The sequence below is a fragment of the Sphaerodactylus townsendi genome, linkage group LG07, assembly GCF_021028975.2.
Source record: "Sphaerodactylus townsendi isolate TG3544 linkage group LG07, MPM_Stown_v2.3, whole genome shotgun sequence".
Taxonomy (NCBI): domain Eukaryota; kingdom Metazoa; phylum Chordata; class Lepidosauria; order Squamata; family Sphaerodactylidae; genus Sphaerodactylus; species Sphaerodactylus townsendi.
This window is the reverse complement of record NC_059431.1, coordinates 2,077,501-2,294,405: the sequence shown is the minus strand read 5'-3', so window position 1 is coordinate 2,294,405 and position 216,905 is coordinate 2,077,501. Positions and strand designations below refer to the sequence as shown.

The 216,905-nt window shown below is 50.5% G+C and overlaps 1 long non-coding RNA gene across 1 annotated transcript; it reads right to left on the bottom strand.

Annotated features, from left to right (window-relative positions):
• Window positions 1-7,572: 7,572 nt before the first annotated feature.
• Window positions 7,573-133,843, bottom strand: LOC125436033. Its single transcript, XR_007244978.1, has 3 exons — window positions 133,716-133,843; window positions 32,010-32,119; window positions 7,573-7,658 (listed from the first exon to the last, which is right to left on the bottom strand). It is a non-coding gene; the product is annotated as an uncharacterized LOC125436033 (long non-coding RNA).
• Window positions 133,844-216,905: the final 83,062 nt, after the last annotated feature.

Below are 216,905 nucleotides of genomic sequence, written 5' to 3'. Positions count from 1 at the left end.
GGGGGGGGGGCGGGGGCGCTGCAGAAGAGGAGAGAGTGAATGGGAGCTTTGAAGAGCCCAGGGGGAGAAAACAGCCCGTAAAAATCACTGGGGAGGAAAAATGACTTGGGCTAAGTGAAACTTCTTTTTTGTTTTTATCATTCCGTTCTTAATTTCCTTTTTCATTTAACATCTTTAACATTTAAATCTTATTTAAATAAAAGGGTTTTTTTGGCTTTGCCTCTTTAAAATCCACGCGGTTAAAGTGGCCCCTATTAAAACTCTCGCCTCCGCCAAGTAAATCCTCCCCCAGTAAAAGAGTATTAAAGATGGAGGAAATTAGCCGGAGAACTGGGATTGATCCCGGCCTCCCATAAACGGGAGTATCTTGGCCCATTAATCAAGCTTGGCCTTCGCAGAAGAGGGCAACGGCCTCCAGGCAAGAGACTCCACCACTAAAAGCCTGTTAAATATTTATTGTGGCTGAACACTCAAGTTTCCTCCCAGCCTGCAGAGGACGGCTGCCTCCTCACACGCGCCCCCCCCCCCCCTGCACAGAGGGGTAGACACACCACACGCTCAGGCAGCGGACAGCGTGCCCACACTGCGGACATAAGAACAAGCCAGCTGGATCCGACCAGAGTCCATCTAGTCCAGCTCTCTGCTACTCGCAGTGGCCCACCAGGTGCCTTTGGGAGCTCACCTGCAGGAGGTGAAAGCAAGGGCCTTCTGCTGCTGCTGCTGCTGCTCTTGAGCACCTGGTCTGCTAAGAACATAAGAACTAGCCTGCTGGATCAGAGTCCATCTAGTCCAGCTCTCTGCTACTCGCAGTGGCCCACCAGGTGCCTTTGGGAGCTCACCTGCAGGAGGTGAAAGCAATGGCCTTCTGCGGCTGTTGCTCCTGATCACCTGGTCTGTTAAGGCATTTGCAATCTCAGATCAAGGGCAGTTCCCTGCTCACCTCTGAGCTCCGGGCTCGCTTGGCTTTTGGCAAGGGGCCTCCCGGGGGGGAGGGGGGGGAACGGATGCTCCTTGAAGTAGCTAATCTTGGCCCAAAATCACAGCCCTCTTTAAGGGGGCTCTCTGTTGCCTCTGAAAACATCTGACAGTGTCGTGTGGTGTTGGGACTGATCTTTTTTTTTTCTGAAGCAAGCCTTTATTGGCATAGACAGCAGTACAACAATAATAAAAACAGATTAAAAAGCATATACAATACAGGATATACATGTTAGGACGAAGGAAATCTACTGGCGTTTAGTAATTTCCAGGAGAAAGTCTGCCACTATCATATAGAGAGAAGGATCAGGGTTGTCCAACAAGTCGTGTAATCTAAATAAATCGGGGAGATGGGGTAAATGTAAAGGAGTGAGATTCACATACTTGGATCTGATTTCCTTGAATCTGAGACAGTGAAGTGATTGGTGGGGCAGAGATTCAACTGAGCCATCGTTACACGGGCACAATCTTTTAGCCTTTTCTTGCTTATTAAATCTGCCATGTAACAAGGCAGAAGGCATAACATTAAACCTGGTGAGCATTATGGCTCTCCTTTGAGCAGGGTTTATTAAGCAATACAGGTAGTGTGCCAAGTGGCCGTTGGGACTGATCTGAGTTTTTGTGTCTGTCTGCTTGCACACAGAGCAGGAGGATCTCCCGCCTTCCACACAAATCTCATCTTTGAACCAAGGGATGAGAGCAATTCCTAGTTGAATTTGGAGCTCAGTCACGACTGCTTTTGGAGGAAGGCTTCCTCCCTCCCCATCCACAATTGTGTATGCATTATACGCTCTCATTTGTGTGTCGTCAATCTGGCCTCGTGCTAAGGGTTGTGATTTCATCTCCGATCCCTTCTTTGGAGGTTTTTAAACAGAGGCTGGATGAGCATAGGTCAGGAGTGCTTTGATGGTGTGTTCCTGCATGGCAGGGGATTGGATTTGATGGTTCTTGTGGTCTCTTCCAACTCTATGATTCTATGTGTTGAAGGACACTACCCAAGAAGGGAAAGAGGAATAGTGGAAGTGAACTTCTCAGGTGGTGCTGCCAGGAATGTTTTGGCTTCTTGGACCATGGTCTGCTGTTTCATGAAGATGGACTCCTGGCAAGGGATGGGTCGCACCTCATGGCTGTGGGCAGGAACATTTTTGCTAGGCGGCTCACAAACCAGACCAAGAGGGCTTTGAACTGAGTTACGTGGGGGACGGAGACAATATTCAAGAGGAATGGGACTTCTTCAAGTGCTAGAGATAATAGCCCAAAGGTTGCACTGAGAACTGAGCGAATAGTTCAAGAACCCAACAGCGGAAGGGGAAAAATATCTTAAATAAACATCGGGGGGAGGGGGGGCATCAACCGTGGCCTTAGAGGTCTCTACACTTAACACGGCAAAGCAAATATGATATACAAGGCATCACTGAAACCTGGTGGTTATCAGAATGGTGGTTATCAGAATGGTGGATATCAGAATGTAATAGTTGAGGAGTATAACCTATTTCAGAGAAACAGACCAACTAGGAAAGGAGGATGAGGAGCACTATATGTCAGCAATGATTTCACCTGTGAGCAGGTCCTGGGCCTAGTGCTAGGCCACGGAGGAAGGGATGCAAGGTGCAGGAAAAGAGATTCCACCTAAACATTAAGAGGAACTTCCTGACCGTCAGGGCTGTTCAATGGTGGAATTCCCTGCCTCGGAGAGTAGTGGAGTGACCTTCTTTGGAGGTTTATAAGCTGAGACTGGATGGCCATTTGTCGGGAGTGCTTTGATTGTGTGTTCCTGCTTGGCAGGGAGTTGGACTGGATGGCCCTTCGTTGGGGTCTCTTCCAACTCTACGATTCCATGATTCTAAGGGCACTAGAAGGGCAACTGTGTTGGTGGGCTCTCTTTGACCCGAGTCATCGCCTGTCTACTGCCTGGTTCTGCAACTAGGTGTCACCGTTGCCACTTGCGGGCCTGACTCTGTGTTTTGTACCACTGACCAAAGGAAGACCTGAGTTCCAGTCCTCTGCTTAGCATTTAAAAACAAAACTCCTTGATGACTCCCTTCTAAGCAAAGTAGATCAACCACACAATGATAGGACGGATTTCCATTCTGCAAAGCGTGTGGCTAAGTCGCTGAGCTGATTAAAAGGGTATTATTAAAAGACGATTGAACCCTTGTAGCTGGTTGTGGCTGGTTCGATTTTGATTTTCAGATTTCCGGCAGCGAAGAACCGAGTAAACCCTCCACGCTTTCCCTCTGTTGCTTCTCCTTTGTGGCGCACGGGAGGGAAACAAACCGCCAAATCCCGTGCTTTATTTCTAATTTCAGTGCCCCATCTTTAATGTGCCTGTATCCTCTCCTGGCATTTTGGTTTAATGAGAATTGTAAGCTCTTCATTATATGGTCTGCGTACTTCAGAGGCAGCCACGGCCCTTTCCCCCGTGATGCTACCTGTGATGCAGATAACTAGCGGAAGAAGACGAAGAAGAAGGGAAGCAAGAGAAATAAAGGCAGTCAAGCACCGGAGGAGGGGGAGGGATGCAGAGACGGTACCGCAGGTGGGGGGTGGAGTCGGGACAAGGTTGGTGTGGGGGATGAGCAACGGGAAGAACAGCAGGCGTCCCCACTGAGACTTGATCAAATGCCCCACTGAATGCCGTAACAAGAAGTGACTCCCTCTGATCTTCAAGAGCTGCCACGGCAGGGGAGAAGAGCCACGGCCTGTCACTCTCCGCCCCACCACCAGCTGGCAAATGCACTACTTGGAGACACACAGACAGACAACAGAGACTTTCACTGCGCTGAATTTAGACACCGAGGAGCGGGTGTTTTCAACCTGCAGAAGAAGAACCGTCTTCGCCAAGCGCCCCAAGGTCACCTTTCCCCGAGAAAGCTCCTGTCGACGTTCTAGTTCTTTTCTCCATCTCACCAACACGGGGCTGTGGACCAGAGCTCGCTTGCAAAGAGATGGTGGACGGAAAGTGACATCAAGGACCAGGCAACTTCTGGCCCGCCTGCAGGGGTTTCAAGGCACGTTCAGAAGTGTTTTGTCATTACCTTCCTCTGCATAGGAGCCCTGAAGAGCCAGTGTGGTGTCATGGTTAAGAGCAGGTGGATTCTAATCTGGAGAACCAGGTTTGATTCCCCACTCCTCCACCTGAGGAGTGGACTTTAATGTGAAGAACCAGGTCTGTTTCTCAGCTCCTCCACGCAAAGCCTTCTGGGTGTGTTCCTGCCTGGCAGGGGGTTGGACTTGATGGCCCTTGGGGGTCTCTTCCAACTCTATGGTTCTATGATGGGACTGGGCCCACCCAGGTCAGAGCAAAGTAATTACATTTCTGTGCATCCATAAAGGACCATTAAGTTGCAGACAACCTATGAAGAAGAAGAAGGAGGAGGAGGAGGAGGAGGAGGAGGAGGAGGAGTTTGGATTTATATCCCCCCTTTCTCTCCTGCAGGAGACTCAAAGGGGCTGACAATCTCCTTGCCCTTCCCCCCTCACAACAAACACCCTGTGAGGTGGGTGGGGCTGAGAGAGCTCCGAGAAGCTGTGACTAGCCCCAGGTCACCCAGCTGGCGTGTGTGGGAGTGCACAGGCTAATCTGAATTCCCCAGATAAGCCTCCACAGCTCAGGCGGCAGAGCTGGGAATCAAACCCGGTTCCTCCAGATTAGATACACGAGCTCTTAACCTCCTACACCACTGCTGCTGTGGGGTTTTCAAGGCAAGAGACCTTCAGAGGTGGTTGGCCATGGTCCATCCTGGACTTCCTTGGTGGTCTTCCATTCCAGGACTAGCCAGAGGGGAGGCTGCTCAGCTTCTGGCAAGTTCAAGCCAGCCTAGACCTCCCAGGTCAGGATGTCTGTCAAGGCAGATGGCCCCAACAGCCAACGATCCCAGTTGTGTTCCACAGTGGCCAGAGAGCAGGGCAGAGGCCAAGATGGCAGCTCCAAGTTATGACAGCACTACTGGGAGGCCTTCCTCTCCCTGCAAGGGTCTCCCTCACAGCACTGCTAGTTAACATCTATTGACAGCACTTGAGATTCAACCCGATCTGGGTCCCTCCTCCCTCCTCCATTGATTTCCGTCATTTAATGAACCCTGAAGTTCCCATAATGCACTCCTGCTCACGCACACAGCCATCTGACTTGGCTTCTGTCGGCACCTTTCTCATCCCAACTCCTGCTACTTCTTCCTCCTCCACACTAACCATCTTTGCAGTCGCTGCCTTTGCTCGACGCCGTCAACAATGGCAGGCCCATCAGTACCGATTAACCCGGATGCCCAGAGCAGCACAGCTGCCAACCCACCGCCGTCCCTCACAAAAGGAACAGCCGGCACAATTAGAGGCTGCAAGATATTCTGCCCGGCTTTCATCGTCCTTCCAAGCGGCACGCCTCTCAAGCGTGGCATCCATGACAGAAAGCCATCCCCAGCTCTTCTGCACCCTTGTCTCCTCGGGAGCAAGCAGCACTTGGATGACCGGGCTTAATTCACCCAAGAGCCCAGGTCCCCAAAGGAGGGTCCAGCAGGCTAAATGTTAACAACCAGGCTAAGTTTATTTGTGGGCCAGTTCACATTAAAGGGTTTCAGTACTGCAGTGGCGTAGCACCAATGGGACAGGGGGCGCAACCAGAGGTGGGATCCAGCAGGTCCTCACAGGTTCCCAAGAGTAGGTTACTAATTGTTTGTGTGTGCCGAGAGGGGGTTACTCATTGGTGATTTTGCCCCGTGATTTTTGCCTTAGTTACGCCCCTCCTCTCAGCAGTAGCGCGCAGAACTGGAAGCAGTCTAGCAGGAGGTGCACCGGCGTGCGTGGCAGCCTGCGCCTGCGTGCATTCGTTTCCCGCCCAAGGACCGGCGCAGCGGCTGCATCCTTGCCACAGCCCCACCCAGGAATGCCCCGCCCCCGGAATGCCCGGCCACGCCCCCATCATGCCCCACCCAGCCCCCATTGGCGCTACGCCACAGTTTGAATCCCACGACCATGGGAACTGTTACTAAAAATTTTGGATCCCACCACTGGGCGCGACACCCCGGATGCACACCTGTGTGGAGGCGTGGATGGGGTGGGGGCGTGGCAGAGCGTGGGCCGCACATGTGCCCAGGGGACAGTTTCCCCTCGCTCCGCCCCTGCAGCAGTGGAAAAGAATAGGGGTGTTTATTATCTGCTTATTTAAAATATTTTTATTCCACCTTTCCAACCAATCACGGTCCACATGGCAGCAAATATTGTTTTGAAAAAAATAAACATTAAAACAGTTAAAATTATCAAATGATGGGATTAAAAACAAATAAACAACCAACTCTAGAAGGAAGGACAGCAACCACTGTTGGGGTTATGCCAGACAACACAAATAAGGTCTTCAACTGCGGTTGAACGACACCAGTAGAAGAGGCAGATGGAACACCACTGCAGAGGGAGTCCCAAAGTTTTGGGGCCACGACTGAGAAGGCTCTTCCTTGGGTCACTGCCTGCCTGGCCCGAGATTGCGGAGGCAACAGAAGATGACCCAAGAGTACATGTAAATTTACATGGGAGAGGGCAGGCCTTAGGGCAGTGGTGGGGAGCATTCTGAGACTCCAGAGGTTATGGATCATACTTTATCAGTTTCTGCCAGCATGGCTAATCATGCTGGCAGGGGCTGGATGGGAATTGTAGTTCATAACATCTGGAGTGCTGGTTCTCACCACTGCCTTCTGGGTATGCTGGTCGCAAATCATACGGGGATTGACGTGTCAATATCAACACCTTGAATTGAGCCCGGAAACAAAATTGAAACCCAGTGCAAATGGAGTAAATGATTGCAACCACCTCTCCATGCAAAAGGCCTGAAATGCTTATAAATCATTCCAAAGAGCCAGGCTGTCCCAGCCCAGAAGCTCCTGAGGGGGATCAAAGAATCATAGAGCTGGAAAAGATCCCAAGGGCCATCCAGTCCAACCCCCTGCCATGCAGGAACACACAATCAAAGTACTCCTGACAGATGGGCATCCAGCCTCTGTTTAAAAACCTCCAAAGAAGGAGACTCCACCACACTCCAAGGCAGCACATCCCACCGTCAAATAGTCCTGTCAGTCAGGAAGTTCTTCCTAGTGTTTAGGTGGAACCTCTTTTCCTTCACCTTGATCCCATTACTCCTGGTCCCAGTCTCTGCAGCAGCAGAAAACAAGTTTGCTCCCTCACCAACATGACATCCCTTCAAACACTGAAACGTGGCTATCAAGTCACCTCATAAACTTCTCTTCACCAAACTAAACATCCCCCTGTGCCTCCCTGAGTCTCTCCCTCATAGGCATGGGATTCCAGACCTTTGACCATTTTGGCTGCCCCTCCCTCTGACCTGTTCCAGCTTGTCAATATCCTTCTTGGAATTGTGGTGCCCAGAACTGTACACAATATTCCTAACCAATGCAGAATAGAGAGATACAATTACAACCCCAAATCTAGCCATCATGGCTATTGACACAGCACACACACACATTGGCTTCTTGGCCACACATCACACTGCTGACTCATGTTCAGTTTGTGGTCTAGTAAGACTCCCAGGTCCCTTTCGCATGTAGTCAAGCCAGGTGTCACCCATCCTACATCTGTGCGTTTCATTTTTCCTACCTTAGTGTAGCATCTTACATTAATCTCTGCTGAACTTTCCCCTCAGATACAGGATACAGGAGCAGCATCAATTTCAGGTCAAAGGGCTGAGAAATGAAACCAACAATGCCAAGAAAATATCTGTGTTATGCTCTGGGACTGTTTGCTTTAAGGACCAACCACACTGTGTTAGAACTCCAGCATGTCAGATAGCTCGTCAACTTGGCTATTTTTGTGCATTGAAGCTGTTTTCAATCTCTATTTTTGTGCATTATTTTTGTGCATGAAAGCTGTTTTCAATCTCTTTCCTTGCATTTCTACCACGAAGCCCTCTTCTGCTTTATGGCGTGTGATATCCGGAGAGTCGCTAAAACCGAAGCTCAGGCGCCTTCCTGCACCCGGGCAGGAGCAGCCTCGACAAAACCGGATATTTCCTCCGCGATCTAGATCGCGGGCCGAAATAAATAAAACCCGATGCGTGCTGCTATGTTTGATGGAGGTTGTGCCCATCGGAGGTTTGGAGATGGCCATTAATGGAAAGCTCCGTCTAATTGCTTTTGTGTAATTGGCGGCTGCTAGGCGGAACTGGGTAATAAATTAAATCCAATTACATTTTCTCCCTGTATTTATTTTATTAAGTAGAATTCGTCAAGTGAATGAAAGGCCCGCTTCAAAGTAATGACTCGAGACCAAAGCACGGGCAGGTTTTATCTTCCCGCCTCACAAAGCCGGCACAGGGTGCTGCGGCAGAGGCAAACGGCCTATAGGAACATGAGGTCACCATGTCTCGGCGCGACGCCCTTTGGTCACGTGGGGGGTGCCGCCCCATGTGACCAAATGGCGTGTGCCCTAGCCACATACCACCAAGCCTAGGGGCTGACCAGACGTCCCACTTTTGGCGGGACAGTCCCGCCTTCAAACAATTTGTCCCCAAGGGTTCTTTCAATGTCCCACTCTTTTGAAGGCTGCCGCGACTGCCTTCTGGGCTTGAAGGCAGGGTGCAGTTCTCATCACAGACAAGTTACAAGATTGCCTTCTGGGGTGCTGCTGTTTCCCGCCCTGTCACAGGGCGGGAAACGGCAGCACCCCAGAAGGCAGTGCGCTCCTGCGGCTGCGCATGTGTGCGCGCACAGCTGCCCGCCTACCAGCCCATCCGGGGTCACAAAGGTGACCATCTGGTCACCTTAACCAAGTCCTGTGCCCCCGCATCTCCAGGTGCCATTTCTCCCCTGTGCTGTTGCGTCCTATCAGACAAGCGAGTTTGCCTGAGCCCAGCGAAGGACCTTGAGATGTCCTGGGAAGAGGCTGGAGAACAGTGGCAAAGTATCCGCTGCCCCAGGTTCAAGCCCCACCATCTCCAGCTAAAAGGCAATCAGGGATATGAAAGACCTCCACCTGGGAAATCACTTCTGTAGGGGAGCGTGTGGGGCTGACTTCCACGGCATTCTGAACACGGCAAACCCTCATGCTCTCTGGAGTCTCAAAGTGAACTTAGAACCACAGAGCCATAGAGTTGGAAGAGACCACAACCCAGTCCAACCCCCAGCCATGCAGGAACACACAATCAAAGCATCCTTGACAGGTGGCCATCCAGTCTTTGCTGAAAAACCTCCAAAGAAGGAGACTCCACAACTCTCAGGGGCAGTGAATTCCACAGTCGGGCTGCCCTGACGGTCAGGAAGTTCTTCCTGATGTTTAGGTGGAATCTCTTTTCCTGCACCTTGAGCCCATCACTCCTGGTCCTAGTCTCTGCAGCAGCAGAAAACAAGCTTGCTCCCTCACCAACATGACATCCCTTCAAATATCGAAACATGGCTATCATGTCATCTCTTCACCTTCTCTTCACCAAACTAAACATCCCTAGCTCCCTAAGTCTCTCCTCGTAGGGCATGGACTCCAGACCTTTGACCATTTGGGTTGCCCTCCTGTGGATCTGTTCCAGCTTGTCAATATCCTTCTTGAATTGTGGTGCCCAGAACCGTGCACAATATTTCAGGTGAGGTCTAATCAATGCAGAATAGGTACAATTGCATCCTTCAATCTAGACACTATACTCCTATTGATACAGCCAAGAATTGCATTGGCTTTCTTGGCTGCCGCATCACACTGCTGACTCATGTTCCGTCTAAACATGGCTATCTAAACATGGCTATTGAGTCACCCCTTGACCTTCTCCTCTCCAAACTAAGCATTCCCAGCTCCAAGAAGAAGAAGAAGAAGAAGAAGAAGGAGGAGGAGGAGGAGGAGGAGGAGGAGGAGGAGGAGGAGGAGGAGGAGAAGGAGGAGAAGTAGAAGAAGAAGAAGAAGAAGAAGAAGAAGAAGAAGAAGAAGAAGAAGAAGAAGAAGAAGAAGAAGAAGAAAATCAAGAGAGTCAAAACTGTCCAGGATGCTTGGAGGTTATTTAAAAACACAGTAATAAAAGCTCAGCTGGAATGTGTTCCACAGGTTAGAAAAGGCAGCACCCAGTCCAAAAGAAAGCCACCATGGTTAACAAGAGAGGTTGAGGAAATTTGGATTTATATCCCCCTTTCTCTCCTGCAGGAGACCTCAAAGGGGCTTACAATCTCCTTGCCTTCCCCCCTCACAACAAACACCCTGTGAGGTGGGTGGGGCTGAGAGGGCTCCGAGAAGCTGTGACTAGCCCAAGGTCACCCAGCTGGCGTGTGTGGGAGTGCACAGGCTAATCTGAATTCCCCAGATCAGCCTCCACAGCTCAGGCGGCAGAGCTGGGAATCAAACCCAGTTCCTCCAGATTAGATACACGAGCTCTTAACCTCCTACGCCACCGCTGCTCCTCATAGGGCATGGACTCCAGACCTTTCACCATTTTGGTCGCCCTCCTCTGGTTATGCTCCCCTGGGCCTGTTTTGATGAGATGGCGAACACCGCAGCTCAATAATAACAATGAAAATAATAAAGCTGGCAGGACACCCTGTACCAGTGTCTCTCGCCAGCAGGTGAAGGCGCGTCTGCTTCGTCCGGCGTGCTGCCAATAAAGGTAATTTCTTGGTTACTAAAGAGCTGTTGGACTTGGATTTAGCTGCACTCTGGAACAGCAGAATCAGCGAACTGAGCAGAGAGGAGGCAAACCTCGCCTGGATCCTGAACGGTGCCAAGACCCAGGAGTCGATGCCAGCTCTGTGCGGCCATGGCACAATCGCAGCCCCCATCTCCGCCAGCTCAGCATATTCCGCATGCAAATGCAGAGCCGCCCAGGATGTCCGACAGGGTCCAATCTGATTTCAAAATGAAGGAGGATCACGCACACCCGATGCCTGCAGGGGGCTTGGGGGCTATTTCAAGCCATAACAATTGGAGCTCAGCTCAAACGCTGCGTGCCCCTGATTAGCATAGGTATGATGCCAACAGGCAGAGTGGAGGAAGCCATAAAAGGCAAGGCGGCAAACTCCCCAAAAGTACCACTCTTACCCAAAAGAGGAGAACAAGAAGGAGGAACACCAACACAGAAAAGCTGACAGTGAGGCAGCCAAACCACGGGGAGTGGGGTGGGGGATGGGAATTAAGGCCACTGAGAGCAAAGACAAGTCAAGCAAACGGTCAGGATGAAGCAACGGAGCAACGGAAGCCAAGCCCAGAGAGCAGACACCCCGAGGGTCCCCGTATGTCCCTGCACGGCCTCTTCGCTCAACGGAGGCTAATCTGTTAGTGGTCCCTGGCCCCTCAATGATGCGGCTGGCCTCCACGCGGGCCAGGGCCTTTACAGCCCTGGCCCCGGCCTGGTGGAACACCTCCTCCTGCGTGAAGTTCGAGGTTCCCCAAGTGGACCTTGGTGAGTTCCCGTGAGGGCCTGTAAAACGGAAAGAAACACTGGCCAATTCGAGGGGACCACAGCCGCTGAAACGGTGCCCCAGCCAGTTTACCATCTAGGCTACCATCTACTGTGGCTCGCCTCCCTCCCTCTCCCCCAATTTCCCCTGGGAGAATTTTAATGAAAAATGGGATTGGTCAGACGCCTTCCTATTATTATATTATTAGTATAGTGTTACCGCTGTTTTAAAGATTTTAATAACTTATTTATTGTATTTTAAGTTGTTGTACACCGCCCAGAGCCCCTAGGGGATGGGGCGGTATAAAAATGTAAACAATAAATAAATAAATAAATAAATAAATGCAAAGCGCCAGCGTGGGGTGGTGGTCAAGAGCAGGCGGATTCTAATCTGGAGAACCAGGTTTGATTCCCCACTCCTCCACCTGAGTGGCAGAGGATTATCTGGTGAACCAAATGTATTTCCACACTCCTACATTCCTGCTGGGTGACCTCGGGCTAGTTACAGTTCTCTCTGGACTCTCTCAGCCCCACCGGCCTCACAAGGTGTCTGTTATGGGAAGAGGAAGGGAAAGGAGCTTGTAAGCCACCTTGAGTCTCCTTGCAGGAGAGACAGGTGGGGTATAAATCCAAACTCTTCTTCTCAAACAACTGCAGCAATAAGATGTGTTCAGTGTCACTAACCTCGGTCTCCTTGACAGGAGCTTTTAAAAATCAATTAAATAACTGGATCCAAGAAATTAGCAAGCCTAATAGCTGTTCAAGGCAAATTGGTGGAAGCTTTTATTAAAAGCTAAGATAATGAGAACATAGAAGAGGAAGAGTTTGGATTTATATCCCCCCTTTCTCTCCTGCAGGAGACTCAAAGGGGCTGACAATCTCCTTTCCCTCCCCCCCTCACAACAAACACCCTGTGAGGTGGGTGGGGCTGAGAGAGCTCTGAGAAGCTGTGACCAGCCCAAGGTCACTCAGCTGGCGTGTGTGGGAGTGTACAGGCTAATCTGAATTCCCCAGAGAAGCCTCCACAGATCAGGCGGCAGAGCTGGGAATCAAACCCGGTTCCTCCAGATTAGATACACGAGCTCTTAACCTCCTACGCCACTGCTGCTCCATACACAGAAGAAGTTTGCTAGTAGAACTTCCAGCGTACCTGGACCTCCCGGGATTACAACTGATCAGTTCACCTGGAGAAAAGGGTGGGTCTGGAGGGTGGACTCCATAGCCCTGTACCCCATCAAGGTTCTTTCCCTTCCCAAACTCCACCCTCTATTTTCTACCCTCAAATGTCCAGCAAATTTCCCAACACGGACTTCGCTAATGAAGCAAAACCACAACTTCTGCTCTTGGAATTCTTGGGGAGGGCCAGTCAGCATCTTGTTCAAGTCAACATTAGATACCTCCGGCTCCAGCTGAAATAATAGCATATTTATATTGGAGATCATATTATGTCCTTCTGAAATTAATTCATTCTTTAGATTCTTCCAGTTTAGGGAAAAGCAGAAACGAAGGACAGCTGCCAGATCCGGGCTGGGAAACACCAGAAGGTTTGGGGGCGGGGCCTGGAGAGGGTGGGGCTTGAAGAGGGGAGGAGCCCCGGTAGGCTACAAAGCCATAAAGTTCGCCCTCCAAATCATCCGTTTTCTCCCAGAGAACCGGCCTCTGTAGTATGGAGTTGAGGTGTAATTCCAAGAGACCCCTGAGTCCCACCTGAAGGCAGGCATCCCTAGTTTTAGATTTTAGAGCGGTCTATATCTAGATAGCAGGGATTATACTTCATCAGCCCCCTGCCAGCATGCTGGCAGGGGCTGATGGGAATTGTAGTCCATAACATCTGGAGTGCCAAAGGTTCGCCACCACTGCCTTAGATCGTGCCACTAACTTGCTATTTATCACCAAGATGCAAAAACGGCCAACGTACCTCCCTCCGCTTGGATGGGGAAAATGTAGATTAACATGAGTCACTGCTGTGTTAAATGTGATCATGATGCGAGTTTATAAGAGCTTACTCAGACTGCAGTAATTCCGGCTACGAGACTGCAACGGCCCTGACTGACCTCTGAGATGTGTGCCGTCTGACTCAGAGAAATATCCCTTTTATACTCAAACACTTTCCTATCAAATGTTAAGAACTTCTTCAAATATCAAAAAAAAGCTATTGGTCTAAGTAATCATTTAGTGATCCATTGGGCAACTTTGGTGGAACTCTCAAAGAAGGGGACTAGACCACAACCCTTGGAATGGGAGCAGAGACATCAGTGAGGGCTTGATTTTTTCTCAGCTCAGGTGCTCAATAAATGGCTTGTTCTCAGTGCCCACTGGCAGAGGTGGGTGGTCCAATAAGGCCTCCTGGAAAAGCCCTGGAGGGCCAATGGTCTCAGGGTGCCCCACAACAAGGGCCACCACAGAATCATAGAGTTGGAAGAGACCCCAAGGGCCACCAAGTCCAACCCCCTGCAATGCAGGAACACACAGTCAAAGCACTCCTGACAGATAAGAACATAAGAACAAGCCAGCTGGATCAGACCAGAGTCCATCTAGTCCAGCTCTCTGCTACTTGCAGTGGCCCACCAGATGGGCATCCAGCCTCTCTTTCAAAACCTCCAAAGAAGGAGACTCCACCGCACTACGACTGTCGAACAGCCCTGACTGTCAGGAACTTTTTCCCCTGATGTTTAGGTGGAATCTCTTTTCCTTCACCTTGAACCCATGACTCCTGGTTCTACTCTCTGGAGCAGCAGAAAACAAGCTTGCTCCCTCACTGACGCGACATCCCTTCAAATATCTAAACATGGCTATCATGTCACCTCTTGACCTTCTCTTCACCAAACTAAACATCCCCAGCTCCCTAAGTCTCTCCTCATAGGGCATGGACTCCAGACCGTTGACCATTTTTGTTGCCCTCCTCTGGACCCGTTCCAGCTTGTCAATATCCTTCTTGAATTGCAGTGCCCAGAACTGTAGACAATATTCCAGGTGAGGTCTAACCAATGCAGAATAGCATAAGCATAAGCATTTATTGTCATTGTGCACGCACAACGAAATTTACAGCAGCATTCCTCGATGCACATAACTTCAGACTCATACCCCATCCTCACTTTCCCCTTCCTCCACCCATCCCTACACAGCCCCAAACACATCAACACGAAGCCGCGGAGTTCAGCATAGCCACAGCTCTAGAGTAGAAGCTGTCTCTAAGCCTCTTGGTCCTAGTTTTGATAGACCTGTATTGTCTGCCGGATGGTAACAGTTCAAAAAGAGAGTGTGCTGGATGAGACGGGTCTCTCAGAATATTTTGGGCTTTCTTTAGGCTTCGGGCATTATAGAGCTCTTCCAAGGAGGGGAGAGGGCAGCAGATAATAGAGAGGTACAATCACATCCCTTGATCTTGACACTGTACTCCTACTGATACAGCCCAGAATCGAATTGGCTTTATTGGTTGCCGCATCAGGCCACAGAAATGTGAGACTTATACCCCGCAAGGCAGGAAGCAGACGCCACAGCCACCAACAGGCTAAATTCACAGTCAGGTCATGCACCATTTAAACCAATCAACTACATTAAAGGCAACACACTACTTTTCTGCAGACGTCCACATTTAGAAGAACAGTTTGGATTTATACCCCACTTTTCTCAATCTTTAAGGAGTCTCCAAGCGGCTTACATTGGCCTTCCCTTCCTCTCCTCGTAACAGAACCTTGTGAGGCCGGAGAGGCCGAGAGAGTTCAGAGAGAACTGTGACTAGCCCAAGATCACCCAGAAAGCTTCATGTTTAGGAGCGGGGAGTCAAACCCAGTTCTCAGATTGGAGTCCACTTCCCTTCACCGCTATGCCATGGCGACTCGCCATGTTGGTGCATACAGAGAACTTACTCAGGGGTCTGCAACCTGCGGCTCTCCAGATGTTCATGGACTGCAATTCCCATCAGCCCCTGCCAGCATGGCCAATTGGTGATTTCAACTTCGCTATAAGAACATCTGTCCTCCGTGGGTACCCAAAGGGGGGAGGGAGGGGTTGAAGCCATCTGCAAGTTTTAGTATTTTATGTAGTATTATATGTTTTAAATTGTTTGTATTACTGATGGACACCGCCCTGAGCCTTTGGGGGAGGGCGGTATATAAATATGATAAATAAATAAATAAATTTTAAAAATGAACATCTGGAGAGCTGCAGGTTGCAGACCCCTGTACTAGGTCTAACGGTCAGTTTTATGGCAGTTTCATCAGAACATTCAAAGTATTTGCAATCCAATTTGGAACACCTGATTGGAGCAAACGGAAATCCCTTTGGCGGACAGGCAAACTGTCCACCGAAGACGAGAGGAATGTGCCACGCAGCTTCTCATGGCCAAGTAGACATAAGACCACCAAAGAACGCCCGGTGGGCCTTGGGTCTGACCCAGCAGGGCTCTACTTACGTCCTTATTAATTCTTGTTTAAACTCTTGTTTAAACTCTTCCAGTTTAGGGAAAAGCAAAAACGAAGGACGGCTGCCAGATCTGGGCTGGGAAACCCCAGAAGGTTTGGGGGCGGGGCCTGGAGAGGGTGGGGCTTGAAGAGGGGAGGAGCCTCGGTAGGCTACAAAGCCATAAAGTTCGCCCTCCAAATCATCCATTTTCTGGAAGAATTTTCTGGCACGATGCCCACCTGCAGGGTGGGACCCACAGGGCTCTTGGAATGACACCTTAACTTCAGACTACAGAGGCCGATTCTCTGAGAGTCTGGAGTTAAGGTGTAATTCCAAGAGCCCTCTGGGTCCCACCTGCAGGTGGCCATCCCTAGCCTTAAATCGTGCCACCAACTTGCTATTTATCACCAAGAGGCAAAAACGGCCAACGTACCTCCCTCCGCTTGGATGGGGAAAATGTAGATTAACATGAGTCACTGCTGTGTTAAATGTGATCATGATGCGAGTTTATAAGAGCTTACTCAGAACCCAAGCTGCAGTAATTCCGGCTACGAGACTGCAATGGCCCTGACTGACCACCATAAGACCACCAAAGAACACCCGGTGGGCCTTGGGTCTGACCCAGCAAGGTCTACTTACGTTCTTATGAACGGTGTTAGTGCTTCAGGATTCCGCTTGCCCCTATACGTTTGCACAGTGGAGCATTTACCCCTCCCAGTTCACACTAACCTGAAAGCAAACTTTTAGCAATTCTTTATTGTAATATGCAGAGCCAGACACAATGCATTCCATTTATCCTATTAATTATTTCAACCATTATTTCAACATTCAATTATTTCAACGGCTGGCGTGGCAATGCAACACGCCAGCAGAAAAATGGATGCACGTTTGGTGGAAATGCCCTAAAAATACTGGCATTGGGGAATTCGCTGAAATTGATCAGGTTAGTTGGTAAACTGCCATCAGACCCTAATTCTGCATTGTAGTTATTTTTTTAAAAAAATGCATTTCCAGTCTACATTATCCAATTATTTTTTGATTTGTTGACTGTAGCAGAGACAGTTGCTGAGAACTGGCACCGTTCCAAAGCTCCAACCATTTAAAGGATGGAGTAGCCAGGTATGACAGGCTGGGAAATTAAGTGCGATCATTAAGCAGAGAGTTGGTAGACAACAAAGGGAAGCTGTCAGAGTCAGAAACCATTTTGTTTATGTTGTTAAGGTAAATGTGGATTAGACATTAATGTCTTATTAGGTTAAGCAGGATCAAATGTAATTTGGTTTGCTTTAAAAAATGTCTACTTAGGACACCTTTTGATGTTTTGATAATGGCTCTTTATAATCATTTCAGCTTTGATGTTACTCAATTTTCACCTGTCTGAAGGTTTCTCAGAACATGTTATGTAGAGACTTTTAATATTAAGCTAGCATGTAAGAGGCTCTGGTACAGCCCCTCACCAAAGAGGCCGGATCAAACTTTCCCGGCAGGGGATAAAAGCCCCTCTCACAAATTAGCAACCCATTAGAAGGCAGTCTGTAGAGGGGAAAACTGACAGACTTACTGGAGAGACAGTGTGGTAGAGTGGTTAGAGTGTCAGATCAGGATCTGGGAAACACTCTGCCATTGAAGCTTTCTGGGTGACCTGGCACCAATCACATACTGTCCACCTGGCCTAACTTCACAGGGTCGTTGTGAGGATAAAGTGGAAGAAGGAAGAATGTTGTCACTCTGGATTCCCACTGGGGAGAATCTTGGGCTCATCCCGCACATGCAGAATAATGCACTTTCAAACTGCTTTCAGTGCTCTTTGAAGCTGTGCAGAATGGCAAAATCCACTTGCAAACAGTTGTGAAAATGGTTTGAAAATGCATTATTTTGCATGTGCGGAAGGGGCCATAGACTCATAGAGTTGGAAGAGACCCCCAAGGGCCATCCAGTCCAACCCCCTGCCATGCAGGGTCACACAATCAGAGCACTCCTGACAGATGGCCATCCAGCCTCTGTTTTTTAGTTAACACAACAACCTTTATTAGGCTTTTAAAATAGGCTCTAGAGAGCGTGACCAGACATTTATAAAGTACAAATCAAGAGTACATTCAAAGCGCAGACAGGAAGACTGTATCTAGCAGTATACATTACTTAGAAAGTTCTGTCACTTGTAAAAGAAATTTTGCTACTTTTTCCAAGAGCACGACATCTGTGTTGTTTAACAGAAGCCACACAACAGAATTGTCAGAGTCTCCTTCAGATTTGTCTAAGACCCGCCCAGGAGAGAAATTCCTAATGCCCACATATCTCGGACAGTCGAGTATAATGTGAGCAAGAGTCTCCACTTGGTTTTTACAGTGTGGACAAACCCGATCCTGGAGAGAGATGGATAATTGCTGCATAGGTTTTAATGGGTTTAAGAACATAAGAACATAAGAACTAGCCTGCTGGATCAGACCAGAGTCCATCTAGTCCAGCTCTCTGCTACTCGCAGTGGCCCACCAGGTGCCTTTGGGAGCTCACATGCAGGAGGTGAAAGCAAGGGCCTTCTGCGGCTGCTGCTCCCGAGCACCTGGACTGTTAAGGCATTTGCAATCTCAGATCAAAGAGGATCAAGATGGGTAGCCATAAATTGTTTAAGTTTTATGTTGTTTTGATTTGCTGTCCGGTAGAACAGGCATACAGTGAGCCGCCTCGAGCCCAGCCGAGGGGGATGAGGAATTGCATGGCCTAAGGGCATCGAAATAAGCAATGCAGTAGTATAAGTAGGTAGGTAGGTAGGTAGGTAGGTAGGTAGGTAGGTAGGTAGGCAGGTAGGTAGGTAGGTAGGTAGGTAGGTAGGTAGGTAGGTAGGTAGGTAGGTAGGTAGGTAGGTAGGTAGGTAGGTAGGTAGGTAGGTAGGTAGGTAGGTAGGTAGGTAGGTAGGTAGGTAGGTAGATAGATAGATAGATAGATAGATAGATAGATAGATAGATAGATAGATAGATAGATAGATAGATAGATAGATAGATAGATAGATAGATAGATAGATAGATAACGATCCTTTGTAATGGCCAATGGGAAAGTATTGGATCTGGCCCTTGTGATAATCCATCTCTGTTAGGGTGTTAGGGTTCAGTTAATAGTTCAAGATATTTGGCTATGTGCCTCTGTTCTGGTATTATTCCGACAGAGAGGGGTGAGCATGATTTATTTGCTTGCCCCAACAAGGCATGGTATTCCTGTTCTAAAAGTCGGCTTTTTAAGGTTTGGAAAATCTCTCTGTGTGACAGCCTCTGTTTAAAAACCTCCAAAGAAAGAGACTCCACCACACTCCGAGGCAGCGGATTCCACTGTCGAACAGCCCTGACGGTCAGGAGGTTTTTCCTAATGTTCAGGTGCCAAGTAAGGGAGGGCTGTTCTCTTGCCTTCGCTTTTGGGAGCTCTTTAGTGGCCCTTGACTTGCCTCTGATGATCTCTAGGGGAAGGATGACACTGTATAAAAATGTTAACCCCAGGATAAAATCAAGCTATTGAGAATCGGTATACTGAAGAAGATACCTTCGAAAACGCATTCACACGCGAGTTCGATTCTATACAGGATTCTCAGTTTCAATGTACCATCCATGTATGGACTCGAGGCACAGGATATACTAGCTGTGTTGCGAAGTTCCATTCGGGAATCATGTAAAATGGAAACATAAAATTTCCCTTGGAATTGAACATCGTGCAGTCTCATATGGACTTTTGAATATTTATTTGACAACATACGTGATGAGAATCTGTGAAGTTCCATTCGGGAACCACATTAAAAAAATGGAAATGGTAAACATTTCTTGGAACTCATCAAGTTGAAGTCTCGTATGGACTTTTGAATACACACTTTACAGATGAAATGATGAAAATTGTACATTGATTTGTTATATCAACACTGGCACTTTATGTGAATGTATTGCACTTTATTACTTTCATCAATAGGATGTTAGAATAGGGTTAGTATTAGTATAGTTGTGTTGATGTTTGTACGAGAAATAATTTGAAAAAATAACTTTGTATAAATGCTGTTGGAATTATTTATTACAATTGTTATAGAAGAAGAAGAGTTTGGATTTATATCCCCCCTTTCTCTCCTGCAGGAGACTCAAAGGGGCTTACAATCTCCTTGCCCTTCCCCCCTCACAACAAACACCCTGTGAGGTAGGTGGGGCTGAGAGAGCTCCGAAGAACTGTGACTAGCCCAAGGTGACCCAGCTGGCGTGTGTGGGAGTGCACAGGCGAATCTGAATCCCCCAGATAAGCCTCCACAGCTCAGGCGGCAGAGCTGGGGATCAAACCCGGTTCCTCCAGATTAGATACACGAGCTCTTAACCTCCTATGCCACTGCGTGTGCCAATTTGGTCTGTTCATTCCTGTCATTGCCTCTGATAGAAACAGGATGCTGGAACAGGTGACCCCCACCTCAGTCTGACCAAGGATGCCTCTCTGGGAAGGGAATTCCACTACTGGAAAAAACCTCTGGCAGGGATGTGCTGTGCCCCAGACAGCCCCCGCCTCCCAGAAAGCACTTCCTCGGTGCAGGATCAATAGACAGCAAAGGTTACGAGGAAAAGGGTGGAACAGGAGTCAGACTGCGGGGGGGCTCCCGCTGCTCTTCCTGAGCAAGCCCCCACCACGCGGCCCCCTCCCGTCCCTAGCTTAACTCTTCTCCGCTGTGATGCCGAAGCGCCGTTGTCTGCTGTCAACTTGCAAACCTTTGCTTGCCTGGTAATTTGCGGCAATGAACCGTCGCGGCGGGGGAAATATACAGCATCCCGGCAGCCTGTAAATCTCTGATCCATAAATTCGCCCCGTCTGCGCAGGCCTTGATCCCCCCCCCCCGCCGCCCTCTCTCTCTCCCCCACCTCTTTCCCCAACATCTGACTCTGTCTCTTCTTTTCATGTAATTGCCAACAATTTAGCAAAGTGAGTGAAGGAGTCAGCGAGACGCTTGTGGGATCTCTTTGCAGAACCTGTGGCGCTGAATGTGTCAGGCACTGAATGGGTTCAGAACGCAACCCATGCTCATGGCCTGTCCGCAGGTCATACACGGGCCAACCGCTTTATTGGTTTAAATCAGGAAGCCAGGAGGGGCTACAGAAGAAGAGGAAGAGTAGTTTGGATTTACATCCCCCCTTTCTCTCCTGCAGGAGACTCAAAGGGGCTGACAAACTCCTTGCCTTTCCCCCCTCACAACAAACACCCTGTGAGGTGGGTGGAGCTGAGAGAGCTCCGGAAAGCTGTGACTAGCCCAAGGTCACCCAGCTGGCGTGTGTGGGAGTACCCAGGCTAATCTGAATTTCCCAGAGAAGCCTCCACATCTCAGGCGGCAGAGCTGGGAATCAAACCCGGTTCCTCCAGATTAGATACACGAGCTCTTAACCTCCTACGCCACTGCTGCTCACTGGGGAGCGATCAAAGTGTCCCCAAAACACCGGCTAACCCTGAAAAAAAATGTTTACTGCACTTCATTTATGCTGCCTCTCAAAAATGAATTCCCATGAAAAGATAAAATGACACGACAGTAAAACTGATATACAAACACAGTAAAACCGATATAGACCGTGAGCAACTTCCTCCCAAACACACAGACTTATCTTAGAAGGGAAGAAGAAGAAGAAGAAGAAGAAGAAGAAGAAGAAGAAGAAGAAGAAGAAGAAGAAGAAGAAGAAGAAGAAGAAGAAGAAGAAGAGTTTGGATTTATATCCCCCCTTTCTCTCCTGCAGGAGACTCAAAGGGGCTTACCTCCTTTTGCTCCTTCCCCTCACAACTCCCTGTGAGGTAGGTGGAGCAGAGCTCGGGAAAGCTGTGATTAGCCTTAAGGTCACCCAGCTGGCGTGTGGAACGCACAGGCTAATCTGAATTCCCCAGATAAGCCTCCACAACTCAAGCGGCAGAGCTGGGAATCAAACCCAGTTCCTCCAGATCAGAGTGCACCTGCTTTTAGCCACTACGCCACTGCTGCTCCTGGCACAGACTCCATGCCGATTTCTGGGGAAATGTTCCCGACTCTGCGCTGTGCTCTGACGCTGGAGCTCGGCCTGCCCCTTGGAGCCAGAGAGAACTCCGTCTAACAAGCCAGCCTTTCCCCCCAACAAAACCTGCCGCCACGTCTTAACGTCATTTGCCAGGCACGACTGAGCGCCGTCGGTCCTGAAAGATGTGACTTATCAGGGAAAGCTGTCTGCTTGCATTAGGAGATACAACACAGCCGGTAAAGATTCTATTGAGCCTCTCGCACGGCTCTTGGAGGAGGCCGGCGAAACCCTAGATCCCCTCTCGATAACAGCAAGAAAGACTTTACAGGCCACAGGAAGGGACAGCAGCTCATCAGATATGAGACTAGGAGCCTAGGCCAGCCACAGACTCTCTTTCAAAACCTCCAAAGAAGGAGACTCCACCACTCTTGGAGGCAGTGAATTCCACTCTCAAACAGCCCTGATGGTCAGGAAGTTCTTCCTGGTGTTTAGGTGGAGTCTCTTTTCCTGCACCTTGAATCCATTACACCTGGTCCCAGTCTCTGGAGCAGCAGAAGACAAGCTTGTTCCCTCACCAGCGTGACACCCCTTCCAATATCGAAACATGGCTATCATGTCACCTCTTCACCAAACAAAACATCCCCAGCTCCCTAAGAATCTCCCCATAGGGCATGGATCCCAGACCTTTGCCCTATGTAAGCATAACAGACCAGGTGATCGGGAGCAACAGCCGCAGAAGGCCATTGCGTTCACATCCTACATGTGAGCTCCCAAAGGCACCTGGTGGGCCACTGCGAGTAGCAGAGAGCTGGACTAGATGGACTTTGGTCTGATCCAGCTGGCTTGTTCTTATGTTCTTATGTTCTTATAAGAATAAGCATTTTATTGTCATTGTGCACGCACAACGAAATTTACAGCAGCATTCCTCGATGCACACAATTCCAGACTCATGCCCCATCCTCACTTTCCGCTTCCTCCACCCATCCCTACACAGCCCCAAATACATCAACACGAAGCCACGGAATTCAGCATAGCCACAGCTCTAGAGTAGAAGCTGTCTCTAAACCTCTTGGTCCTAGTTTTGATAGACCTGCATCGTCTGCCGGATGGTCACAGTTCAAAAAGAGAGTGTGCTGGATGAGACGGGTCTCTCAGAATATTTTGGGCTTTTTTTAGGCTTCGGGAATTATAGAGTTCTTCCAAGGAGGGGAGAGGGCAGCCGATCATCCTCTGTGCAGGAGTGATCACCCTTTGGAGCGCCTTCCTATCTGCCACGGTGCAACTGGAGAACCATACACAGATGCAGTAGGTGAAGACACTCTCTATAGCACAGCGGTAAAAGGACACCAAGGATGCGGATCCAAGGCAAGACATTCCCAGTGTGACTTCAGCGTGGATCATTGCAGGCACCTTCAAGCCAAGGCCGTGCTCAAGATAAGGGTCTCAAGAAGGCTCATGAAGTTCCTCAGAGCCCTCATTCTGTCCCCCTCACTGAAGAAGAAGAAGAAGAAGAAGAAGAAGAAGAAGAAGAAGAAGAAGAAGAAGAAGAAGAAGAAGAAGAAGAAGAGGAGGAGGAGGAGGAGGAGGAGGAGGAGGAGGAGGTGGAGGAGGTGGAGGAGGAGGAGGAGGAGGAGGAGGAGTAGTTTGGATTTATATCCCCCCCTTTTTCTTCTGCAGGAGACTCAAAGGGGCTTACAATCTTCTTGCCCTTCCCCCCTCTCAACAAACACCCTGTGAGGTGGGTGGGACTGAGAGAGCTCCGAGAAGCTGTGACTAGCCCAAGGTCACCCAGCTGGCGTGTGTGGGAGTGTACAGGCTAGTCTGAATTCCCTAGATGAACCTCCACAGCTCAGGCGGCAGAGCTGGGAACCAAACCCGGTTCCTCCAGATTAGATACACGAGCTCTTAACCTCCTACGCCACTGCTGCCCCACTGATTTACAACCCTGAGGCACATCCAGTGAGAATGGACTTTGGAGACGAAGGAGGAAAACCATCCAGCCATGGGCTTTCCCTCCACCTCCCCTCCCTCTTCTGGCTTTCCGACCTATTTTCCTTGGCTGGTTTGAGGGGGCGGGGGCCCTTATCGGCCGCTGGGAACACAGTTGTGGCGTGCCGGGTGCTGCAGAGGCTGCGGGATTTTTTTGTTAATGGGCCCGATCATATGCTTTATTAAGCAAGATGTAAATCATTCCGGGGCCCCCCCAGGACTCTCCGGAATGCACCAGCCATTAAACAAGCAATTAGCCGGCGTTTACAAATCTGTAAAAAGACTGTGCTGCTTGGGGCAGAGAGCGGGGTGGAGGGGAATTATTTCTGCCTCCAGCTGGGCCCTTCCTACTGGGTTGTTAATTAGGCACCAAGAAGCCCAAACCCAGGGCGGGCATCTGGGCCTGCCCACTGATCTTTGGGTTGGCTTCAAACTTAATGCTGCATTGTGCTAGTAGGGGGAGAAAAATGCACAAAATGGCAACAGCCGGGATCCAGCAACTCCGCACGTGTTTTACAGACCGCCTTGTGCTCTGGCTGCTATGTCGGAGCGCTCACACCTGGGACACGGGACACTGGGATCACGCGCTGCAGGCACAAGTTGGCGATTTGTTGGGCAGCTGTGGCAGTGAGCGGCGGCGACTGATTGCTGGCCTGCCAAGAGGGGTAGAAGCCCCAGGTTTTCAGTCACCTAGGATGGGTCCCACAAGCAGCCAAGCGGCTGGAACTCTTTGGAGGGCAGCTTCTCGAGCAACGGGCCAAGACCAGAGGTGGGATCCAGCAGGTTCTCACAGGCTCCTGAGAGTAGGTTACTAATTATTTGTGTGTGCCGCGAGGGGGTTACTAATGGGTGATTTTGCCATGTGAGTTTTGCCTTCGTTATGCCCCTCCTCTCAGCAGTAGCGCGCAGGACTTGAAGCAGTCTAGCCGGAGGTGCACCGACGTGTGTGGCAGCCTGCGCCTGCGTGCATTCGTTTCCCGCCCAAGGACCGGCGTCATTGCCACAGGCCCGCCCAGGAATGCCCCGCCCCCGGAATGCCCGGCCACGCCCCCGTCGTGCCCAGCCCAGCCCCATTGGTGCTACGCCACAGTTTGAATCCCACCACCATGGGAACCTGTTACTAAAATTTTTGGATCCCACCACTGGCCAAGACCCGACAGCAAGGAGTGGTTCTTCCACATGTGGTCACTGGGTGGTGGGGGAGAAACAGACCGAGCTGGCAGGCCTGACGGGGACTCTGGATTTACTTCTGCACTTCCTAGCTGCGTAGCATAGAGAAAAGATGAGTAAGAGGAGATATGGCAGAGGTCCCATTACGACAACTGAGATACACACTCCTGATACTTTCAGACTCTCATTCCGACTGAACGATCGCATGCCCGATATAGCTGAGCAATGGGCAGCATCGCTGAGTGGTGCCGTAAAATCACCTCACGAAAAGCTCTGACAGGCTGCTGCTACTAATATTATTATCCCTGTATCTGTTTTATATTTTATACTCCAGATGGCTTTTATTTTTAAAATGCTGTGTTAAATTCAAAAGGCAACGCGTAGATCTTAGGTATTTATTTTATGCCAGTCAAGGAGATGAAAATGAGGTCTCAGACAGGGAACTGTGGAGTCAGTCAAGAAAGGATACGCCAAAGACGGATCCCTGCGGCTTCTAGGAAGGGACACTGCCTGGGTCAAGCTTGGATAGTTGGCGGTCCTCATTGAAAGCCAGAAATGGCACAGGAGATCTCTGAGTGAGGGATCCTGCTGTGATCCACTGGATCTCAGTGTTTGGGACTCTTTAGTTTGGAGAGGAAAAGTCTGAGGGGGGATAGGATTGAAGTCTATAAAAGTATGCATGGGGAAGAAAATGTTGACAGAGAGGAATTTTTCTCTCTTTCTCACAATACTAGAACCAGGGGGCATCCATTGAAAATGCTGGGGGTGGGGGGGAGAATTAGGACTCATAAAAGGAAACACTTCTTCACACAACGTGTGATTGGTGTTTGGAATATGCTGCCACAGGAGGTGGTGATGGCCACTCACCTGGAAAGCTTTAAAAGGGGCTTGGACAGATTTATGGAGGAGAAGTCAATCTATGGCTACCAATCTTGATCCTCCTTGATCTCAGGTTGCAAATGCCTTAACAGTCCAGGTGCTCGGGAGCAGCAGCAGCAGAAGGCCATTGCTTTCACATCCTGCATATGAGCTCCCAAAGGCACCTGGTGGGCCACTGCGAGTAGCAGAGAGCTGGACTAGATGGACTCTGGTCTGATCCAGAAGGCAAGTTCTTATGTTCTTATGATCATCCTATCATCGTCAGATCCTGCCTGGCCAGTTCTGACGTCTGTTGCCACCCCGGACACTTCCATCTGAACACACAGAAGGCCCCGTATCACACGACACTGCTTCCGACTGTAAAGTTTCTGCTTCCGTTGCCCAGCAAGAGCCAACCCATCCAAGCCCCGGCTGTGCTGATGCCTGCAGCTGCTTTGGAGATGACTGGCACCACAGGGGTTAACGCAGAGGCACACTGCTGGAGCCCTTCCAGCACGGCAGGGGGGCCCAGAGGATGAGGCTGCTTCCGGAGGGAGCTGTGGGTAACCAGGGCGACTCACCACTCCAATGCTCCACAAGGACCACAGACTTAAAAATAGCAGCGGCTCAACTCGGCCACGGCGATGGGGAATTGCTGCTCCACATTACTGAACAAAAGGTAGGTCGCCTGCCTTCCGTTGCCTTGCGCCACGCGGCAAGATCCGTCACTGGCCCCTCACTTGTCGCCTGTAGCTGGGAGCACGCCTGCCCAGTTGCCCCTCATTTGTTCGGGAGGGGGGGCACGTTGGTAGGGCTTGACAGGCACTCTGAGACTCTCCGACGTACCCAGAGCTGTGAATAAGACAGTCGCTGGTCCTCTTAGCTCAATGAGGTGGATTCAACTGGCAAAAGTTGTCCAGGTTCTCACTGTGACATGCCTTCGTAGATGCCAGCCACAGATGCAAGCAAAACGTTAGATTGATAGAATCATAGAGTTGGAAGAGACCCCAAGAGCCCTCAAGTCCAACCCCCTGCAAGGCAGGAACACACAATCAATGCACTCTTGACAGATGGCCATCCAGCCCCTCTTTAAAAACCTCAAAAGAAGGAGACTCCATCACACTCCGAGGGAGTGCATTCCACTGTCGAACAGCCCTGACTGTCAGGAAGTTTTTCCTGATGTTTTGGTGGAATCTCTTTTCCTTCACCTTGAACCCATGACTCCTGGTCCTAGTCTCTGGAGCAGCAGAAAACAAGCTTGCTCCCTCACCAACATGACATCCCTTCCAATATCTAAACATGGCTATCGTGTCCCCTCTTCACCTTCTCTTCACCAAACTAAACATCCCCAGCTCCCTAAAAGTCTCTCCTCATAGGGCATGGACTCCAGACCTTTGACCATTTTGGTTGCCCTCCTCTGGACCCGTTTCAGCTTGTCGATATCCTTCTTGAATTGCAGTGCCCAGAACTGGACACAATATTCCGGGTGAGGTCTAACCAATGCAGAATAGAGAGGTACTATTACATCCCTCGATCTTGACACCACACTCCTAGGAGCAAAAACTACCAGACCACAGGCACGCAGCCTGTAAAACCCACAACAGCCGGCCTTCTGGCCTCTAAGAACATAAGAACATAAGAACAAGCCAGCTGGATCAGACCAGAGTCCATCTAGTCCAGCTCTCTGCTACTCGCAGTGGCCCACCAGGTGCCTTTGGGAGCTCACCTGCAGGAGGTGAAAGCAATGGCCTTCTGCGGCTGTTGCTCCCGAGCACCTGGTCTGTTAAGGCATTTGCAATCTCAGGTCAAGGAGGATCAAGATGGGTAGCCATAAATCGACTTCTCCTCCATCAATCTGTCCAAGCCCCTTTTGAAGCTATCCAGGCTAGTGGCCATCACCACCTCCTGTGGCAGCATATTCCAAACACCAATCACACGTTGCGTGAAGAAGTGTTTCCTTTTATCAGTCCTAATTCTTTCCCCCAGCATTTTCAATGGATGCCCCCTGGTTCTAGTATCGTGAGAAAGAGAGAACAATTTCTCTCTGTCGACATTTTCTACCTCATGCATAATTGTATAGACTTCAATCCTATCCCCCCTCAGCTGCCTCCTCTCCAAACTAAAGAGTCCCAAACGCTGCAGCCTCTCCTCATAGGGAAGGTGCTCCAGTCCCTCAATCATCCTCGTTGCCCTTCTCTGCACTTTTTCTATCTCTTCAATATCCTTTTTGATATGCCCGTGGTGGCGAACCTTTGGCACTCCAGATGTTATGGACTACAATTCCCATCAGCCCCGGCCAGCATGGTCAATTGGCCATGCTGGCAGGGGCTGATGGGAATTGTAGTCCATAACATCTGGAGTGCCAAAGGTTCGCCATATCCTCTCTTCGACATCCTCTGCCAGCTGGCCCCATCTGTTCCTAGGCTAGGGCAAGAGAGCAGAAATTTGGGCTTCAGGTCATAGAGAACCCAGGGTTGGAAGCCCGTTGCCAAGTCGAAAGAACAAACAAGGATTGCTAACTGCTAGCAGGTGGGCACAGAGACCCTCCCCCAAATCCACCCCTCCCCCCCCCCCCGGCTCTCTCCTGCCTCTCTTGTTCTGGGCCACTAATCCAATTGAGCCGAGCCTGGCTCGTAACAAAGCCGTGAGACGTTTGTCAGATCTCCGACTAGACCCGTGGCTAATTTTACAACGTTAATTTATCTTAGCATATTATATCGCTTTAATTTCGTCCCTCTGGATCCCATTACCGCTGCCGTACCTTGTAGCCAACGTGTAACGGTAATTGCTATTATTAGCCATGTACCGAGTGCTGGAGCCGCTCCACAAATCAAGGGAGGAAGAAAGATGGGCGGCCACAGGCCAGAGAGGGAAGCTGGACGCTGCTGGAGGCAAGGAAAAGGGTGCCGGATGTGGGGGGCGCCGGAAGACAGAGAACCCAAAGAGGTGGAGGGGGAGCCACGTGTGCCCTACCACGTGTGCCCTACCAAGAGCAGCAGTGGCGTAGGAGGTTAAGAGCTCGTGTATCTAATCTGGAGGAACCGGGTTTGATTCCCTGCTCTGCCGCCTGAGCTGTGGAGGTTCATCTAGGGAATTCAGACTAGCCTGTACACTCCCACACACGCCAGCTGGGTGACCTTGGGCTAGTCACAGCTTCTCGGAGCTCTCTCAGCCCCGCCTACCTCACAGGGTGTTTGTTGTGAGGGGGGAAGGGCAAGGAGATTGTCAGCCCCTTTGAGTCTCCTGCAGGAGAGAAAGGGGGGATAGAAATCCAAACTCCTCCTCAAACTCCTCCTCCTCCTCCTCCTCCTCCTCCTTCTTCTTCTTGGATCCTCCCCCCCCCCCCTTGCAAGATACTCAGCACAGAGTCCTCCGTTCTCCTCCCCCACTTTATTTTCCCAACAACAATCTGGTGAGGTAGGTCAGGCTATGGGGGACCTGCCCAAGAACCCCCCAGGTAGCTTTGGGTCCAATTAGGGATCGAAACCCAGGTCTAACAGATTCTAGTCTGACACTTTAGATGAGTAGAAGAGTTTGGATTTATACTCTGCTTTTCCCAACCATAAGAAGTCTCAAAGCAGTTTACAAGCTCCTTTCCCTTCCTCTCCCCACACCTTGTGAGGCAGGTGGGGCTGAGAGAATTCTGAGAGAACTGTGACTGGCCCAAGGTCACCCAGCAGGCTTCATGTGGAGGAGCAAGGAAAAAAACCCAGTCCACCAGATAAAAGTACACTTAACTATTCAGTACAACATGCTTTAATCACCTCAATGCATCTGGTGACTCATCTCAGAGGACCAGAGATGGATGGCGGGCAGATCCATGCCCTCTTGAAACCTCTCCAGTGGGGAACCTGAGGCTGGAGTAGATGACTTCTGATTTAATCCCTCCATGTAGCTCTTATGACTCTGCTCAACCAGACCTGACCTCTCCTTGCATATCAGCTAGCTCAGGGGTCTGCCACCTGTGGCTCTCCAGATGTTCATGGACTACAATTCCCATCAGCCCCTGCCAGGATGGCCAATTGGCCATGGGGTTTGTAGTCCATGAACATCTGGAGAGCCACAGGTGGCAGACCCCTGAGCTAGAGGGTAGCTATCACTCGGTGGCAGTGTCAAGGGGTAACTATCACTTGGTGGCAACCAGTGCAAGTTCTGCACCTACTGAATGATCACATGAAGGCCAAGCCATGTGCCCTACAGTGACTGAACCCCAAGCCTCTGCTGCATTATTTGCTGTAGACTGGGGGCCTCCCACACGCCCCCCCACACAGCAGAGAGCTCGCCAGCCAAAAGCCAGAGCAACAAGAAGGTGACAGCAGCCCACCCGTCTCTTAGGCAAACAGTCCTTGCATCCCAGTGGGATACTTTTACAGAGGGGGAAAGAGAGAGCCAGCGCCCAGCTCTATAAAAAACAAACAGATGCGCCCCCGTCTTCCAATTCAATCCCCAGACTTCTGATTCAATCCCCGGAGCAGCCGAGTCCAGCACAAATGTCAACTCTGCCGACAAACAGGCATCTCTGGCCCTGCTCCAGCAAACAGGTCTTTTGAAAAACACTAAAGACTGCAGCAGGTTGCTTTCAAACAGAGAGTAGAATCCCCTCGTGCAGACTTCCAAGTCAGGAAAACGTGGGGAGGGGGGGAGAGGATGACCCATTCCGCGCGGCCTCTGCCCCCAGCCACAAAAACAGTCTGTCGCGATTTTAATAGTAGCCTAATATTGAAGTTAGAAGAGCAAACAGCTTTATTCTCTGGCAATTTTCTCTTCTGTTCCTCTCCTACTATTTCAAAACGGCAGAGAGTCTAATGCTTTGAATCAGGCACGGTTTTTTCATCAGGTCTTGCAAGGGATTTGTGGAAACGCTTTCCAAACGGCACCTTTGCGCGGAAAACAAAATGGCTCAAATAAAAGTCGCACACGCAGGCCACGCTGTTTTTTAAAAAGTGCTTTCCAGATGAAGGCATTAAAGAACAGCCACCGTCATGAACCGGAATGTCAAAAAAAACAATGAAATTCCATCACAGTTCATCTGAGATAATATTTTCCTGTTCGGTTGTTGTGGGTTTTCAGGGCTGTGTGGCCATGGTCTGGTAGATCTTGTTCCTAACGTTTCGCCTGCATCTGTGGCTGCCACAGATGCAGGCGAAACGTTAGGAACAAAATCCACCAGACCACGGCCACACAGCCCAGAAAGCCCACAACAACCAGTTGAATCCGGCCATGAAACCCTTCGACAATACACTGTCCCATTTGTTAGCAAATGAGCTTCAAGACTGCCATGCATTTCTGCCAATTTTAAAATGTCAAGAGTCAGGCGCTGGAACACAAATCAGACAGTCCTCAGATAAAATTCAAGTGAACTTTTGCCTGGTTCCAAGTCCCCTTTGGAGTTCGGTCACTATCAACCATTTTCACACGACCTTCCAAAGCACGGTCATTTGAACAGCCTCCAAGTCTCTCCAGTACTGCCATGACATCATCATTGGTCATGATGACTCAGATGACATCACTATAACATCACGATGGGAGAGGCAATGAAAGATCAGAGAGCTCACCCATTAGAAGATCAGAGAGCTCACCCATTAGAAGCCACCAAGCCTTTTCGAGCCTGCAGGAACCTTTGGAATGCTGTCAAAATGGCTGCCACCACTAACCTTTAATAACACAACAAACAACTTTGTGCTGTGGAAGCAGCAACATATTCAAAAATCTGCACTGCAGATCAAATATCCAGTGGCCAATCAGAAGTCTCACTGGGCAGAACTTCATTTAGCACCACCCACTTTCTAAAAACAGAAGACTCGAGAAAAGACACCAGCGGGCACCAGCACAATGCTCTATAAGAAGGGGCCACTAGATAAAATTCGACTGAACATTTGGATGATTCCCAGTCCCCTCTGGAGTTCTGCCACTGTCATCAATATTCACATGTCCTTCCAAAGCACTATCGTGAGGACTGAGGACGACGCCTCACTCAAAGGCTGAGCTACTGAGAGCTTCGCGGTATGCAAATCGGGCTGGCTATCGCAGCAATATAATCTCACAAAGTCGAAGCAATTATTTTGTATACAGCCGCTGACAAGAGAGATTTCAGAATGCATTTTGAGTCAGTAAGAGCTTTGTCTCTTCTTCCCAACAGTCCTGCCCTTCGAAATGCAAACAAGCGCATGTTCAAGTTTTTGCATCCAGAAACCGATGCACCCGCTGCAGGGCGCGAGCCGCTCCCATCCATCAAGAAAGCCTTTCACGATAAATCACACGTCTCCTACCTCTCTGCTGTTCCAGGTGTCAAGAGGCTGCCCCGGTGTCTCATCAAACTCTTCTCAGCCGCTCCAGAGTTGGCCTGTCCTGGGGACTTTCCTTCCAAATCCAGGGCTTTCTACCGAGAGAGAGAGAGAGAGAAGGAATTTGTCAAGTGCCAATATTTCTATAGACGCGTTCCCGCATTTCCTTATGAACACCTTCGATGGACTTACAAGGACTACATATGATTGCATTATCATTGGCTGATTATGCACAAGGTGTTTGCTGTGTGGTAGAGGCAAATGTCCACCGCGGCAAGATTTCTGGTGCAAATATATTCCTCCAGCCCTGCTTTCACTTTCCACTCCCTCCGCAGCAAGCAAACCCACTTAGAGCCTGATTCTAATTTTGCTTTGCTGCCAGAGGAGGCAGATTTTCCAGTGGGCACAGCTTAGTCCAGGGGTCTGCAACCTGCGGCTCTCCAGATGTTCATGGACTACAATTCCCATCAGTGCCTGCCAGCATGGCCAATTGGGATGGGGTTTGTAGTCCATGAACATCCTGAAGCTAACATGGAAGTTGACCTCTGAACAATGATCTCCACCCTGCCCGCCCTCTAGCTGCTTAGCACGCTCCCCCCTCGCCCTTCTCCGTCGCCAACTCCTTCCCACTTCTTGTCCTGCCATATCGTTTCTATTGCCCACGGCCTCCCCATTTTTGCATATCTTTAGACCTTTAAAACAAATTAAATAACCATACCGATCGATTGATAAATCGACGCTAATACTAAAAAAATGTAAAAATAATCAGTCCAATCAGTCCAATCTGTGGCTAGTCAATCAGTCCAATCACCGAGTTTGTCCCTGCGTTTGATCAACAAGCAGGGATGTCTCCGGCCTCGAAGTTTTATACACAAGCGACCAGTGACTCCAGACCACACCAGGAAAACCCCCTCGGTCTTGACGTTTGGGTTTACAGCACATTGGGAGACAGATGGTCGTGAACTTGGGGAGCTTAGCAAGCGGTAGTTCATGTTATCCTTGAGTGGTTTTGCCGTTTGCACGTCGCCAGTGCTGCGCCCCTCTCTTCCCACCATAAAAGACAACCAGTGTTCTGGCAACACGTACAGATGCCGTATTCGAGACTTCAATAGTTCATTTTTTTATGTTGATCTACTTTATTTTATTTATTTATTTTTGAGTTTTTTATACCGCCCTACCCCCGAAGGGCTCTGGGCGGTGAACAACAGATTAAAACAGATACAATTAAAATCATTTAAAGAGAACAATCAGCATATAAAACAATCAGCATATAAAAACAGCGTCCGTGACAAATCCTTATTAAAACCCTCTCAAAAGGGAGGGGAGGAGGTCCCATAGGTGGTAAGGATCTACTGATTGACATATTACTCTATTGATAAGATTAAAGATGAAATTAAAGATTATATTGGCATGCACAATAGAGAACCCACAAAACATCGCCCCCTGGACAAAAGCAAAATGCCAGGCGATGGGTAATGCCTGCCCCACTGCAAACAAATAATGCCGGACATTCCCTGAAACAAAGGCTCCCCGGCCAATTCTTTTTGAAGCTGCAGGGATCTAGCCACATGTAAAGGCCCCTGTTGAGGTGGGGTTTTGCCCAATTTTTTCATTTTGGTTTTTGGCCAGTAATACTTTTTAAAATGCTCCATAAGGTTTTCCTCACGCTTTCTCAATTTTGCCCAAGGCTGCATATAGTGCAAACCTATTTAAAACAATCCCAAACAATTAAAAGATGGATAAACGACGCGAAAGGATTTGCTCCCAAAGTATGTACTTGTAGTCTCAGTCACATAAAAGAGACCACAATTTGTCGAGAAGACAAAGCAACCGTCATCCCTTAGCAAAAGCTCAAGAATACAGCTGCTTCTGTAGGACCCGGAGACATTTTTGAACAGGTGGCACTGCGGGTTGTCTTCAGAAATGAAAACTCCTGGAAAACAAACGAAGCCAGCTGTGTCAGAAAGAGTATTCGGGCCAAATCCCAAAGAGCAAGTGTAACCTCAGCTGTGGGTTCTGTGGGGCAGCACTTGGAATGAGTTGCAACAACAATTTTTAAACAACAAAATGGTTTACTTTTCTTTACAATTAACACTTTTAAAACATCAACATTTAACGTTACAATTCAAGGTCCTGTTCAGGTTGCATTTCAAGTCCTTCTATTTACAGTCTACTGATATTGCCAAGTCCAAATTCTTCTTTGCAAGTTGGCTGGCTCCTGAAGACTCCAAGGGCTTGATGAACAGGTTGCAACATGATGAAGGTTTCCAGGAGAACTCTCACCCATTACAACCACAAAAAAAGAAACCCTGAAACAATAAACTCCAACATTTACAACATAGCAAAAACAACAACTACCTTCCCAGTAGTTCCCTACAATATTGCAATTACCTTAACAAGGTGTTAAGGGCTTATAGAAATCAAGGTCCGAGTCTGGTAGCCTTGTTCTTCTGCAAAAGAGCTCTTTCAGCCTCTCTGCTGCTCCGAGTCTCCACCCCTTACTGGGTCAACCCATTCTGGGCCAACCCATTCTGGGCATGGGGGTTACACAAGCACCAAGGACCTTAACACGGCACACGTTTTTTTTCTGCGCAGAGCATTTCTGAGCCCCCTTCTGCGCTTCCCATCCTTACAACAGGAAAGGACAGCAACATCACGGCCCCTCCAACAAGGCACAGATTCAGGCCTGCATTTCCCACATCCATAAGAACATAAGAACAAGCCTGCTGGATCAGACCAGAGTCCATCTAGTCCAGCTCTCTGCTACTCGCAGTGGCCCACCAGGTGCCTTTGGGAGCTCACAGGCAGGAGGTGAAAGCAATGGCCTTCTGTGGCTGTTGCTCCCGAGCACCTGGTCTGTTAAGGCATTTGCAATCTCAGATCAAGGAGGATCAAGATGGGTAGCCATAGATCGACTTCTCCTCCATAAATCTGTCCAAGCCCCTTTTAAAGCTATCCAGGTGAGTGGCCATCACCACCTCCTGTGGCAGCATATTCCAAACACCAATCGCATGTTGCGTGAAGAAGTGTTTCATTTTATTAGTCCTAATTCTTCCCCCCAAGCATTTTCAATGGATGCCCCCTGGTTCTAGTATTGTGAGAAAGAGAGAAAAATTTCTCTCTGTCCACATTTTCTACCCCATGCATAATTTTACAGACTTCAATCCTATCCCCCCTCAGACGTCTCCTCTCCAAACTAAAGAGTCCCAAACGCTGCAGCCTCTCCTCATAAGGAAGGTGCTCCAATCCTTCAAGCATCCTCGTTGCCCATCCAAGCCAAGCTGCAGAGACTCCACCAATTCTTATGCACTTTTACAGCCTGTGCCCCCCCCCCCCACACACCTGTAAGGTAGGCGACTACTATTCTGGGACAGCCAAGCAGATCTGCCAAAGGCTATGTCGGGAGGTGGAAATGTTTGGTGCTTGGCCCGTCCGCTCGCCCTGGCAGCAGAATCAGCAGCTGTGCAGAAGTCCGCTCACTGCTTGCCGGCCGCTGGTGTGTGTCCGACAGGCCCGGAAGAGAACTTTTCCCAGAAACTCTTGGGAGTCTGTGGGAGTCCTTGCATTGACTTCCACCAGGTTTTTGGATGTGATCTTTGGAAGGACCATTAAACAAGAGTAAATAAGGGAAACTCCCGCGCGAGGTTGATTGAGAAAGTCATTTGCCGAGCCCTAGGAAATAATTGCAAAGTTTTCCTGGAGCTTGAAGGAGGGAACGCCGGGCCGTTTGTCACACCGGCAGCGCGTGCCGGGCCGCAATTCATCATGTTTGTCAGGTGTCAGCCACTGAAAAATTTAATTGTGCCTTCCCCCTCCCACTGGGCTCCCCATCAGTCACAACGCACTCCCCACCATGACGGCCAAGACCACCAAAGCAATGATTGACAAATGGGACAAAACCCGCCCCTCCCATCCCTCCCCCCAGGCCTGTTTTCTCACTGCCCCCCCCCCAAAGCCCACAGCTGGTACCCTGCCCCACTAAATCAATTTTTCAATAGCAGATTGTGGGAAAATACATGCGAGGGGCAGGGATATGAGAAATTCCCAGCCCAACTGAACTGGGGAAATTGCAAAGCTCCCCGGCCCGTGAACCCTGACTTCGCAACAGTCAAAGAAGGTTTGCACGCAGTCACACATTACTGGCCCACATGAGAGGGAGTGTACCAGAACATGCACACCAAGCTTGGAAGCATAGAGGGGTTTGCTCCGTTAAGATTGCGCGGCAACCTTTCCCACCGCCCCAATTCGACAGGATCCAAAAATGGCTAACCACAGAAGCTGCAGTCCCTTGGAGAAATCTGAGCTCCAGAAATATCCTCGCACCAGAGGGGGTGTCGGGGGGAAATGGTGACCCGACCCGGCCACCCCCACATGCCTCCACATATGGAGGTGGGGCTCGGGGGCAGCTCCGGCGGGGCTTGGAAGCGGCTCCTGCTTCCAAGCCGCCAGGTCGGCACGGGGGACTGAGGGGTGATTTTGCACAAATACACACCCCGCCATTGCGCCCGGGGTCATTCCACCCCCTGTCCCCGTTGTAGATACGCCACTGCCTCGCACTTAGACATGACAGAACACAGATGGGCCCTTTTTCCTACTACCTTTTCCCACTACCAGGAGCAGCAGTGGCGTAGGAGGTTAAGAGCTCGTGTATCTAATCTGGAGGAACCGGGTTTGATTCCCAGCTCTGCCGCCTGAGCTGTGGAGGCTGATCTGGGCGATTCAGATTGGCCTGTGCACTCCCACACACGCCAGCTGGGTGACCTTGGGCTAGTCACAGCTTCTCGGAGCTCTCTCAGCCCCACCTACCTCACAGGGTGTTTGTTGTGAGGGGGGGAAGGGCAAGGAAACTGTAAGCCCCTTTGAGTCTCCTGCAGGAGAGAAAGGGGGGGATATAAATCCAAACTCCTCCTCCTCCTCCTCTTCTTCTTCATAATACTGAGCATTTATGGAGCGCTTTGACATGCTTTATGCACTTGATCATGCTGTGATCACTACATCGCCTCAGCAAGGTAGGCCATTCCTTACTCCAAGTAGAACAGGAACTTACCTGACGGCACGGGAAAATTCAAGCCCCAGGAGATATTTTTAGCTTGGCCGCTAGACCCCTCCCAATAAGAAAATGGACTGGTCTTGGCAGCAGGGATGGATGAAATGCAGAGGCATACTGGGGGGGAAATGACCCTGCTCCCCCCCCGCCCCACTTATCTTGGGAGCTATCATTAAACATTGAGCATATCAATTGCTGCCAAAATTGTTTACGTGTAAACAAAAATATCTTGAAAATGTGTGTCTGCAATGTGCGCAGATATCTGATGCTTACATAACATTTTTCATTCTGCATATTTTGAGTGACATCTTATCTTTCATTTCATTCATTCCAGAAGTTTTAAAAAAATGTTTCCTAACTTTTCCAACTTCTCCACTGGGAAAACTGATAAAATGATCAGAACACTCAATACTATACATTTCAGGGAGAAAGCCCTTGCCTTACAAGGCATTTGACTCATTCTGAAAGATAAAATATTTCACAAAACATTTCACAAAAGGCTTTTTTCCACAAAATTTCCCAATTTTCCCACCAAAATGAACTAAGAACATTTCTAGGAATAAAGCATTTCTCCCGGGACTTTCCATCTCTAACACAAGCAGGAAATCCCCTGTCTTGCTCTTGTAAGAGCACTTCTTGAGAACAGGATGAACCCAGATTCAGAGAATAAGCAGCCTGATACTGTCACTGATCATGGAGTGAAGGATGCCACAGTTTGCCAGAGTCAGGCTCATTCCACACATGCAGAATAAGGCACTTTCAAACTGCTTTCAGTGCTCTTTGAACCTGTGCGGAAGAGCAAAACCCACTTGCAAACAGTTCTGAAAGTGGTTTGAAAATGCATTATTTTGCGTGTGCGGAAGGGGCCTCAGAAACTGGCCAGAGGTCTCTCAAACATCGGATTTTTCATTCGACACATAAACTCAGTGAAGTTCTGAAACGGCCTGAAATCTGAAAAGATGTCAAAGACGATATATGCATGATCCATGCTGAAGTCGCACAGGGAATGCGACCGTGCCTTGGATCCTACATGGGGCAAAGGTCTGGAATCCATGCCCTACGGGGAGAGACTTTTAGGGAGCTGGGGATGTTTGGTTTGGTGAAGAGAAGGTTAAGAGGTGACATGATAGCCATGTGTAGATATTTGAAGGGATGTCACGTTGGTGAGGGAGCAAGCTTGTTTTCTGCTGCTCCAGAGACTAGGACCAGGAGTCTTGGGTTCAAGGTGAAGGAAAAGAGATTCCACCTAAACATTAGGAAGAACTTCCTGACCATCAGGGCTGTTCGACTGTAGAATGCACTGCCTCCGAGAGTGGTGGAGTCTCCTTCTTTGGAGATTTTTAAAGAGAGGCTGGATGGCCACCTGTCAGGAGTGTTTTGATTGTGCGTTCCTCCACTGCAGGGGGTTGGACTGGATGGCCCTTTGGGGTCTCTCCCAACTCTATGATTCTATGATACTCAAGAGGTCCTCCCCCCATGGATCATTCAAGGACATCTGCTGCAGAAGAGCCTCTCTGGCACAAGGGCACAGAAGACCCCAGTTTGCAAGTCCTAGCCCTCCCCCAAAGCACAGCTCGACAACTTCTGATCGGGCCGTTCCTGTTCAGAAAAAAGCAGTTACTAGCTGTGGATAATCAAGGGGTTTATTTTAGCAGTATATTTTAAGGAGGGGTGGGTGCGTGTGCGTTTATAGATAGGTTTTATCTTGCCGTTTTTTCCTGTCTCTTGATTGCTTTATAATTAATATTTTTATGTTGCAATATCCTTGTGTTTATAAAGGTCGTTACACACTCGGAGCCGCCGTAGATAGGCTGGGAGATAAATCTGGAGAAATAAAAAAGTAAAATGGAACTGTTGAAGCCAGGAGGAGACTCAGGGAGTTGTGCTCCAAAACCTACACACAGACACACACACATAAGAACATAAGAACAAGCCAGCTGGATCAGACCAGAGTCCATCTAGTCCAGCTCTCTGCTACTCGCAGTGGCCCACCAGGTGCCTTTGGGAGCTCACAGGCAGGAGGTGAAAGCAATGGCCTTCTGCTGCTGCTGCTGCTCCCGAGCACCTGGTCTGCTAAGGCATTTGCCATCTCAGATCAAAGAGGATCAAGATTGGTAGCCATAAATCAACTTCTCCTCCATCAATTTGTCCAAGCCCCTTTTAAAGCTATCCAGATTAGTGGCCATCACCACCTCCTGTGGCAGCATATTCCAAACACCAATCACACATTGCGTGAAGAAGTGTTTCCTTTTATTAGTCCTAATTCTTCCCCCCAGCATTTTCAATGAATCCCCCCTGGTTCTAGTATTGTGAGAAAGAGAGAAAAATTTCTCTTTGTCAACATTTTCTACCCCAGGCATAATGTTATATACTTCAGTCATATCCCCCCTCAGACGTCTCCTCTCCAAACTAAAGAGTCCCAAACGCTGCAGCCTCTCCTCATAAGGAAGGTGCTCCAGTCCCTCAATCATCCTCGTTGCCCTTCTCTGCACTTTTTCTATCTCTTCAATATCCTTTTTGAGATGTGGCGACCAGAACTGAACACACACACACCACATTCCCACCATACCTGAAGTTTCGCCCTGTCCACCCTTCCACCTTCATCTCCTTGTTAGACATAGCAAAGGCCAACGTGCAAAGGAACTGAGAAGACCCAGCAGCAGCGGGCAGGCAAGTGGTCAGGTGTAAGATCAGAGACGCTTCGGTCCTTCTGCATCACCTCTTGCCTGTCCTTAGACTGATAATATCAGGTCTATTTCCTCCTTCTCAGGGGTCGCGTGCTCTCTCCTCCCCTAGTTCTGTCGGCTTTCCTATCTGAAAGGCAGTTCCCTAATAAACAAGTACCTTTATCCTTCAATCAGTGTGGCTGGACTTCTCAGTGCACCTGGCAATCCTACGGACGCCCCTCCCGCCAGAAATGAGATTCTGGTAGGAACAGAAGCAAAGAAGACGGGAAAGAAGAAAACAGGACTCCTGTCGGCCCCCAACACGGGGTGCTCCGTGGCTGTCAATGAAACGGGAGGCTGGGGAGCTGTGCTTTGTCGATGCACCGTGGGTATGAAGGCCCTTGGGACGTGGCGCACTTGAAATGCCCCCAATTTGTTCCAAGCACGGCCGGCTCAGCTAATCGAGAAAACCAGCCTGTTATTTTTAAGCCAGCAGTGAGTTAGACACACACCGAAGAAAGCCGGTCTCTTTACGCCAAGAGAGGAAAGGCTGCCGTCAACCGATGTTGAACCCAGACCAGCTGGCCGTGCCGGGCAGCCGGGAAGTCGACCCAAATTCCATTTTTGAAGTTGGGTCACGGCTACCTTTTGGAGGGAAGAGAGCAGGCACCGCCAGATCAGTTCGATCTTTAGAGGGGCTGGATCCAGTGGCTCTCCGTTGCATGCCTTTTATTGTTGAAGCAGCAGGTTTACTCAGAGTAGACCACCTTGCAGGACGCAATGTAGACAAGAACCAACAGATGCACAGTCACCGGTGCAGTTCTATTTATTGCTATCTACTCACAAAGTGCTTCGCCAGACCACAGGTGTTTTCAGGTACACATGACACTGCTGTCTGTGCTAACTATATACAAAAGTGGTACCTAAACACATGTTCTGACATTTATTCCTCCCTTCCAGCCGTACCATCTGAGACTTTTAAGGAAACAACAACTGAATGGAAAACTCCTGGTGTCCTTTCTCCGCTGTGCTACAGAGAGTGTCTTAACCTACTGCATCTGTGTATGGTTCTCCAGTTGCACAGTGGCAGATAGGAAGGCGCTCCAAAGGGTGATCACTACTGCACAGAGGATTATCGGCTGCCCTCTCCCCTCCTTGGAAGAACTCTACAATTCCCAAAGCCTAAAAAAAGCCCAAAATATTCTGAGAGACCCGTCTCATCCAGCACACCCTCTTTTTGAACTGTTACCATTCGGCAGACAATACAGGTCTATCAAAACGAGGACAAAGAGGCTTAGAGACAGCTTCTACTCTAGAGCTGTGGCTATGTTGAACTCCATGGCTTCGTGTTGATGTGTTTGGGGCTGTGTAGGGATGGGTGGAGGAAGGGGAAAGTGAGGATGGGGTATGAGTCTGGAATTGTGCGCATCGAGGAACGCTGCTGTACATTTCATTGTGCGTGCACAATGACAATAAATAAATGCTTATGCTTAGTTTTCATCATTCAGCGTAGAAGATGCGGGGGCGGGGGGAACTCAGCATCAAATCACAACGGAACACCTTTTCCCCAGAGCAGCTGTGGACGACCCCTCTTGCCCCCCTGCTCTCTGCAGCCATGATCCTGCCTCGGGGGTTTGCTGCCAAGAGAGGCCAGAGCTGAGTCGGAGATAAGTAGGGCTGAGATATCAGCAAGGGCGAGAAGCCTCCTTGGCCACCAGAAAGGAGCGATGGCAGACGGCCAAACTGTTCCCAGAAAGGGCCTGAGTCACACACTGTTGCAGGCGCTGGAGGAGGCTGGGGGTGGGGAGGACACCATTCGGAGTCACCTCCCTGGGCGGCTTCTCTGAAGTGCTCCTTCTAGCCACTGACCCCCAAGTGGTGCAGGAGGACGCCAGCAAAACAGTGGCCGGGACCCCTTCCTGGGTGTGCTCACAGCCACGCTTGTGCGGACTAGCATTGTTAGGTCCCCTCTGGCAGCGAATGGCTGGGCGGTTAGAACATAAGAACAAACCAGCTGGATCAGACCAGAGTCCATCTAGTCCAGCTCTCTGCTACTCACAGTGGCCCACCAGGTGCCTTTGGGAGCTCACAGGCAGGAGGTGAAAGCAATGGCCTTCTGCTGCTGCTGCTGCTCCCGAGCACCTGGTCTGCTCAGGCATTTGCAATCTCAGATCAAGGAGGATCAAGATGGGTAGCCACAGATCGACTTCTCCTCCATCAATCTGTCCAAGCCCCTTTGAAAGCTATCCAGGCTAGTGGCCATCACCACCTCCTGTGGCAGCATATTCCAAACACCAATCCCACGTTGCGTGAATAAGTGTTTCCTTCTATTAGTCCTAATTCTTCCCCCCAGCATTTTCAATGAATCCCCCCTGGTTCTAGTATTGTGAGCAAGAGAGAAAAATGTCTCTCTGTCAACATTTTCTACCCCATGCATAATTTTGTAGACTTCAATCCTATCCGCTCTCAGACGCCTCCTCTCCAAACTAAAGAGTCCCAAACGCTGCAGCCTCTCCTCATAAGGAAGGCGCTCCAGTCCCTCAATCATCCTTGTTGCCCTTCTCTGCACTTTTTCTATCTCTTCAATATCCTTTTTGAGATGTGGCGACCACAACTGGACACAGGACTCCAAGTGCGGTCGCACCACTGCTTTATATAAGGGCATGACAATCCTTGCAGTTTTATTATCAACTCCTTTCCTAATCATCCCCAGCATAGAGTTAGGAGGGTAAGACTGCCAGTTCCAGGTAGAGAAACACCTTGAGATGGGGGGGGGAGCCTGGGGAGGACGTGGCCCTCAGTGGGGGGGGGGTCCCATGCCACAGGGCCCTCCCCCCGAGGCCTCCATTATCTCCCGGGGAACTGAACTCTGTAGAGTGAAGATGAGCTGCATCCTTGTCTCACTTAGAGGCTGACGTCCCTATGGAGGAGCACACCTGGCCACACCTGTGGAGCTCAAGTGCGCCGAATCATCCCCAGCCGCTGCTCCCCCCCAATACCTCATCTGCAAAAGACCTCCAGTTCACAGCAACTCCTCCTGCCATATATTCAGGGTTGTCATCTGGCCGAGAAACAATCGCGCTGTCCCTTTAGCGGTGACTTAATGGGATATTATTTACCAGCTGAGGTGATTTACCTCCCTGCCCTGAAATGTTCTGGCTGCCTCTTTCTACGCATCAGGCCTCTGTTGAAAGGCCAAGGCATTTCCTGCCAGGCAACCAATATATCTTCCCTGAACATATATCCTGTGTTCTCTGGCTCTTTGAGGTCTTACGGGGCACTTGGCTCAGCCAACCCGTTTAAGAGCATCAGAGGAGGCTTGCGGGATCCAAACAGTGGTCCATCCAGGCCAGAATCCTGCCTCACCCACTGGCCAACACATGCACAGGTGTCAAACTCGTGGCCCTCCAGATGTTATGGACTACAGTTCCCATCGTCCCCATCAGCCATGCACAGGTGTCAAACTCGTGGCCCTCCAGATGTTATGGACTACAGTTCCCATCATCCCCATCAGCCATGCACAGGTGTCAAACTCGTGGCCCTCCAGATGTTATGGACTACAGTTCCCATCGTCCCCATCAGCCATGCACAAGTGTAAAGCTCGTGGCCCTCCAGATGTTATGGACTACAGTTCCCATCGTCCCCATCAGCCATGCACAGGTGTCAAACTCGTGGCCCTCCAGATGTTATGGACTACAGTTCCCATCGTCCCCATCAGCCATGCACAGGTGTCAAACTCGTGGCCCTCCAGATGTTATGGACTACAGTTCCCATCGTCCCCATCAGCCATGCATAGGTGTCAAACTTGTGGCCCTCCAGATGTTATGGACTACAGTTCCCATCATCCCCTGCCAGCATCATGCTGGCATGGGATGATGGGAATTGTAGTCCATAACATCTGGAGGGCCACGAGTTTGACACCTATGCATGGCTGACCGACAGGGGGGAGAGGGTCAAAACCTTCCCCTGGCTCTAGGATTCATAGATCTGTCCCCATCTGAATCCAAAGGTTGCTTTGGGTCAAAATAGCTCCTAGCCCTTGGTGGATCTCTCGTCCATGAGCCTGTCCAACCCCTTCTAAAGGCAGGGCCACGCCTCCCCCCCCCCCCGCCTACTTCAACCTCTCCCCTCAGTTCAGGTGGGTTGTGGATTACAGACTGGTAAAACAGTGAGGGCTTGCCCATCAATTATTTACCTGAAACACTTCTACTCCACCTTTCACCAAACACCTAAGACTACAACAACAACGAGCTCCCATCACCACCACCAAAATGAAATACATAGTTTAGTCCAGTGGTGGCGAACCTTTGGCACTCCAGATGTTAGGGACTACAATTCCCATCCGATGGGAATTGTAGCCCCTAACAGCTGGAGTGCCAAAGGTTTCCCACCACGGGTTTAGTCTTTCTTAGTTTATATTACAGCTACTCATGCCTGTTGTTTATTACACTAGGTTTATTGTTGTTCTTAATGTTATGTTTTATGATTCTATGCTTATTGTTATTTATAATGTCATATTTATGATGTTATGTTTATGTTTATGTCATATTTATGATGTTATGTTATGTTTTATTTATTTATTTTATTTAGTTATTATTGGGTTTTGTATACCGCCCCTACCTCCGAAGGGCTCTGGGCGGTGAACAACATAAATCACATATATACAATAACCCTTAAATACATTAAAACAATTTAAAACGCAGCGATCAGTAACAATGTCCGCAATAACCCTTTTGATGTTATGATGTTATGCTGATGATGATATAATGTTACAATGCTGTGTTTTCTGACCCTTCTTTAGTGATATTACGTTTTTGATGTTTGTAGTATGATGTTTTGATTGCTGATATTGTTATTATCCTGTTGTGCACCACCTGGAGTCTTTCGGGGAGGACGGTATATACATTAAACATACCATACCATCATGGCGGAGATAAAATGCACGCTCATAAAATCCTGACTAGGCCCACTGCTTCAGCCTCCACAAAAAACTCTTGAATACTTTCAAAATGTGGGGAGAACGGGTGCCCTCCTCACCATCATCCTGGCAGCTGCTCCGAGGAACAGGGGATGGCCTGGCTGTCAGCGAACGAACCACCCTACGGCCAGGTGCGGTGAGGGAGAGGGTCACCTGAAGAGTGCAGCAGGCACCTGTCAGTTACGCTGCCCCCCCTCTCCTCCCACCCTTGGACGTTGACTGGCAAGCGAGCGGTCCTCAGGGGGTCTGGAACTGACCAGGCCAGACACATGGAGCTTCACCACACTGGCCTCCAGAGTGTCATCAAATGCGCACAGAGATTCTGATAATGTTATCAAAAGTGACAGCCGTATGGTACAGGGAGTCTTCCAAGTGTGCCAGCAGGTGTCCACTCATCCTAGTTTCAATCCTGGCAGTCAAAACACGCACGCACACCGGGATCCGAAAGCAGCTAAAAGATGAAGGCCCCGATTCTCACGTTCTCACGTCTTGGCAAGAGAGCAAGAGAAGGGCAACGAGGATGATTGAGGGACTGGAACACCTTCCTTATGAGGAGAGGCTGCAGCGTTTGGGGCTCTTTAGTTTGGAGAGGAGACGTCTGAGGGGGGATAGGATTGAAGCCTATAAAATTATGCATGGGGTAGAAAATGTTGACAGAGAGAAATTTTCCTCTCTTTCTCACAATACTAGAACCTTGGACAGATTTATGGAGGAGAAGTCGATCTATGGCTCCCAATCTTGATCCTCTTTGATCTGAGGTTGCAAATGCCTTAGCAGACCAGGTGCTCGGGAGCAGCAGCAGCAGCAGAAGGCCATTGCTTTCACCTCCTGCAGGTGAGCTCCCAAAGGCACCTGGTGGGCCACTGCGAGTAGCAGAGAGCTGGACTAGATGGACTCTGGTCTGATCCAGCAGGCTAGTTCTTATGTTCTGATGTTCTTAGAAGGAGGCTGAAACAGGCCTCTTTGCCTCTGCTCTGCTTCTCTTCCCGTAGCTCGCCACGGGCCTTCTGCTGAAGCAGCGGATTTACTCAAGAGTAGACCACTTTGTAGGACACAACGTAGACAAGAACTGATAGACACACAGTCACCAGTGCAGTTCTATTTTATTGCTATCTACTGACAAAGTGCTTCGCTAGACCACAGGTGTTTTCAGGCACAAATCACACTGCTGTCTGTGCCAGCTATATACAAAAGTGGTACCAATCAGGTGCCCTCACCTGATCAGGTTTGCACACGGTACAAGCTGTGCACTCGGCACTAATCTGCACACGGCACCTGTCAGAAGGAGGGTCCAGCTGTCATTTAGATTTTGCTCATCTAAACACATGTTCTGACACCCCTTCCAAAATCAGGATGTGCATTATTTACAAGGACAGACATCACATTTAGCTGTTCACACAGTAGATCATATTTTCCTTTCAAAGGTCTGACACCTTCCTCATCCAACGGCTTCCCATGACTTTCGCAAGGTGAAGAAGAAGAAGAAGAAGAAGAAGAAGAAGAAGAAGAGGAGGAGGAGGAGGAGGAGGAGGAGGAAGAGGAGGAGGAAGAGGAGGAGGAGGAGTTTGGATTTATATCCCCCCTTTCTCTCCTGCAAGAGACTCAAAGGGGCTGACAATCTCCTTGCCCTTCCCCCCTCACAACAAACACCCCGTGAGGTAGGTAGGGCTGAGAGAGCTCCGAGAAGCTGTGACTAGCCCAAGGTCACCCAGCTGGCGTGTGTGGGAGTGCACAGGCTAATCTGAATCCCCCAGATCAGCCTCCACAGCTCAGGCGGCAGAGCGGGGAATCAAACCTGGTTCCTCCAGATTTAGATACATGAGCTCTTAACCTCCTACGCCACTGCTGCTCCGAGTCACCTCCCAACTCTTACCAGCCATAGCAGATGTCTTACCTGAGCAGGTGAGACAGGCTGATAGAAAAGGACCGATCCTAGTTGGGTAGCCAAGCCGGCACTTGGCCCTGTGTCCCCTTCTGGGCAGGGCAGGGCAAAAGTTTGCTAACTACAAATCTCCCTTTAGAAGAGGTTTTATGGATCCTGGAGAGGGGAGCGATTCCCGTTCAGGCAGGATTTGAGGATGGGACTAAGAGCTGCCCTCTGTCAGCTAAAACCAGGTCGACTGTATTTCTAAAGCCTGAAAAATGCATCTCCCTTTAAGCAAGCCGGTGCATTCACTGGGATTTATCTTTGTAGAGCAGTGGTGGCGAACCTATGGCACGGGTGCGAGAGGTGGCACTCAGAGCCTTCTCTGTGGGCACGTGCAAACAGAGTTTGTCATGTGGGGGGGGATCGCTCCCCGCACACACACATCTAGGCTGGCCTGGACCGCTGGGCTTGATTATTAGCATTAAACCTAAGACCTAGTTTTGGGGAAGCAGTGTAGGTAAGCGCTGTTAAGCGCTGTTAAACCCCACTGATTTTCATGCGAACTAAAGCGTGATCCTTTACCTGGGAGTAAACTCAGTTGTTGGCAATGGGGCTTGCTTCTGAGTAAACCCTCCTAGGGTCGGGATTCACCCGTTGGAAGAGTTGCACGGTTGCTTCAAAGCAAAGCCACCAACTACCACCAAGCTTACTCCTGAGTAATGCATGCCTCGGAGCCAACTGTTTTTTCTAAGTTAAAACCTCAGTATTCAGGTTAAATTGCTGTATTGGCACTTTGTGATAAATAAGTGGGTTTGGGGTTGCAGTTTGGGCACTCGAAAAGGTTCGCCATCACTGTTGTAGAGCAAAGAGACAGAATGGCCAGAAAGTCTGGGAACACGGCGCACTTTGAGCTGGAACCCACTGAAAATATACCTCTTTGTTAGGGTGTTGTGGGTTTTCCGGGCTGTATGGCCGTGTTCCCGTAGCATTTTCTCCTGATCTCCTCCAGCCACAGATGCAGGCGAAATGTCAGGAGAAAATGCTACTGGAACACGGCCATACAGCCCGGAAAACCCACAATGCCTAGTGATTCTGGCCGTGACAGCCTTCGACAATACCTCTTTGTTCCTTCTTTCTGCTCCCAGGAGGAACTGGGGGTGGGGAGTTTGCTGCACAGGGGAGGTGGTACTTACTGCCGGGGGGGGGGGGGGGGGGGGGCGAGGAGGAGGACACAGACATGTCTCTGATGTTCTTATCAGGCTGAGATTCCTCCTGGATAAGCACGTGTGCCGATTTCCCTTCTCTGCCCTTTCTGTAAAACTCCGATCCTGGAGCTCTTTGGAGGAAAGTTTACAACTGTTCACCTCTCAGGCATCCCAGTATATAGACCTGCACGAATCACAAATTCTCTGCGGGGGGGGGGGGGCTGCAAACATCAGGCCTTGCCTTTCTGAACTCCCAATTCATCACTGCCAACTCCACAGGCTGGCTCAGCGGGAAGGGAGCAGCAGTGGCGTAGGAGGTTAAGAGCTCGTGTATCTAATCTGGAGGAACCGGGTTTGATTCCCAGCTCTGCCGCCTGAGCTGTGGAGGCTCATCTGGGGAATTCAGATTAGCCTGTGCACTCCCACACATGCCAGCTGGGTGACCTTGGGCTAGTCACAGTTCTTCGGAGCTCTCTCAGCCCCACCCACCTCACAGGGTGTTTGTTGTGAGGGGGGAAGGGCAAGGAGATTGTAAGCCCCTTTGAGTCTCCTACAGGAGAAAAAGGGGGGATATAAATCCAAACTCTTATTATTATTATTATTCTGGCGCCCCGGCCATTGTCTTCAGGGTGATGGGCTTTGGGGTGCTTGGGGAGGGACCGTGGGAGACAGACAGATGAGGGTCTGGCGGGGAGAAAGGGAGCACAGACTCTTTGCAGACGTAGAAAGGAGGGAGGGGGTGCTGGGGGGGGGCAGAGAAGAGCTTCTGCTGTCCAACAAGACAGTCGCAAACGAGGCTTCAGCTCAGAGAGCAAAGTGGCAGAGGGAGCTAAATTGCCTTCTGAAATCTGGTATCAGTATTCACATGACGGAGGCTCCTTCCAGCAATTTCGGCATATTAATAATAAATGCTACATAATTACAGCGGTGCGCCTCGCCTCGCCTCCTCCTCCTCCGCCGCCTTCCTCTCTTTCCACGTCTGCTCAAAGTAGTGCCCCCAGGAACCACCCCCCCCCTTTTGTCACAACAGCCCAATCCGTGGCGGGGATCCCACACCAAGCCCCGCCCCCTGGACTCCTGGTAGCCCTTTCCTTCCACCTGACAGGTACATCCCAGCTCAGGTTCTTGACCATGTGGAGGACCTTCTCCGAAACAGGCTGGGAGCTGCCCCCAGATTTCAGCACCTGATGCCGTGCAAAAAGAACTACTATTCCCACAATGCCTTTAGGGCTCTCTCGAGGATAACTGCTCAGCGCAATGATTCCCACCTCCCCCATCTCGCGCTACGGCGTGCCATGAAATACTTGTGAGCCCTGCTAACTACAGATGCCACACAGCTGGCACCACGTACCAGGTGCTGCCAACCTTTCTGAGCATGTATTTTCTGAGCAGACGGGTGCCTTTGGAATTCTGACACAGTGGGCGGGCACAGCCACAAAATGGTGGCTGCAGGAGGAGGAGCCAGCCGCAAAATGGATGCTGCAGGAGGAGGAGCCAACCATGTGCTGCCGCAACTTACTTTCAGTCTCACAGTGTAGATCTTCATGCTGTGGCGGCAGCTACCACCACTAAGCAACGTGTTTTAAAATCCACACTGCCACCAAATCTCCAGCGGCCAATCAGAAGCTTTGCTGGACAAAAGCACCGTCGTCATAAAAATATATACTTGGTGGACACCATGAAATATGCCGAGGGGTACCATGGTAGAGAAGAGAAGAAGAAGAGTTTTGGATTTATATCCCCCCTTTCTCTCCTGTAGGAGACTCAAAGGGGCTTACAGTCTCCTTGCCCTTCGCCCCTCACAACAAACACCCTGTGAGGTAGGTGGGGCTGAGAGAGCTCTGAAGAACTGTGACTAGCCCAAGGTCACCCAGCTGGCGTGTGTGGGAGTGCCCAGGCTAACCTGAATTCCCCAGATAAGCCTCCACAACTCAAGCGGCAGAGCTGGGAATCAAACCTGGTTCCTCCAGATCAGAGTGCACCTGCTCTTAGCCACTGCTCTTAGCCACTACGCCACTGCCTTGCTAGGGAGTCCTCCACTGGACCTTTATAACCGTATCCATCCTGTGACGACCAGAATTATTCTCCTTGTGGTGTTCAGGCGACGAACAAAGCAATTTGTACTCAGATCCAATTCGCACTCGCATCTGAGTCTCCCTCCCTCGGTGGCTCTGCGCACCAGCGCAATCACGGCTCTCAATTTCGGAAGCAGCCTGCCGGTTCTCTCCCCGGCTGGTTTCCACACCTTCTGCCAATCCGAACATGTCCTTTGGACGCACTCCTCAGCATCTCTAACATCTGGAGCCGGAAGCCCGTTTCGAAAAAGATGCCCACGAACATCATATGAAAGTTTAGCACGTTGTAATTTGGAAATTTTCTGTACGGATCCTCAGCAAAAACTCTAGAATATTTTTGCTCAAAATGTCGCTTCAAAGGTGCAAATTGGCTCTTTTCTGCTTCCGGCAAACAGCGAGGCAGCCTCTGACGTTAGCCGGCTTCATAACTGCAAACAGCCCAGAAGCGAGGAGAAGCACGGCGGCGCTTTCTGCTGGATCAGCTGTAGTTGTTGGAAGGGGGGAGGACACACGCGAGAACGCACTAAATTTAAGAACAGGCGACGCTCGACAGCCATCAGTGATAAAAGCAAAATTAAAAAGCCGCACGTCGACACACCAGAGAGTGACAAACAGATTTGTGAACTACTTCTGTAAAATGTGATGATGATTCTGGGCTGAATTTGCATTTTCTAATCATGAAAGGCGCAGAGTCCAAACCCAGAGCACAAGAAGAAGAAGAAGAAGAAGAAGAAGAAGAAGAAGAAGAAGAAGAAGAAGAAGAAGAAGAAGAAGAAGAGGAGGAGGAGGAGGAGGAGGAGGAGGAGGAGGAGGAGGAGGAGTAGTAGTTTGGATTTCTATCCCCCTTTTCTCTCCTGCAGGAGACTCAAAGGGGCTTACAAGCTCCTTGCCCTTCCCCCCTCACAACTAACACCCTGTAAAGTGGGTGGGGCTAAGAGAGCTCCGCAAAGCTGTGACTAGCCCAAGGTCACCCAGCTGGCGTGTGTGGGAGTGCTCTGGCTAATCTGAATTCCCCAGATAAGCCTCCACAACTCAAGCGGCAGAGCTGGGAATCAAACCTGGTTCCTCCAGATCAGAGTGCACCTGCTCTTAGCCACTGCTCTTAGCCACTACGCCACTGAAGCCAAAAGTTCTACTCTCCAGGCTTAAAAGAACTCAGAAGTTCTGGGGAGAATCAACAGGGAAGGAGTGGTTGGGGAGTCTGACGCCCTCATGGAAAGCCCTTTGGGGGGTACAGGAATAGGAAAAGAGAAGGTCGCGTTCCCTGCCCTCTAATTGATTTCACTTTTATTTATTTTACTTTATTTATATCCCACCTTTCTTTCCAAAGGGGGCCCAAAGCGGCCGATAACATTATCCTCTCCTCTGCTTTGTCCTAACAACAATTCTGCAAGGCAGGCTCGACGGTGAACAGGTGACTGGCCCCAGGTCACCCAGCAAGTGGGGATTCGAACCGGTCTTTCCCAGATCCCAGAGAGACATTCTAACCGCCACACCTCGACGGCATGGCCCCTGGTGGATTTCCAGAACCTAAAAGGCCAAGAGTCTGAGAATCGAGCTTTGGCTTCACCATGAAGCAGAAAGGGGAAAGGGCCATTACTTTGGGGAAATTGCTAAACGCCCCAAGTGCATAAAAGCTACCTGGTTGTTTTGTGTGCAAAGAAAGACAGGCTCGGGTGATTTCCTCATTGCAGCTGCTACGTCAGAACATCAGCAACGGGGCTTCTTTGCAGTTTCCCTCCCAGTAGCAGCCAACCTCTTCCCTTGTACCTCTGGGAATTTGCCATGTTTTTATTTTAACATTGACAGTTGTTCATCAGTATACTACAACAGTCAGTGAATCAAATTCTCTGAATTTCCAGCTTTTCTTTTTTTATTAAAAAAAACCCTCCAGCCCTTTTTATTGTGGAGACATAAGGGGAAAGGTGGGCCTCTGCAACAAAACAAGGCTAAACACTTATTTTGTTTTCTACTGAAAGCTGGGAATTCAAAGAACACGATGAGCAGATTGTTCCATAACAATACTCCAATGTGACACTATTCAGTGGATGGTTTAAAAAGAGCCCCCACCCCCACCCCCAATGGCAGGGTGGAAGAGTTGCGATGAGAACTGAGGCAGGGAAAATGGCTGCCATGTGGGCAGGACTGGGGAAAACGAATCTATGCAGCATCCTGACACGAGTTGACAGCGTAGGCGCAACTGAGCATATACAGAGTGCGGCAATAACCACTGGAGCCAGGGAGTTCACGCAAAAAAAGGATGTATTGGCATTGATACAATATATACAGTTTAAACGGACAGAGCCTTCGGCTTAGGTCCTGTCCCCAGCAAGGAACACGCTTAACTGAGTTAGCCTACTTATATACATTATGATACATTCATTAGCCTATGGCTAGTACAGTCAAAGGTCACATGACGCTTATACAGGTAGCTGATGCAATCATGCTTAGTCATTCCCTTTGGCTGACTGCTAACAGGTGAATGCTGTTAGTCCTTCAGCAGTCCATTAAGGCAATCAAGGGTTTTGCCATGCAGCTGTTATACTTTCAGCTCCTGACACATCCATCCAGGCTATGCTGCCATCTTTCCAAAATCTTTCCCGTCCCACCAGTGCAGGGGTCTGCAACCTGCGGCTCTTCAGATGTTCATAGAAGAAGAAGAAGAAGAAGAAAGAAGAAGAAGAAGAAGAAGAAGAAGAAGAAGAAGAAGAAGAAGAAGAAGAAGAAGAAGAAGAAGAAGAAGAAGAAAAAGAAGAAAAAGAAGAAAAAGAGGAGGAGTAGTTTGGATTTATATCCCCCCTTTCTCTCCTGCAGGAGACTTAAAGGGGCTGACAATCCCCTTGCCCTTCCCCCCTCACAACAAACACCCTGTGAGGTAGGTGGGGCTGAGAGAGCTCCGAGAAGCTGTGACTAGCCCAAGGTCACCCCAGATAAGCCTCCACAGCTCAGGTGGCAGAGCTGGGAATCAAACCCGGTTCCTCCAGATTAGATACACGAGCTCTTAACCTCCTACGCCACTGCTGCTCCAATTGGCCATGTTGGCAGGGGCTGATGGGAATTGTAGTCCATGAACATCTGGAGAGACGCAGGTTGCAGACCCCCGCACTAGTGCTTTCTCCACAAAGCCCTTTGCTGGCCTGCAAACACGCTGCGCATGACCTTTCCAGAAGGAACCACCCGTCTCCCCTCCGACTAGCCCCTGGGACAGCCCAGAAGGGAAGCGCCTTGCCCTGGAGAGCTCCTCCCAAAGATGTTGAAGCCTTGAGCGCGCCCCCCCCCGCCCCGCCCCCATTGAACCCACAGGCAAAGCGGGTCCTCGGGGTTGGGTGGCAACAATATTATATAATAGCCTCCATTTACAGAGCCGCACGCTCTCCATTCACACGCTTCAGCCTGGCTCTCTCTTCCCCGCGCCCAGCTGCCCTTTCAGAAGCCTTCAATGCCATCGAGCCGCGCACCAAAGAGAGTCTTGTTTGAAGACGAGAGACACGCCAGCGCTTTGGCAGCTCCCCGTGAAAATTAACTTGACTCATGCCCCTTATTATGGGCTTTGCGGCCTGAAAGCCTCCCTTGAATGGGAACAAGCAAGCAATTTAGACACAAAGTCGAGAGCGCGATGAGAGAAGCGGGGAGGGGGGAGGGGAATCCAAAATGCGTATCAGAACACCGAGCTGCACAACGCGGTTTTAAAAGAATGTACATCTTTCACCTTTATTTTGCCCTTCTTCTAAATCAGACCATTGGTTAATCAAGGTCAACACTGTCTACTCAACAGGCAGCTGCTCTCCAGGGCACATGTGTCAAACTCCTGGCCCTCCAGATGTTATTTTATTTATTTATATTTTAGACTTTTATACCGCCCTATCCCTGAAGGGCTCCGGGCGGTGTACAACATATAATAAATACAATCATAAAACCATCATAATTTAATTAAAATCTATAAAAGCAGCGAAAGACTAACTGTGATACTGATAATTATAGATGTAGGTAGTGCCCAGCTACCCTTTATTAAATCCTTTCCCAGAGGGAGGATCGGCGAGTCCCATCAGATGGTATCAGGCTCAGATGTAAGAGCCAAGAAGGGGGGGGGGGCACCATCAGCGGCCGGTCCCTCCAAAGGCCCGGCGGAACAGCTCCGTCTTACAGGCCCTGCGGAATTCACCGAGATCCCGCAGGGCCCGGACAGCTGGTGGGAGAGCGTTCCACCAGGCCGGGGCCAGAGCCGTAAAGGCCCTGGCCCGTGTGGAGGCCAGCTGCATCATCGAGGGGCCAGGGACTGCCAGTAAGTTGGCCTCCACTGAACAAAGAGGCCATGTAGGGACATATGGGGTGATGTGGCATCGCTGGCAGGGGATGATGGGAACTGTAGTCCATAACATCTGGAGGGCCACGAGTTTGACACCTATGCTCCAGGGTCTCAGGTGGAAGTCAATCGCCTCTCCTCCCGCCTGGACCTTCTAACTGGAGATGCCACGGATTCTGTCCCTGAGCTGCACCCCCTCCCCTGTGGCCGGCAAGAGATTTCTGCACGAGGCAGCAAGAGAGCTTCCAACAGGTGGGGGACCCGGAACAGCCATGCCAGGTTCCAAGTGGCTCCCCAAAGCTGCCGGACCCCCGGGACACCCCACCTGCCGACCCTTATCTTGCTACGCGCTCTTCCAGGGGGGTTGCTGGCGGGGCCCAGGGCCGGTGCTCTGACCGCGCAGAGGGGCAGCAGGAGACGTCCGGCTCGATCTCAGAATCCTCCGCAACCCACGGGGTCTTTTTCACGCTCTGCATCATTTCCCTGTGGAATTCACCGCCATGCACTTAACGCAGCTTCCCGAAGGAAATCGGGCCTGCCGAGGGACGCCAGATCAACCACAGATCAACGCAATGACTAAATGGAACTGCCACATTCAAATGCAGTCTGCCTGAAGACAGGGAGGGCCTCTGCCTCGTCAGCCCGTCAGTATGGTTCCCAAGAGAGTTTGGCTGGCCAGAGCTCTTTCTGACCAAGGACAGGATGCTGGAGGCTTATTTCTGCAGGGGGGGGGGCCCTGGGGGCAGAGGGAAGGATTCCTGAGGGTTTCTCTCAAGGCAGGACTGAAGGCCTGAGAGTTCGGGGGGGGGGGGCATTGCACGCCTGAAAGGAGCCTTCCCCAGGAGAGGGGCAGCGTGACATCCCTGCCAGATTCGTTGACCAAGCCAGCAGGGGCTGATGGGAACTATAGTCCATGAACATCTGAAGCGCCAGAGCTGGACACCTCTGACCCAGAGGCAGGAAGAAAATGAGATTCAGCTTGACCTGTGTTGTGACACAGAGTGGTGGGACTACGGCTCCCTCTCTCCTTCACACACACACACACACACAAATGCACAAAGAGAGAGAGAGAAGAGAGAGAGAAAGAGAGGAGAGAGAGAGGAGAGAGAAGAGAGAAAGAGAGGAGAGAGAAAGAGAGAGAGAGAAGAGAGAGAAGAGAAAGAGAGGAGAGAGAGAGGGGGGAAAGAGAAAGAGAAGAGAGAGAGAAAAGAGAGGAGAGAGAAAGAGAGGAGAGAGAGAGAAAGAGAGAGAGAGAGAAAGAAAGAGAGAAGGAGAGAAGAGAGAAAGAGAGAAGAGGGAGAGAGAGAAAAAGAAAGAGAGAGAAAGAGAGAAGAGGAGAGGAGAGAAGGGAGAGAAAGAGAGGAGAGAGAGAGAGGAAAGAGAAAGAGAGGAGAGAGAGAGGAGAGAGAAGAGAGAAAGAGAGGAGAGAGAGAAGAGAGAGAGGAGAGAGAAAGAGAAGAGAGAGAGAGAAAGAGAGGAGAGAGAGAGAAGAGAGAGAGAAAGAAAGAAAGAGAGAAGGAGAGAAGGGAGAAAGAGCGAAGAGGGAGAGAGAGAAAAAGAAAGAGAGAGAGAAAGAGAGAAGAGAAGAGAAGAGAGAAAAGATAGAGAAAGAGAGGAGAGAGGAAAGAGAAAAGTGAGAGAGAGAGAGAGAGAGAGAGAGAGAGAGAGAGAGAGAGAGAGAGAGAGAGAGAGAGAGAGAGAGAGAGAGAGGCCAGACGCCCCCAGCAGCTCCCCACGCCAGGCACAAGGAAAGAGCGGCCAACACTGGACGGAGGTCTATTGAGTTGTCTGGGAATTATTGATCAGTCTACCACACGGCAGTTGAAGGATGCTTTCTGCTTTACTCAGAGCTCCCAAACTTGCCCCTCAGGGCACGATGGGAACTCAAACCAGCCAGCGTGGAGGAGCAGAGACCCACAGCTGCTGCTGCTGCTTCCACCCAGAGGCTCTCCTCCTCTACTTCGGCTCCACAGCAGCAGCTCTGTTCGGACGTCAGGGCCCGAACAGGCTTTGACTGCCCCTCCCCTGCCCCCTTAGTTCTTTCCCAGAGCTGTTTCACTTGAACCCTTTTGAGAAAGGGGAGGGCTGTGGCTCAGTGGCAGAGCATTTGTTCACATCACAGTCTCTTCAGGTAAAAGGCCCAGGTAGAAGGTGATAGATCAAAAACCCTGGAGAGCCGCTGTCAGCCCAAGTAGTCAATATTGGCCTTGACGGACCGAGGGGCTGAGAAGGCAGCTTCATGCGCAGTCCAAGTGGGTGAGCTGGTGGAGCAAGCCCACCTGAGGACCTCAACCTTCCCCCATGACCTCTTAGCCACAAGAAAAGTCTTTGGTTTTTTGGAAGAGTGGGTCTCTTTTTATTTAAAAACAGTGGCAGGAGAAGCAGTGGCGTCGGAGGTTAAGAGCTCCTGTGACTAATCTGGAGGAACCGGGTTTGATTCCCAGCTCTGCCGCCTGAGCTGTGGAGGCTTATCTGGGGCATTCAGGTTAGCCTGTGCACTCCCACACACGCCAGCTGGGTGACCTTGGGCTAGTCACAGCTTCTTGGAGCTCTCTCAGCCCCACCTACCTCACAGGGTGTTTGTTGTAAGGGGGGGAAGGGCAAGGAGATTGTCAGCCCCTTTGAGCCTCCTGCAGGAGAGAAAGGGGGGATATAAATCCAAACTCTTCTTCTTCATTATTATTATTATTATCATCATCATCATCATCATCGTTGTCAACAACAACAACAACAACAACAACAACAACAACAACAACAACAACAACAACAACAACAACAACAACAACAACAACAACAACAACACTTTGGGACTTTCGAATCCAAACGGACAAAGTGTTGAAACACAATACACCAGACATCACCGTGATTGAGGACAAGAAAGTGACCATGATCGACATAGCAGTCCTCGGTGACAGCAGGGTCATTGAAAAAGAACGCGAGAAGGTCACTAGATACCGCGATTTGAAAATCGAGCTTCAGCGTCTATGGCACAAGCCAGCTGAGGTCGTCCCAGTGGTAATCGGCACGCTGGGCGCCATCCCAAAAACACTAGGGCGGCACTTGAAACATCTTCGAATTGACAAAATTAACATCTGCCAAATTCAGAAGGCAACTCTGCTGGGATCCGCACAAATACTATGCCAATACATTACAACTTCCTAGGCCTCTGGGTGAGGCTCAAATTGTAATGAAGGCCAACAACCAGCTAAAGATCTGGCAGCTGTGAAATCTACAACAACAACAACAACAACAACAACAACAACGTAAAATAAAACACTCTGCCCCTCCCTGCTGGAGAAAATTAAAAAAACACTAAAAAGATATTGGTTCTGGTGGGTTTTCCAGGCTGTGTGGCCATGGCCTGGTAGATCTTGTTCCTAATGTTTCACCTGCATCTGTGGCTGGCATCTTCTCTGAAGCGTTAAGAACAAGATCTACCAGACCACGGCCACACAGCTCGGAAAACTCACAACAACCAGTTGAATCTGGCCGTGAAAGCCTTCGACAATACACTAAAAAGAGAGTCAAATTTTTAGTGTCAGAGCCTGACACAATTTGGGGCAGGGGGCGAGAGCAGGAAAACGGCTGGAGGGGAACTTTCTGCCACCAAAAAAAGGAGCAGGTAGGTGATGCTAGAGGACCGGGCCCAAAAGCAGACAGGTTAGATAATCCCAGGCAATTAAAATATGCATGTGAAAATATTTGGCAATTTCAGCAGCGGTGATCCATCAACACATTCCCTGCATGCTGGGATGATTTGTAATTTGGGCATCAGGAATTGCCCAAGGGGGCGTGGCTCAGTGGCACAGCATCCCAAGGGGGCGTGGCTCAGTGGCACAGCATCCCAAGGGGGCGTGGCTTAGTGGCACAGAATCCACCTAGCATGCAGAAGGCCCCAAATTCAATCCCCAGGGTCTCCAGTTAAAAGGGGCCTGATAGTCCACAACTTCAAAAAACTCCACTCTGAGTCCCTGGAAAGTTACTGCCTGTCACAATAGACAATACTTACCTTACTGGACTCGTGGTTTGACTCAACAGAAGGCAGCATTAGGCATTGAGCTGGAGTGATGGAGTTACTTGCAAGCAAGTAGGACTGTATGCCCTCCACAGAGTGTGCAGTTTAATGTTCAGGCCTGAATGTCCTTATTTCAGTAGGAAATGCACACACACACGGTGAGCACACACACCAAGCCCCTCTCCTTCCTATCCTGTATAATTCCCTCCACCCCCTCCTTTGTTGTGATCTGTGTTGCCTTCACTCCAGCTTCTACTTTTTAGACCAAATGCCTGAACGCTTGGAAAAAAGCTCAGTTTCCTTGAAAGGCTTCAGTTCTTTTGAGTAAAAGGACTCCCAACCTGATAAAACCGCTTAGAAATAATGCCCAGATATTGTGGGTTACCCTACATTTGAAAACCGCAGGGGAGATGTCTAGGTCAGAACAACAAATCCCACTCCAAATCCTGCAAAACTTGGAAAAAGCTCCGTTTCCTTGAAAGGCTTTGGTTCTTTTGAGTAAAAGGACTCCCAACCTGATAAATCCACTTGGAAATAATGCCCAGATATTGTGGGATACCCTAAATTTGAAAACCGCAGAGGAGATGTCTAGGTCAGAACAACAAATCCCACTCCATCTTAAATCATGCTGAAAAGCCAAACCAAAAACAGCTTGGCTTTGACTATCCAGTGTGAAATATGAACCGGATCTATGCCGTTGCTAATCACATACCCCGTTTTCAAGCAGAGGAGGCCACGAGCAGGACATCCAGATGCATTTCCATCTTTTGGGTTTCGCAAAGATGGCATCCGAGAGTTAGCATCTCCTTATTTGCAAGCTTCAGGGTCACACGGAGATCCGCAAATCCCCTTTCTCCTCCCTTCAAAGCTGGCGCTGCCGGCTGTGAGCCAAGAAGAGCGTCCACGGCTGCACAGATGAGCCCCCCCCCCACAAGTCCTTCCTCTGCCCCCTTGTCTTTCAAGCCGGGGGTCCCCATTTGATTGAAGCCACCAGAAAGGCAGAGTTGAAAGACCCCCGCTTGGCCCTTGACTCCTTGGTGGGAGTTTTTCCACATCACAAAACCACCCGACAATTCAGCTTGACTGACAGCCTTTCATCAGGAGAGGCCGGGGGGGGGGGGTCAGGACAGGGGTTTTTGAGCAGAGCTGGGTGGGGGGAGAGTGTCAATCAAGACTGAATGGATTTGGGCAGAGCAGCGGCGGAGAAGGCAAAGCGAGGAGGCTGGGAATCTCTGACAGGACAGGGAATTTGCAGGATCGAGTCAGCAAAGCGCTTTGTAACAGGTCGGCTTCTGGCCCCCCCCGGGGGACGGAAAGGAAATCTGGAGGACTTTGAAATGTTTACCGGAGCTTCCGAGAATGCTTTTAAAGTTTTAGCTGAAGGGGCGGCTGGGACTTGAAACAGGAGCCCCGGCAACATCTCTTAACAGAACCAGCCGCACATGGGAACCGCCAAAGGTCCACTTCCTTGGTGCCATCTGGTGAGGGGAGTCACACCGCTTCTTCAGTGGAACTTCTTTGTTTTGGAGAAATGCTCCTTTAAAAACTGCCTTCCAGCATGTAAAGCCTGACATAGTTCAAAGAAGGATACACTCTGCCAAACCGAATTACTCCTGACGACTTTTCTACACAGGCTTGTGCTGCACAAAATGCTTCACAAAGTTACTTGGATAAATGGTCTATATCACTGCCTATAGCTGCCTATATCACTGCCTATAGGGGGGAAGAGCAAGGAGATTGTGAGAAGGATCCGACTATATAATTTTGGCACCACCAAATGTTTCATGTTAATACTTCATACTGTGCTTCAGTTCTGCCTTTTAGGTTTCTGGTTGGTTCCAGACTTTTGCAATATACCAGCGTCGTGCAGAAGCGGAATTTGGATTTATACCGCCCACCCACCCACCCCCAAAGCAGTGGCGTAGGAGGTTAAGAGCTCGTGTATCTAATCTGGAGGAACCGGGTTTGATTCCCAGCTCTGCCGCCTGAGCTGTGGAGGCTTCTCTGGGGAATTCAGATTAGCCTGGGCACTCCCACACACGCCAGCTGGGTGACCTTGGGCCAGTCACAGCTTCTCGGAGCTCTCTCAGCCCCACCCACCTCACAGGGTGTTTGTTGTGAGGGGGGAAGAGCAAGGAGATTGTCAGCCCCCTTGAGTCTCCTGCAGGAGAGAAAGGGGGGATATAAATCCAGACTCCTCCTCCCCTCTTCTTCCTCTTCCTCTTCCTCCTCCTCGTCCTGTAAGGAGGCTCAAAGGGGCTTACAAACTTTCCTCTCCCCACAACAGACACCTTGTGAGGCAGGTGGGACTGAGAGAGTTCGGAGAGAACTATGACTGGCCCAAGGTCACCCAACAGGCTTCATGCGTAGGAGCAGCGAGACAAATCCAGATCACTAGATAAGAGTCTGCCGCTCAAGTGGCGGAGTGGGGAATCAAACCCGGTTCTCCAGATTAGAATCCACCTGCTCTTAATCACTATGCCACATTGGCCTAGTGGTTAAACAGTGGTGGACTCTAATCTGGAGAACAGGGTTTGATTCCCCACTCCTCTTCCACATACTGTAGCCTGCTGGGTGACCTTGGGCTAGACACAGTTTTCTCAGAAGTCTCTCAGGTCCACCAACCTCACAAGGGGTCTGTTGTGGGGAGGGTAAGGGAAGGAGTTTGTAAGAAACCTTGAGACTCCTTACAGTTGAGAAAAGCGGCGTATAAATCCAAACTCTTCTTCCAATGCATCACTGATTGAACGTCCCATTCTGTGGACCGTATTGACTTACTCTGCATAATCCGCTTCGGTCCCAGTGGGAACGGAGGACTATAAACAGTGGTGGGATTCAGCCGGTTCGCACCACTTCGGCAGGACCAGTTGTTAAAATGATGCTTGAGCAGCAGTGGCGTAGGAGGTTAAGAGCTCGTGTATCTAATCTGGAGGAACCAGGTTTGATTCCCAGCTCTGCCGCCTGAGCTGTGGAGGCTTATCTGGGGAATTCAGAGTAGCCTGTACACTCCCACACACGCCAGCTGGGTGACCTTGGGCTAGTCACAGCTTCTCGGAGCTTCTTCTTCTTCTTCTTGTATACAACCAGTGGTGAACTTATTTGAATCCCACCACTGTCTATAAATATGGAAAATGCCGGCTCTGAGCATTTATGTACCCCATCCTCTCCTCCCTCTCCAGATAACCACAGAATTCACATCAGGTGAGAGGGTGGAATGAATGTTTAGGCTAGGACTGTATTGAATAGTGCGCCATTATAAACATTTGGTTTTAATGCTAAAATTATTTTACATTGATGCTGTGTTTTAACATTATTGTAAGCCCCCTGTGCCCGGTTCTGGCTGGGAATGGGTGGGATATAAATATCATAAATAAAATTAATTAAAATTAAAAATGCTAATTTTCCCTATCAGCTAATTTTCCCATCTTAGTCTACTAAAACACTGAACTGAAATTGTTCATCTGTGTCAGTTTGGGAAGAGGAATTCTACAACATCTATACCTTTTTACATTACATTAATTTGCTGGTGGAGCAAAGCTGGCGAAGGAACTCAGCAAACGCCCCTCCAACAGAGCTGGCTCCACCAAGTAGGCCCCGAAGGAAATGAGCTGCGCATGATGCCTCAGCCACCCCCACGCCCCTCACCACCAACTCAAAAAGTGCCAGGGAGGCATTTCCTCTACAATACACACACAGCACAAGCCTTCTGGGCTCTCAGAGAGCCACTGGGGAACCTAAAAGAGCAGAGCGGGCATTTCTGCTGCAACTCCACGTGGCATCTATCCACAAGTGGCCAGCCAGAGAAACTGGCAGAAGGAATGTGCCCTACAAACTCTGGGCAGGGTGGGGGGGAGATATTCTGGCACAGGCACCCATGCTAACTACGCCACCCCTTTTTCCTTGAGCTGGTCTTGTCTCCACCAAGCACATTCTGGGAAGGAAAATGTTTGTCCTCCCCAAGCGAACAGGCAAAAGCTTTTTAAAACTTCTTGATGTTGTTTTTTACATGGAAACTAAAGAAGAACCAGAAAGAACAAAAAATGCTTCTTAACAGGTAAATTCTGGGCTTGAAACCCATCCTGCGGGGTGTGTGTGTGTGTGTGTGCATTTCACGGATTGTCCCTCTGAGCCCTTGGGGGTGGAAAAGCAGCCCTCCTGCTCAGCATTTGGATGGAAGACCTCCAAGGAACACCAGGGTCATGACGCGGGGGCAGGCGACGGCAAAGCGCACCTGAACACCTCTTGCTTTGGAAAACCCAACCAAGTTGCCGTAAGGCGGTTATCACTTGAAGGCAAACAAACTTCTCTGGTTTTAGAACAGAATCAAGACAGCAGCAGTGGAGTAGGAGGTTAAGAGCTCATGTATCTAATCTGGAGGAACCGGGTTTGATTCCCTGCTCTGCCACCTGAGCTGTGGAGGCTTATCTGGGGAATTCAGATTAGCCTGTACACTCCCACACACGCCAGCTGGGTGACCTTGGGCTAGTCACAGCTTCTCGGAGCTCTCTCAGCCCCGCCCCCCTCACAGGGTGTTTGTTGTGAGGGGGGAAGGGCAAGGAGATCGTCAGCCCCTTTGAGTCTCCTGCAGGAGAGAAAGGGGGGATATAAATCCAAACTCTTCTTCTCTTCTTCTTCTTCTTTAGTCGGTCCGTAATTTCCCTGATGGAGCAAACTTACCAGGATCCCTACAGGTCACCTACCTGCCTATCACCTGCCTACCTCTGCCAAGAACTTCAGAGGAAGGAAAATGCCCCACGTACCTGGCAAACGCCACCTTGCTGTTCAAAACCAGAGAACTGTTGCTCCTAAGGAATGAAAACCAAGACCAGAAGTTCCCGGCTTCTCCTTCATTTGCCCTTAGCAGCCAGCCCCCACATTGCTCCCATTTTACAGTAAGTATGGAGGTGGTATCTGAGCAACAGGAGACTTTCCTTACAGAGTTCCTCCCTTCCCATTTAGTGCATTTCAGATCTTCAAGATGTGCTTTCTCTTCCCTCCCTCCGGAGGAGACAGAGATTATAAGCAACACTGGATAGCTGTAAATTGATAACTTTTGGATTAGGCAATAGGTCAATATTAGTATAATCATTTTGAATGTACTTTTGATTTGTACTTCAGAAATGTCTGTAATGCTCTGGAGCCTATTTTAATACCCTGTTTCCCCGAATATAAGACATCCCCGGAAAATAAGACGTAGTAGAGGTTTTGCTGAAATGCGAAATATAAGGCATCCCCCGAAAGTAAGACGTAGCAAAGTTTTTGTTTGGAAGCATGCCCGACGAACAGAACACAGAAAAATAAGACCTCCCCTGAAAATAAGACATAGCGCATCTTTGGGAGCAAAAATTAATATAAGACACTGTCTTATTTTCGGGGAAACACGGTATGCCTAATAAAGGTTGTTGTATTGTATTAGTATAATTTTCTTTTTCCTCTTTAATTATTTTTTGTAGGAAATTAAGAGATAGATAAGAATTTAATAAACGAAGGGGGAAGTCCTTTAAACAAACTGGGAAAGATTGAAATATTACAGGAAGAAAGTCGATTGTTAACAAAGCTCAACTTTCCTTTCTTCGTGGAACGTGCTGCTATTTGCAATCATTTTCATATTGTGTTTTGTTTATCCTTCCTTTTGTTATAATTTTCCATAAAAATTGGTCTAACCAAGGCCCAGCGAGGGCTTTCGGGCTTTCCTGCCTCCCCAAGAAAAGGACGCTCCCCTCCCCCGCTCGGCCCCCACCCCTCAAAGGCTGCCCCAGATTCAAAAGGGAAGAAAAGGACCAGCAGCCTCTTCCCCAACCTCTCAAGAGAGCAATTCATCCCGGCTTCTGCGCCTTTTGTGCCCCTGGAATGCTTAGCTGTCAGGCCGGCTGGGAAGCCCTGCAGGCAGATCAAAGGCCTCATTTGCATAGCCCCCTACCCCCCCCCCCCGCTTCCTCCCCCCTCCCTGCTCGGAGCCTTCTTTGTCCTCCATCCTGCAAAGAGAGATTTGCAATTCCACCTGCTGCCCTTTGGGAGGGGGGAGGGGGGAGAAAAGTCTCTGACCATTTGCAAAGTTCATGCGAGGTGTCTCCTTCCGTCCTTTCTTGCGTGGCGCTGTGAGGAGAGGAGACCTTCCGCGGATCAAGGCCGGCGGGGTGAGCAGAACAAGTGAACGACACACACAAGGAAGAACAGAAGCCCGCAGAGGTAGCCAGTTGTGCACAAACCACTTTGCCCCCCCCCTCTCCCGTCACGTTATATCTCCAGCTGGAGCCAATTCCGACTCTTCCGAGCAGTAAAGAAGACTGAAGGTGTTCCGCGCAACCGAGGAGCAAAAGTCAAGGTGCTGGTAGTCCCTCTGCTTCCCCCCTCCCTCCAGGTGCCTCAGGACACCATTCGTCTTTCGCTCCTCACTGTACTCTTACAACAACCCTGTACTGTAGGTCAGATGCAAAGTGAGTGTCATGGTTCAGTGGGGATTTGAACAACCTGGCTCCGGTGAAGAGACTGTGTGCAACTTCTCCTGGAAGCACTAAATGTGCTTCCAGGACGAGTTGCTTCCAGGAGCAGCAGTGGCGTGGGAGGTTAAGAGCTCGTATATCTAATCTGGAGAAACTGGGTTTGATTCCCAGCTCTGCCGCCTGAGCTGTGGAGGCTTATCTGGGGAACTAGATTAGCCTGTACACTCCCACACACGCCAGCGGGGTGACCTTGGGCTAGTCACAGCTTCTCGGAGCTCTCTCAGCCCCACCCACCTCACATGGTGTTTGTTGTGAGGGGGGAAGGGCAAGGAGATCGTCAGCCCCTTTGAGTCTCCTGCAGGAGAGAAAGGGCGGATATAAATCCAAACTCTTCTTCCTCTTCTTCTTCTAAATCCTGCACACAACAGCCCAGTATAGAAGCAATGGGCTGCCCGTTCAGCACCTCTGCCCCACTGTCCCAGTATTCTGCAGAATGTGCACTCCATCGCATGGGCTGGCATACAGAAGTATCTCTTGTATATACCCAGCGGGTACAAAGAGCGGAACAGGATTGTGCACATGATAGAATAAACACATCATCAATCCAGTGTCTGAAGCAAGACTGGAGACAAAAATCAAAATCCCTGTTCAGCCATGAAATACCTGCCTATTCTGCATTGGTTAGGCCTCACCTGGAATATTATGCACAGTTCTGGGCACCACAATTCATGAATGAAATTGACAAGCTGGAACGGAGTCAGAGGGCGACCAAAATGGTCAAAGGTCTGGAATCCCTGCCCTACCAGGAGAGAAGTAGGGAGCTGGGGGTGTTTAGTCGGGAGAAGCGAAGGTTAAGGGGGGACAATGATAGCCATGTTTAGATATTTGAAGGGATGCCATGTCGAAGAGGGAGCAAGCTTGTTTTCTGCTGCTCCAGAAACTAGGACCAGGAGTCATGGGTTCAAGGTGCAGGAAAAGAGATTCTACACAGTGGCGTGGGAGGTTAAGAGCTCATGTATCTAATCTGGAGGAACCGGGTTTGATTCCCAGCTCTGCCGCCTGAGCTGTGGAGGCTTATCTGGGGAATTCAGATTAGCCTGTGCACTCCCACACACGCCAGCTGGGTGACCTTGGGCTAGTCACAGCTTCTCGGAGCTCTCTCAGCCCCACCTACCTCACAGGGTGTTTGTTGTGAGGGGGGAAGGGCAAGGAGATTGTAAGCCCCTTTGAGTCTCCTGCAGGAGAGAAAGGGGGATATAAATCCAAACTCTTCTTCTTCTTCTTCTTCTTCTTCTAAACATCAGGAAGAACTTCCTGACTGTCAGGGCTGTGGAGTCTCCTTCTTTGGAGGTTTTTAAAGAGAGGCTGGATGTCCATCTGTCGGGAGTGCTTTGATTGTGTGTTCCTGCATTGCAGGGGGTTGGACTTGATGACCTTTGGGGTCTCTTCCAACTCTATGATTCTATGATATGCACTGAGGGTTGCCTTGAGTCAATTGCTGTCAGCCTAGCCAACCTCACAGGGTTGTTGTGAGGCACAAACGGAGATCCATATACACCACCCTGAACTCCTGAGAAGAATAGGGTTTTTATGATGTAATAGTTAAGAAAGAGCACCTGTCAAATAAGATTCCAGGAGATTGTCCAAGTGATATTTAGGTTCACTCAAATCCTTCAGTCGCACAACACTATACACACTCTTAAGACCACTTGAGGGCTGAGGGTAGGAGGCACACCCTTCAGAAAACTCACACAGCACACAGCGTATTTCGTGGCACAGTCGACACACACTCCAAAACCATCCAAGCACGATACAACCCACACTACAATTGCCAAACAAAGAGAGAGAGAGAGAGAGAGAGAGAGAGAGAGAGAGAGAGAGAGGAGAAAAGGTAAGGCAGCCATCAATAAAATAAAACAAAAATAAAAACCCTGTCTGGAGAAACTGACCTTTGCAAAAGAGTTATCAGTGGGAAGGAAAGGAGGTGATCAATAAAATCCAAATCCCACCCCGGATTCAAATCTTGAGCGACTCCTTCGGCTTCCTCGGCCGGGTCTCCCCAGCACTTATGACTCCCTCCAACTGAAGGACCCCTCAAGTCCAGCCCCCGCCCCCTGGCCCCAAGTCCAAGCCAAGATGGGTTTAAAAAAGGGATCCACAGATCCATCTATGGTTGCTAGCCATGGTGACCAAAGGGAACCTCCAAATCAGGGGCAGCCAGTCTCTGCATCCCAGTTCCAGGAGAAGAGTTTGGATTTATATCTGCCCTGTCTCTCCTGGAGGAGACTCAAAGGGGCTGACAATCTCCTTGCCCTTCCCTTCTCACAACAAACACCCTGTGAGGTGGGTGGGGCTGAGAGAGCTCCGAGAAGCTGTGACTAGCCCAAGGTCACCCAGCTGGCGTGTGTGGGAGTGCCCAGGCCAATCTGAATTCCCCAGATAAGCCTCCACAGCTCAGGCGGCAGAGCTGGGAATCAAACCCGGTTCCTCCAGATTAGATACACGAGCTCTTAACCTCCTACGCCACTGCTGGAGACACTGGAGGACGGTCTCAGCCCTCATGCCCTGTGGTTGGCCCTTCAGAGGAACGGGTTGCTCCCCACCCCTCCTGTGAGACAGACGGGCCCTCGCGATCTGATCCAGCAGGGCTCTTCTGCTGCTCTTCGTAGGGGGAGGCCTCAGCCTCTCCGCCCTGCTGCTGAATCTCCAGAGGGACTGGTCAGTCTCCGTGGGGGACAGGATGCTGGACAAGATGGACCTCTGGCCGGATCCAGCAGGCCTCTCCTGATGTCCTCTTTGGGTGAGACAAGGCCAGCCAGCTACATCACATGGAGGAGTTTGCTATTGGCTAAGGCCGTGGTGGCGAACCTTTGGCACTCCAGGTGTTATGGACTACAATTCCCATCAGCCAATTGGCCATGCTGGCAGAGGCTGATGGGAATTGTAGTCCATAACATCTGGAGTGCCAAAGGCTCGCCACCACTGGGCTAAGGTTTCCTTTTTTAAAAAAATGAGAATTTTTATTTATTTTGCATATCTAAATAGCACATACGTAGAAAGATAAAGAAAAAAAAATCCAAATCTAATCCCTGCCCCCCCCCCCAATAACAATAATACTAAATGGAAAAAACCCCACAAACACCTACACATATATATGGTGACTTCCAGCTACCCCACTAAGGATCCAAACATAAATCTAACGTAGTGTATTGGATTAAGACAACTTTATAAGAAGGACATAAGAACGAGCCTGCTGGGTCAGACCAGAGTCCATCTAGTCCAGCTCTCTGCTACTCGCAGTGGCCCACCAGGTGCCTTTGGGAGCTCACGTGCAGGAGGTGAAAGCAATGGCCTTCTGCGGCTGCTGCTGCTGCTCCCGAGCACCTGGTCTGCTAAGGCATTTGCAAGCTCAGATCAAGGAGGATCAAGATTGGTAGCCAGAGATTGACTAAAAGTGATCGACTAAAAGTGAAAAAAGATGTAGAAGTCCAATATAAGCATGGAGTTAAGAGGCAAGGTTTCCTTTGGAGGCTGATCTCATTCTCTGCCCCACGCAGCAAAACATGACTGGGTGCAAAGTTACCCACCAGGAGGGGCTTGGCATCAGCAGCCCCCCCCCCCCCGCCCCCCGCAACTCTTCTGAACAACCTGCTCCAGAGAGGGACCCTGCTGACTCTCCAAGGGGAAGAGTTCCGAGGAGCTGCTAAATCACGAGGCTAGAAGCTGGGAAGGGAATTAGCATCGAAACTGGGACATCCATTCTGCCAGAGAGGGGCGAGACGGAAGGGGTACGGCAGGCAGGCAGGCCTCGGAGGGCTTCCCGGTCTGCTCCAAGCGGAGGGAAAGGCCTATCTTCGCTTGCTTGTCCTCTCTCTGGAGTCCACCCAAGTAGGCCAGGTAGACCACGGAACATCCCACCTCCCTGATACTGGCTGGCCATTAGTTGAATGTGCTGCCAATCAATGGTCCCAACGCCTGCAGCCCCCCTGCTCACTGTACAGAAATGGCCGGACCTATTGTTGTGCACTGACGATGTGCCCCCACCCACTGCCCATGTGCCTGGCACGGCATCACGCACCCCAAATGGCAGCGCCTTTCCAAAGAATCTAAGGAACAAGACAGAGTAGCATAGTGGTTAGGGTCAGACTAGAATCCGGGAGAACCAGGTTCAAAATCTCCATTCTGCTATGGAAGTTTGCTGGGCGACTCTGAGCCAGCGATACACTTCCAGACAAGCCTACCTCGCAGGATAAAATGGAGCAGAGGTCTTTACTCGGGCGAACAGTGAGATACGTTAATGACTCAATTATAAACATCATTAAATTATTAAGACTTTTCAAAACTATTAAAAAAAATTTAAAACAGAGTTACTGAAGTACAGATCGGCACTGTGAGATCAAATGTCTACTAATATTGTGCCAGTTTCTCAGTTAAATGAACCTGGAAGAAGGTATTTGCTGCCACTCGACAGCGTCCCTTTTAAGAACATAAGAAAGAAGAAGAAGAAGAGCTTTGGATTAGTATCCCCCCTTTCTCTCCTGCAGGAGACTCAAAGGGGCTGACAATCTCCTTGCCCTTCCCCCCTCACAACAAACACCCTGTGAGGTGGGTGGGGCTGAGAGAGCTCCGAGAAGCTGTGACTAGCCCAAGGTCACCCAGCTGGCGTGTGTGGGAGTGTACAGGCTAATCTGAATTCCCCAGATAAGCCTCCACAGCTCAGGCGGCAGAGCTGGGAATCAAACCCAGTTCCTCCAGATTAGATACACGAGCTCTTAACCTCCTACCCCACTGCTGCTCCTGCTGGATCAGACCAGAGTCCATCTAGTCCAGCTCTCTGCTACTCACAGTGGCCCAGCAGGCCCACCTTTTAAGATGAAGCAACCAGCCGGGGTTGGACCAGATGGCCTCTACGGCCCCTTCCAATTCTACGACTCTACGACACTGTTCCAAAACTCGACACACCGTGAAGATATCAAGAACCCGGCCGTTCCCACTCTTGGCCGGACTCGGAGGCAGCCGTCGCAGTCACAGCCTTCCTAGAGAGCCTCTGACCGATAACAAATGCGCCGAATTAGGCCTGCTGTCAGTCGATGGAACAATTTGTAGCTTTGTGACAGCGGGCTAATCAATTGTGTTTAAACTTGCACAAGAAACAGCGGTATTAGGGACCGTTTAGAGATCCTGAAGGCAGATGAAATGCCCAGCTAATGAAACCCACTGCTCACCCTTAACGGAGGCGGCTGTTTCGATGGGGCAGGGAAGAGACAAATATTAATGACTGCAGAACCGAAATGCTTTAAAATTTACCAGCACACGGAGCAGAGTTGGTTCCCGTCAGTCCACTTAAGTGTGTTACTTCCCTAGTAAAAGCCAGACTCTGGACTGACCCCCAACACCGCCCCCCCACCCCCCAATGCTTTGCTATCCAGACCTCCTGCAATGGATCCAACAGGCTCGGATGGTAAGTAGCTTCCTTCAGCATCCAAAAGCTAGCTAGAACAGGAGAGGCACGGTGGTATGATGGTTAGAGCATGCCTAAGATCTGGGAAACCCATGTTCAAAAGCCCATTGTGCAATGAAGGGTGATCTGGGGTCATATACACAGAGCCAGCCGACCACAGGATTATTGGGGTGCTGTGTGGTTTCCGGGCTGTATGGCCGTGTTCTAGCAGCATTCTCTCCTGACGTTTCGCCTGCATCTGTGGCTGGCATCTTCAGAGGATCCTCTGAAGATGCCAGCCACAGATGCAGATGATCCTCTGAAGATGCCAGCCACAGATCCAGATGATCCTCTGAAGATGCCAGCCACAGATCCAGATGATCCTCTGAAGATGCCAGCCACAGATGCAGGCGAAACGTCAGGAGAGAATGCTGCTAGAACACGGCCCTACAGCCCGGAAACCACACAGCACCCCAGTGATTCCGGCCGTGAAAGCCTTCGACAATACACAGGATTATTGTTATGGGTCTTATAAAAGGGGATGGGAAAGAGCTCTTTGGATGAGAGAGGAAACTTTGCCCTCTCATAAGTTCTCTCTCCTCCCCCTCCCCAATTAGACAAAAACTGGCCCGATCTGGTCTCACAGTGATCATTTAGGTAGCTTCTGGCGGAAACACAGCAGGCCCCAAAGGCCAAAAAAATGCCCCCTTAAATCCCCAACATTGTGATGGCAAAGGGAATTCTTTTGGGGGAGGGAGGAGATGGTTTCAGCAGCACAACATACGTTTTTCTCCCTCTTCCAAACTCTTAGAATTGTGGGCAGAGGTGGGATCCAGCAGGTTCTCACAGGTTCCCGAGAGTAGGTGACTGATTATCTGTGTGTGCCGAGAGGGGGTTAAAAATGGGTGATTTTGGCCTTAGTTACGCCCCTCCTCTCAGCAGCAGCGCGCAGAACTTGAAGCAGTCTGGCAGGAGGTGCACCAGCAGGTGTGGCAGCCTGCGCCTGCGTGCATTCGTTTCCCGCCCAAGGACCGGCGCAGCGGCTGCGTCCTTGCCACAGCCCTGCCCAGGAATGCCCTGCCCCCGGAATGCCCGGCCACGCCCCCATCATGCCCCGCCCAGCCCCATTGGCGCTACGCCACAGTTTGAATCCCACCACCATGGGAACCTGTTACTAAAATTTTTGGATCCCACCACTGATTGTGGGTACCCAATTAAGCCAGGGGCAGCGGATCCAGGGCCGGCAAAAGGAGATACTTCTTTACACAATGGATGGAAATGTGGAATTTGGTGCCAAAGGAGGTAGCAATGGCCGCAGGTATTGCGGGCTTTAAAAAAAGGATTAGGCAGATTTTTGGAGGATAGGCGGTCTATCAGTGACCACTAGCTATGGTGACAAAAGGGAACCTCCACTATCAGAGGCAGTCAACCTCTCAATCCTAGGGCTGGGTGGCAATATCCAAGGCCCCTGTGTTCTGTTGCTGAACCTCCAGAGGAACTGGTCGGCCATATTGTGAGACATGAAGTAGACGGACCACTGGTGTGATCCAGCAGGGCTCCTCTGGCACCATTATGGAAGCCCCCTCCTCAGTGCCCTGTTCACGGACCGTCCAGAGCAGGGGTCTTCAAACTATGGCCCTCCAGATGTTCATGGACTACAATTCCCATCAGCCTCTGCCAGCATGGCCAAGTGGTAGGTCTCATGGGAATTGTAGTCTATGAACATCTGGAGGGCCATAGTTTGAAGATCCCCGGTCCAGAGGAACTGGCCGGCCACTGGCAGGTGAGATGGGATGCTGGACTGGATGGACCACTGGTCTGATCCAGCAGCGCTCTTCTGAGGTTCTTTTAAATGCCTCGTCCTCTGCACCCTGTTGTTGGACCTCCAGAAGGGCTGGTTGGCCACTGTGTGAGAGAAGATGCAGGCCTAGATGGATCCTCCTGCAGGGCTCCTCTGATGTTCTTCACCCAGCTCCACCCACAGCCTAAAGGGTCCAGAGCACAGGAAAACCCCTCTCCATCTCTTCCACAGAAGAGCCGACTCAGCTGGCCTTTGCAGAAAGATGCCCCACGGAACAAACGCACTCTGAGCAGTCGGAGCAGCAGTGGCGTGGAAGGTTAAGAGCTCATGTATCTAATCTGGAGGAACCGGGTTTGATTCCCAGCTCTGCCGCCTGAGCTGTGGAGGCTTATCTGGGGAATTCAGACTAGCTTGTGCACTCTCACACACGCCAGATGGGTGACCTTGGGCTAGTCACAGCTTCTCGGAGCTCTCTCAGCCCCACCCACCTCACAGGGTGTTTGTTGTGAGGGGGGAAGGGCAAGGAGATTGTCAGCCCCTTTGAGTCTCCTGCAGGAGAGAAAGGGGGGATATAAATCCAAACTCTTCTTCTTCTCTTCTTCTCCCACGGAGAGAGAAAGAGGGTGACTTCCAAAGGCGTACCGGAGGAAAATGGTGCCCAGGACAGCACCTGCTCAGGGCACCTCCCCCGCACCCCCTAGCTTGGGGGGGACGGTAGCAGGAGTTTGCCGTGGGCTCACCAGGCACCCCCCAGTTGATATAATGGGTGACACCTGGAGTCAATTGACCCCCATGTCCCTTGGCAGATACGCCACTGGTGTCTTCTGCCAGCTGCCTGAATCCTCAATGGCCTTTGCAAGCTCTAGTCGGCTCTGGGCCGGTTTCCCCTCCGCCGGCTCTCCTGGCTGCCCACAAAACCCATTTGCTGAGCCTGTCTCCTCCGCTCTCCGTCAAGCCCCCCTGATTCTCCTTCGGCGGAATAAGCAAATTTACTGTAACGCCCGCCTTTGTTTGAGAACTGCTCCGAGGACGGTCTTTCGGCCGCCATCCCATTTCCCCGCACGGCGGGAGTCAAGCGCCTCTCGTTTTCTGCCCTGAGCCACTCCAATCTTCAGAAATGCATGAAAACTACCGAGGGGGGTCAATTTCTCCAGCAAAGATGTTGCCGAAGGACAATTCTTATTTACTCTCCACTTCGCAGCGAGTTTAGCAATTTCCAAAGCCGGGCGGTGCGGGCTCTTGGAAAATGCCACGGCGAAAGACCAGAACACGTTCCTGGCAAAGCTCAGCATCATGACAACGTCAAATTAACTCGGCTCCCAGAGCCTCCCCCCCCCGCCTCCCCCCCCCCCATCGAGGCTGCCATTTTCACGCCAAAGGATCACCCCCCGCGGCCGCTTCCAGTCCCGCCACGAACTTGGCATTCAGCGGGCCCACAAGTACAACTATTGCGTTACGCTTCCTCCTTACGGCTCCAGCGGATCAAATACTTGGCTCTGCGCAAAAGGCTGAAGAATTAGACAGGGGGGGGGGGGGGCTCTGCCTCCGGGGCTGGAACTCTTTAGAAGGCCTCTGTGGCACATGTTCAGCAAAGGCTCCTGTTACCATTTCACCCCTTGTTTCACCCCCCTCCCCCCCATTTTGCTTTTTAGGAGCAGCAGTGGCGTAGGAGGTTAAGAGCTCGTGTATCTAATCTGGAGGAACCGGGTTTGATTCCCAGCTCTGCCGCTTGAGCTGTGGAGGCTTCTCTGGGGAATTCAGATTAGAGACTATGCACTCCCACACACGCCAGCTGGGTGACCTTGGGCTAGTCACAGCTTCCCGGAGCTCTCGCAGCCCCACCTACCTCACAGGGTGTTTGTTGTGAGGGGGAAAGGGCAAGGAGATAGTCAGCCCCTTTGAGTCTCCTGCAGGAGAGAAAGGGGGGATATAAATCCAAACTCTTCTTCTTCTTCTTACCATTTAAATCGCATGGATTTCGCAACTGAAGGACATTGGCGGGGTCAGGCGAGTTTTGATCCACTCCAGGGTTTCTGTGTGGCAGGTACTTGGGACGTCGATGTGCCAGAGAGATGAAGGCAAGACGCCCCAGTTGGAACAGGCTAAAAAAACCCACTGCATTTCTTCCATTCCTGCCATTCTACCCAGGAGAGAAGCCTTCTTCTCAAGCCAGTATCATCTCCTCAGGCCGGCAGCCATGCTCCGGGGTCTTCCAAAGCACCTATGACCTGATTCTTGCTAGAAAGGGTGAGGATTGAATCTGGTACCTTCCGTGTGTCAAGCATAGAAACACAGAATCATAGAGCTGGAAGAAAGCCCAAGGGCCATCAAGTCCAACCCCCTGCAATGCAGAAGACACAATCAAAGAACTCCAGCCTCTGTTTAAAAACCTCCAAAGAAGGAGACTCCACCACACTCCAAGGTAGTGCATTCCACTATTGAACAGCCCTGACTGTCGGAAAGTTCTTCCTGATGTTTACAGCAGTGGCGTAGGAGGTTAAGAGCTCATGTATCTAATCTGGAGGAACCGGGTTTGATTCCCAGCTCTGCCGCTTGACCTGTGGAGACTTATCTGGGGAATTCAGATTAGCCTGTACACTCCCACACACGCCAGCTGGGTGACCTTGGGCTAGTCACAGCTTCTCGGAGCTCTCTCAGCCCCACCCACCTCACAGGGTGTTTGTTGTGAGGGGGGAAGGGCAAGGATGTTGTAAGCCCCTTTGAGTCTCCTACAGGAGAGAAAGGGGGGATATAAATACAAACTCTTCTTCTTCTTTAGGTGGAATCTCTTTTCCTGCACCTTGAACCCATGACTCCTGGTCCTAGTCTTTGGAGCAGCAGAAAACAAGCTGGCTCCCTCACCAACAAGGCATCCCTTCAAATATTTCAACAAGGCTATCATGTACCTCTTAACCTTTGTTTCTCCAGACTAAACATCCCCAGCTGCCTAAAAATCTCTCCTCATAGGGCATAGGATTCTAGACCTTTTTCCATTTTGGTTGCCTTCCTCTGAACCCGTTCCAGCTTGTCAATATCCTTCCTGAATTGTGGTGCCCAGAACCACACCTTTACAGCTCTGGCCCCTGCCTGGTGGAACGCTCTACCTCCAGCTACGCGGGCCCTGCGGGATCTTAATGAATTTCGCAGGGCCTGCAAGACGGAGCTGTTTCACCGGGCCTTTGGGGAGCCCGGCTGCTGATGCCCCCCCACTCTTTCTAAAATCTGTGGACCCTGCCGTTCCCCCTCCCTCTTCTTTCCTCCCCCCCTCTTTTCTTAGGGGACTACGAGTAAGACGCCATCGGTAATTTTGATAGATGCTGCATTTTAATGGGGGTCGATTTTAACATATAGAGCCATATTTAATAACAATTTAAAAATTTGATTTTATTTGTGCTCTATCTATTTGTTTGTTCGCCGCCCTGAGCCCTTCGGGGGAGGGCGGTTTATAAATATTAAATAATAATAATAATAATAATAATAATAATAATAATAATAATAATAATAATAATAATAATAATAATAATAATAATCCCCCCAAAGGGCACTACCTTGGTGTGGTGGTGGGGCTTGTGTGCTCCAATGAGTCAGAGGGCTGTGCTGGAGGGCCACCCAAACCAGAGAGGCCTCTGATGAGGAGCCAGACTAAATGTGTCCAAAACCCAAAACCATGGTGAAGACAAGAAAAAGAAACTTTATACCGGATCGGTCGTCGCCCGGGTCAACAAGGACCGTGTCTAGTGCTGGAGTACCTGGGCACTTGGCGGAAAATGGGCTACAGGACTCAGGATCTTCAGCTGAGCAACCAGGGCTGAAGACTGCAGGGCTACTGGAAGTACCGAACAAACGTCGAAAATATTCGTGTGCAGAGAATATGCCAAATGCCATAGAAATAAAGAGCTTACCAGTGAATGAAAGCTACAAATACTTGGGGATACTGCAAGCAGAGAACATCAAGCATGCAGAAGTCAAAGGCGCAATTAGGAAGGAATATCTTAGAAGGGTCAGAAAAATTTTGAAATCAAAGTTAAATGGAGGAAATACAATAAAGGCAATTAATACTTGGGCGGTGCCTGTAGTACGCTACACTGCTGGCATAATTAACTGGACACAAGCCGAATTGGACATCCTGGACAGAAAAACAAGGAAAATTATGACCATCAATCGAGCACTGCATCCAAGAAGTGATGTAGACAGACTCTACCTGGCAAGGTCAGAAGGAGGAAGAGGACTGCTCCAGGTCAAGCAATCAGTAGAGGAAGAGAAAAGAGGCCTGAAAGAATACATCCAAGAAAGTCAAGAGCCAGCATTGAAAGAAGTCCACAAGGCTGAGATGCTGAAAGCCAAAGAATCAAAAGAAGAGTATAGAGCCCAACAGTTTAAAACACGAAAGGAGCAGTGGCTAAACAAGCCACTCCATGGGCAGTACTTTAAGAACATTGAAGGGAAGGTTGACAGCAAGCAAACATGGGAGTGGCTCAGAAGGGGAACTCTAAAGAAAGAAACTGAAGGCCTGATTTTGCTGCCCAGGAGCAAGCATTACGGACAAATGCAATAAAGACACGAATCGAAAAGTCCTACAATGACCCAAAGTGCCGTCTCTGCAAAGAGTGTGATGAAACCGTGGAGCACATCATCTGCTGCTGTAAGAAAATAGCCCAAACTGACTATCTCGAACGTCACAATAGGCTAGCAGCAATGGTGCACTGGAACCTTTGCAAAAGTACGGCCTGCCCTGTAGCAAGACTTAGTACGAGGACAAGCCAGAGAAGTCCACAGAAAATGAAGAAGCAAAAATACTCTGGGACTTTAGAATACAGACAGACAGACACCTGGCACACAACACCCCAGACATAACAGTGATAGAGAAGAAACATGTTTGGATCATCGATGTTGCTGTGCCAGTTGACAGCAGGGTAGAGGACAAAGAGCTGGAAAAGATCACAAAATACAAGGACCTACAAATTGAAGTTGAACGATTGTGGCAAAAAAGAACAACAGTAATCCCACTAGTAGTCGGTGCTCTAGGAGGAATCCCAAGAAATCTTGAAAAACATCTGGAAAGCCTAAACTTGGACAGAACATCAGTCCACATGCTGCAGAAAGCAGCACTTCTAGGAACTGCACATATTCTACGCAAATACCTCTAATATCCTAGGTCCTTGGGAAGGACTCGATATTCAGAGATGAATTCCAGACACTTGTGCTGTGTTGTTATGTGTAATAATAATAATAATAATAATAATAATAATAATAATAATAATAATAATAATAATAATAATAACAACAACAACTGCCCACAATATTCCAGGTGAGGTCTGACCAATGCAGAATAGAGAGGTACAATCACATCCCTCGATCTAGACACTATACTCTTATTGATACAGCCCAGAATAGCATTGGCTTTCTTGGCCGCCACATCACACTGCTGACTCATGCTCAGTTTGTGGTCTACTAAGACTCCCAGGTCCAGATGCTCCATCACTGACCCAGAGCCCCTCTCCTCCCATGCCCTTGTGGCACAAACACTCTACCCAACACCCCCCGACTGCCAAACATGGCCTCCCAGGGCATCTGGGGCTTCCCGTTTTCTCACCATTTAGCATTTGTTCCCCTGTTTCCTGGCCCAACTCCCCGGAAGCCCCCAGTCCGATATCTGAAACGGCCAACTTATTGAGATGAGCTTGCTGCAGAGCACTTATCTAGCAAAAGACCCTTATTAGTCGGACAACCGGCAGTTCTAAGCTGCTGGATGCAATTTCAGGGCTGCTGTTTAGACCTTGTAAAAAGGAGCTCTCATTTTTCATTGCCTCCTTTTCTCCGGCATCCTCTTTACTGTCAAATGTTATCGGAACGGCACGGTTAAGTACAGCCCAGTTGACGGGCGCTGCTGCCGCCGCCTCGGCTCCTGTCTCTGTCACTCCTGGAGAGACCATGGAGGTTGGGGAGAAGAGTTTGGATTTATATCCTGCTTTTATCAATTGTTAGGAGACTCAAAGGGGCTTACAAATGCTTTTCCTTTTCTCTCCCCACAACAGCAGCAGCAGCAGCAGCAGCAGCAGCAAAAGAAGAAGAAGAAGAAGAAGAAGAAGAAGAAGAAGAAGAAGAAGAAGAAGAAGAAGAAGACTTTGTATTTCTCTTTCACCATTGTCTCCTGTAAGGAGTCTCAAGGTGGCTTACAAATTCCCTTTTCCCTTCCTTTCCCCACAACAGACACCTTGTGAGGTATGTGGGGCTGAGAGAGTTTGCAGAGAACCGTCACTGGCCCAGCAGGCTTCATGTGTAGGAGTGGGGAAACAAATCCAGTTCACCAGATTAGAGTCTACCCACTCTTCACCACCACACCACACTGATAGAGAATTTTTTCTATATTCAGCTCACCGGATGGAGCCCAAGGGGAAATTTAGGATGTGTCCACACAAGAGGCCTTTGAAAAAAATACTTTAAAGCACGACCTGATGTGTCAGAAACCAGGTCCGGACTGACAGGGACCTTTAAATGCCTCTGATTCCCACTACTTGAAAGTGAGTGAGCTGTGAAATTTGTAGAAGAGCAGAGCTGTAATTACCAAGTACTTGGGATTGATCTAGCAAGCTCAGTCCCTGGACAGCTCCAGTCCGTTCACATTTGTATCGCTCAGGAACTGGCAACGAAGAATGAATCAGCATGAAGGTGGAAGTCCCAGTTAAGAAGCAAGAACAAGAGATGGAAGGTTAAACATGCTAGAAGCCCTCTGTCCAAAATGGAGTTTCCTCCCAGATGCAAAATGGCTCCAAAAACAGCCTCCACTGATTGTCGAAGGCTGTCACGGCCGGAATCACTTGGGTGCTGTGTGGTTTCCGGGCTGTATGGCCGTGTTCTAGCAGCAGTCTCTCCTGACGTTTCGCCTGCATCTGCATCTGAAGATCCTCTGAAGATGCCAGCCACAGATGCAGGCGAAATGTCAGGAGAGAATGCTGCTAGAACACGGCCATGCAGCCTGGAAACCACACAGAACCACAGCCCGGAAACCACACAGAACCTCCACACATTTTCTACCGATGCTCGTTCAAAACCAAAGATGGTGAGGCCAAGCGTACATGGGTGTCAACACCACAGCAGAAGGGAGAGACAGAAAATAATGAAGTCATTGACCCACGCCAGTTCAACTCTGGGTGATTCCCCATTGGCAGAGTTGACTCAGTTTAGTACCAGGTTCGACCCAGCAACTCCCCCCTGCCACTGAGTTCGTCCTTGTTCTGTCCCAGTTTTGTCCCCCTCAGAACTGGAATTTCTGATTCCAGTTATGAAGTACAGCTTCTTCCCTGAAACTAGGTTGGACTCAGTTGTAGAAACTCAGTGGGGAATCGTCAGTGAGGCGACTCTCCTGTTTAGCCATACAAATACTGGTTTGTGAGCATGTGCAGAACTGGGGGGGGTTGCAAAGGGGGGAAATGCGCCTTTTTTTAACAGCCATTTTCGAAGCTACATTGCTACAACGAAACTCCCGTCCAGCCAAAGACCCACGGTTTGTGTATTTCCGGTTTCGGCGGAAATTCTACGTAGCTACGACGTATGAAAACGTTAAAAAAAAAGGACGCACGCTCACATTTCCCGTCGTAAAATGGGAGCCAATGGGAAACGAGGAGCAAAACCGGTACCAAAGATATGGAGCCACCTGGCATCCTGTCCCGACAGGACAACGGAAACAATCCCATTTCCCATGAGACCAAAAGTGTCAGGAGTGAGCCTAGTTATCTACTCGGCATGTGAAGCCATAAAGCAAAGATCAAGGAAAGAATGTCCCAGGACAGCAATGGTAACATATAGCAGGCTGGCTACATATATCTTGTAGCAGCTACATTGACCTAGGAATGTATCCCAATCAACTAGATACAATCCCATGACAACATTCTACAAATGAACCCGTATCAACTCACAAAAAGCAAACGCCATGTAACAGCTTTCGGCCCAGAACCCCTTGGCTGTCTTACATATGCAGAACTGGAGGTGTCAGACAAGAAACAGACTGAGACCGGGGGGGGGGATTGGGAAGGAAGAGGAGCATATGTCTCTGCAGTCCTGAGAAAGACCCACTCAAACGATAACTGCTCTTCCACAATATGGCTCAGCAGTAGTTTCCACATTCCTAACACGTCTGCCGTTTCCGGTCCGTGTCCTGTCTGGCGCCTGCCATCTGGCCCTAGAAACACGCCCGCGTTTCATCTGCCTGCTCGTGCCATAGCGATATCCCTGGGAGACGGTCCTTCCAGAGAGGTCCATCGGCACAAGCCAAAGCTCGGCAGCCAGCTTCCTTCCAGAAGACATCTTACGTGAGTCAAAATGCAGGATGAGATGTCTCCAAGGCATGGAACAGGTACTGAGCAGCAGTGGCGCAGTGGCTAAGAGCAGTGGCCAAGAGCAGGTGCACTCTGATCTGGAGGAACCGGGTTTGATCCCCAGCTCTGCCGCCTGAGCTGTGGAGGTTTATCTGGGGAATTCAGACTAGCCTGTGCACTCCCACACACGCCAGCTGGGTGACCTTGGGCTACTCACAGCTTCTCGGAGCTCTCTCAGCCCCACCCATCTCACAGGGTGCTTGTTGTGAGGGGGGAGGGGCAAGGAGATTGTAAGCCCCTTTGAGTCTCCTACAGGAGAGAAAGGGGGGATATAAATCCAAACTCTTCTTCTTCTTCTACTGGTCAGCTTTCCACCATGCCCCACAACGCTGGCCAGCAGAGCACAGAGGGGCACAATGAGCAAAAGTTGCGCAGTTTGTTTGAGGACATGTTTGAGGGTAAGATGGAGCATCAGGGGCCGTGTGCCTGTTGGATATCTCAATCCTCCCATATTGTGGGGTGTGTACCCCCCACCCATATTTCTCAAGCACCAGTTTCATAGCCCACAACGGACCACTGCGTGGCAAAGGCCCCCTTCCACCACCTAGCCAACCCCATCTGCAGCAGAGGGATGGATCAGAAACTAATCATGGTACAAATGAGGACGCCCAAAACAGCAAGACCACTGAACTCCGTCCCCAAAGATCACGCGTGGGGTTCTCAGCCTGAACGTTGGGGATCCTCTGCAAACAGTTTCCAATGCAGGAGCTATTGTCACAGGATGGTCGTGACCTTTCAAACTAGTGGTGGGATCCAAAAATTTTAGTAACAGGTTCCCATGGTGGTGGGATTCAAACTGTGGCGTAGCGCCAGTGGGGCTGGGCGGGGCACAACGGGGGCGTGGCCGGGCATTCCGGGGGCGGGGCATTCCTGGGCGGGGCTGTGGCAAGGACGCAGCCGCTGCGCCGGTCCTTGGGCGGGAAACGAATGCACGCAGGCGCAGGCTGCCATGCACGCCAGTGCACCTCCTGCTAGACTGCTTCAAGTTCTGCGCGCTACTGCTGAGAGGAGGGGCGTAACTAAGGCAAAAGTCACGTGGCAAAATCACCAATTGGTAACCTACTCTCGGGAACCTGTGAGAACCTGATGGATCGCACCTCTGTTTCAAACCCTTCACAACTTGGGACCTGTATATCTGAAGAACATCTCCTTCCACGTGGCCCTGTGCACCCGTGAGGGTCAACACACATCCATCTGTTGACTACCTCACCGCTCAGGGTAGCCCAGGGGTGTCCAACTCTGGCACTTCAGTTATTCATGGACTACAATTCCCATCACCCCCTGCTGGGAATTATAGTCCATGAGCATCTGAAGCGCCAGAGTTGGAACTGTCCCCCTGGAGACTGTTGGCTTTCTACAGAGCCAGAACCTTTCCCACCATAACTCTGGCTTTGTGGAAGGGGCTCTCTGAAGAGGTGAGGGGTCCCCCCCCCGAGACCTTCCAAAGGCCCTGCAAGGCGTGGCTGTTTGTCATGGGCCCCTTCCGCACACGCAAAATAATGCGTTTTCAAACCACTTTCACAACTGTTTGCAAGTGGATTTTGCCATTCCGCACAACTTCAAAGAGCATCGAAAGCAGTTTGAAACTGCATTATTCTGCATGTGCGGAACGAGCCCTGGTTTTGGGTGGGGTTTGAACTGGCAGGTATCTTTTAATGGAGGAAAGGAGGAGAAAGTTCGGGTTTGCTATGTTATTTTTGCTGTTGAACTTAAAGCACTTTTAACTATTTTTATGAGCCACCTTGAACCATCAGGAAGGGCAGAATATAAATGTTTTAACAAATAAAAAAAATACAATTCAGAAAATTTATCAGCTGCCTCCCCAGAGACTGGCTTAAAAAAACTCACAGAGTAGAAACCATCCAACAACCAAGAAATCAAGAGAAGAACAATGTAAAAATTATCAATAATAAACAAGCCATAAAATCAAGCCAGGGTAACATAAACAATACTCAGGAAGGTAAAATAATATGCATCAAATAATCCTCAGGCGAAAAGCAGTCCGTTAAGAAAAGCTTTAAAAAAGATGGACCCAGTCCCCCACCCTGGGTAAAAAAGAAGAAGAAGAAGAAGAAGAAGAAGAAGAAGAAGAAGAAGAAGAAGGAGGAGGAGGAGGAGGAGGAGGAGGAGGAGGAGAAGGAGGAGGAGGAGGAGGAGGAGTTTGGATTTATATCCCCCCTTTCTCTCCTGCAGGAGACTCAAAGGGGTTGACAATCTCCTTTCCCTCCCACCCCGCAACAAACACCCTGTGAGGTGGGTGGGGATGAGAGAGCTCCGAGAAGCTGTGACTAGCCCAAGGTCACCCAGCTGGCGTGTGTGGGAGTGCCCAGGCTAATCTGAATTCCCCAGAGAAGCCTCCACAGCTCAGGCGGCAGAGCTGGGGATCAAACCCGGTTCTCCAGTTTAGAGTGCACCTGCTCTTAACCACTACAACATGCTGGCTCTCTAGTCTGTGTGTACAGAAAGGTTTTGGCCCAACACCAAAAAGAAAACAACAAACGTGCCTGCCGGGCCCACTTCAATAAGAAGGGCATTCTGAAAGGGAGGTGCCACTGCGGAAAAGGCCTCGCCTCTGTCTGCCTCCTCCTCGCCTCTGAAGGCACAGAAGTCTTGAGAGAAAGATCCCAGCTGAACAGATGGACAACACTGAAGGAAACTGTCCTTCACGCCCGCTGGCCCAAAGCATTCTAGGATCCTAAAATTAAGATCTAGTGCAGTGATGGTGAACCTTTTCGAGACCGAGTGCCCAAACTGCAACCCAAAACCCACGTATTTATCACAAAGTGCTAACACAGCAATTTACCCTGAATACTGAGGTTTCAGTTTAGAAAAAATGGGTGGCTCCGAGGCATGTGTTACTCGGAGCAGCAGTGGCGTAGTGGCGTAGTGGCTAAAAGCAGGTGCATTCTAATCTGGAGGAACCACCTACCTCACAGGGTGTTTGTTGTGAGGGGGGAAGGGCAAGGAGATTGTCAGCCCCTTTGAGTCTCCTTGCAGGAGAGAAAGGGGGGATATCAATCCAAAACTCTTCTTCTTCTTCTTCTTCTTCTTCGGGAGTAAGCTTGGTGGTAGTTGGTGGCTTTGCTTTGAAGCAACAGCGCAACTCTTCCAACTGGTGAATCACGACCCTTGGAGGGTTAACTCAGAAGCAAGCCCCATCGCCAGCAACCGAGCTTACTCCCAGGTAAATGATTGCGCTTTCGTTCTTCACAAGAAAATCAGTGGGGCTTAACAGCGCTTAACAGGGTTACCTACACTGCTTCCCCAAAACTAGGTCTTAAGTTTAATGCTAATAATCGAGCCCAGCAGCCCAGGCCAGCCTAGATGTGTGTGTATGGGGGGGACTCTGTTTGCGCGTGCCCACCCGTGCCATAGGTTCGCCACCACTGATCTAGTGCTTGGAATTGTACCAGGAAACAGCTGGGCAGCCAATAGAGATCTTTCAGCATGGGATCCAGCCCTGGACAACCAAGTGCCCCATTTGGGACTAACAGAAGCTTCTGGAAAATTTTCCAAGGCAGCCCCACACAGCATGCAAGACAGAAATCCAACCACCCCGTCCAGAAGATCTCGCATTCCCGCTTATTTAGCAGCAGGGCCCCTCCAATGAGAACAGCCTCGCGTACGGCAGATCAACCTGCACATGCCGTTGGAAGCAAAGAGTCTGCTCACCTAGTAATTTTCTCCCCGGCTTTCGACGGGACTTCATCACAACAAATTTCACCCGGGTAATTACAAAAAGATCACTGCGGCACTCGCGGCTGGCTCAAACAGATGGCACCGCTGGGGAAGGAAATAATCAAAAGGAGCTGTTCATTAACCCAAGAGGGTGACTCCTGTGCTCAGCAGCAGGGCGGCCAAATTGCCCGGCCGCCGCCAAGGTGCCAGGCTGCATACCAAGCGGGAAGGCAGGGAGGCGAGCTCCCCCCCCCCCCGTGCCCTCTACCTGCCCTTCACCTTGCCCGGCGCTGCCAGCCCTCAGCGAGACACAACAAGGCGGGAGGGAAGCAAACAAACGCATCCCCCTCTACAGGCCTGTTTGGCATAGCGCACAGCAGATGGTGCGCGGTGTGCAAACAGAAAGAGGCAGATATGGGTGTGCTCGAGAGTGTCTTACACACATACACAGAGAGAACTTTAATTCATCAGGATAAAACCAAACAGCCTCCGCATCGGCCCCCCGACTTCACTGCACTGTTGACGGCTTTGTGGGTTTTTCGGACTGGGGGATTTTGCTCTTCCTGTTTTGCCTGCATCTGTAGCCGGCGTCTTCAAAGGCGTGTCGCGGCGAGACGCGCTTCTCTCCGTGGCACGCCCCACTCAATATATATGTAAAACCGGGGGCGGACAGTGCTCCTTTCTGCCGTTCTAACTGCAAACACCACAGGACAGTTGTGATCGACATAAAGCAATCTGGGGTTGATTTCCTAGGACAGTGAACACAAATCCGCTGTCATTAATCGCATGTAATACACCCCGTGCTACACGGAAATTCTTCCCACAATTCACAAAGTTATGGGGTGAGGGAGCATGACAGAAGCAAAGGCAGGTATGCCTTGAACAAGTCTGAATGGGGGACTAGGGGTGCCCCCCCCCACCCCCACAGTCCCTTAACCACACTCACTTGAAGCATCACAAGACTATGCAGGCAGAACAAATGCACATGGAGAGAGATTTCATCTCTTACCTCCACCCTACTCTGGTCATATAAAGGCACCCAGCCTATCTGTTGGACATATACAATCAAAGGGCTAACCTACACAAAACTTTTTTAAAAAACTTCAGGTCTGGATTCCCAAGTCCGAGCAGCAGTGGCATAGGAGGTTAAGAGCTCAGGTATCTAATCTGGAGGAACCGGGTTTGATTCCCAGCTCTGCCGCCTGAGCTGTGGAGGCTTCTCTGGGGGATTCAGATTAGCCTGTACACTCCCACACACGCCAGCTGGGTGACCTTGGGCTAGTCACAGCTTCTCGGAGCTCTCTCAGCCCCACCTACCTCACAGGGTGTTTGTTGTGAGGGGGGAAGGGCAAGGAGATTGTAGGCCCCTTTGAGTCTCCTGCAGGAGAGAAAGGGGGGGGGATATAAATCCAAACTCCTCCTCCTCCTCCTCCTCTTCTTCCCCCCACCCCATTTTCTTCAGCCCAAACAACCCCCCCCCCCCCTCCAGTGAGGAAGTCATGTCACTCTTTCCGCAACTGGACACGAACAGAATACTACACATGCAGTCCCCAAGAAGGCAAATAACTTTCCCACCACAGGCCATTTTGATTGATTGATTGATTGATTGATTGATTGATTGATTGATTGATTGATTGATTGATTGATTGATTGATTGATTGCACTTGTACACCGCCCTTCCCCTGACGGGCTCAGGGCATCTTCCAACATCAAAACATATCCAATCGTGTAATAAAATTACCGGTAATATCACTATAAATAGTAAGATTTAATGAAACCGTACGGTAAATCAAATGAATATCCACAGATGGCATCTGAAACAATTCAACGATCAGTAATTAAAATTTCCTAACAGCAATAACGCCCCTTCTCCAGAGGTGAAAAAGATGGTATCAACAGAAAATCCACATGCAAGATGGAATAAAAAAGGACCGTGGCAAACATCAAGAGTACAGGAAGCCACCTAAAGGAAAGGTCAGGTATAAATATTTTAATACATAAATGAAAATAGGTACTTTTGATCTATTTACTCCACTTACACTCCCCTTTTGTCCTCACAACGTCACTGCAAGGTAGGTCAAGCGGAGAGTGCATGACTGGACCTGAGTCATCCAGTAAGTTTCTGTGGCAGGTGGGAGATTTGAGCCTGGAAGGGGTCTGCAACCTGTGGCTCTTCAGATGTTCATGGACTACAAATCCCATCAGCCCCTGCCAGCATGGCCAATTGGCTGATGGGATTTGTAGCCCATGAACATCTGGAGAGCCACGGGTTGCAGACCCCTGTACCTAGCGTGATGCTCTTCACCACTTTGGCCAGAGGTGAGCAGAATTCCCAACAGTGGTTCAGCTCAAACCAGTGGGGCCAGATACTGCAGGGGAAGGAGCAGCAGTGGCGTAGGAGGTTAAGAGCTCGTGTATCTAATCTGGAGGAACCGGGTTTGATTCCCCGCTCTGCCACCTGAGCTGTGGAGGCTTATCTGGGGCATTCAGATTAGCCTGTGCACTCCCACACACGCCAGCTGGGTGACCTTGGGCTAGTCACAGCTTCTCGGAGCTCTCTCAGCCCCACCCACCTCACAGGGTGCTTGTTGTGAGGGGGGAAGGGCAAGGAGATTGTCAGCCCCTTTGAGTCTCCTGCAGGAGAGAAAGGGGGAGATGTAAATCCAAACTCTTCTTCTTCTTCTTTTCCAAGGCAACCCCACTCCAAGGGGGCCTGGCTAGGATCCCCCTCCTGCCACAAAGCGGGGGGGACCCGTGGCTCCCCGACTGGCACGTAGCTAGCAGGACACGCGGAAATGTCACAAGCCAACAAAACCGCCATGCTGTGCAGCTTCTGCAAGTTTTAACAAAACAGTTCCAAGAAATCAGAGGTGAGGTAGGGACTCTGCATGCTTTTGAGGGGGGGGGGGGGATTTCTGCATTTGCAAAAATGCTGGGGGGGGAGGAGCAACCAGACTTGAGCCAAGAACAGCCTAGCAGGAAACTGCCTCTCCAGCTCAACGAGGGGGCCTAAGAAGTCCCCCCTCCCTCACAACCGCTGCCAACTCTCTCCTCCTCTCCTACTAGTGATTTATTTATGCCACGTCCATCTCGGCAAGACCCAGGTCCATTAGAGAAATTAAAATGAACAATTGACAGCAATCGGCATGCATCAGCCTTTTTCTGCCGCCTCTTCCGTCTCTCTCCTCCCCGAACCACTCAGGAGATAAATGCCCTTTGGCAGGCGTCCCGTCCAGAGTCGGAAGATCACAGGAGACAAACCAGCCGGTCTGGCCGGGTGGCTTAAAAGCCACTGGATTCCTGGCTGAGCTACTTGCATCCATGGTGGGGCGAGAGAAACCGGGGCGTGAGAGCCCCGCCTCAAAAACAGGGAGCTCAAATTAAGATGCTCGGACTGGTGTAAAAATTCTGCATAGACGGAATAGTGCCTAAAGAGACTTCTGTCAGAGCATAGAAACCAAACAGCATCTTCTCCCCTAAGAACACTGTCCGATGCCAAGGGGGTACAGTAACCCATCTAGCTTCAGGCTTTTTATAGAGCGAGAGAAGAGTTTGGATTTACATCTACAGCTTACAAACTCCTTTTCCCTTCCTCTGTGCACAACAGACATCTTGTGAGGTTGAAAGAGTCCTGAGAGAACAGTGACTAGCCCAAAGTCACCCAGCATAAGAACATAAGAAGGAGCCAGCTGGATCAGACCAGAGTCCATCTAGTCCAGCTCTCTGCTACTCGCAGTGGCCCACCAGGTGCCTTTGGGAGCTCACGTGCAGGAGGTGAAAGCAATGGCCTTCTGCTGCTGCTGCTGCTGCCGAGGACCTGGTCTGCTAAGGCATTTGCAATCTCAGATCAAAGAGGATCAAGATTGAGAGCCACAGATCAACTTCTCCTCCATCAATCTGTCCAAGCCCCTTTTAAAGCTATCCGGTGAGTGGCCATCACCACCACCTCCTGTGGCAGCATATTCCAAACACCAATCACACGTTGTGTGAGTAAGTGTTTCCTTTGATTAGTCCTAATTCTTCCCCCCAGCATTTTCAATGGATGCCCCCTGGTTCTAGTATTGTGAGAAAGAGAGAAAAATTTCTCTCTGTCAACATTTTCTACCCCATGCATAATTTTGTAGACTTCAATCATATCCCCCCTCAGCCGCCTCCTCTCCAAACTAAAGAGTCACAAACGCTGCAGCCTCTCCTCATAAGGAAGGTGCTCCAGTCTCTCAATCATCCTCGTTGCCCTTCTCTGCACTTTTTCCATCTCCTCAATATCCTTTTTGAGATGCGGCGACCAGAACTGAACACAGGACTCCAAGTGCGGTCGCACCACGGCTTTATATAAGGGCATGACAATCTTTGCAGTTTTATTATCAACTCCTTTCCTAATTATCCCCAGCATAGAGTTTGCCTTTTTCACAGCTGCCATGCATTGAGCAGGAATGCAGGAGTGCGGAAACACATCCGGTTCACCAGATAAGAGTCTGCCACTCGTGTGAAGGAGTGGGGAATCAAACCCGGTTCTTCAGATTAGAGTCTGCTTCTCTTAACCACTACACCACGCTGGCGTAAGATCTTCCACTGAGCCTGGAACTGAAACAACTCAAGAAGTGCAGCCCAGGATAGAGGGGGTGCCAGGGAGCACAGTCCTCTCACAGGTTGGGCAGCCGTTTGGGGACAGGCCACAGGGTCCAAGATCCTTTGAACCAGATATCTAAGGTCCTGGCGTTCTGACACTCAGCTTCTGCTCTAAGGTACAGCTGCTGTTTATATGTGATTATAACTTCTCTAGCTTTGTACAGAGTCAGACCACCAGATCATTCAAGACCAGTGTTGTAAGGAGAATCCTGAAAGATCAGACCAGTAGTCCATCTAGTCCAGCATCCTGTCGCACACAGTCATCAACCAGTTCCTCTGGAGGCCCGAACCAGGGCACAGAAACCAAGGAGAAGAGCTGTGCTGGATCAGACTGGTGAGGATCCATCTATTCCAACATCCTTTCTCATCCAATGGCCAACCGGTTCCTCTGGAGATCCAGCAACAGAGCACAGAGGCCAAGACCTTCGGAAGAACATCAGAAGAACCTTGCTGGATCAGACCAGTGGCCATTCTAGTCCAGCATCCTGTCTCACCTATCAGCCATTCCTCTGGAGGGCCAACAAACAAAGCATAAAGGCTGAGATCTTCATAAGAACATCAGAAGAACCCTGTCGGGTAACACCAGTGGTCCATATACTCCTGTGTCCTGTGTCACACAGTGACCAACAATTCCTCTGAAGAGCCAGGAAACAAGACATAGAGGCTGAAGTCTTCATAAGAACATCAGAAGAGTCCTCCTGGTTCAGACCAATGCCCTATCTAGTCCAGCATCTTGTCTCACACAGGAGCCAGCCAATTCCTCCGGAGGTCCAACAACAGGGCACAGTGATCAAGGCTGTCCCCCTGATGTTGGCTACATGATGGGTTCCAGAGGCTTGTTGCCTGTTACTCACCATGGTTAGTAGCTATTGATGGACCTTTCCTTCACAACGCTGTCTAATCCACTCCTAAAGTCATTTATGCTCATCTATGACTGTGTCTATGTAGTCCACTAAAGAATCCACATTTTAATTACTCATTGCCTGAAGAAGTATTTCCTTTTGCCTGTCCTGAACCTATGACACCTCAACGCCTTTGGGTGCCCCCTAGTACTTGTTGGATTTGACAGCCTTGCGTGCAGCAGCATGGGAGATCTCAATGAACATTGTGAGAGTTGGAAACAGCTGCTCTCTGACTCTGGCTGAGGAAAGTTGTTGTTAAGTGTTCTGTTAACCAAAGCCATGTAAAAAGCCTCTGACTGAAATTTAAATATTGTAAATGATACATGTTATGGTAACCAAACTGTAACCAAACGATGAACTATAAATGTATCAGTATATACGTGATACTATGTTTGTACATATATAGTCTAGTTCTCTCTTTCGTTTTCTGCAGTAAAAAGGCTGGTTTTTACCTAGATAACTGCTCTCATATTATAAAGTGGTGCACAAGCTACTTCTGCTCATTACTCTGCAAGCAGAATTATATATAAATATACCTGTTGACCTTCAGTACTACCCTGTTTCCCCGAATATAAGACATCTCCTGAAAGTAAGACGTAGTAGAGGCTTTGCTGAAGTGCAAAATATAAGGCATCCCCCAAAAGTAAGACGTAGAAAAGTTTTTGTTTGGAAGCATGCCTGATGAACAGAACACAGAAAAATAAGACATCCCCTGAAAATAAGACATAGCGCATCTTTGGGAACAAAAATTAATATTGATTGATTGATTGATTGATTGATTGATTGATTGATTGATTGATTGATCTTTTATACCGCCCCATCCCTAAGGGGCTCTGGGCGGTGTACAACATAAAATATAAATATAAATAAATTATTAAAAATAATTATTAAATAATTATTAAAATAATTATTAAAAATAAATTATTAAAAAATAAATATAAGACACTGTCTTATTTTCGGGGAAACATGGTATTGTATTGTGAAAAGGAAAAGGAGCTCTCTCTCTCTCTCCACTTTCTCCACCCACTGCATAACTTTACAAATCTGTATCATGTACTTAGCTTGCCACCCAAGATTCTTTCAGCTAGAGAATGATCCTGCAGTCTGCTCTGTCCAGAGCATGTCTTATAGATCTGGCCAGAGCATGTTCTCAGAGACCTGTTCCACCAACAGGGACACAGTCCTGGGGCTGCAGAAGCTCAGAGGACCTTCTTGTCACAGGAGAAGGTCTTCTTCCATTAGAGAAAAGGGCTAGCAAAATGGACCCCTGGAATCCGACCCACGATCCCCGGCTGCTAAGCTCGAGCTCTCTGAACTTGTGTGCTGTGCACATTTTTCCAAGCCTATTTGCAGCACCTTAACACGGCAGGTCCTTCAGACTTTCCATCCGACACTCTCCTACACCGGAGTTATCTTTACGTAAGCAATAGCCAGATTGCAGCCGTATCGTTTCCTTGGTCCATTTGATGAATCCGACGGCCGAGGCTTGTGAGAACTACTCTGCGGGAAGACAACCGCCTTTCCACATCGTGGCAAGTTCTGTCTCCTGCTTATGTGGCGAAGTCAGGCCTGTCAGTCAGGCAGATTACCGGAGCAATTCACTTATCCTGGGAAAGTTTATTTATTGAATAAGTCATGGGGCTTATCCTGGACCAAGGGATGTGACAGACCTGCTTAAAGTGTTGAAATCTCAGCACTTCCAGCTATGTAGGAAAACAAACAAACGCTGCTTTCCCATAATAGTATTTGAAAGCATGCCTTTCCCCTTTCTAGAATCCTGCTGAAATGCTCCCTCGCAGGCAGTGAGAGCATGCCTCTTCCCCCCCCCCCCTCAAGCAAGCTGCCCAATTCAGAAAACCTCAAACATAGATTCACATCTTGGTTAAAAACAGCTTTTCCCCCTCTAATTAAAAAGTTCCCCTTTAGATGAAAGACTTCCCACCTATTTGCCTGTACTACTTGTCAAAATCGAATTAAACAGATTTCGCTGGAAGGGGAGCATCAATTTTAATGATGGGTTGGGAAGAGGTGGAGAAAGAGTCGGCTCCACTGGGTGGGGGGAGAAGCAAAACTGCCATCTGTCTTTGGGGAAGGTTGAAGAAGAAGAGTTTGGATTTATATCCCCCCCTTTCTCTCCTGCAGGAGACTCAAAGGGGCTGACAATCTCCTTGCCCTTCCCCCCTCACAACAAATGCCCTGTGAGGTGGGTGGGGCTGAGAAAACTCCGAAGAACTGTGTCTAGCCCAAGGTCACCCAGCTGCCATGTGGGAGTGTACAGGCTAATCTGAATTCCCCAGATCAGCCTCCACAACTCAAGCGGCAGAGCTGGGAATCAAACCCGGTTCCTCCAGATTAGATACACGAGCTCTTAACCTCCTACGCCACTCTGGACATAGGTTGGTCTTCTCTGAGCCCTCCAGACATTTTAGGGCAGGGGTCTACAACCTGCGGTTCTCCAGATGTTCATGGACTACAAATCCCATCAGCCAATTGGCCATGCTGGCAGGGGCTGATGGGAATTGCAGTCCATAAACATCTGGAGAGCCACAGGTTGCAGACCCCTGTTTTAGGGGGATGTGATGACTGCAGGACCCTCCCCACCATCCTGACCCAGTGGTGGGATCCAAAAATTTTAGTAACAGGTTCCCATGGTGGTGGGATTCAAACTGTGGTGTAGCGCCAATGGGGCTGGGCGGGGCACAACGGGGCTTGGCCGGGCATTCCTGGGTGGGGCTGTGGCAAGGACGCAGCCGCTGCGCCGGTCCTTGGGCGGGAAACGAATGCACGCAGGCGCAGGCTGCCACGCACGCCAGTGCACCTCCTGCTAGACTGCTTCCAGTTCTGTGCGCTACTGCTGAGAGGAGGGGCGTAACGAAGGCAAAAATCACGTGGCAAAATCACAAATTAGTCACCCCCTCTCGGCACACACAAATAATTAGTAACCTGCTCTCGGGAACCTGAGAGAACCTGCTGGTTCCCCCCTCTGTCCTCACCCCTTCTGCTTTGCAACCACTTTGCCCAAGATGTTACCAGGGGTCTGCAACCTGAAGCTCTCCAGATGTTCATGGACTACAATTCCCATCAGTCCCTGCCACCATGGGAATCAAACCCGGTTCCTCCAGATTAGATACACGAGCTCTTAACCTCCTACACCACTGCTGCTCCTCTTGAACCCATTACTCCTGGTCCTGCAGTCTGGAGCAGCAGAAAACAAGCTTGCTCCCTCTTCAACGTGACAGCTCTTCAAATATTGAAACATGGGTAACACATCACCCCTTAACCTTCTCCTCTCCAGACTAAACATTCCCAGCTCCCTAAGTTTCTCGCATTGGCATGGTTTCCAGACCTTTTACCATTTTGGTTGTCCTCTTCAGGGCTGTTTAACAGTGGAATGCACTACCTTGGAAAGTGGTGGAGTCTCCTTTGGAGGTTTCTAAAGAGAGGCTGGATGGTTATCTGTTGAGGGTTCATTAGTTGTGTCTTCCTGCATGGCAGGTGGTTGGACCGGATGGCCCTTGCGGTCTCCTCCAACTCCCCTCCACGGAAAGAGCACGGAGAGGTCTGATTGGACCCGCATAGCTACAAAACACCATTTTGATTCCGGCTCGCAAGGGCAGCTTAAAGAGGAAACATTATCTCTCTCTCTCTCTCTCTGCAGCTTAAAGAGTCTCTCTAAAGACCGAGACGTTGTAAACGTCTCAGATGTATCAAGATATGCATGTAAGAGGCAGAACAGGCCTTAATAATGCATAATTGAGAGTTCAAATGTGCGGCTGTTTAATTTTTTTCCCCTTAACAGCCGGCGCAGAAATGCTCAAGGTGAAAAGGCTGCTGGGGACACCACAAAGGGCAAGATTAAGCCCGAGAAGAGGCGGATTAACTTGAAGAGGCCAGACTTCTAAGACCTGCGGGAGCAGACGCATTCCTTTTTCCAAAGGCTTGGCTGCACATGAAATGTTTATGTGCAACGATCTACGGCATTCGATAATGGCAACTCCTCTGTACGCTGTAGATATTTGCAGCGCGTTTTCGGAGTCGACAGCTTAAACGTGACAAACTGCATCGGCAACATGTATGCTTTATACCAGGGTCCCCCCCAGCCTTTTTGAGTCTGGGCCAGAGGCGTACCGGGGGGGGGGGGGAAATGGTGCATGGGGCTACACTTGCTCCGGGCACCCCCTCCACCCCCCACTGCCTCACTTACCTTAGCCAGCGGCAGTGGAACCAGGCAGCCTGGCAGGGCCAGGCCGAAGGGCACCTGGTGGGCTGGAGCAGCCGGACCAGGAACCTGTTGTGGGCCCACTGGGCACCTCCATGTGATCCAATGGGGGTGCCCTGGGTCAATAAACCCCCCATAAGAACATAAGAACTAGCCTGCTGGATCAGATCAGAGTCCATCTAGTCCAGCTCTCTGCTACTCGCAGTGGCCCACCAGGTGCCTTTGGGACCTCACCTGCAGGATGTGAAAGCAACGGCCTTCTGCTGCGGCTCCTGAGCACCTGGACTGTTAAGGCATTTGCAATCTGAGATCAAAGCTGATCAAGATGGGTAGCCATAGATCGACTTCTCCTCCATCAATCTGTCCAAGCCCCTTTGAAAGCTATCCAGGTGAGTGGCCATCCCCACCTCCTGCGGCAGCATCTTCCAAACACCAATCACACGTTGCGTGAAGAAGTGTTTCCTTTGATGAGTCCTAATTCTTCCCCCCAGCATTTTCAATGGATGCCCCCTGGTTCTAGTATTGTGAGGAAGAGAGCTACACCTGTCCTTGCGGCAAATATGCCACTGGTCTGGGCGCACGTCTGGAATTCTGACACCAGGCACAACACCACAGTCCAAATTCCGGAGGCAGGATTAGGGGCTCATATTCTCCTACCACCTGGCCCTTCACAATGCAAAGATCACAATGCAAAGTCCCATTCTCCTCTAGCACCCAAATAAGAACATAAGAAGGAGCCTGCTGGATCAGACCAGAGTCCATCTAGTCCAGCACTCTGCTACTCGCAGTGGCCTACCAGGTGCCTTTGGGAGCTCACGTGCAGGACGTGAAAGCAATGGCCTTCTGCTGCTGCTGCTGCTCACGAGCACCTGGTCTGCTAAGGCATTTGCAATCTCAGATCAAGGAGGATCAAGATGGGTAGCCATAGATCGACTTCTCCTCCATCAATCTGTCCAAGCCCTTTTTTAAAGCTATCCAGGTTAGTGGCCATCCCCACCTCCTGTGGCAGCATATTCCAAACACCAATCACACGTTGCGTGAAGAAGTGTTTCCTTTGATGAGTCCGAATTCTTCCCCCCAGCATTTTCAATGGATGCCCCCTGGTTCTGGTATGGTGAGGAAGAGAGCTACACCTGTCCTTGTGGCAAATACGCCACTGGTCTGGGCGCACGTCTGGAATTGGGTGGGTGCAGCTACAAAATGGCCGTGGCAAGAAGTGGACCCAACCACAACCTGTCAGAATAAGATTACACTAACTCTAACGGTAACTTTTTGAATGAGCGTACAGTCACCCTTCCACACCGCGGGGGTTAGGAGCACGATGCCTCCCAAAATCTGGAGATCCACGTAAAAAATTTTGGTCCTCCCTTCATACCAAAGTCTTTATTTTTTTCCTTTCATTTCAACTTAAAAAAAGAAATTGTGTATGTTTATGTTCTTAAAAGATAAAATATGTTGACCTCATACAATACTATACATACCCTGTTTCCCCGAATATAAGACATCCCCTGTAAATAAGACGTAGTGGAGGTTTTGCTGAAGTGCGAAATAGAAGGCATCCCCTGAAAGCAAAACGTAGCAAAGTTTTTGTTTGGAAGCATGCCCGACGAACAGAACACAGAAAAATAAGGACATCCCCTGAAAATAAGACATAGCGCATCTTGGGGAGCAAAAATTAATATAAGACACTGTCTTATTTTCAGGGAAACACGGTATATTTTTGAGTTTCTAAACTTTTCCTGTGTCTGCTGGCTTTGTGTGCCGCCTGCGGCTTTCGCAAATTCACATTTAATTTCTTATGCCACCCACAACATAGCAGAAAAGCAACAGGAAAAGTCGTGGTATGGAAAAAGAAGAAGAGGAGGAGGAGGAGGATTTTGGATTTATACCCCACCTTTCCCTTCTGTAAGGAGACTCAAGGCGGCTTACAAGCTTCCTCTCTTCACAACAGGCATCTGGTTCACCAGACAAGCCTCCACAACTCAGGAGGAGTGGGGAAATCAAACCCAGTTCTCCAGATTAGAATCCACCTGCTCTTAACCACTACACCACGCTGGAGATAACTGTATAGTTCAAAAATAGTTTCCTTGTTCTGTCCCCCCCGCCCCCATTCGAACAAAAAATAAATAAAAATAAAAATATTCTTACCCTAAGGAATCATTTTTCGGCACAGCCTTCACCAAAACCATCATTCTGTACACTATTAAACATGGTAGTTCAGTGGTGGCGAACCTATGGCACGGGTGCCAGAGGTGGCACTCAGAGCCCTCTCTGTGGGTATGCGCAAACAGAGTGCCCCCCCCCCCCACATCTAGTCTGGCCTGGGCCGCTGGGCTCAATTATTAGCATTAAACCTAAGACCTAGTTTTGGGGAAGCAGTGTAGGTAACCCTGTTAAGCGCTGTTAAACCCCACTGATTTCCTTGCCAAGAACTAAAGCACGATCCTTTACCTGGGAGTAAGTGCGGTTGCTGGTAATGAGGCTTGCTTCTGAGTAAACCTTCCTAGGGTCGTGATTCACCCATTGGAAGAGTTGCATGGTTGCTTCAAAGCAAAGCCACCGACTACCATCAAGCGTACTCCCGAGTAACACATGCCTCAGAGCCAACCGTTTTTTCGAAACTAAAATCTCAGTATTCAGGTTAAATTGCCATGTTGACACTTTGCGATAAATAAGTGAGTTTTGGGTTGCAATTTGGGCACTCGGTCTCGAAAAGGTTTGCCATCACTGTGGTAGTTCAATGAAAGAGCATTTCTATTCCCTTGAACAACTACTGGCAAAACTTGCCTTTTGCAAAAAGAGATTCCTCTCTGTTGAAAAAATGGACAACCGAGTAGCCGTTGGAGGGCAGGTCTACCTGCAATTAAGCCGCATTAGGTGGACCTCTCCTACGCAGAGGGCAGGTCTACTCATTACTTCTAACTGCAGACAGATCAACCATCTGGAGATAAGGTCTACCTGTGATTGAAAAAGGGTAGACCTGGAGAGGCCAAGTCTACCCAATGTTGTTAAAGGCAGGTAGCCCTGCCCCCTCAGCCGTGTTTAATAGTGTACAGAATGATGATCTTGACGAAGGCTGCACTTAAAGATTATTCCTTAATACTCACAGACATTTGGGACTATTTTCACCTGTGGAAACACACTAGTTTTACTTCTACAGCACCATGACTGACCACACTTAGATCTTTTGGTGGAAAAGGGTATAGAGCAGTTGTAGCAGTTTAAGATTGTTTCTGTCTACTTACTTTTGGTTCGCTGCAAAACTTGTGTTTTATACTGTCCCCACCACCACCCCAATCTCTTTGGCTGCAAAAAACCCCACTAAGATGTATGTGCTAAGGTAGCAGCACATAGCCCAGCAGGTCACAGATCTTCCTGACTTGAGCACTGAGTGCATCTCTGATTTTGTTTGTATAAAATGTTGAGTTCCTTACATTCACCAGAAAGTACAATCTGATAAGAAGTTAACAATTGCCTTGCTTTTGCCTTGCCAGCAACAGGGAATAGGGGAGTCCCTACAGACATACATTTTTTTCCCCAACAAGTCTAAGAATACATCACAGGTTGGGATGCTGATTCTTAACAGGGAGATGATCAACGAATCCAGGGCAGAGAGATTCAAAACTTTCAGAAATGCAAACTGCATTTTAGCCGCCCTTGCTTCGAGAAAACTCCCGTGCAATTTCGCAGAAGATTTAAAACATACATGTTCAGGAGGGAACGGTCTTCTATTCAGCGGTTCCTTGTACATATTACTCTTCCGTACTTTGCTGTCTAATTCCATTTTCTGCATCAATTCTAATTTTTGTAATCCTAGTCCAATTACACTATTTCCTGAATCCGTTCTGAGCGCCAGCGGAAAAGGCAAGCTATCAATGGCGTATGCAAATCAGCAAGCAAATAAACTGAAGGGGGCCTCCCGGGGCATTCCCGTATGCAAGTTGAGTAGACGCGTGCAAGGATGCAGAGGGATTATGTAGTTGTTATGCTATTTATATTCCATTTTCTCACCGGGTCTCAAAAATGGATTACACAGAGCGAGTCAATACAATCAACAGGACAGGGCAGGACACCCAACAAATTGATGCAATGGGATTTGGGTTGTGTAACCACCCAGAATTCTTAAAAACAGAACTGAAGGGGAGGGAAACAGACACTGTGGTTTGTGTCTTGGGAGGGACGTAGCAGGAGTGTACCAGCCGGAAATGACACCCGGGGCACCACTGAAATTGTGCCCCCCACAAAGTGGCAAGCAGTGGGGAGGGAGGGAAGCAGCAAGTGGAGGGGGGGGGGAAGGCAAGCAGGAGACAAGGTGGGGGAGGGCCAGAGTGCAGCGCCCAATCCCCAGGTGCATTGGTGTCCTTGCCAGTGTGGTCAAGAGCAGGTGCACTCTAATCTGGAGAACCGGGTTTGATTCCCCGCTCTGCCACTTGAGTGGTGGAGGCTTATCTGGTGAACTAGATAAGCCTGTGCCCTCCAACACACCCAGCTGAGTGACCTTGGGCTAGTGACTCCAGCGGTTCTCAACCTGGGGGTCGGGACCCCTTTGGGGGTTGAACGACCCTTTCCCAGGGGTCGCCTAAGACTCTCTGCATCAGTGTTCTCCATCTGTAAAATGGATAAATGTTAGGGTTGGGGGTCACCACAACAAGAGGAACTGTATTAAAGGGTCGTGGCATTAGGAAGGTTGAGAACCACTGGGCTAGTCACAGTTCTTCGGAGCTCTCTCAGCCCCACCCACCTCACAGGGTGTTTGTTGGTGGGGGGGAGGAGATTGTCAGCCCCTTTGAATCTCCTTACAGGAGAGAAAGGGGGGGATATAAACCCAACTCTTCTTTTTCTTCTTGGTGTGGGGGACTCTGGAGCCAGATGGGATTTATTTTGTGTTTTTGTGGGGAGTTAGGCCAGGTGCTGGCCAGGGGGGAGGGGGGCAATGTGCCCCCCCACATGACCCAGCTAAATGGTGCCTGGCTCAAATGCTCCCTTTCCCCCAATATATACGCCACTGCACATTCTTTGGAAGCACTCATTCGAAAGGTTGTCCATCAGATGAGATTCTTCCCCCACCCCAGCTCAGCTCTGCAGCCGCTGGCAGGGTCATCAATTTTTCAAGCCCACTTCCAACCCTGGGGAAACGGAAAGGTCAGGCTCGGAAGGAAGGCCGGGCGGTGGCGGCTGCACCAGAAACAAAACGTTCCCTTTCCTTCTGGGAGAGATGAAGCCGCAGGACTTGAGAGCCCGTGCCTCGAGCAAGAAGGGTCGCTCGGGGGGTCCAGCGCTTGATGCCAAGTCTGGCCTCCTGGCTGTGTTTCCAGCTAATCTTTGTTATTAAACAGGTCGCCCCTGCCACGTTTTGGTGATGATGATGATGATGATGATGATGATGATGATGATGATAAGAAGAAGAAGAACAAGAACAAGAAGAACAAGAACAAGAAGAAGAACAAGAAGAACAAGAACAAAAACAAGAAGAAGCAGAAGAAGAAGCAGCAGCAGCAGCAGCAGCAGCAGCAGCAGAAGAAGAAGAAGAAGAAGAAGAAGAAGAAGAAGAGGGGGAGTAGTAGTAGTTTGGATTGATATCCCCCCTTTCTCTCCTGCAGGAGACTCAAAGGGGCTGACAATCTCCTTGCCCTTCCCCCCTCACAACAAACACCCTGGGAGGGGGGTGGGGCTGAGAGAGCTCCGAGAAGCTGTGACTAGCCCAAGGTCACCCAGCTGGCGTGTGTGGGAGTGTACAGATAAGCCTTCACAGCTCAGGCGGCAGAGCGGAGAATTCAAACCCAGTTCCTCCAGATTAGATACACAAGCTCTTAACCTCCTACGCCACTGCTGCTCCTTAAAGAAAGGAACCTGAAAGAGCAGCAGCTGGAGAGGAGCTTCAAGGGGTTTGGGGCAGGGGGGCAGCAGCAGCAAGCCAGGGCCCAGCCTCATGCAAGGGCTTTGCAAAGACGCGCATGTTCAGTTCTTCGCCGGACACTCCGATCATTTCCGGCGCTGGACTCCCAAGGGCTGCAAAGCCCGTGAAGCAGCCTTGCGCTGAATCAAGCCCACCGGTGGCTGGAAGTCCATCTTGTCCACCTAAGACTGGCGGCAGCTCTCTCTCTCCAGGATTTCGGGCAGAATTGTTTCACATCACCAACTCCTTTTCACTGATGATGCTGCTGGGGGTCGAACCGGCGACCTTCTGCACATGCTCCACCACTGAGCCACGGCCTGTCTTCAGAAGCACAGCCTCAACCCCCCAAGCCACTGGGCACGCGCCCTTCCAAAAGAGCCAGGATTCACGCGCCTAGCAGCGGAGCCCCTATACCCGGGGGAGGCTATTTTTATAACCCGCTTTAAGCAATTCGGTGTTGGGGAGGGAGGGGGGGCCCCAGATCTGTGGCGTCTGATTAAAGGGCCGCTATTTCCTCAACCGCCTGGCCCGGTGCCTGCAATTAAAGAGCCCCCGGATTCCTTGCAAATTCCCCAGAGATCAAAAGCCCCTGAGCAGCCACGGCCTGAGCGCATTTTCAGGCAGCAACCACCGCCCGGCCACCCTTCATTGCAAGCAAAAAGGTGAGACTTTTCACACGTTGCCTCGCTACTTGAGCCCTTCTAAGCAGACCGGGCCAAATCTGCTGGCGTAACCAGCGCAGCAGGTGGGCTGGGGCAAGAGACACCCGGCCCAAACGTCGCTCTCATTAAAGCGCTGGCGGCTGGCGGCAAATTGCTCCCCCTCCGACCGCCTGCCCCAGCCGCGGGTTGGAGAGAAAGAGGCTGAGCTCCACTAAGAGCTGCCAGAGACAGACAATTAGGGTCCCAACGTCAGGGACAAACGGGGACTCACACGGAGTTCTCCCAGCCAGGATGGCGCAAACAGGGCTATTAAAGGGATGGAAACGTTTTTCAATGAGGCAAAGCCACATTCCTCACACTTCTGCAGTTGGGGGTGGGGGGGAAGGGGGGGAGAAACACTTCCTTCCAGGGGAATTAATGGGCAAAAAATTCAAGCTGACCCTTACCCCGGGCCATTAACGGAGGGGCAGACAGCGGGGAAACAAGACAATAGCAGCAACCTCAGTCAGTTTCCTCTGTGACCTGGAGTGCAGCTGCCCTGGGGCGCAAACCCCTGGGGGATGTTTGTGTCCCCTTACCCTGCTTCTCCGAATATAAGACATCCCCAGAAAATAAGACATAGTAGAGGTTTTGCTGAAGTGCGAAATATAAGGCACCCCCCGAAAGTAAAGACGTAGCAAAGTTTTTGTTTGGAAGCATGCCCGACTAACAGAACACAGAAAAATAAGGCATCCCCTGGAAATAAGACATAGCGCATCTTTGGGAGCAAAAATTAATATAAGACACTGTCTTATTTTCAGGGAAACACGGTAAAACAGAGGATCTCTTCTGCAGTGCCCATGCGCCCCAATGCGACCGGCACCAAGTAACATTCCATGCAGAGCTGCCAACCTGCAGGCGGCATCCGGAGATCTCCCAGAATTATAACTGGTCTCCTGATGACTCATTCCGCACACGCAGAATAATGCACTTTCAAACTGCTTTCAGTGCTCTTTGAAGCCATGCGGAATAGCAAAATCCACTTGCCAACAGTTGTGAAAGTGGTTTGAAAGTGCATTATTTTGCGTGTGCGGAAAGGGCCAAAGATCACTTCCCCGGGGAAAAATGGAGGTGGGCTCTCTCGGCATTAGCTGCGGAGGTCCCCCTCCCTGAGCGCCACCCTCAAATCTCCAGGAATTTCCCAGTCTGGAGTTGGCAACGTCATTTTGACAGCCGTTCTCCCTGGCCCTGGAATGAGGCCCATCTGGGCAGGCAGCAGAGAAGGGGAGAAAACATTCCTGGCCATCCGCAAAGATGTATGAAGCTGTCCAGCCGCCTTCAAAGCCTTCAAAAGAACATAAGAACGAGCCTTCTGGATCAGACCAGAGTCCATCTAGTCCAGCTCTCTGCTACTCGCAGTGGCCCACCAGGTGCCTTTGGGAGCTCACCTGCAGGAGGTGAAAGCAATGGCCTGCTGCTGCTGCTGCTGCTGCTGCTGCTGCTCCCGAGCACCTGGTCTGCTAAGGCATTTGCAATCTCAGATCAAGGAGGATCAAGATTGGTAGCCAGAGATCGACTTCTCCTCCATAAATCTGTCCAAGCCCCTTTTAAAGTTATCCAGGTTAATGGCCATCACCACCTCCTGTGGCAGCAGATTCCCAACACCAATCACACGTTGTGTGAAGAAGTGTTTCCTTCCTGCTTTCCGAAGCCCCCAACTAGAAAGGAGAGGCCGGTCTGGCAAAGGAAAACCCAGACATTCAGAGAAGCGCCTCCCCCCCCCCCATAAAAACTCCAGCAAAACATGACTTTTGCAGTGAACAAAAGGCGATGTGGTATTTGGACAAATCATTCCATACCGTCACTACAGATCGCAGCATATTTGAATATCAAGCTAAACTTGATAGTGCTGAAAAACTGAACGCTAGAATATGATAATGCACATTATATTTTAATTTTGGATAAAATTATTCATCTTTAAATGATGAATGTATCTTGGGAAAAATGTGCTGCATAAGTGTACAGTTTATGTAGGAATTATTATTCTCTGATGCCGTAGATTACTGTAGGTAATAAACATCTCCATTCTACACACTGTAAGTAAAAGTTTGTCTTTAAAAGGGTTTAATTCATTTTGAAAACAAGATATTTTCTATGTTCAGTTTCTATTTTCCTTCCCTTCAGATGGCAAAGAATTAAGAAAGCAGAGAGAATCACAGTTCACAGCTCTTCGATATTTCGTATGCTTGCAATTTTGATTGTAGAAAGGTAAGGCATTTATACTTTCAAATGTCATTAATATGCCAAATAGCATGATTTTACATGCTATGTTATGAACAGTTCATTTTATGTCATTAGAGCAATAAAGTCAGTCATGATTTGATATGAAAATATTACATATATTTAATTCCCTCCCCACATCCCCAGTGCCTTATTGCACCTCTATCCACACACATAAACGTCTTGGAAATGTTTATGATTTCAGAATTTCTAGAACAGGGGTCTGCAACCTGCGGCTCTCCAGATGTTCATGGACTACAAATCCCATCAGCCCCTGCTGACAGGGGCTGATGGGAATGCTCGAATCCATGAGCCTCTGGCTGGGATGGGCCCCACCCTCTGCAGCATCCCTTACAGTGCTCCTGCCAGCTTAAGGCAGTGTGGAGTAGTGGTTAAGAGAGGTAGACTCTAATCTGGAGAACCAGGTTCAATTCCCCCCTCCTCCCCATTAATGGCGGACTCTTGTCTGGTTAACCGGATTTGTTTCCCCGCTCCTACACATGAAGCCTGCTGGGTGACCTTGGGCCAGTCACAGTTCTCTCACGACTCTCTCAGCCCCACCTGCCTCACAAGGAGTCTGTTGTGGGGAGAGGAAGGGAAGGAGTTTGTAAGCCCCCCTGAGTCTCCTTACAGGAGAAAAAGGGGGATATAAATTCTCCTCTCCTCCTCCTCCACATCATGCCTGCTGGGAGCCGCAGAGCATTCAATTACCAAGAAGGTCCAGGAAGTGGCGGGCTGATATACAAATTTACTGTCACCTTTTTGGGGAAAAGAGTTCTAGCCAAGGATCTGGAAGAGCCCTTCGCCACAAACTCACCGAGTGACCTGGGGCCAGTCTGTCTTTCTCTGTCACACGAAGAAGAAGAAGAAGAAGAAGAAGAAGAAGAAGAAGAAGAAGAAGAAGAAGAAGAAGAAGAAGAAGAAGAAGAGGAGGAGGAGGAGGAGGAGGAAGAGGAAGAGTTTGGATTTATATCCCCCCTTTCTCTCCTGCAGGAGACTCAAAGGGGCTGACAATCTCCTTGCCCTTCCCCCCTCACAACAAACACCCTCTGAAATAGGTGGGGCTGAGAGAGTTCCGAGAAGCTGTGACTAGCCCAAGGTCACCCAGCTGGCGTGTGTGGGAGTGCCCAGGCTAATCTGAATTCCCCAGATAAGCCTCCACAGCTCAGGCGGCAGAGCGGGGAATCAAACCCGGTTCCTCCAGATCAGTGTGCACCTGCTCTTAGCCACTACGCCACTGCTGCTCACCGTGAAGGTAAAATAAGGAAGGGAAAGCCACGGGTGCCAGCCTGAGCTCAGTGGGAGAAGAGGGGAATACCAACGTGCCAGATAGGAAGCAGCATTTCCTGTACACGAAGTGCACGAAGGCTAGCAGCAGGCGCCAAAGACACATCATGCCTAAACCTGCGCACTCCCGAAGAGTCTAGAAAACTCAGCACAGGAATAGCCTTCCTTCCTTTCAATGCAACTGCATTCTAGAGTTTTCCACATCCCTACTTGCCAGTTTCTGGGCTGCCCCACATGCAGCCCCCCAGATTTCCCTTGACCGCTTGCCCCTTAGGGCCTCCTCCGGCTTTCCTTCCCAGCTCCCTGGCCTGAGTACCTGCCCGGCGATTCCCAGGCTGCTCACGTACCAGCCCAGGCGCTGCTGAATTCCCTTTAAGCTCAATGAAGCTTTGCGCTTGAATTTTGAAAAGACGCCCTTTCCAGCAGAGAGGGGGCCCTCTGAGCCAACGGGGCACAAAGGAGGGGGGCCAGCCTGACCCCGAGGCCGTCCCATTAATTCTCGCCTTTTGTTTATTTGCAGCTAAAGGCAACTCCCGCAGAGCAACTACGCCAGGCCTCTTTTCCCAAGCCGACAATTGCCCTCTCCGGCTAATCTCAGGGAAATTATCAGGAGGGCTGCTGACCTCCTGCGCCATGCGCTAAATAATGCAAGATGCGCCGGGATCAGACAAGCACATCGGGCGGGAGGGCTGCTCCATCTCTTATCGTGGCCTCAGCAGCTCTTGCCGTTCTGCGGCCGGCCACTTACAAGGAGGGGGTCTGGCACTCTTTCGCTTTACTTTATTTCGATTTTTATCCCACCCTCCCCCCAGCCAAGCCAGGCTCAGGGCAGTGAACAACACAGCAACAACAGTGTAACACCACCCATCAAATCATAGACTCACAGAGTTGGAAGAGACCCCGAAGGCCATCAAGACCAACCCCCTGCCATGCGGGAACACACAACCAAAGCAGTCCTTTAAAACCTCCAGAGAAGGAGACTCCCCCACTCTCCACTGTCGAACAGCCCTGACAGTCAGGAAGTTTTTCCTAGTGTTTAGGTGGGATCCTTTCCCCTTCACCTTGATCCCAAGATTACTCCTGGTCCTAGTCTCTGAGGCAGGAGTAAACAAGCTTGCTCCCTCTTCGACATGACATCCCTTCACATATCTAAACATGGCTATCGTGTCACCTCTTAACCTTCTCTTCACCAAATCAAATAAGATCCTTCTACAATAATTACAACACCACCTTATAGTTTGACAAGAAATGGGCATCATAGGAGAACAGCAGTGGCGTAGGAGGTTAAGAGCTCGTGTATCTAATCTGGAGGAAACGGGTTTGATTCCCAGCTCGGCCGCCTGAGCTGTGGAGGCTGATCTGGGGAATTCAGATTAGCCTGGGCACTCCCACACACGCCAGCTGGGTGACCTTGGGCTAGTCACAGCTTCTCGGAGCTCTCTCAGCCCCGCCCACCTCACAGGGTTTTTGTTGTGAGGGGAGAAGGGCAAGGAGATTGTAAGCCCCTTTGAGTCTCCTGCAGGAGAGAAAGGGGAGATATAAATCCAAACTCTTCTTCTTCTTCTACCTCACAGGGGGTTTGTTGTGAGGGGGGAAGGGCAAGGAGATTGTCAGCCCCTTTGAGTCTCCTGCAGGAAAGAAAGGGGGGATATAAATCCAAACTCCTCCTCCTCTTCTTCTTCCTCTTCTTCTTCCTCTTCTTCTTCCTCTTCTTCAGCATTTGCTAGCATTTCAGGCGAAGCAAGAGGTGTGTTTGTCTCCCTGCCACCCCCCCCCCGCCCCCACGCTCTGCTATTAAACTAATCCCCCCAAAGTATCCTCCCTCTAGAGCTCAAAACTTGCCTGCTGCTCATCAATAGGAAAAGAAAGGAGGGGGGGGGCGAAAAAGTGGGAAAGGGATATAAACTGGTGAAAGGAAGAGAGAGGAAAGAGGAAAGGAAAGAAGGAGGGGAAAGAAAGGGGACGGAGAAAAGCGGGGGAGGTAGAGAGGAGGCCTCAACCATAGAGATGGTGAAACGTCTCTTGTTTTCAGAGTCCTGTCCTGCATCCCAATGGTCCGTGGCAGAGCGTTCCACCAGGTTGGGGCCACAACACAAAAAACCCTTGCAGAGGCCCGTTGGATGTCCTTTGGGCTGGGGGGCTTCCAGGAGACTACTGCTTGAGGAACGGAATATCTTCCAGGGGTGATCTTGGGAGATGAGGTCCCATAGATACGAGGGCCCCGGACTGCTCAAGGCTTTAAAGGTCCTGGAACCAACTCCTTGGACCTAATCCAGAACTCAACTGGTAACCAGTGCATCTGGCAAAGCACTGAAGATGAGTGCGATCGTACTGGGGTCCTCGCAAGGACCTTCTCCACTATCTTCTGGACCAGTAGTTATTTCTGCAGCATCCTCATCAGTGGTGGGATCCAAACATTTTAGTACCAGGTTCCCATGGTGGTGGGATTCAAACAGTGGCGTAGCGCCAATGGGGCTGGGCGGGGCATGACGGGGGCGTGGCCGGGCATTCTGGGGGCGGGGCATTAATAATTTCTCTGTTACTGTAAAAAACTCTTAACTGTAAAAAAAAGTTCCTAATTTCCAGCTGGTATCTTTCTGTCCATAATTTAAACTCATTATGGCAAGTCCTATCGTCTGCTGCCAACAGAAACAACTACTTCTCCTCTGTCTGCCTGTCAAATACTTAATACTTTCGAATACTTAATTTTGTTTCTAGAAATCAAAAGAAGGAGACTTTCCTTAAACAAGGAACTTGACCATATTTCTAAAACATGTTTTTTAAAACAGCCCAACAGGGAGAATTATCCCGTTTTCTACCTTCGCTAGCCAGCCACATAGGAAACAACAGGACTTTATGATTTTTGGACCTAATGGAATTTCTAATGGAAAAGCAGACCCAATTAGTCACCCCCTCTCGGCACACACAAATAATCAGTAGCCCACTCTTGGGAACTGGTGAGAATCTGCTGGATCCCACCTCTGATCCTCATCCAGTCTGGAGGGGATTGGGGCACGGATCCCTCCCCAACCGTGGCAAGGAAGCAGGGATTGAAGCCAATGACACCAGAACACACAGCCACTCCGCGCGGCTTTCTCCTCTGCCATTCCAAAGATGGATCGAGTCCATTCAGAACTCTGTGCTCCTTTCATGGCCAGGCAGAAACACTTCCCTCTTTTCTTGGCCGGAGAGACTTTTACCCGCATGCAGAAGTGTTTTGTTCCCTGTATCTAACACTCACAGTGACCTCAAATGCCTCCTCAGACCCCACAGACAGTTCACTGGAGTGTTAAATTTTGCTGGAATAGTGACGTCCTCCCCTGCGGGCCCATTCCCCCTCGGCCAGACCAGAAATGCTTCTGCCCTGATTTTAAGCCCACGGCAAAGCGCTTTCCCAGGCAATCTGCCCGAGGCTTTGCGTCCCATTCATAGGACACTGCACAGAGAAGTCGCATACGCAGGGGCGAATCTAGGCAAACTGGAGCCCGGGGACAAAATCTGAGTTTGGCGCCCCCCACCCCGCCCCAGGTATGGACGACCACCCTCGCCCACAACAACCAAACAATGATTTTTTTGCACCAGCTCACAAAACACCTCCCACCCCCAGCAAAACATGCATGGCTCTCTCCCCACCGACTCTCTTTCCTAATTTTGTCCTCACACCAACCCTATGAGGTAGGCTGTTAGCCTCAGAAAGAGCTCCAAGCCAGTGCAAGTGGGAATTAACTTTTAAGCACGTAAATCTCTCACAAATCACCGCCCCCATCAGAGGTTGGAATGAGAGAGCCCTTCGCCCCAAAAGCAGTTTGAGCAAAAAAAGAAAATCGGAGAGACAACTGTGAGTTGGCTGAAGTGCCCGGGATAGGAGGCTTTCCCCATCTATCTTTGTGGATCTGATGTGGGGTAAATCTGCCACCTGGCAGTAGTGCCTCTACCTGCACTCTACTCATTTTAAAACAAGTGTCAAGGTTCCAGTGTTCTTGTTACCAGACAAACCTGTAGTACTAGGGGTAGGGAACCTGCGGCTCAAGAGCCGCATGCGGCTCTTCTGCCTTTGCACTGTGGCTCCACGAGCTGAGCCACCGGCCCCATCCTTGCCCACCCTGCAGGCAGCAGGGCGGGCGCATCCACGCGCTTCTCAGAATGAGCAAAGTAAAAGATTAAAAAAGCCCTATATATATATATATATATAGTGTTATCTTTATTTTAAACGTCAAAAATTATTTGCGGCTCCAAGTGTTTTCTTTTCCCGTGGAAAATGGGTCCAAATGGCTCTTTGAGTGTTAAAGGTTCCCTACCCCTGCTGTAGTAGAAGGGGTGGGTGGGTATTTTTTAGAAACAGCGTTTATCATTCCTGCAAACTCCCCACGACGTGACCAGGGGGAGACGGCCTGGCAAAGACGCAGGGCCTTCTGAGTTAAGCATGGGGACTGGGCAGCCTGCCCCCCCCCCAAGCCCCCAGAGTCTGGAGTGGGGAGCCATGGCTGCTGAGGCGCATGGATGGCCCCCATAGCTGACAGGGAAAGCGTAAGTGGGGCTTGATGGGAGGTGGAAAAACCAGGTCTTGCACCCAGTGCTGGCTGGACACGGGGCGGGGGGGGGGGGGCAGGGGTGGAAAACTCTTGTCTTGCCCTGGGCAAGACAGAAGGCCCTTTGGGGCTCCACACTGCCTCCTCCTCCACGAGCCCACAGGATTTCCCTTGCAGGGATCCATTAGGTCACCCTGCCATATGCAGGACTGCGACATCACTGCCGACAGAGAAGGGGCCATGTGCCACCAACAGACCTGAGCCATGTGGGTAAGTGAAGGCAAGGACAGTAAGGGCAGCAAAAGAGGAAGCCGGCTCCTGGGAGAGGAAAAGGATTCCAACATGCACAAGGCAGAAGGCCCTTTGGGAGTGGGGAAAAGTACCGTTGAGTTACAGCCAACTTGTGGCAATTTAACAGTACAGGGGAACGTCGGTTTTCGTTGGTCATCCGTCCGAGAAGAATTGATGAAAACCGAAACCGATGAAAACCGAGGCAAACTTTTCCATAGGAATCAATGTGAATCCAATTAATCTGTTCTAGGCACTCAAAAAAAAATACCAAAAACACATTTTTGGTGACTAAACATAGTGTTTAATGCTGAAAACAGTAACAAACAATAACACTATGACCAGCTTCAGAGCCAGTGGACCAATGTCGCACCATAAAAGCTGTCCAAAGAGGTCTGCTTCTGACGCCTCTTTAAGATTTGTCTGAAATGGGGCAAGACATGGTCATTCAGCAAGTTGCAGACACGGCCCGCAACAGCTTTGTCCGGGTGATTTTTCTCCACAAACCCCTGCACCTGGCTCCTTCCGCACACGCAAAATAATGTGTTTTCAAACCACTTTCACAACTGTTTGCAAGTGGATTTTGCTATTCCGCACAGCTTCAAAGAGCACTGAAAGCAGTTTGAAAGTGCATCTCATTCTGCGTAATCGCGGAATGGAGCCACCTGACTACAAATGCGATGAAAACCGAGGGCAAATTTTCACTGAAAAAAGCGGCCCGAAAACCCGAAACTGTGAGAAACCGAGAGCCGGTGAAACCGAGGTTCCACTGTACTGTTCACCTCTACCCAAGAGCCTTCGGTCTTGTGTACGGTGGAATCCTTTTGCTCTCTTAGGAGCCATTTTCAAGGCACAAGAGGAATGTTGGAAGTGAAGGACTTTGCACTGTTATGCTGTTTCCTGCCTCAACCTACAGAGATAGCCAGTGGCTAGATAGGGACCTAGGAAGTGTCACCGTTACTCTTATCATGCTGGTTCTATCCCTTTGATGTTAGACTGATACTCTCAGGGACTTCCTTCCTTCCGGCTTCCTCCTCGACCCCTTTCTCTTCTTTCAACCATGCCTAGAGGGTGAACGGGTGCTCCGCGCATCCATCTCCATCCAGCTAGATTAGGATAGCATAGTGACTCTATCTACCTACCTTTCTATCCAGAATGGAGTTCACTAATAAATACTCTTTTTATTAGACTAGAAACTACAACTGACTCCGACTTTCTTTTGTGTAAGCTTGCCACACATTGGGATCCATCACGCACACGCACGCACACGAGGTCAGGCTTCTGCTGTGCTGTTTAAGCCACCCGTGTCGCTCTGCTAACCACGAATAGGGATAATCTCCAACTACCAGGAGCACTTATCCCAACAAGGAACAGAACTGCTTTGCCATTGCCTGCCTCTGAATAGCAACTCTGGACTTCCTAGATGCTCTCACATCTACCACAAATGCTGCTGAGTTTCTGAGATTGGGGTAGTCTGGGGCATCCAGGACGGGGAAAAAGACACACAGAGGTGGTTGGTGGTCTCCCATCTAGACTAGCCCTGCTTGCATTCTGAGATCAGATGAGATCAGGCTAGCCGGGCCACCCTGGTCGCAGGAGAGGGCACTTTCGAGCAATCGTTTTCCCCACCCAACACAGATCAAGATGCTTGGCCAACACCAGAGACCCTGGCACCCCTAAAGCCATAGAAGACCATCTTCTGGATTCAGAACTTCCAGGCCAGATCCAAAACCCAATGAACACTCATCATAGAATCATAGAGTTGGAAGAGACCCCAAGGGTCATCAAGACCAACCCCCTGCCATGCAGAAACACGCAATCAAAGCACTCCAGACAGGTGGCCATCCAGCCTCTCTTTAAAAACCTCCAAAGGAGGAGACTCCACCACACTTCGAGGCAGTGCATTCCACGGTCGAACAGCCCTGATGGTCAGAAAGTTCTTCCTAATGTTTAGGTGGAATCTCTTTTCCTGCACCTTGAACCCATCACTCCTGATCCTGGTCTCTGGAGCAGCAGAAAACAAGCTTGCTCCTTCTTGGTGCTGGTGATGGCCACTAACCTGGATAGCTGTGGTGGTGGTGGTGGTGGCCACTAACCTGGATAGCTTTGGTAGTGGTGGCCACTAACCTGGATAGCTTTGGTGGTGGCGGTGGTGATGGCCACTAACCTGGCTAGCTTTGGTGGTGGTGGTGGTGGCCACTAACCTGGATAGCTTTGGTGGTGGTGGTGGTGGTGGCCACTAACCTGGATAGCTTTGGTGGTGGTGGTGATGGCCACTAACCTGGATAGCTTTGGTGGTGGTGGTGGTGATGGCCACTAACCTGGATAGCTTTAAAAGGGGCTTGGACAGATTTATGGAGGAGAAGTTGATCTATGGCTACCTATCTTGATCCTCCTTGATCTGAGTTTGCAAATGCCTTAGAAGACCAGGTGCTCAGGAGCAGCAGCAGCAGCAGGCCATTGCTTTCACCTCCTGCAGGTGAGCTCCCAAAGGCACCTGGTGGGCCACTGCAAGTAGCAGAGTGTTGGACTAGATGGACTCTGGTCTGATCCAGCTGGCTTGTTCTTATGTTCTTCAACTTGACATCCTTTCAAAATTACTTCACAGAGTCGTCTGCCTCACAGTTGTGAGCTGTTTTCTTGTTTCTAGGCTATAGCAGCCCAGCTTCCTCCCACTCTGTTCTGTTCCAGTTGCCGACTCGATTGGAAGCCCACTGGTCCTCAGACGGAGCCCCCTCCCGCAATTGCTCCGCTTATACAACACGATCAATCTACCACTTAACCCTCCCTCGGAACAACTCAATAACACGTCTTTCAGGCTCCCTCTGGGAGGAGGAGCTCCCAGGCCTTTGGACGGCTCTGAATCGATTGCAGAAGCCCAAAGAACTGAACCTACATCGCCTCGCTTGGATTCCGCCCCCTACCCGGCAACCTCGTGCACGAACAACGCCGACCCACCAGGCACGTGCATATTACTGCCAATGGAGGCAACAGTCAGACTGTGGCGGATCCGGACTCAGCAGGGGAGAACTCTCGAGCGCCACAACTCGCAGTTAACGCTGAGCGAAAAATAACCAGCCATGAGCCCAAGGAAGAAAATGTAACGTGTGCTCTGAATCGCAATGGGCGGGGAGAGCGGGGAGAAGAAAGCCACAAACCAGAACTTCCAGCTGGTCTGAGGCGCATCTACAGAAAATGGCGTCCAGGGGAAGCATGGAAATTATGCCCACCCCCTCAAAAAAAAAAAACCCCAACAGGTCTTCCCCATCTTGGTAGACTAGCTCTCCATTGGCCATATCTACCTATTGCTTTCCACTGCAGGTATGGGTAGACAATGCTGCCGGAGGCCAGGTCTACTTATTCTTCTTAACAGAGGATAGACCAGCTGCACTCTACTCTGGAGAACTGGGTCTGATTCTCCGCTCTGCCACTTGAGATGTGGAGGCTTATCTGGGGAACTAGATTAGCCTGTGCACTCCAATACACACCAGCTGGGTGACCTTGGGTTAGTCACAGCTTCTTGGAGCTCTCTCAGCCCCACCCACCTCACAGAGTGTTTGTTGTGAGGGGGGGAAGGGAAAGGAGATTGTCAGCCCCTTTGAGTCTCCTTACAGGAGAGAAAGGGGGGATTCTCCTCCTCCTCCTTGAACAGAAATTGCCAGTGGCTGACCCATCTGATGTGCAGATTCAGCCCCTTCCCTGCCCAGTTCCCAGCCAGGAATTGCCCTTCAAGGAGGGCCCAAATCTCAGACAGGGAGCCAGCATATTGCAGTGGTTAGGAGCAATGGATTCTAACCTGGAGAACTGGGTTTGATTCCCCACTCATCCACAGGGGCGGCAGACTTTCATCTGGCGAACCAGGTTTATTTCCCCACACCTACATGCAAAGCTTGCTGGGTGACCTTGGGCTAGCCCAGGGGTCTGCAACCTGCGGCTCTTCAGATGTTCATGGACTACAATTCTCATCAGCCCCTGCCACCATGGCCAATTGGGCTGATGGGAATTGTAGTCCATGAACATCTGGAGAGCCGCAGGTTGCAGACCCCTGGGCTAGTCCCAGTTCTCTCCAAACTCTCAGTCCCACCTGACACAAGGTGTCTGTTGGGGGAGGGGAGGGAGTTTGCAAGCTGCTTTAAGACTCCCTGCAGTTGAAAAAAAAAAAGGATATTAACTCAAATTCCTCATGCTCTTCTTTTGCAGAAGTGGAGCTCCTTGTGCCATGAAGCCAGACCCTAGCTTGGTCGGTCTCTCTCTCTCCCTCTCCCTCCCTCCCTCCCTCCCTCCCTTTCTCTCTCTCTCCCTCCCTCTCCCTCCCTCCCTCCCTCTCTCTCCCTCCCTTTCTCTCTCCCTCTCTCCCTCCCTCTCCCTCCCTTTCTCTCTCCCTCTCCTCTCTCCTCTCTCTCCTCTCTCCCCCCTCTCCTCTCTCTCCTCTCTCCCCCCTCTCTCTCCCCCTCTCTCTCCTCTCTCCCCTCTCTCTCTCTCTCTCCCCCTCTCTCCCCCTCTCTCCTCTCTCCCTCTCCCTCCCTCCCTCTCTCCCTCCCTTTCTCTCTCCCTCTCCCTCCCTCCCTCCCTCCCTCTCTCCCTCTCCCTCCCTCCCTCCCTCTCTCCCCCTCTCCCTCCCTCCCTCCCTCCCTCTCTCCCTCCCTTTCTCTCTCTCCCTCTCTCCCTCCCTCTCTCTCTCCCTCCCTCTCTCCCTCCCTTTCTCTCTCCCTCTCTCCCTCCCTCTCTCTCCCTCTCTCTTCCTCCCTCTCCCTCCCTCCCTCCCTCTCTCCCTCTCCCCCTCCCTCTCTCCCTCCCTCTCTCTTCCTCCCTCCCTCCCTCCCTCCCTCTCTCTCTCACACACACACACCCAAATTCCTTGGCAGATCTGCTTGCACAGTGGTGCAAAGTACTTTCACGTCCGAGCCAACTTCAGGCAACCCTGTAGGGTTTCGGAGGCAAGAGATGTTCACAGGTGGTTTGCCATCGAGCGCCTTGGTGGACTTCCTTGGTTGTCTCCGACCCACACACGAACCAGGGCCAACTCTGCTTAGCTCCCAAGATCTGATGGGATCGGTTACCCAACAGCAAATTCACCAGTTCCTGGCACCCTGTCCCTAAACCTTGGCACACTAACCCCCAACTCTAACATCTTCATGCACCCCTAAAAACAATGGCCCAGATGCCCACCTGTAGAGAATGGTGTCCCTGTGGCCGTGCGCATCCCAATTGCACGGGTTTCTGAACACCATGCAGAAAGCTCGGTGCTTCCCCAGAGCGGCGCTTGCTCTAAAAACCACCTGCCTCCCCCCCACACCCTTGCCCATATAGATAGCTAGATGTGTTGTGCATGTGTGTACTTTGTTCCACTTAGTCGAATGCAGATGGTGCTCAGCAGCACACTCAATGGGCCTGTCATGCTAATTATGTTATCAGTACGGGAGAAACAGCAGCAGGCCAACCCTGAAGTGCGGGCAGATCCAGGAGATGGAGGGGCCTCATCGTTCCGGGAAGCCGGCTCAATAAACGCTCAGACGAGAGAGAGAGAGAGAGAGAGAGAGAGAGAGAGAGAGAGAGAGAGAGAGAGAGAGAGAGTCCGCGCACCAGGCAGCAGCCTTGATCTCCCTCCTCTTTACGAAGGCCGGGGGGGGGGGGGAGGCCCCCTCCACTCCCTCGGCAGTCGGCAGAAAAGCACAGAGACATAACCCGGTGGGGGGAGTCACGGGATGTTTGCAAATGGCGCTGTAATGCGGGGTCGGAGAGCCATCAGAGAGAGAGATCAGGCTCTCAGCTCAGCAAGCTCCCGGAGGAAATTGCCAGGGACTGCAAACTCATCCCAGCACAGAGGAGAGCCCCAGAAAGGGACAGAACACAAAATAGACCTCCGGAGACTTGCAAGGCTGAAAGGCACAGCCGGGTCTGACTCCCAGCGAACCGGCGTGGTGTAGTGGTGGTAAAGAGCGGCGGACTCTAATCCGGTGAACCAGGTTTGTTTCCCTGCTCCTCCACAGGAAGCCTGCTGGGTGACCTTGGGCCAGTCACAGTTCTCTCAGAACTCTCTGAACCCCACCTGGCTCACAAGAGATCTGTAGTGAGAAGGGGAAGGATGAAATGAGTCCTTGCCGGCAGACCCTAGTTGGTCCCATAAGGGTAGGCCCGAACGTAGGGACTGGCACGTTCTTGGGAAGTTGCTGCTCCTTCCAAAACAGACATTTCGTCACCTTAACAGCCTGAGACCTGCCAAAGGTTCACCACCACTGCAATATAGCCTCACTGCTGCCTGCGCTAAATTCGTCTGTCAAAGAGGCATTTGCTGTACCACGGATCCAGACCACAGCTTTCTCCCGGCGTGCTAACAACATTCCACAGCACCGCTGGAGTGTGAGCAGACCCAAATACCCTGCCTATTCGAAGCAAAGCCATCTTCAATTGGCCCATCCCAATCCAGCACATAGATGACCTCAGACAGGAGTTCAGAGGTGAGATTGCCTCTACTGGCTCCAGTGGCGTAGCGCCAAGGGGACAGGGGGGAGCGCGATGCACCAGGTGCTCCGGTGTGGGGGCGTTCTGGGGTGTGGCAGGGACATCCGGGGCATGGGGCGGGAGAGTGGCAGAGCCGCAGGGCGCACGTGTACCCCGGGCGCAGTTCTCCCTTGCTACGGCCCTGTCTGGCTCTAATGCGGACAGAGCAAAGCGTCGCCTGTATATTAAAAAGAACCAGTTCCCTGAGTCCAGACAATCTCTCCCAGAAATGCCATACAGACATTAATAATCATGGAGGATAGGCACTAGGGCAGTGGTGGCGAACCTTTGGCACTCCAGATGTTATGGACTACAATTCCCATCAGCCCCTGCCAATTGGCCATGCTGGCAGGGGCTGATGGGAATTGTAGTCCATAACATCTGGAGTGCCAAAGGTTCACCACCACTGCAATATAGCCTCACTGCTGCCTGCGCTAAATTCGTCTGTCAAAGAGGCATTTGCTGTACCACGGATCCAGACCACAGCTTTCTCCCGGCGTGCTAACAACGTTCCACAGCACCGCTGGAGTGTGAGCAGACCCAAATACCCTGTCAGCGACCTCGGGAGTCAGCAACTGAAATGCATCCCACAAAAGATGGGGAGCATGGACAGCTTTCAGCCCCTGCCTGCCCCCACCCCAAAGACATGCTCAGTGCCGCTGCAGAAGGGAATCCCAAGTATCTTGCTCAAGTTTGCTCTCTCTTGTTGCGGCCAGTCAGCAACACCCCATAATTCCTGGCTCTCTCTTCCTTCATCCTGTTGCTCCACAGTTGTGCTTGGTGCAAGCACAGAGGCCTTCCGGAATGAGAAAACACCTCCCACCCCATAGAGATGTTCAACTTATCGTCGAAGGCTTTTGCGGCCAAAATCACCGGGGTGTTGTGGAGTTTCCGGGTCGTACGGCCATGTTCCAGCAGCATTTTCTTCTGACGTTTCGCCTGCAGATGCCAGCCACAGATGCAGGCGAAACGTCAGGAGAAAATGCTACTGGAACACGGCCATACAGCCCGGAAACCACACAGATCCTCTGAAGATGCCAGCCACAGATGCAGGCGAAACATCAGGAGAAAATGCTACTGGAACACGGCCATACAACCCGGAAACCCCTCAACCCCTCCCACTTCCTTGACTGAAGAAGCCCCATTCCCCCAAGACAGAACTTGTGGGCTGTCTTTCAAGAGAGAGACCTCAACAGCTCCCCCCACCCCCCACCCCACCGCTCTGCAATCTCTGATCCAGCAAACGCAGCAGAGTTAAAAGCTGCAAGGAGATACTTTAATATCCACCTTTAATTCCGATCATAATTCTAAAAGCAAACCCATTAAGGTGCTTCCTGCCGACATCTGCTGAAAGGGCAGCCCGTCAATTCCTCCTTCCACGGCTGAACCCTCGTCTGCTGCTTGCTGGCAGATAACTTCAACGTTGGCCAGGCGGCCTCAGCACAGGATACCTGAGCTGACAAAGCAGTTCCCAACCTGGGGATGGTCAGCGACCAACAGAGCACGCCAGCAGCACGCGTATCTTCACACAAAGGGCAGGTAGGAATTTTGGACAGAGTATAGGAACATAAGAACATAAGAACAAGCCAGCTGGATCAGAACAGAGTCCATCTAGTCCAGCTCTCTGCTACTCGCAGCGGCCCACCAGGTGCCTTTGGGAGCTCACCTGCAGGCTGTGAAAGCAAGGGCCTTCTGCTGCTGCTGCTGCTCCTGAGCACCTGGTCTGCTAAGGCATTTGCAAGCTCAGATCAAAGAGGATCAAGATTGGTAGCCATAAATCGACTTCTCCTCCATCAATCTGTCCAAGCCCCTGTTAAAGCTATCCAGGTGAGTGGCCATCACCACCTCCTGTGGCAGCATATTCCAAACACCAATCACACGTTGCGTGAAGAAGTGTTTCCTTTTATTAGTCCTAATTCTTCCCCTCAGCATTTTCAACGAATGCCCCCTGGTTCTAGTATTGTGAGAAAGAGAGAACAATTTCTCTCTGTTGACATTTTCTACCCCATGCATAATTTTATAGACGTCAATCATAGCCCCCCTCAGACGTCTCCAAACTAAAGAGTCCCAAACGCTGCAGCCTCTCCTCATAAGGAAGGTGCTCCAATCCCTCAATCTCGCAGGGTAAGCGTGGCTGGCCTGCTGGAACCCTGTCATCCTTTGCACCCAGACTAGCGATGCAGTTTGCAATCTGAGTGTTGTAGGTTTTGCGGGTTGTACAGCCATGTTCCAGTGGCATTCTCTCCTGATGTTTCGCCTGCATCTGTGGCTGGCATCTTCAGAGGATCTGATGGTAGTAAAGCAAGTGGAGGATATATATACCTGCGGAATGTCCAGGGTGGGAGAAAGAACCGTTTGCATTGGTTAGAAGTGTTAAGGGTGCAATCTGCAAGTGTGATTTGCATGTGTTGAGTGGAATCCACCCATTTTAGCACACTGAAGTAGCATAATAAAACCACACTTACAAATTGCACCCTTAACCCTGCATTCTCTCCAGTGCCCTAGAGGTGGCAGCAGTGAGAAGGCTCCCATGTGCCTCCCCCCCCCCCTTCCCTGCCAAGCATCAAATACAGAAGAGGACTGTGTTCTTCTTGGAATTGGTGGAATCAGGGATAAAAGGGAAAGGAATCCCCCCTGGGGTTGGGGCAGAGGCAATTTGGGGTCAGCTCTGCTAATCCAGGGCTCTGCCATTGTGAGGAGTCTTTGAAGGAGGTCTTTGAAAAAGTTATATGCCTGCAAGTCTTTGGCCGAAGACTTTTGGGGGCAGATAGGAGATCACAGCTATACCGGAGTCCTGATCTCTTCAAAAGTCAGTTTGCAGTAAAATATCCCCCCACCCCACCCTTCTGTTTAGCACTCACTGGGGTGCATTCACTGCAACAAGCATAAGAACATAAGAACAAGCCAGCTGGATTAGTCCAGAGTCCATCTAGTCCAGCTCTCTGCTACTCGCAGTGGCCCTCCAGGTGCCTTTGGGAGCTCACCTGCAGGATGTGAAAGCAAGGGCCTTCTGCTGTTGCTGTTCCTGGGCACCTGGTCTGCTAAGGCATTTGCAATCTCAGATCAAGGAGGATCAAGATGGGTAGCCATAAATCGACTTCTCCTCCATAAATCTGTCCAAGCCCTTTTAAAGCAGATCCCTAGGAGCAATTCATGCAGAGATACAACTGCCAGCCTCCTCGTGAGGTTGCTAATTCTGCTGCACTGGAAGAATTCATGCAGAGATACAACAGCCAGCCTGCTTATCAGGTTGCTAAGTCTGTTGCACCGGAAGGATTCAGGCAGAGATGCAACGGCCAGCCTCCTCACCAGGTTACTAATTCTGCGGCACTGGTATCTGGTATCTATCTAATTTACTTATTTTAATTCATTCCAGTGGTGGCGAACCTTTGGCACTCCAGATGTTATGGACTACAATTCCCATCAGCCCCTGCCAGCATGGCCAATTGGCCATGCTGGCAGGGGCTGATGGGAATTGTAGTCCATAACATCTGGAGTGCCAAAGGTTCGCCACCATGGATTTATACTCTGCTGTTTCTCCTCAAGGACCAAGAGCAGCGTCCAATAAGGAAGGAGCAGAACCTCCGAAGACGGCAGCCACAGATGCAGGCAAAACATCAGGAGAAAATGCTACTAGAACATGGTCATACAACCCAGAAACCACACAGCACCCTAGCGGGTCCGGCCATGAAAGCCTTCGACAACACACTGCCCAGGGACCACTCCCCCCATGACAGTAAGTCCCCTCAACTGGCTCGGGGACACAGCCACCAACACACCACCCTGACCTGGCTGCTCCAGACTGGCCTGAACTCCTCAGAGCCCAGAGGCTAAGCACTCCCCAACAGCACCACAAAAGCACAAAATTGGGGCGTACAACCTGCTGAAGGAGACCTGTAGCCAGCAGGCCTGCAGGGCAGAGCTCCAAACTAGTCCCAAGGAGATGCAGGGCCACCCAACCTGGCTTCTGGCCCCCAAGAGCGGAAGAACTCGTTCCGGGCGGGGTCATGTAGGACAACCCTCCGGAGAGGCATCGCCCGAGGCAGACAGGACCGCTGCCGAAGATGAGGCCGAAGATGAGGCCGTCCTTTACTCAAAAGCAGCCCGTGGATCAGTTTGCTATATTTAGTTTCCCCCCCCAATTTAGACCCTGATCTAATAACAGCCCAGCTGCCATCTGCTCCAGACACCCGCCCAGATAAAGGCATCGCGGCAGAATCGATAGCGACACAAAACAACCCGGTCGAAGTTCCACTGGGGGAGTCCCCAAACTCCCCACCTCGAGCACCAGCTGCGACAAGCAGAGGCTAAATAAAGGCCCAACTTGTCCCACCCCCACCCCATTTTCCAGGCACTGGTGGGGCTGGCTGGAGTCTCAGCATGCTTCGGAGGTTCTGCATTCAGAGTAGATTCCAGGAGGCCAGCCTCCCCACCCCCACCCCCTCCGCAGCCCCCACTGCAAGGGCTCTGGGAAAACAAGAGCTCTCCCAACTCATCCCCGATCTGCTGGGTTACTCCCAAGCAGCAAGAATCAAAGAGTTGGGAGAGACTCCAAGGGTCATCAAGTCCATCCCTCAGCCATGCAGGAACACACCGTCAAACCACTCCTGACAGACGGCCATCCAGCCTCTGCTTAAAATCCTCCGAAGAAGGAGACTCCACCACACTCCGAGGTAGTGCATTCCACTGTCCAATAGGCCGGATGGTCAGGAAGTTCTTCTTAATATTTAGGTGGATTCTCTTTACTTTCACCTTGAACCCCATTACTCCTGGTCCTAGTAGTCCCCGGAGCAGCAGAAAAGAAGCTTTGCTCCCTCACCAACATGACATCCCTTCAAATATCTAAACATGGCTCTCATGTCACCTCTTCACCTTCTCTTCACCAAACTAAACATCCCCAGCTTCCTAGGTCTCTCCTCATAGGGCATGGATTCCAGACCTTTCAGCATTTTGGTTGCCCTCCTCTGGACCTGTTCCAGCTTGCCAATATCCTTCTTGAATTGCAGTGCCCAGAACTGTACACAATATCCCAGGTGAGGTCTCACCAATGCAGAACAGGGAGGTACGATCACATCCCTCGATCTAGACACTGTACTCCTATTGATGGGAGTCCAGAATCGAACTGGCTTTCTTGGCTGCCGCATCACACCGCTGACTCATGTTCAGTTTGTGGTCTACTAAGACTCCCAGATCTCTTTCGCATGTAGTGTTGTCAAGCCGGGTGTCACCCATCCTACATCTGTGCATTTCATTTTTCCTACCTAAGTGCAGAATCTTACCTGTATCTCTGTTGAGATGGGGTACGTGCAATTCTTTCAGACTCCCAAATCAAGCGGTGCATGAACCTTTCCCAGGCAAACCCTGGTATTTCAGCAACTTCAGAGAGCGCTCCGCACATGGGGGGAGCACAAGGCTGACTATGAGATGCAGCCACTCTCTTGCGAGCGAGTCGGGCCCACGCGGGCACCAGAAGTGATGCCACTCCCCTCCCATGTCTCTGACAGCCAAGACCAAAGTATGCCCTGCGGTGTCAGGACCCCCTCCTCACTATGTGATGGCTTGGTCACCAAATGGGTCCCACCACAACGTATAATGTATGGAACTCACAGCCACAAGATGTAGCAGCTGCCTCTAGCCCAGTGGTGGCGAACCTATGGCACCAGAGGTGGCCAGAGGTGGCACTCGGAGCCCTCTCTGTGGGCACACGCACACAGAGTTAACTGGGGGGGCAGAAAATCACCCCCACACACACACATCTAGGCTGACGGGCACGATCCTTTACCTGAGAGTAAGCTCGGTTGTTGGCAATGGAGTTTGTTTCTGAGTAAACCCTCCTAGGGTTGTGATCCACCCATTTGACGCATTGCACAGTTGCTTCACCAAGCTTACTCCTGAGTAATGCGCACCTCAGAGCCAACCTTTTTTTTCTAAACTAAAACCTCAGTATTCAGGTTAAATTGCAGTGTTGGCACTTTGTGATAAATAAGTGGGTTTTGGGGTTGCAATTTGGGCACGTGGTCTCGAAAAGGTTCGCCATCACTGCTCTAGCCACAACAGGCAAATGGAGGCTCCAACATTGGAACCGACCCCCTCTTGACCTGCATTTGTTCAGAGGGCACCGGATCAGACGACGCAGAAAACAAAGTGCGGGACTACCCAGCAGGGCTGTTGTTACACTCCAGTACTGGAGAGCTGAACTGGCGATCATGGAAATGTGAAAGGCCAAAATGCACAAACCGGAAAAATCAGCCAGCTGAGTGGGATGCCAGGAAATCCTTCCAAAAAGCCCCATCCACCGACTATCAACACTAAAGTTTTGGCCACTGACCGTTACTGCCCAGGGTGTACTCAAACCAGCTGCAAGACTGACACGCGACGGGGAAAGGCTTGACTGGTAACTAGCTTCCCAATTTCAACTAGGTTTTCCTGGAGGACACAGCAGCCGCGATCTGCTTCAATCTGGTTTCTGACCTGGTCAGGGGACAGAGACGGCCTCGGTCGCCCTCCCAGATGATCTCCGGAGGCATCTGGATCGAGGCGGGCCGGGGGCTGCAGTTGCTGCCTGACCTGACAGCTGCGTCTGATCCAGTCAGCCGTGACCTTTTGACTCACTGCCTTGCTGACCTTGTTGGATGGGTGCCTGATCTAATCTTGGGGTCAGAGGGTACCCCAAAGGGACAGGACTTCATCGTGTTATTTGTGGGCGGGTGGGATCCTTCACGGGGCAACCCTCTCCCAAGACACTAATTAAAGAACATGAAAGGCGCTGCAGGCTAATTCGGCCGGAAAAACCAGCAATAGCAGAACACGGGATAAACCAAGATGGACACAGACTGTTATTTGAAAACACAGAAATTTCTGGACCACTCTGACAGGCACTACGTCAGACTACACAGAGGAGCCCTTGAAATCCACAAGCACATGGACCATTTCAACAGAAAGGGAGAAACCATGAACATGAACAAAATTTGGCTGCCAGTTCTGAAAAACACTAGAATCAAGACAATGGTTCGTGAACACCACCCAGACACAGGATGTCTCCAGGCAGGAAACAATCAAAGGTATTAAAATGCCAGGCAATTGCTATGCAGATGCCCTCACTCAATGATTATGCAACTACATATACTAAAATTTGTGGATTCCACTCAACACATGCAAATCACACTTGCTAACTGCACCCTTTACACTTGTAGGAGGTTAAGAGCATAGGTGTAGGAGGTTAAGAGCTCATGCATCTAATCTGGAGGAACCGGGTTTGATTCCCAGCTCTGCCGCTTGAGCTGTGGAGGCTTATGTGGGGAATTCAGATTAGCCTGGGCACCCCCACACACGCCAGCTGGGTGACCTTGGGCTAGTCACAGCTTCTCAGAGCTCTCTCAGCCCCACCCACCTCTCAGGGTGTTTGTTGTGAGGGGGGAAGGGCAAGGAGATTGTGAGCCCCTTTGAGTCTCCTGCAGGAGAGAAAGGGGGGATATAAATCCAAACGCCTCCTCCTCGTCTTCCTTACGCTCTTTTTCCCACCCTGGACATTCCACAGGTAGATACATTCCACTTGCTGTAGTACCATCAGATGCCAGCAGGCAAAATGTCAGGAGAAAATGCTACCAGAACATGGCCATGCAGCCCAGAAACCCCACAACACCCTCTCCCCAGTGCTGTTTAATATCTACAAGCACCCTCTTGCCAAGCTGGGTCAGGGCTGGGTTTTCACCAATGTGCTGGCAGCCCTCAGCTGTATCTGCTGATGGGTAGCCCAGATCGACTGGCCGGTTGGCTGGAGGCCATGGTGAAATGGCTAAAGCAGAGCCAGCTGGAACTGAATCCACTGTCTGGAATACGGGGTGGGTGAGGTACAGGAGGGGGTCGCCAACTCCCACCTCTTGCCAGCGTGCAATTAGCACCTCAGCCCACTGCCGAGGTCTGGGAGCACTTCTGGAACCACGGAACCACATGTCACCAATGTAGGGGCATTTTACCACCCTCGCCAAGCTAAGCAGCTGGCAACCTCTCTGTCCCAACATCACGCAGCCACGGTGATGCACGTTGACGGCCACCTCCAGACTAGCCTGCTGCAACTTGCTCCGTGCAGGGCAGCTCTGGAAACTTCAGAATGCAGCTACTCGAGTCCCGACTGGGGCTCCATGGAGCGGACACAGATCTAGCTGGTTCTTTTTCTTAGGAGCAGCAGTGGCTTAGAAGGTTAAGAGCTGATGTATCTAATCTGGAGGAACCGGGTTTGATTCCCAGCTCTGCCGCCTGAGCTGTGGAGGCTTATCTGGGGAATTCAGATTAGCCTGTGCACTCCCACACACGCCAGCTGGGTGACCTTGGGCTAGTCACAGCTTCTCGGAGCTCTCTCAGCCCCACCTACCTCACAGGGTGTTTGTTGTTAGGGGGGAAGGGCAAGGAGATTGTTAGCCCCTTTGAGTCTCCTCGCAGGAGAGAAAGGGGGATATAAATCCAAACTCTTCTTCTTCTTTGGTATGGGGGACTGCTATTGACGTTTCACCCCTGGGTTCGAGGCGCCAAGTTGTTACATTGGAATGTTTATTTATTGACTGGTTGTTGTGAGTTTTCTGGGCTGATTTTACTGATTGGACTATAATCTTAATTGTTTTGTTGTACGCTGCCCTGAGCCCGTTAGGGAAAGGGCAGCCTGTGCGCCAAATAAATAAAATAAACAAAATAAAGAATATCCGGGAAACTGTCAGTTCTTAAAAGTGTCCGTCCCTGAATTTGTAACTGGGCACTATGCCACCCGTCCAGGGAAAGACAGATAAAGAAGAAGAAGAGTCTGTAAAGAGACTCAAGGCAGCTTACAAACCCCTTTTTCCCTTCCTCTCCCCACAACAGCCCCTTTGTGAGGCAGGTGGAGCTGAGAGAGTTCTGAGAGAACTGTGACTAGCCTGAGGTCACCCTACAGGAATGTAGGAGTGCAGAAAGACAGCTGGTTCACCAGATAAGCCTCTGCCACTCAGGTGGAGGAGTGGGGGAATCAAACCCGGTTCTCCAGATTGATGTCCACTGCTCTTAACCACTACACCCTGCTGGCTCAAATAAAGGGCAGGCTAAAGGGGTCATGGCTGCCAAAAGGGGTTTTGCAAGGCTCTACAGGTGGGAGCCCAGACCTGCCATGGGGTAGCCGCCCTGTGTGTCCAGAACTCCCAGCGATTCTTTTAGAAACTCATCTGGCAGGCCCAGGAGACCCCCGTGCACCCGAGAATTGATATATATTTTTTTAAAGCGCACGCAAAACATTGCAAGCCAAACTCCCCTCACGTGTCTGGTTTGGCCCCGGAGTTGGGAGAACTCGACAATAGGGAAGGAATGCAGCCGAGTCTGGGGTGGACGGAATTTGGCCGGCAGCAGCAAAGGCCCACGGAGGCTGCCGGTGAAGGACCCGAGGAAAGCATTTCTGCCCCCAGATGTTAGCCAGAAGGATCCAGACGGGGCTCACGGACCCCGGCCGTTTCCAGCAGTGACATCACAGACAATGGCAGCCGCCGGGCCCAGCGCCACTGGGTATCTGGCGAAGCCGTCTCATCAGGCGGCGGCACGAGGCTTTTAGCAGACGCTTTCCGCTTTTATCTCTCAGGAACTTCGGAGCCAGGGCCTGACGCGTGCAGGCTTCCAAAGCAGCCGCGCGGGGCCCCCTCTTCCTCACGAGGCCTCTGAGCCAAAGCCCAGCGTCCCAGGAACCTACGGATGAAAAGTCAACGTGCGTGCACGCTCCGATTCCTGGCCCCCAACACCCACCCCCAAAACAAACACCGCAAGCCAAAAACCCACATCTAAGCAACCCCAGGCATCTGCCCCACCACAAGCCACATCCGGCCGTCCCATCCGACACACACACGAAATGCAGCGCACAATCAATGCTCACGCTACGGATCACGCTGGCCGTGCAAAACTCAAAGGGACAAACCACCCGGCACGCCTTCTCTCTCTCTCTCCGGCTCTCCACATTCGTGCCAGTCTCACAGGCCCGACTCCCCCCCCCACACACACACACAAACACACAACACAAGTGCAGCAGCTTAGCTGACCAAACCTGGACCTGTCGGGGCTGAAACCGGCTGCCCCATCACAAGAGGGAGAGGCCGCGCCAACTCTGCACTGCAAACCGTGAAATTACAACTGGCTTTCCAAGACAGGCAACACAAACGTTTGGAACGAAAGTAGAGGCAGCGAGCTGACATTCCCCCCCTCCCTCGTTCTAATCCCCGTCCATTCAATTTACCTTAACATTGCACACTCCTGGCAGTTCAAAGGGGCGAGCCCCCCCCCCCCCTTCCCCAGAGAACGACTGAAGATCAGAATCCCTCCTAAGGCCCTTCTGGGGTGCCGCAGAGAGGAGGGACGTTCGCAGTAGCCACGGCTGAGGAGGATCCAGACCCTCGTAATGTACGATCTTTAAAAGTTAACGATTCAGAAATGCATCTGGAATGATCGCAGCTTGGAATCCGTTTGGAATCCCAACATCTGCTCGCGTGAAACGTAGACCAAACTGCAAGGACCAAAGCCTCTGCCAATAAAAGGAAAGTAACTAAACAAGCCGGGGGGGGGGGGGATCGATATTAGCAAATAAAGAGGCCCTCCCTGGCCCCGAAATGCAGGATAAATATTGAACCAACCCCGAGCTGTATTTACAACACAACAGTTCTCTCCCCATCTTTCTTCGTCTGTCTCTTTTTTTTCTGGCACCAAAGAAAAGAGGGAGACGCACGCTGAGTGTCCATATCTGCACGGAATATACAGGCATGTTCAAAGATTCCTAGACAGAGGAGAAAAGTTTTGTGGACAAAAAGGAAACACTCTGCAGGGTATGAAGTAGCTGTCCCGCATATGCTCCATTGAAGCATGGGAGCACGCAAGTGCCGCGCGCATGTGCGCTTCCATGCATTTAAATGGCGCATGCACGCAACGGCGCCTTCAGTGGAACACGCATTGAAACTTATTTTGAAGCCAAGAAAATTCTGCTTGCTTCGGCACCAACCCGGGCAGCTTAATTCAAGCCACGACGCGCCACAGTTCAACAGGAGGACTTTCCTTTGTTTCTGAACATGTGGCCAGGTGTTCGTTCCCCTCCCCAAGCACTCGGCCTCAGCCCTTCCTGGATCGATAAGGTAGCCACCCCAGCAAGAAAGCAAGACCCCCGAGCATGTCTGAATGTCCACATCTCTGAATTAAGTATTACACAGGTGCTGTATCAAGATGCTTCCTAGTCACATACAGAATTAGTGTGTTGTGGGTTTTCCGGGTTGTATGGCCATGTTCCAGTAGTATTTTCTCATGATCCTCTGAAGATTCCAGTCACAGATGCAGGCAAAACATCTGGAGAGAATGCTACTGGAACACGGCCACACAACCCGGAAAACCCCACAACACACTAGTGATTCCAGTCGTGAAAGCCTTCGACAATACGCATACAGAATGTCTACCTCCTGTGCATTTTGTGCAAATGGGATCACACACTTTTCTAACTTCTTTGTTGCCTGAAGGACACAACTGTGAGGGGAATTAGACTTTCTGGAGAGAGGGTTACAATATTTGTGCTCACATTTTTTTAAAAAAATCATCCGACAAATTCTAGGGATGGATGCTGTGTGGTTTCCGGGCTGTACGGCCGTGTTCTAGCAGCATTCTCTCCTGACGTTTCGCCTGCATCTGTGGCTGGCATCTTCAGAGGATCTGATGTTGGGAAAGCAAGTGGAGTATATATACCTGTTGGAGTGTCCAAGGTGGGTGAAGAAACATTGTCTGTGCGTAACAAAGAAGACAGCCAGGTCAATAGGTGAGGGCATCTGAATAGAAGTATGAGTAACAATGAAGTGAACAATGATGCCCTCACCTATTGACTTGGTTGTCTTCTTTGTTACTCACAGACAATGTTTCTTCACCCACCCTGGACACTCCAACAGGTATATATACTCCACTTGCTTTCCCAACATCAGATCCTCTGAAAAAATGCGATCGGCTCAGCCACAGATGCAGAGTGACCAACCTTCCGGGAGGAGAGAATGTTGCTAGAACACGGCCATACAGCCCTGGTAATATCAATGCACCTAAGCCTACTTGGCCATACAGCCCGGAAACCACACAGCACCCAAGTGATTCCAGCGGTGAAAGCCTTCGACAATACATAGAACTCTGCCTGCTTCTGTGTCCATTTCTTAAATTAAATGCACTTTAGCCAGTATTAATGGAATGGTCTCATTCTATTTTTGTGCCATACTCGACTGCAAAAATCACCTCTATTTACAAGTCAGGAATACTTGTTGCAACTCTTCCAAAACACAAACTACCCAAGATTCCCAGCAAAGCCGTCCAATGAAGCCACCTTTCCTGTGAGAATGCACTGTTGGAGGAGAGACCCCAAGCAAAGGTCTTCCATGCAGAGAGGGCCCAGGAGCGTCTCCCGTCCGGGGATTTGGAGAGGAAGCACAGGCACAAGCAACTCCCTAGTCTCACCATTTCAAGTCCCTCTTGGAGCTGAGAGAGGCACACCTCGGAAAGAAAGAGATGTATGTCTTCAAGGAAGTCTTCAAGGAGATCCTCCTTCTCTGCCCAATGCGATTCTGGGCTGCATCAACAGGAGTATTGTGTCTAGTCAGTGGTGGCGAACCTTTGGCACTCCAGATGTTATGGACTACAATTCCCATCAGCCCCTGCCAGCATGGTCAACTGGCCATGCTGGCAGATCTAACATGGAAGCCATAACATCTGGGTACAGGTTCCTGCTGAAGTCCCTGCGTCGAGGGATGTGTACCTCTCTACTCTGCATTGGTCAGACCTCACCTGGAATATTGTGTACAGTTCTGGGCTCCGCAATTCAAGAACGATATTGACAAGCTGGAACGTGTCCAGAGGAGGGCAACCTAAATGGTGAAAGGTCTGGAATCCAGGCCCTAGGGCCCTGGTGGCGAACCTTTGGCACTCCAGATGTTATGGACCTGAAGATTCCCATCCTGGCCCCTACCAGCATGAGACCATGCTGAAAAGGGCTAAGCTCTACTGATCCATAACATCTAATTATAAGGTCCCTCAGGAGCCTATGAAAGAGACTTAGAGGGAGATGGGAGACAGAGGGTCATTTAGGGCGTTTGGTGAAGAAGAGGAGGTTAAGAAGGGACATGATAACATGTTTAGAATGCTAGGCTTTGAAGAGGGATGCCATGTTGGTGGAGGGAACAAGCTTGTCTTCTGCAGCTTCCAGAGACTAGGTTACACTGGGGTAATGGAGTTCAAGGTGCAGGAAAAGAAATTCCACCTAAACATTAGGAACTTCCCTGACCATCCAGAGGCTGTTGGACAGTGGAATGCACTCCCACCGAGGTGCTTGGTGGGGTCTTCTTGCTTTGGAGGACTTTTGAAAGCAAGAGGCTCTATGATCATATATCGGGAGTGCTTTGATTGTGTGTTCCTGCATGGCCGGGGGTTGGACTGGATGGCCCGTGGGGTCTCTTCCAACTCTATGGTTCTATGACTCTACCCTGACCTGGGCTCTCTTTCCTCTCTGATCCACCCAAGTCCTTCTCTTCTTGCCTCCAGAGCTCATCTCCTTCTGAGCCTTCAGTCTCGTTCCAGACTTCTCCTTCTCCCCCTTTTCCCTCCCTCCCTCCCTTTCTTCTTGCCTTTTTCATCTCACTCCACATGACTGACTTGTTTACAGTATTTTTGTGCTTCTTCTCAGCCAAAGAGTTAAGATTCAAGTCCCGGAGTACCTCCGAGACCAGAAAAGAGTTTCAGGGTCTAGGCTTTCGAGCATCCAATGCTCCCTTCATCAGACGCGAGTCAAAGATCTGGAAACACGGGGAACAAAGCGGAGGCAGCTGGGGACCCGGAGCTCCGAGGACACCTTTGGCGGGTCTCTCACCAATTGACAACAACAAACAAAGCACTGGCAAAGTTTGTTTTACACTGCCGTTGTGTGCACCTGCTTCTTGTTGATGTTACATGTCTTAGCAAAGGGAGAAGTCACCCGATGAGATCAGGGCTGCTCTGCCCTGCGTGGAGAAAGCCAGCTCTGACAACCAGAATCACATGGCTGTCCAACCTTAGCAGGCACACCACCCAACTGCTGAATTCAGCTTCCACCCCTGTGAATTGGAAACAGCCACCCTTCTCGACAGGGCGACTTAAAATGAGCCAAGAACCCCTTTTCTTTTGGCAAGCTGTGAAAGATAAAGAGTAGCAGTGGCCTCAATGCTTCATTCAAAAGTAATGCAACTGTATAATAATCTGGCATTCTTTAATTTGTTCAAGGCCCGCTTGAAGCAAGGCGGGTTTATTCGAAACAGGAGTGTTACTGAAACGAGTTCTTCTGTGTGGGGCCACGCTCCAAAGGGGCCTTCAGCCACGGCCTGCTTTCGATTCTGCAGGAAGCTGTGCACTGCGGACGGAGCAGCCACTCGCTCCAAACAGAACAGCCGGACCTGACAGAATGCAGTTTTGGGCTGACCTCACTCAGTAGGAGGTTAGGCACAATACAGCTACAATACATTCTTGGGTGTTGTGGGTTTTCCGGGTTGTATGGCCGTGTTCCAGTAGCATTTTCTCCTGACACGTCAGTCAGGAAAACCCACAACACCCTAGTGATTCCAGCCGTGAAAGCCTTCGACAATACCTTCTTGCTCACAAAATCTCTTGCAATGAATGGGAACAGCCACTGGATTGTGTGATCATGAAGAAGAAGAAGAAGAAGAAGAAGAAGAAGAAGAAGAAGAAGAAGAAGAAGAAGAAGAAGAAGAAGAAGAAGAAGAAGAAGAAGAAGAAGAAGGGGTTCTCTCCTGCAGGAGACTCAAAGGGGCTTACAAACTCCTTGCCCTTCCCCCCATCACAACAAACACCCTGGGAGGTAGGTGGGGCTGAGAGAGCTCCAAGAAGCTGTGACTAGCCCAAAGTCACCCAGCTGGCATGTGTGGGAGTGCACAAGCTAATTTGAATTCCCCAGATAAGCCTCCACAGCTCAGGCGGCAGAGCTGGGAATCAAGCCCGGTTCCTCCAGATTAGATACACGAGCTCTTAACCTCCTACGCCACTGCTGCTCTAAGGTATGCACCTTAAAAAGCTAAAAGTTTAAAACTTAACTTTTGCAATGCAAGTCCAAACCTGGCATCAACTCCCAGCATCAGTCAGGAATCAATATTTCAAAATATTAACACTGCACAACAGGGAAGAAAAACATAATCTGCATGTGATTTTTTTAAAACAAACAAACACACTCTCAGCTTGATGGTCGGTGCGTTCTTCTTCTTCCAAGATTTACTCCAAGATCTCTAGCCTAAGCTTGCTCAACGCGAACAGGACCGGCGCATGAATTGAGTCCGTCTGTTTCCACAGGGCTAGCCCAAGAGATATATTCCCAGCAAACCAAATGCTTCTCACCAGTCACAAACAGCAGAATTAAAAAGAAGCCTGCATCTCCAGCGAGTTTGGTAATCACTGTTTGCAGCAAAGCCTCGTCTTTCTAAAATGATGTCAGTAAAAAAAATGCCGTACAGATCCAAAACATCAGCCCGGTGCCCCTGGTCTCGCTGTAGTCAAAGCATAAACTAAGAACACACATCCGAGTAAATTATGCGCAACCTCCTTACGGAGATTTCTTGCAGGCGCCCCTTCCCAAACAGCAAACCTCTGGCCGTCGACATGTGTCCGACTCATCCATGATGATGAAGGATGAAGCCGGGAAATGGGTTCCCTGCACGCACAGAGCCCCAGCCTCTACACCGGGAGCTGCCTGAAGCCCGGTTCCCGCTCCCCTTGCTTCCGAGAATTACTCACCTCGACCAAGACAAGCGGCTTTATCTTAATGAAAATGCCTGCCACCAGCCCTGGACGAGCAGGACGCTCTCCGGAAAGCTCTTCGCCAACCACAGCGGCTGTTTCCTAAGGCCCAGCAGAACAAGCCAACATTTCCAGATCTGCCACTGCGAGGGGTCCGCGGGAAACAAGACGCAGCCGGGATCCGAGCTCTACACAGGAGCCTGGCGAAGGTGGTGTCGCTTCAAGGAGCAGCCGTCCCTCCTTTGGTGTCAAGACCACATTTTCAAAGCTGCGTGGATATCGGCGCAGCTGGACTCAAGCTTGCAACTGAGAGTCTCGGGTCGAGTTACAGCAGCTTGAAGCCTCCTAAGGGGACCGTAGAAAGAGACTCTTTGCAGGGGACGAGGCAAGCACGGCACAAAAGGCCCCACAACTAACACAAAGGTGGCTTCCCCATCACCTCTGTTCAAAGCCAGCCAGCTGTGCTGCAAGGAACCCATCTGGAGGAGCGGCACACGGCTCCCTCCGTCCCGCCCTGCCGGCGAGGGCGGAAGGCCAGATCGATAGGCAGATAATTGCCCGAGGGAGTAATCAATGTGGGATATCATCGAGGTAATCAATGCTGGGATATCATCGGGAATCCAATCAGCAGCCAGCAATTCTCCACCGCGAAAGCCGGCCTGGTTCCAAAGTCAGCCAAAAGCACCCACGGCTCGGCTCCTGACCCGAGGGCACCCCAAGATTTCCCCTTTCCTCCTCTGGCCTCACCCCTCCCCCTTGCGTTCACGGGGTCACAGCACAGCAGTCTGCAAGCCAGGGGTCACAGGAGCCAGAGGGAGAACAATGGAGCCCCCCCCCCCCTCGCTACCACAAAAATGTTCGAAAATCCAACATTAGTAGGGTTAGGCAACTTTGTGGGATCGGCAGAAGAGAGGGAAACACACACAGCGGGTTCCGGGGATCCTGCCGAAGTTCTCAAGAAGGCCACACGGAAGACGAGCAACAGCCGGGAAGGAGGTGCCCCCAAATATGGGCAGCCAGGGGGAATAGCCACTGAGCTGTGGAAGCCAAAGGAAGGGAACTTGGTGGGAAGTCAGGGGGTCAACTGAAGAGCTGCTCTCTGGTGCTAAAACGGCAGATCCAAACCCAGGCGAGCCCTGCTCGAGGCAAAACCCCGCTGTTCCCCACTCGGGTTCCCGGCCCAGGTTTCCCGCCTGCTTTCCTTCAACCTGCCCCCCATGATTGCAAATACGTGTCTATTTTGAAAAGGTCACTTCTGAACCCGGAACGGGTGGCGGAAGGGCAGGGAGCCAGGCCCCGGGGAACCGGGCAGGCAGGGAAGGAGCGGCCAGATCCTAAGCGAGGGAAGAAGGCAGAGATGGCAACCAACGGGGTCCGGTCTCTTCCTCTCTGCCCTCCGCCTGGGAAGAAAAATTGCAAAATATTCCCTCCTTCCAAAATATTCCTCCGCAGTCATGCTCAGGCACATAGTCGGATTTTTCCCCAGGTACTTTGGAGGAGAGAGCAATTTTTTTAAAAAATTAAAACTTTCTAGAAGCATCGGTGAGTCCCACAGGTATGCAAGTTCAATTCCCCAAAAACGCCCTGGCGAAGAAGAAACCGCTGGGGTGGGGCCTGGACTTATTCCTTATCTATGGGGGGGGGGGGTCCAGCCCAGCTTTTGGGGGGGTTGAGATCTTGAAAAAAATCTGCCCCCCCCCCCAATCAGGGGTTTTTGGTCCAAAGTCCCAGGGGGCGGGGGGGGGGGGGGGATGGGGCAGTTTGACCAACATGGCCAAGGCACAGAGGAGGAGGCACAGAGGAGGACCCTCCCCAGGGGGGGGGGTCAAACCCGCTCTTTCAAAAAAACACCCAAGCCAGAAATGGGTGCTGCCCCCTTAATGCTCGGTACACATCGGCACCCCCCCTCCCCACCGCAAATGCAACCTGGCTGAATCCCAGCTCTTCTATTCAGAACCGCCTGGGTCCCCTGTTGACCCCCCCCCTTTGTCATAAAAAGAGAGGGAAGGAAAGGGACGTTTCTTCCCCCCCCCAAAAAAAACACCCCAAAAGCAAAGGAAAGTTTCCTCAAATTGCAAGGGGGTCCATCTGGATTCGGTATCCTCAATTGGGGGGGGGGGTGTCACTTGCACCCTCGCTGAACCATCTCTGCAAAAACCATACAATGGGGGGGGGGAGGTTTCCTTGGTGGTGGGGGGCTCGTCGCTTGCAAAGATCTCACACCTCCCGCTCCCTTCTGGGAGGGGGCAAGGAGAGCGCTCGGGGGGGGGGGGGTCAGCGGGTCAGCCAAGCCCCTGGCCGGGTTGCAACAAGCATCGCCTGGAAGCCGGGGGATTTTCAAAGCGGGGGGGGGGGGGAGCAATGCGCTTCCTTTTTCATTATCGCTCATGTATTTGCATTCGCGGGAGAGGGGTCGGAAGGGCAAGGCAGAGCGCGGCGCCCCCCCATTTCCAGAGAATGGGGGGCTCCAAGTGACCACCAGCGGGGCGGGAGGGGTCGCAGCGAGGCCACTGGCGGGGGGGGGGGCGCTGGCTCCTTCGACCCCCGCCTCACTCTCTCGGAGCCCGAGGGCAGGAGACCGGAGACGGGGGGGGGGGGGAGAGAGGCAGAGACCTGTTGCCGACCCCCGCCTCGACCCCTTTGCCGGAGAGGCAGCCTGAGGAGTGACCCCCCCCTCAAAAAAAGAGCCCCCCCCTTGTGAACTTTGGGCGGGAGGAGGGAGGAGGAGGAGGAGGGGGGGGACGGGGAGACCGGCGAGCCTGCCCCACTCGACCCCACCCCCCCCCCCGCGGTCGATACCCGGCGCCCCCCCCCCCCCCGGCCGCGGAGCCGCCACTCACCGCGCGCGCCCGCCCCGCGGCGCTCCCCGGCCAGCCCGACCGCCGCCTCCGCCGCCCTCCTCTCCGGCCGCTCCGCTCGGTGCACCGGCTGCGAAGGGAGCCCGGCGGGCGGGAGGCGCGCTTTTAAAGCCCCCCCCCCCCCCCGCCACGCCGCCCCACCCCCATGTGACCAGCCGAGGAGGGAGGGAGGGAGGGAGGGGGACGGAGGAGGAGGAGGAGGCAGCCCCGCCCGGGAAGCCGCCCGACCCCCCCCTCCCCGCTCCCGCGCAGCAACTTGCCTGAGGAGCGCAACTTGGGCGGACCCCCCCCCCAAAAAAAAGCCGCCGCCGCCGCCGCCGCCCCCCCGGGCCCACCGACCGGCGTCCCCCCCCCCCCAGGCACCGCCGCGGAATGTCCGCCCGGGGGCTTTGAGCAAGCCGCTGCCGGGCGCGGGCGCGGAGTCTGGCACCCCGCGGGCGAGAGGCGCGGGGGGGGGCCTCCTGGGACGCCGCCCTGGATGCGCCCTCCTCGCATTGCCCCGCCGGGGCCTCGGGGAAGTCCCGCACGTAGAGACGCGCTGTCACGCTTCGTGCCCCCCCCCCCCCGGCCTTGAGAACAGCGGCAGGACCCCCCCCCCCACCGCCCTCCCCCCCCCCCACAGCCATGCCCATGGGACCAAGCCTGGGCACTGCCCCTCGCCTTAGGGGCCAGGACTGGGCATGAGCCTGGGCTGTGGACGGGGCCACCGGAGTCCTTTGCCCCCTTGGGCAGCCAGAGGGCCAGCCGGAACTGAGAGGACCACAGTGCCTCTGAGCCGGTGCAAAGTGCCCCACCCCTGGCACAGTTTGGGAGGCCTCTGGAGTGGATGTGGCATCAAAACGGCTTTGCGAAGCGGAGGAGGGATCTTGGCTGGAGCCGCCCCCATTCGGAAACCGCCCTTCCTATAGGCTGCCCATAGGGGGGGCGCAGAGGTGGAGGAAATAGGGTCGCCAACCTCCAGGCGAGTCCTGGAGATCTTGGGGTGTCTGCTCCTGCTCTCCAGACTGCTGGAATCGCTTCCCCCTGCAGGGAGCGAGCTGCTCTGGAGGGTGAGCTGGATGGCATTATGAGGTCCCTCTTTTCCCCAACCCCCACCTTTCCTAGGCTCCACCCCTACTTTGCAAGAGTTTCCCAGTCCAGAGTTGGCGGCTGAGGGAGACACCTGTGCCAGTTTTTCCAAGTGCCAACACTAGTCAGGGGGGGAGAAGCCACCCACCTGGAAGTGGGCAGCCAGAGCTTTGCATATGAGCCCCAGCGGTCTACCCAATAAAATAGTCAGGATCGCATCTCTGCTTCTTTATTTACAGCCTCCCTCCCTCCCTCCCTGAGACTCGAGGCGGATCCGCCACTATAAGACAACATAACCAGACTTTCATGGCCAGAATCACTGGGGTGCTGTGTGGTTTCCGGGCTGTATAGCCCGTGTTCCAGTAACATTTTTCTCGGACGTTTAAAGCCTGCATCTACGACTGGCATCTTCAAGAACATCTTCAGCCATAGATGCAAATGAAGCGTCAGAGGAGAGAATGCTATTAGAATTCTGACCACTATCTGGCTCCCCACAACCCTGAGAAATCCACTGGCAACCCTCCCAACTGGGCATTTGGCCCACAAGGAAAAGGCCACAGAGCCCAACAGTATTATTGAAAAGGTCAGAATTGTACCCCCTCTGCAGCTTCCACATTAGCCCTCTTAGAAATATTTTTTTTTAAGAAGAAGAAGAAGTTTGGATTTCTATCACACCTTTCTCTCCTGTGGGGAGACTCAAGGGGGCTGACCAATCTCTTGCCCTTCCCCCTCACCAGCAGGCTGCTTGGTGAGGGAGACTTGGGCTGAGGAGCCTCCAGCTGTGACTAGCCCAAAGGTCCCGCAGCTGGCATGTGTTGGGGAACACACAGGCTAATCAGAATTGCTAGATAAGCCTCCACCCCGGGTCAAAGAGGCAGAGCTGGGAGATCAAACCCACCACTCCAGATTAGATGCAGAGCTCTTAACCTCCCTACATTACTGCCTTGCTCCTTTTTAAAGCTGTGTTCTGGGGGGAGGGGCACTGGGAGAAGGAAATCAGATTTGAACCCTTGAGTCTGTTCAAGCATTAAAAGCCATTGCTTCTTTGCTTTGGAGGTGGGGAAGAGCAAGAAGCGGTTGGAGGGATGTTGGCAGTAGTAATGGCATGAGCAGAAAGGGTTTAAACACACATGCTAACTTTCAAGAAGTAGCAAAGGTTTTTAAAAAAGAGAAACAACAACAAAGGTTTGTTTATTTATTTGGTCTCCGGGTCCAGGAAGGACCACCAGGCCCAACTGTTTGTTATTTAGTTCCCCAGGTTTAAGCTAATTCGTTCTCCCTCCATTTTATCTCTCACAACAACCCTATAGAGATGGGTTAAGAGGCTGGAAGGGATGTGTGTGCTGCAGGCAGGGGAGGGCGTGGTGATGCGTGTCCAGTCCTGCAAGCGGATGAAGTACAGAAGCGGTGACAGGCAAGCGTGAATCAGAAGATGATCCAGTCCAATGGGTCAAGGCAGGCAAAGGCATAGTCTCGGGTCAGTTCAACAGGCCACGGCACAGGAGATCGGGTAAACAGGCTGGGTCTCAGCAGTAGACCAGGCACACGGAGGCAACAGGGAACACACTTGCTGCATCCAGGCAGAAGCAGGCTCACAGAAAGGCTTATATAGAGAGCCTTGTTCAAAGGGCTGGGATTCTGCAAGGAGTTGATCCTCATCAGATGCCGACACTTCTCTTCTTATATCTTGCACAATTCCAAGCACTCCTCCGTTGCTTCTGCCGCAGCTGCCTCTGCTTCTGCCTCCTATGCACAGCTGACTCGTTACTGGGTTCCTTAGGAGGATCCACGGGCTCCTCCACCTGGACCTTTCCTGCCTGATGAGGAAAGTATAGTGCAGGGGTCTGCATTTCCAAGGTTAAGGTATAGTGCAGGGGTCTGCAACCTGCAACCTGCAACCAATTGGCCATTGCTGGCAGGGGCTGATCGGAATTGTAGTCCATGAACATCTGGAGAGCCGCAGGTTGCAGACCCCTGGTAGTTTACTGTCACGCTTCTGGGTTTTTCGGTCTAATGTGTCCAAATCAGCTTGTGTCCTGTTTATGATTCCCACAGTGTACCTGATGACAGGTATGGCCCAGGTGTTGATGGCCTTGATGGTATTCCCGCCGTTTAATTTGGATTTCAAATTTTTCCTGACCCTCTGGGTGTATTCTCTGCTGACCACCGTCTTCACTTGCCTGTGGTTGATGTTACCGACCTGCAAAATGCCCAGGTATTTACAGGCTTCCTTTGGGTTGCACTTGCTTAGTTGGCCATCAGGCCTTTCTGTGCCGTCACTCTCCTCGATCTTGCCCCTCTTTATCGCCACAGTGGGACCCTTTTCCAGGCCAAACTCCATCGAAATGTTCGTGTGCTGGAATATTCACGAACATGTTTACTTCAGACTGGATTTCTGAGTCTGATTTCCTGCAGAGCTTCCAATCGTCCATTGACAGCAAATGTGAGGGGTTTTTTTTCTAAGTCTTTGGCTGTTTGATGTCCTGGCTTTAGAGCTCGGGGCAGCTCACATCATAACCACTCCGGTGAGAGAAACATATAAGATCAGTTCTGTACCATTCCACAGAGATTGCAAGACCAAAATATTCCAGCGGGTGTATAATTGAAACCGAAATGGACTCGTTGTGTGACACCTTTTGGCCCCAACAGTTACACCTCTTCTTTTTCACCCACATAAGATCTATGGGTCCAGGTGAAATTGAGATTTATTTGGGCAAGTGATTTGAATCTGAACGGCCATCAAGGGTATTTTACGATATGTTTTCAATTGCTATTTATTTACATTATCTGTGCATGATTGTTTAATTATGTATGTTTTAATGTTTTAATGTTTTAATGTTATTGTTGTTATTATCGTGTTGTTCACCGCCCAGAGCCCTTCGGGGGAGGGGCAGTATATAAAATTGATTATAGATAGATAGATAGATAGATAGATAGATAGATAGATAGATAGATAGATAGATAGATAGATAGATAGATAGATAGATAGATAGATAGATAGATAGATAGATAGATAGATATGTTAGACACCCTGAGCCCAGCTAAGGCTGAGGAGGACAGGATATAAAACAAAACAAAATAACACAATATAAAGCAGCTAAAAACAATATAAACCTTAACAGTAAAATCGACAACAAAAAAAATACATCTAATAGTCATCACAAGATGGTGTTTTCAAACATTCCACCCCTGAAGGGTTAATGATGGAAACCAGTGGAAAAGAGGGAGGCCAGGTGGTATCATACAACTACCCCACCTCCCCCAATGACCCCTGCCCTGTGCCCAGAGGAGGGCAAAAAAGTTTCTAGTCTGGCCTGGAGCAAAGTTCATCCTGACCCCAAAGGCTTGACCATGGAAATGACACTAGGAGTGCAGGGGGGCCAGTCCTGGGATTTAGAGGCGCCACCCCACTTTGCCCAACTAGAAACCAACCACAATTGCTCTGGGGCAGAAGAAGAAGAAGAAGAAGAGAAAGAAGAGAAAGAAGAAGAAGAAGAAGAAGAAGAAGAAGAGAAAGAAGAGAAAGAAGAAGAAGAAGAGGAAGAAGAAGAAGAAGAAGAAGAAGAAGAAGAAGAAGAAGAAGAAGAAGAAGAACCTAATGTCACCTAATGGGACTGCCGTCCCTCCCCCTTGGGAGAGGATTTTTTGAAAAATGGGGTTTGATAGATGCCACTTATACTTATATTTATTATACCTCTTATTTATATTTAGTCTTTTATTGTTTCTATCACTGCTTTTAAAAGGTTGTTTTTAGCTATTTTACTTAGCCGGTATTATGGTTCATATCGTTGAACACATGAGCCTGGGGATAGGGTGGTATAAAAATCTAAAGAATAAATAAATAAATAAGTGAAGAAGAAGAAGAAGAAGAGGAGGAGGAGGAGGAGGAGGAGGAGGAGGGGGGGAGGAGGAGGAGGAGGAGGAGGAGGAGGAGTTTGGATTTATACCCCACCTTTCTCTCCTGCAAGGAATCTCAAGATAGTTTTCAAGCTCCTTTCCCTTCCTCTCCCCACAACAGACACCTGGTGAGGCAGGTGGGGCTGAGAGAGTTTTGAGAGAATGGTGACTGGCCCAAGGTCACCCAGCAGGAATGTAGGAGTGCGGAAACACATCTGGTCTACCCTATGGTGGCTCTCAGGGAACTGAAGAGCTTCCTTAGACCCATCGAGCAAAGCCATCTGCCTCAAAGAGAGTTCATTGGGGGCAGGCGAAGAGACACCGCCAGGCAGGGCTGTTGTGAGACATATGGGTCTCAAAGAAGCGACCCCATCGCGCCCTCCTCCTGCTGTCGAGGATGACCTCGGATTGCATGATGCATAGCAAAAGTTCTCCTGGGATCCAGACAGCCTCCAAACCTCTCCCCTGACCACTCCCAAGATACTAATAATGCATCCGATGTGCTCCGGTGTAATAACCTGCCCTCTTTCCTCCAGCGCGTGCATAAATGCAGATCTGAAAATTGCAAACTATTGCACGGCAAGGCCTCCAGCGGGCATGATGAGAATACAAATGGCTGTGTGCTGAGAGGTAAATTGAGCCCATCCTGCCACACAAACAGCCCTGTTCTTAGTCCCAACGAGCTTGGTTGCATAGATCACCTGGACAACAGGTAAGCCAGATTTTGGCACACTGCCTGTAGAGATGCAATAGAACAGTGGTGGCAAATCTTTGGCACTGCAAATGTTATGGACTACAATTCCCATCAGCTCCTGCCAGCATGGTCAATTGGTGAATTTTGCCAGTGTTCTTGCACGGGACCCATTGGGGTTTTATTATCCAGCAATTAACCTCCTGCTGCTCCTGCTGCTCCTTAAATTGATATCAATTTAATCGATTAATTGTTTAAAAAAAGCAAGTGATGAATGAATTCATTTATTAATTGGTTGACAGCCCTACAAAGAACAGCTGCCAAAATTTCCCATCTTCAAGAGCATTCCAGAGAGGCTTTCCTGTTTGCTTAGGATGACCGTGCTTTCTGGTCTCTAGCCAGACCAAGGCTCCCCCCCCTGCGTGCCATCTTGCAGAGATGTGAATATTGACGTCCCCACTTTGCACACCCAGGAGCTGCTGCGTCAAAGACCCCTGGAATTCATCAGAAGAGGGAGGGTCCAAGAAAGCCCAGCCGCCCCAATCCATTTCCCATCCCTGCTGCTGTCATTCAAAGGTCTTGGACAGTACGCAGGCTGCAGAGTGAAATGTCAGGAATGCATGGATTTTCTCATTGCTTTGAGCTGCTCCACATTTTTGCGATATTGATGGTTTGCAAATCACTTCAGACAGAGTTTTTTTCCCTCTAGGGAAGCAGTAGAGAGACACTTGAAAAAATAAATAAATAAGACTCTCTGAATGAGGGGCTGATACCTCTTTAGACAGTCAGCAAACTACCGATCCAGGCTAGGTATTTTTCAGGTCACCTCACTTGAGGTTTTGGGGTGTGTGACAAGGAACCTCACCCCCATGTTTTGCACCCAGATCTCCAGGTGAAGGCTTTTGGGTGCTCAGGGGAACGTGCCGTTTCTGCCGGAGGCGTGTGTGCCCTATCTACGCAGTGGCGTAGGAGGTTAAGAGCTCATGTATCTAATCTGGAGGAACCGGGTTTGATTCCTCAGCTCTGCACGCCTGAGGCAGCTGTGGGAGGCTTATCTGGGGAATTCAGATTAGCCTGTACAACTCCCACGCCATAAACTGGGTGACCTTGGGCTAGTCACAGCTTCTCGGAGCTCTCTCAGCCCCACCTACCTCACAGGGTGTTTGTTGTGAGGGGGGAAGGGCAAGGAGATTGTCAGCCCCTTTGAGTCTCCTGCAGGAGAGAAAGAGGGGATATAAATCCAAACTCCTCCTCCTCCTCCTCCTCCTCCTCCTCCTCCTCCTCCTCCTCCTCTTCTTCTTCTTCTTCTTCTTCTTCTTCTTCTTCTTCTTCTTCTTCTTCTTCTTCTTCTTCTTCTTCTTCCCTGTTCAGGATGTGATGTCATCGATCTCGATTTTTCTGTGCAACTTTTCTCAACATACTCCTAACAGTGGTTATGAGCAGAGTCCTTGGGGGTGGAGGGAACTGGGGGGGGGGGGCTTAGGGAATTCCAGCCAGGCCTGCTGCTCTCCGGAGCACAAGAGCATCCGGGGAGTCGTGTGCCTCCTTTAAATGCAGAAGGTGTTTGTGTGGGGGGTGGGGGTGGGAAGGAGGGGCGGTTGGAATAACACCTCTGCAGGGGAAAAGGGGGGAAGCTGTGAAAAGAACCGCTGCCTCGGGGAGGAAGGCAGCCGCGACTCCTCCAGCAATCAGCCACTCATTCATTCGTTCTTCTGTCCTACTCAGCCGTTTTCTTTTAAAGTTCAGATGGCTTTCCACAACAAATATCCCCAAATGAAATCATTTCTTAAAAACCCTGCATTTTTCTTAATAACTTGCACTGAAGCGTTGAGCGCTGAACGGTTTTACCCCACCTTGCACAAACTCCTGGACGAGACTCCTGGACAAATGCTCAAAGCACACTCGCACACACACCCCTCTGAGAACTCCGCAGTCCTGCACATCTAAATACCCCCCCCACCCCCCGGCGGCTTCTTACTCCCAGGAAGGCTCTGCCAGCAGATCTGAGCCTTGGATTGAGGCCAGGGTGATGGGAATGGAGGATTGATTTCCCCCCCCCCCTTTTATTGTCACAGTCTAAGTCCTCATTCTTGCATTCCAAGCGGAGCAGGCGGTCTTTGTGCATTTGGTTGCTAGGCATGCAAATAGATCTAAGAGGAAGGCAGGGATTGATGCTTGGGCTGCTGCCAATCCCAAGCGAGCACTGAAAGGAGACCCTGCTACTCTCTCGGCCTTCCTGGTTTCCTGGCAGGGGCTCTTTTGGACATGCTGGCAAAGGGGGTCAGGAGGCAGGGAGGGCAGACGGGCGGCCCTTTACCCTGGGGGGGGGGGGCAGAAAGTGGGCTGAAATGAGCTGACTGACACCTGGCTTGACTACACTCCATGTGAAAGGGATCTTAGTAAACCACAAACTGAATGTGAGTCAGCAGTGTGACGCGGCCGCCAAGAAAGCCAATGCAATTATAGGATGCATCAATAGGAATATAGTGTCTAGATCAAGGGAAGTAATTGTACCTCTCTATTCTGCATCGGTTACACCTCACCTGGGATACTGTGTACAGTTCTGGGCCCCACAATTTAGGGAAGATATTGACAATCTGGAACAGGTCCAAAGGAGGGCAACCAGAATGGTCAAAGGTCTGGAATCCATGCCCTACGAGGAGAGACTTAGGGAGCTGGGGATGTTTAGCCTAGAGAAGTGAAGGTGAAGAGGTGGCATGATAGCCATGTTTAGATATTGGAAGGGATGTTATGTTGGTGAGGGAGTAAGCTTGTTTTCTGCTGCTCCAGAGACCAGGACCAGGAGTGATGGTGAAGAAAAGGTGATTCCACCTAAAGGTGAAGGAAGGTGAAGGAAAAGAGATTCCACCTAAACATCAGGAAGAACTTCCTGATTGTCAGGGCTGTTCAACAGTGGAACGCACTCCCTCGGAGAGTGGTGGAGTCTCCTTCTTTGGAGGTTTTAAAAGAGGCTGGATGAACATATGTTGGGAGTGCTTTGATTGTGTGTTCCTCCATTGCAGGAGGTTGGACTGGATGGTCCTTAGGTCTCTCCCAACTCTATGAGTCTATGCTTCAATGTATGGAGGAGGCAACCACGCATATCCCCCTTGGCAGCTGACTTATGGCAACCCGTAGGGTTTTCAAGGCAAGAGATGTTCAGAGGTGGTTTGCCACTGCGAGTCTCTGCGTAGCAACCTTTGTTTTCCCAGGTGTTCTCCCACACAAATCCCAGCCAGGACCAGCGCTGCTTAGCTTCCAAGATATGGTCAAATCAGGCTATCTTGGGCTAATATATTTTTTACAAACACTAAACATGCAAAAAAATATAAACTTGTCAGTTACTAACTGGTGTGAGATTTGCATGTTTTACACCGGAGAGGGAGAAAGAAAGAAGCATTGCGGTTGGGTCGCAGGTGAGACCCAAACACCACAGTAACCGTAGAAGTTTAGAAATGTCAAAATGTTTTAAGAACCACAGAAATGTGGCATGTGCCCAGATGGGTTTAGAAAAAGTTTGAACCAGTTCATGGAAGAGTGGCAAAATGGAACTTCCACGTTCAGAAGCAGTATACCTCTGAATGCCATTGGCCTTGGAGAAATGGAGCTTTCTCCTTCCTGCCATGCCGCTGAGCTGCCTGGAGACTGCTGGATGCAGGGTGCTCCACTAGATGGACTCTCGTGCCTTTGTCCGGAGGGGCTGCTCTGGCGTCCTCTCAGCTCGTAGAAGCCTGAGACATTAACGCAACCAGCACCCAAAGGAAGGAGTTGGCCATGCAACCGTGATGCAACCATGCATGCAACCATGCAACCGCCATGCAACCGTGACCTTATTAATTTTATCGCTGTTTTAAAGGTTTTGGAATTGAGGATTTTATGCTGTACTGGAAATGTTATGTTGTACGCCGCCCGGAGCCCCTCGGGGATGGGGCGGTATAAAAATCAAACTAATAAATAAATAATAAATAATAAATAAATGGGTCCCAGAGTTGAGGCTGCAGGGATTCTGCACAAAGCGGCTCTCCAGGCTGTGCTCGAATGCATTCTAAATAGAAGGGACACGTTCTCCGGCAGGGAGAAAGCATGAACACTTGTGCAGATGTAACCCCCATGCTCTGGGTTGACCCAGAAAGGGGTGGAGACCCAAAGCAGGAGGAGGCTGCAGAGCTCATGTAGTTGGAGGAGACAAGGCTACCAGACTCGGACCTTGGTTGTATAAACCCTTAACACCTTGTTAAGGTAAACTGCAATATTGTTGGGAACTACTGGGAAGGTAGTTGCTTAAGAACATAAGAACAAGCCAGCTGGATCAGACCAGAGTCCATCTAGTCCAGCTCTCTGCTACTCGCAGTGGCCCACCAGGTGCCTTTGGGAGCTCACATGCAGGAGGTGAAAGCAATGGCCTTCTGCGGCTGTTGCCCCCGATCACCTGGTCTGTTAAGGCATTTGCAATCTCAGATCAAAGAGGATCAAGATTGGTAGCCATAAATCGACTTCTCCTCCATAAATCTGTCCAAGTCCCCTTTAAAGCTATTCAGGTGAGTGGCCATCACCACCTCCTGTGGCAGCATATTCCAAACACCAATCATACCGCTATTAGCGTGGTTTATTTTTTTGCAATGTTGTAAAATGTTTGGAGTTTATTATGTTTCCAGGGTTTCTTTTTTGTGGTTTGTCATGGGTGAGAGTTCTCCTGGAAACCTTCATCATGTTGAATCCTGTTCATCAAGCCCTTGGAGTCTTCAGGAGCCAACCCACTTGCAAAGAAGAAATGGACTTGGCAGTATCAGTAGACTGTAAATATAAGGACTTGAAAATGCAACCTGAACAGGACCTTGAAGTGTGATGTTAAATGTTGATGTTTAATGTTATGTGTTAAGAAAGTAAACCATTTTGTTTTTTTAAAAAATTGTTGTTGCAAACTCATTCCAAGTTCTGCCCCACAGAACCCACAGATAGAGGTTACAAATACGCTTCGTAAGCGCTGTTTGGAATGGAGCAAGAAGTTGAGGCAAAGAACTTCTTCTTCTTCTTCTTCTTCTTCTTCTTCTTCTTCTTCTTCTTCTTCTTCTTCTTCTTCTTCTTCTTCTTCTTCTTCTTCTTCTTCTTCTTCTTCTTCCTCCTCTGCAGAGTCTTCCTTGGTATTTTCTCATCCTAGTCCTGACCCTGCTTAGCTTCTGAGATATGATGAATCATAGAATCCTAGAGTTGGAAGAGACCCCAAGGGTCATCCAGTCCAACCCCCGGGCATGCAGGAACACACAATCAAAGCACTCCCGACAGATGGCCTTCCAGCCTCTCTTCAAAAACCTCCAGAGAAGGAAACTCCACCACACTCCTAGGCAGCACATTCCACTGTCCAACAGCCCTGACAGACTCAAAGTCACCCAGCAAGCTTCCATGTCAGAGTGTAGATTCGAACCCGGGTCTCTGAGATCCTAGTCTGGCGCTCGAACCTCTACACCCCGCTGGCTTTCAATAAAGAGAAGAAGTAGTCGTCGTCGTCTCATGGAACATTTTTGCTTCAGCAAAAGTTGCTGGCTGGAGGCATTACTGTTAGCAGAGCTGTCATGGGTTCGAATCCAGCCCAACAATGATTTATCAGCACAGAATTTATCTCCCAGGCTGGCCCTAGACAAATCTGAAAGAGACTCTGACAGTTCTGTTGTGGGGCTTCTGTTAAACAATGCGGATGTCATGCTCTTGGGAAAAGTAGCAACATTTCTTTTACAAGTGACAGAACTTTATTTCCATCTTTTCCATCTTTTATTACGGTTCGGCCTGATTTATGGATTCCATCGCGGGCCCGGCCTACTCCCTCCCTTTCTTTTGAGCCTTGGATCGGGCGCCTGTTTTTAAACAACTTCTGTTTTATAAAAACCTTGGTTGTCTTAATTTATAGCTTTTTGCTGTCTGTAATCGCTGCATATGTTTTAATGGGTTCAGTGTTTTACGTTGTTGATTTTATGCTGTTGATTGCTGTGCGGCAGAACAGCCGTATTGTGAGCCGCCTCGAGCCCTTCGGGGATGAGGCGGCCTATAAGTTCAATAAATAAATAAATAAATAAATAAATAAACTTTCTAAGTGCCGGTAATGTATATTGCTGTATACAGTCTTTTGGTCTGAATTTTTGAATGTACTTTTGATTTGTACTTTATAAATGTCAGGTAACGCTCTCTAGAGCCTATTTTCAACGCCTAATAAAGGTTGTTGTGTTGTGTCCACAGACTGCAAAAGACTGTTGCATCGTGAATATGTGTTATGATGCAAAGAAGCAGCGCGTGGCAGGAAAATAAAGACCCAGAGTTTCCCTTTGCACAAGGGAGAGGCAAAGTTCAACAGTAGATTGTGTGTGTGTGGGGGGGGGGGTAGGGGGGTGGGGGTGGGCTGAGAAAAACGAAGTCATTCCTAGCTTGGTTTCCCCGTGATTCCAGCGAACCTCTGTGTGTGTGTGTATGTGCGCGTGTGCGTGTGCGTGTGTGTGTCTGGAGTGAAAGATGGTTTCTGTCCCCACCAGGAACAAGATGAGCAGCAAGTTTTATGCTTTACATTTACACGGAGGCACCGTTAAAGGTCAGCGATGATCCGCTGCCGCCCGTCCATCTTTGTAAACTGCTGGGTTTGCAGCCACTAAACCCCCTCAGTGGGATCTTCTGCAAAACCCTGGTGGGCGGAGTGGAAACTCCAGTGCGCCCCCTCCGGAGCACAGCCCTTGTCCTGGAACCCTGGCTGAGAAGGTTTACTGAAGAAAGTGCACAGTTCTTTCGGTTTATTTTACTTCATTTGCACTCTGCCTTTCTCTCCAATGGGGTCCAAAGCAGTCGACATTGCTGTCCTCTCCTCCACTTTATCATCACAACAACAACAACAACAACACTGTGAGGTAGGCCAGGTACCCCATCGTATTGCTTGATTAAGGGGATGCCTTTTGATTCTGCCACTGTTGGTCCTTCGCTGCTTCTTTGCCTGCTATCCCTGTTCGGTGGGAGAGAAGGCAGCCTGATGCCTTTACACTTAGGCAGATAAAAATGAAATGCACAGATATAGGAGGGGTGACGTTTGGCTTGACAACACTATATGTGAAAGGGATCTGGAAGTCTTACTTGACCACCAACTGAACATGAGTCAGCAGTGTGATGCGACGGCCGAGAAAGCCAATGCAATTCTGGGCTGTATCAATAGGAGTATAGTGTCTAGAAAAAGTGCAGAGAAGGGCAACGAGGATGATTGAGGGACTGGAGCACCTTCCTTATGAGGAGAGGCTGCAGCGTTTGGGACTCTTTAGTTTGGAGAGGAGACGTCTGAGGGGGGATAGGATTGAAGTCTATAAAATTATGCAGGGGGTAGAAAATGTTGACAGAGAGACATTTTTCTCTCTTTCTCACAATACTAGAACCAGGGGGCATTCATTAAAAATGCTGGGGGGAAGAATTAGGACTAATCAAAGGAAACACTTCTTCACGCAACGTGTGATTTGTGTTTGGAATATACTGCCACAGGAGGTGGTGATGGCCACTCACCTGGATAGCTTTGAAAGGGGCTTGGACAGATTTATGGAGGAGAAGTCGATTTATGGCTACCAATCTTGATCCTCTTTGATCTGAGATTGCAAATGCCTTAACAGTCCAGGTGCTCGGGAGCAGCAGAAGCAGCAGAAGGCCATTGCTTTCACCTCCTGCAGGTGAGCTCCCAAAGGCACCTGGTGGGCCACTGCGAGTAGCAGAGAGCTGGACTAGATGGACTCTGGTCTGATCCAGCTGGCTTGTTCTTATGTTCTCATGTCTAGATTGAAGGATGTAATTGTACCTATTCTGCTTTGGTTAGACCTCACCTGAAATATTGTGCACGGTTCTGGACAACAATTCAGGGACATTGACAAGCTGGAACAGATCCACAGGAGGGCAACCCAAATGGTGAAAGGTCTGGAGTCCATGCCCTACGAGGAGAGACTTAGGGAGCTAGGGATGTTTAGTTTGGTGAAGAGAAGGTAAAGAGATGACATGATAGCCTTGTTGAAATATTTGAAGGGATGCCATGTTGGTGAGGGAGCAAACTTGTTTTCTGCTGCCTCAGAGACTAGGACATGGAGTCATGGGTTCAAGGTGAAGAAAAAGAGATTTCATCTAAACATCAGGAAGAACTTCCTGACCGTCAGGGCTGTTTGACAGTGGAATTCACTACCTAGGAGTGTGGTGGAGTCTTCTTCTTTGGAAGTTTTTAAAGAGAGGCTGGATGGCCATCTGTTGGGAGGGCTTTGATTGTGTCTTCTGCATTGCAGGGGGTTGGACTAGATGGCCCTTGGGGATCTCTTCCAACTCTATCGTTCTATGATTCTATGAGAATCCCATACAGCCCATCTTCCAAGCTGCCATTTGTTCCAGCTGATCAGATGTCTGTTGCCTAGAGATCTGTTGTAATCTACGGAGATGTCCGGACACCATCTGGGGGTGGCACGAACCTTGCTTGGTGCTGCAGAAGTACTTTGAATGTGTCCAACTGTGGTCGGCTTGTCCATCTCAGCCTTTACCTATTCCACTTCCCAGGACTGTTGTACAGATACTCTGGGGAAGAAGCATAAACGAGGTGCCCTAAATGCCTCTTAGGAAAGGCCAGCTAGAATTGGGCTGAATAAATAAAACATTGAAAGCCCCTCTTGGTGCCGGAAGACATTTTGGCTTGTGGAGAGCGTGGCGCTGTATCCACTGGGGCTGACAGCCCGAGGATGGGAAATTCCAGGAGATCGGCTTACAGACCTGAGTGGGACATAATGCCACAGAGCCCTTCCCCCCCAACACAGTCATTTTCAATGTATTGTCGAAGGCTTTCACGGCTGGAATCACTGGGGTGCTGTGTGGTTTCCGGGCTGTATGGCCGTGTTCTGACAACCACTACGTCAGACTACACAGAGAAGCCATTGAAATTCACAAGCACATGGACAACTTCAACAGGAAGGAAGAAACCATGAAAAGGAACAGAATTTGGCTGCCAGTGTTGAAAAACTCTAGAATCAAGACAGTGACTAGTCAGCTCTACACAAACACAGGGCAGCTATAGACAATGGCAACCAAGGAAACAAAGACCAGGATACTTCTATTCAGATGCATTCACCTATTGACCTTGCTATCTTCATTGTTACTCCCAGGCTACAGACTTCTTTGTGACTCACATGCCAGGCTACTCTATTCAGAGGGCCTCACCTTTTGACCTCACAGTATATATACTCCACTTGCTTTCCATTGCTACTATCAGATTCTCTGAAGATGCCAGCCACAGATGCAGGCGAAACGTCAGGAGAGAATGCTGCTAGAACACGGCCCGGAAACCACACAGCACCCCATAGTCATTTTCTCTTGGGAAGATCTCCTGGACCCACCTGGAGATTGGCAACTTTAGTATCCATCCCATGCAAAATCTCCTCCTCTGCATCCTCATTGGAGGTCTCAAAAGTTCTTTTGGAAATGGGAAGATTTACCATACCGAAGAAAAAACCCAAAAGCAAAGTAAGAAAAAATCTGATTTCTCTGGAAATGAGGATTTCTGTGGCGGGAGGCGGGAAATCGCGTCGCCTGCACAGAGATCCTTTGTAGTGGGCATGAAAATCCAGGTCTTTTCACTTCCGTACAAAACTCAACCCTTCAGGAAAATCTCTGATCTGGTTGAAACGTTCCTAATTTGTATTTTTTTGCAAGTTCAAATTTGCATTAAAACTCTTCCCTTCTTCCTCCTCCTCCCCTTCCCTTTCTCAGCCCGATGGAAAATCATACAAAAATATTTCTTCAAAGGCTCTCTCTCTCTCTCTCTCTCTCTCTCTCTCTCTCTCTCTCTCTCTGTGTGTGTGTGTGTGTGTGTGTGTGTGAGAGAGAGAGAGAGAGAGAGAGAGAGAGAGAGAGAAATTATGTGGCAGTTCTGGGAGAAAAAGAAATAACTTTATGTTTGTTTTTTGGGGGGTTAGGGATTTTTATTATTTTTTTCTCTGCTGAAAAAGAAGGATTTCCTGGATCTCTCCCCAGCAGGAATCTCCTAAACCATAAAGTTGTTATTTGCACCCACTCTCCCATCCACTATTTTTCCATCCTGTTGCCAACATGGCACTACTAATTTATTTATTTAGGTTAATCCTCGTCCATTTTTCTCACTGGGATCAGATTCTGCCGAGGGAGTCAAGACAATTGATATCCAGTTTTTTAATGTAAAGTTGCAAACAAATATATTTTGAAAAAAGAAAGGTGTGGGCTATTTTCAGTGCTTGAAACTCAGGCTCATTCCGCACATGCAGAATAATGCACTTTCAAACTGCTTTCAGTGCTCTTTGAAGCTGTGCGGAATAGCAAAATCCACTTGCAAACAGTTGTGAAAGTGGAAGACGGAGTGTTTCTGCAGGTGTTTTGGAGAACACCACTCTAGTGACAATTGTCTCTCTACTTGACCTGTTCCTGGTAAGATCTGGTCTTCTTCTAACTGATGTTTCTCTCTTCTCTTCTCTTCTCTTCTCTTCTCTTCTCTTCTCTTCTCTTCTCTTCTCTTCTCTTCTCTTCTCTTCTCTTCTCTTCTCTTCGGTGGCATCTAAACTCACTTCTCTCCCCACGCCACTCCCAATCTCTGGCATAGTTTTTTTTTTAAGGGATAAAGAAGGGAACTCCACGCTACAACTGAGACTTAAACAGGGCGGTCTATTTATGACTGATTTAAAAGGTTGTACATGTGTTAGTCACCCTGGGAGAAAAGAGGCAAAGACGAAGGAAAGTGTCAAATTGCTGGCGCTGCAACTCCGGAGACACATCTTTGGGCCTGTTATGCCCGAGTTATGCAGAGGCAGTTGATGGCAAATCACCCCTGTTGGTCTCACTAGAAATGCTAATTTTCTGCCCCTAAGCATTTCCCCTTTGCTGTGCTCAAACTGACCACAATATGCATGCCCGCCTCAAATCCGGAGGCCCTTCACTCCCACTTTCTGGCTGGGGCTATAAAGACACGGAGCTCTCAATCCTACAGGTATAAGTTGTAGGAATCTATGATAACACTGCCTGCCTCCAGTAATCCGGTGGAACGAGGACTTTCCATACAACCTCATCAACATTCAAACATACGACATCTCGAAGACTGCAGCTGTGTATGGGCATATTTTTAGGCATCAGAAAACCTTTTATGTACAGACTTGCCTCAAATATTGCTATATCTTCTATTTCCTTTCTGTTCGGGAGCTGTGATTATTCTTACTTTTAATTAAAACTTGGAGGAACGCAAGGGGTACTTGTCGGAGTGCCAGAATAGAAGGAAGGAGGCCCAAATACATATCTGGCTTAGTCATAATGCTTGCTGGGTGACCTGAGTCAGCCATCTTCTCTGCCCAATCTACCCCATAGGGATGTTGTAAGAGGGTGCCACGAATCCCACTCTGGACTCTTGGAACGATGAGTGAGCTGCAAATTCAATTGACAGAAGGGACACTGAGAAGAAGGCAACGGGGCGCTGGAGGAGGCCCCCATGTTGAGGAAATGGAGAAATGTTGTCTTTTGTGTATTTTGTATGTGACCGTGAATTCCATAAGAAAGGTGGCTAATAAATGTTTTAAATTATTAAATAAATAACAGCAGAGTGTGCTTTTGGCTAGGGGTCTATGATGTTTCAAAACGTTTTGGTGTTTTGTTTTATGTGGTGAACTTCTTTGGAAAGGTTCAGATGGAAAACAGAGGCTGATTCCGCATGGGCCAAAAAACAGCGGTGTGAAAATGGTGTGAAAACAGTATAAACCCTTTAACATCGTTTAAAACTTTTTCACACCATTTTCACACTGCTGTTTTTTGGCCCGTGTGGAATCAGCCAGAGTAAATATTAAAATAAATGAAGGCATGAGTAGAAAGGGTCTATTGGGCACAGGATGGGGATTCGGACCCCCAACAAGGGAGGAACCAGGGAATTCAGGGGTCTGAGTACTGAGAACAAAGGGACAGACATTTTGAAGGCACTGGAAGAAAATCTGGGGGTGGGAGGCATTTTGTGGAAAAGCTAATATAATTTGGTCTCAGGCCTTGTTTATAAAACAAGGCTGCTCTGCCACTCATGTGGACATGCATGCATTTTATCATGTATGTTCTACATGGTTACCTGCCTGGCAGCCCATTGTATGGAGGAGGAATCCCCCTCTCGAGCCGGCGCATACCTGTGTGAGTGTCAGTGCTCATTCCACCAGCACACGGGGCAAATGCACCAGCGAGGGGCAATTTACCCAGGCAGCTCAGCGACCGGTGGCTCCAGGGTGGGTGAGCGATATGCAGATCCATGGCGCCTGACCAGTGGTGGGATCCAAAAATTTTAGTAACAGGTTCCCACGGTGGTGAGATTCAAACAGTGGCGTAGCGCCAATGGGGCTGGGCGGGGCACGACCGGGACGTGGCCGGGCATTCCGGGGGCGGGGCATTAATAATTTCTCTGTTACTGTAAAAAACTCTTACTGTAAAAAAAAAGTTCCTAATTTCCAGCTGGTATCTTTCTGTCCATAATTTAAACTCATTATAGCAAGTCCTATCGTCTGCTGCCAACAGAAACAACAACTTCTCCTCTCATTGACTGCCTGACAAATACTTAATACTTTCAAATACTTAATTTTGTTTCTAGAAATCAAAAGAAGGATACTTTCTTTAAACAAGGAACTTTATCGTATTTCTAAAACATGTTTTTAAAACAGCCCAACAGGGAGAATTATCCTGTTTTCTACCAGCCACATAGGAAGCAACAGGACTTGATGATTTTTGGACCGAATGGGATTTCTAACAGAAAAGCAGACCCAATTAGTAACCCCCTCTCGGCACACACAAATAATTAGTAACCCACTCTTGGGAACTGGTGAGAACCTGCTGGATCCCACCTCTGCGCCTGACCCAGAAGCTGCCTCCGTTGCCCAGACTCGCTGGCACAAAACATGTCAGCATGGCTGGGTGCATTCCAGGAGGTGGGAACGACCTTAGAATCATAGAATCACAGAATCATAGAGTTGGAAGAGACCCCCAGGGCCATCTAGTCCAACCCCCTGCCATGCAGGAACACACAATCAAAGCACTCCCGACATATGTTCATCCAGCCTCTGTTTAAAAACCTCCAAAGAGGGAGACTCCACCACTCTCCGAGGCAGTGAATTCCACTGTTGAACGGCCCTGACAGTCAGGAAGTTCTTCCGAATGTTTAGGTGGAACCTCTTTTCCTGCACCTTGAACCCATGACTCCATGTCCTGGAAAACCCTTAGTTGGCCTCCAGAGCCTGGTCGGCCGGTGGAGTCACCAGTGGAGAAAAGCCACGATTTTTGTGCCATATCTCTATTCTCTCCTCTGGGGGATTCTTCGGTGAGTTTTCTTTGTTGTCCTTTTTGAGCCTTCCAGCACCTTGGGAAAGCCCTGCGGATCGGGCTGCTAATGGGCCTTGTAAGGGCAGGAAAGCAGGATACACACAGTGTAAAGCAAACTCATTAAAAGTCATGTTTAGTGTGCAAACAACCCGGCATGTGGGACCTTCTGAATTGCCAATTATTCAAATGTTGTCAGATTATTATTATTATTATTATTGTGTGATCTCCTGTCTCTCCGGGCCTTTTTGGCGATTTGCAAAAACCCTCTGGGCTGTTTGAAAAGAAGCAGGGCACGTGACCAAGGAGAATCGGGGCGACAGCACTCAAAGAGAAGCATTGCAGGAGAAAAAGCTTCAGACAACCATGTCTTTTGGACCTTCCCTATTCCGGTCTCCCCTGCGCTATGACCAGGCTGAGGCCAAAAGAAGGAACAGCCATGCCTCAAAATTCTGAAGCGCCCCTCCCCCCTCCGCCCCCCCATGGAACGGCAGCAGAGCCTCTGCAAGATGGCTGAACTCTGGCTGCTTGATATGGCCAGGACACTCTGGAGCCTCTCTGGGTGGAGTCCCTCCCCAGGCCTTCGTTTCTCAAGAGAGGGGCGTGTGTGGTGTGTGTGTGTGTGTGCTCAACCCATGTGGAAGAAAGTGACCACAGACCCAACAGAAGTGACACATCCTTCCAGCTGCCTACTTTAGGCACATATAAAACATATATTAAGCTTATGTAACTAGGAAAGGGCACATGTACCCACCCACCCACCCACCCACCCACCCACCCACCCATCTATCTATCTATCTATCTATCTATCTATCTATCTATCTATCTATCTATCTATCTATCTATCTATCTATCTATCTATCTATCTATCTATCTATCTATCCATCCATCCCATCCATCCATCCATCCATCCATCCATCCATCCATCCATCCATCCATCCATCCATCCATCCATCCATCCATCCATCCATCCATCCATCCATCCATCCATCCAATCCATCCATCCATCCATCCATCCATGTCCATCGTCCGTCATCCATCCATTATCCATCCATCCATCCATCCATCCATCCATTCCATCCATCCATCCATCCCGTCGTCCGTCCGTCCGTCCGTCCCGTCCGTCCGTCCGTCCGTCCGTCTGTCTATCTATCTATCTATCTATCTATCTATCTATCTATCTATCTATCTATCTATCTATCTATCTATCTATCTATCTATCTATCTATCTATCTATCTATCTATCTATCAGAGCTAGATTTGTATCTCCCCTTTCTCTCCTGTAAGGAGACTCAAAGGAGCTTACAAACTCCTTTCCCTTCCCACCACCCCACAACAAACACCCTGTGAGGTGGGTGGGGCTGAGGGAGCTCCAAAGAACTGTGACTAGCCCAAGGTCACCCAGCTGGCGTGTGTGGGAGTGCACAGGTTAATCTGAATTCCCCAGATAAGCCTCCACAGCTCAAAGCGGCAGAGCGGGGAATCAAACCCGGTTCCTTCAGAGTAGAATGCACCTGTTCTTAACCACTATGCCACTGCTGCTCCTGGGGAAAGTGTGCCTATGGAGATGAGGAGAACTCTCCCCATCGTCACAGGCACCCAGATAAACAGGGGGGCAGGGCGGGCTGGGCAAGATGGGATGCTGGGGGGGGGGCATAAGTTCTGGCCGCCATATCCTGTGGATACATCCCTGTCCATACCTTTTGTTCTGGGAGGATTCATTTTCTAGAGCCCATGATATGTATATAAAGCTAAGTGTTAATGTGATATTAAAAGCAAGAGAATCCATTTCAAATCTCCAATTTAAGAAGCTCCACAGGTACTTTGAAAATAATATGGATAAATTCCAATGTGAATATATAGCTTTTTAAAACCTGGTATTGTAGATTAAAAGAGATTGTTCGGCAGTCAAAGGCGATTTTGTATTTTTAAAAATTTGAATGATTCTCAGCTGTTCGCCCTTGGCATCGCAGATCAAAGCTTAATTAGAGCAGTACCGAGGATCTATTCTAGGAAGTAAATGACACAGGTCCTGATTGACAGATATCTGATACTCACCAGCACAAAAATAAGTGTGGTAGTTAAAATAAAATAAAATAAAATAAAAGGTAAAAATAATTGGAAGAAACCATTTAAAGTATAAACTTTACGCCAAAGAAAAGGCCTGTGGGTGTATAATCTGTAAGAACCAATCGCAGAAATGATGATTTCACGCGTAACCAATCAGAAAAAAGGAGACGATCAGTGTGGGATGAATGAAAGATCAAATTGTGAAAGATCACATTGCACATGTGATCACTACTGTTGACTTCCTACTGTCTCCAAGCGATGGCCCTCCAAATGTCCATGGACCTCAACTTCCATCAGCTCTGCCAATTGGCCCTGCTGGCAGGGACTGATGGAATCGTAGTCCATGAACATCCGGAGGGCCATAGCTTGGAGTTCCTGGGCCTAAGGGCCATAAATGCTCTGCACAATGCAGGGAATTTACAATTTTCTTCCCCTCCACTCCCTCAATGACCCCTGCAACATGACCAGAGGAAGCCAAAAAGCCTCCAGGATTCCTGGCCAATCTGGCCTGGAATTAATAATAATAATGATAATGATAATGATAATGATAATGATAATGATAATGATAATGATATGTATATATAATAATATATACACAATAATACACATTTATTATTACATTATTAATACATATTACATACATATTATTATTATTATTATTATTATTATTATTATTATTATTATTATTATTATTATTAAATTTAATTTAATATACTGCCCCATCCCCGAAGGGCTCTGGGCGGTGTACAGCATAAAACCATTATAATGTAGCTTCCATAAATACAGTTAAAAACAGCAATTTCTTCCTAGGATAGGCATCCCACAGAGACCTTATTTAACTTAAACTGAACTTAATCCTCCTAAAAAAAAGGACAATTCATGAAAATCACAGAACCCTCCTTCTAAGGCAGAGCCTTGACCCTTTGAAAAAAGTTGACATTTCTTTAAGTTATTTTTACTCCCCCTTCTGGGTGCTGAGACCGGCCCCGGCCCCCATGAAGCTCTGCCCACGCCTGCCTCTCTTTCTGAACCTGCCTCTCTTGGGCATTCTTCCTTCCCCCTGTTTCTTACAAGCCGCATTCTGCCAGTTGTTATTGTTTGCTCGTCTGGCTGATTATAAAGCAGGGAAGATGCAGGTTACAAATGCAACAGAAAAAATGTTTCTCCACTGGGGAAGATGTGTCTGTGTGTGTGTGTGTGGGGGGGGGGGTACGGGGTAGGAAGAGAAACCCCCTTCTGTATATTGCCAATATTCCCGGGTCTTGTTCTCCTTGCCTGCAGCGCCACCTACTGGCAGGGTCCACTCTGAATTTGGGGAAACCTGGGGGGTGGGGGCAGCGTCAGGGGTGCTTTAAATGTTCTCCCTGCCAGAAAAGAAGCCGGCTGCAAGAATAATTTTTTGTTATGCTTACAAAATAGCTCTTTTGGGTGCACTGAATTGGTCATTTGCACAAGGCAAAACAGCGGCTTCCCCCTAGTTAGCAAATCTATCGATGCAAGTCAGACTTGGGAGCACGGGAAAGTGCATCCACACCATGAATTACACAACACTCTGCAGCAGAAGAAAGACAAGAGAGGAAGGCGTTCAGTGCCCCAGTATGAATGGAGGGATGCCAATTGAGATCCTGGGATCTCCTGGAATTACAGCTTAGCTCCTGACTTCAGAGGTCAGTTTGCCTGGAGAAAACGGATACGCTGGAGGGCAAACCCACCTACGGCCTTGGGCTGCACTGACGTCCGCAAACTCCACTCCCAAATCTCCAGCCTGCCTCCGGCAACCCTAAAAACCAGGCACCAACATTCAACATGGTATCAAACTACACAAAACAAAACAAAAGCTGTCTCAGGTTCCAGCTGGATCGAGATACTGTTGCCACCAGGAAAATAACAAAATATTTTCCTGAAGTCAGGTTGCCTGGCTACACTGGCTCTATGCCCGGACTCAGAGACTTGTGTGGTTCAGAAGCCTCCATAAGGTTCACAGAGAATGCATATGTATGTTTGTGCCAATGCTATACGGTTTCCCTCGTGTTTATGCCTTTCTAGGATGTAATAAAAGCCCCTTTTAAGTTGAATTTATGATGTGCCTGCGTTTAGGATGTTAGTTTAGTTAGGTTCTTCAGTTAGTTTAAGGTTTTGTTATTGTTAGATTTACGAAAGCCATGCCAATAAGTATCTGTAAAGTCTTGCCCATAAATATAAGTACATGTGTTTATCCTGTAAGGTTTCCCTAATGTTTAAGTTTAGAAATGTTATTTTTGAAATTTGTGTCTGTTGGCCAAAGCAGTGGCCAGAAAGGTCGATATTGGGCCTTTCCCCACTCCCTTCCATCCCCCCTATGCCGCGCGCCCAGGCGTCCCCACGACTTCAAGGCCTGCAATGCGGAAGTGCGTCAAAAGTGCCATGCCCGTTCGGAAGAGCTTCTGGGATGCCGCAGCAAGGCTAAGGGGCGAGATTTAGCTGAAAACAGTGTCCGGGAGGCGGCGCTGCGCTGTGGCTGCCCCCTGGATGTGGGAGGGAGGAGGAACCCCAGCTACTCTCCTCAAGAATGGCGAAAGCTTGGAGCTTCACGGGTAAAGTGGGGAAAGGTCCATTAAGGGACAAGGAGGTTAGTCTTGGAATTCAGTTTGGACCAACACCCAGGTAATCCCATCTTCACCAACAAAAGGGCCTTTTGACTAACAATGGATGTCACCCTGTTTTGCTATTGGACTGTTTGAAGTTTTACTCTCAGGATCCAGAAGCTCATTAGACTGTTCACATCCTTACTTTCAGGATCCAAGAATTCATTGGATCATTTGAACTTGTCTCTGTCTAACATTCCCAAGGAACCACCTCAGGCAAGAAGGTGCAAACTTTTCTTCTGGGATTTGATCTCATCAGCATGTGCAAAAAGATTGTTTTCTCCCTTTGGTGTTCTAGGATATTTTCTCTGTATTAGATGGAAGGAGACCGCCCCCTTCCTGGGTTTTGCACTGTGGGGGTGGGACTGCCCCACACCCCCTTTCTGGGTTACTGGGGAAATGTATAAAAGGGGCTGATGCACAGCCATGGGGGGGTCCTTTTTGCTGAGCTGGGCCAAGAAATCACTTGCCAATAAAGAACCTCCCTGCTTTCGAAGAAATTCTGGTCTCCTGCGCCTTTCCTCCTTGCCTTGCTGCCACGAGCTGAAATCACTTGAAATCACTCCTAGAAATCATTTTATGTTACCGGGGCCGCGGTAACAATAGTTCTAAACTTGATCATCTACTGTAGTTTTCTAAAGAAATTATATGCAGTATGCAAACCCTTTGGTGTGTGGGGTTGCAAGCTGTTTGCACGAAACGTGTGTGTGTGTGTGTGTGCGATCTCCTTTGTATTTCAACCCTGTATTTCAACCCTTTGTATTTCATCTCTGTCACCTTTCGTGTACAGTTTTGCCTTCAAAAATTACAAATTTAATCCAAGCTGTAGATACTCCTGGCAGCCCATGGTTTATTGATGTTCAGCAAGACAGGCGCTGTGTAACCTTCTTAGAATTACAAGGAAGAATTCCATCACCAGGTTGGTTCCAATATTTACAGCTATCCAGTTATACGGCTGAGAAAGTTAGAAAACAACATCTGTTCCCTTGCTGGAGGATTTTGGAAGCGGCATTGTTTAACTCTAAAGAGGCCTGTGAAAAGTATTACACTTTGGGACGATTGATAAAGATGTCAGAGTGGCTTTTCCCAGCTGCGGGAGATCAATACTAAAAATTGTTGCTCCTGAAACACAGTCTTCATTTGTTAGTGGATTGGAAATCTCTTTGGAGATTTTTAAACAGAGGCTGGATGAACGTATGTCAGGAGTGCTTTGATGGTGTGTTCCTGCGTGGCAGGGGGTTGGACTGGATGGCCCTTGGGGGTCTCTTCCAGCTCTACGATTCTATAAAACTCAACATATAAAAAATACAGTTTTTTCTTATAACAAACTAGTGCACGGTTGGTATTTTACGCCTCATGAGGTGAATAAGTTCATAAGAGTTTGAAATGAAGATGGGGTCAGCAAATTATTTGCATATGTGGTGGCTATGGTCCTTTTACCGCTGTGCTACAGAGAGTGTCTTAACCTCCTGCATCTGTGTATGGTTCTCCAGTTGCACAGTGGCGGATAGGAAGGCGCTCCAAAGGGGGATCACTCCTGCACAGAGGATTATCGGCTGCCCTCTCCCCTCCTTGGAAGAATTCTACAATTCCCGAAGCCTAAAGAAAGCCCAAAATATTCTGAGAGACCCGTCTCATCCAGCACACTCTCTTTTTGAACTGTTACCATACGGCAGACGATACAGGTCTACCAAAACGAGGACAAAGAGGCTTAGAGACGGCTTCTACTCTAGAGCGGTGGCGATGCTGAACTCCGCAGCTTCGTGTTGATGTGTTTGGGGCTGTGTAGGGATGGGTGGAGGAAGGGGAAAGTGAGGATGGGGTATTTATTTATTTATACTTTGAGCTTTTATACCGCCCCGTCCCCAAAGGGCTCCGGGCGGTGTACAGCATATAATAGATACAATCATAAAACCATCATAAATTAGCTAAAACCTATAAAAGCAGCGAAAAACTAACTAAAACGTTAACACTTAAATGAAAGTATAAGTATAGGTATAGGTGTAGGTGGCGCCCGATAACCTAACATTAAATCCTTCCCCCAAGGGAGGAACGGCAGGTCCCGTCAGATGATACAGGCCCAGATGTGGGGGCCAGAAAGGGGGGGGGGCACCATCAGCGGCTGGTCCCTCCAAAGGCCCAAGGAACAGCTCTAGTTTGCAGGCCCCATGGAACTCTCACCGAGATCCTGCAGGGCCCAGGACAGCTGGTGGGAGAGCTGCCCACCAGGCCGGGGCTAGAGCTGCAGTGCCCTGGGTCTGCCGTGTGGAGGCCAGCCGCATCATCGAGGGGCCGGGGACCACCAGTAAATTGGCCTCCACTGAACGAAGAGGCCATGTGGGGACATATGGGGTGATGCGGTCTCGAAGATACGAGGGTCCCAGGCCGCGTAAGGCCTTAAAGGTCAATACCAACACCTTGAAGACGATCCGGAACTCTACTGGGAGCCAATGTAGCTATGAGTCTGAAATTGTGTGCATCGAGGAATGCTGCTGTACATTTCATTGTGCGTGCACAAGGACAATAAATGCTTATGCTTATGTCCAGTAGTTCAAAAGTTTTGGAAAACAGTCATTAAAAACACCAGCTCCCTAATGAATCTGAAAAGTTATGTTGTTGGGTCTTGTTGCTGATTATTGTGATTTAAAAAAATGGATGTGGTGTCTGAGGCTATAGTCCCAAATGCTCCTTCCCAGCAATTTCATTGACAAGCAAAATAAAGCAGACTGAATTCCCATGGAATAATTTCCTGGGGTTTTTCGAAACACGTTGGCTCTTCTCTTCGTTGCTTTTCAAACACTTATTTTGAAAATGAGGGCATTGGCTGTGCTGGCAGGGGTTGATGGGAATTGTAGTCCATGAACATCTGGAGTGCCAGAGGTTGGCCACCCCTGCCTTAAGGCACCAGGGATAGCCACAATGGATGCACCTCTCCATGAATCCATCTAACCCCCCACCCCCTTTAAAGCCATCTACGCTTGTGGTCATCACCATCACCGGGTCCACTGGCAGTGAATCCCATAATTTAATATCTTGCCAAGTGAAGAACTGTTTACTTAACTGTTTGCTTTCCATTCCTACCATCAGATCCTCGGAAGATGCCAGCCACAGATGCAGGCGAAACGTCAGGAGAGAATGCTGCTAGAAAACGGCCACACAGCCCGGAAACCACACAGCATCCAAGTGATTCCGGCCGTGAAAGCCTTTGACAATACATTGTTTACTTATTTACTGAGAACCAGCATGGTGTAAGTGGATTCCAATCTGGAGAACCGGGTTTGATTCCCCACTCCTCCACTTGAGTGGCAGAAGCTTATCTGGTGAACCAGATGTGTTTCCACACTCCTACGTTCCTGCCGGGTGACCTTGGGCTAGTTACAGTTCTCTCTGAACTTTATCAGCCCCACCTATCTCACAAGGTGTCTGTTGTGGGGAGAGGAAGGGAAAGGGAGCTTGTAAGCCTTACAGGAGAGAAAGGGGGAATATAAATCCAAACTCTTCTTCTCTTTTTCTTAATTTATAGCATTTCTGCCCCACCTTTCAGCCCCACTAGGGCCAACAAAGCTATTGTTTCCTGTTGCCCATTCTGAATCTATTGCCCATCAAGTTGGTTCTGTACCCCCCCTCCCCTCAAAGTTTTTTACCTGATGTTCTAGTATTATGGAAGAAGAAGAAGAAGAAGAAGAAGAAGAGGAGGAGGAGGAGGAGGAGGAGGAGTTTGGATTTCTATTCCCCCTTTCTCTCCTGCTGGAGACTCAAAGGGGCTGACAATCTCCTTGCCCTTCCCCCCTCACAACAAACACCCTGTGAGGTGGGTGGGGCTGAGAGAGCTCGGAGAAGCTGTGACTAGCCCAAGGTCACCCAGCTGGCGTGTGGGGGAGTGCACAGGCTAATCTGAATTCCCCAGATAAGCCTCCACAGCTCAGGCGGCAGAGCGGGGAATCAAACCCAGTTCCTCCAGAGTACACGAGCTCTTAACCTCCTACGCCACTGCTGCTTTCTATCCCTCTTCTTCACTCATCTCATCTGTAAATGGATAGAGAATAGCGAACTCTTTGCATGCAAACTGCCCGGCCTTCTGAATCGATTTCAGATGCGAGGCTTGTTTCTATTTAGGCTCACAGACAGACGATGCCAACCAGTTCCGCCAGCACACCGCGACGTTTAAATTAGATCCGCTAGATTTGAGTCCAAGTGTCATTTCTTAAGATGCCCCTGGACTCAGATCTAGCGGTTCTGTTGCAGACCAACACAGAAACTATATAGATTGGATGTATTTTACTTAGAAAGGATAATCTGGGGAGTTCTGATTTGAAAATAGATACCACATCCTTACTTAGTGTTTTAACAGTTCCATATAAAATTATCTCACGGCTAAAGGATATCCGATGACTTCTAATTTGGAGATAGTTAAAGACAGAAACCGCCTCTTTACTTCGTGTTTTAATAGTTCCATGCAAAATTATCTCATTATTCCTAATTGTCTACTTATTAGGCTAAACCTCCCTCTTCCCTCATTCTGGCACAGACCGTTATCGGAGTTAATTTAAAGTCCTTGTCCCTTAAAGCCGACACCAAGGGAGAGATAGCCAGAGCCAGCTAACAGCTCTCTATAGTCTTAATGATCAAATCACCTACCTCCCGTGACCCAATATTCTTTTTTCTTTCCCTTTTCAGTGATCATATGTCTACTTTTCCCCTGACAACTGTGGACCCAAGACAGGTAACAACAAACATAAATGTGTTGTCGAAGGCTTTCACGGCCGGATTCAACTGGTTGTTGTGGGTTTTCTGGGCTGTGTGGCCGTGGTCTGGTAGATCTTGTTCAGAGGTGGGATCCAGCAGGTTCTCACAGGTTCCCAAGAGTAGGTTACTAATTATTTGTGTGTGCCAAGAGGGGGTTACTAATCGGTGATTTTGCCTTGTGATTTTTGCCTTAGTTACGCCCCTCCTCTCAGCAGTAGCGCGCAGAACTTGAAGCAGTCTAGCAGAAGGTGCACCGGAGTGCGTGGCAGCCTGCGCCTGCGTGCATTCGTTTCCCCGCCCAAAGACCGGCGCAGCGGCTGCATCCTTGCCACAGCCCTACCCAGCAATGCCCCGCCCCCGGAATGCCCCGCCACGCCCCCATCGTGCCCTGTCCAGCCCCATTGGCGCTACGCCACTGTTTGAATCCCACCACCATGGGAACCTGTTACTAAAATGTTTGGATCCCACCACTGTTCTTGTTCCTAACATTTTGCCTCCATCTGTGGCTGGCATCTTCAGAGGTGTATCACAGAGGGAAGTCTGTTACATACTGTGTCCAGACCACGCCCGCACAAGATCTACCAGACCTCAGCCACACAGCCTGGGAAACCCGCAACAACCAACCAATATAAAATTCATCAAATCTGAGCTCAGGACTGCTCTGCTAAAGCTAGCCCACATGCCCACCCTTGGCAGGAGCAGCAGTGGCATAGGAAGGTTAAGAGCTCGTGTAGCTAATCTGAAGGAACCGGGTTTGATTCCCAGCTCTGCCGCCTGAGCTGTGGAGGCTTCTCTGGGGAATTCAGATTAGCCTGTGCACTCCCACACACGCCAGCTGGGTGACCTTGGGCTAGTCACAGCTTCTCGGAGCTCTCTCAGCCCCACCCACCTCACAGGGTGTTTGTTGTGAGGGGGGAAGGACAAGGAGATTGTAAGCCCCGTTGAGTCTCCTGCAGGAGAGAAAGGGGGGATATAAATCCAAACTCCTCCTCCTCCTCCTCCTCCTCTTCTTCTTCTTCTCCTTTTCCTTCTCCTTCTCCTTTTCCTTTTCCTTCATCTTCATCTTCATCTTCTTCTTTTTCTTTCTCTTTTTCTTTCTCTTTCTCTTTTTCTTCTTCATCATCTTCATCTTCATCTTCATCTTCATCTTCATCTTCATCTTCTTCTTCTTCTTCTTCTTCTTCTTCTTCTTCTTCTTCTTCTTCTTCTTCTTCTTCTTCTTCTTCTTCTTCTTCTTCTTCTCTGAAAGGATGCCACAGGCCTTTTGAGTCTCCCATGCTCCACTCCGTGGCCGGCGGTGTTGTTTTTAATTTCCCTCCAACTACAGAGGACCTTTCGTGCTTCTCCGCCACCCCCTCAACCTGCCACCTGCCGCCTGTGACTGCCCATGCCTGAAAGACACAAATGAAGAACTTTTCCCCCAGCAACAAGCTCTTACCAGCTGAGCTCAAAAATATTTTCCCCACCCGGCTTTGAGCTGCATTTGGGACGCATTTAGAATATAGGAATGTACGGAAAACCCTGCTGGATCAGATGTGGGCCCGTCAAGCCCGGCTGTCTGTCCACACGGTGGCCAACTGGATGCTTCCAAGAAGCCCATGAGCAAGAGGACGGCACAAGCGTTATCCTGCCCGCGTTCCACAGCACCTAACTTAATAGGCCAGCTCTTCCGATACGGGAGAGAATAGGGACGGAATGGAGTGGGATGCTAAATTTCTATAATGCCCTCCCCCACCGGGCTCAGGGTGGTGCACGACAATATAATAATACAATACATATAGCAATAACAATGATGCTTCATGGCTAGTGTCTATTTTGACTAGTAGTCGCGGATAGTCCTCTCCTCCATGAACGTGCCCACCCCCCTCTTAAAGCCTTCCAAGTTGGTAGCCGTCACAGCAGCTAGGGCAGTGGCGTAGCGCCAAGGGGACAAGGGGAGCGTGATGCACTGGGCGTGCTGGTGTGTGGGGCATGGCAGGGGTGCGGGGCGCACGTGTGCCCTGGGTGCAGCTCCCCCTTGCTTCGGCCCTGATCCAGGGGCTGGGAGTTCCACAGTGTACCTATGTGGAGAAATACTTCTTTTTACCTGTTTTGAATCTCACCCTGCAGCTTCAGTGGACGACCCTGTGTTCTAGTTACTGTGAGGAAGGGAGAAAATCTACTCCCTCTCCACCCTCTCCGTTCCAGGTATCCTTTTCTAGTCATGCCTGCCATCTTCCTTGCCTTTATTCTCAGCTGAACGGCCCTCCTCCGTGCTTTCACTGCTCCTAGCAGGGCAGTTGTTGAAGCCCCCTGGCCCCAGACACCCTGTTTGAGGAGACCAGGGCCTTGTGGGGGCTTTTGCCGTTCTGCAGGGTCTGTAAGAGGGAGCTGTTCCACCAGGCGTGGGGTTGAGGCAGCCGTGGTACCATCTGGCTGCCCCACCCCTTTCCATTTTTCCATCTGGTTGCTGTCGACTTCATTCCACCCCTCACAGGACTGTTGTACCTTTGCCATCTGAGCAGCAGTGGCATAGGAGGTTAAGAGCTCATGTATCTAATCTGGAGGAACCGGGTTTGATTCCCAGCTCTGCCGCCTGAGCTGTGGAGGCTTATCTGGGGAATTCAGACTAGCCTGGGCACTCCCACACATGCCAGCTGGGTGACCTTGGGCTAGTCACAGCTTCTCGGAGCTCTCTCAGTCCCACCTACCTCACAGGGTGTTTGTTGTGAGGGGGGAAGGGCAAGGAGATTGTCAGCCCCTTTGAGTCTCCAGCAGGAGAGAAAGGGGGGATATAAATCCAAACTCCTCCTCCTCCTCCTCCTCCTCCTCCTCCTCCTCTTCTTCTTCTTCTTCTTCTTCTTCTTCTTCTTCTTCTTCTTCTTCTTCTTCTTGATGATTTTATGTTTTATATTCATGTTGTAAGCCACTCCCACCCAAGTCCAAAAAGGGGTGGGGGGAGCCTAGCAAATCAAAATAAAATAAAATAAAGATTTGGGTCCTGCTAGAACTCTTCTGTCCTCCCCCCCTCCCACATTCCTGGAGAATTCAAAAATTTGCATTTGGTGGCTCATGTTTGGGATTTTGCTGGAGACCTGACTGGCTACCTGCAATCTCTACCTGGCTGGCTACCTGCAGATGGGCCTGTAACTGCTCCTGCTTTGCCACCGGGATGGAATCTGTCCTAAAACACGCCATGGTACCACAGGTACTGTTGATCTGTGGGACAAAGAGCCAAAGGGATCTCCTGAACTCAGGGAGAGAGAGAGATCCACCTTACTCAAGTCTTCACCAGATTCCCTTCCTTAAAGAGCCAGCACACCCCTTTCCAGGAACTACTAACTAGACCAAAAGAGGAAACTATCAATGCAGGATGAGATAAAATTAGATCGGATCAGATCTCTCCCGATCAGACAGCACGCATTCACGTCAACAAGAATGTATCTTTTATCACACAACACAAAAAGCTGAATTGCACAGTCAAGGCAACTGCTGTCTCAGACTTCTAACGCGTGCCCTGCCTAACGCAACAGGTAAGGGGGCTGCATTTGTCGTGACTGCAGAAGGTAGCGGCCAGTCCTGGAAATCAGAGCCAATCTCTGCCCTCCTGTTGGAAGATGGGACACAGAATCCCAGGATCAGAAAGCAGCAGCAGAAGGCCGTTGCTTTCACCTCCTGCCTGTGAGCTCCCAAAGGCACCTGGTGGGCCACTGCGAGTAGCAGAGTGCTGGACTAGATGGACTCTGGTCTGATCCAGCAGGCTAGTTCTTATGTTCTTATGTTCTTATGATGAGCAGGGAGGGGTCCTTCTTCTGCTCCCGCACCTCACTAGTTACACAGCCGGCCCCCGCGGGTCTTTTCCCAGCACGCAGACAGCAAGTGGCAGATAGACGCAGCAGGGGCTCATTTCAGGCCATTATTTCAATTAATTGCACATGTGGCTCGACTAAGGCAAGGGAAAGGCTGAGCACCCGTTAGTCCAATCAGGGCCTGCCAGCTCGAGATCCCTGTCTTTAGCCATGAGGCAAATGTGCTCGGAAGCAGCCCAGATTTTCACATCACTGGCTTGCCTTTTGCCAGCCCCGGGTGCCAATAGCTGGGGTGCGTGGGCTGCATGCCCAACGCTGGTGTTTAATCTTGAAATGACAGGCGTCACAGCTCAGTCTAACTGGACATAAGGACCTGGGAGGGGTTTTTACTGGATCTGGCCAATGCTCCATCTAGTCCAGACATAGTGGCCATCCTGATACTCTTGGAAGCCTGCCTGCAAGATGTAGGGTTGCCAGCAGTGGTGGGATCCAAAAATTTTAGTAACAGGTTCCCATGGTGGTGGGATTCAAACTGTGGCGTAGCGCCAGTGGGGCTGGGGGGGACACGATGGGGGCGTGGCCAGGCATTCCGGGGACGGGGCATTCCTGGGCGGGGTTTTTTTTAGCAAGGGGCCTTGGCCGCTGTGCAGTCCCTTGGTGAGGCTTAAGAATGCCACACAGGCGCAGGCTGCCACGCACTCCGGTGCACCTCCTGCTAGACTGCTTCAAGTTCTGCGCCCTACAGCTGAGAGGAGGGGCGTCACTAAGGCCAAAATCACGAGGCAAAATCACCAATTAGGAGCTAAGGAAATGGGAGCTGCACATTTGAGGGCCCATAACTTTGCCCCCCCCGAACCAAACTTCACCAAACCTGGGGAGTATCATCAGGACAGTCTCCTTATGATACCCTGGGGTACGGTTCCAATACACTCCTAAAATAGAACCCCCTGCAGACCACAGCAGCAGAAAAACACAAAAAATAAAAAAGCGCCAAGGGGTAAATACAAAAATTCCTGAGCCCTGGGCAGCTGCCCACTTTGCCCAATGGACATGACGCCACTGTATGGGGCTGCTCTTCACACCACAGCCACACTTCTGGGCATTGCCACAGATCCCCAGCCGCATCCTGGGGCACCCGGTGGTTTGCAGGCGCTGCTCTTCGATGCCCATCCGTCCTGGAGAATTTCTCTTGCGTTCATTTGAAGGACACTTTTATTGATTCAATTATGCAACGCTCGTTTCGAATAGAAGCAAAAACGTTTCACAAACAAACCAACAGCAATATTGACCTAGAGCTTTACTCATTAAGTCGTTAAAGCAAATAAATAGGAAGTGAATTGCTGGTGCAAGGCCTTGCCGGGGACGAAGAAGAAGGGGCACGGCCGGGCCCCGTCCTCCTGGAACGCCTCCTCGCCTGAAGGACATCCAGCTGTCTTCCCTCTGGTTGCACCTTTTGATCAGGAACAGGGGTCTGCAGCCTGAGGCTCTCCAGATGTTCATGGACTACAATTCCCAATTGGCCATGCCGGCAGGGGCTGATGGGAATTGTAGTCCGTTAACATCTGGAGAGCCACAGGTTGCAGATCCCTGATCAGGATCTACCGCTGATGTGGGTCAAATGCAATTCCCACTCCAGAGTCAGGCTGAGAAATACCTGGAGGTTTGCGGGGGGGGGGGGGGGGGGGGGGGGGGGGGGGGAGTTGGGGAGGGACTTCAATGGACTTTAATGACACAGAATCCACCTGCCATTTTCTCTGGGGTCACTGATCTCTGTTGCCTGGCGATCGGTTGCAATCCAAGGAGATCTCCAGCCACCACCTGGAAATTGGCAACCCAATCGAGAACACACTGAAAGAAGTTAATATTGTTGACATGGTACACATTTATTTATTATTTTAGACAGAGGTGGGATCCAGCAGGTTCTCACCAGTTCCCGAGAGTGGATTACTCATTATTTGTGTGTGCCGAGAGGGGGTGACTAATTGGGTCTGCTTTTCCATTAGGTCCAAACATCATAAAGTCCTGCGTTGTTTCCTATGTGGCTGGTTAGCGAAGGTAGAAAACGGGATAATTCTCCCTGTTGGGCTGTTTTAAAAACATGTTTTAGAAATATGGTCAAGTTCCTTGTTTCAGGAAAGTCTCCTTTGGATTTCTAGAAACAAAATTAAGTATTTGAAAGTATTAAGTATTTGACAGGCAGTCAGTTAGAGGAGAAGTAGTCGTTTCTGTTGGCAGTAGATGATAGGACAGAAAGATACCAGCTGGGAATTAGGAACTTTTTTTTACAGTAAGAGTTTTTTACAGTAACAGAGAAATTATTAATGCCCCGTCCCCGGAATGCCCGGCCACACCCCCTTCGTGCCCCGCCCAGCCCCATTGGCGCTATGCCACTGTTTGAATCCCACCACCATGGGAACCTGTTACTAAAATTTTTGGATCCCACCACTGATTTTAGATACTGATATCCTGCTTTTCTCCTTTGCCTCAGTCTCCTCTCCGCCCATTTTATTCCCACAATAGCCGCAAGGCTGAGGGAATGGGCTTGGGCTTGCTTTCCTGAAAAGCTTCCCTAACAGAGTGGAAATTCGAACACGAGTCTCCCAGCTCACAGTCTGGCTCTCTAACCATTACACCACCCTGCCTCTGACAGATCAGGGAAGTTCTTTTGCAAAGGAGGAGATATTTTCCCCCTTCCTTGTCTGTGCCGCCTTTCGACTCGAAGCGGACCCAAAGCAGCGTATGTTGTTCACCTGTCTACAGGCTGTCTTCACTGACTCCAAGAAGGAAGCCACGCCCCTTTATAGGCAAGATCGGAGCAAGGCTGTTACGGACAGGATGATTGAGAGGCCATTAATTCATGGGTTTGCCGTAAGTCGGAAGAGAATTGACAGTGCTTAACAAGGTATGCAAGTACTCATAGGGCTGCAGCATGAAAAAACCTAATGAATAAATGCACGATGAACCAATGAGAAGAGTCAGGCGCATCCTCTCTGAACTAAAGTATCCATCTCAATCACCAGGTTAGTGGTGATGGCCACTAACCTGGATAGCTTTAAAAGGGGCTTGGACAGATTTATGAAGTCGATTTATGGCTCCCAATCTTGATCCTCTTTGATCTGAGATTGCAAATGCCTTAACAGTCCAGGTGTTCAGGAGCAGCAGCAGCAGAAGGCCATTGCTTTCACCTCCTGCAGGTGAGCTCCCAAAGGCACCTTGTGGGCCACTGCGAGTAGCAGAGAGCTGGACTAGATGGACTCTGGTCTGATCCAGCTGGCTTGTTCTTATGTTCTTATGTTCTCATGTTCTTATGTTCTCTTCCCCTTCGCTTGCCTCCAAATACATGTGCAGACTCCCCTTGAATACCGGGGTCTCAAAGATTTTTCACCTGCAGGAAATTTCCCAGCCCCCAATTACCTTTGATCTATTGCCATAAGTACGAGACTGCCAGAGGGGAAACTGAATGGTAAATTACTCAATGGGGCAGCGTCTCCCATTCGGCATGAAAGCCCCCTCCCCTGACTCTATACAAGCCCCCAAAAGTATTGGGCTGCAGAGGCAAAAGCAGCCGGCAATGAGAGAAAGTTAAACCAGCCCGGCAGCTTGGCAGGAGGGTGGGGCTACAATCGGAAAGATCCACACTGGAATTGCCAGCTTGCTGGGTAGACTGGAACCACTCCTTTAGAATTGTTGCAAGGATAAAATGGAGTGCCCCTAGTGGCCCCTTTGGGTATGTACTGGGGGGAAAGCAGGGGCGTATCTGCCAGAGGGACACGGAGGTCAATTGATCCCAGGCGCCCCCCATTGGATCACGTAGGGGGCGCCTAGTGGGCCTGCTCCTCCAGCTGGTATTACCAAGGGCACCAATTCCCCCTCGTACGCCTCTAGGAAAAGTGGGATATAAATGAAGTAAGCACCTTAGATATAGACAGCGGTGGGATCCAGCAGGTTCTCACAGGTTCCCGAGAGTAGGTTACTAATATATTTGTGTGTGCCAAGAGGGGGTTACTAATTGGTGATTTTGCCACGTGATTTTTGCCTTAGTTACGCCCCTCCTCTCAGCAGTAGTGCGCAGAACTTGAAGCAGTCTAGCAGGAGGTGCACCGGCGTGCGTGGCAGCCTGCGCCTGCGTGCATTCGTTTCCCGTCCAAGGACCGGCACAGCGGCTGCGTCCTTGCCACAGCCCCGCCCAGCAATGCCCCACCCCCGGAATGCCCGGCCATGCCCCCGTCGTGCCCCGCCCAGTCCCATTGGTGCTACGCCACAGTTTGAATCCCACCACCATGGGAACCTGTTACTAAAATTTTTGGATCCCACCACTGGATATAGATTATAGAAAGGTGGGCTATAAATATTTCAATTCATCAATAAATAATAATAGCAAGCAACAGCAAAAATGTTAGCATTTTGCTCAACAAAGCTTTTCCGCCTATTTATGAAACCTCTCCAGATTATCCAGCTGTTGTGGGTTTTCCGGTCTGGTGTTTCACCCGCATCTATGGCTGGCATCTTCACACGCAGGAGCAGCAGTAGGAGGTTAAGGGAAACTGAGTTTGATTCCCAGCTCTGCCGCCTGAGCTGTGGAGGCTTCTCTGGGGAATTCAGATTAGCCTGTGCACTCCCACACACGCCAGCTGGGTGACCTTGGGCTAGTCACAGCTTCTTGGAGCTCTCGGAGCCCCACCTACCTCACAGGGTGTTTGTTGTGAGTGGGGAAGGGCAAGGAGATTGTAAGCCCCTTTGAATCTCCTACAGGAGAGAAAGGGGGGATATAAATCCCAACTCTATATGCTTTAGAAACACATCCTACTGCAGTGTACCTCTGAAGATGCCAGCCACAGATGCAAGCGAATCCTTAGGAGCAAAAACTACCAGACCACGGCCAGACAGCCCGGAAGACTCACAACAGACAGTTGATTCTGGCTGCGAAAGCCTTTGACAATACGTTGAACGTCTCCTAATTATCTTCACCAAAACACATTCTCTACAACAGAGGCCGGCTAGAAACAATTAAAAATCACTGAGTCAAAGAATATATCTTGAAGCCCGAAGCAATTAAATGACGCAGCATTTAAACCTTCTGAAACACTCTTCCAAAGAACACTCAGCAGGGGTTTCGTACGCATTTACATTGCGAAGCAACCCCATTAAAAAAAATTTGGACCCCCCCACCCCCGCATTCAACAGATATGCTATTACAAAGCAAAAATAGGTTTGCCAGCCATTATTAAACACGAGCGTTTCCTTGGAATGAATGTCACTGGAAGTATTATAATGGATTATTTCTCTTTGTAGTTTGAAGGAAGAAAAAGAAACACAGGATCTGTGGAGAAATCCTTGTGCCTGATGGATTCTAGATGGGCGAGAGTCCTGTGAGCCAAATCCTGGCCTGGGGCCCTGGGTTGCCAGCCTCCAGGAGCAGCCTGGAGATCTCCTGGAATCCAAGATCCAACTACAAACTTTTAAACGGCAGTCACTTTAAAATACTCCATTGGAGCTGGAATGACCATGGCTGCTGGTGTCAAGCCCTGGATCTGAACCAATATCGGACTCAATGATCTATCCATCCGTCCGTCCGTCCGTCCATCCGTCCGTCCGTCTGTCCGTCTATCTATCTAATCTATCTAATCTATATATGGGATTTTTATACCGCCCAACCCCCGAAGGGCTCTGGGCAGTTCACAACACAACACAGGTTCTACATATAATACATACAACAAAACCCCATTAAGTTAAAATAATTTAGATTTAAAACACAGCAGTAAATTCAATAAAATGGCGTCAGCAAACCCAAATTAAACCCTCCCAAGGAGGGGGGATCAGAACAAAGAAGTGGGTCCCCCAGATGGCAAGGGGACTCCGAGACCGGAGGTGTAAAAGGGGCACCGCAATCAGCGGCTGGACACTCCAAATCAGAAATTTGTGATCAGAAATCTTTATTGGCAGACAGCAGCATGGCCTAGATTACCATGGTGGCGAACCATTGGCACTCCAGATGTTATGGACTACAATTCCCATCAGCCCCTGCCAGGGGCTGATGGGAATTGTAGTCCATAACATCTGGAGTGCCAAAGGTTCGCCACCACTGGCCTAGAAGAAGCCAGTTCTAAACGCTGGCTCTTCTAGCACCCCTTTAATGCCCCAGAGGTGCCCCCTCCCATCTGTCCCCAGGAACATCAAAGTAAAGCATTACGAAGCAAGAAGGTGACGATTGTTCATTCTCAGCCCAACTGGCGCTTGAACGCAATCGACATACTACAGGTTACAAAGCACAAAGGCAGTAGGAAGCCGCGGCCGCGAGCACATTCCCTAACCGGGACATTATTGAAGCCCGGCGGGACGCGGGACACGTCACGCAAAAGCGTGAGTGTCCCGCGAAAAGCATGACGGATGGTCACCCTACTCAAAGGGGCTTACAATCTCCTTGCCCTTCCCCCCTCACAACAAACACCCTGTGAGATAGGTGGGGCTGAGAGAGCTCCGAAGAACTGTGACTAGCCCAAGGTCACCCAGCTGGCATGTGTGGGAGTGCCCAGGCTAATCTGAATTCCCCAGATAAGCCTCCACAGCTCAGGTGGCAGAGTGGGGAATCAAACTCGGTTCCTCCAGACTAGATACACGAGCTCCTACGCCACTGCTGCTCCTCATCCCGTGCCCTCATCCCCGGATGTTGCCATGTAATAGCTCCAGAATTAACACAGTTATCCAGGGAGTGGTGGGAGTGACCAAAGCAAGCACAACGGATGCCATTTGGAGGGGGGCATCTGCTTCCAAGACCTGCTTCCAAATCTCTAGATATTTGCCAACCTGTAACTGGCAAACCTACCGTTGGCTCCACTGAGCAGACTCTGCCCTTCTCCTCAACTCCACGGGGACCTTGGCACACGGTTGATGCGTGCCATTCGCTGCAAAGGACAGGCCACACGGGCAGAAGTCGCAACTGCTGAGTTGTTTTATGGCCCTGGGCATCTGAGCTGTGCTAATGAGCTTCTTGTGGGTGGTGACATTCAGCATCACGCTCTTGGCAGCCGGAGGGGGACTTTGCCTGACACCGCTGGAGGGGGAAGCACCGGCAGAGCGCTAGTTGTTTTTTTACGGCCGCACAAAAGAGCACTTAAGGAAGGAAAATGGGGGGAAACAATTCCAGATGTCCCCAGTGAGGGAGGGGGGATAAATGGGTCCCGGGGCTGCAGAACGAAGCGGAGATCACAAAGTCTCGTGAAAGAGGCCGAGGGACGACCCGGATTGCAGAAGATGTGGATCGGCACATCACGGCAGCGAGCCGTGACGATGACTTTGCGAGCTGCGCAGGCTCTGAAGCAAGGTGGTCCAGTGAGGTTTTCAGAAGACCCCCCGCCTCTGGGAACTCCGCGGAAGCCCCCAAAACTGACGCCAAGCCATTTTGGAGCATTTCTGCATTTCCACAACAAACTTTTCAGTTTAGGAAAGATAGAAACCTGCAGACACAGAATCTATACACAGTTCCATAGAGTCGAGGCTGCTTCAGGCAGGGGTGTAACAAGGCAAACGGGAGCCCCTGGGCAAAACCTGAGTTGGCTGCCCCCCCCCCCCCATAGGCGGCCACCCCACCATGACCAAACATTTATTTTTGCACCAGGTCATTGGAGCCCTCATCTCCTTAGCTCTTATTGGAAAGAATGGAGGATGGGGCACCCGCTTTGAGGGTCCATAACTTTGAACCCCCTGAACCAAACTGCACCAAACCTGAGAGTTATCATCAGGGCAGTCTCCTGATGATACCCTGCACTTTTGGTGCTGATACGTCCAAAAATGTGCCCCCTGTAGGCCACAATGTGAAAAAACAGATCGCTCCCATGCCCCCATGTGACTCAAAATTGTGATGCCCTGGGCAATGGCCCAAACTGCCCAATGGATGTTACGCCCCTTGCTTCAGGTTCCTGGAGATTTGGATGTGGAGACTGGAAATGGGGGTTATAATGCCACAGAACTCACCCCCCAGAGCAGCGAGGGTGGCCTACCTCCAAAGGTGGTCGGAAGATCTCCCTGAATTACAACTGATCTCCAGACAACAAGAGATCCTGACAAAAATGAAAGCTTTGAAGAGGGACCCAACAGTACTGGATGTCCTGTGTAGATTAGAGGTGGGATCCAGCAGGTTCTCACCAGTTCCCGAGAGTGGGTTACTCATTAATTGTGTGTGCCGAGAGGGGGTTACTAATTGGGTCCGCTTTTCCGTTAGAAATCCCATGAGGCCCAAAAATCATACAGTCCTGTTGTTTCCTACGTGGCTGGTTAGCGAAGGTCGAAAACGGGATCATTCTCCCTGTTGGGCTGTTTTAAAAACATGTTTTAGAAATATGGTAAAGTTCCTTGTTTAAGGAAAGTCTCCTTCTTTTGATTTCTAGAAACAAAAGTAAGTATTTGAAAGTATTAAGTATTTGACAGGCAGTCAGTTAGAGGAGTAGTAGTTGTTTCTGTTGGCAGTAGGCGATAGGACTTGCTATAATGAGTTTGAATTATGGACAGAAAGATACCAGCTGGGAATTAGGAACTTTTTTTTACAGTAAGAGTTTTTTACAGTAACAGAAATTATTAACGCCCCGCCCCCGGAATGCCCGGCCACGCCCCCATCGTGCCCCGCCCAGACCCATTGGCGCTACGCCACTGTTTGAATCCCACCACCATGGGAACCTGTTACTAAAATTTTTGGATCCCACCACTGGGTAAAATCCCTTTTCTCCCCAGAGCCCACCCCAAATTTACAGCTGATCTCCAGACAACAAGAGATCTGGTCCCCGGAGAAAATGACTGTGGGTTACCAAGGGATCTCTGTGTAATCTGGAGATCAGATGTAAATCCAGGAGATCTCAACCTGGAGCTGGCAGCTCTACAAACTGACCTGGCCATGCCGTAATCAAGGAACCTTCTCCTTCATCCCCGTGCCCTGTCATATCAGACGCAGGGGAGCCACGGGCTTCAGCCTGCCAGCCCAACCAAGGGAGGTCGGTTCAGAAATTGCTGGAGAGTTGAGGCTGAAGCCGGAAGAGGACAGAAAGGCAAACTCTATGCTGGGGATCATTAGGAAAGGAGTTGATAACAAAACTGCAAAGATTGTCATGCCCTTATACTCTAGAAGCGGTAGAGATGCGTAATCAGCCTTATGGAGTGCAGTTGTGTTCAGTTCTGAGTCAGCCAATACATCCTCCCAAAAAGGATATCGAAGACATAGAAAAAGTGCAGAGAAGGGCAACGAGGATGATTGAAGGATTGGAGCACCTTCCTTATGAGGAGAGGCTGCAGCATTTGGGACTCTTTAGTTTGGAGAGGAGAAGTCTGAGGGGGGATAGGATTGAAGTCTATACAATTATGCATGAGGTAGAAAATGTTGACAGAGAGAAATTGTTCTCTCTTTCTCACGATACTAGAACCAGGGGGCATCCATTGAAAATGCTGGGGGAAAGAATTAGGACTAATCAAAGGAAACACTTCTTCACGCAACGTGTGGTTGGTGTTTGGAATATGCTGCCACAGGAGGGGGTGATGGCCACTAACCTGAATGCCTTTAAAAGGGGCTTGGACAGATTTATGGAGGAGAAGTCGATCTATGGCTACCCATCTTGATCCTCCTTGATCTCAGATTGCAAATGCCTTAGCAGACCAGGTGCTCGGGAGCAGCAGCAGCAGCAGCAGCAGCAGAAGGCCCTTGCTTTCACCTCCTGCCTGTGAGCTCCCAAAGGCACCTGGTGGGCCACTGCGAGTAGCAGAGAGCTGGACTAGATGGACTCTGGTCTGATCCAGCTGGCTTGTTCTTATGTTCTTATGTTCTTACAGAGTTTGGGAAGGGAGGGGCCGCCCTGCGGTGTCATGCAGCCATTTCCTCCAGTCAGAATGGAGCAGTAGTTAAGAGCAGGTGGACTCTAATCTGGAGGGCCGGGTTTGATGCCCCACTCCTGCACATGAAGCCTGCTGGGTGACCTTGGACTAGTCACAGTTCTCTCTGAACTCTCTCAGCCTCACCTGCTTCACAAGGTGTCTGTTGTGGGGGTGGGGGGGGGAAGGGAAAGGAGTTGGTAGGTTGCTTTGAGCCTCCTTACAGGAAAGAAAGGTGGGGTATAAATCCAAGCTCTTCTTCTTCAAACCAATCTCTGTGGTCCAGAAATCAGTCGTCGTTCCCAGAGATGTCCAGGCCCTGCCAAGAGGCTCAGTACCGTGTTTGATTCCCCGCTCTGCTGCCTGAGCTGTGGAGGCTTATCTGGGGAATTCAGATTAGCCTGTGCACTTCCACACACGCCAGCTGGGTGACCTTGGGCTAGTCACAGCTTCTCGGAGCTCTCTCAGCCCCACCTACCTCACAGGGTGTTTGTTGTGAGGGGGGAAGGGCAAGCAGATTGCAAACCCCTTTGAGTCTCCTGCAGGAGAGAAAGGGGGGATATAAATCCAAACTCCTCCTCCTCCTCCTCCTCCTCCTTCAGTAAACATCAGAAGGCAGCAAGCGATCCTGTCGCTCATCCTCAGAGCAGAGCAGAAACCATTTTCGGAAAATTACGAGCAATAGGACAAACACCCTGTTGTATCCCCAGACGTAGGTTTGAGAGCTCTGGGTTGATTTTGGAAGTGGAGAATGGGAAGGGGGGAGGGTTTGGGGAGGGGAGGACACGATGCCAGAGAATCCAGCCCCAAATGCAGCCGTTTTCTCCACGGGAACGGATCTCTGCAGTCTGGAGATCCACTGGAATAGCAGGAGGTCCCCAGCCCCCAGAAGGAGTTTGGCAGCCCACAGGAATTTCTATCTCTGAAAGAAGAATTCCTCTCCCTCCTGCCAATCATAAAGGTCCAAGTTCTTTGGCAAAACCTAATGTGCTCTGCTAGGCCACTCTTTGGTTTGGAGCCTGTCTGGGTTATCCACCGGTTCCCTTTCAGCTCCGGAGGATTCAGCCTCTCGTCAGACAGAAGCAGCGGGTCAAGAACCCGTCTCGCAGAGGGACCAAACTTCTGGTCGCCTTCTGGCCTTCTGGCTCAGAGGGGGGCCAGCGGCTCTCTGCCCCCTCCAGCTTCATGCGTTGCAAAAACAGACATAGTTCTGCGGTCCCCCGAGGACTGCGAAAAAGTCACAGGAAGGATAATAGCCCTCCGGCCTTTCTCACAATCCTGGCGGGGCTGACATTTGTTGTATCAACACCCGGTGTCTCCTTTCTCACCCCAGGGAGAGCGATTTCATCCCCCCATGAAAGAACAGAAGAAGAGAGGCAGCCACTTTGGGCTGAGCTGTTCACCATCTCTCTCTCTCTCTCTCTCTCTCTCTCTCTCTCTCTCTCTCTCCACCCCCCCCCTTTTGTCTTCAGCGGGAATAATTCCCCTCACCCTTTAGTCTTGAGGAAATAAAAGCCTTCAGGAAATAATTTGGCAGCAGAGGGGATAGATGGGGCAGCTAATAAGCTGCAGCTGAGGACCAGGAGGCCTGCCTGCAATTGTGCGGCGGCCTGCTTTGTGTGTGTGTCACTGGGTGTCTGTTTCTTACAAACCACGCTAGAACCCTTCGAGTCAGCAAATGCTACAGAGCAAAATGCTCAAGCTGCCACTCTGGCCAAACTACCAAGCGGCAGCGTTCTGCGGAGGGCACGGACCCCTTGCAGGGGCTAGGCGAGCTGCTGGCGTTATGGGGCTCGGGTTGCCACTGGAATGGCCCCAGGAGGAGGTGAGGGGGTCTACCTTGCTTGGGGTGAGAAAATACATCCAACTCTCCCTGCCAAACCCAAACCCAAACTGCTTTCTGCTGTGGGGGGTTGGGGGGGGGGGTTGGAGGTCCTGCCCCAACACAGCACGGTTGCGTGGCAGTAGGAATTGTTACATTTCTTGAATTCGAGATAGGCCTAGATGTCTTCACCAGAAGCCTGCTGCGGTGGGGAGGTTGAAACCTCGATGAAAAGGTGCAGTTTATTTTCAAACCTGGTTTGATCTAGATTGAATTTCCCGGTGGGGATTCGGCCTGTAAGGTTCTGTTGGACAGATGGAACTGGAGACTTTCTGTAGGTGTGCCATTGTGGAGCTTTGCCTCCTCACCTAGACTGTATAGTCTACCGGCTTTTTCCCCATCAGATCTGTATAAACTGCCCAGACTGGATTTCCAAGGGTTGAGACAGAAAATGGTCTTTTGCAACTTGTGCAACCTGAGATCTTTCAAGAAGGAGGAGGAGGAGGAGAGTTTGGATTTAAACTCCACCTTTCTCTCCTGTAAGGAGACTCAAGGTGGCTGACAAGCTCCTTTCCCTTCCTCTCCCCACAACAGACACTTTGTGAGGTGGGTGGGGCTGAGAGAGTTCAGAGAAAACTGTGACTAGCCCAAGGTCACCCAGCAGGAATGCAGGAGTGTGGAAACACATCTAGTTCACCAGATAAGCCTCAGCCACTCAGGTAGAGGAGTGGGGAATCAAACCCAGTTCTCCAGATTAGAGTGCACCTGCTCTTAACCACTACACCCTGCTGGCTGTCAACTGGAGACAGTGCATGATAAACAGAAGCCCCACCATGGAACCAGGGAGACTGCTAAGCAAGATGCAGATCTTTGCAGGCTTGCTCAGCCGATTGAGTTCCGAGTTCTTTTCACCTCTGCAGTGAAAGGGCGGGTCAAGGAGGAGCTGTGGCTCAGCGCAAGGGCAGAGGTGGGATCCAGCAGGTTCTCACCAGTTCCCGAGAGGGGGTTACTAATTATTTGTGTGTGCCGAGAGCGGGTTACTAATGGGGTCTGCTTTTCCGTTAGAAATTCCATTAGGTCCAAAAATCATAAAGTCCTGTTGTTTCCTATGTGGCTGGTTAGCGAAGGTAGAAAACGGGATAATTCTCCCTGTTGGGCTGTTTTAAAAACATGTTTTAGAAATATGGTAAAGTTCCTTGTTTAAGGAAAGTCTCCTTCTTTTGATTTCTAGAAACAAAATTAAATATTTGAAAGTATTAAGTATTTGACAGGCAGTCAATTAGAGGAGAAGTCGTTGTTTCTGTTGTTTCTGTTGGCAGCAGACTTGCTATAATGAGTTTAAATTATGGACGGAAAGATACCAGCTGGAAATTAGGGACTTTTTTTTACAGTAAGAGTTTTTTACAGTAACAGAGAAATTATTAATGCCCCGCCCCTGGAATGCCCAGCCACGCCCCCGTCGTGCCCCGCCCAGCCCCATTGGCGCTACGCCACTGTTGGAATCCCACCACCAAGGGAACCTGTAACTAAAATTTTTGGATCCCACCACTGTGCAAGGGCCTCTGCTTTGCAGGTCAAAAGTCACCGGTTCAGTCCCCAACATCTCCAGTTAAAAGAACTAGGTGGCAGGTGATACGGAAGATGTCACTATGAGACCCTGGAGAGCAGCTGCTGGCCAGAGCAGACTGTACTGACCTTGGTGGGCCAAGGGTGTGGTTTGATAGGAGGCAACTTCAAGTGTTCTGTGTTTCTCACTCATGGGTGCAGACCACCAAACACCACTTCTGAGGAACAGAATCACGCAGCTTAAGGTTCAGGTGGTGATTTTAATCCATACCAGCATGCAGACAAGAGCCTTCCGATGGGAGAATCCTTGGGTGCCGACAACCCCTTCAGATTTTTTCCTACCGTGTTTCCCCGAAAATAAGACAGTGTCTTATATTCATTTTTACTCCCAAAGATGCACTATGTCTTATTTTCAGGGAATGTCTTATTTTTCTGTGTTCTGTTTGTCGGGCATGCTTTGGGAATTCCTTATATTTCGCACTTCAGCAAAACCTCTACTATGTCTTATTTTCAGGGGATGTCTTATATTCGGGGAAACAGGGGTTTGTTTCTAAATGCTGGATTCCTCTGGACTCCGTGCCCTACGAGGAGAGACATAGGGAGCTGGGGATGTTTAGTTTGGTGAAGAGAAGGTGAAGAGGTGATGGGATATCCCTGTTTAGATATTTGAAGGGATGCCATGTTGGTGAGGGAGCAAGCTTGTTTTCTGCTGCTCCAGAGACTGGGACCAGGAGTGACGGGTTCAAGGTGAAGGACAAGAGATTCCTGTCAGGGCTGTTCGATAGTGGAATTCACTGCCTCAGAGAATGGTGGAGTCTCCTTCTTTGGAAGTTTTTAAACAGAGGCAGGATGGCCGTCTGTCAGGAGTGCTTTGATTGTGTGTTCCTGCATGGCTGGGGGTTGGACTTGTTGGCCCTTGAGGGTCTCTTCCAACTGTACAATTCTATGATTCTATGCTGTGGTTGACAAGAGAATGAAAAAAAGGCCACTACAGAAGTGGGGCAAGGGGGCGGGGTTCCAGCTGGTCTGCAGCTGGTGAAATGACCCTGGCCACAATGGAAATTGGCTGGGGGGGGGGGGGACAAACGCTGTCCTCCCGTGTCCCTTTGCAGCTGTCAGGAGAGGATGGCCAAAGCTGCAACTCTGAAGGAAGGAAAGGAGCCAAAGGGGGTTTATGGGCTCCCGCGGGACCCAAGTTTCAGCAAAGGCCTGGTCTGGCTCGGAGCGGCCTTTGCTCATCCACCCGGACAGCTGTGCAAAATGGGGGGGGGGAGGGAAGGAGCGACAAACTCAAAGGAGAGAGTTGAAGGGGTCAGCCAAGGCAACATTTGGGACTGGTGGGCGATTCTTCATGGAAAAGGCACTTCTGTAAACCCCACGGCCAATCAGGAAGCCAGGCTGCAAGCCAATCAGGGTCTCAGAAACAACAAGAAGAAGAGTGTGAATTTATACCCCGCCTTTCTGTCCTGTAAGAAGACTCAAGGTGACTTACAAGTCCTTTCCCTTCCTCTCCCCCCACAACAGACTCCTTGTGAGGCAGGTGGGGCTGAGAGAGTCCTGAGAGAACTGTGACTAGCCCAAGGTCACCCAGCAGGAATGTAGGAGTGGGAAAACACATCCGGTTCACCAGAAAAGCCTCTGCCACTCAGGTGAGAAGTGGGGAATCAAACCTGGCTCTCCAGATTAGAATCCACCTGCTCGTAACCACTACACAACCCCCAGATCTTAACCGCTACACAACCTTTGTCAACACATTCTGCCAAATATGGTGGTAGAATTCTGCAAGGAAGGCATTTGCGTGAGATGCTTTGGATGCCTCCTCTGTGCAAAAACCTCAGTGGGTGGACGGTGCCGTGTGTCCCCTTTTCATGCTGCAAGGAGTTCCAGGAGCAGAGCATTTAGAGTTATCAACCGAAGATCTCTGTATGCTGACACCCAGAGAAATTTTCCAGACTTTGAAAAGTAAACTTCTAGAACAGGAATATCATATCTTGTTGGGGCAAGCAAATAAATCATGCTCACCCCTCTCTGTCGGAATAATACCGGAACAGGGGCACATAGCCAAATATCTTGAACTATTAACTGAACCCCAACAGAGATGGATTATCACAAGGGCCAGATCCAGTACCTTCCCATCGGTCATTACAAAGGGTCACTACTTATCCATACCTCTTCAGGATCGGGTTTGTCCACACTGCAAAAATCAAGTGGAGACTCTTGCTCACATTATTCTTGACTGTCCGAGATATGTGGGCATTAGGAATTTCTCTCCCAGGCTGGCCCTAGACAAATCTGAACGTGACTCTGACTGTTCTGTTGTGGAGCTTCTGTTAAACAACACAGATGTTGTGCTCTTGGAAAAAGTAGCAAAATTTCTTTTACAAGTGACCGAACTTTCTAAGTAATGTATACTGCTATGTAGTCTTCCTGTCTGCGCTTTGAATGTACTCTTGATTTGTATTTCAAAAATGCCTGGCAACGCTCTAGAACCTATTTTTAAATGCCAAATAAAGGTGGTTGTTGTTGAGTTATCAACCTTCCAGTGGGGCCTGAAGATCTCCCAGAATTACAATTGACCTCTCAATTACAGAGATCAGGTCACCTGGAGGAATCGGCAGCTTCAGAAGGCAGACTGTACGGCATTATCTTCCACTGAGAGGTCCTGTCTTCCCCTCCCTCCCCTCCACAAAGGCTCCATCCCCAAATCTCCGGATATTTCCCCAACGCAGAGCGAGCAGGCCACCCAACTACCATTTACATAACCTCTGGATAGACAGCGTGCCTAGAGTTGCCTTTTTCCTGGATTTGTGACAGATCCCCAGTTCCTTTGAAGGAAACGGCTGGATGCAAGAGGGTGGATTCTTGCATCATTTCCAGCTCAGCACCTTCCGTCCCCCAAACCCCGACCTCCCCAAATCTCCAGGGCTTTCCCAACCCAGAAATGGCAACCCGAAGCAAGCCACAACTCCTGTTGTCCTTTGCCGGCATCAGGCTCGGTACTCACCAGAGTGAGGCTGCTCCTGGCTCGGTCGGCAGCCGGCCTCCGCGGTCCCCGTCGCTTCCCACCTTTTGGGTCTCTGATGCTCACCTTGGTCACATCAGAGAATCTGCCCTCAAGTGCAGCCGTCCCCCGTTGGTTCTCCGCCGCTGCCGCGTCCCCGTCTCGAACGCATGTTTTGGAATGCTGTTTCAGAAGCCTCACAGGCAGCTGTGGAAAAAACAAAAGAAGCAGCAGAGAGTTTTGTTCTGATTTCAAAACGATGCTTTGGATTGTTTTCTAATAATTTTTCCGAATTGAAAATATAGGCCGGCTGGCTCTTTGTCCAAAGTTTCCATGCGCGGTGGCCCAAAAACACAGATGCTGTTGGCTTCGAATGTTTTTCCCTTCCCTCCTATTCTTTTCTCTCTCTCTTTTTTCAAAAATTACTAATATTTTCCACTCTACGATCCTCCACATGTCTATTTCTACGTCTCCTTGCCAGGCATAACGCTCAGATCATCTTACTTACCCAAAATTATGGGGGCCTGCTTATGTAAGATCTCACTTGCTGCTTGTACGATCACTTCTTGTAGCTTAACAAGTGAGGAAGATACTTGCAGTGTACTAGAAGGGTAGTCGTCTGTCAGCAGGAGTAGGGTAGAGTGGCATTAATAGGTGTAGTGAGGTGGAACTCGTCCAAAGTTCAGAGAACTTAGTTGGTTTCCAGCAAATGCTCAGACTGAACTTTTGCTGCTCGGATATTATCCTTCTTTGAACAGGAGGAGAACTGAGTCTGTAAGGGAGTGATCTGCAAAATTACTTAATTTTTATTAATTTATTTATTTTATTTATTCAGTCTTATATACCGCCCTACCCCAGGAGGGCTCTGGGCGGAGAACAACATAAGATTAGAAGAAGAAGAAGAAGAGTTTGGATTTATATCCCCCCTTTCTCTCCTGCAGGAGACTCAAAGGGGCTTACAATCTCCTTGCCCTTCCCTCCTTACAACAAACACCCTGTGAGGTAGGTGGGGCTGAGAGAGCTCCGAGAAGCTGTGACTAGCCCAAGGTCACCCAGCTGGCGTGTGTGGGAGTGTCTACAGGCTGATCTGAATTCCCCAGAGAAGCCTCCACAGCTCAGGTGGCAGAGCTGGGAATCAAACCTGGTTCCTCCAGATTAGATACACGAGCTCTTAACCTCCTACGCCACTGCTGCTCCTCCACTGCTGCTCCTTACAAATACAAAGATTACAAAACATAAGATTACAAATACATAATAAGCTCTTAATAATTTAAATTAAAATGCAGCAAATAACATATAAACAATGCCCACAATAGTCCTCCTTAGACCCTCCCAAGAGGGGAGAAGAGAGGATGGGTCCCATAGGTAATAATGGACCCTAATTACAGGAGAATAAAAAGGGGCGCTTATCAGCGGCTGGACACTCCAAAAGCCCGGTGGAACAACTCCGCCTTGCAGGCCCTGCGGAATTCACCAAGATCCCGCAGGGCCCGGACAGCTGGAGGAAGAGCGTTCCACCAGGCAGGGGCCAGGGCTGTAAAGGTCCTGGCCCGAGTGGAGGCCAGCCGCATCATTGAGGGGCCAGGGACTAACCAGCAAATTGGCCTCTGCTGAACGCAGAGGCCTAGTAGGGACATATGGGGTAATGCGGTTTTTGGTGGTTGTGGGTTTCCTGGGCTGTGTGGCTGCGGTCTGGTAGTTTTTGCTCCTAACGTTTTGCTCACTTCTATGGCCGAAACACATCTGGCCGTGACGTGCCTCTGAAGATGCCAGTTATAGATGCACGTGAAACATTAGGAGCAAAAACTACCACAGCCGCACAGCCCGAAAGACCCACGACAGCCAGTTGATTCTGACCATGAAAGCCTTCGACAATACATATTTATTTATTTTATTCGTTTTTCTGTTTATATGCTGCCTCCCTCCACAAAGCGAGCCCAAAGTGGCTTACATTATTCTCTGGCCCTTTCCGCACATGCAGAATAATGCAGTTTCAATCCACTTTCATCATTGTTTGCAAGTGGATTTTGCTATTCCGCACAGTAAAATCCAGCTGCAAAGTGCATTGAAAGTGGATTGAAAGTGCATTATTCTGCATGTGCGGAAGGTGCCTATGTTCTGTTTTATTCTCACAACAACCCTGTGAAGTTGCTAGACTGAGAGTGTGTGACTGGCAGGTCGTTTTTTTAGTGGTTAGGAGTGGTGGACTCTAATCTAGAGATCCGGGTTTGATTTTCCACACCTCCACATGAGCGATAGGCTCTTATCTGGTGAACTGGATTTGTTTCCCTGCTCCACCACATGAAGCCTGCTGGTGACCTACATTCCAGCTGGGTGATCTTGGGCTAGTCACAGTTCTTCAGAACTCTGTCGGCCCCATCTGCCTCACAAGGGGTCTGTTGTGGGGAAAGGAAGGGAAAGGAGCTTGTAAGCCACCTTGAGTCTCATTACAGGAGAGAAATGAGGGGTATAAATCCAAACTCTTCTCCCTCAACCCTTTTAAAAAGCCAGAGTTAGGTGCCATTTGGGAGCTCGGAGTTAAGGAGTCAGGCACAATATGGCCGTGTTCTAGCAACATTCTCTCCTGACGCTGGGCCAGAGGCTTGTGGCTGTGGCATCTCTTGTGATCCTCTGAAGATGCCAGCCACAGATGCAGGCGAAATGTCAGGAGAGAATGCTGCTAGAACACGGCCATACAGCCCGGAAACCACAGCACCCAAGTGATTCCGGCCGTGAAAGCCTTCGACAGTATTACATTTGTTGCATGCCAGTTTTCTAGAAGGGAGGGTGATTTTGGTGAGAAGTCGCATATTTTAGATAGCAACAATTTCACCCTGGAATCTTTAAGAGTGTTGGGTGAATGCCATCTGGACTTTTAATTTGTCCGTAAAATGCTCTATGCTTGCTGTAGCACCTTCGAAAGCTTGCAATAGCACCTTAAAGGTACACGTTAATTCAGTTGAATAAATCATCCTGTGGATCTAAGGCCTCGATGACATCAGTTCTAATGGTTTAGACAACAGCTATCCATCTTGGTATATTTCCTCCCTCAGAGCAATCAGGAACTAATTCTTGGTGCAGAAATGGGACTTGGAACCAGAATATCAGCTTTCCAAAGACCTCGGAAAGAGCAAAAGATCTCTCACGCCATAATTATTCATGGGGAGTAGATCTTCAGGCATTCAGGATGTCCCAACTGCTATTTGCCGTGCCAGGCCCTTTGATTCACAGTCCTTTCCAGAGGTGGGATCCAGCAGGTTCTCACTGGTTCCCGAGAGTAGGTTACTAATTATTTGTGTGTGCTGAGAGGGGGTGACTAATGGGTGATTTTGCCCCATGATTTTTGCCTTAGTGACGCCCCTCCTCTCATCAGTAGCGAGCTTGAACTGGAAGCAGTCCAGCAGGAGGTGCACCGGTGTGTGTGGCAGCCTGCGCCCTTCGCGCATTCGCTTTCCGGCCTAAGGACCCGGCGCAGCTGCACTTCGTCCGCTTGCCACAGCCCCAGGGAATGCCCCGCCCCCGGAATGCCCCGCCCAACCTCCATTGTGCCCCACCCAGCCCCATTGGCGCTACGCCACAGTTTGAATCCCACCACCATGGGAACCTGTTACTAAAAAAAAAAATTTTAATGTCACCATCTTGTGAACCCTGGTCAGGTGGTAAGGCAGAATCAAACTGTTTTAAATAGGGATTATAATAATGATGTGATGATATCAAGATGGCCGCTTTTTTGGCCTGGAGAAGGCAGGAACTAAATTCCCGCGGCCTCACCCAGGAAGCGCCTCTGTCTGTTTTCCAGCACCAAATCCAACGCAAATCCTTTCAGATCTCATGCGCTGCAATCCAAGGCTTAAACGCAGAAGGAGGCAAGCAAACCTGTGGAGTGAGGATGCTTGAGGCGCAGTGATGGGCCACCTGCTTAGAGGGAGGTGATGATCACCTGCAGTCAGCTTCGGGGGATCTGTTCTCCGGGTGACCTCCTTGGCCAGACTCTCCTCCGGCCAAGATTGCCCCTCTCCCTCCCTTCGCAGGACAGACACGTTATAAACCAAGAGGGACGTTATGGCTACAGCCTGCTGGTAAATCTGTGTACGTTGACAACTCTGGAAATGCCTGATCCCCAACACAGGGAAGGAAAGGGGCGAAGAGGCATTTGGAGGAGTCACTTTATGCCAATTGGCAGTTTGCCTCAGCCTGGAAAGGTTAAGCACCAAGAATCAGGAAGGAATGGGATCCGGGCCCAAGCAATTAGTTTTGCAAGAGAAGTTAGGAGGCTTGAGGCAAACAAGACGTGGCGTTCTTCAAGTCCGGTCCCGCACAGCAGCTCTGGTGGCTTCTCAGCAAGGAGAAAAGGACACTCGGCACATGCCCAGAAGCTATCTGAGCACTGGAAACTGCCATCTCCTGTTTGGTGTTTATTTTTCCATTTATGCTTGGTGTTTATTTTTCCATTTAGGCTTCTCAAGTAGGATTTAAACAAAATACTTCTACAGTTTGTCTTATTTTTTTTTCCCATTAGAATTGAGCCTGATTGAAAACTTTGGCCCCCCATTTCACACCTTTTGAATGAAACAAGGGTTCCATATGGAGGACCTGTGTTTAAATGGTGCTAAACTTTTCAGTAAGTTTTCAAATTATTATTATTATTCATTTGTTTGTATGAGTTTATGATGACACACACAATTAGCTAATTATTTTCCATTAGCTTCCTGTTTTCCAGATACGTTCCTCGGTCATTTTTAAGGCGCTTTTTGTCAATATTGTAACATTCTGTCAGATGGTTATATTTTGTAGCATTATTTTTGACCCCTGAAGAAGGCCCGTGGGATGAAACTCGTTTTGGTCTAAAAGTGTTGCATGAGACGTTATGTGCTGTCATATTGTGCTTTTCGTTGACGTATGTTTGGAGGCCCAAACAGGCAGTGGTGGGATCCAAAAATTTTAGTATCAGTTTCCCATGGTGGTGGGATTCAAACTGTATGTGAAGCCAATGGGCTGGGCGGGCATAACGGGGTGTGGCCGGGCATTCAAGCGGGCATTCCAAGGGCTGCAGAAACGAAGCTGCGCCTCGTCCTTAAGGGAAACCAATGCTAGGGCGCAGGGCTGCCACGCATAACGGTGCACTCCTCCTGCTAGACTGCTTCAAGTTCTGTGCGCTTACTGTTGAGAGGGAAAGTATGCCACTAAGGTAAAACCCACGGGCAAAATCACCATGAGTAAACCCTCTGCACACACAAATAATTAGTAACCTACTCTCGGGAACCAGTGAGAACCTGCTGGATCCCACCTCTGCATTTAGGGCCTTTTACTACGATTTTCTGATTTTAATTTGAATAAACACATTTGTATCTTTTGGCTATGTAGAAGTTTAAGACACTAAAACACCTATCTTAAACTTTGGTGCTTTTCATTCCTTTTTTTTTGCAGGTCAATAATAGATTCTGGCTTACTCTAGTAGTAGTCTCTCTTTGCCCTTTCCAGCTCGAGGCTTAGCCATACCAGCTTCATTCACTGAGAACCTCCTCAGGCCTTGCTGACTGCAGAGAGACGAGGCAGTGCCAGTGGGATGGCCATGTGCAGGAAGTCACTTCAAGGCTTCTAGAGGTTTCAAGACCGGTGCCCGGGTTTCACCTATCTAATCTGAGAACTGGCTTGATCCCTCCAGCCTCCACCTGAGTGATTAGAGGGCTTATCTTGGTGAACCACGTATTTCCTCACTACTACATTCCTGCTGGGTGACCTTAATAGCCCAGCACTAGATTGTCACCTTTTAAAACCGGGACCAGGGTGGGCAGGGCCGTAGGGAAAGACAGTCTTTGGGGCGCCTCACTTCCTCTCACTCTGTGACAGGGCGGGAAAAGGCTTAGTGCCCCAGAAGGCAGCCTCCAAAAACCGGGACAGAAAAAAAACCCGTGGGAGGCGGGACAAATTGGTTTAAGGCGGGACTGTCCCGCCAAAAGCGGGACGTCTGGTCACCTTGCGCTAGTCATAGTCTCTCAGAACTCTCTCAGCCCCACCTATCTCACAAGGTGTTCTGTTGTGGAGAGAGGAGGGGAAAGGAGCTTGTAAGCCACCTTGAGTCTCCTTACAGGAGAGAGTGCTGGGGATATAACCAAACTCTCCTTCCCTCCTCCTCCTTCTTCCTCTTTTACATTCCATCTGGTCAGTGCAAGGATCCCTGAACCCGGAAAAGGGTCTCCTTAATTAGGCCTAGGGGTCAGGGGTCCGCAACCTGCGGCTCTCCAGATGTTCATGGACTACAATTCCCATCAGCCCCTGCCCCCATGGCCAATTGGTTGCAGATTTGGAAGTGGAGTCTTGAGGAGGAAAGAGGAGGGAAACTGGCATCCCTAATTAAGCCCTGTATAGATGCAGAGAACTTGGTCTTGTGATGGCAACACACCTGCTTGGGTAGAAACTCTCCTAGCAATGTATCTTACATTGGTCAAGTGACATCCTTAGCCATACATTTGATTGGTCAATTAGAATCATGCCAACATGGGGCATTTGGCATAAAGGAAGATCGTTCATTTTCATAATGCCCTCCGTCTGGATCTCATCTGTCTTTGGATCACCTCTGGATTATAGACAAGGTGGGTCTCTTTGGCCAAAGCACCTGCCTTGAACTTTGGGCTTCGAAAGTTTATTTGGACTCAATCTGGTCAGGGAACACTTGGATTTAGAGAATCCATGCTTGCAAAAGCATGCTTGGACAGATTGATGGAGGAGATGTTTCCATCCATGGCATACCCAATCTTGATCCCTCCTTGATCTGAGGTTGCAAATGCCTTAGCAGACCAGGTGCTCGGGAGCAACAGCCGCAGAAGGCCATTGCTTTCACATCCTGCACGTGAGCTCCCAAAGGCACCTGGTGGGCCACTGCGAGTAGCAGAGAGCTGGACTAGATGGACTCTGGTCTGATCCAGTGGGCTAGTTCTTATGTTCTTATGTTCTTAAAAGTACTTAGGTTAGATATTTCACTTTTATCAATTTATCCTTGCTGTTCACTGCTCTTATAGTGTATAACTCTGTGAAATTATTGGGTTTTGAGGCTTCAGTCTGAATCTAGTACTTTAGCCCTATTGGCTACAGCTACTCAGGTTTTGGGAACTTAACTTGCAAGAGTCCTACCTTGCAGGAACGACGTCTTGATCTTAGTCACAGAAGGGCTAGAGAGTCAGCCCCTTAGTCTCTGGTTGCCACGTTATTTAAAGGGACTGTTGGTAGTATGTTATACCGGGGTTGTGAGGATTCAAATTCCAGCAGTTTGTGGTTTTGTTTTGAGCAACCCTTCACCCTTAAAGCAAAGTCTAACTCCTCCTCCCCCTGCTGTTCCAGAACTTGAATATGCTTCTAAAAAGATTATCTGGTTCAATGTATTGTCGAAGGCTTACATGGCCGGAATCACTGTGTTAGGGATTGAAGTTATATGGTTTGGGTAGAATTCTAGCAGCATTCTCTCCTGACGTTTCGCCTGCATCTGTGGCTGGCATCAGATCCTCTGAAGATGCCAGCCACAGATGCAGGTGAAACGTCGGGAGAGAATGCTGCTAGAACACGGCCATACAGCCCGGAAACCACACAGCACCCCATTCTCTGGTTCAATCTGCCCCTACTATCTTGGCTTAATCACAGGCTGTCTCTCTCTTCTTCTTTTTTTACCACAGAAAAATACATGCAGTGATTCTCTCATTGTATCAGCTTTAGCTGGATAATTTGCACTTCATATTGATCAAATTAGCACATGTTTTACACTTGATAATATTTGTATGCAGCCGTCGTGTGACAGTGTTTGAGTTTTGATGCTATCGGTTCTATAACATTTTTATAGCTGATTTGTCTGGAAGTGAATGTAAGGAACGTAAAAACCTAAGCTAGAGCTCGGCTGGATCAGACCAAAATATTGGTCCATCAACTTGGTCCATCATTACTGGTGTAGTGGGGGGCACGGGGGAAGCAGGGGGGTAGAGTGCAGGGAGCCACTTCCCATGGTCCCACGGGGGGTGCATTGCAGGGCTGCCCCCTCTTGCAACCGTGCCCCACTTCCGAGCTCCCTACGACCAGGGCTGGAGCTTGGGGTGTGTGTGTGTGTGTGTGTGAAGCCAACAGCATAAAGCTACAGCTAGTCAGGGCAACTGCTCAGTTTGATCCTGGCCTCAGCGAGGTTTTTGGGAAAAAAAACATTGAAAAAGGCACACTATAAATAAATTAAATAAACACATATATTTAAGTAGAATGTATTTGGGGGGAAGAGAGCATTCGTGTCACCTGTTTCAGAATTTCAAGTATTTTGATGGATGGGAAGATGCTTCTAGTGGGCTGTGTGTATAACCTTTAAACTGCAAACTCCACGTGGAGTTTGGGGGTGGGGTGTAGTTTCAAGGGGGCAGAGGGGGGTACAGCTGTGGATGGGGGGTGCCCAGGGTGATTCCCCAAGCACCATTTTACACAACTACTACATCCCTGTCCATCAAGGTCAGCCAATCTGCTCCAAATACAGGTGTAAGAGGACCTCTTTTCCTACAGCACCAATGAAGAGGGATTCCCATCCTTTGATACCCCTAAAAGGGAACCCTGACTGCCATGTGATGGTTTCTTTCCCTCTATTTTGCTGAGGGAGAGACAGTAGCTCCGAGGGCAATAGCACCAGGGCACACCCCACACTCGCACACGCCCTTCAAAGGCTGATCCTGTCAGGCAATATCACGCTGCCACCTCTGAGGGAAATTTAATAGTGTGAGGAGATCTCACTTTCCCCTCCAAAACTGTTTACACTTGACAGAGAGTCACTGTGAGGCTTTTTAACAATAGAACAGAATTGGAACGTTTAATTTCAGGATCTTTCTACTCAGATTGATATTACAGAGTGGATCTTTAAGGGTTCCTGGTTTCTTTAGACAGGTGTCACTTAGAAGTTACGGAGCAAGTTGCAGGTTCTTTTACATAGCTGTTTCAGTCCAAGATCAGGCGACTATACCCTTCACTTCCCCAATTTCCTCATCTATTCCAGACCTAGCTGCTCAAAACTGTGCATATCTTGGGACTGTGAGTGTGTTCTGCTGCTGGTGTACCCCTCCATTATCCCTAAATAAAATTGTTAAACTTGATTCACGCCCCTGTGGATTTCTTGCAAAAGCTGACTTCTGTATAAATAGGCAATCAAGATTCCGAGTTTTCCTGACCTTTTGCTAAGCCAAGAGCCTGATCTCGCTAATTCACCACACTAAATTGGCCCCTTCCGCACATGCAGAATATTGCACTTTCAATCCACATTCAGAATTGTTTGAAAGTGGATTTTGCTATTCCGCACAGTAAAATCCAGCTTCAAAGTGCACTGAAAGTGGATTGAAAGAGCATTATTCTGCATGTGCGGAAGAGGCCTAAAAGAAAAAAAGAAGAAGAAGAAGAAGAAGAAGACGAAGAAGAAGAAGAAGAAGATGAAGAAGAAGAAGAAGAAGAAGAAGAAGAAGAAGAAGAAGAAGAAGAAGAAGAAGAAGAAGAAGAAGAAGAAGAAGAAGAAGAAGAAGAAGAAGAAGAAGAGGAGTAGGAGGAGTAGGAGGAGGAGTTTGGATTTATATCCCCCCTTTCTCTCCTGCAGGAGACTCAAAGGGGATTACAATCTCCTTTCCCTTCCCCCCTCACAACAAACACCCTGTGAGGTAGGTGGGGCTGAGAGAGCTCCGAAGAGCTGTGACTAGCCCCAGGTCACCCAGCTGGCGTGTGTGGGAGTGCCCAGGCTAATCTGAATTCCCCAGATCAGCCTCCACAGCTCAGGCGGCAGAGCTGGGAATCAAACCCTGTTCCTCCAGATTAGATACACAAGCTCTTAACCTCCTACGCCACTGCTGCTCCCACCTCTTCAGGTAACAAACTAACAATCAGCATTATGATGTAATGGTTTTCAATTTTTAAAATTAGGATTATATGTATTTTTAATGGTAGGATGTTTTAAACTCTGTATATTTAAATGATGTTGTAACCCACCCACAGCCTTTCGGGGATGGGGCAGGATATAAAACTAATAAAATAAATAATAAAAATAAATCACATGTGCCCTCATTTTTGGCAAGGTAAGACCAATAAGCATCCTGAAACTGGTAGTCAATTTTGAAACTCCAAGCTTCATTTTCTGGGGAGTTATACCTGCCACAGATGGATAGACACATAGATGATCAGCTCTTTTATTATTATTATTATTAGAAGAAGAGTTTGGATTTATATCCCCCCTTTCTCTCCTGCAGGAGACTCAAATGGGCTTACAATCTCCTTGCCCTTCCCCCCTCACAACAAACACCCTGTGAGGTGGGTGGGGCTGAGAGAGCTCCGAGAAGCTGTGACTAGCCCCAGGTCACCCAGCTGCCGTGTGTGGGAGTGCACAGGCGAATCTGAATCCCCCAGATAAGCCTCCACAGCTCAGGCGGCAGAGCTGGGAATCAAACACGGTTCCTCCAGATTAGATACACAAGCTCTTAACCTCCTACGCTACTGCTGCTCCTATAATAATATTACAGATTATTATTGTGAAAAATAATATCTAAGTGTAATATAATATGAAGACGATAAGTAATGCTCTTAAAAGATATCCGTGCAAGGACAGCAGAGGTGGTTGCTTTCTCGGAGAAACTTATTAGTTTATATTGTTTGACTTGGAAGAAGAACAAGGAAGAAATGGGATTGCTTTGAGAATACAATTGGGACATGTATATAAAGACAAGTGGCAGCGCAGCCATTTTAAGTGAATTATATGACAGTGGTTTTAAAAGACAACTCTAACAGGTTTTGTGCGAGTTCGCCGGAGACATTACAGTAATGCAGAGCCTTCAGATTGGTTACTGCTGCTTAATCACAAAGCAAAGCAACCGTTGCTGGAATTTTCCATTCAAATGAATTATTTTTCAATCTAATTTTTTTTGGATCCAGAATGAGAACTATCTGCCCTGCTCCACAGCAGATTGAAATACCCCCCCCACACACACACACAAACACACAACAGGAAGAATGGACCCGGCCAGAAATCAGATTTCAGGGAGTGTTTGAGTTTGCCGGAGAAGGGATAATCATGCCCAATGGGCAGGAGTCCCTGCACCGAAGAAATGTTAGCCTGGATCCAAGTCAGAAAAGACAAGTTCTGTTCAATATTGATGAAGACATTTGGTGATAGCAAGAGATTGTTGTCTGCCCGGCCTGCTCCACACAGATGCTAATTGTGATTTGTACATCTTTTGATGGTGAGAGTACAGCACCCTAGATCTAGGATGGCGAACCTTTTCAAGACTGAGTGCCCAAACTGCAACCCAAAACCCACTTATTTATCGCAAAGTGCCAACACAGCAATTTAACCTGAATACTGAGGTTTTATTTTAGAAAAAATGGTTGGCTCTGAGGCGTGCGTTACTCGGGAGTAAGCTTGGTGGTAGTTGTTGTCTTGCTTTGAAGCAACCGTGCAACTCTTCGAACGGGTGAATCGCAACACTAGGAGGGTTTACTCAGAAGCAAGCCCCATTGCCAGCAACCAAGCTTACTCCCAGGTAAAAGATCACGCTTTAGTTCTTCTCATGAAAATCGGTGGGGTTTAACAGCGCTTAACAGGGTTACCTACCCTGCTTCCCCAAAACTAGGTCTTAGGTTTGATGCTAATAATCGAGCCCAGCGGCCCAGGCCAACCTTGATGTGTGGGGGGGGGCGATCTCCCCCCCACACACACACACATGATGAATTCTATTTGGTCGTGCCCACAGAGAGGGCTCTGAGTGCCACCTCTGGCACCCGTGCCATAGGTTCACCATCACTGCCCTACATCAACACTTCTGTCTTCTGGGTACTTCTGTCTTTGGGAAGGGGGGTCATACATTCTGCTGCCTCTTCTCTCCCTCTGCCAACCCCAAATTTCCCTCCTATTTATTGATGAGAGTCTGTTGATGTTCAGGCATATACAAAAAAAAAATGCAGGGGTAAGCAGTGGTGGGATCCAAAAATGTTAGTAACAGGTTCCCATAGTGGTGGGATTCAAACAGTGGCGTAGCGCCAATGGGGCTGGGCGGGGCATGACGGGGGCATGGCCGGGCATTCCGGGGGCGGGGCATTAATAATTTCTCTGTCACTGTAAAAAAAACTCTTACTGTAAAAAAAAAGTTCCTAACTTCCAGCTGGTATCTTTCTGTCCATAATTTAAACTCATTCTAGCAAGTCCTATCGTCTGCTGCCAACAGAAACAACTACTTCTCCTCTAATTGACTGCCTGTCAAATACTTAATACTTTCAAATACTTAATTTTGTTTCTAGAAATCAAAAGAAGGAGACTTTCCTTAAACAAGGAACTTGACCATATTTCTAAAACATGTTTTTGAAACAGCCCAACAGGGAGAATGATCCCGTTTTCTACCTTCGCTAACCAGCCACATAGGAAACAACAGGACTTTATGATTTTTGGACCTAATGGGATTTCTAACGGAAAAGCGGACCCAATTAGTAACCCCCTCTCGGCACACACACATAATGAGTCACCCACTCTCGGGAACTGGTGAGAACCTGCTGGATCCCACCTCTGGGGGTAGGTGTGCGTGGGGAGACAGGTTGTAGCAACCGGAAGAGGACGTGGAAATGCATCCTTCTGCAGAGCCTATTCCATAAACTGGCTGCAAGGCATCTAATTTGGTCCTTATGCATTACGGGCTTGAAATAGCTGACTGTACAAAAAGAATTCCAAGGTACTTGACTGTTTTGAATGGATTTCCTTGATTGCATCGTGAAGTTTTCTTGCTGAAGAAAGAGGTTTTTCTTTTAAGATCCTTTCTTTTTTAAGAAAAAAAAACCCGAGTTGCATAGAATGTGAAAAGATAAGGCGCAAATAACTTCGGGAAAAGAAATCAAACTCTGCCCAAGTTGTGAATACTGAAAAGCTCAGGGAACCAGGAGTACTCGAGGGTTTGGAGATCCGTGTTGCTCCTGGCTCTGTAACCCAAGGACTCATTTCCCCCAAGAATCCTGCAACGCATCCTTCCCATCAATTTGAAACAGAAAAAGACAACACAAAAGCGGCATGAAAATTTTATGGACACAAGAACATCCCTGGAAGAGCAAATCAAGAGCCCTGCTCATCCAGCATCCTATTTTTGACATCTGCAACCCAGTAGGCCCACAAGTAGGGCATGAAAACAGTCAGACCCTGCTGCCCAGCACCACAGATAGATTATTTATTTGCATGGAAGCTCCATTTCTGATTGCTAGAGACAGCGGTGTAGTGCTTAAGAGCAGCAGACTCTAATGTGGAGAACTGGATCTGATTCCCCACTCCTACACATCTGATCTGGGGAGCTGGGTCTGTTTCCCTGCTCCTCCACATGAAGCCTGCAGGGTGACCTTGGGCCAGTCATAGTTCTCTCAGAACTCTCTCAGCCCCACCTGCCTCACAAGGCGTCTGTTGTGGGGAGAGGAAGGGAAAGGAGTTTGTAAGCCCCTTGGCACTTTTTACAGGAGAGGAAAGTGGAGTATAAATCCAAACTCTTCTTCTTTTGATAGACCTGCCTTCCATGAGAGGATAACAAAAACCCAGACTGCTCAGGCAGTGGCGTAGGAGGTTATTGCAGTAGTTTCCACCTTGAGGAACTGAGCTTGATTCTCAGCTCAGCCGGGCTGAGCTGTGGAGGCTTATCTGGGGAATTCAGATTAGCCTGTACACTTCCACACACGCCAGCTGGGTGACCTTGGGCTAGTCACAGTTCTTCGGAGCTCTCTCAGCCCCACCCACCTCACAGGGTGTTTGTTGTGAGGGGGGAAGGGCAAGGAGATTGTCAGCCCCTTTGAGTCTCCTACAGGAGAGAAAGGGGGGATATTAATCCAAACTCCTCCTCCTCCTCCTCCTCCTCCTCCTCCTCCTCCTCCTCCTCCCCCCCTTCTTCTTCTTCTTCTTCTTCTTCTTCTTCTTCTTCTTCTTCTTCTTCTTCCTCCTCCTCCTCCTCCTCCTCCTCCATGCGTTTGCCTAAAAATCTCAGGGCAATGTCCTTCATTCTCCCCTTGAACGAGACTCCCTGAGTAGGTTAACAAGGCCTGGACCCGCTGCGGATGAATAGAGCAGACAGAGTTGGTTAAGTTCACGGAAGGGAGGGAGTCTTGCAATTATTTCAATAAGAAATTGAATTTTTTAAAAAATTGTTCAACGCTCAGCTGGCTGGCTTTGGTATTGATTGAAATGTAATTTTATCTGTTTAATGACCTCCTTTGTTTGTTCCGTTTCATAGCTCTGTTTCTTTCCGATAGCTCATATATGCAAACTTGAAAAAGGGCCACATTTATAAATCCTGAACTAAATAAGACATCAGCTCTGTGTGCATTTACTTCACTTCTGGCCCAGCCCTGTTTACACACCATGGGAATGTAGCAAAATGTAAAGTGATGCACATAGGGGCAAAAAATCCAAACTTCACATACATGCTACAGGGGTCAGTGCTATCAGTCACAGACCAGGAAAGGGATTTAGGCATCTTAGTTGATAGTTCCATGGGAATGTCAACTCAATGCATGGCAGCTGTAAAAAAGGCAAACTCTATGCTGGGGATCATTAGAAAAGGAATTGATAATAAAACTGCAAGGATTGTCATGCCCTTATATAAAGCAGTGGTGCGACCGCACTTGGAGTACTATGTTCGGTTCTGGTCGCCACATCTCAAAAAGGAAACACTTCTTCACGCAACATGTGACTGGTGTTTGGAATATGCTGCCACAGGAGGTGGTGATGGCCACTCACCTGGATAGCTTTAAAAGGGGCTTGGACAGATTGATGGAGGAGAAGTCGATTTATGGCTACCAATCTTGATCCTCTTTGATCTGAGATTGCAAATGCCTTAACAGACCAGGTGCTCAGGAGCAGCAGCAGCAGCAGAAGGCCATTGCTTTCACAGCCTGCACGTGAGCTCCCAAAGGCACCTGGTGGGCCACTGCGAGTAGCAGAGAGCTGGACTAGATGGACTCAGGTCTGATCCAGCTGGCTTGTTCTTATGTTCTTATGTTCTAATGTCTTCCCAAGGAAACACAGCTGGGACTGTGGCGTTCATTTCTCCTAGGAAATGGCTTGGTGGGTGAACAGACTGTGTAACCTCTACGTGTGGGTTCTGTGGGGCAGAACATGGAATGAGTTTGCAACAACAAATCTTAAAAACAAAATGGTTTACTTTCTTAACACATAACATATAACATCAACATTTAACATTACACTTCAAGGTCCTGTTCAGGTTGCAATTTCAAGTCCTTCTAGTTACAGTCTACTGATACTGCCAAGTCCAATTCTTCTTTGCAAGTGGGTTGGCTCCTGAAGACTCCAAGAGCTTGGGGAACAGGATTCAATATGGTGAAGGTTTCCAGGAGAACTCTCACCACAAAAAGAAACCCTTAACAAGGTGTTAAGGGCTTATAGAAATCAAGGTCCGAGTCTGGTAGCCTTGTCTCCTCCAACTACATGAGGTCTGCTGCCTCGTGCTGCTCTGAGTCTCCACCCCTTACTGGGTTACAACTGAACAGACTGGAACTCAATCCATCGAAGACAGAAGTCCTGTGGGTGGGCTGAGAGGGATCGGTGGAGGGTTTCCGACTGCCCTGTTCAGATGGAGTGGCTTAAACACCTGCCACTTATGTCAAGAGCCTGGGTGTGACCTCGGAGCCCTCCTGATCTATGGAAGCCCAGTTCGCACAAGTGGGGGGAAAATCAACTTTTTCCGTCTTTGCCAAGCCAGATATTTGGCCCCCTCCCTGTCCTGACCGGATCTGGCCACAATGATCCATGTGATGGTCACCTCCAGGCTGGATTATTGTAATCACTCTACGCCAGTGGTGGCGAACATTTTCGAGACCTAGTGCCCAAATTGCAACCCCAAACCAGAGGTGGGATCCCGCAGGTTCTCACAGGTTCCCGAGAGTAGGTTACTCATTATTTGTGTGTGCTGATAGGGGGTTACTAATTGGTGATTTTGCCACGTGATTTTTGCCTCAGTTACGCCCCTCCTCTCAGCAGCAGCGTGCAGAACTTGAAGCAGTCTAGCAGGAAGTGCACCGGTGTGCGTGGCAGCCTGCGCCTGCATGCATTCGTTTCCCACCCAAGGACCGGCGCAGCGGCTGCGTCCTTGCCACAGCCCCACCCAGCAATGCTGAGGTTTTAGTTTAGAAAAAACAGTTGGCTCCAAGGTGCGGATTACTCGGGAGTAAGCTTGGTGAAGCAACTGTGCAACGCTTTGAATGGATGAATCACAACCCTAGGAGGGTTTACTGAGAAGCAAGGCCAGCCTAGATGTGTGTGTTTGTGTGTGTGTGTGTGGGTGTGTGTGTGTGTGTGTGTGTGTGTGTGTGTGTGTGTGTGTGTGTGATTTTCCGCTCCCCCTACATGACGAACTCTGTGTGCGTGTGCCCACAAAGAGAGCTCTGAGTGCCCCCTCTGGCACACGTGCCACAGGTTTGCCACCACTGCTCTGTGCAGACCTGCCTTTGAGGTTGACCCAGAAATTAAGACCAGTCCAGAACGCAGAGGTGAGACTCTGGAGCATATTGCAGTTCTCTTGCAGCAGCTGCACCGGTTGCCAGTCGACTTCCGGATCACGTTCAAAGTGTTGCTTTCAATTTTGAAGGCCATGAGAGGTTTGGGACCTCAAATCTTCGAGTCTGCATCTCCCCATATCGCCCATGGAGGCCACTTCAGTCATATGATGGAAATGTGCTCTGTGCTTGAAGGAACACTCTGTCAGCTGACATGTGGGCTCTGCTGGATCAGGGCCTGAACGGCAGAGATATTCCGCTGGGCTTTTGGATGAGGCCATTTCATAAGTGAGTATTCCATCTGTAGCAGCTGGCCTCCCATCCCCATTGCAGGGGTGGCAAGCCTATGGCACTCCAGATGTTCATGGGCTACAATTCCCATCAGCCCCTGCCAGCATGGCCAATTGGCCCTGCAGCAGGGGTGGCTAACCTATGGCACCCCAGATGTTCATGGACTACAATTCCCATCAGCCCCTGCCAGCATGGCCAATTGGCCCTGCAGCAGGGGTGGCTAACCTATGGCACCCCAGATGTTCATGGACTACAATTCCCATCAGCCCCTGCCAGCATGGCCAATTGGCCCTGCAGCTAGTAGGAGGCTAACCCATATAATTAGATACTGATGGACTACAATTCCCATCAGGTTCTCAAAGAAGAGCTGAATATTTTCATTCTGTAGTAGTGGGTGTGTGTGAGCACTGAGTATTCTCCAGATGTTCATGGGCTACAATTCTCATCAGCCCCTGCCAGCACGGCCAATTGGCCGTGGGAATTGTAGTCCATGAACATCTGGGGTGCCATAGGTTAGCCACCCCTGCTGCAGGGCCAATTAGCCATGCTGGCAGGGGCTGTGTAAGGAATTCCATAGAAGCAGAAATAAAAGGCTTTTGGGGTAAAAGTCCATTTATTAAGACATCTTAGAAAGCTCAAGTACACGCAGTGGCAGGAATGGCACTTCCCGCCAGAAGCACAGGTTATAACACCATTCACCCCATCCCCCCTTCCTGCTTCCCATGGGAACCGTGTCTTCATCTCCCGCGCAGAGATAAAGTCTCCGCCGATGCATCTGGCCCATCGCCCGGGCTGTGGAATGCACTCAAGGTTACTTCACCATCAACACCATTGAATCCTTTACACTCTGCCTCCCCTAAAGAAGACCCCTTCCCCCCAGGTTTATGCGGAAAGGCGCGGTGGAAAGCAGAAATAAGGGTGGGGGCTTCAATATTTTCGGAATAAACCCATTGATTATACCCAGAGGAATATCCCACCCAAGAGACCAAGTATTGCAAGCGTTTGCGATTAAAGCGAGAGTCCAGGATAGCGTCAATTTCGTAGTGCTTGTGGCCATCAATAATAGTCGGTGGGGGCCTCTCCGGCGGGTCGTGCCAGGCATCGGAAGCGGGAGCCTCCTTGAGCAAGCTGGAATGGAAGACAGGATGGATGTTACTAAGAGAGTTAGGCAAATCTAAGCGGGCAGTGACATCATTAATCACTTTAGTAATCTGAAAAGGTCCCACAAATCTCTTGCCAAGCTTGGAATATTTATGCACGTCTCTGAGATTTTTTGTAGATAAATACACCCAGGAGCCCACACGCAGAGGAAAATCCGAGCGGTGTTTATCCGCTTGCAGTTTTTGGGAGTCCTTTGCTTGTTGTAAGGCGGTCTGGACCGACTTCCATCCCTCGGCTAGGGATGAAATCCATTGTTGAAATTCTGGGGGGTCCAAAGCTGCTGCGGGTAGTTGTGGCAACGGCGGGAAGGAGCGACCAGACACAATTTCAAAGGGGGTTTTCTTTGTACTACTATGAACTGCATTGTTGTAGGCGTACTCCGCAAACGGAATAAGCTCGCACCAATTGTCTTGGTGGTAGTTGGTGTAACAACGTAAATACTGCTCTAGGGTTCTGTTCGTTCTCTCCGTCTCGCCGTCACTTTGAACGTGGTAGGGGGCGGCGACGGCCGGGGCGGCCCCCAACAACCCCAAAAACGCTTTCCAGAACTTTGAGATGAATTGGGGGCCGCGGTCGGAGACCACCTTAACGGGGGCGGAATGGAGACGATAAACATGTTGAATAAACAGCCGTGCCAACTTAGGAGCGGAGGGGATGGAAGCACATGGGATAAAATGGGCTTGCTTAGAGAATAGGTCCACCACCACCCATAAAACCGTGTTGCCATGACTTTCGGGCAAATCTGTAATAAAGTCCATAGAGATGACTTCCCAAGGGCGGGAGGCTACCGGGAGAGGTTTCAACAGTCCATGGGGCTTTCCCGGAATGGTCTTGGCTTCTGCACAAACCGAGCAGCCTTTAATGTATGCCTCAATGTCTTTGCGCATTGCGCGCCACCAGAACTGCCGGCGGGCTAAATGCAGAGTTTTCAAAAAGCCAAAATGTCCAGCCGAACGGGCATCGTGGCAAGCCTCAAGAACCTGCTTGCGGAGGGGGGGAGGCACGTACCAACATTCCCCCCTCCGCCAAACTCCATTCTCCAAACGCAATTGGGAGTCTCCTTCGGCCGCTGGAGGCTCGTGCAGCCCCGCCTCCTCCAGTTCCCGCAGGAAAGGAGAGACGAGACTGGGAATGGGGGGTGGAGGAGAAGTGGACGTTTGAGATCGGGTGACAGCCAACCCCAACTGGGAGGGGGAAAGAACAGTGCGTGGAATGTCTCGTAAGGCAGCTCCACCCCCCTCCCCGGGTAGGCGCGAGAGCGCGTCAGCCAGTTTGTTGGTTTTCCCTGGGAAAAAATGGACTGTAAAAGAGAAGCGAGAAAAGAAATCGGCCCAACGAAGTTGTTTTGCGGACATCTTGAGGGGGGTGGACAGAGCTGCCAGGTTTTTATGATCCGACCAAACTTGAAAGGGGTGCTTAGCCCCCTCCAGCCAGTGGCGCCAAGTGGAGAGTGCTACTTTGATGGCCGCAGTCTCTTTGTCTCCCACAGTCCAGTTGAGTTCGGCACCAGAGAACTTTTTAGACAAATAAGCACACGGAACCAGCCTACCATCTTTATTTTTCTGCAACAGGGCTGCCCCAAGTGCTTTGTCCGAGGCATCCACGTGAACCACAAACGGGAGATCTGGGTCAGGGTGCTTTAGGATAGGTTCAGTGGTAAAAGCAGATTTTAACAGTTGAAAGGCTGTTTGACATTCCTCAGACCAGGAAAGGGGGGCCCCGGGCTTGGCGGACAGTGGATCCTTACCCTTAGTGCGTAAGAGGTCTGTGAGAGGGAGAGTCAGTTCAGCGAATTGGGGTATAAAGTCACGATAGAAATTAGCAAAACCAAGAAACGACTGGAGTTCTTTGCGGTTGGTGGGGGCAGGCCATTGGAGGACTGCGTCAATTTTAGCAGGATCCATTTTTAAGCCCTCGGGCGAGATCCGGTAACCCAAATAGTCAATGGAGGTCTGATGGAAACAGCATTTGGAGAGTTTGGCAAAGAGAGAGTTGTCAAGCAAGCGTTTCAATACCTCTCGAACCAACGTTTCATGCTCTTCTATGGTTTGTGAGTAAATTAAAACGTCATCTAAGTATACAACAACTCCTTTGTACAGTAAATCATGGAGAACTTCGTTGATAAGGGCCATAAAAGCTCCGGGGGCCCCACTTAACCCGAATGGCATTATTAAATATTCAAACTGTCCAAACTTTGTGTTAAACGCAGTCAGGTGTTCATAGCCTTCAGCAATTCTGACTCTGTAGTAAGCTTCTCTCAAGTCCAATTTAGTAAAAATGCGTCCTTTGCCGAGTGCATCTAAAAGGTCCTTGATCAAAGGCAAAGGATATTTATTGGACAGGGAGACCGCATCGAGACCTCGATAATCTGTGCAAAGCCGTAAAGACCCATCTTTCTTTTTGACAAATAAAACGGGAGCAGCGTGTGTGTGTTTGGTAGCCCGCCGTATGAACCCGCGAGCAAGGTTCTTGTCTAAGAAGGCACGGAGTTCCTTCTCCTCATTGGGACTCATGCGGTAGATTCTACCCTTGGGTAGTTGTGCCCCTGGTTGTATGACAATTTTACAGTCAGTGTCTCTGTGGGGTGGCAATTGATCGCATTCCTGCTCCTGAAAAACTCTGGCTAGATCATGATATGCAGGTGGGATGCCAATAGAATCGGGAGCAATCACTGAGGAAGCCAGGGAGGGGGGTGTGTCAGGAGACGTTGGGTTTTCTTCCCAATTCATGTGTTCACCGCAGGGAGGGTCAGTGAATTCTAGGATCCTTTCTTTCCAAATGAATTTTGGTTCATGTAACAATAACCAAGGCATGCCCAAAACTATGGAGTGTTTGGCCACTGGCGCCAAAATAAAACTAATTTTCTCCCAATGGTCGGCGCAACGGAGGAGAACCGGCTGTGTTTTGTACTGGGCCGGTCCTTCGTTCCCGAGGGGGCTGCCGTCCATTTGGGTGAATGGTATGGGCTTAGCCAGGGGAATTCGGTCCAGACCTAGCTCCTCTGCCACCTGGGGCCGCATTAAGCAGTGGGAGCAGCCGGAATCCACAAGGGCCGAGGCTATAATGCGAGTGTGTTTAGCGGGGTTGGCCAGAAATGCTTGAACAGTAATGGGAGCGCTGCCTTCACTCACCGCATCAGGAGTCGGGCCCATGTCCATGGGGGCTGAAGAAAGGCAAACAGCTGCTTCCCCCTCCTCTAGGTCGCCTTCGGTAACCGCTTTAGACGTGCCAGTGGGAGGCGGCCCTGACCTGCGTGGTGGTTTGGCAGACGGAGTGCGCGGAACTGGAGCGGTTGGTTTTTGTTTCTTGGGACAGTTGGCGGCTAGATGACCTGGCCCTCCGCAGTAAAGACACAATCCCAGTCGGCGACGGCGTTCAGAGGTGGTTTCGGTAGGGGCAGCTGGGCTTGACTTGGTGGACACAGTAGTGGTTTTTGGGCGCGGGCGGCCTCCTTGACGAGCATATTCCAAACGAGACGCCACTTGGGACCCCAACTGGATCCAATCTGCAATGGTACGAGGAACCCGAATTAAAAACACCGTTTCACGTAGCTTGCCGTCCACAGCATCTGAGAAGTATTCGCATTTCATGCGTTCAGGCCACTCAGGAGGGAGTCGAGCAGCCGCCGCACGAAATTCACGGGCAAAATCTGCAAACGGGCGGTTGCCTTGCTGGATGGTTTTGATGGTGCGGATAGCTTCATTCTCGGCGCCTGGATCTTGAAAGCGCGCTCTTAAGGCTTGGAGGAATGCGGGCACTGTGCGAGAGTCCTCATCCTGCAAATCCAAAAGAGTCACGAACCAGTCGGCTGCTGCCCCATCCAGGACTGAGCCGATGTCCCGTATTTTTTCGCGCTCAGACCGGTATAAATCATCATAGTCTTCCAAGTGGGCATTGAGTTGCAAGATAAAGTAGGGAAGTTTGGAAGCGGTCCCATCAAAACGGGCTGGTATCGGAGGCCGATAGTAGCCCCGTTCGACGGCTCTTGGCGCCTGCTGGGGAGGTGGTTGCGCGGGTTGAGCAGGTTGGGCAGGCAGCTGTTGTACGGGGGGAGCCGGAATCGGGGGCGCTGGCGGTGCCGCTGGCGTTTGGGTGGCAGGACCCAGGTACGTGGCCCCCCTGGCACCGGCATGATCAGTAACAGCATAGACTCCAACTTGGGTCTTCCCGGTCTGCTGCCTCCTTAGTTCCCTCTCCAACGCAGCCAGATCCCTCTCCTTGCGAGCCAATGCATCCTGGTGCGCATGCAAAGCAGCTTTTTCTCGTTCCAATTTAGCCAGTTCGTCCCGTTTAAGGGCTTCAGTGAGCTCACTTTGCGTGCGCAGAGCCTGAACGCTTTCGCGTTGCCGTTGTAAATCCAGTCTGGAATGTTCCAGGACTTTATCATGGACTGACCGATTCTGGGCATATTGTCGTTGGAGCGCGTCTTTGGCACGGTCCAACTCGAGCTGGACTTCTTTACGTTGCTGTTCCCGGTCCCTCTGCAGGTTTTCGCGCTCTTGCTGCAACTGTGCCCGTTCCTCCTCCCATAGCTGGCGTTCACGGTTCCATGCCGCTTGGGCATCTCGCAGTCGCCCCACTTCCTCATCCCAGTCCTCTCTCGATGGGAGAGGAAACCGGTCCGGCTGGGAAGGCAGGCTTTCTTCGGACTCTTCGTCGTCTGGAAGCGAGGCATCGGAGGCACCGTAGCCGCCGTAGCCACCGGTGGCTCCCCGAGGCACCTCAGGTGCGGTTGCTGGCCCGGGATTAGGGGGGTCCGATTGGGAAGCGGTACGGATACCCCTCCCAATTCCAGGTTTAGTCCCGGTGTCCTTTGGACGGGCCCCAGTGCTGTGCCACGGTGGTTCTTTGGGAGCATCACCAAAATACGAGTCCAGGAATCGTTCAATGGATTCCTGGGTTGCCGCATGAAAGGTGGTCAAGCCCGTCTCCTCCATGACAGGTTGCATCTGAGGTTTGTAATCCACACGAAAACGGGTAGAGATCCGATCCACAGGCGCTCGATCCATCGACAGCGCCCCAAACGACTCATGGAAGTCCCCATGGTCGTCGTCACGTCCCTCGTTCCAACGGAGTAAAGGAAGACTCGTGCTGATACGAGGACGGGAAAGAGCCACCAGCGAGGCCCGTTCTCCTGCTGGTTCCTCCAGATCCAGAAGGGAAAGGTCGGAGCCCTCTTTGGGGGCTACCGCACCTTCCGCAGTAAAATTCAACCTCTCCATCGCAAGACAAGAGGTCCACTGCACAGGAATATAGATGAATTAGGATTCCTGCCACAATGTAAGGAATTCCATAGAAGCAGAAATAAAAGGCTTTTGGGGTAAAAGTCCATTTATTAAGACATCTTAGAAAGCTCAAGTACACGCAGTGGCAGGAATGGCACTTCCCGCCAGAAGCACAGGTTATAACACCATTCACCCCATCCCCCCTTCCTGCTTCCCATGGGAACCGTGTCTTCATCTCCCGCGCAGAGATAAAGTCTCCGCCGATGCATCTGGCCCATCGCCCGGGCTGTGGAATGCACTCAAGGTTACTTCACCATCAACACCATTGAATCCTTTACAGGCTGATGGGAATTGCAGTCCATGAACATCTGGAGTGCCATAGGTTGGCCACCCCCGGTCTATAGTGCTCCCATCCACATGGACCATTCTGCCTCTCCCTCCATCTCTTTCCTCTCTGCTTAAAGACAAATAATGGATAGCAGAGAGAGGAAGAGAAATATTTGCCCCGGGGACTGTTAATGCAGCCATCTGTATTTGGTTTGAAGAACAGCATGCAATTGTTTTAGTTTCTATTTTATTGTAGTGTTTATTTGTGATTTTACGGTGTATTGGTTTTAGCCTATTTTTGTCAGCTGCCCTGAGCCCGGCTTCAGCTGGGAATTGGGTGGGGGCATAAATATAATACAATTTAAAAAATGAAATAAATGAAATTATTATTAGCAGACCAGGTGCTCAGCAGCAGCAGCAGCAGCAGCAGCAGCAGCAGCAGAAGGCCATTGCTTTCACAGTCTGCAGGTGAGGTCCCCAAGGCACCTGGTGGGCCACTGCGAGTAGCAGAGTGCTGGACTAGATGGACTCTGGTCTGATCCAGCTGGCTTGTTCTTGTGTTCTTAAATGTAGAACTTGGCACTTATCCTTGTTGAATTGCATCTTGTTCACACCTACCTTTCCAGTGTGTTCAGATGAATTTGATCTTTGTCTTTGGGGGTGTTTGCTGCTCCTCCCAATTTGATATCATTGGTAAATGTAATGAGTAGTTCCTCCACCCCCCCCCTCCAATCCAGATCATTCATAAATATATTGAAAAGTACCTGGCCCAGAGCCAAGTCCTGTGCCACCCCTCCCCCCACTGGACACCTCCCTCCATTCAGATTAAATGCTGTTGACAGCTACTCTTTGAGTGCAGTTTCCTATCCCTTTAACCAGAGGTGGGATCCAGCAGGTTCTCTCAGGTTCCTGAGAGTAGGTTACTCATGATTTGTGTGTGCCGAGAGGGGGTTACTAATGGGTGATTTTGCCATGTGGTTTTTGCCTTAGTTACGCCCCCCCTCTCAGCAGTAGCGCGCAGAACTTGAAGCAGTCTAGCAGTGGCAGCCTGCGCCTGCGTGCATTCGTTTCCCACCCAAGGACTGGCGCAGCGGCTGCATCCTTGCCACAGCCCTGCCTAGCAATGCCCCACCCCCAGAATGCCAAGCCACACCCCCGTCGTGCCCCGCCCAGCCCCCTTGGCGCTACGCCACTGTTTGAATCCCACCACCATGGGAACCTGTTACTAAAATTTTTGGATCCCACCACTGCCTTTAACAAACCTGAAGTGCACTCCAAAGTCCTCCAGTTTCTCCATCACAATGTCATGGGGAACCCTGTCAAAAGCTCTGTTGAAAGCCAGATAAATAACATTAATGGTGCACCCTCGATCCACTAAGCTCGCCGGTTGATCAAAGAAGGAAACGAGGTTGGGGACAAATGATCAGAGGTTCACCTGAGGCTGGATGGGCTGATGCATGCCCTGGGATACTGTGGGCAGCAGGCCACGCAACATTTCACATCAGCTAACAGAGTACATGTGTCTTTGTGTGCGCCCAGTTCCCTCAGGCCCCAAAAAGTCAGAAAAGCCCACAGATATCTGATGAAGCGAGCGTTTACTCTTGGACACTGGCGTAATGCCCATTGGGCAAGGTGGGCAACTGCCCAGGGCATCACCTTGTGGGGGGCATCAAAATGCTGGGTTCGTTTTTGGGTATTTTTGTGGTTTTCCATTTTTGGCCTGCAGGGGGCGCAGTTTTTAGGCTAGCGGCACCAAAATTGCAGCGTATCATCAGGAGACTGTCCTTATGCTACCCCCCCTCCCAAGTTTAGTGAGGTTTGGTTCAGGGAGTCCAAAGTTATGGACTCCCAAAAGGGGTGCCCCTATCCCTCATTGTTTCCAATGGGAGCTAATGGGAGATGGGGGCTACAGTTTTGAGGGTCCATAACTTTGCCCCCCCTGAATCAAACTGCACCAAACCTGGGGGGTATCACTAGGGAAGTCTCCTGATGAGACCCTGAAAGTTTTGAGACTGTGCCTTCAGAAATGTGCCCCCCCCCCAGCTTATAGCCCGAATATCCTGCCTGTCCCTAACATGCTACTGGACTTGATCTAGAGCAGTGATGGCGAACCTTTTTGAGACCAAGTGCCCAAATTGTAACCCAAACCCCACTTATTTATCACAAAGTGCCAACCAGGCAATTTAACCTGAATGCTGAGGTTTTAGTTTAGAAAAAAACGGTTGGCTCCCTCTTTCTCCGCCCCACCCGCTCGAGAAGGAGCCAGCCTGCTCTAGCCTCCAGCAAGTCCTGCACGCACCGCTCTGTGCCTCTCTAGCATCTCTGCCTCCTCTGCACACCCCCCCCCCTTGGGCAGCAGCCACCCAGAGCACAGGCACCAGGCCCGTCATCCGATTCCTCCCTGATCACCGCGGTGTGCACGTCGTGCTCAGTGGCCCAGGCCAGCCTAGATGTGTGTGTGTGTGTGTGTGTGATTTTCCGCCCCCCACATGACGAACTCTGTGTGTGCGTGCCCACAGAGAGGTCTCCGAGTGCCACCTCTGGCACCTGTGCCATAGGTTCGCCATCACTGATCTAGAGGCGTATCTAAGGAAAATGTAGCCCGGTGCAAAATCTGAGTGTTCCCCCCTCCCCGCCGTATGGGCAGCCGGCCTCCCCTACAAACAACTTTTTTTGCACCAGGTCTTGACGTCAATGTATGGACCCGGAGGGAAGGAGGAGGGGTTTGGGGTGATTTTCTGCCCCCCATATGACTAAATGGTTGCAGCCTGGGAAAATTTGACCCCCTATGTCCCCCTGGGCAATACACCCCTGACTTGATCTAGTGCTTTTACTGCAGAACAGCATACCTACCCTCTGAAAATATCTCCCAGGCTCGTTCCGCACATGCAGAATAATAATGCACTTTCAAACTGCTTTCAGTGCTCTTTGAAGCTGTGCGGAATAGCAAAATCCACTTGCAAACAGTTGTGAAAGTGGTTTGAAAACGCGTTATTTTGCATGTGCGGAAGGGGCCCCTGAAGGTTATAAAATCTCCCTGGGTAGTAATCGCCACTGCCAAGAAGAAGAAGAAGAAGAAGAAGAGTTTGGATTTATATCCCCCCCTTTCTCTCCTGCAGGAGACTCAAAGGGGCTGACAATCTCCTTGCCCTTCCCCCCTCACAACAAACACCCTGTGAGGGGGGTGGGGCTGAGAGAGCTCAGAAGAACTGTGACTAGCCCAAGGTGACCCAGCTGGCGTGTGTGGGAGTGCACAGGCTAATCTGAATTCCCCAGATAAGCCTCCACAGCTCAGGCGGCAGAGCAGGGAATCAAACCCGGTTCCTCCAGATTAGATATAAATCTGAAAGAGTATTCCTTGCTAGATGGATTTCTTGCATTCTGTGTCTCGCACTTTGCTTGTACCAGCTAGCTACAGTGACGATCAATTGCACCTTTGCTATTTGGAGCTGGTGTGTCCAAGGGATAGTGAGTTCACCTGATGCGCCGCCCCCCCAACTGCTTTTTGGATAGCAAGATTTAATTGGCATGTGTTTGTATAGAAGTCAGGCTTAGATTATTCAAAAGAGAAGAAACTTTAACAAACAAAATTTAAAAAGCGTGCCCATGGTTTGATCAAGCATCAGGCTGAGCAAGGTTATAAAGAAAAGGTGAAGACATGCAACCCCCCTGAACCCTAAACTTTGTACCTACCTTAAATTATGTTTAATTAAGAAAGTTGCAGCATTTAACAGTCCTTAATTACCTTGATTCTCGGGGTTGGGATGTCTCTCTGTCGCTTGATAAGTGGTCAGGAAGGACGGATCCTTTTAGACTTGGTGGTATTTTTTAAAACTTGAGGTATGCATTCTATCTGGATCATAGAAAAAGAAGAATTTGGATTTATACCCCACCTTTCTCTCCTGTAAGGTAAGGTGACCAGATGGTCACCTTTGTGAACTGGGACGGGCAGGTAGGCGGGCGGGCGTGCAGGCGTGCATGTGCAGCCGCAGGAGCACACAGCCTTCTGGGGCGCTCCCGTTTCCCGCCCTGTGACAGGGCAGGAAATGGGACCGCCCCAGAAGGCCGTGCTTCTGCAGCCGCTTGCGCATGCGTGCTCCTGCATGCGTGCTCCTGCGGCTGCATGCGCGGGATGCTGTCATACTGCCTTGTGTTCCAGAAGGCAGTGTGGCAGCCTTTCAAAAACCAGGACACTTGAAAAAACCCGCGGGATGCGGGACAAATTGTTTTAAGGTGGGACTGTCCCGCCAAAAGCGGGACGTCTGGTCAGCCTACTGTAAGATGGCTTACAAGCTCCTTTCCCTTCCTCTCCCCACAACAGATCCCTTGTGAGGTAGGTGGGTCTGAGAGAGTTCAGAGAGAGCTGTGACTGGTCCAAGGTCACCCAATAGGAATGTAGGAGTGCAGAAACACATCTGGTTCACCAGATAAGCCTCTGCCACTCAGGTGAGAAGTGGGGAATCAAACCTGGTTCTCCAGATTAGAATCCACCTGCTCTTAACCACTACACTACGCTGGCTAGTGTGGTTTTGGACTATTTCCAAGAACCCAGAAGAGATATTTGCTTTCTGACTAGTTCCTTTATTTTAGAAAAGTTCCCTAAGTGTGATTTCATTAAACTTTGGGGGTATCGGCAAGTTTAGTTCATTCAACTTGATGTCCCACCCTTCCCAGCCAAAGCCAGGCTGAGAGTGGCTAACGTACATATTAAACCACAAAAGTTTCACGAGTTAACAAAACAATGTTAAAGCATTCAATAAACACTTTCTTCAATTGGCAATAAATATGCACAAACCCTTAAACACGTACACACATCTAGGGGGAAATTTCCCCTTAACAAAGGCCTACAATTTACTAGCTGAGAAACACAAAGAGACAAACCTGAATAGAATATCTCAAATCTCTTAACCCACTATCTAAACTAACAATTTAGCCCAGTAACAATCCTCCAAACCCCCTGCTGCGTCTCTGAAATTCTGCCAGATCCTCCAGAAAAGAATGCAGCCCTGCGATTGCTGTTCACAGTCAGCGCAACTACATCTGCATTTCTCAAGTCCTGCTGAGAACCAAGAACATTACAGTGGCTCCCAGCCTTCTTTCACTTTTGTATCCCTTGGCAACCCATTTCCCTAAAATTGTCCCCCTGTATTAGCAAACCCATTACATAATTTTTGTGTATCCCAAATACTGTGGCCCGTACCCCTGAGGGTACACGAACCCCAGGTTGGGAACCACTGAAGTAGAACCAGGGGGCATCCATTGAAAATGCTGGGGGGAAGCATTAGGACTAATCAAAGGAAACACTTCTTCACGCAACGTGTGATTGGTGTTTGGAATATGCTGCCACAGGAGGGGGTGATGGCCACTAACCTGGATAGCTTTAAAAGGGGCTTGGACAGATTTATGGAGGAGAAGTCGATCTATGGCTACCAATCTTGATCCTCCTTGATCTGAGATTGCAAATGCCTTAGCAGACCAGGTGCTCAGGAGCAGCAGCAGCAGCAGAAGGCCCTTGCTTTCACCTCCTGCAGGTGAGCTCCCAAAGGCACCTGGTGGGCCACTGCGAGCTGGACTAGATGGACTCTGGTCTGATCCAGCTGGCTTGTTCTTATGTTCTTACGAAGTACAAGATCGCTTTCCCTCTTGTTGGCTCCACAAGTACCTGTTCCAATACTCCGGGGGTCTGCAACCTGCGGCTCGCCAGGTGTTCATGGACTACAATTCCCATCAGCCCCTGCCAGCATGGCCAATTGGGATTTGTAGTCCATGAACATCTGGAGAGCTGCAGATTGCAGACCCCTGCAATACACGGTCGTCAATGAGGTCTAGAAACCTTGTTTCTGTGGCAAGGCCTGACCACACCTTTTCCAAGTCTGTATGAGGATTGCTGAAGTCAATCAGTGTTACAATATTTCCTACTCCTTTCACTTTCCATTTTGATATTTGCCTCATAGTTTTGATGGAGTGGGGGGTGGGTGGGTGGGTGGGAATAATACACCCATAATCTCAAATCATCCTTTGGGCTTATTTCCTCCTTGTATGGTGGTTCTGTGGGAGAGTTTGTTTCCCTTTTTCTTCCTTTTACTTTACTTTATGTTCTCTTTGATGTATAATATAGCACCACTGCAACGCACCCCTCCCTATCTATAGAGTTTATAATCAAGGATAACTGCATACCAACAAGATTTTGAGGGGATGAGCTTTAAGACTCTAGGAAGAAGAAGAAGAAGAAGAAGAAGAAGAAGAAGAAGAAGAAGAAGAAGAAGAAGAAGAAGAAGAAGAAGAAGAAGAAGAAGAAGAAGAAGAGGAGGAGGAGGAGGAGGAGGAGGAGGAGGAGTGGGGGGGGGGGGGGGGGGGGGGGGGGGAGCGGACGCGTGGGCGCGGGGGGGGTTCCGGGGGGGGGGGGGCCGGGGGGGGCGGGGTGGTGGGGGGGGGGGGGAGGGGGGGGGGGGGGGTGGGGGGGGGGGGGGGTGGGGGGGGGGGGGGGTGGAGGGGGGGGGGGGTGGGGAGGGGGGGGGGGGGTGGGGGAGGGGGGGGGTGGGGGGGGGGGGGGGTGGGGGGGGGGGGGGGTGGGGGGGGGGGGGGGTGGGGGGGGGGGGGGGTGGGGGGGGGGGGGGGTGGGGGGGGGGGGGGGTGGGGGGGGGGGGGGGTGGGGGGGGGGGGGGGTGGGGGGGGGGGGGGGTGGGGGGGGGGGGGGGTGGGGGGGGGGGGGGGTGGGGGGGGGGGGGGGTGGGGGGGGGGGGGGGTGGGGGGGGGGGGGGGTGGGGGGGGGGGGGGGTGGGGGGGGGGGGGGGTGGGGGGGGGGGGGGGTGGGGGGGGGGGGGGGTGGGGGGGGGGGGGGGTGGGGGGGGGGGGGGGTGGGGGGGGGGGGGGGTGGGGGGGGGGGGGGGTGGGGGGGGGGGGGGGTGGGGGGGGGGGGGGGTGGGGGGGGGGGGGGGTGGGGGGGGGGGGGGGTGGGGGGGGGGGGGGGTGGGGGGGGGGGGGGGTGGGGGGGGGGGGGGGTGGGGGGGGGGGGGGGTGGGGGGGGGGGGGGGTGGGGGGGGGGGGGGGTGGGGGGGGGGGGGGGTGGGGGGGGGGGGGGGTGGGGGGGGGGGGGGGTGGGGGGGGGGGGGGGTGGGGGGGGGGGGGGGTGGGGGGGGGGGGGGGTGGGGGGGGGGGGGGGTGGGGGGGGGGGGGGGTGGGGGGGGGGGGGGGTGGGGGGGGGGGGGGGTGGGGGGGGGGGGGGGTGGGGGGGGGGGGGGGTGGGGGGGGGGGGGGGTGGGGGGGGGGGGGGGTGGGGGGGGGGGGGGGTGGGGGGGGGGGGGGGTGGGGGGGGGGGGGGGTGGGGGGGGGGGGGGGTGGGGGGGGGGGGGGGTGGGGGGGGGGGGGGGTGGGGGGGGGGGGGGGTGGGGGGGGGGGGGGGTGGGGGGGGGGGGGGGTGGGGGGGGGGGGGGGTGGGGGGGGGGGGGGGTGGGGGGGGGGGGGGGTGGGGGGGGGGGGGGGTGGGGGGGGGGGGGGGTGGGGGGGGGGGGGGGTGGGGGGGGGGGGGGGTGGGGGGGGGGGGGGGTGGGGGGGGGGGGGGGTGGGGGGGGGGGGGGGTGGGGGGGGGGGGGGGTGGGGGGGGGGGGGGGTGGGGGGGGGGGGGGGTGGGGGGGGGGGGGGGTGGGGGGGGGGGGGGGTGGGGGGGGGGGGGGGTGGGGGGGGGGGGGGGTGGGGGGGGGGGGGGGTGGGGGGGGGGGGGGGTGGGGGGGGGGGGGGGTGGGGGGGGGGGGGGGTGGGGGGGGGGGGGGGTGGGGGGGGGGGGGGGTGGGGGGGGGGGGGGGTGGGGGGGGGGGGGGGTGGGGGGGGGGGGGGGTGGGGGGGGGGGGGGGTGGGGGGGGGGGGGGGTGGGGGGGGGGGGGGGTGGGGGGGGGGGGGGGTGGGGGGGGGGGGGGGTGGGGGGGGGGGGGGGTGGGGGGGGGGGGGGGTGGGGGGGGGGGGGGGTGGGGGGGGGGGGGGGTGGGGGGGGGGGGGGGTGGGGGGGGGGGGGGGTGGGGGGGGGGGGGGGTGGGGGGGGGGGGGGGTGGGGGGGGGGGGGGGTGGGGGGGGGGGGGGGTGGGGGGGGGGGGGGGTGGGGGGGGGGGGGGGTGGGGGGGGGGGGGGGTGGGGGGGGGGGGGGGTGGGGGGGGGGGGGGGTGGGGGGGGGGGGGGGTGGGGGGGGGGGGGGGTGGGGGGGGGGGGGGGTGGGGGGGGGGGGGGGTGGGGGGGGGGGGGGGTGGGGGGGGGGGGGGGTGGGGGGGGGGGGGGGTGGGGGGGGGGGGGGGTGGGGGGGGGGGGGGGTGGGGGGGGGGGGGGGTGGGGGGGGGGGGGGGTGGGGGGGGGGGGGGGTGGGGGGGGGGGGGGGTGGGGGGGGGGGGGGGTGGGGGGGGGGGGGGGTGGGGGGGGGGGGGGGTGGGGGGGGGGGGGGGTGGGGGGGGGGGGGGGTGGGGGGGGGGGGGGGTGGGGGGGGGGGGGGGTGGGGGGGGGGGGGGGTGGGGGGGGGGGGGGGTGGGGGGGGGGGGGGGTGGGGGGGGGGGGGGGTGGGGGGGGGGGGGGGTGGGGGGGGGGGGGGGTGGGGGGGGGGGGGGGTGGGGGGGGGGGGGGGTGGGGGGGGGGGGGGGTGGGGGGGGGGGGGGGTGGGGGGGGGGGGGGGTGGGGGGGGGGGGGGGTGGGGGGGGGGGGGGGTGGGGGGGGGGGGGGGTGGGGGGGGGGGGGGGTGGGGGGGGGGGGGGGTGGGGGGGGGGGGGGGTGGGGGGGGGGGGGGGTGGGGGGGGGGGGGGGTGGGGGGGGGGGGGGGTGGGGGGGGGGGGGGGTGGGGGGGGGGGGGGGTGGGGGGGGGGGGGGGTGGGGGGGGGGGGGGGTGGGGGGGGGGGGGGGTGGGGGGGGGGGGGGGTGGGGGGGGGGGGGGGTGGGGGGGGGGGGGGGTGGGGGGGGGGGGGGGTGGGGGGGGGGGGGGGTGGGGGGGGGGGGGGGTGGGGGGGGGGGGGGGTGGGGGGGGGGGGGGGTGGGGGGGGGGGGGGGTGGGGGGGGGGGGGGGTGGGGGGGGGGGGGGGTGGGGGGGGGGGGGGGTGGGGGGGGGGGGGGGTGGGGGGGGGGGGGGGTGGGGGGGGGGGGGGGTGGGGGGGGGGGGGGTTGGGGGGGGGGGGGGGGGGGGGGGGGGGGGGGGGGGGGGGGGGGGGGGGGGGGGGGGGGGGGGTGGGGGGGGGGGGTGGGGGAGGGGAGGGCGGACGGGGGGGGGGCGGGTGTTGGGAGGGCGGGTGTGGGGGGGGCGGGGGGGGGGGGGCGGGGGGGGGGCGGGGGGGGTGGGGGGGGGGGGGGGGGGGGGGGGGGGGGGGGGGGGGGTGGGGGGGGGGGCCTTGGTTTTTGATAGGAAGGGATAGGGGCAGGGACATTTACAGAACACTTCTGGCCTTTGAGGGAGGACTCATTTAGGTCATGCCCGCCAGAAGCCTGCTACTAACCAACCTGCACGACTTACACCGGACTGGCTGTTTGCTACTGTTTTGCGTTATCCAACCCACAAAAGTTGATATTGTATGGCAGAGTTTTAGACTAGGGTCTGGGAAATCCTTACTGTGCTATTGAAGCTCAATCTGTCATGGGCCATTCGCACACAGATCTCGCGGGGCCGCTGAGAGGATAAAATGAAAGAGAGGAAAATGATGCCAGCTACTTTGAGTCCCTGTTGTGGAGAAAGGCAAGTTACAAATGAAGTAAATAAATGGTAAGTACAGATGAAGATGGATGGAAAAGTAAAGGTTGATTGGTTGGAAGGCGGCACGGAGAAAAGGAAGCAGGGAAATATAAGGCTATGGGGGCTGCCAGGAGAGGGGGGGGAGAAACAGCATGGGAAATAAGGTCCCCTTCCCCTTTCACCTACATTTAGCATCTATTTTAAGCCTTTTAATAAGGTCTTCTAGAGCAGTGGTGGCAAACCTATGGCACGGGTGCCAGAGGTGACACTCGGAGCCCTCTCTGTGGGCACACGCAAACAGAGTCCTCACACACACACGCACGCACGCACACACGCACACGCACACATCTACGCTGGCCTGGGCCGCTGGGTTCAATTATTAGCATTAAACCTAAGACCTAATTTTGGGGAAGCAGTGAAGGTAACCCTGTTAAGCGCTGTTAAACCCCACTGATTTTCATGCGAAGGACTAAAGTGTGATCCTTTACCTGGGAGTAAGCTCGGCAATAGGGCTTGCTTCTGAGTAAACCCTCCTAGGGTCGCGATTCACCCGTTGGAAGACTTGCACGGTTGCTTCAAAGCAAAGCCACCGACTACCACCAAGCTTACTCCCGAGTAACACATGCCTTGGAGCCAACTGTTTTTCCTAAACTAAAACCTCAGTATCCAGGATAAATTGCCGTGTTGGCACTTTGCGATGAACAAGTGGGTTTTGGGTTGCAATTTGGGCACTTGGCCTCAAAAAGGTTTGCCATCACTGTTCTAGAGCTTTGGAGCTCCATGTGGATGGAAACATCTGGATTTTCCTGTGCTACCCAGAGACCAGCCACCCCCCATCTTGTAGCCGTTTCCTCTGTGTACTACAGTTTTTAAAATCAAATTGGCAATAGAATAACCTCTGCTCTGTATGAACAACTGGAATAGTGACAGGTAAACTGCATAGGCTTGTTCCCAAGCAAACTAGAGTTTGCAATCACCTCCATTGTTAAAGCGTAGTTGCTCTCCGCCCTGCCTTGCCCTCTGAAAGAGTCTCACAGCAGCAATTTCCCTGAACGAGAAGGAAGCTTTTGCCTGCCTTCTATTTCAGTCCCTTTACGCCTCTCGCTGGGACGGGGACAAATTCTGATTGCCACAGACAGCAGCCGCCAAACGGCAAAGACACAATTACTAATTGCAGTCCCTTTAGCGACATTTTTTTGTTGGATGGAATCAGCACAGCCTTCCAATTGGAGGGCTGCTTCGCTACCAGGCAAGCGAGAATCAGATCCATTCAACGATATGCAAAGCCTTCAGCAAATGAAGGGCTGCATCCCGGAAATAATAAACCTGCCTCCCCTGGGTGATTGGCAGCTTTTCCGAGAGGACAAGCTTGGACTTTGGCTAGCCCCCGGCCCGTTTTTGCTGACACGGCAGCAGGTGGCCCAGAATCTGGTGGGACTAGCATAAGAACATAAGAACTAGCCTGCTGGATCAGACCAGAGTCCATCTAGTCCAGCTCT